Raw genomic sequence first — 288,358 nt, 5'->3', positions numbered from 1 at the left:
AATAGTTGCTGTTTGATTTGACTGTGGATTGAGTGCTTTTTAACTACGACGAAAGATTTAATTAACGTTATATTGAATCAATGTATTAAATGTTTTCCTCTCAACAAAATGTGTCAAAAGGCTTTTTGTAAAAATATAAGAATAAATCTACTTTTTTAAAGGTTTATTTTGGGGCTTTTATGCCTTTATTTAGGGACAGGACAGTGGATAGAGTCAGATTTGGGGAGAGAGGTAGAGAGTGGGGACTGAAATGCAGGAAAGGAGCCTCAGGTCAGATTCGAACCCCAGCCCGGCTCGGAGGACTATAGCCAAGAATAAATCTGCTTTTAATATGAAAACACTCAAATGATCTCTTCATCAGAATTGGTGCAGTCAGAACAGTCAGCAATCAACAATACTGACGATACTGCAAATGATGGACAAAGGGTTTGTTTGGGATATAATGGTTTTCTAAGGTGGTATTTTATATTTAATACACACAGCAATCTTCAAAGTGAAAATGTTAATTTTACATTAAAAAACAACACAGAATTTAATGCCTACTTACAGCAACAGATAACAACATTAAGTACAAACATGCCATGTTGTAGTGAGTACTCAGTGTAGTGGATTAAGATATGGCAGCATTAAAGGGGAGAGCACAAACTATGAATATGTTAACAGTAGGAAAAGCAGGAGTAGCTTATGAGCGAGCGGAGCCGGGGCTAAAAATATGTGTTGCAACGTGTCAACATGTGTAAGAGTACGAGTTGCAAAAACAATGCCGGATAGGAGTAGGCAGCTGCATGAGGGGATATAAAGTAAAATAAATAAACATCGAAATAAAAAGCCACCTCCTCTCCTCCTATTCCTCCTGGTTTCATCAGAGTCAAACCAGTGCATCTTCAGTCATGGTTATTTGCAAGGTTTGAAATGTTAACCTTGAAATATTTCCTCCCTGACAGGCACTCGTTATTGCCAGAACACCGTGCCAACAAATCATCATCCCTTCTCCTTAAATCATAATCACACGAGTGCCTAGGAACATTTTTAACATATTAACATGAAGAATATATATGAGTTCTTCTAATGTTTCTTTTATGAGCTTTAGATCTTCTTCATCTACTTTAAATCTATGGATTCTTATTCTATGGGGTATTTTCAGCATGGCTTCTGTGATAACAGTGTGAGGTATCAATTTCCCTTTTGATTGACGTTTTATTCCTACTCCCAGCATTAACATCACTGAATCATTGAATAATATATTAATGCGGATGGCTCTGCTCAACTGAGCTGAAATTGCAAATAAATCAATGTCCGGTGGATGTATTATAGCCCTCTCTGTGCAGTTCTAAGTGTGCCGACAAGTTTGCCTTACACAAAACAATTGTTCAGGACTTACACAATTATTTTCCACCAACCTTTGGGAGTAACTTTAATTCTGGTCGGCTGCTTCCCCGCCCCCTGTAGAAAATAAAATGTGGTTGATCAGCCACATTCAAAGGAATTAATCATGAATCAAATGAACCGGTCCTTTGTGTATTAAGTGCAATTGGACGGCTTGCAAGAATGAAAAGAATCCTCTTCCCCACTCTGATTCCAGTCACTGGGGTTTCCAAAAAAAAGCAACATCATTATCATCATCAATCAGTGCACAAAATAAAGAGGCTACTATTCCAACGACTGTTGTCCAAATTCACAAGACGTTCGTTTTAAAATAAAAGCCAAAACCTCACACTCTTTCCTTACAGACCAGTAAGAGATACAAGGTTCTTAAATCGATGGATTTTCTAGTAAATCTTCCCAAATCTATATTTTATACTCAGCCTTGCAGGCAGGCAAAGTTTTCAACAGTAACCCCAGCAGCCCAGGAGAAAGCAGGGATTATTTTTTTATCCTAACCAACGTGTAAGAAAACATTTAGCAAGGACAATTTCAATGTGCAGACTGTTGGAAATGGAGGTTCACTGCAAGGTTTGCCTTATTAAATACACTTTTTGTCTACAGCTACCACTGTCAACATTTGACTTTAATTGCATGCCATTGTTCCAAATTGGTCAAATGCATAAAATGAGGAATAAACAGAGTTGGTGAAAATACAATTTTCAGTCCATTTGATGCTCAGATACAACATTTCTGGTACTGCCATCCAAATGAATTATTTGTAAAGTGAGACAGTATTTCATTAGACTCCATAACTAACAACATTTTCTGTCAGTCACAATGGTTTGCCTGAGGGTAGAAGTAGCAGAAAATAATGTTTAAACACCAATGACATGCTCTATTTGATAATAAGAGAGCTACCTGGTCACTTACCTCCTCTCTCTCTCTTTTTTCCCTCTCTCCGTATCTTCCCACAGCTGTCTCCCACGAGACCCCCGGCATTGACAACCTCGATATGATTCCCCGACAATTTATTTCATTGTTTTGATCTTGCTCTTGCTATGAATTACCCATGTACATTGCAGGAAAATGTCACAGGAGTATGTGTGTATGAAATAACAATGCAGTTCACTGTGTGCAGCCCCGTTGCTCGCGTTGCTCTCATAGTGTCTGCTGCTCTCTTTGATGCCTGCATTGAAAAACACTAAGACATAAATTTGTTCTGTTTTTTTTTGTGCTTTGAAAGAATATTGTTTTTTTTTTCCACAGAAAACTCCAGAATGCTTATTTTTTCCCCCTCTGTGCTGCTATGTACAACATTTGGTAGGTGCCAAACAAATGGTAATATATGTGTGCCTTATTACTGGTTATTGTAAACAAGTCACAGTGCAACAGTAACATTTGCAATGTTTCTCCTCCCTTTACACTGTACACCAGGGGGATTTTTATATTTATATATATATTTTTATTTTTATTTTTTGTTTGTTTGCAAATGGTAAATGGTTGCAAGAGGCCATGCTGAGTAGAGCAGCTACATAAATGTTCCTTGCAAAACCAGCATAGCCAGGAGGCAAATTTGAGTAGAACAATCCTTAAAATACTAATAACATGCTCTCTGTGATGATATTCCATTATAGCCCAGATTCACATTCCTCACCTGCCCTCCTCTCCTCTCCTCTCCTCCTCTCTCCTCTCCTCTCTCTACCTGCCTCGCCTGTGGGCTCTATCATTCTTTCTAACTCCGCCAGATCCAGTTTTAACAATAGCCGGGAGGAAATGCACACAAGTCTTTATTTGTTACGAATTCTCCATTAAAATTGAACAGAAGTATTACTTATCAATGTATGCTAATGGCCCTGCTGTGTGCCTGCGAGGACACAATGGGCTGTTTAGATATAGTGCAGAAGTAAGCTCTTTGGCTGACAAATAGCTTAGCTTTAAAAGTGGGCGGGTGGTGGCTTCCATTAGCAGCCACAAACGCAGGTAAACCACAGCAGCAGAGTCCACACACTTTCTGATGATCTGCTCTGCCTTTTAAAGAAGTCACATTTCTGTTCAAGGGTATTGATTAAATGGAGAATGGGCGAATTGAGAAAAACTTACTTCTAAATTCAGACAGTATTTTCACCATGTTTTTTTTTTAAGTAGATGGAAAAGATTTACCTTCAAAAGATTAGTGCTAATACAGCCTTCAGTATATCAAAAATAAGTGCTGGCTTTTGCACAAAAATGTTCTTTGAAAACTGTACATTTCCTGATAATAAAACGTTTTTTTTAGCCTTTTATTCAAACTTCACTGACACGAGCAATAACAGGCAATTAACAGGAAGCTTTTTTTCTGTTATTTTCCTGTCCATCAAAACAGTTCAATAACTTTAAAATCAGTAATTAGGCAGAGTGAATAAACAAATTAAAGGAAATGTAAAAAGAAAATGTCAAACGCGAATGTATAGTGCACTTTTAGAGCTGCATGAACCCAATAACTCTCTTAGTATATCATTGATTCCCTTTCAGTTATTTTTACCAGTTATTTAGACCAACATAAGAGCCATGAAACTTCATGTTAGCCGTCACTTTTTTAAATAATATCGTACATTACCAAAGGTCTGTCACGGCCTGCTCAAAACCTGCGACAAATGAATGGAGGAGACCAGGAGTCACGTTCAATACATGTACGTTTATTTACACAACACCAATTTAAACCAAGTTATACAGAGCATTGGGGAACAGCTTCTTTCCTCAATCTCTTTCTCCAAGTTCCCCACCAAGGAGGAAGTGGGGCCAGCTCTTAAAGAATCGAGAACACCGGGGCCTATAGGCGTTCTCAACCCAGGATCATACACAGCCACACCCACTGGCACCTGAAACAGAGAACAGCAGGAAACAAGGAACCAGCAGGGTCGTCATACCTCGCACATCTAATGCTGTTGTTGGGTGACTCTATGCAACAGTTTTTAGGCTCTAACAATCCTCTTTCACAGATTGAAGGCCTTTGTTTGGTAATTTGTCTCAGCCACTTATGACCACATGTGGTGTGAATGCAAAATCTATTCATTCAGTTATTTGTTGTTGTTTTTTTTTTACAACAGATGCACCACTTACCACTATGAGCATCTGGTCAGAAAAAGCTACTCTCCTCTTAACAAAAAGAAAACAGCTTGAGTGTGCAGCTTTTATCTTCACCCCAGTTGAAAAAAGTTCCAAATCTCCGCTTTTATTTGTCACTGAAGAAAAACGTTCACTTTAGAGCTGCTTTGTGCAATCGACTGAGCAACAAACATACCTGGAAGACACCGTACGCAGTCAATTATATATACATCTTAATGAGCGATTACCTTGTGCAATGCACTGCACAATTTGTCTACAGTTGTAATCAAAAATAATTACACTCTTCAGTGTCTTTGTCTTGCTTCTGTATTGTGATCGTGTAGGTGATAAATTGACTACGAAGCACAAACCAGGCCTGCCCTCTTCTCAGGTTCAAGAGAAAAGTCAAGTTGATTTGAGTGCGGTGTTTTGTCCTGTAATATTGTAAGTATGACTGAACAATGCTGACGAAAAAAAACAGTATGGGGCCTCCTTTGTTGGTAACTTTTATTTGATTAGTTGAGATTAAAGCTACTCGTTTTCCTTCTTTGTCTTTGAATTAGAATGTTTACATCAAAATATCTAAATGAATTAAAAATTGACTAAAACTATATCATTTATATTTGTGGTTGAGTAAATACATTACCTGAAATATTTCCAACAGTTATCAAAGCCAAAGAAATCCTTAATTTTTTTAGATGTAACGGGACGTGTCTTGTCGTGGTGGCCGCCATGACAGATATGACATGTTTGCCGTTGCCAAGGAAACACCAGATGTTATGTTAAAGACTGTTGCGTAAGGAAGCAGGAAGAGCTACCGAAAGCTATTGTACTGTTGCTGTATGCTCTGGTTTGCAAAAAAAACGTCACGTAAATTACACTTGGATCCATCATCGGTAAAAATGTTGTTTTCATCCGGTCTATTTTGCCTATTTCGCCTTGACTACGGTCAACTCACTCGAATCACTCCCATATCACTCCCATGATTCCGAGCCAGACTCGGCAGCATTTTTTTAAATTATTGTTTTGATTGAGAGCCCCCTGGTGGCAGAATTTACAAACTGTGCCTTTAAATTCCATCAGTTGTTTTTTCCCACTAGTTAATTTTGCACTTGTATTAGGCCCACTCTCATGTTTCATTACAACCATACATTAACTCTCGACTACTAATATACAGTATTCTTGATATTATATTCATCAGTCTTATTGTAATACAATGTGTTAATACCACTTAAAGAATCTTTTCAATGATTGAATACAGGATTTCCTGCAGTATACAATCAGTTTTTTAAAAACTTGTCTCTGTTTATTCAGCTCTTCATATTTATTCAACAGTGGGGACAACTTAGAGGACAAAAAGTGCTTTCAAAATGTCCTTTGAAAGGGTGTATATGTAAACTAAAGGGAACCAAATATCCCTGGGTTCACAATAGTTCACTTAACTTACTCGGTAAAAGGAAAAAACAAATTAAATATTTGTACCTCTTTATTTTTTTTCAAAAGATTTAAATGCGGTTTTCCGGCCAGATGAATATTTCAAGCAGAGAGGCTTTGATAAAGTGCATTTGAGAGTTGCTGCATGTTGTGTCTCTGTACAATGGCTTTGGTGGGCTCCATGCTTACAGCACTTTGGCTGCAGAGTGGCAGCGAGAGAATGGCCTCGGTCCAGCTGAGATAATGGAATTGGTGTGTTCTCCCTGAGCTGTGCTCCTGGCTGGAGTTAATTCTGTTAATAGCAGGAGCTTCTACAGTCAAACCCCTTTTCCCTGGCTTGGGCAGCGCTCAGAGAGCACAAGAGGTGGCTCCTGTAAGTTGGGTGATGGATGTATAATGGATTAACTGGAAAGTGGCACATGCAGCTTACAATTGTTCTTGAAGCTGCTAATGTGTAATCATAAAAGCTCAATATTTAAATCCAAGTGCTATTCATGCAAAGCCAGCAGCGGCACAGTGGCATTTCTGCAGTGCACCTCCAACAGTCCAGCACCATTAACATCAGACGCTTTTTGACAAGTCAGGATTATTTGCATAACATATCACATTCAGTGTCTCCTCGGGGTTCAAAGGCCCACATCAGCGACAGTTCCCAACCCCTGCCTGCCCTCTAAGAAGACAACCCCCCTAAACCCTGAACACATGAGGACAAAAAGAAAAGATAGACATTCCCTAAACAAGTTGGCCGAGGAAACAACTGTATACAGTTTACCCTTCGAAAAAACCCCTGATATTTGTTTACACTGACAATGACACGTACCTTTTCTCTTACAGTTAACTTAAACAAGTATTAAATGTTTTGAATCTTTATCATAACCCCAGCCATGTATCTGTACTCACTCAAGTCAATGTATTACAGAAACAGATAAGAAGATAAAATAATTGATCCAGTTTGATTGATAATGTCTGGGATTTTTTGATCAATGCAAACAGAGCAGAAACGATTGAAATGAGCAGCTTCAGCTTCATTGTCTGTATAAACTAAACTGGCTGCTCATTTAAAGGGCATGACCTTTCATTGTTCCCTTGCTCCCTTGGTAAAATGTAATCAAAGGCTTCTGCAGTCTCTGGGCTGTTAATCGCTGGTTGGAATTTGACGCAGTAGCACGCTAACGGGCACCAGCAGTTATTATATATCGAAATAATACCTTTTCTCTATTATTATAGTAAAAGTCAATCTTCTAGCTCATGATCTGCTTTTCTTTTGTACACCAGATTTTTAAACTTTGATACAATTCAAGAAAAAATGAATCGATATTGTTTCGGGGTTTCGATACCAACCAATTTCTCATTTTTATTCACTAAAAAATGCAGATAAACTCCTGCACACTCTTAACTGCTCAAGTATGCAACTTTCTGCGACCGAAACATTCCAAATACAGATACTGTATGCACGATTCAGATAGTGCTCTCTAATGCCTGAGGTAGCTTTTGGTCAAAAATATGTAATATATAAACTTTGGTATTTTCGAGAGTATCAACCGCTAAATAATTTAATTTTAATTTTAATTGTAATTGCAAATCGTAAATTTAAAACATTTGCTTCAAAATATTGACAATATTTTAGCATTATTTAGGTGGAGGCTTCCAATAAGCTCTTTGAGTTTTCTGCCTCTTCCTGCACTGAATATTGTTTATTTTGTTATTATTATTATTAATATTTTTTCCTTACTGTGGAAATAAATAAACACTTCGTATAGAGGCATCATTATGAAATGGGTTTAAGAATAATAAACTAGAACTTGTATAATATGGCTCTGTATACAAATAAATATGACCTTCCGGCTGGTAAATGCTGTTCTTGTGTTTTGTTGTGTTTTTGTTAATGCATATTAAGTTTAATTTGTTAAATTTGGTAACTGCGACAAAGCACAGCAAGGGGAATTCTGTAGATGAGCCAATACTCAGGCATATATCTGTGTGAAGATACGGCAGCTATGACACCTTGACTTTGTATGATTACCTGAGTATTGGCAGCCAATATCACAGACTCCTGCTGTCAACCCAGTTCTCGCAGTATCATTGCAAATGCCTCCTTTTGTTCTCCTTCTGATAATGTGAGAGTGCATTAAAATGCACGGCGTGGTTGCCATAAATACGTATCAATGACAAATGCCAGCTGGGTGGATTAGTGTGCAGTTTTGATCGCTGTCAAACGCATTCCCCATCAGCTGGAGCGGCAGCTATAAATGAGGCTCATTGTTTTGGGCTTAGGTCAGACTATGAATTCTGCATGATGTGTACACACTAGAGAAGAAATCTTCCATAATCTTCACCTCCAGTTAATTACTGCAGACAAACATTATGGATCGCCAGAGACTCTTATCAGCAACTGCCTGAATACAGAGGAGATTTGCCCCACATCTGATATGATTTTAAACTCTAAGTAATCTTTGCAACAAAACAATCTGTTTGCCCTATTGTCAAATTTATCCCTTTCTCCGTGAGCCGATCTGAAGGAGATGGATGTACATTCTCACTAATTACAGCAATTATTACTCGGTGATGATATAACAAGCTCTCAAACAATTACTCCCATCTTCTTGCCCCTCTCTCCCTCTCTTCTTCCCACACAGTCTCACTGGAAGTATTGCACTGCACAAATATATGCTCGCCATTTATTGTGGCTCGTAAGGAAAAACTACAAGCATGCCATTCATTATTTTGTACACAAACATAGACACTAAACAAGGCCAGCATCAGGGAGCCGACTTACTTCCTGCTGAGCACAAGATGTTTGGGCTGGTGACACTCTCTATTACGCCAAATTTATAAGACTGCTGACTTAACGTGTGCTTAGGCCTTACATACACAAAAAAAATATACAGCCTGGAGTGCAGAGAGGCATCCACTTTTAAGATACTGTTGGACTTTCCTGACTCTTCTGTCACTGCAGAGGCAGCGTTCAATAAACTAGAATTCTTATGTCCTTATTTAACAAGGCATGTTTACTAAAAATACATTCTTATTTACAGCAAGAGCCGTGGGGGAGAAGTTATAGGTTATGTGTACCCACACTCACAGCTGGGAGAAAGCAAGTACAAACACTGCAGCCTTGTCTTGTTGGCCTCAAAGCAGATCTACTGCTGGAGTTTCTGTGTGCCTTGTTTAATGCCCTGCTCAGGGGCATTTCAGCCACAGTGGCTGACAGACGGTGAGGTCATTCTGCCATCAGTTTCCTGAGCAGATTTTCTGCTGCTTAAGCAAAACATTTTTTTTATAACTAGATCACTGCTGCTGTATATATTCAGAGTATCTGACAAATCCTTATCATTCACTGCTCTCTGACTGATGGGTATCTTACAATGCAAGGACCAATGAAACTCTGGACATATTTAATAACTCTTTGAGCATATGTGTCATAACTAACCATATAGTAAGTGTTATGATGTCATATTGCTTGTCCAGGTTGTTCTTTTTTTTAAATGTATGGAATTTGACAATTATGACCACCTTCCAGATTTATCAGCAACAGATGACACACTGGACATCTAGCTTTATTGAGCTAAAATAAAAAAGGGAATACATATTCATCATTAAACAACAGATAATGTTTGCATTTAGCAACTTCACAGCTAACATTATTGTTAAGTTTTGATCTAGGTCTAGACCATACCTTTTAGGGGTAAACTCCAGCTCACAAAAAAATTAACAAGGGAGTGATTCAATGCTTACTTTAAATGTTGTGTGACGGTAGCTAATGAGTGATCAAATATGTTGATTAACCTTGAAATATGGCAGGATGTTTCTCCAGTTTTTCCCAGCCATTGCCTTCACAGTCGCTGAACAATCAGGAAGTTGTGAAATGATAATAATTGCACAAGTTCACTGACAAAAAAAAATAACTTTAGGATACAACAAACCTGGAACGCAGCAACCTAGCAAGTGTAGCTCTACTATAGGTTTCCACTGAGTGTGACATTATAGGAAAATATCAAGTACATATGGGGAGACCGCTAACAGCTAATTGTGACATAAGGCCATTTGCTAGTTATTGTTATAATTAGCTATAAAGGAGCTGAACGCTTTTATTAGCATTGACATGTTTGCACTCTTAAAAGGAATAGTCTACATTCATCTGTAGCATAATGTTGGAAAGGGAGTGACTAAATCCTAACATTAGCTGTTGTTAGCTAATAGACTGTTAAATAGGCTAGGTTGTTTTCCTTTGGAATAAAATGGCCAAATGTGACTTCAGATTTTTACTATCCTGACTTTCCAGTAGCTAATTAATCTGGAAGCTACTAACAATTACAAAAAAGTCTTAATTTATAGCCTACAACTTACATCCTAAAAAAGCAGTAGGCCTACAACTACTGTATGTTAACATTTAAGCTGCCCACCTAATCCTACAGTAGAGGGAAAAGTCTGCCATGTGAAATGGTGAATGGATAAAAGACAGCTTAATTTAATAATCGATGGATACTTATCTGTTGTAACATGTACTTTTTTCACCATGCAATATCAACCACTATATTACAAGTAAGAGAGATGTTTGGGAAACAATATACAACAAGTGATTCCTGGAGTATTTGGATGCTCATCAAAGTGCTCTCCTTCAGTTTGTCTCTGTTTCCAGCCAGCTTCTTTTTTTTGTGCCACATGGCAGACACTGTCGAGGGCCTGTGGGGGAGTGAAAAGTGAGCACCATGGACAAAGGCATGTGTGGCACCTCAAATCCACTTCTCTTCCTCGAAGCCATTGTTGTATGAAAGTGCTGTCGACAGCTTTTGCAGCGCACCATGCAGACTCAAACAATAGAGAACTTACCTGCCCTCTGCACATGGAAATGATGCCTGCAAAAAGAAAAAAGGAAAGATCTGTATCAGCAAGGATCAGGATGAAATACGGCATTAGATCTTGAAACTCATTTTGAACACTCAACAGTTTGGGACACAATATTGTATAATGTCTTATTTATTCCTTCGGGAGCTTTGCTTTTAATAATCTTCACAACTGTTTCATATTTTGACTTCTGAATTGAATAATGGTGCTGAAAACAGTTTGTGTCCAGGGTTGGCCAGGTGACTCCTTTGTGATAACCTGTGGTAGCTCTTTGTTTTATAAGTATCACATTGAAAAGAATAATCCCACACACAAACTTTTTCAAGTGTGTTCTGACAAAGGTTCAGTGGGACCTAAATGTTGGTATTTTTTCTTACAAATTGGTGATGCTTAGCAAGACTAGTTTGCAGGTTTTTGATGTCCTGTGCATCTATACTTCATAAGATAGTTGGATGTGCGAACACCTCCTTAAAAACATTGTTTTATAACTATGAAAAAACATTGGACACTCTTTACATTCTGAAAATATGAAATGCTTCATTAAGTACTCTGTCATGTAAAGAAAAACTTTGAGCTACAAATCTTGTGTTCAACAACCATGTTTATACTCCTTCCCACTTTTTGTGCAATCCATAATGTCAGTGATGGATTTTTGAATGAGTGAATGTATCAAATTTTAAATAAATTAAAAAAAAATATATATATATTAACACAAAAAACAACTCAGAAATCACATGTTACTAGAGCTAGAAGTGATATGTTTAAATGTTCTGTTTTGTCTTGGAAACAGCAAAAACAACTTGTAGAAATCCATTAGTTTATTTTTTTTTTTCATGTTGAATGTTGATTGATTTTGTTTCCATTTACCTTAGGCAAACCAACTAATCAATCTGTATTTGAAGGTATAAAAAAAATTAATTAGTGTTTGATTGCTAAATTAATCTTAAAGAGCCCATATTATGCCCTTTTTGGGGTTCGTATATTTAATCTATGTACCTACTTTTGTATGTTCACAATAGATAAAGTCTGAAAAAAGTGTCTGTTTTCATGTACTGCTCCTCCTTGCTCCCTCTATGCTCTGAGTCCGTCAGCTGCACTCTGTTGAGCCCACACTGTTAGACCCCACGTGGGCCAAGTCTGCTCTGATTGGTCTGCCGATCCACTCTGACGTTATTGGTCAGTTGCTCAGCACGCATCTCGGAAATTTCAACATGAGCTGCAGGGCTTGCCACAACGAGCCAGTGGGCTTAGATCAGTGATCTCACACTGACAATGACGTCGGACTGACAAATTTTTAGCGAGGGGGGCTAGAACCGAGCGTTACATGCAGCTAATGCTACAGCTAACAGGAGGACGTAGGAGAAGCTGCGTTTCCGCGGACTTTGAATTTTTGCGCATAGATGTGCCTAAACATGCACAGGACACTTGGAAAACACACTAAAGGGCATATAAAACCAGAAAAAGCATAATATGGGACCTTTAAGTATTGCATGTATGATTTCACAAGTATGGAGTACATTGACATCAAACAGGAAATTATTTCTACATGTAACAGTAGGCATGTGTCCACTGAGAGACACAGGTTATCTTGGTAACAAGTAAGTCTTGAATAACATCCCTAATCCGACCTGGGGTAGAAAATAACTAAGCTGAAAAAACTGAGATAAATAAATCACTTCAATGGAAACTGTATCACTGTAGGGCTTCTGGTAATAGAATAAGAAGCCCCTGAATTTTCCAGAGCTAGGCAACCTTTCCAAAAAAATATATATTTTATTTCCCATCATTATTTCACTCATTACACTTTCATAATACAAATCAAACATCGTGGGTTTAGTGGGCAGCTGTCTTTGAACCCAGATGGTTGGACACAGCTTCATTCATCCTTTTGTCCCTGGTTTACATTTCAGTCCAGATTGTGAAGGATTAAAAGATTTGCCATGTGGCCTTCTTTCAACTTTCAAGGTTTATGTCTTACGACGCGGATTTTCTGATGTTGGAATGAGGATGAAGTCATCCTCCACATTTGTATTCAATCAAAGAAGTTGCTGCAGGTATGTTTGTGATCAAACCATTATAGCGTGATGTTAGGATAGACACTTCAACCCATTTTTTTTTTTTTAGTCATTGGATGCCAAGATGTAAACTGCTGTCGGAGGCCTTGAGATTCACCTCCAGCCTAATCACACCATCAGTGTTTTCACCGCGGTGCAAATGTGCCTGTTGATGGGCTGTCTAATGTGAGAGCCGTGGCCAGGCCTGGAAGAAGTCATCCACTTGCCTCATTTGGTTGCTTCATTGCACTCTGGGAAATATTTCATGAGGTCTAAGTGACTAAAACACACAGTGAGCATTTTTTATCAGATCTTTACATTTTAATATGGTTGGGATATTTTAAAAGTTTGAAGTTGAGTGAAGAAACTTGCTCTCTTGAGCACACGTGTGGGCCTCGTGGGTGGAGATTAGATGAGTGAAGGACAAAATTGTGATCATGCAATTTTTATGATAACGATAATTATTGTTAGGCTGTTTTAACCCTAATTCATCGTGAATGTGTTTTATTTTAAATTAAACAGCAAATGTGGGGAATAACCATTACAAATTAAATTTATTTTGTCACCTTTCCAATTATAGTAATTAGTATAATATGGCTGCCACTTCTCAGACAAATCAAGAAAATACCTTAACACTGGTTTAAAAAGGCATAAAGCACAGTTCAAGTTACATTGTTATCAGCTCTGTATTGTTCTTAAGGAGGGCCCAGTTTATTCAATGTGGATGTTCTTTTTTAATTCAAGAGGAAGTATATGTCTCTAACTAGCAGAGTCATCCAAGTATTATCCATGTGTCATGGTAAGACTCAAATTATAAAGTTATAGCTATTGAGTTTTTTAGTAGGCATTGTTTATGTAAGGTCTTAACAACATCTTCAACACAACCTAAGTAAAATAATATATTTATTGGACATGAAAAAAGCTATTTTTAGCTTTCAAACTATTTAAAATCGTTATATGAAATAACTGTTTTCTTTCAAAGATTTTTAGAGTTATGGACTCTAGCAGATGTTGTGCTTTGTCACCCTGTCATTGGTGATTACATATAACATCTGCTAATATGACTTTATATGTCTTTTAAGCTTTCTTTAATCTTCAGTCTTTAACCTGCATTGTTTAAACCCATGTTCTTTTAATTGGAGTTCATGACCTCATCAGTTGACATTTTTCTTCTAACCCTAACAATTTGCTGCTCTTTGATTAACCCTACAATGTTGCTATAAATTATTTCTACATACAACTAATGAAGTATTTAATAAAGAGCATGGGTCAAGAACAATTTCCAAAAGCTTTCGTTATGTTAAAGTGTAACCTTTTAATCAAGTTAAAATAGTGGCAGAAGGTTTGAGAACTGTACACAAAGCATGGGAAGGAGTTTAGATATTTACAAAACAGATGATACTATATATTCATAATTTTTTTATTAAATTCTTAGAACACTAAAGAGTGCATCTCATAAAAATGTACACACAGTAGAATGGGCATTAACACTGTGAAAGAGGGCCATAATAAAATATGTTAAATATAAGTGAAAATGAGATGAATACAAAGATTCAAAAGATAACAAAAGTTAAAACAGATCAAAACAGCCAAGTGTATAACATTAAGGAAAACTACTTGTTCCTTGAATGGTTTGTTTTAGGCTAGTTGTTAGTTACATTAGGAATGACCCCAACTAAGGATTTAAATAGTCGAACCTGATTGGCCAGATTTTGCCTATCTTAAGTCTTTTAAGTCTGCATTATGGTGACCCTACAACGATATCACAGAGGCCCATTTACATCACAGCAGGCACTCACACTGACAGCCCATCCGTGGGACATTTGTTTGTGTGTAGATTCAACCACCACAGGGGCCACAATCTACACATCTGTCAGACCACTGACAAAGAAACAAAGAATTGAACTGTCTTTTGACTTACCATTTGACGATTTACTGTACTCTCCCCAAAACATTCAACAAACACAGCCTGCTGCATCAGCATCAGTCCCCACGATCCAAATCCAGTAAAATATTTTGACAAAACGCATTACATCCATAAAGTTCCACTGGTTTATTCCAATAATTACCACAGCTTTATTAGCCAACGCTTTATTTTCTGTAATGACTCATTTTTATGAAAGCAGCAAATGGTTCACAAAAGCCAACTACAAACTGTTAAGGCTAAAAAAAGGCTAAAGTATTGTCTATAAAGTGAGCACATTAACCTCTTGTTTGGAGTCTGTTTAAAGTTATTTTATACTTACCCTATACTTGTACCAAGCATTGCTTCTACTGCTACCTAAATATACTGCATGCTTTAGTTGCTTTAAATAGATACTATAGTGTAACATGTCAGAAAATGTTTGGCAAATTTAGATCTGTATGCACTGAGCAGATCCATCCAAAAACATTTCCCCATTTGCAAATGTATAACTGCATTACTATATTTATTACTGCAGTTAGATGTTGGTAGTATTTAAACATAAATGTTCTGTGTGAGGGTGATGGTTTGCTCCCATTTGGGAAAAAGGGTTCAAGGATAGTTGTCTCATTCTTAAGCCGGGGTGTCAACATTCAGTAACTCCAACTGTGTATGCTGTCAACTCTTCATCACATTAATTCCAACCTTAGAGGACAGGGGTTGTTCATTGAAGCCCTGTCTTGATGACCCTATTCACCAACCTTATCACCTGGGGAACTGCCCTTTGGTGAAAAAAAAGCATAGAGGTACTCCATCAAAGACTGCAAGTAAGGCAGACGGCAAGGAGTCAGTGCCTGGACAGAGAATCAGGCGAGGAATTCTGCAAAACGTCATTACAGCCTGCATTGTATTGACGATATAGCACTTGCACATAGAGAAGGCGCTCCCGTAATGCTATCAACTCTGGGACCCACATGCCAATTCACCCAGCAAATATGGAATGAATTCATGTGCATCAGCGGCTCATCGTGTGTTTCTAAATATGGCTGCTTTATATAAAATGAGAAAGTCAGTAAAGCTTTTTTGTGCCAGTACCAGACTCAAGAGGGGGACCTGCGGGCCTTTGCATTTAAGTGGCAATCAGACTGCTTGGGTGAAGCGTAAGTGTTAAAGCAAACCACTGAACACCCGCTGATCTCACTCTTGATCATACAAAATGACTCTTAGACCTTTTATAGATCTGCTGCGGGTCACAGACTGCCAATGAATGGAAATGACAGGGACGTCAGATTTTCTAAATGGCCAGATACTAATGCTTTTCTGTTTTCATGTTTGTCACAGAGTGTGCTCAATAGTAGCATGTGGAAGTCCAAGTTTGTCATATCCGGCTTGGTGTCTTAGGTTGTTTTTATTTCTACTTGTATTATTTCCTGTTTTGGGTCACTAACCTCTCCTCTCGTTTCAGATCCTTCACTTCCTGCCCTCGTGTTTCCCACCTGTGTGATTGTCTGCCCCGCCCTGATTGTTCCCAGCTGCATCTCGTTGTCTTCCCCCTCACCTTAGTATTTAGGGTGCGTTCGAGTTGTCCCTCCTATCTCCTTTCACTATCCACTTTACCTTAACCCCGCCAAAACGTCATGAGGTCAAGGAAAGCTGTTAGGAGAATTCATAAAGGACTTAGGGAAAGGCGATGTCGTTGCTCTGACAATCCGACCACATTTTCCACTAGGCCACGTCATTAAATGCGACGGGCCGGCAGAGGTTACTGACGTGGGTCTGCCGTGTTGAAACTACAATGTTCCGAAAATGGACTACAAAAAAACGCATCTATAAAACTTTCCCCTGTGCCTTCTTACTGGTGAAATAATCCTAATTACCACAAGGTTGGGATTGAAATAAAAGAAATATAGAACACCAGGCTACAAGTAACAAAAGTGAAACCTTCACCTTCCAGTCCAATCAGAAATCAACATCAACATAAATATGAAATTAATTGTTACATTTATGTAAGATATAGCCTAGACATAATGTTTTAAGCATACAAATGTACAACTGCACAAAGCATTCTTGAGTGAATGAAATACGTTGAATAAAACATCATCTGGCTAAAAATGTCTCTTCTCTTTTATCCCTTGATCTGTGTCACTTTACGGTCATCGTTAATGTTCGTGAACGGTCGGATGCGCGACTAGCTTTAAATGTTGCGGCCGCAAGGAATTGTGGGGCAGCATATCTCATCTCCTTTGGTAAAGGATGGTCCAGTGTATCCTATGCTAAAGCAGGCTATAAAGGAAGCATTGACCCACCTTTCCTTAACTTTTAGAGAATTCGAACGGTTTTTATCGTGGCCGCCACTTAAATGCTTCCGGGGTTAAGGTAAAGTGGATAGTGGAAGGAGATAGGAGGGACAATTCGAACGCACCTTTAGTCTGTGGCTTCCCTTCCTTCTGTGCCAGTTCATCTTTGACCCCTGTGAGAAGCGTTCAAGCCTTTTGTTTCCTCTTGGATCACTTTTTTTGGATTCTGTCTGCTTAAGAAGTAAAGACTATTTTTTTTTTCCCCGACCTAAGACTGTGTTTTGAGTCGTGCCTTTGAGTTCAGTTACCTGTGGTTTTGTTACAAAGTAAATATATTAGAATTAACGGAAGCACTACACTGGACAAGCAAGGTGAATAAAAGTCGTAACAGTTTTCTTTAAGTCCGTTCTGGCTTCGAAATGAATCTTACAGTCATGTGAGTCATACTTTAATTAACTCTCTAAACAGAACAAAAAGAGCTTCTATTCACAAACTTCACTTCGTTTTTTTTTTACCCATACCGAAACACTACAGCTGCTGGCCCCGGCCTAATCTAGCCACTTGACTCCAGCACTCGGTTGAAATCACTGAGATGTTCTCTTGGCCTCAGTGGCTAAAATGATACACTAATAGTTCTGCATCTTGACCCTTTTGGCAGTTTCATTATCTTAGGCTACACCTGTAGTGGAGAGCCTGCACAATCACACACATCCCCCAATTTGTCACAGTATTTTGGCAGTAACCTGGTATTTGGCATTATCACTATTATTTTTATGAGAGATAGAGAGATTTTTTTTGAAGCTGAACTCCTTATATGTTTTCACCCCTAACTAAGTGTGTAGACCTGCACTCCCTCTCGCCACCTCAGTTTCCTGTTCCATTTCTGCTTCTTACTTTTAAGGATAATCTTGACACATTATGAATGACTCAGATTTTCAGTTTAAATAAGTTTAGTTTTAAAAGGGGACCAGCAGCCTTCTCAGCCTGCTATATATAAGCACAATTCACAAGTCAAATGAATGTTATCAAGCTCCTTGTCATTCACTTAAATCAAAGATTTTGGACAAAAGAGTCCAGCTCCAGGAAGAGCCATGGATTTTCATTGGCTAGCTGGATGATCCTTAAAATAGTTTCTACAAGAGTAACGATTTAAAGTTTATTTTTCTATACTCAAAAACAAAATCCAAAATAAATGTACGTTCATTTTTACAATGTGATTATACCATTGGTCTACTACTTGTTCTCGAAGAGCCTGTCCAGTGATGTTGAAGTAAAGTACAGTGCTTGGATTTATAATTTGTTTCTCGTGTTTTTTTCCCCCAACAGTTTAATTACTAACTTCAGAAAAAAAAATCAAATCATCTACTCCTGCACCCGTATTGTAAAATCCAGAATCTATAAATATGTAAATCATTCATTTGCATATTATTCATTTCACAAGATTAGCTGGATGCAAGATGTCTTCAGCTTCCCCCTTCAGTTCATTTTCAGTGTATTTGCACAGGAGGTTTCAACTTTTCACATCATACTTGTGTAAGTTGCATATCAGTCAATGATTGGCTTCCAAAGTGGGTGAGATGGCCCAAAATGAGTTGCTAACATGAACTCAGATTGAAGGTTGGGAGAGAGAAACTTATTCCCAGGAGAAGATGTATATGGCACTAGACTCGTAGTGTCAAACTCTGCACATACACCATCATGTACAGTGAGGCTAAAGTCAAAAGTTCCATAGATATAGAAACGCAGTTTTAGAGGAGGGAAACTTTAGGAGAAATGGTTGAAATCTTTATTTTATGCTAATCCTATTTTAAGACCAAAAGGCAACCAATTTTTTGGTCCATTCCAGAAGTAATTTCTTTTCAATCGTTTTGTAATTTGTTTATTACAGAGTTTAGATTTCCTTTCATGTTTTAGTTTGACTCATTCTTCCTTGGTGTTTCCCTTGTGTGTTTGTTTATTTTAAAATTCACTCATTGAGTCTTTAGTGTTTCTCGTTTTACCTTTTCATTTCTTATCCTTGTGTTTCTCTATGGCTGTGTCGGAAATCACACACTCATTCCCTACTCATTATATAGTGAGCTAATGTAGTGGACCATATAGTGCACTCACTCGCTCACTTGCCGGCCGCTGACAATGACGTCATTGTTGTTGCGCAACTAAATAATGCAGCTTAACAACGGCCGAGGATCAATAATAATGGTAAATAATGGCAGGAATTTCAGTGATAACATTAATATTATACTAAGTATATTTTCACAATTATTTTTTTTTTTGAGTTTTAGAGGTAATGAAACATACTTTCGGACCAAAAGTCAATACTTATGCTCACAGACTAATTGTCTCGTGTCTGTCATCATCATTATGACAAACTACGGTTACTTATGTTGACGATATTTTACTCTTTATTAAAACAGATCATAGATTCCAGTGAAAACTCTCCAAACATGAACTTGATTGTGTTTCTGTGTTCACACTGGTGGAGTCAAACGCCTTTCTCCACCCATAAAAACATTTTGAACCCAATGCATGATGGTATATGTTGCTCCGAAAGTGACCATCGGTCATGCACTACTTTTCACAATGCATTGTGGGATACACTGAGTGGACTATATAGGACATGACCATGCTCACTCATAATTCAGACACCGTTACAAAATGGTCACTATATAGTGCACAATATGTTGAGAATAAGAAGTGATTTTGGACACCGCCTGTGTCTTAGTGTGTATTGTTAGTGTAACATTCTCCAGTTTTCTGTGCGACTTCAATGTTTCCTGTTTTATTTTTTAGTTCTTGTCTTGTCTTACTTCTTCCCTTTGTCTGGTTTCCCTCCAGTTTTGATTGCCCTGATTGTCTTCACCTGTGTCGTTAGTCTCACCTGTGTCTGATTACCCCTGTATCTATTTAGTCTCACTGTTCCTTTCATCTTGTTGTCTAATCATTATATATCAAACCTTTCCTGTGTCTCCTTGTGAATGATTCTGTGCTCTAGTGTATGTTGGTTTCTCCCTATGTTTGGACTTTTACGCTGTACCTTGTTACTTTTTGGAATTTGGACTTTGTTTTTGAGTATGTTTTTGTCTTTTTGGGTCCTTTTCCTTGCCATTTAAACCTGGGACAGTGGTTGCAAACAGTTGAATTTTTCCAAAAAAGCTTAGTCATTTCCTAAAATAGCTGGTCACTGTAGTTTTTAGCAAGCAATCCTCAAATGGAGACAGAAACAGTGCTTTTGTTGACTATTTACAGCTCTGGATTAATACACACTTAGTGCAGTGAATTCAAATAATCTACAGTGGCCACATTTATTATAATGTAGCAACATGTAAACCAATGCAGCACTGCCACTATGTAACATATACATGTTTTCACACCAAATGGAGGTCTATGACACTAAGGCATAATCTAATTTAACATGGTTTCTGTCTTTTCATTCAATACTCTAATATATAGAAAAGGATTATTGGCTGTATCCTATTTTAGCTAAGCTAATTTGATTACTCGAAAAAGTCGAGCTGATTTAAAGTTTCACTAAAGCTTGAAATCAGAAGTGGGGAGTTGTACATGGAGACGAGAATCTGACCATAAGCATTCCTTAGTAATGAGATAGATGTTGATTTTGGCTTTGAGTAGTTCACTAATAAATGACTCAAAGTTATTTTCCCTCATACATTTCAGGGACTCATTTGCTCTTATTTCTTGTCACTACCTTCCAGTCTTTGCTCAATTTTAAGAGATCACGTCTTTCTTCATTTCTGTCGACACCAAAGGGAGGAAGAAGTTTTCAACATCAGCAGGTAATTGGAATAAAACTTTAATAACAATCTTAAATGATCAGAAACCAGATGGAATTAGAACATGAAAAATAAAACTTGTGGAGAGAAAAGAAGAAGAAGAAGACTTCAATGGGACATCATCAAATTTAAGCAGCAGAAATGTGGGGCATTCATTACTGCAGTGCACCGCTGGCACACATGACTTTGATGTGTATATGAAGTGCAACAAGAAAGGGAAAGGAGAAGTGACGCTGGAAACGGTAACTAGTCTGATAACAGCGCTGCAATCCTGTGGAGAGAGCCATCGCTTTTCATACACGCCAATTACATGACTCTCCTGCATGGCCATCATGAATCATAGAACAGATCATGATCCTTTAATGGAGACACAGAAACACTGACACATTGGGTTTGCTTGTTTCCCCTGTTATTCTGTGCTCAGCAGTGTTAGGAGCAGACTGAAATGATTTTCCCTTTTCACCCAAAATGTGAAGCACATCAATCATGTCTTGATGAAGGACATAATTGAAGGAACAATGACAGATGATGGCAGAGTAATCCTTCTGGGAATGACAGGGAAAGAAACTGAAGGGTGTTCCAGAACAGTTCATAGAAAAAAAAACAATAATGTGTTTAGTAAAGCTCAATATACATAAAATATAGTACGATTGCAATTCAATGCATACTCAATATTAACTACACATTGTTGCCTTAACAATGAATATAATGATATCTCTGTATAAGCTTTTATATGGCATTAACAGACATCCAGATTTTTCTAAGTATTATGTATTTCTAATAATTTTGATGGATATGGTGTTTAGATGGAACATAATGAACGTGGTTACACAAATCACTCATTCATGATCAAAACAGAATCCAGGTTTCTAATCATCCGCTTGCAGGTGTGTGGTGATTTCTCATCATCTCAGCCGTTGTGTTTTCTACCAACAAAGAATGTTTAGAAACCTAATACCTGAAGCCTCATCACAGAAAGTGATTTAGTGTGAAATCCTATCTTATTTTTTTCAGTTTAGGATGGCAATCAGGGTTTTGGGGATATGATAACATTAGCAGCATAAAGGTAAAAGTTCATAGTTTGACTGCCCAGTAGATTTATTTCAAATTTAGTCAAAGTGTCAAAAAACTTATCATGAAACTTCAAATACAAGCCCATTCTAATTTGAGGCCAAGTTCCTTACTAGTCTGGTGTTTCTGCACAATATAACAAATAAAGGCAGCTCTCAATTAGAGGACCCTCTGCATTTAGTGTTTATATAATATGCAGATTTGAAAAGACGGGCTGCCTTACAAAGTCAGATCAAATTAGTGATTTGTTATTTAACTTATTCATCCATATCCTAATTTTGTACAGGGTCAAATATGCGCTCTGATTTAAATTGACAGGTTTCATCGTCTTTTCCATCTTCGCTGTGCATAAGTTTTGTTTTAGAATATTAGAGGCCCGTCTCGTACTGACGCCTCTATTACCAAATAGGGTAATTTCATTGACTGAAATAAATAAAAGCCTGGGCCATTATTTGAAGTTTGACTGTACTTTGTTATCTTAAAAGGCCCATAGTGCCCTTTACTCTTCTTAAACATTTCACTCAGGCTGGCTTATGGTATCTAAAGTCTCTAGAAGTAGTATGGGTGGTAGGGTCTCTAATTATTAGGGCCCTCTTATTTGGAATAATCTATCTGTCTCCAGGAGACAAAAGGCCCTTTGTACTTTTAAAAGCAGGCTTCAAATAGTTTTGATGATAAAGCTTATACTTAGGACTGGCTCAACCAGCCCCTCGCTATGTTACTATATGTTTAAATTGTAAGGGCACATTATACTGTGAGCTCCTGTCTTCCCCACTCTCTCTCTCTCTCTCTCTCATCACTGCATCTTTGACACACATATTCCTTTTGATTGCAGACTGTCTGCTGCTGTGGACCTGCTTGACTCTAACTGCTGAGATTATTATTATTATTATTATTATTATTATCAGCAAACTTGTATTATTATCACTATTCATACTTTAATTCTGCATTGCTTCTATTATTTTTGGTGTTGTTTTGCATGTCTCTCTTTCCTTTTGTCCCTCCTTTTTCAATTTCTTTATCCAGCTGGTCATCGTTGATGGCTGTCAGCCAACAAGTCTGGCTCTTCTTGTAGTTTATTTTAAAAGGAGCTTGCAACATACTTTCCTTATTGTGGATAAGTGTAGAAACATAAGAAATATAACATTGGATGGAGTCTAGACCTGATTTATGGAACGTTTTACGAGATATTTGGTTGTGCTTTGGTGGCATATAAATAAGAATTGATTGATTGATTGATTGATTGACTGACCTACATTATACCATTCCAGTTCAAAGCACTAGTCAAAACCAAGCTCACTGGGTCTTCAAAGTTTTCGTTGGAGCATGAAAATAAAACGCTTGCAGATGTCTTTATCTCCAAAACTTTTTGTAAAGGTCACATCAGCCTTATCTGAACTGCATACTCTTCCTACATGAGCTTATCTTCAACCAAAAGAACATCCTTATATCATGGCAGCTCTGCTCTCCTGCAGGATTCACTGCCTGCAGGTAATCCTTGCTTTAACTTTAGCCCATGCGGATTGTCGTTTGACGGAGTGACGTGCTTTCATGAATCATGTGGTCACATTTCCAAACTGACTCACTCCATTTTGTCATTCTGACATCTCCATCCAAGCATACAAAATGCCACACTCTAGAAGGTTTGCCTCAGAGTTAAAAATGGAATGCACTGGGGAAAAAAAAAACTTTATCTAGAGCAATGGTTGGGTTTTTTTTTCTTTTTTTGTATGAAAGTGCTTGAGATATCGTTTCCATGGCTGGAGTCATCCAATTTCCCTTGATTTGCATACTAACTTGTGCTCATTTTTAGTTGGATGTGAAACAGATGTCTAAGCTCATTCCACTTTTTTTTGTGTCTGTGCAGGCACTCCAGGGTTTTCACATTTTGAGATCCTTCCAGTATTTGTTGGCTGCCCTGATAGTTGACTCAACCAAAAATCAAAACCATACAAGCTCTTTCTGATAAATCAACTCTTATATTAAGTGTCCCTTCTGTTGAGAACTTGTTAGTTTGCCTGTACATAGAGGTTTGTCTGGATCTCAAAATCAATCACAACTCAAGTGTAACATAGACATTTTTTGTTGGTTTTAGTTGGTATGTGGAATGACAGAATTTTAAAGAAAGGGTAAGAATTGATGCCATTTAATTTTATATATCAGTGTCTATGCACTCAGCTACATTTATTTTCTCCTCTCTTTGTAGGGCTACAGTTCAGTACAGTTCACACACAGTTTTTTATTTTTAAGGAGATGAGGGAATCTTTTGACCGGGACTCACTCCACTTCACAAACACCCTCAGCACTTTAAGAAACAGCGGGCACTGACAAGTGCATTTGACTCTGGATGAAATAAGTCTGCACTGTCTATAAAAGCTGCACAAGCACTTACAGCAAAAAGTCAACGATAAAACGGAAGGTATAATGAAGATGCAACTGAACGTGCTTCATTTCATAAAGATTCATGGTTTGATTTGGGGAGTGTATTGGACTCAATATGAGATTCTGACTGTGGTGTAAGATAGAAGCAGTAACAGGGCAAATCACTGGCAAACACATTGCAAATATATATATATATATATACACACACAAAACAAAGCAAAAGAGAAAATGCGCGTTCATATCCAGTAATCTAAACAGATGTGCTCCATGCCTGTTGGGCCTGAGGCTACTTTGAGCTGGATTCTAATAACACAAAAACTTATAGAGCTTGTATGCAACTTTTAGTCACAGTCAAAGGGGTCTAAATATATTTGCAATTACAGTTATCTTTTTTCTCAAAGTTAGAAAAACTTGGAAAATCTGGGCATCTGTGTGCTTTAGCAAAAGGCTGACATTACTTCAATAACCTTATTGGTTTGGTTACTTTAATATTTCATTTGACAGCTGTGCTATGCAACCATAACAACCGATCAATTCAAAGCTAGTTGCACAAATTCCACAAAAAAATGTGGTTGGTGGTTTGCTATTGTTTTTGGTCAATTATAAAATGTGTAAAATTTTACATTACTTATGTTGGCCAATTATATTAAAGCGAACATGGATGTTCTACATCTACACATCTTGAAAACTTGTTCAGCAAAGTTTTGATGTTGTCATCACGAGTACATGTCAGGAAAGATACATCGATCATACACCTGTATTTCCAGGGTTATGCCTAAAACTGTTCAACACCAGCATGTCTGTCCTGTTGTGTCATTCCTGTTCCAAAAACACTTGTTCCCTGAGTTTGTTTTCCTTTTTCTTGTGCAGGAAAAGCATGTGTGGAGACAGTATATATTAGCTGTTTTGAATGGGGGAATCCGTTATGCACCGCTGACAGTACAAGACATGCAGTCAGCAAAACTGACAAATCTTTTTCCGAGTCTCATAAACTCTCGCAGACACATTCTCAGGGTCACACAGCCACAGGAATGCTGGGTATTTATTTTAAAGGACAACTTGTGAAAGTGTGGCGGAAATCAGTGCCATGAAGAATCTGATGGATAAGAGAATTGTATTTGTCATGCGATTTAAAATGTTGTTGATTCAAACATGTATTGCTCCACAAATGTCCAGGAGCTAATCCTGGCCTTTCAATAAAAAAAACGAAAACAAACAAAATGTTTTCTGTGACAACATCGTTGTCTTCCTGCTGTGGTGACATGAATATTATAGTGCAGCGCGGCCTAAAATCAGCATGTTTAGGATTTTATAATTTCTCAAATGTGGCTGGATCTGCCACTAAATTGGATTTTTTTTTTTCATACATGAAATGTAGGTATGATGTGATTCTTCGCTCTCTGTGCAGCTTCTCTTTTTTTTTTTCAAAGACCTTTTGTGTTTACGGAGGAATGCACACTTGAGTTCACTTGGAGTGGAGAGAGGCGGTGGTTTTAAGCTGTTTGACAGAACCATGTAATATTTCACAATTTACCTGTCAGCTGTCAGAGCTTTAGTAGACATCAGGGGCTGTGTGTATACATGCATGGAACACTTATCTCACACACACACACACACACACACACACACACACACACACACACACACACACACACACACACACACACACACACACACACACACACACACACACACACACACTGGCTGAATTTTTTTTGCAGGCTTAATCTTTTTCACTCTTCACCTCTTAAAGAATTTTCATGTAAAATTATAAACATGCATGTGAAATATCTTTTTTCTTTTCTTTTTTTCTTTTATTACCAAGGTATACGTTTACTTTTTGACATTTAATCTTGGCAGTTAATGTGGGAATAATGCATTTGAAATCTTAGATTGCGTGTCATTGATCAATAGGCTATTATGGCTCAAATGACAGCGTGTAATGAAGACTAAAAGCAGGGGGTGTTACAGGATATATCCAGTGTCAGACCAGATTCAGAGAAGACCTCGATACATTGTCTGCTGACTTCCCCTCATTGTAAATTGTGTGAATGTGCAATCGACTGCTGAATGTTTGCAACATATTGCAGTGATTGATACGTACACATAACCTGCGGCAATTCAACACAAAGGTTGCATTATACTGCCTTTTGCATGCGCACACTGCACACAATTGCATGTTAGATGGCCTTGTAACCAGTATCATGAAGCCCACGGGGGCTAATCAACATTCATCAATAAGCAAAGTGGTGTCATACTCATTGTGTTCAGATAATACTGTCTCTTTAAAAAAAAAGGCAGATTAGTGTGTTACTTTATTTACAATGACTTCATTTAGCTGGGATCCAACTGGATTACTGGAGGTGATTAAAAGGATGCTATCAAAATGTGCTTATTTTTGAATGTACAAAGAACTGAGTGATCAAAAATTCTACATACTGCCCATCATCTATGGAAAAAAAAAGAAACAAAAGGCTGACTTAATTTGTGCAGTCCCAAAAGAGCATGCATTTGTTTCTTTTGGTTCCACAGTTGGTATTACATGTCTTTGTAATCTGAATTTTTAACCAAACAATTTGAGTGCAAAGTTTTTATTATAAAATACCCTATTGCAAAAGCCATACTGCAGTCAACAGGGACAAATTACCAACCAGTATGCACTGCCTTTGTTGCTAGCTTGCCTCAGGTTGACTGTTTATGCAGGTAATATTAACAGCAGCACTTTCTTATGCAGTAGAATGACGCCTCACACCCCCTACAGTCACATGTCTTCAAATATATCCAACACCATTACAAGTTCTACATGAGCAACGGTAATAGTTTGTAGCTATAATTTGAAATTGCTACTTCTTGTCAATTATTCAGCCCCTTAGAATAGCTTAGGGCTTTACTGAGGAATGCTGTTGATTGGAATTATTCACATTAAAAAAAAACACAGAGCAAAAATAGAGGCACAGAAATAGTGCCGAAAGTCACTCAAAGAGACGTATTAAAGCCCAATGTTTCAAGAATTTGTTTTAGAACATCCACAAATTGAACACTTTGAAACACCTGTCAGCGTTTCAGAACTTCTGCCTCGGGGAATCAAACTCTCAGACTGGAGCGGAATTTCTGACATTAGAGGAACAGTGTTCAAAATTGTACAACTGGCAGCAGAGGAGTGAAGCAGAGGAATAAATGTGAGTTACAAACAGCATGATTTAAAAACAGCTTGTTGACAAATGCACAGCCTCAACCTTAGGCATGTTTATCAGTTGTCACAACGCAATAAATTTGCATTTATTTTATTTTTTGCCAAGATGTCATGTTTTTAACTATAGTATAAAAGCTGACACCCTAACCCGCCATAAACTGTGAGCCTATCTTCACTAGTGAAGCATATACTGTTAAGAAGATTATTTTCAGGTGCTACGAATGAGTTATGAACTATGTTTCCTCTGATGCCTTTCTATATGATTGAGTTTCTCCAGTCCCGGTGCGTTCTGTGGGGAGCAAAGCATCATGGGGCTGCTGTGACAAGCTCATCCATCAGCACAGCATGTTCAAGTCGCCATCAAATGCCTGCGCCGCTCCATAAAGTGGAGGAGGAGAGGTGTCACTCCCTAAACAGGATATATGGTCTCTCACTGAGACACAAATTAGACAGTAAATACATTACAGTGGAAGTAGCCTCTTCCACCGCACCATGTTTGTACTGCCGCTGTGCCAAAACTAACACTGCAGGGCTATTACAGGAGGCTGCACGCCTGCCAACAAGACATACACATTTGCATTAGATTACCCTGCACCTCTCTCACATCACAACGGGGTATTAAAATAGTGACAGTTTTATTTTTAAAAGAGAGTCCAAAATAAATTAATGATTCAATTCATAAAATTTGATACTTAAAGTCAGTACACCTACTCATTTTCTGGGCTAATTTTATTAAGATTATTATTACCACCTTGATATTCAGAGCATATATGTGGGGTTTTTTTAATCAGGTGGTTTGGTGGTGTAATTATCATCACTTTGGCCCTCCACTGACCATTATTCAAAGTTTGTAACAAAGGTGGCACAAGTCAAATACAACTCATCAAAGGCTTAAATTCTGCATGCACTGAGCTTGACTTTTTGTCGTCAGCAGCCAGCTGTTGTTCCTGAAGTGTCAAAAACCGATGCATCTTCACAGCTCTAAGCCCCTAATACAGCACATGACACCCTTCAATGTGTACGAGATGCACTGAGATTCATACATGTGATCCTATCATTGGACCCTTGGTCAAAGTCTGCTTGGGGTGGTGGTCTAGGGTGAAGGATGGGCCAAAATACCCCGGACCCTCGCCCAGAAGACTAGAAACTAGTATTGTTTTAACCTAGTCCAAATCATTCCAATGTTTTTTTGCCTAAACCAGTTGGATGAGAATCCAACTGGTGACGTAAAACAAACATTAGACGGGGATAAAACACATGCCAGCACATGCCTCTGTGAGAAATACAATAGGGCTACCTTGTGCAATTGTATGAGACAACATTGAGGTCTGACAAAGCATTGATGTTTGATGACCTGGGCTGAGAACACTTGCACGTTGCACAGTGCACACAAACCAGAAAGAGCTGTCACACCATCTAGAAAACTTTATTAATTTCCCCCTTCCTTCTTCCATTTTTCTCCCTAGTTTGGTATTGCCAATTCCCACCAGTGCTTGTCTCTGCAAGTTCAACCATCTGATACAGATGATGTGGCCAACAACTCTCTGCCACTGCCACTGAGAAGCCATAACAAGCACAAAAAGTGAATACAATCCCCTTGACTGCACTTCCTGCACCAACAGGAAGGAGCTGCTTTTGAAACAACAAAGACATGATCCCTCTTTGCCTTCCCACTAGTGAACACGGCAGTGTTTGTTGGATTGGCACAAGTACGCCAGGGGTACCCAAACTGGGGACTGAGTCTGAGTTTCTGAAGTGGTTGCAAGTGTTTTTCTTGATGCCATCTGTGCACTTCAACAGGCTTTCAAGTGTTTGGCACACTGGGAGACCACTAGGTAAGAAATCTAAACCTAAACAGAAAAGTAGAATGTGATATTTTTTTGCCGTAGGAAGATGCATGAATTGTATGTAACGGAATGTATTGTATAAATATTTGAGCTAAGATTCTATATGATATGAGAGAAAACCAATTTGAATGTGCAGGAAGGGAAATGTTAATGTTGAGCTGAAAACCTGGGCGACTAGTCCTTTTTGCGTGATAACAGAGTATTTCAGCGCCCCATATGCTTGGATGTGTAACTAGAAGGACACAAACCAGCCTTTCATGAATATGCATGCTGCAGAAAAAAGGCAATTCCAACCAAACTTAATTCTCAGGGAAAGCCAAAATGCTGCAGCAAAATCACCAATTTGAAAAAAGAGGTTTACAAACCTTGGTGCACATAAATAGAATTTTGAAAGTTTTTACAAATGCATCCGCTGTTGATGGGGAGAGTTCTCCAAAATAGTGACACATAGCTCTGAATTAATTGCAGCAGAACAGCCCACTGAGGGCCAAGTTTGAATCTCTCGAGGCAAAAGAGTTGGCCCCTTTCATCTCAGACACAATACCACAACTCCGCCTTGAGGCTGCCTCTGGTTCGGAAGTATTTATTTGCGTAAACAAATGTTCTCCGTGATGAGGTTTAACAATCGTCTCTCAGGCTCTCCTGACAGACAAGCACAAGGTATCTATTTTTTTTCAAAGGCGTCTGCTGTCTGACTACAATGTATTGTTTCACTAACAGCTTTCACATTTCCACTGCCTTTGTTTTTCAATCGAGTGATCATAGTCCACTCTGTGCAATCAAACTGGAAGGGCAGCTCGTGCGCAATGTGTACTACCAAACACAAAAATAGTACAACAAAAAAGGCCGACAGTTTTATTCAATCAATACAGAAAGGCGAATAAAGAGGGGAAGAGAAGGCTTGTGTGGCTTCATTTGCAAGGAAAGATACAGAAGTATCCAAATTTGACTGAATATTGACAGAGTGAGGCTGCGACTGTCAGTATGTGTGAAATGAGGGAAAGGTCAAAAACATGATTTGGGTGCACATGTTCAACAAAAGGTTAGTGACTGTGTCGGAATAGTTACAGGCTGTCAGTCTATAACAAAATAACTGGCCCACTGGAAATGTCACAAACAGAGTTTATTACCCACTGATATATTGAAAATGTGCAGTCTATGTAAGGCAAAGGCTTTTCATAGGCCAAACCACTGTAGTTATTTTGTTATTGGACACTAATCTCTAGAATCTAATCTCCCATTAATGACGTAGTCAATGCCTTAGAAACAATATATTTGGTAACTTCCATCCAGATTCAGCTTTCTCTACTCATTCTATGACGATTACTTTTAATGTTATTATCATCACACAACTGTGTAGAATACTCGATTCTGATTGATTTGGTTTCGACCAGTTAAGATTAATTACTACTATTACACAGCCGTGTTGACTACTTGATTCTGATTGGTCGATTACAGCTGTATATGCTATTAGTATGTCTTGAACTGCTCTATTAAATACCTCATTCTGACTGGTCAATTGCCAAATTCAGAAGGACACAGATCTAATCAAAGACTCACAGTAATCTGAAAATGTCCACTAATGATGAAGTGAGACAAGGAAGTACACGATTTACAGCATCACCTGATGGAGGTTCTCTGTCTTGTCACCACCCAAAACTGAACTGATCTATAACAAGTCGTCCGTGTATATTATCCCTTCCATGTCATGTTATCAGTTTCAATGCTCAAGGTGTACTTTAATGAAAATCTAGCCCATAGAAATACTGACATTATTTTTTAAGAGAAGATAAGGAATGTCCATATAAAAGCTGCAATCTTAGTGGTCACCTTTTTGTGGTCCAGGATGACTTGGCTCCAGGTTCATACCTTTTGACAGGCCAGCCGGGAGAGTGAAAAATTGACAAGTGACAAGTAGCGTGACAGGCTGATGAGAAAAATAATAGACTGTAACTTTATTAGTCCCAGCCATCAATCAGTTGAAGCAAAGTTCTACAGACATCTTTATGAGAGAACAGTCATCATGGGCTTAGTCTGACAATTCATCAAACGTATTGGTCCGCTGCTGGCCTTTGCTTTGGTCTGTCTCATTACAGCATGTTGTACTGTAAGATCAACAGAAAAAGGCATACATTTGGTACGTTTTGTTTTCTATTTAAGTCGTGCTATTATAATGGGTTTAGGGGAACTAATAGAGGTCAAAGTAACAATTAAGATTTATTGAAGGGGACTCCTTTTGAGATACTTCGAGATTGATAGTTGGTTAGTTACTTACATTATGGCGGTCAGCTCAGCCTCTGTTGGGGGAAGTCACCTGAACTGCTTACTTGGAAGCTGAATGCTAACCTTTCTAGTCTTCTGACTACTCAAACCGCTTTTACACTGCATGTCACACCTACCCATTCATGCCCATTCACATACTGATCACAGAGGCTGCTATGTAAAGTGTCCATCAGTATTAACTAATCCCATTCATACGCTGCAGACGAAGCAGCAGGAGCACCTTGTGGTTAAGTGTTTTGCCCAAGGACACATGGGACATGTAACTGCAGGATCTGTGGATCGAACCCCAAACCTTCCAATTGAGAGAAAATCGACAAGTGAGTCACAGCACCCACTTAGCTAAATATTTTCACCATTTAACCCTTTTCATCAGATAAGCTCTTGCTTTTGATACAATGTTTCTAAACTTACAACAGCCCCAAAATATATGGAATACCTAAAAGTAATATTGATTAGCTTTAGTTGTTTCTTTTTTATGGTTTCAGTAGGTTTTGCTCTAAACCGGCATTTAAAGTGTTGCTTAGCTTAGCTTTCATGTTAGCCGGCCCTTCCTCACAGGGGCCATGCTGACCAAAATCGAATGTAGGTAAAACACTGATTAATAAGTAAGTAACTGATAAAACTATACTCAGAAAATTCTGAAATCTAGAGGGGAACTATTCTGAATCAATGGTAGGAAATGTGCAATCAATAGCTGACAGGTCATTACTTTGAGACATTATAAATACATGTTAAATACTTGTTGTAGTTGAAAGACTGTCAAGTGCAACACACCAAAACACAAACAAAGACTTTGTTCTGTTGGTGGTTGCAGATGCATGTCAGCACACTTGTTTGAAGACATAAAGAGAACCACTTATTACATATAATTACAGTTTGTGAATACACATTTTCAGAGCAGAGACAAAGGGAAGATTTGAAGAGCAAAGATAGAAAAACATAAAGAAAGAAGCAGCCATCAAAGCAATGAACTATTCAGTGATACAATAACTGTTGCAAATATTGATGTGGTTAAGCTTGTGATTTTGTTCCTTTTTTTCTCTTCTATGTGCTATTGATTTTTTTTTTTTCACTTTGAGTGTCTGTGTTGTTGTTTTTTTTCTCTTGTTTTGCAGTGAGGTCAGTCCCACTGAGACCTGTTACCACCTCCTCTTGTAAAATATACACATTAAAGTTGAAGGCTAAAGCATTATGTTATCTTCTGTTCAGCATTATCTATAAAGACAAAAAACAAAGCGTCAGTCTTTTTCTCCGTATGTGCCATTAAAACCCACATACAATATGGAGTTAACTGTCACATTCAAAGCATCATTTGCCCAGTTCAAGCAGCAATTACGATCAATCAACAAAAAGTGTAAAAAATCTTTATGCTCTGATGATAATCGTGTACTTTGCTCTGATCAGAGCGCAATTTCCTACCTTCAGAATACACTTCTATCTTGGGATCACTTTGACATAAGTAATTTGTTTGAGGCACAGCTACAATTTTCTTAAATACTCTCACAGAACCATAAGAGACTGTTTGTTACAATGCTGGAAGACACAGACAGATGATATGCAACCTGCTCTGCCTCCTCCATCTTATTTTTTTTCCTTTCCCTTCTACATCCCCTCGGGCTACATCAACAACTTGCAAAAAAAATAAGAACGGAAAAGGGCCATTTTAACTTTAGCCCTCTGACAGCGCGACAGACCTCAAGCTAGAACATTTCATTACAGAGCAAACATAACATCTGATTTCTTCAAACTGGAAGTTTCGAGAAAATAAATAAAAGCTGAAAAACACTCCACACAGAAAAATTGTTTGAGGGCTGTTTCTGCAGCTTTAGTATCACTTATTAAAATGCAAAATCAATGAGGGAAAGAAAAATGTATACTTTTTTACTTAGTTTTAACTTTGAGTTAAATAAAGCAGTGGGTGCTGCAGGAGTGGGTATCATTCTACCCTGTTAAAATTTTACTTTATTTCTCTAAGTTCTGTCTCTATTTTAGTGGAGATAACAGTTATTTGGCACAAATATGTGTTCTTTAACATTTCTGTGGATATTTGTGTTCTATTCAGGGCTGCTTTTTTAGCAGAGAGCAGCTATTCACTCTCGATATGAATCTCATTTTGGCAGAGAAGCAGCACAGCTTTGCATGATTGGCTGTATTGCTGTCCTCTCACACACCCACAGACATGCATTTGATTTGTCACCAGCATCCAAAGTCTTATCTAAACACTGCGAAGAATCTCTGAGTAAATGTCCCTATTGGCACACTCCAGCAGCACAGAAACAAGCGATTCTGCAAAAAAAAAAAAGGATCTTCTAAGTACCTTTTTTGTTAAACGAAAGGGAGATTAGAATGAGAGGCGAAATAAAGAGAATAAATGATTGGAAGTTGGTTTGGCACATAAAAACACATGCAGGCCATGCAACATTATTACAGAGATAAGACGGCTGTAGGAAGGTTTTTTCTTATTATTATTCAATCCTTCCTCTTGAGAGAAACGAAAACGAAAGAAAACGGGCAAAACTTAAGTAATTGGCTTCAAAAGTTGCAGCGTTCTCGTCCTCCGTTTCTAGACTGAGAGTGGGAAACCTGCCATGCCTGTCAAATCTTCTTGACTGTTACTGTGATTTCAGAAGAGTGCATAAATGGCCTCCATCTTGGACGTGAAGGGGGGGAAATACAGGTTAAGTCATGTGTGAAGGAACATCTCGCTATGAAAGTGAAATGTGTCATAGAGACTGCTACAAAATGTATTTTTTTAACATTGTTAAATAATCCTGAACTTCCTTAATCACTACATAGGCAATAGAGAAGAGTTGGGAATCAGAAAATACATCTGTGCTCTCATTCAACTCTTAATCACAGATCGTGTAACACAGGGTTCATTTGAATCTCCTTTGAGGAACTTTTAAGGGGGAGTCAGTAGAAATATCTGTTGCTGCTTGAAAACAGAACATTTAAACTGGGCCCCTCCTCCTGGCCTCATCAGCCCAACAAGTGTAATCTCACTGCAGGACGTAGTGTGTACATTGTCTGCTTGTACCTACACTGCAAGGTATCGCACGCTAGCACAAGCTAACCACCTGTGTTTGGCACCCGCCATCCGACAAAAAGCATGCCAACTGATCGGCAGGTTAAAGCCAACCCAAGGTTCACCCTCATTTGGAACAAACTTTTACTCCATGATTATATTTTCTCTTCTTTGCCACTACGACCGCTTCCATCACATTCAACGGTTTGAATCCCTTCCAATCCCTGAATTGTGTTCACTCCCAACCTCACCTCTTGTGTCATTGGCTGGGGGGAATCACACCAGCCGCCCTGCCCAGAAACATCCTGAGTCAACAAAAAACAAACCAAAACATCAAAATCCAGACAGAGGACAGGGTCTCTGCAGACACAGTCACCATATGAATGTAGGCCGATATGTGATGATTGATTGGCATTACTTTTGTAAAAGTCAATATTTTTATTTTTTAGGTAAAAGCTGCTGACTCTGTCTTTAAATTTGTGTCTATTATGGCACCCTCTATAGACAAAGTGGTTCCTCTTATCTCTTTGCTGCTTTGGTTCTGTGCTTGTGTGACTGTTTTTTTCAAACGAGAAATATTCTGCTTCTTTTTAAAAGTAAAAATCATCACTCATTGAGAATCTTTGCCTGTAAAAAGAAGCTGTTTCTGCAAAGGGCTGTAAAAGGCCTCTTATGTCACCTACCCCCCAGCAGCAGCTTCAGTTATTAATAACAACAATATATAAAGATCCACTATTGTTGCTGAAGGTCTTGTTTGCTACAAACCTGCATTTCCTCTCAATTAAAATCTCCTTACACTTTAAGTAATGTGGCCTGATTTGTGGTCTAAAAAAATTCAGAATCGGAGGAAGCATTTCTGAGACAAGATAATAAATTAGTATGTATGATGTGTCACAACAGATAGATTTAGTATGCCTTATTTATTTTCCTAGTTATGAAAGGATTACGATTTCCCAAGCAGCAATGGGAATGTAGATTTGCAAGCGTAGGAAGGGAAAGTAGTTCTGAGGACACCAAACTTAACATCTTTAATCATTTTGATAATTTTAAACCTATACCAATATGATATACACAATGTAGCATACTGTAGATACATGTGTTTTGTGATTATTTATTTTTTTAAAACATGAGGAACCTTTCATTTTCCAGGTCTCCCAGGGAACAAACCAGGATAATATTGGTATGTATTATGCTTGGTCATGGTCACAGCTGAAACAGATCAAGAAATGTGGGATATTTTGGAGCTGCTGCATCAATGAGATGTCCGAGCTCAAGAATGGATGCAATGAATCGTAACTTAAAAATGTTTTCTTTTTTTAGATTAAAAGTTGATATGACACATTTAGACCAAAAAAAATCACACCACACATATTTGAGAAAAAATGTCAAATCCCAAAGTCTACAAAATGATAATGTCAATACAGAAATTTCATTTTTTCAGGACTTACTTTCTCCTTGAGTCTCTTCTATTTTGTCTTCTCATAGTAGGAAGATGTCTTTGTCTGTCGGTCTGTGCGCAAAACATGTGCTTGCATTTAAGGACATTTTGTTCAATTCAAAAAAATACTTTTATGCTGGATAAGAAAGACAAGTAAATCCAAACAGCAAGCTGTAATCCTGGTAAACAATAGCAGGTATTGTGCTGAAATCTCTAAACTAAACTCACACTTCAAAAACTGTTTTTTTAAGATTTCATTGAATACTGTGTAATGAGTGATCCTCTTTGTACTACACTGTTGCCAAGCACACACAACTTCACAATTCTGGTGAATTCCAGGGATACTTGCAATCAACTGAGTCCTGATTTCCTAAAACTGATTAGCTGCTGCCATTCAGCGTTTGGCACGCCGAGTCCCCAACTGTTCAACTGTCAGAGCTGAAGCTCAAATTGCCTTTTTTCCTGATTTTGTCTTCACCATTAAGCCTCCAAATGTTTTTTTGTTTTTTTTTTCACGAAAGTTCTATTATTCCAACTTATCGCTGGTGAAAGTGGAATGAGCAGGAAGTGAAGTCAGACACATTAGGCAGCAAAAAATATCAATCCGTCTTCAGTGTTCAATAAATCCTGTGGGAGGAAATTTAAAGTTAAATTGTGCACTTGGCAGCCAGACTACATCTACTTCCCTGAGATACTTGCTGCTCAGCAGGAGATAAACAGCCAGGCTAGAGGACATGAGCAGATGCTTCAGCCTGACATTACATCCTGACTCCACCATCCACAGCCACCCCCTACCAAGCCCCCTACACCTCCACAGCATGACGTACAAACCCTGAGAGAATCATGTCATCCTCCAAAATAAACCACTAAAAGTGAAAGGCTCAGTGAAGGATTTATATTGTTGTTGGGGCTTGATCACAGGAAATGACACTTTATTTATACTACCACAAAAAAGAAACTTTTATTTTCAACACTTTATATTTAGATACACATATTAACTATTAATGAATTTCTTGTTGGCATGCGTATTAATAGCATATTTGCTCTTCTTGTAAGTATAACACAACAGGGAATGTTGTTGTACTTTAAGGAGCAATATGTAACTCTGACACATATGGTTTAAAATACGTACTGCAGTCCAAATTCAAAACATTGGAGCGAGCTGGCTCACCTCATCCCCTCCTCCCTAAAGCAAAGGCACAGGAACACTTCACGAACACTAAAGATTCAACGTTTAGCCAGCTCTGCATCGGTCTTAAAACATTTCTGCTTTCTTTATATTTTGATAGTTTTACCACATTTCTGGTCGTGGAGCTTATTAGAAAAATGCTTTTTAGGTCGGGTAGAATCAATTACATCCGAACCAGTTCGCTTGCCCGCTTCCATTGCTGCAACACCTGTTGGTTTGCCATTTGACTGGCAAACCGACGGGCGTCCACAAAGGCTGTGTGGGGGGGGGTGCCTTAAAACCGCCTTTTCTGGTCAAAATAAAAATGAATCCAGGCCGCACTGGTATCGAAACTTAGGAGGACATAATGGCTGTTGAATTGTTGTCAGAGAAGCCAGCACTTCAACATAGCATGTTTCCTTAATGTCTGATGATATTTGTCATATTTGTCAACCATATGTCTGATGGTTTTTTTTATCATTCAGTTCAGTGTATATTTTACTTAGTGGATTTTTTATAAAAACATAGTTAGATAATCAACTCTTGTGTATGTGCACAGAGGTGCTGCTTGTCAACAGGCATGGCAGGCATTTGCTTAGGGCCCCAGACCAGTAGTGGGAACCCGAAGGCTCACAAACTTAAACCAAAGCAGTGGCCCAAAATGTGCAAATTATGTCATGTGAAAAAATATGTGTGTATTAATCTCAGGTGCAATAATAGATGTGATAGATGTACAGAATTTGCAGGACCAGAAAATATATTTTTAATTTCATTAAACAGTGTCTCCCTTTATATACAGTATATATATATATATATATATATATATATATATATATATATATATATATATTATTATTATTTTTTTTATTATTTTTTTTAATTGTACAGCTTTTTGTACGTCTTTTCTCAGTTGTAACTCTCTACTCTCTTATGTTTATATTGCGCTTCTATTTTTTATACTTATTTTGTATGGCGGACTCTGGGAAAGATGCACACAATTTCCACTGTGCCTGTACTGCCTTGTACAAATGGCAATAAACATCTAATCGAATCATCTTTTTGTCCGTCTCTTAATTGACATTAAGTAACCATTTCAAGAGAAATCAGTGTTGATTGGTTTAAGTGTTTTTATGAATCAAATTTTGCATTTAGTAATCATAGGTAGCAGTTATAACATCTCTGGAGAATGCAACTTGTATGGAATGGTAGTTTGTGCACATACATATTATGTATGTATATAGAATTATAGATTTCTATGTCTAAAGGAAGACTTAATAGTTATTTTATAATGAAATAAGAATGATGCAAGAGTTTAAAAGTTGTAGTTGCATGCTTACAGTAAGTATTTTGGTGGTATTGTGGTTATCTATAATCTTTTCATAAATATAGAAAATGATAAATGAAGCATCTAAAAAAATGTAAATTCCTTATTTGGTTGTGTTTCTTCATACTCCAATTGCCATGCAGAGGTAAATCTGGAGCAGCCTGTACTGCAACATTTATAATAAGCTTTGATTGTAAATGTCCCTGATGCCGTGCCCTATTCACAAGGCATATTTACAATTACAGAATTTCTTGACATGTAATGTTGTAAGAAAAATATATCTCACATTCACTCTGTTGTTGTGCAGGCTGCACGTCAGGGACAGACTATAGAGAAGATAAGATAATGTTCCAGCTTCTCTTATTGAACAGATTTGCGTCCCATATGTGCAGGCCAACAAAAGAGTGGCCCTGTGAGAGGCTATAGCAGAATTTCAGCAGTGATACAGGAAGCAGACGAGATGCTGCGATCTTAAACATCTAAAGGAATAGGCTCGATTCCAAAACAGAGCTTTGGAGTGTGGGGAGGAAGTAAACAAGTAGGAAACTAAGGTGGGAACTGAGGTGAGAGATGTGTTGAAGAAGCAGCAGGAATACTTAACGGGAGTAGGGGAAGCAGAAAGTGGTACCGAATTAAGGATTTCCTACTTTACTAATAAGGTAAATGCAGAAGGAGAGAAGAGGAAGTGAGTTTATTTAGCTGGCCGCAAGAAGAAAGAGAGCGTGTGAGACCTTTATTTGACGAGTACTAGACACATGAGGTGAGAGGAAGAATGAGAGACCTTTAATTAGACAAAATCGACAGTGAGAGGTTGTGAAGTCCAATTAGGTGCGTTTGAAAAAAGAGGTTCTGAAAGTGAGATCACTCAACTGAATGAGAGACTTCATTATAGCCGAAAGAAAGCCAGAGATGGAGGGTGTATTTTTTTTTGGAATCACTACGGGCGACATTTAAGATAACAAGCGATTAGTTCTTTTGTCTGTTTCATTAGCGAATGAATTTCCTGTCAATTTAGTTCTTCATGATACTGAGGGCCTTAACTCTGTAGCTGAGCAGATCCGGCTCAGTGACCTTGTAAAGTGACAGTTTGAATGAGCAGGTATTTTCCTCTCTGCACCGAACTGGTAATTTAATGGCTTTCTATGACATCAGTGGTAGCAAAATGTGAGGGGTAGCACACTCAAGGGAAATATCAATACAAAGCTGCCAATTTGCCACTGAATATTATTCTGTCCACTGCGTCTAGTTGTGTTTGCACAACAGCACAACTTTGTGCTGATTCGTTGGCTGCAGCTGAGGAAGGCACAACACAGGCTTTTTAAAAATCAACATAAGCCCCCCTTAACCCATCTCTGTTCAAAGATGCACTTAGCAGAAACACAGTCTTAAGTTCTTATCCCCCAAGACTGAGGTATTCTTTTGGACTCTTAAAATGCTGAATAAATAATCAGACACTCACTCCCTTCCCTTTTCTTTCTCCATTTGATTTTTGATATGATATTGTCAGTGAAAACTATGCAGACAACTCTGAGTTGCAAATAAAAGCTGAACACAACGATGTCAATCAAACAGATGTCTAGTGTTGCATAAAGCCTTGTGATGGGTTTATAACATAACAAGCAGTAACAGTTAAGAAATGTCATACACATTGTTAATTTTATATTTGACATACTGATACTGTAGAATGTTAGAAGTGTTGGAAACACAAATCTACAACAGCTAACTTGCTGGCAGTTTCCACATGATCCATATTATTCGCAGGCTTCCATTCTTACTGCACACACTGGGGCTGACCAAGCCCTCTCTAGAAAACACATGTTTCCACTGCATGCGTTGCGGTCCGTCTCCAACCCGTGCCAGCAGAGCCACTCTTCTGTGCCCCACTTCAAAAAGAGCCCAGCATATTTTCGACAGAGCCCGCTGCAAGGATGCCTCAAGCTGAATTTAGCAGATCAACCCGGAAAGGAAGTAAATAGACAAGGCAATGCAAAGAGCATCTGGTAGATTTCAAAATAAAACACAATATACAGACTCCTGATCATTTATCCCATCACTTAAGTCAGAATACAGCACACACAGATCCTATTGGAACTGCAAATTAGGACTTCTAACTCGTCATTTAGGGATTATGTAAATAATTATAAGACTCTAAAAGTATCAAAAAATGTTGTCAAACCACACTATATCAAAATATTTTAATTTAGGTTTCTGTAAACTTTCCTGATTTTGCATTTGAATTGGGCATTTTAGTATCTGTTACAGAGATGTTAGGAATCTTTCATAGGAAAAGTATCATGGAAGCTATTCCAGTGTTTAAACCGAGCATTAGCATTGTCCACAGGTGATAAATGAGCAGTAATTGATGACGTTGATTCGACTGCTGTGAAATATGTTTGGCTGCAGGAGTTAGCGTAGCCTTATGATTCATTGCATGAGCTGGTGTTGAGTGTCAGCAAAAGGGGGGTTTAGTTCTAGCTAACGATTCAGAGCTAACAATGAGCATTGTATTCATAGATATGAGAACTAAAATGTTCATCTCAGATTACTTTGCATGTGTTAGTTTCGACTGACTATTGCATTGATGGCAGATGATTTTGTGACTCATCATTTAGAAATGAATAATTTCCACATGGCAGGGCCTCTGCTTCCCCCATTGACTCTGACTCAGTGGACTCAAGTATACTTTCCAATCTGCACATGTCAATCAAAACAGGATCTGTCACACCCATGCATATTTGAGAAATGGTGAAACGGCAAATTATTTGAGCTAATTGACAAATAAACATTCTGTAAAATAGGGGAAGATGTATCTGTTTAGAAGTGAGTCTTGCTTACAAGTCCTTAAAAGACAATGCAATGCACTTACAGGAGCTTGGCTTCAATTACCTGCAATAACGGATGTTTTGGCCACTAAAGCTGTTTTGATGCTGTTTACAGCAGCGGATATGGGACAAAATTAACGTTAATTTGGAGTCATTAGCTCATCCCCAACTCCTGAGGGTAATATCTGGCTCTTTATTGCTCTGCTGCTAGCTGCTCACATGCCAATCCTTTACTATACATCTCTTCTTTGTAGGGATGTTTTTTAGAGCTGTATACTCTCACAGTTGCCCTCTGTGACAAAAATGACTCTTCGTGATCGGGGAAAGTGGATGAAAAGAAGTGAAGCTACAGACCTGAAAACTAACCAATGACCTGAAGGTGGTAGAAAGCTCTTTAAGGGCTGCGGTTTGGTCACCTCAAGCAATACCTTTCACATCACATTAAGTCTACATTTAGATTGTTTTTTGAAGCTTGATCGCAGGATGTGACACTACACTTAAGGTAACACTAAAAACTAACTTTTTTTCCGATACAAACTTTATATTTAGGCAACTATTTTGACTATTCACCATTTTCTTATAATGAATTGGTATATTTGATCTTTCTTCAAGCAATACAGGAAATGCTGCTGTTCAACATAGTATGACTGTGGTTCAGTTGATGAGTCATGCTGACTTTCAGTTAAACAGAAAGATGTTTGGTGTGATGTCACTTTTAAGTCATTAAAGGGACATGAAATAGTCAATAAATCATTGTTTGTATAGCACCAATTCATAACATTTGTTATCTTGAGACACTTTACAGAAGAGCATATGGGATAATATGCAGGAAGGATTTCTCCTTTGTATTCCTCCACACTTCCTTGCAGCTGAGGCGGGGTCAGAGCAGGCCGTAAATAGTAGTAGTAGTGGTACATTTTTGGGGCTGATACTGACATCGATATTGGGGAAAAGGTATACAGATTAACGAAAACAAGATGGTCACTCAACTAGAAGGAAACTGTGAGTGACAGCCAGAAAGAGAACTGCTAGTGTAATCCTACAATACTCAAATGAAATGTCTTTTGACTGGTGAGTAAATCTAGTTATATTGGCGAATATTTGCTATGAAATTAGCCGATACCGATACCAATTGATATGCTAATATCAGCTGATATTATTGGCTGGCCGATTAATCGGTGGGCTCTTAATAGTAAAAAGTAATTAACAAAAACAGATTATTATTTTTTGCTCATTTAACGCTTCATTTTCCTCAACAGAAACAACCACCTCCAGGACTTGACTCGGTATGAACTGTTACAAGCATCAATTTCACATTTTACTGTACTACTTCTGCTTTGTGTATGAAAACTAAACCGATAAGCGTAAAGGTGATAAGCTCCACATGGGGCTGCAGTCTGGACACCATAAGGGATACCTTTCATATTACACCGCCATTTGAGCCATTGTTGTTATACAAATATTGATCATAGACACTTGAAACTTAACGTCCAGCTGACTGTAAGTGCTGTCTGATCTATGTGGTCTCTTATCTGGGTCAAGCACTCAGGAGTTAGCTTACACACAGAAACAGAGTTTGGATATTTTACACCTTGACTCCATTTAAAACCAGTCTTGAATTAGAAACTCAAACCCAAATCTCAGGAAATGAGTGCACCAAAGTATCCTCCTTAATTGGGATTCTTTTTCAAAATTGGGTCTAAATAATTGTGTCTCCCTTGAAAGCATTTTGCAATGCTTATAAGTCAAATTTATCATTTTGTGAAAATGAAACATTGATATAACTTACCCAAGCACTTTTAAAGCAGTACATTGGATTAACTTGTTTACTAAAAGAGAGCAATATCAAGGTACCAGTTGATCGATTTTTTTTTTAGCATGCAGGTGCAATATTCATCCCAAATGTATTCAAGGAGACCGCGAATTTGGCGGAACCTTCATTGCTGATTAACCATACTTGATATTCCTGACCGAGTTTCTAAAGAGCCTGGAGGCATTTCTGTCATATAGATCTTTTTTCTCCAGAGACATCAACACCTTCTGCAGGCAATAAGTAAGCTACTACTTACTTCTCTCTCTCTCTGCATTTCTAGAGCTGACTCATACTGCCATGATTCCACTCCGCTCCCATGGCTCCATTCAAAATTGCACACGAGGGTGTCCCACTCAAACTCATTTCACACACGGGGCTCACTCACTGCAAAAGAAAACTTCTCCATGCACTTTACTTTTCGATTTAGCTTTCATAGTCTCAGCTGGGCAGGTGCTTGAAAGGCCTCACGCTGTTAGAACAACATGCACATTCCCTTAGCATTAAAGCAGAACATTTACACACATGCATGTGCAATCAAGCATGCTTGAATACACTCATACAAGCCCAGGATCCGAGTAATTTCATTCTCATTCAACAAATACGTCAAAAGCAAAAACCTTCAAACTGTAATGTTGACGTGCTCTTAATCAATGAACCTCACAAAATAGGATGTTTGCTGTACACTATCAACTTGTGGTGCCTACAGGTATATTCATTTATTTTCAATGGTATTGTTAACTGCAGTAAGCAGCTACTGACCTATAGTGGATGTGAATTCTGGATACATGTGGGTGCCTCCAGTGGAACATTATTCCAGCATAATCCATGCAGCAATTACATTTCAATCATAAAGTAGTTGAGGAAGCTGCTTAATTGATTGCAGTATAAATTTGCAAGTTACAGGGTTATCAAAATATGCACGCATATTGTTTCCCCTCAATAGTCCTATCCTTTACTTATTTGTGGAGCTTACAAACCATTACACAAAGACCAGACGCGGAGCCTATGGCTCATTAGAGAGAGGGAGGGGACCTATAGTGGGCCCTTACAGTCTATAGGCTATAGCATATTTTGTAGCCTATAGCATAGTATAGCATAGTATTCATTGTATAGAATAGTATGGTATAGTATCAGCTGTATGGAGATGACAGAGAGACAGATCCAAAGGGAAATTTACAGTGACCTGCTGATATTTAAACAAAACAAGTGCTGATATGTCTGTGCTCATATTCGACCAATTCTTTGCTATTAAACAAGTAGGCCCTGAGGCCGACTTAACTAGCTGGGCAGGAACCAAATACAGAAAGCAACTGACAGTTTGGCATTCAGTGATGTTGGACTCCCGTACAGCCACACAGCCAAATAGGCAACCCACACACGACAACATACTAAAAGTGTGCTAGCAATGGCCTTCTGTTCAACAACCAAGCAGAAAACATTTGTTCTGTACCTGGAAATCATTTTCAATATTCGATATTCCAATACCTGATACTTGTTGGTGCAGACCAAAATGTCTCTGGATGCTACGATCAATCAGAGCAGCAACAATTTGTATTTTGATGGAAGCCAGCTAAGCTAGGTGGCTAGTATCGACATCTTATATATATGGCTTCTACTTTTATAATATCTGAAAACAATTGACATTGCAGCCAACTCTTCGCCATGTGTATGTAGCTTGAACTACAGACCACACAAACTCTTTAATATTGATGCTATTAAAGATTGAAAAGGTTCTACATTGACAGCAGCTCTCATGGTGGTTTATACTTATGTTTCAATAGCACTTGGACCATCCACATTTTAAATAAATGGTTGTGATTAGCTTGACCTGAATCAGGTCAGATACAAATCGGTCTGAATGTGAGTGGGACAAAGCTGCCAGAACAAATAAAACATCAGCTTGTTTCCAGGCTACAACAAGTAAGTGGCGAACCATCAAACTCCTCCATTTATCCAATGTTAACAGAGACCAGACATTTTAGGAAAGATAAACATATTTTACTGCACATGCTCAGCAGAGCCCCATCGCTCACAATTTATACAAGAACATTAATAGGTAGTACAGTCTTGAGAAATAAGCCCGAGGTTGAGAGGTTCCTCCTAAGATTATTTCTCTTAAATTAACCGTCAAACCAGCCAGTCACTTAGCAGGTACCATCACCATGGCAACCCCCTTTTTCTGCAGGTGGGGATACACAGCTGATTGAGATTTCCTAATTAGACCACATATCTGATCTCTGTGGCGTTCACCAACCACCTGATTGACATTTCTGAAAAACCCTTCAACATAGCCGACTGTGTTTCACTGCAGCATCAAGGTATGCAAACACAGGTGTTATCACGATTCTACTTTTTTCTTACAACTTTTTCAACTCCTTGTATCTAATTTTCTGAGTGACGAGCTGCAGCCAGGGTCCTGTCTTTCATGTTAACCTCCATTAAGAGTCCAGCCTGAGTAATTCAGCTTGATTTGTAGTCGATGGATTCGTATCCAGCATGACTTACACGCACAGAAACATAAGCAAGTCATGGACCTGCAACAAGGAACACATTTTGGGAATCCACACACATAGCACAATTTTGAGTGACAGCTACTCTGACTTATTTTCCTCTATCATGTTAGTCTAACTACAGGCACGCACACGGGCACGCACAAACAGGTTTCAAAAAGAAAGTCTCCTGAAAGACAAAAAACTCTTTTTTTTTTATCCCAGAATTAAAAGACCTGAGCTGAAAACCAAAACCAGGTATCAGGTCAGTTTAAAAAAAATAAACCTGCAAAATGTAATACAAGCTTATTGCTGGTTTCATGAACATAAAAGACTTGCATGTTTTCAAATCCTGCCTTTCTTTTTTCCACAGACACACTCACCTGGACAAAATAAATCTCCCTCTAGCAATGTTGGAAAAAGTACTTGAAAACCGAAGCCAATTGTAAAAATGTACTAACGTAACAAAAAGTACAAGTTCAAAGACACAAAACAAACAGGAAGATTTCTCACAACAACAATAGTAAAACTATCCTTCCTCGCTCCATCTGTTTCCACCGTACTGCCTCCTTCTCTCTCATCTTACGCCCTTAAAAGCAAAGCCTCTTTGAGATAAGGCCCCAGGTGCTGCTGTTCATTAGAGGTTTTTGCGGTGTGGCAGCATCACATTCTGCTGTGTCGCCGGCGGATGTGAGAGATGAGAGGGAGACGGCAGCTATGGTGTCACGTTCAGGCTGGATATGCCTTGACTTGTTTTCTTAATCATCAGATATTCAATACTGATGATCAGAGACATTCGATTACTCGATTACATTCACATTTTATATATTAACCAGAGATGAGGTGTCAGGTATTAATGGAATGGAGTGGAGTAGAAGTTGTAAAAATTTTACTTGAACTTTGTTGATTTTCAACTCTGCCCTCGACACAGCAGTGAGTATGGGGTTTAACCCTCCGTTGCTGATGTACCCCTTGTCAAAACTTAAAGACACCTTTACACCTTCTTCTTTTACTAAAGCTCTTAAAAGTCCCAATACTACAGCTGCCATTTCAACATCCTTCATAACTTGACCCCTTTGTCCATTTCCTAGTTTTCATTGAGCTGCTCCTTCACACGAGGTTAAGCCAGCACTTCTGTTCAGCTCCTGGCTAAACATTAAGGTGTGCAGAACGTGCATGTAGCTTCCAGTTTTTCAAGCACTGCAGTTTTGTAGTAGTCAGCAAAACCAGTGCCATTTCTCCAGGTATTGTGTTCTCCAGTCTCTTTCTCAGTTTAGGTCACATGATGAAAACTCATCAATCCCACTGCATTCAAAATGTTCCAAAGCCAATTAATAAAATCAAGCAGAAAACTGATGCAATGAATGCAACTCTTCATAATCTGCTTCAATGTTCAGTCGTAGCTCCCTGACTGCAGCACCAGAAAGACACTTCTGATCAAGGGACCAGAAGTAAACAGCTGACTACACAACTGGAAACAAACAAGCAGCAATGAGACCAGAAATAAAACGCCTGACCCACAGAGCTGGAACTAAACCGGTGATCACAGGAGAGTAGATAGATGGCCAATTATCAAGCGGGGAACAAGCAAGAGCTCTGAGGGTTGGGCATTCCCTGAGCTGTGTGGGTGACCCACCTCGACAAGCCCGGTGCCCTTTTCGGCTGCTTCTTAAAACACTTGGTCGCCGAGAATTTTCTTTGTACACTGGCTGCCTCTGAGGAGATGGGTCTCGTCCTCCTAAAGGTTATGTTCTGTCACTTCAGGGGAGACGGTCAGCTGATGACAATCAGATAGAGATGATTGTACAATATATATGTGTCCGTCTGTGGAGAATGACAGACCTTTAAAAAGGTTAGAAATGAGACCTTTGCAGTGTCAGAATATACGATACATGAAAACGTGTGATTTGCTTAATGATTTTTTAAACACAAAACGGAAATGTTTCTGTACAGACTGCTCTTTAGGATAAAAGTGCACTATAATAAGTTGGCAAATAGTATCTAAAAGGTTCCGAATACATTGATATTTACACTTTGCTACTATCTAGTATTGATCTCCACTGAAAGCACTTCTCAGTACAGATAGTGTTAATCAATAAATGTTGGGCTGCAGCTGGTTGTCTGGTCCAAAGCCTCCTGGACTTTTTATCCTGCTCCTATAAAATAGCCAGTTTCATGTTAAATATGAACATTTTTGCAGTTTTGAATCATTGTTGGGTAAAATGAGAACAATGTGTTAGTTATGGAATTGGTAAGCATGCGTATTAATTCAGTAATAAAACCTAAAATGAAAAGGTTGCTGCAACAGAATGACGCGAAGCCTCTCACAGAGATAATATGGAGTTAGGATAATGAGCCAATCAATGATTTGGATTTGCTTAAGTGACAGTTTGGCTGTTACCGCTCAGCCAAGTCGTCTCGCTGCATGCAATTCATATCACTATATTGCACCAAGATCCAATCACAACCTAAACACCTTTAGAGTGAGGACGGCACATAAAACACACAAAAAAAGGAAACTACAGCATCTCCTGGAAGAAAGTGAACTATAACCAATTATTCCATCACCTGGAGGCCTCTATAAAAAAAAAACATTGGTGGATTGTGTGGGGCTGGTGATTAGTTTTAAGTGTCAGATGATTGGGTTGTGAACTCTGCACTTAAGAGAACTATTGCTGGGAAAGCTAATATTCTCCCTGTAAAAAAAACACTCTCTAACAAGTTTTCCTACTTTTTGAGTTAAACATGATGAAACAGTTCAAATGTTGAAACAGCCTTCTTTGTCAAATACCTAGAAACCCCTTTTCTACATTGCAGTCAATGATACAGACAGTGAACAGAATACGTTATGAGTAAGAACTCTTGTATTTGTGCAGGAAGTTGATTTTTTTTAAACTATAGTTCTTCTCTAAAGCTAGTATTGGAAGAAGCTCGCTTGTGGTTACTGTGATGCTAATAGCTCACTGAAAAAGATTCTGCTAATTAGACTTAATATTTAATTACAAGTTACAGCTTGTACAATATAATAAGGCAGGACTATCTTCTAACAACAGGCTGTAACGCCTGAGGCGTTACAGTGTTCTACACATAGCTCTTCTTTAACATTTCATTTGTCGTGAGATTTCGTCTGTTCTCACAGATGACTGTGCATGTGTCATATCTCATTGGCCTGTAACTCTTAATGAAGGAACACACTCTGACCTTTTTAGTCCCTTTCATACTTCTATTTGAGAAAAGAGCAGTTGCACGTTCGTATCATTAGCATGCTTTATTGATAACATGTTTTTTATTTGCCTATCTTGGTCTTTATTGGTGTCTTTTTTGTTCATCCTGTTCATGTATCTTCTTCTTGAGGAGAGGACAAACATGCATATTTCATGGCTTCTGTCTGCTCCCTGTCTTCCTTCACCCCCCCCCCCCCCCCTTCCTATTCTTTCCCCCTTTTTGCGGTTGTTTTACAACAGCTCCGATTACCGAGAGAATTAAGTGCCACACATTCAGCTTCCAATCCATCCTCCGATCTTTTCAGTTTGCTTTCCATTCCGATCCATACCAGGTTTGAACTGGATAACATCAGTCTCAAAAAAAAAATGTTTTTTTCCCCTGTAATTGCTCTTGACAAACAACCCAGTGGCCCAAGAAACTGTTTATTGACTTGTCTCTCTCTGCTGAGTGCTGCTACACCTTGTGGTGCCGCGTGCCGCTGAAGTTGTTCGAGAGGCATAAGGTGCATAAGGTGCTTGCCTTGCACCCATCCCCAACCAGGTGCCTCAGTGTGTAAATCCAATCATCGATTTCAAATTTCTTGAGGAGCTGCAGGGAATGCCGGCGGTTACACAAACTGTCCCACAACCTCTAAACGTGGACTATTCTCCCTGAAGCATTTTGCGGGGCAAAAACAGCAAGATTATCTTTGTTTTTACTCACATGTTCCATGTCCCTTTGGAAGGAAAAGCCAAAAACTGGCCTTATAAAAATAAAATAAAAGGGGTGTGTGTGTGTGCTCTCGGGTCCCTGGCCTCTCCAGATTAGTCCAGCTGCAATAGGCATGATATTCATATGTTTGTTTTTGTTTTTTTGGAAAGTTTTTAATTTATTCAAATGAAAAAGAGTCAGGGCTGAATGTAACAGCATGGATTTAGAAGTGTATGTGCATATTTAGAACAGATTTGGCTCTAGTTCGAACTCTAACTGAAATTCAAGAGGGCACTTGAGGGAAGAAAAACAAAAAAGCAAACTCGCACCATGACCTCTGATGTCGAGAGCCTTTATTAGTTGTTGCAGTTGGAGAAGATATTATAAATGCGCAGCTTAGGCTGCTAATGGAAATGAGTGTGGGAGAAGGGAGAAACTGCTAATGTCGTTTAGACATCTGAAGACATCCGTGTATACTCTGAGTACATTTTAGGCGAATGCAAACTGTGTTAATTCCATTTGGACCTGTAGTGGTGGCTTATTAGATTACTGCGTAAATGTCATGTTTATCAGGTTTAGAAATGTAAATGGGAAGCATTAAATGTATCCTTTCAGGCTACAAAGAGGGAGTGAGGGAGCTCTCCAGTAGCAAGCTCGTGAAGAGTTTGGAAGAGAACTTGTGGCTGAATTGATGTAATACGGATTGCGCCTACCCTTTATGCCTTTACGTGTGTGGGAGGCTTACATTAAGCTAAGTGAATATCTGGTGCTACAGTCGTAGCCCAGAACGTATTTGGACATTGAAATACTGTTTGAAATTTTGGCTCCATTCTTTTCCTACTTCAAATGTTTCAACAATCTGATGCTAATGAGGCTAGCTGGGTTTGTTTTAAATTTTGGAGTATCTTCAAATTCAAATTAATATTCCATGAAGCGCTCGTTCCTTTCTCTTTATAGCACCGTTAGAGCTATTATGTGCATGTGGCGCCTGGAGACACAAGTGCCTCTCCATGAACAAGGGGCTTGTTGTGAAACAGAGGCCAGCAGCACTGAAGCACCGCTCACCTGTTCAGCCCGACAGCAAGCCAGCTCCACTCTGCCTCGCCCTGCCAAGCTACACCACGACCAGCTGGTAGCAATCTTCAATTACAACACCTGAGCCGCATTAACTCGTCAGCCCCGACCCTGAGAGCCAGCAGGTGCATGGGGTGGAAGGGGGTGCAGGACGCTCACTGGTGTCCGCGGACAAGGCTTGTCTCATGTCAAAGGAAATAAAGTTGTTTTATGAATTAACTGGAGAGGACATTTTTGCCTCTTTTGATTTTGGAGCTTGAGTTCTGTAGAGAGAAATAGGAGGACTTGAATGAATAAATGACACATTTGACATTGTGTTCAAACAATAACACAACTGATAGGATATTTTACCTGCCACTAATGAAACAACCTTTGTCTTTTCAGTGCAAACAAATGTCACATTATTGGATTTTGTTGCCAAAAAAAAAACATAACTTCAGTGTACAAATGAGCACGGTTAATTAAAAAGAGGGATTGCAAAAACCAAACTAATGCTGTAAAATCAATCTAATTATAAACAGATTTATACATTTGCAGAATTGTTATCACCCCCCCCCCCCCCCCCCCCCCAAAAAAAAAAAATACAACTGTCAGAAAGAGTTAGCGCAAAGAGAAGTTATCATTTTGGCTTTATTCTTTTCTGTGTTAATAGGGTTATTTTAAGTAGGGAACATCTTCCAGATATTATTACAAACTACCTTCAAGTAAAAAATTCAATTCCCACTAGAATTCTTTGAAAAGCAACAAGCCTGAGAGGAAAAAAAGACATTTGGTTATACAGCTCGAAAATTCCACAACAACATCCCTGACCTGTTATCTGAGAAATGACTTTTGACAAAATCAAAACAAACAATTGAATGCTGCTCTTGCTGACTGAAGGAACTTGTTATTTTTATTGATTTCCCTGATTAAAGAAAACCTTCTGTCCTTTTACCCTCACAGTTATTATGCCTTTTTCCCCCCTTGTAAAGCAAATCATTACAGTAATGTAAAATTCAATCTCACTCAGGGCCTGCCGCATCATAACAAGTCCTCGAACTCCGTGGCTGCATGCCTCGTCTTAGAATTAATTCTGGCACACTCTCAGGCGTTGGATCTATTTAGACAAAGATTTATTGAAGGGGACATATCACCTCTGAAATGTATTTTCTGATGCGGTTTCACTGAGGAAAGAAGATTGACAGATTAAATTGTGAGGACTGTTTAAGAGTGTACTTTAGTGGAGTAGGTTTGGCAGGAGTTGGATCTATCTTCCCGGTTATGAGGGTTCATTTAGTTTATCGGCCTTTAAGCGGTTAAAAAAAAAGGTTCAATAATTTATCATGAATAGATGTTCTGAAAATGTTAGATATTATGATCAATCGCAAAGTCAAGACTATGTTCATCTTAAAGTGTTCTGAAATCAGCCTTCACTTCTGACCTGACTCTGTTTAAGGGCTTGTCAATCCATTACAAAAGGTCTGTCAATGCAAATGGATAGCTTGTAGGTAATTCAGTAATGACCGCGTGTGCTCAGGTGGGAGTTAATCGGGTGTTAAATGAGCGATACAAAGCAGGCTCAGCTGAGGTTGCACTGGCTGCTTTTCAATGCCGGCTGATACACATCCAGTATTTTTTTTTTCCCCCCTTTTCTCAGTTTTTAGTATGTGTGAGAGCAACCGAGGGGCCAAGATTAAATTAATGATGATGCTGTACATGAAACATACCAAGTGCACTTCTCCAGAGTGCTTATTCACTTAAAGCCAAACCGTCCTGTGATGATGATTCACTTAAATTTACTTCATCAATTTTAATGCAGTCATAACATCCTCAATTAATCAAAGTAAAAATGCTTGGTGGTAAAATAAATTGCTGAGTGTGAACAGACTTAAAGACTTGTAAGCATCATTCGCTCCACATATATCATTTGTATAGAAATGGCCTTGAGTGGAAGAGCAGAGAAAAAAGAAAAATGCTCTGGTTCTCTCTCCAGTATTTGAAATAATAGTGCACACACAAGGATGCAGATCTGGATTGATCACTCAGGCATTTTTCTCCTCCACTGAGAAAACCGTGCAAGTGCCTGCAACATTGTTTTGCTTCTTGTAGCACATAACACGCTTGAAAAAAAAAAAGCTTCAGAGTAACAAGGCAGTGTCTGATCCATGTTACATTTGTATTCACGGTACTAAAAGACACAGATTTTGGAGTCATTCATCGGTATAGCAACCATAGTGTGGGCTTTCCTGAAGCATAGCTCTCAGGTGCATGGTTTATTATCTGGAGAGCAGATGTAGCTTGAAGAAACATTGCTATTTGTAAGTATTTAATTGGAGACTGCATTTCAAGACAGCCAACCCCCGCCGCTGGTTTTATTCTAATTGCCAGCAGCAACGCACTTAATGAAGCGAGTGGTGAAGAGTGTGGATAAAAGAGTGAGAGTGACCAGGTTTCCAAGGCAACAGCAGCGGTATCCGAGTAGTGTTTTCATCTTGAGGAAAAGGCTACAAGAGAGCAGTGTTTCCCTGCAGTGCTTCCTGCAGCTCTATAATGAACATCTATACAGTAATAGATATATTTGTTGAAATGTTGCAGGGCTGAAAAATTTAGTAAACCTGTAGAGTGCAACGCAGTCCACCAGAGGAAAAAAAAAAACATTCCCTCCAAAAACCTCAGGATTAGACTTGTAGGCCATTTTTGAAGAACAATAGTGCAGCAGCTTAAAAGTAAGTCTGCAGGGAGAGAGCTTTGAACGCTTCTACCTTCAGTTATGAACAAAGAAATGACAACGTTAACCCTGCTTATCTTACAGATCTTTATCAAGCAATTCATATGAAATCCAGAAGGTGTCCATTTGCACTGTTGCATCCATAAATGCAACAATGGATCGTCATTACCCCTGCATTACAACTCTGCAAATTGACCCCCAGCCCAAAGGCCCCAACATACTATCAACTTTTTTTTTGTGTGTGCACTCCAGCCTTAGGCTGCATTCAGGTTTGGTTATTTTCAAATCACATTTAGAAAGAAATTGCTCCCTCTTTCTTTTTACCAATGGTCTGCATCCATGTGTGTAATGTATTCCAAGTAGGACACAGTATGCCCAGCAGGAAAGCACAGAGAGCGAGGCAGAGCGTGGCCGATGTGTTGCATTTGCCTAACGGTCAGTAATGGATGAAATAAAGCAAAAACTTGCTTAAAGGAGTGTCTCAAAATCCCCAAAGATTCAGGGAAGACTTCCTAACCAAAAGGAAAATGATGACCCGATATGATCCATGATTATACTTCACCTCAGAATAGTCAGGCTCTGCTGGGAAAGAGACTAAAGAGTTTTTAAAAAAAGTGAGAGTGAAGTAAGTATTGGAAAGGCAATATTAACCTTGTTATAGACTAAAAGTTTCTCAGGCCTGCCTCATTATTGGTAGCGTGCCAATTCATCCCAGAATAGTTTATGTGAGAATTTTGCCAAGGCTTGCTATGTTAGCGGTAGAGTGCAGCTGCTGTCTTCAATTGGAATTTTAGTCTAGCTCAATTGATTCGTTTTTTGGTTTGGGTTAAGTGTTATTTTAGGTAGCTTTTAGAGAGAAAAAAATATTTCCTGTCTAATACTCTGAGACAAGTCCTTAAATCTGTGTCTTCCAAAAACTGGCAATGTCAGATACTGACCAATAATTAATCAGTACTGAAGGGGCTTCTAATTCAGTTTTTGGAGATGGCGGATGTCATTAAGAAGCAGGAGCTTCTGTGTGTGTTTCCATACATACAGGTCATTATATTGGACTTAGCATCGAAACAGTTTTAAGATATGTCCATTTGTCTGTCTTTTAAGGTGGTATTTAGTTTCTGCTCTTTGATGATGAATAGCATAGCCCTTTTGTCAATAGTTTAGGTTTTATGTCGGAGAAAATGTCACTACTGATGAGTTTTGGTATCTTCCACTCCTGGCCTAAGATCAGAAAAGTTTACCTTAAATGTGATGAAGTTCTGTGAATGACAAGTAAAACCTAAAGTCGTTAACTACCCTGGTAAGTAAGCCCTGACTTTTCACTTTGCTGCAAGTAGTTTCTTCCAGGGTTTACAGCTTAACTTATCATTGGCTTCTCTACTTTTCTTTAGAGAGAAGTTGACACACGGCAGTTTGTTTATTGTTATCAGATATTAAAATTGTATTTGTGGTCATGTGTCAGAGCTGGCTTTGATTTGTGTTATTAACACTTCGCTTGTAACACTGTTAGAGGTGTAGAAAATTGTCTTATATAAGCTGCGTGCCCTGCCTCATTGTACTGTATATTTTAGGTAGAACTAGATTTTTCTCTTCTTTTTTTTGGAGGAAGAACTTGCTGAAATATGATGTCAGGTCAGCCTCAAATCTCAAATTTGGCAGGAAGTTTGTAGACCTATAAAAGCGCCTCAGTTTTCTTCACACTTTCAAACTTTCAAACAAGTTGCATGTTAACACAGTTGGTGCCCGCCTACTTCACAATAAGATCTGTGAAACTGAATCATAAGTCAGACTACTCATGAGATATGTATGGAATTATTGATTCAGTTTAACATTTTCAATTCATCATCCTCCCGGCCTCATCTTTATTGCGTTGTCAATTACCACATGGTCTCTCTTGCCCAATTCTAGGTGACTCTCCTGAATAGCAAAACACTTCCATGAGTCAAAAAAGCAGATAATAACCATAATACTGAGACAGCACATCCCTCAAGTAAGAGGGTCTCCAGCAGAACATAGACACATTAATAATTGATAGATAGAAAGCCAGCACTACACGGCAATTTTGAGAAGCCTAGAGCCTGCCACAGGAGAAATTTCCAGCAGCAAATAGGTCTTGCAGGTGCCAGTTATGTCATCTCTCACGGTGAAGTGAAATGCCGAGCAAGTCTAATAGACTAATAAATTAGAAAACGGAGCCCCTTACCCCGAGTTAAAATTCAGAGGAGATTACAAATGCTGTAATGTGTAAGTAAAAATTTAACCACTGTAACTGCAAAGTCTGTGGGTTTTAAAAATAGAATGCTGCCTTCGGCCAGAAGCCTCGAAAACATGTCTACTATAACAGATAACTTGTTGGGCATGAACCAACACACTGCCAGGTGCTATGGGCAACAAACAGATAATATAACTAAAATCACATGGAATTAATTTGTCCTAAAACTGGTTCAGAAGGGTATGAAAGTGTGTTTTTATGAAAAAAGTACCACAGCCGCCACAAAATGATCCATATGGTCATAGGTGACCAAAAAAAGTACACAGTAACAGAGATTACTTCATCACATCCATGAAAAAAGAATTTGTGCTAGTTAGCAGCTCCCTGCCAGTTGTAGCTAACGTTAGCCAGAGGCACAAAGCACTTTCAGCTCAAAACGCTAGCTTACATAGTGAAGCAGCGCAATCAAACAGTTATTATCTTCATCCTCCTTATTATCCTCCATGTTTCTCATTTAACCTTCTCATTGCTGGCAATATCATTCTGTAATTATTACTACCAACATAATCCAGTGTTCATTTTGTCTAAGTATTAAAAAACTGAAACATTCCAAGAAGACTTAATTAGCCTTTACACTAAGGGTGCACTCACGCTAGCAAAGTTGTCCCGCACCTTGCTTAAGCACGATTGCCCCCCTTCCTCTCTCCCCCTCTGGCCTACACTCACACTGCTCCGAACTAACCAGGCCTGAGCAGGGTCACCTCTTGTACATAACATTGTAATACAACACATGCATGTCTTTATGTGATCATGAAGCATGCTTAGTTTACAAAATCAAAAAAAAAGTGACGCACTGAGAACAACACGGAGAACAAGATAGCTATTTTACTGACTTTGTGGCTAATTTTGAAACATTTTAGTCAGATACAGCCAGAACACTCCAGGATTTCTCCATAATGAAGGCTGTCAACGTTGTGTGCCCGAGTGCGTGTGCTCGTGCATTAGCTGTAACCTGCCGAAGCACACCTCTTTGAAGCGTGCCAGGGCCAAGGAAGGCAAAGATTTGAGATTTGTCAAACAAACTGGACTTTAGGGCTGAAGTGTTCTTGGGCATGGTACGGATTGCCTAGTGTGAGTGCGCCCTTAAAGATGCGCAAACTTTACCTAATGTCAAATCTTTGAATCTACTTCTAGACAAGAAACTGTTAGCATAACTTCAACAGACTCATGAGGTAACTTTTTTTTATTGCCCTGCACCTATTCAAGAGGTAAACCAAGCAGGTTAACACAGTTGCGTCACTAGAACATCATTGCATGAATGACAAAAAAACAATGATTACTTTTTTCGGTTAATAAGAACATATTTTTTTGTATATGTATTTATTACAATTTTTTTATTTAATAAAATATATATTTTTTCATTACAGATTTATGGGGGAAGGGGAGGCTTGGTTTGTTAAGATTTGTTCAATCAATCAATCTTTATTAGTGTAGCGCCAATTCATAACAAATGTTATTTTAAAACACTTCATAAAGAGCCGGTAAAAGACCTTACTCTTTGTTATCTACAAAGACCCAACAATAATCCATCATGAGCACTGCACTAAGCAACATTGAGCGAAGTTACAGGGGACGTTCAAGACTTTGCTTGCCCCTCACCTCAGCTGCTCTATCATACTGCTGCACAATACTTCTGGCCTTACCCCTCGTCCTTTCCACGATGTCTACACTTTGTTTTTTAAAGTATAACATCCTCCCAGAGTTTATTAGTCACTGTGCCGCAGTTCACCCCTAAAAGCTAAAGTATATGTCAATAGAGTTGATGATATTCTCTTCACAGCAAGCTATCTGCCCCATGTCCAGCTTTAAGGTTACATGCTATTGATAATATTGGCTTCCACTCGCTCCACAGGAAGCAGCACAGACTATAATTAGTAGCAAGTTAAGCATGGCATCAGAGCTGATAAACTCAGTCAAGTTACTCATGCAAGTGCCTTTTCCGAGAAGAAAACCTTGGGGAAGACAAGTGTATTATTGCAAGAGTTGAGCGACAACATGAGTGGGTGATTAGAAAGAGCTGTCATGACAGAATGTACAAACAAAGACCTCAGCGAACAACAACAGATCTATGTGTTGTGAGGTTAAGACTGCAGTGACAAAAGAGGCTGTTCAAATTAGGGCAGTCTATCCTGTGTGACTACAGGTGTGTGGGGAGAAACAGTGTAAAGTGCATGCAGAGAGTTCAGATTTAAAAAATGGAATAGCAGTTATCAGAACAAAATATAATAGAAAACAAGGGTTTAGATGGCCGATCTTTTCTCTGGCCCCCCAAACCCTGTGGGAAGGTTATTCATTCACTTTCCCTTTTTTCTAATCTTTCCTTTTCTCTCTTTCATTCCAGTTCTTAGTAACCCCGAAGGTGTTCGGAGGCAGGCACGTGTGTCCACTACTGCTGTTTCAGGCCTTTCAGCTGATTCTTTTGCGGAGTACCAAAAAAAAAATAATAGTAAAAACAACAACAACACTGAGAATAAGAGTAAGAGAATGAATAATGAGATTGTGCAGAGAAAGTGTCTTGAGAGAGAGAAAAAAAAGCAGGGTTCTCAAGGCATTGTCTTAAGTGATGGATTGAGAGGAGGAGAATCGCAGAAGCACAGACAGAGAAAAAGGAAACGAAAGGGGTCAGTGTAAAACAAAAAGAGGGAAAAAAACAATGCTGGAAATGTTGAATATGAAATTTATAATAATACAAAGGTGATACAACTAAATAATCTCTTGTTGGGGAAAAGATTGGAAGAAAAAAGGAATAAAGAAACAAGAGGTGACATTTTATAGTGAGGTCACCATTTAAACCAGGAAGTAGTTGCTAATTAGTTGCGTACTAGCTGCTTATTGCTCATTATTATAAAGTGCTTATCAGTACTTTATTCTACATGACCATAATCTATAGCTGTCAGGCCATTAGCTAGGAGTTGTCCATCAATGCCCACTTACTTACTGCTTATTGATTGTAAGATAAAAAGTTGTTGTACATGAATTATGATCTTAATATGTATTGCTTATATGGTATAAACAGACTGTTTAACTGGAACTACTTCCATAGTTGTCCATATATCAAAAATTCATGGACACCCACGTGACACCCTTCAGCCATCAGAAAGAAATAAGTATTCACAATGACCATGGTATAAAGATACTTTATTGAGACAAGAATCTTTGTGCTTTTTTCATGAGAATAGACTTTATTAAGGGAGAAGAACTATTCTTTTGGTTTTGTTTTTCCTTGTTTGCCATAAACAAAGCGTATTAATGTCATAATTAATGTACAACAACTTCCTAACTTTCTAACAATTAGCATTATTAAGGGCCTTTGAGTAAAAACTCAAAACTTGACGATGAATATTGTGACCTTAATATAAAAAACTGCGTGCATCTACACAGTAGGGAAAATGCAAAAAGTATTTATGTAATATTGGGTTGTTCTTAGCTCACTTCAATGATGTTCATATACAGTAAAGCAATTCCTTCCATTATGAGCTGAGGATGAGGATTGTCTTCTTGGTGACAGTGAGTGAAATCACCATTTCTTTTCTACAGTGTTTTGGAAGTGTTACTGATGATAGGTCACCTAGTACACAAAAGAAGAAGGATACACCGGTCCAAGGTCAGAAACAATTTATCAGTGATTTCCTTCCAGAAGTGTTGTGCAGGTGAGCAGTGCAAGATTACGTGGGTGTAATCATCGAAAGTGTCAGGTGTATAGAGTGTGCACAACGCATAGAGACCCAGATATGGTTCATTTTTCTGACTTTGATAAGTATTTTCTGCTTTATTGTATGCTTATTAAGTATAGCATTTTTTTTTGTAAACAATTTTGGTCCAGGTATTGTGTTCAATTCATATGGAAACATTTTGTTCTAACCTTTCAACAGGGAGGATATTCTGTCATCTCTGTTGTCAATAAAATCAAACATTCTACAGCTCCAGTATTTATGTCTCTAGAACAGATGGTTAATTCTCTATTTATTTTAGATTTGCATTGACATTATGTGTGATGACTAATTTGAGTTGTATGTATCAGGGAATAGATTGCCTGCCTATGCCACACATGTTGCAAGTTCTTCAAATGTGATACATTTTTCTTTTAATGTGCACTGAACATACATGTATTTTTCTCCTTTACCTGCATGTACAAATAATATGTTTTTACTGCAGTAATTTTATTCCACGGTATTTCTTACCTTTTCAATATTGAAATTTCTGACTTTGCAATACACTGTATATTTATATTTGTTACTATTTTTCATATATATTGTCCCTCTTCTCCTACTTGAAAGGAAATTGTTGGTTACTGATTGATGCCTGTGTGTTTTTGTACTTTAATGTGAAGTATTTCTAATTTAGTTGTACAGTTGTATAATGACATGACAATAAAGGTTTCTATTCTATTCTATTGTAACAGGTACATGATTTTGAGGGCTATTAAATCATTCAGAGAATCATTCAGAGTTTTTGTAAAAGTTACTGGTTTCATGGAGTGAGATTTTTGTAAGTAAAGTAAGATGTCATCTGCATATTGCCTTATTTCATGGTTTAAATTGTTGGATTCTGTACCGGTACTGGTATGGCTCTTGCAGGCAACTGCACTAAGGGATCTGATAGAGAGGTGATAGTTGAAGGAGAGTAGAAATGCAATGGGACACTTGGTGACTTAATCCCTTTAGATGTGACTGTGGCCCTAAGTGGGTTGTGCGATGTCTTAACCCAACTGCTAAATCAGTCCCCAAACTCATATTTTTGGAAACTGGTAAGAAGAAACATCATATGACCTCAATGGAAGTGTCTTTAGCATTTCGTCATAAGTCTCCCTGGTGTTTTCCCAAGGCTGAAATGTGTTTAAATATAGTAATAATAATAATAATAATAATAATAATAATAATAGTAATAATAATAATAATAATAATAATAGGCTTAGACTAATATTTAGTGGTATAGCAGTTTGAGTCTGGTGGGTTCAGAGCAGCAACAAATCCAGAGGAACCTATCCAGACAAGGGAGCTCAGAAGCGCCCAGGAAAATATATATGGTTAGTAACTTAAGTGATAAATACAGATTTAGAGTTAGTGACATGCAGTAATATGAAATGAATGCATACATATAGAGAGGTCTATGTTGAGAAGAAAATAGTTTGTCATCAAATGTTGGTTCATTGTCTGATAGTTTGAATATCTTGTTAAATGTTTGAATGGTTTTAAGGTATCACTGTTGGTGCATTGTGGGTCTTCTCCAATTGAGATTTTATAGCTGGAGTAGAGTTACTTTTTATTTTTCTTAAAGTGGTTTTGCAAGTTCTTAATGAGATACTGGTACATCACCAGAATTGACTGTCCGTGTTGTATTTGCTGAAGTTAAAACTCACATTTATTTTATTTATCATATCAGTCAGTTATCTTTGTTTTTGTGTTTTGCTCAATGGGGAAGTCTTTTTTCTAAATGTCTGAATAACATTTTCTAGTTGTTCCATAATCCCTCTCAGTTTCATTCTTGTATAATAAGCATAGATTTATTGTATGTTGTGTTTTTACCACTTCCCAGTGTAATATATGTGAGCTGTTCAGATAATCCTCTGTCCATGATGGATACAAGGAGAGAGTTCTCCATAAGAACCTGTCAAAATCTGGATCTCTGAGGAGTGAGGCATTGAAGCACCATCTGGAAAGCTGTTTGTAAAATTGCTTACGGTGGAGAACTGAAGAGAGAGGGGCATGGCCACTTTTTTATAATTGAATGGATTGATGTATCAGTTAAGTCTTAATACAGAGTTACTAGAATTGACTGATAAGAACGCTGCTGAAGAACAAGTGATGTGGCACTAAAAATAGGAATATTCAGGCGTTGTAAGATATGGATACCCCAACTGTTGCCAAGTCTTAAACCCTCAATACATTGTTTATGGCATATTGCCATTCCCTGCATGCTGCTGTTGTTGTTGTTCATTGTTTGATTAGTAAACGTGTTGGAATCTCTGATGAAGATCTTTTTTTTTTTTAAGATTTGTTTTTGGGAATTTTTGTGCCTTTAATGGAGAGATATGAAAGTAGATAGAGTTGCAAATCAGGGAGAGAGCGTAGGGAATGACATGCGGGAAAGGAGCCACAGGTGGTATTCAAACCTGGGCCGCCTTCTTGGAGGACTACAGCCTCCATACATGGAGCACACGCACTAACCACTGCGCCACTAGCACCCTGGCGATCATCTTTTAATCTCTGTAATTGCATAAGGAAATGAAAATCTGGTTAAATACTATGGAATCTATTGCTAATTGGAAGTTATAGGATCTGCTATCTGGACGGATGATAGCTTTAATTTGAACAATGATTGATCTTTTTATTTTTTTTTAGGGATGAGCCATGTCATGATGAATGTTTGCCTCAAGAAATGTACATCTGTGTTGACATGCAAGCTGGTGTAGAGTTTGTATTAGTTTGTAATTGTGTGAGAGATTCAGAAGAACTTTGATCAGAGTATGCTGTCGGTGGTTATCATACGTAAGCGATAGCAACTGACAGAATACCAACAACAACAACAAACACAAAAAAAAAAACACCCATGAACAAGCTTAATGCAAGAGAACAGAGATAACACACTTTGAGGGTTTGCTGTTCAAAAAGGAGACCAAGGGGATAAGGGTCTGTTTGCATGTGTTTGGGAAGGGACTGTGTCTCATGTTGTTAGAGTCACTGATGGGTAGGCGTGATGTAATGTGAGAGAAAAGCTGGGTGTTGAATTGGGGTCAGGCTAAAGCTGTCCTTTGGTGTGTAATTTGTCCACATTCAAATTTGCACATTTCTTGCCTAAATTGATTGTGTCATGATGAATACACCACTTTGCTGATTGGATTAATTATTGTGAGAACAAGTCGTTAATCTTATGTCTGTTATTAAAGGTTCATACATACATAGATATTTCTAAATTTTGTGATATAGATTTGGACAAATTAAGACTTGAATGAAGGTCTTTTATTCATTACTTAAGTGAGTCATGCAAATTTCATTATGATATGATAGATGGAATGCCTGATTTTGAGCTAATGAATCTCTTGAGTCAGTGACCGAACCTAGCCATTGAAGGATCGGTCAGAATGTCATGCCTTTTCACATCTAATGGGATGCACTTGGTTTTTCCAGTTAGGTTCTTGTGTTAAACACCAGTGTGACTGTGCAATCTAAATATGCCCTGACACTTACTCAGAGAGACATTGTTGTACCACACTTTGTCAGTTACCAGAGGCGTTGTAATAAAACTGTTGTTAAGTGACTCCTTACTTGTCCTTGATGATATTCTGTTCAGTGTTGAAAAACGTCTCCATATTTTAAAGCTTATGTTGGTGTTGTGATGCCTCCATGCACATGGATCCTGAAAGCACTCAATAGGGACTATAGGTCTTTTGAACCCATCATTTCAACCACTCTCAAGATACTGTCTATAAAGACATGCCGACTGATTTCGCCAACTTCTACTAAGAGGGTGAGAGACCTTTGCTCTTTTGGTCCATCCAAGTCACAAGCCCATCAGACTGGACAGAATTTATGTCATGTTGAGGTAGAACTCCTCCCTCAAAGCTAAAAACATGGTCCACTTAGACATTTCATGCTAACTTTCATGAGCAGGAAACATGAATCTTAAAGATGCTGCCATTCACACATCAGCTCTTTTCCTGACCTCAAACTCAAAAAGGGAAGCTCAGCTATTCTTAATGAAGCTGTACTGTTGTGCTCTGAGTTTTCATTTACATAAGACACTTGAAAAATCATATACATTTCTCTTCTGCTTTGCAAGATCTGAAAGGACAACAGTTCCAATTGTGAGAGGCATCGGGCCACATTTCAAGCTTTAACAACAAATTTCATATCTAGCTAATGTAACAGCAAAGGTAGCGAACATCCAAGCTAACATTTCTGTTAAACAGTGCAAGTCAATAGAATAAAAAAGTGCAGCTTAATGGTAATGTGTGTTCACTGTAATTATAGCTAGGCATTGGTTAAATGCTAGCATTAGCTGTTCTGAATATGTTGTCAAGAAAAATATGTATTCAACATAAGAACAACTAACTGACGGCTGCATGAATTCAGCCAATTCCTAGCTTACATTTTCTTTAGTTTGCTAGCACGCTTAGAAGAAAGTTGAGTCTTGCCCATCATGTAACACTCAAATGGATATGTTAGCCAGGTGGGGAATGAAAGTCATTGCGTTAACTGTTGTCCAAAGCTAGCGAACGGTTTTGTGTAGCTCAAACATTTTGTTTCAGCTTTAAATATGGCCTTATCCCTCCAAATTTTCACTCCTTATTGTGTTTTCAGTTGCTGATCAATCAATCAATCAATCAATCAATCAATCAATCAAGTTGTAGTACAATGTTTACAGTTTGTCATTTTCATGAAATGCAAAAACCAAACAACAGTACAACTGAGTGCAATGTCAGAAGAAAATAGCTGTGTGTGAATATGCTGGATAGCGTGATTTGAAAAAGTGCACTATTCACTTTGTGTTCTGTTAGGGTGTAAGATGGACTGCCAAAGGTGCTGTGTGATGGCCTTTTGACAGGCCTATGCAGAGGAAGCCCTTTCTCTATTGTATATTTTGAGTGTTTCAAGGTCTCAAATTTGAACTCTAGCTCTGATGGCCTATGAGTGGTGAGCTGCTCTCCATTAGTCTGCCCACTGCCCCCACTTTCCAGTGCCCATTGTTCTCATTCATGCACATCCTTACAGTCAGCCTGTGCTAAGCACCATTAGTAAATCTAGCAGGAGCAAGAGGCCATGTGCAATGCACATATCCGAGAACATACACTGTATTCTCAAGAGACCTAGGGATGTTAGGGCCAGTGTTTATATATGTACAGATGAGCTTTGAAGCCTTTAAATCCCTTTAAGAGGGTGTGTGTACATTGTGATTGCAAATATTGTGGCAGCTTCTACAGAAAGGAAAGTAACATTTACATCCTGATAGGCACATCCGGAATACATGGCAAACACTGCACTTGAACACAACAAAGGTGAGAAATGATGGCAGCACAAGTGATATGAACAGTCAGCCGCCTCTCTTCCTCTTGAAATGCAATTCAGCTTGAAAAGTGTTATTCCCAGTGTACAATCTAATACATTTGGTTATCTTGAGCGTATCGTCACATTTATCTTTGTCAGGATGCAATGATTCATTTGATATGATTCTATATTTGGAATCCATTCATTTTATGAGAAAAAATCAGGAAACCTGAAAAAAAAAACCTGAAAAAAAAAAAAAAAAAGATTAAGTATGAAGAGCAATTTCTGTGTCACCATTTTATACTCAATGTCATTTTTTTGCCAGTGCTTTCTGAGATAATGTGTGAAAAGTAAGCATGCAATTATTGAAAACACAGAAATCGTTATATAACAAAGCAATACAGTGACAGGGACTGAATACTTGGCCATAATGCTCACTGGCAACTATGACAGAGGATGATGTACCAAATGAGTGTAGATTAACAGGCGTATACAAGAGAGATGATTGCCTTTATCTACTTCCAGAAAATTTAACACCAACAATTTTGTTGGCCCATGCATTTTCAGCAGTCCCAGGGTGCCTATAGCATGAGTTTGATTTTTGAAGTAAATCTAATATTGTTACTGTTACACTGCACTGAAAAGCAATTTTAAAGGCCCGGGTGCTCAATATCCTGCACCGGCCTTTTCCCAAACTTAAGAATGCCACGGCCCACTTTGAAATCTAAAAATAACCGGAGGCCCACCCAGACATCTAATCCCATATCTTTGATCAGCAGCTGATACTAGAAGAAAGTATTTCTCAATATGTTTTGATTTAATGAATGTGAAAACTCTTTGCAAAAGGCAATGCAGTGGAGATAATTGATCAGACTAGAGTTAATATTATGTAAAGCAACAAAATAAGTGCAAGTTGTTCAATCTAAAACCAAAACACAAAAACTTAATGATGTATTTGTTATTGACCTCTCACAGCCAGATGTGGCTGTAGGTATGACATTTTCTGTCAGTTTTTATAGCCACCAGTGTTGTCCTAACTAAAATATCTCGACGATTATTGGATTTCAGTTGAGCTATTATTACTAGTATGCTTTTACTGTATTTATAGGACAGCAGAAGAAAGAGGGGAAATGAAGAAAGATAGGGAAGACATTCATTAAGAGCCCCAAACTGTGGCGGATGGGTCAAGGACTGTGGTCTTGTCGGCCTCTCTGACTTCCCCTTAACTGAGAGTTAGGGGAAGGCAGAGGGGCCCAACTGTGGCAGATGCGTCAAGGACTGTAGCCTTTGTACAGGGGTGTGTGTGCTGTACTGATAAGCTAAAAACAGCAAGGCACCCTTTAACCTTTTGTTTTCTGCAATCACATGGTCAAGACTTTTTTTGGTCGATTACCTTTGCTTGGTAAGCATTGACGGAAAACAGAATCTTTAACAGCCAGTACTGCATTGAGTATGTTATAAATATTCCAAGCCTAAATATTGAAAGAATGTCACTGTATGTTTTACATCTATCTAACCTATTATTACAATTTGCTGCGTAGCAAGTGATAATTACTAACACCACACAAATAAACTCTTACTGACATAAACTCTCCGCTGTCACAAGGACAGCTACAGGAAATCTTTCTTAACGAAGGCCATAACTCTGCACAACAGCTCACCTCTTGCGAGCAGAGAACTGTCATCATGATAATATCTGTCTCTCCATTTGGCTGTCTACTCGCCATTATATTGTATAGTTTCTGCTTTTAATATGTCTACACTCGTGCACTTTAACTTATGTCAATACTGTCCATTTACAACTCTGTTTTTGCACATTTACATTTAGTCTTCCATATTTAATCTTCCTATTTAAGACTAGTAATGCTTAGTTAAATCCTGGTTGTATATATTCACAATTTTTAGTTTTGATATTGTTAGTGCTTATTTACTTTGTATTTAATATTATATTATGTTTAGATTTGCTAACATTGTGTTTTTTACTCATATTGTGTGTTGGATAACCTGCTGCTGTAACGCCACAATTTCCCAGTTTGGGATCAATAAAGTAATTCTATTCTATTCTATTCTATATATTAATAATATAATATTTAATATTAATAATAAAAAGAAACAAATAAATAATTTTTATATGTGTTGCAGACCTTTTTATAAAACTTATCTCAGGCTAATCACTTTGACTCCATCAGGACTGCTTTTAATCAAAAGCCAAAATTCGACCTGAACTTTCATATCTGCCTCTTAAGTTTTTTATTACAATGTTCATGTCGGCCTAACATAGCCATTGGCGTAGCTAAAGACTCTTTGCTCTTCATCTCTCATTTAACACAGCCTCCTCTCATTATCTTCCTGGATTTCGGAAAGTGAGCAGGGATGTAGTTACCCAAAGTCTTGTCGGCCTCTCTGACTTAACCTTGACTGATACATCTTGTAGAGTTAGGGAAATATATGCACAACATGACATTTTAATGCTAACAGAGGACATGATGTTTCTTGTCATTTCTATACCCCGAGTGAATTGAAAGGAGGGCCGCCTTGAAATCCCTTAAGCGCAGAATTTGAAGGCAGCGATGAGTAAAAGGCAGAGTGGCACATAGTGCTGTGCTCTCTCCGCTTACGTGGGAGAGGAAGTAGTAATACATTAACTATATAGAGACTCGAGAATTGGATATTATTTGTGTAAAATGCTTGAAATTGGTTAATCACTCATGATACATTTCTGTGGTTCACATATTATTAGATCCTATGGTATCTGTACAACAATGATTAAGTCAATTAAGTTCACAGCTTATGCGCTAATGATCAAATGCAGTAGAAATAGACAGAGCGTGAACATCCAAACATGGAAAGAGTTTCCTTTTCTTTGAATTCCTTCAACCATAGCTCATTGTCCATCTGAACAATTTCGACTTTAAGAGAAGTCACACAGACATCTCAAATTAACATTACAAGACAGCTCCTTTTAAGCAGTGCACTAAATGTGGAGCAACGGGCAGCTCATCAATGCTTTAAATGTTTGGTTTTCAAGCTAAGTGCATGACGGGGGTCTGTATTGTTTTCTAGCTGAAGTGGGTAACACAGGTCCTGGGACTCTCCTACTTGAAGCCCTGGAATGCTTCCTGCTTCCCTGACTTAAAAATGAGCCGCTGGTCCCCACATGACAGGAATACTAGTTATTTTTAATGAGGCTGGGTCCTAGAGTGAGACACATTATACACAATGTAGCTCCAAGGCTACAAAAGCGCTTATAAAAATGCAACAACGGCACCGTTGTTTAACACACAAAAGCGATTCATAATCATGGAAAAAAACAAAGAGAAAACACTGACAGCATTCGTGTTTTTTTCCCTGAAGTGATTTTATTACAAAGTTCATGAGGACTTACAGTATTACAAGAGAATTTGTCAACATGCGAAAAACAGAACAAAGCTGAAACACAGGAGTTTAACAAACTGGTAAGATAAGACAATCCACTGTTCACGATAAACATAAAAACTGATTAAGTCCTCAGGAGGTGGGAGCCGGTGAATGACTACAGTGCAGGCATAGAACGGCCACATTCACACTGACTCAGCAAAGGTCAATCCAACCAAGGCAAGATGTGCACATCTCAAGAAAAAAACATGTTACAATTTTTATATGCCATCGGCTTTTCTCAGAACTTTTAGAAAGCTTCACTTGTATGTACATAAAACTGTACAAAAACATGGCATCACAAGCATTTTATCCTATATAAATATACCAACAATTAGGATAACAACTAGATTCTCTCTTGCAAAGACGTATTTTCAAGGCAATTGTCTTTGTTTCTAGATGAACTGTGAAAAAGATGAAAATGTTCAGTTTAATTTCCATTTGTTTGGGTGGACGGCCTTTTTGAATATGAACCAGCACTGACATTTCAGAAAGGAGAAAAGAAAAAGGAAAGGAGTAAACAGTTTCTACCAATTATCTTTGGAATTCATGCTAAAATCATCGCCTGCTTTGACAGGGTTGTGGAGATCTATGTACAACTACACCACCAAAAGATTTCTTTATTTTTTCACACAACCAGTTTGCTAAGAGTCTTCAATCTGTAAGTAAAAAAAAAAAAATCCTCTTGCCAATTTCAGTACAGTTATTTGTCCATCTGTCCACAGAAATGATCACCATACAATACACACTACAGAGAGGCAAAAGATACTCAAGTGAATTCAACATTAAATCAATGTTAAGTACAAATTAAACATTATTCAACATACTTTTGAGTGTGTTTAGGTGCTTCATGATGTCCTCAGACTTTGATCAAGGAGAACAGCTCTGTGTTCGAGAGAGAGAGACGTTAACACAGTTCATTCAGCATGAGTTCAAAAGAAAGGTCAAACCTGGTGATATATTGTTCCAGGGGTGAGTAGCAGGAGGTCATTATCGGCTGGAGTCCAACTCATTAAGAGAGGTGGGGGGGGGGGGGGAAATAGGCCCAGGCTTGCGTTTGAAAAGACTTCTGTTGTTCAGTTCAGTTTGATTCATGTGTTGGTGACAAATCTTAAGATACATTCCAGATTAACTCAAACAATGAGGGCATTTAGGCTGGAATCAAGTCAGAGATAACTCTTGATGCAAAACAGTTGTGAATGTGAATCCAGTCAAAAGCATTTCCAATAGATTAAGTCTTGATTGAGGCTTTGTGACACTGGGTTTTATCAGTCATTGCTATCTTTCTTACTTGTCATTAATTCCAGGTCAGTGATCTTACCCGCTGCTTTGAGTTGGTGAAGCGGCTATCCACAGCTCAGCGAGGGCTGCTTGTTGGATGGGGAGCCGTGGGGGTTTAATCACAGTGTATCATGGCTGTTGTCTGAATTTTTATTCCACTCGCTAAATGGCTTTGAAAACGCCATAATGTGCTTTCTCCCCCTCAAGGCAGGATAATCGCCCACCTTATTTAATCACGGCCGTGTCCAGTAATTTCCATATGTTTTCAGTTTAATTATTCTAGACGCACTTTCCAATGGCAGCATGATGAGGTAAGTGCTGATAAAAATACCCCTTTTAGCTGATTGTAGCTCTGCAGGGTAGATTTGCATTATCTGGTGGGTGCCTTGTCCTGGGGGTGTGCTCACACATGCCCTCACTCAGGACTCATTACTCACCCTAATTAGGAAATGTCCATTCTGGGCTCTTCCACCCTTACTCAGAGACACAATCTCACGCTGGTAATACTCTGCAGAGGTGAAAGGTATCTACAAATCTAATCAAATCAATGTTGAAATCAAAGACAGCGGCTAGCGCTAACATGTTGTAAGGCAGGCTACTGTTGTCATCATTAACATCCAATTACTGACTAATACGGAGTGTCCTTCAGACATATCCTTCAGATTCACTTGGAGAAATCTTTGTAAAGATGAATGAAGCCCACGGGCATGCCCTATTTTTCTACCTCTGCTCAATAGCCAGAGGAGGGAAAATGCCTGATAATTTATTAAGCATGTTGTCCTCAATACAAGGGAAATCATAATGAACTGGAGTTGCAGTAAATGGAGCCTGTCTCCTTCTATCTGAACCTGTGTCTATGATGAACAGACATTCATTCAAAAGAGTTTTGAAAGGATTTTATCAAATGTTCCTTCAAACTAGAGTTGACCGTCGAACTGTTTATGCACTCGTTTCACTGACAGCGCCCTGTTTTCACCTGTGCAGACGTATTTCTCGAGTGAGAACTGGAAAAACAGAGACATTCCTCTTAATGTAGATCTTTCAGGTAGTTAAAAAGATTATCATATAAGCTCATATTAGTACTAAGTCTATACACTGGCTCTACACGTTCAAGTGCCATTTCATGTGATTGGTTTTGATGCATTCATTAGATCTATGAGAGTTCCTTATGGCTCATAAGAAAGAAGGGACTCTGAGCTTGAGGGGGGAAAAAAGGATTGTGAGCCTGTCTGATTGTCATGATAGAGAAGAGCGTTTTCAGACTGATACACTGGTATGGTTTCATCAGCACGAGTGAGTCAAGGTTTTATATGAAAAGCCAATCAGGACTCTGCGTTTGGTCGTTGTGACTCCGGGGTACTGTGGCCAAGTCAACCGTTTTCATGATGAACGATAGGTCACAGTGCTGAGAGTCGGTGGAACATAATGTCAGTTTAAATGTTGCCACACAGCTTTTCTCCACCAGTAGCAGATCTCTACAGGGAGCAGAGGTAAAGGCCATTCTGCTATGATTATGGGTCGAAGGTATGTGTGTGTTTGTGTGTGTGTGTGTGTGTGTGTGTGTGTTTGTGATTGTATGGAGCGGATAAATGCCTACCACAATATCAAGCTCCATGTCTGGAGATGGTTTCAATCAAGTCTAAACAGCAGCAGCAAAGAAAAGCTTAAATATGCTAACAATTCTGAGGCAAATTTTTCTCTTTTTTCAGCTTATGCCAGACAAAAATATATGTAGAACACACCATTCAAATGTATTTACAGCACTGTACATTAAGAGAGACCATTTTTCAATTGGATCATTATGCCTTCTGATGGGGCCTGACTGGCTGACTAGTAAATTATATATTTAATCATGGCACAAGAGCACTGATCACAACTTTCAAATTCAAGAGATCACTTCACAAAATGGGACTTGGCTAACTACAACGATAATTAGTTACTGCTAAAGTAGCAATTACCAACTGCATTTCCTTTTGATCCGTTTGAATTGTACCCATCAAGACTTACTATAAATAAATGAGCAAGTGCATCAATTGACTTTGTAGAATTATTAATAAATATGCTAATAAATTAATAATTTAAGAAGGAAATGACTAAAAACAAGTGTTCATGCCAGTGATTGAATGAGTCACAGCCTGTTGTTACCTACAAAATGGCCATTGGCTTTAGCATGTGGACAGCCTGTTCCTCCTTCTGGAGTGGGTGTATCTTTATCTTCATTTGTGCACCAATTGAATGACGATATTCCTCACAGGTAGATTTCTCTTTTTGGAGTGTGGGTGGTAGGTGAGGTGGGTGGGAACTCAGAGGCCACACTCAAGGGCATCTCCTCTAATGGGCAGTCCTGACTGGCGTCATGACCGCTGTTAGAATAGGCACTGCGAGAGGGCGGTAAGCGCGAGCGGTGCTGCTCCTCGCCGACCAGCCTGGCACTCCCATTGGCCAGGCGTCCCAAGCTCCCTCTCTCCTGGTAAGGCACGAAGGTGGAGAGTTTCGGGGGATTCCTGGTCTTGCGTACGGGGGAGGGATGCCCGGGCATCCAGCAGGCGTCTGAGTGGCCCAATTCGCTGCACTCGTTGGTACAGTTTCCGGTCATCGCCACATCAGGGAGGGAGCGAATATCTGTCAACAGAAAGAGAGAGAGAAATCAGCACCATGATGGAGAGCTTTTATACACATGAACATCAAAACAGTTTCCAAAAAAGAAAAGTCGTAAAAAGGCATTTGTGAACAGAAATGGTGTCATCTAAAACACCCCATGAAACCCACCCCCTCCATGATGTCTTTGCAGCTGTTGCTAAGCAGGCAGCAGCAGTTGCTATGTAGCTGTTGCTATGCACTGTGTAATGAGTGCTTGTGTGTGTGTGTGTGTGTGTGTGTGTGTGTGTAGTCCACTAGCTGATGTGATACATTCAGGAGAAAGCATGCTGTCATCTAGTTTCTGACAGCAGTTTGTTGGGTATTTTAGTAAAAAATTCACCTCATTGTTAAAAGAGAATAATATGTTTCTAATACTTTGATTTGTTTGCTGCCAATAAAGTCCAGATGTTGAAATACAAAAAAAAAAAAACACAGCAAGATCAGACACCGCACTATGCACACGCGTGCTGTAAACATACATTGTTTGGTTTCTAATGGAATGGCTGGATCCCCTCAGGCTAAACTACTGTTGAATGAGCTATTGATTGACAGTGCTGAAATGAGTTCTCTGCCCTTGATTATCATCCATTTTCTATTCAACTGTTCCTAATTAAATAAATGGGCCCATGACCCAGTGACCTCATTTTAATGTACAAGCTGTGAAAGCTCCAAAATAAGTTTTTGCCTCAGCCGTCACTCCGGAGGAACGCACCGCTTTATGAAAGTAAATCAGCACTCAAGATCTCATGTATTTGTTTACCCGAAATGTGCAGCTGGCAGCCAATAGACTTGTTAAGCAGCCCACCTGCTGACAAGCTAAACATACAGCCCAGACTTAATGGAAATACCACTCAATTTATCTTTGTTATCCCTTCTGACTCAGACTAGCGCGGCCAAATCAATGTCTGTGAAGAGAGGAGCCGACGACGAAGATCTGTGGGTCTGTGATGCAAACTTTTTTGATTGCTGTAAGTGCATTACTGTAATGCCACGGCGCTGTCCACACCATGAAAGAGCACGTCCATCACGGACGCACTTGTCTTGTTTTCGTGGCTTAAACAGGACAGTGTGTGGAAGGGAGTGAATGTATTCGCGGGGAAAAAAAAAGAATTGAGCACAGTGTGCTGCACACTAAACGGGCAGAAAGATGTTGCATGCGTATGATGCAACCACAAGAGATGACGTATTAAGAGGCAGTGGTGAGAGTTCAAAGCTGATAGAGAAAATGCCAGCTTGACAGTAAGCCTATGAGACATGGCATCAGTATTGTACTCATGACTAGTGGTGAGATAATTATCCTGCAAAATGTCAGACCTCTGAGGCTGGAAAAAAAACTGCATCTGGCCCACCGAAGACTTCGATCAATCAGATGGCAACTGGAGACGGCTTGTATGGTTGCATGGCAAGATTTTAAGCTGCTTTTATTTTTAGATATAGTTGGATTTTGCATAATTATGTCTAAAATATGCATTGCTTATGGCTAATCCATGTACAAGTGTCCCATTGTGAATTAAAGAATGCATAGCTTGCTCTATTGTTGCTGTTAATCTCATTGTCCAATAATCCTAAATTGCTAGGTGTTTAGACCATTTAATACATTCACTTCACAATTGAGCAATGTTCTGCCTTGTTCATGCTTAATTATATCATTAGGGGTAAGTGGAGAGTTCCTATCTTTGTTTACAAGGCCGATGTCAATGGTTCTTTTTTCAAATGAATGAACTGCACTTCATGCCTGATTAGAAAAGAAGAAACTGAAGTTTTGAGCTCGGAGAAAAAAAAACGACAGGCAACCAAAGGCAAGAGTGCAGCGCCTCGTGCATGATGATTGGAGTTTCATTTTCTCAGCTCAGCTAAGAGCGTTGTCTGTATGCATCACTGCAGCGAAATGGACTCTCGCAACCAAAAAGATGTTCATGGGAAGAGAGTTGGGGAGAGAGAGAGAGAGGGGTTTGAGGAGTACGCTTCCGAGCACAAGCACAGTCGTGTAGGCATCTACTCCAAAAGGATTTCACACTTGATTAAAACCTCTCCACAGCTTCCAGGAGGTTTATGCCACACCAAGCGGCTTCGTCTCAAAGTCAGCGTAACTGCACAACTAGAAATCTGTGTACAGCGAGAGAAAAAAGGTACATTCACGACTGTTATCTAAAACACTTCACATGCCACAATTGGTTTCTTTCTTTATGAATTATGAGGGCGCATGTGCAATGGGACTTCATGCACAGAGAGAGAAAGAAATGTCCATTTCTTTGCCCATTTGATGCATAATTTCTCTTTGAACCCTCACAAAAGAAGGCATAGAAGACAAAAAGGGGTGAGCTCTGATTGCCACATCCTCGCTGACTGCCCGGGGTTGGTAATAGACTTCAGGTCGACCGTGTTTTTAGAAAATTATCTTTTGGATTTGACTTGCGTGTTGAAATGCCGTCTGAAAGAAAGCACAAAATGTAGAATGATACCATGCAGGAATTAAAGCACACTCTGATCCGCGCTCATCATTATCATCAAGGGCCAGAAAATGAGCAATGACAGCGAGATACACATTAGCTTGGCAAAGCTTTGCTATTTTCTTCCTACAGTGCCAAAGCACGTATCACGCGTCATCGAGAGGGAGAACATGGATGCTCCTAATGCCAGATTTTTTTTAGTAGGCCATTATTTTGTCTGTTAGAGTTTCATGTACATTTTATACAGTTATATTTAGCTTTGACATAAATCACCTCAGAACGGGTAATTTAACTAACCAGAAGTCTATATTCAACTGTAGCCTGTCGTGCTGGAGTAGTCATTTTCTGCATGTTGTCATTAGTGTTTCGTAGAGCACATAACGTCCAGTCACACGTCTGCTCCGAAAAGTTTCCCCAACATGTAATAATTATAACTTGATTATCATGTAGTTATGACAGCCTGTTATAATACAGGTGTATCATTTGCAAAAGCAGACAATTTCACATTTGCTTCGCTGACCTTTCTGTCATACGCAATTCTATCTCTCACGCAAAAAAAAAAAGAAAAAAAATCAATACTGATAATTATACTTTTGTGTCTGCCTTTTGCTGTGGCTATTAGCCATCTGTAGCTGTAGTACCCACTCACAGCGTGGCAGAACACCGTCTGCTCTTCACATCAAAACACACTCCCACACCAGGCTGAAAGCGATCATTGTTTTTAATATTTGGTGGACGGGATGAAGCAAATGAGACAACATGGAATGAGGTGAGAGAGCAGCCAAAGGCACTGCGGGAGACTTTTCTTACCCAGTCGGGCCTGTTGTTTTTTCTGGGTTTTTTTTTTTTCTCTCCTGCACCTCCACCTGAAATAAATCTGCCCTGAGTCTGGAACAAACCCTTTAGAGTTTATAGTCTTGTATGTCATGGAAGGAGAGCCAAGGTGGACAATGCTGAACAGACGGGCAAACCTCAGCACTGTTATGGAACAGGCTGACTGGATTTAGGGGGCTTGTGATTTGGTTTTGAAGAGCAATGACTCAATGACATTACTTTCCCTCTCTGCACAGCACAGTTCTTTGCCTCTTGGAGACTTGGAGATAGATTGCACCTGTATCCCTCCATCTTTTATATTGGGTCACTACCATCTGCCTGCTTAAAGCAATATAGGAGAAAAAAAAAAAAAGGAAAACCGTAATTTCCACCTTCTGCCACCTTCAGCACCTCATCAACGACTCAGAGTCAACCTCCTCCTAAAATCACCTCCACTGCAGCTGCATACTATAGCATGCCACAGTGCAGTTACAGAGTGGGGTACTCACTGAGCTTAACCCTCCCCCCCCCCTGGCTGACAGATACATGTGAGGGGTGGGTTTGCATGCTGCTTGCATCAGGGTGCCAGTGGGAGGTGTTGAGTGTCTGAGGCAGGCTTCCTCATCGTCTGATCCCCTGCCCACGGGCATGGGGGAAGCTGCCTCTTCCTGAGATTTCACACCGCTCCTCTCTGTTTGATTGCAAATGCTGCCTCTCCCCACCGGCTGCTTTTGCAGCGTGTGTGCCACACCGCTGTGATCGATGGCGAACAAATATGAGAGACCCACAGCTCATAGAGGGATGTCGGGGTAGAAAAACAGCTACTATCGTTGGGGAGTGTGTGAGGGATATTAATGGTATATTTGTGGTCCCTGCAAACAGTTTATGTGGTAAATGACTACAAAGTTCCAGGAAACAAACAGGGGAAGGGAAGAAATATCCAACATCCGATGCTGATATTAGTGTCTGGTGCAGTCTATCAGTATAATAACTGGGTGTAAATGCATTCTGTGCTTGTCATACTCGGTGAAGAAAAACAACAAGAAAACAGGGTTTTGTATTTCTTTAGCTATGACATGTCAGGTCTTGTTATTCAAGTGCCGGGAACAGTTTCTCACAGTAAGCAGAAGCTACCAAAACAGTCTTTTTTTTTTTTTTTTTGTCCTCCAGAGGGGAGCGTTTTTTTTTTTTTTTTTTTTTTTCCAAGACAGGAAAACTTGCTACAAGCACACAAACATAGTGTTGACATGCACTTTTCTTGCCTTTCTCATTGTGACGGAATAACAAAAGAACAATGGCAGAGTTTGTAACCCGAGACTACATTGTCTCATTTACGAGCACAATTAGAATGTGTAGGCTTGAAGGCTCTGTCACCTTACTTCCACAGAAAGTGACTCGAGACAAAGCTGCCGTTAACTGTTTCGTTTCATTTTTAAGGTGTTGTTATGTAAATCGTTTATTATGCATTCATTCTAAAGCATCTTTTTTTTTTTTTTTGTGTGGCAGAGTTCATTGTCAGAGCAACACTTGCCTCCTTAGTTGTTGGAAAACTTTATTTCTAAAGCAGCCATTCCAAAGCTTGAGATTGCCATGGCCCATTTAAAAAAACCTAAAAATATGATTAGGCACACTGAAACCCTTGATCAAACAACACTTGAGACTAAAATGAGCAATTTACAAACTTTTTCCAAAAACAGAAAAAGTCAAAATGAAAGTGGAGTTCACTTCAGCTCTAAAAACAACCTATCAACGCACGTACACACAACAAAAAAAGTGCCAAAAATGTATTAATAAGCTGAAAAATACAAAATTCTAATTAATATTACAAATAACTTTTTTTTTGTATTCACAGCTCAGACCTTGTAAATCGCTGTCATAACGCAGGTTATAAATACACATCTGATGCATGTTTTATGTTTTTTCTTCCTGAGACTTCCCGAGACTACATAAACACCTGAATTCATCACTTTCAAACGCCCCTAAGATAACTATGTTAGTTAAGACTCGGTCAAATTGTCCACAGACGACGAATCAAAGCTAAACACTGCACAGGCAGTTTTGAGGGTAACGTTTCAGAGTCTGCTTCACGGCTTAAAAAAGTTCTGAATGCTCAGCTTCCTGAGCAGGTGAGCCGCTCTCTCTCTCTCTCTCTCTCTCTCTCTCTCTCTCTCTCTCTCTGACAAAGGGCTGATGAGTGGACGCATCGGCCGGAGGCACGTCAGGAAAAAGAAGCGGTTGTAGATGGTTCAGTGGGTGATGCTACACCTCCTGTCAGCTCTCCCACCATCCACCATTTTGTCTCCGAGTTCCTTTATTTGAAGACTGCCTTTTTGTATCACCGCGTTTGACAAAGCCTTAGCACCTGCTGACAGATCACGCTATGCACCAGCTCCTCCAATTGAGAAGTTGATACGCGGTGTGAAATGTCAACCAGCACTAAGGCTTTGTCAAACTGTGACACACACGATGCATCTGCAGATAAAACAGATTCAAAAACATTGGTGGAGGGCTGAGAGGAGACCGTTTTTTTAAGTGATGGCATAGTTGCTTTATTTTGTAATATAATTGCTTCTCTGTTGGTGCACAGAAAGTGTTTGCTTGGGAGGAGAACAGCTTCATGCCTCTGCCCACAACAATACGTTAGACTTGCCGGCCAATTACAGACTGGAAATTGCATTATGAACCTTGGCATCAGAATATTGATCTGCAGAGAATGCCAAAGCGAAAGAACAATTCAAAATATTCATCATGAGCAGAAGAGATTCAGGGTTGTGATTGTTACATATACATACATAAATCCACTTTCAAAGCTTGTCCACCGAGTTTGTCCAAATAATACCATGTTTTTTTCTAACTGTCAATGAATGGGACTGCCTGGTTATATCAAATAAACACAACTGAGAAGCATATAAATACCTTTGCATTTAGCTTTTGCACAACCATCAGGACAGTAGTTTTGACCACAGTCCTACTGTAACAAAGGATGCCTACATCTTTTATACCAGCAGTCAGATTAAACAGCAGAGCTCTATACGCTGTCTTCTATCTCATATTCATGCAGAGAGGGATTCAGGGACTCAGACTAGAATGTGCATATCGAGGTTGAAAAGCATTAGTTAGACATCACATAGAGTCTAAATATAGACATTTGCATAATGTTCTCTAAGGCAAGTGTAGGTATTTTATTGATGCTGTGCATTGAAATGTTTATGGTGGGCTGTGCTGGAGTGGGATGCACAGTATAGGGGGTGTTTTGCTAAAACACAGGGACATGCTGATTAGCATAAAGGAGCCTACTTCAAATCATGAGCTCAATATGATCAGAGTTCAATAAAACCTTTGAACTTTGTATCTAAATGACTCAGGGTATTACCTATAGGTATTTTAATTATTGTGTTATTATTATTATTACTAAATGTCTGTGTAACTGAACTTAAACTTTATGTAATTCAATAAAGAAACGTTTTTAAAATGTCTCACAAATAAAAGCAATCAACATAATACTTTATTCTGATTTTTTTGAACAACAAAAAGCATATAAAACTCATTGTTTTAAACATTTCTAAATGTAGAACTACTTTTGTTTTTTTTAAACTTGAATTTTCATTTAACTTTGCTCATTATCTTCTTTTTTAGAGATGCTTATTTCTATGGGCACAATGCAATGCTTAGATTTTTTCATTTTGAACAGATACATTTGCCACAATTTCCCAGTTTGGTATCAATAAAGTAATTCTATTCTATTCTAGACAGTGTTTACATTGGATGTTTTTCTGCTTAATGTGATGTGATGTACCAACCTAAATATGTATTCCTAAAATCTATATGACCTGGTGGTTTTGTAAATTTTAAAAGTTATGCTCTCGTTAGATGTTTTGTTACTGAATCAGAGCGCTGTGAAGTCCAAAGCAAATTGCAAAGTTCATCCTCTCTTATCTAGTATGTTTTTTTCTAATTTAGGTCAATTCAACGATAGTGCAAACGTTAATTTTCAAGACTAGTCACCCTCAGCACATTCCAGCGCGTTTTACACCTCATACAACATAACATTCATGTGCCATCAACAGAGCATGATGAGGCAAATGACAGAATCTTTGTTTTTATGTTGCAAGCTTAATGAAGGTTTTTGCATTCAGACTTTTTACTCGGGATTCGCCTTCCCATAACATGACCGAATGACATCTTTAAGGAAAGTTCAAATTGTAGACAAAAGGTATGGCACAGTATGATTCAGGCTGCAAGAGAAATTAAAATTTGGCTTTATGTGTGAGGTGTGTTTTTTCAAAAGGTGAAACCCACTACACATGGATGGTTGAAATCATTTGGCACTGGGTACGAGTAAATAATACTGACTTGAAAAGTTACACTGTAAAAATGTGGACTAATTTAATTACTGCAAAGGCATTACAGACATCATACCAGGAAACTGATTTTGTAAGCGTTTTATAATCCCATCATATATTTATGGTATCCATGTGATAACCTGCTTGCATAATTACATTTTGGCCCACTCTGCTTCTTCTGCTCCTTTCTGCTTCTCTCACTCCTGAAATAGGAAACCTTGCATTTCCCATTCAGTTTTTCTGTGTAATTTAATTAGAGAAGCTCAAGGAAATGTAGAGTAAATCCCTGTGGTGTGGGGTTGTGACTGGACGCTCAATAGGCTGATGATTTTCTTTTTTGGACTTTTTTGGACTTCTTTTTTTTCTGCCACAGAGTGTAACTCCATTACAAATTCTGCATAGGTCACGGAACAAGGAGACAGGGTCGTCATTAGTTTAAAACAAACTAGAAAATCTACAGACTACACTTTCAGCTGAGCAACTCGATTGACTCTGCTTTTGCTCAGTTTTGCTCTGCTTCATTCCGACTGCGTGCACGTGTAGACACCCAGCAGAAGTCGCTTTCTGGCACAGATTAATCGTTGGTGACAGCACAGAGGTTGGAAGTAAAGATAGAGCGAAAAAAAACAAACGCCAAAAATACTTTTTTTTTTCATGACGTTCATGACTTTTCTTTCCTGGGAAATATTGTCATGATAATTAGATGGACTGTTTTATCAGCCACCCCTGCTCTGATTACAGTCTGACATTTACTTGGAGAGTCACTTGTCTATTCCTGTCTCACACCCCGATGTTCTTTCTTCTTCTTGTCTGAATGTCTCTTTCTTGGGCCCTGCCTTTGAAGCTTTCATCGCGCTCCAGGCTTTCACATTTGCACTCTTCGGCCCTTTCTACCAGGGTGGCAGTGCTCCATGGCCTCCTCCAAGCAGGTGAAATATGTTTTATTTTGAAGAAAATTAAACATTTAGGGCTTATTGGTGAAGCCGCATTTAAGCTTCTTTTTTTTAATTTCCTTGAACTGAATTTTCCTCTAAACATTTAAAGTAATGGGTTTTCTACCCTGGTTGCAATATGCTACTGTTGTGCTTTTATCTTTGTTTGTCGCCCACATACTAACAAGTCTCCATTGTTAGAGCCTCCATTTAACCCATTAAAGAGTTTAGTTTCTTCATTCCAGTACAAAAAAAGCAGTTTCTTTCATATTAAGACAAGGTGAGCAGTGTAATGCTTCCCTGTTATTCTACCTAGGATGTTGACTATGTTTTAGTGCTTATGCTATAAGATCAAATCACACCATATAATGTGGGTACAACTCATCCGCAGTTGAAATTTTATCAATACAACATTTTAAGTCTTCCTTATATGTGCTCTGCAGTTCCAATTATCAAAGGAGGAATGATTTCCCTGGAGTTAATTCCCATGCACCACTTTCATGCTCGCCATCTTTCATTCATTGATCCTATTGACATGTAAAAAGGATGTCTTCCATGTTCAATTTGTTGTTTTTCCTCCCCTTTCGATCAAGATGTTACGGCTTTGCTAATTCTGCCTTTGATCTCTCCAGTCTATATGCTGTGAGACGTGGCTTACTTGGGAGAGCTAACATTAGCAGCTAATTAACTTACACATGCATAGTCTGAATAGAAAGTAGAGATATTTTGCTCTCGAGTGAAGTATCTAAACTTCTATATATTTTTATTACATTATTATACTAGTATATATTATATAACATTTCATTATATTACACTATATTATATTATACTACATTATATTAAATAACTGCACTCTGCATTACTGTGGTACAACACTGCCTCTCTTCTCTGCTGTTTACATTACTTGCTGCTATTGATCATACCAAGTCACTTTAATCATCACTTGTCACTTTATCTTGTCTTCTCTGTAAATACTGTCTCAATTCTCAATTCCCCCCAGTTAACTTCATCATTCATTTTGTACTGTATATACCCCCTGTTTTTATTTTTATTTATCTTATCTATTCTGCTTAATGTGTATTTTGGAGCTTTCTTGTCTGTGCTGCTGTAACGCCCAAATTTCCCCTCTGGGGATCAGTAAGTACTATCCTATCCTAAACATCTAGTCACACCTCATAAGCCTGGTGATTGTGGATTATTTATTCAACATTTTCAAACATAAGTCTGTTAAAATGATGGCTGTAGCCATCATAATGTTACGCATTAGTTGGTTGGTTGGTCAACTTCAATTCTACAGCCTTGAGTTCAACAATTTGTTTGTCACAATGTAGTTTTATGTGTGCCTATAATGACCATATTTGGACAAGAAGGTCGAGCCATTAAGAAAATGAATTTGCTAATACCAGGTTAACAACGCTATACAGTATTTTCCCTATTTAGGCCTATTTATGAGCTTGTGAATTTTTTTGTCTAATTTATTTAATCTTATTTTTTTTTTTCAGCATAGACGCCCACTGAGACTGTTGTCTCTTTCCAGTGGTGCCCTGAAGTGATACAATTATCAACACAACAAAATATACATACTGTTACAGAGTTTAAAAAAAAAATGATATATAGATTCATATAGACATATTCATACTTGCATAACATTCTCAAAAAAGTTGTAATGGACAGTGTTTCACAAATATTTATTTGTGGTTGTAGATGACAGGAAATGTTTCTTTTGCAGACTCAAGAATCCAAAAGGCTAACGGGCAGATAAATATAACAAACAGGATATTTCAAAGTCATTGTTGCCTTTAATATACTAAAGCACCAACAACACAAGAATTGCATCGATGTTAAGGTAAGTGACTTATTTACTTATTTACCTTACACTGAATATGGCCATGTTTCTATGACAATGAACAGAGAAACTGAGCTACAGAGACCAAAAACAATTATATTTTTAGCAGGCAGTAAAGATTTTGAATTCTGCAGTTAAATTGGGCATTTCAATATGTGGCCAAATAGCATTGTCTTGCTTTAGGAACCAGCCTCAAGTGGCCACTTGAGGAAGTGCAGTATTTGGCACTTCTAAGCACTTGCCACAGTCGAGTGGTCAGGTTCAGGTGACTATCAGAGCGCTGTGTATTCTGGTTGCATTCCAGGCAAAATGCTTACTGAGAGATAACCGTGATCAGCTCTAATACGAGCAGATTTAAATAATACAGTCACAAGAGGAACATCATTTTAATGCCAAGTATGGACAAACATCAACATAATCTCACAGAATCCGATCTTCAGATTCATGTAAGCGGCCCATGCAGCGGCTAAACAGCGGCCCTGGTGAGGCAAAGCTTTATTTGACCATTTATCGCAGATAGAGAGTTGCTGCGTGACTGACAATTATTTCTGAAAAGTCAGCATACTAACAGACCCTGATGGAACCTCTGTTCCAATATTTCTCTGAACAATACAGCTAGGAGCAGGAAAAATTAAAATTTGTGACGTGATGAAATATGAAAATGGGCCTTTTGTGTTGCAGAGAGGCAACGGCGAAAGAACAGCGGCAATCTCCCAACGCTGCTCTACACGTCTATGCCCTGTGCCAGGAGAGCGCTTTCGTAATAAGGCTTTGATTAAGGCAAGGGGGGGTGGAGGGAATATCACATAGAATCAAGAGCATGATTGAATATATAATCATTAAAGAAAACTGCTAAATTTTAGTCGTTAAATATGGACTTTAAGGAAAGGCAAAACACAGAAGGCAGCAGGGGGTCACCATGTCGGCTTTTTGAGGCCAGCATGAGTCCAGCCTCCCCTGTTGTTCCTTACGGAATCCATCGCACTCAGCTGCTCCCGTTTAATTGACCCTCGTAAGATTTGGCTTGTCAAAGAAGGGTTCATGTCTTTTGATGTTGTTAAAACTGTCCAACAGAAAAATAAAAAAACACAGTTGCACTTTAATATTTGTTCAAAAATGGGAGAAAAAAAAACCACTGTGTGGGGGGGGGGGAACACTTGGGGATATCTTGGAGTGTTTTGCTTAATTGAATGAAGACTGAACCTGCACTTTAGTGCTGCCTTGTGTATTAAAAGGGGCATTAAAGCAGCAATATAAATGTTTTATCACATTAAAATAAGATAAATGGACAGGACATCCAATGCATTTTTGAGATAATAAAATGAAAATTTAATGAACTGATGGGAAAATTAGGTCACGTACGCAGTGCAGCAGTCTGGCTCTGTCTCTGACCCTGGGTGCACTTCATGTTCGGCTGAGGCTTGGAGACATTTCAGTGATATTTAAAAAAACATTTTGGGGCATATTCCCTATGCTTTTGTATCATGTGAATATTACTCTGTGCTATGAAGTGCCAGGGAGTGATAGTAATTACAGCATTAAAGCAGGAAAGCTGTAAGAGAGAAGGGAAAAGACATACAGCCAGTGCACAACAAGAGTAAACATTGCCGTTGCTTTTTTATTATTTTTTTATTAAAGTGACTGCACTTGCCATCTGCTTTTTTTTTTTCAGTGCCTGTGAGGGCTTTGTGTTTGATAGGTGCCTCATCTCCAGGCTAGATACTGTTTCAAAGCAGACAGGTCATCAAAATGAGTGACAAGTGTTGCGGGTTTACAACATGACCATCTGAGAGGGAGCTATCCAAAGTGGAAAAATGCAGATAATTGCATGGCCCTCCGTGGTAACCAAAGAATTACAACTATGTGTGTTTTAGAACAAGCAAAAACAGATCGCAAATTTACTATAACGACTACTATTTTCTTTGTGTAAAGCAGAAATGCAGTAAAACTGTGATACCTCATTGTGCAAAATTCTGTCAGAAAGACTTTACTTTTGGCTGCTTGAGAAAAAGGACTCCTTTGGGGTAGCTCCAGCCAAGAAGTTATCTTCAGATCAGTCCTGTTGGCTAGAATTTCTAGCACTGGTGAAGTTATTGCTGAGATTTGGCATTGATTAAAAACCCTGTCAAATTCTCCTGATTGTTTTGTCCACGAGCAGTCCAATTTAGACATGTCACCTCAAATAGCATAACACAGTAACGAAGTTGGCCATGAGGTTAAGCAAGACCAATTCAAGTCATTTCTTTTTCTTTTAGCTCAAGGCATGCAGAATATTGACTGCATAATGTACCATGTTAACACAAAACTGCAAATTAAGAATTGATCCTGTCACTGGGAGGATATTTCCATTCGGTCAGAGAAGCCGTACTGCAGCTCTCCGTGTCGGTGCAGGGAGAACATTTTCTGTCCCGTGGATGTAAGTCCTCATTGAGCCTGTACGGTGCTTGAACTGCGGAGAATTGTGAGATATCCTCAACTGACTGCGAGAAAGTCTGAAAGTGAGATCGGCTCCATTCCTGGGTAACTCCGAGAAAAATAAGGAAATGCATGTCAGACCTTTACAGTACAATTCTGCTCCCTCAAGTGCCATCCATCATTGAAGGGCAGTACACTAGTTAGAGGGAGGTGCAGCGGCTCTCCTTCCCCCTCCCCCCCACCATCACACTATGATGGAGAGATGACCCTCGGGGGCCTTTCTCTGATGCCGACTTGAGCTGTCGGACCAACTGAGGTTGGAGCAGATCTGGCTCCTAGTCAGTCAGAATCCCACCTTCTACCGGTTTACAACAGCACTCTACAGTACCTGCACCACAAATCCCAACTGAGGTGAGACTACAGAGAGCAGCCGAGCTCTACCACCACATTCTATTTTCTGCCTCCATAATTATCCTTAAAGTTTCTGCTCAAGAATCCCAAGGACCTGCCAGTGGACACTCAGGGGCGTCTCTTACAGCCACAAGCTACACCAGGCTAATTAAGAAGTCTTCTTCCATGTGTCTTTATAATCTTGTTTTTTCAGGACCACGCTCACACACACACACACACATCACCACCTCCAAACCTGCTGCTTCAGCATGCTGTTGCCCAGACTCACTGGCGTGGGTAAGAGCAGGCTATCCAATTTTTTTTTTTTGCCTAAGTAGAGAGAGCCATCCACTTTTGTTAGAGTAATACACGAGCACATCTAAAGCTTAGGGATCCTGGCTTAGGCACACAGGCTCACTCATTCATTTTACAAGCTTAGTGCTAAAACTGGACATTTTTCAGCAGCGGCATGGTGTTAAAAGCACTATTTATGGATCTTAATGTGCTCTTTCATGCATGTACTTTTCTTCCTGTGCATAATACAAAACACTCATCTGGGTTTTCATCCATGTTATATACATGTGGATGAGAGCTGAGTAGCTTGTGTAGATCGCAATCAAAATGAAGAGAGCACTGGGAGTCCATCCCAGGAAAATATACCAGAAATCTTTACTAACTCACTTATGGTTTTTGCTTTCCTCTTAATATTTAAACTACATTTCATTTCCTAAACAGCATTTTCTCTTTTTTCTTGTCCTTCTTAGAACACAGTAACCAGTTACCGCATATGAAGTGGAAGAAAATGGTAGAAAATGAATCAAAAATGGATATAAAAGACACATCCCACAACACCGAAAACACTTATTCAAGCTGCAAGAGCTGCAGCACAAACAAGTTCAAGGTCTGGCAAAAACATGCTATTATCATTGATGTTAGCACAGTCTGCCAGTCAGCCGGACACAATGATGAAACTACGGAGAAATCACTTTTATGTGCAGCAGAAGGTGGAATGAAAGTGAATGCAAGGGGTAAGATTTATTGGGATAATGGGACTTCTATTCTCGTGCCGTCTAGATTTCACATGAGGCTGCAATCTCTACCGCACAATAATATGTCAGTTCACTGGAAAAGAAAATAAGCCAATTCCATTCTTTACAGCAGTTAATGGCCTGAGCTGTGATACCATGTCCTTTCTCTAGCCCTGTTCAAAGGTCTGGCCTGTCTGCAGTCATTTGACAAACGCTTTAATGTGTGTGCATAGATCTCATTGTTGGGGATCACGTAAGCGAGAGCACATTTTTGGATTCAAATTGGGCAAAGGGAAATCTAGACACATTCAAAACTGTGACATCTTGACACATCATCAGTTCCATTTTGGATTCAGCCGCATTGTCCCAGAAAGTCATTCGTAAAAAGGCTGCAGTTAACCATTGTCACTGGTGTCAAAGCATAATCCAGGTTAGAGAGTTTAATTCTGCTCCAGTTAGTTACCCTCTCTTCCAGTGACCTATTTGCACCGAAGCAAAATTACAAACAATTGGAGGGTAACAAACAGCAGCAGCTGATGTGAGCAGAGCATAATGTGTGTGCAAGAATGAGCTCGGGATTATAAGCGTATTACTCATGACAAGTTGCCCCAGGGGACCACTTGTAAGGACATTTTCTTCCGCGGAAGCTTCCACAAAACTGCCAGCCCCATGACCTGTCCCTTCTCGGGTGGTGGCATTGACGACAACGCTGGTTTGCATGGTCTCACTTCACTTAATATTACTAACAGGCAAGGCTTCTGACAGATCACCGTATTTCAAGCCCTTTGAATCAGGGTGTGAAAAAAAAAAAGGAGCCGGGAAATTTGGAGAGCCATGATAATCAAGTCAGTTTAGGAATTTGGTCCAAAGCTCTGATTTCCTGTGCTTGGCATTTATCGGTTACTTACATTAAAAAAAAAAAAAATGTCATGATTTAAAAACAAAGGACAACCAGAAAAATGGGGGTCCCTATCATCAGACATGGAAGCTGGGTTGAATCAATAATTAGCTTTAAATGCTCCCTAGTGAAACACAATTGCTGTTACCATAGGAAAAGTTAAAAAAGACTACGAAGTCATAATACTATTTACAATCAATCTATATATGAAGGCATTCAAATCAAGAATGCCTTCAAAAAAAATCACTTCACAGCACTGTGAAGTGATTTCACATGATTTGAATCAACATAAAAAAGATGTCCCACATTGCAAACACCTGATGGAGCAAGTCATGTTCATGTGTTCATGTGTGCATTCATCAGTGCACCATCTTCAACCAGGAAGTGGACCTCAAAGAAAACGATGATTAAAAATCAAAGCAAGAAGTGAAAAAAAAAAACATTATGAGCCAATGACTGGCTGCTTAACTGGTAATAAGCTTTGCCTCCTCCATGTTAACAGATGGGACGAATTAGAACATTTCCTCAGACATATTTCTGTTATTATAGTTATTTTTCTCTCCCTAATTTCTTTCCAAGTGTTCATTTTCTTGAGAAGTTTAGGTTTAATTGGTTATTGGAGCTAGAAGACAAACAAAAGGGGAGGGGGGGGGGGTAATGAACACTAACACAAGAGTGAATGAACTTTCCTTGTCTGCTACATACCAACTTGAGAATGTCTGTAGACTGTCCTGACCTGAGGAATCTTTGCTGTTTTAACGGTAAGTTAGTTGTGTGTTTTGGGTAGCAGAAGGGGCTTGACTTTTGAACAATGTAAGGAGGATCAAATGTGTCCTCCATCTTGGTAGGAAGTTTATCACGGTTGCTAATTTTAGCTGATGCCACATATCCCGTTAACACAAGCCAATATTCTATTCGATATTGAATAAATGAGATTTTCAGAGTAGTTCTGTCTAGTATTGTAATGAATGACACTTCCTCACAGACACAATAACATCTGTGTATGTGATGCAATCAGGCAGGGGCCCAAGCTTGCACTTATAAGACAAACGACCAACATTGGGCCATGTTCTTACTTTCGACAGTCCAGTGTCTGCCTCAACATCTTTCTTTGATATGTTACTCATGCTTTGCACATACAAACCAGGGAACCATTCACAGGAAGGGCTATAGCAGCACTACCCTGTATGATACAGATATGGCAAGCAGTAAAAGCAGAGGAAAATCACTGACAGGAGTTCAAAAAGAACAAATATACAACGCTACATGCATCATAGGAGAGATCTAAGGCAGGAAAATCAGACAGCATCACTAAAGAACCTCATTATCATGCAAATGTCATTTTATTCCATTTTATCTCGACTGTCTCAATAGCCCATATGGCAATGAGTCCGCACAGAGGAAGACACAGGGAGACCTCACGCTGGGCAACCGGCCACAGCAAAATTCCTCCATCTGTGGTCAGTTGAGTTTGTGTGTGTGTGTGTGTGAGTGTGAGTGTGAGTGTGTGCACACAGGTACCTGTCTGTAATCCACCTGTGTCCTATCAGTGGTAGCCCTAGTTTTACAGCCAAGATGCCTCACCAGTGATCCGCAGAAGAGTGATTATTGTCTGTGTGGGACTGGACGTGACGGGATTGATGGACACACTAGTGTCCAAAGAAGAGGGACGAGGATGACCGGGTCATCCGGGATGACTCATGATCAGGGTACTTGGGCAACGGAAAGTTACACAATTAATGTAATGTATTATATGACTCCAGGTGGGCCATTGGGCTCCATGGTTAGAGTTTTTTTTTTTTTTATATATATATAAAACATTAATTAGATGAATTCTGTAATTATGAAGACAAAATCGCTCAAGGATACAAGCATATAGATGTAACATTTTGTAAATTAGATCGTATACAATTCAACACACTTCTTTTACAATCTTTCACTGTTGTATCAAGAACTGCAATGCCTTCGTGATTACAGTAGTTGTTAAAATATTTTGCTAATTGATATATCATTCTGAATGGCTGGTTTTAAAATAAGCAATGTGAAGATGTTACTTTTGGCCCAAAGAAATGTGGTTAGCATTATTCAATACTTTTGACAGGTTAGAGACCAAATGGTACATCATTAAAATAATCAACGTAATTATTTTTTACTTAAAATACACTTTTAGACATTTTTCTTGATTATTCTTAATCATAATAATAATATCTTGAATTTATATGGCACCTTACAAAGGACCAAAGGACACTTAACATTAGAATACATGGGGGTGGCAGTAGCTCAGTCTGTAGGGATGTGGGTGGGAAACCAGAGGGTCTCCTGTTCAATCTCCAGTCTGGAAATTTTGTCTGATGCCGGTAAACTTCCTCTTCCCCTCGCAGGATTAATAAAGTATATCTATCATATGAAATGGAAAACAATCAATCTTGTGACATTTCATCTTGTGTGTTTGTGTATGTATTTATATACTTCATTAATGGTCATCGTGTTATGCAATGTTTATCGTTGTATGTTTGATGTGAATGATGTTGTTGATTGTTGTCTTTTTTATGGCTGCAGCATGGGTGAAGAGCCACAGACAAATGTCTTACTTTGTGAGACAATAAAGTGAATCTTGAATCTTGAATCTAGTAAGTAACCATGAGAAAAAAAGTCAACCAAGTCAATTCAGGTATTGAAGACAATGTATGTTTACTGATGTCAACTTGTGTAAATTGAACATAAGAGAGTGGTTTACAACTCTAGTAGTCTTTGATAACTGTGTCTAAAAGAGCATCATTGATTAATGCGATGGAAAATTTGAAACTAAAAAATAATTTGTAATAGATGAATCCATCAATCCCAAATGTTAAAGGTCTCTTTATTATGATTTGTTGCTTTTGTCATTTAAGTAAATTAAATGTGTCTTTTGTTTTTAAATGACAAAAGAAGTAATAATCATTCAGGGGGGGATTATGATGAGCATTGTTCACAGCTTTCTGACATTTCAAAGACTAATAGATTATTAATATAGAGAATTAATCAGCAAATCAATCAAAAACAAAAACAATAGTTTGTTTTAACCCTACTTTCGTCCTATTGTTGAGACTTTCAATGTATGTTTTGATAAAGGATACTCCCAAAATGATGCACTTTGCCTGCAAGCCAATGAGTAATAAATGCTGTGACTCACTTTGAATTGCCCACTAATCAAAATTAGATCTGCACTGTCTGAGTAACAGAGTATGGACAGATGGGACGGACGGAGACCAGTGTTTGGTCTCCCTCTGATTTCACTGTGCAGGACTAATCATGCATCCTGACAGCCACCATACATACAAGATAAGCAGTTTTCATGCTGTCTGAAGCGAACCATTTCAGAAGAATGAAAGAGCTCAGTGATTACGATGAGAGTCTATTAAAAGTAAAATAGCACTGTTATCAAAATGATTTAGAGATTTGGGGAGTGATGAAACGCCTTCCAGTCCAAACAAATGCATGCATGCGTGCAGGTGCAAACACTAACACACAGACACACACAGCTTGCATGCATGCACATGCATCTGATGGAAATAACATTTCTGACAAACCAACAGTTGAGCAATGTGAAAACTACACGCGTGAAGATAAGAGTGGAAAAATACACATGGGGAAACTGAAATGGAGTGCACTCTAACACAGCCTGAAGACAAGAATTAGACAAAAAAAAAAAAAGATGGGAGGAGGGAGCAGCTGCTCAGGCATACGATGGAAAAAGAACATAAATTAATTGCTGCAGATCCGGCAGCATTCATGGCATATATCAGAAATGTTATTAATGAAGTTTGAATCTATTCCAAAGGCAGTAACCATCAGGGAGTATGTTGATGTTGACTTAAGTGAACCAGAGAGATTGCTACAGACCACACTCCCTCTTTCCTCTCTGCCACCCAGTTCAATACACTTTGGCTGCTTCAGTTGGCAGTCCACAGGCAGAGAGGGGCTTGACTCGGGTGTCCCAAATGGAACAAGGACTAGCATTGAGTGAAACAAACAATGTTAACGCTCTCTGACATTAAATTACTCAACATTAGTGATTTCTAAATAAAAGGCCCTGAATGGAACAGAATGGTGTCACTTAAAAGTGTTCGAATATTTAAAAGTTCAGGAGTTGACACAAGCAAATAAAGAAAAGGTGATGCTGAAACCATAAATTCAACCAACTCAAAGTTCTAGTGTGAATCTGAAATGGAGCTACATCCCTCTCCACTGTAGTCCGATGACACCCACTCAAAATGTAGATTTTTTCCCTCCGTCAAAGTTCAACCTGTACAAGAAAACACATCCATGTCGATATTTCGGGGGCCCAGTGATGCAAAGGCTGACAGCCTGTGGTTCATATATTGCCTTTTATCCAACTTAAATGGAGTGACACATCATGCTCACCTCCCAATTTTTAGGCTGTCAGTCATCTCAGCTGCAACGAATAAGCTCCGCACCAGTACAACCTGTCACTCTGTCACTCAATCGCTCGCAAAAAAAAAAAAAAAAAAGACTTCACGTCACTATTCAGGTGGTGCTGGGGAGGAATTCCTCTGTCTCGTTTGATTTTTCCTGTCTGATCCTTCATTTTATGTGGGCTCTTTGTTATCTCCCTGAAGGAGGGGAATCACATTTTAATTAGGTCTATCCTTGGTTTGCGGTTCATCTCTCGCATCTCCCTGTCCTATGTGTTCGTCCTATGGGCTTTGCTTCCGCTCTCGGTCCTCGCTCCCTGTCACAATCTAACATCTCCCCCCATCTTGTGCCATCTTTTCATTCTTTAACCGCTCCATCTCCGCTCACAATCTTGCTCTCCTGCTGCTGACAACAAAGAGCGCCCTGCCTGACAAAACCTGTTTGCTGCAGATGGGAAAAACACAATCAAGAACCACCAAGAATAGAAAAAAAAAAAAAAAAGGGAAAATGCGTATGTAACACATGCTAAGTGCGAAGAGCAAATGGAAATAGCTGAGTCTTTGCTCCTGTCCTATAAACAGTTTGCCCGCATATGAGGTGACTGAATTGCTCTATTAAACAGGTTGCGTGGCAATCTCTGACCTCTACAGGACAGCAGGGAGCTGCAATATTGACAGGAATTATCCTCTCTTGCTCGGAAAAACCTCTAAATCATGATGTGTCATAAGGAAATAAAAAAATTATTATTTTCAACAGGGATGAGAAAGTTCTCTCATGAAAAAAGAATGCACCATGATGTGAGATACTCCTCCAAGTATAGAAGTTTGTCATGTGTCGTTTTTGTGTTTCAGTGACACATTATAGCCCTTGATCCTGCAGTGTTGCGCTGGGAAAGTATTTTTCCTCCATAAAATAGCTTTAAATCTTCACTCTGGAATGAAGGTTTATTGACAAAAAGTTACAGCAATGTCATTTTCACTGACACTGTTGACAAGTGACTGTCAATGCTGGTCGACAATTTTATCAAGTTCTTGCTGATGCACACCGAGTTCTGCACGGGGGGCAATACAAAAAAAAAAAAAAAGCGTTATGACTTAGCCCTATAATCCATAAAATGCACAGTATCAAATAGATCCACGCGTTAATGCGCCAAACTAATGCTGTACAAATACAAGGAGGGTGAGGTGTTGTAGGTGAGCAGCATACCATCACTATGAAGAAGTGTCTAATCCAGAGAGCGCTGCAATGCAGAATAGTATAATGACTGGGAATGCACCATGAGAATCACTTATCATAGTCTCTCACAAGACAGGTAATGGATTATGTTTGCAAGCTTAAGGCAGCAAAATTGTTATTATGATACAGCAAGCAGCAACAGCTTCAGCTACAGGTTTTTTTTTTTTTTTTTTTTTTTTTTAATAAGGACCTACGCTGAGACCATCAGTGTTCAGTCTGCGGATTGATTGCCGGGGCCTGGGTATTACAGCTCCTGCAAACCTAAGCTGCAATGTGTAAGCTACGCTCCGGCTATAGCGGTGAGGAAACGCTCGGAGTTAACTGTTTTCTGCACACATGTCATGGTTCAGATTTATTTAGAGGGCAAATACCCCATTAGTGGGGCTTTTTAATTAGCACACTTGTGAGAGAGGGTCATTAAGGATGTCTGACAGAGGACCTGCTGATGAGGAGGATGGAGACGCTGCTAACTCCAGCCCTGGATACCACACACACACAAAAATAAACACACAAACACACACACACACACACACACACACACGCAGATCTGCTTAAAAACCAATAACAACTCACATGGTCATCAACAAACGCAGCAAGTCAATGTAACAGGGGCCACAACAACCTCACTGGAAGATGACCACAGAGCACAAACAAGTCTCCCACATTACACACACACACATAGAGACACGCAGACACACACACACACACACACAGGGCCTATTAGAGAAATTTACAATCTAATACATATTCATAGAAAACACAAGAGAAAAAAGGGATTGTCATCGTACCATTTTCAGGGTGCTCAGTCTCTCCAATGCTGCCATCTGGAGTGGTCCTCTCATAGTGGTCCTCAGGCAGGGTCAGGGGTCCGATGCGAGGGCCAGATGATGACTTACTGCTGGGAGTCTCCGATTCCTCCAAGCCGCTGTCATAGTAGCTGTGCTGAGAGGCATCCTGCAGGTCCTGCACCGGGTTGGCGGTGGAAAAGGTCACTCGTCGATGGGTGTGCTGAAAAAACAGAGAGATATATCTTAAACAAAGCGGAAAGAATACTTGAACCTTCTTTTTTTTCCCCCCGTTTGTTTGATGCTTCCAGGGAGACAAACAGCAATTCATAGGGCAACTGTTGCCGGGCAGACTCATAGCACTATCTGAATTCCCCTCCGACCCCATAAAAGTTCACTCTTCAAAAGTCAGAAAATAGTATTAAATATTAAACTCTCTTCAATATTAAATAGGCTTTAGCACTATTATTATTCTGAGCATTATATAAGGTAGGAATAAACGGACAGCAGAGTGAGGTTATGGGCCTCAATAATGAGAGTGTGCAAATTAACAGAAGCAGAAGAAATGTGATAAATTGAAGCAAAAAAAAAAAAAACATACATTATTATAATACTAAATACAGGACATGTGTTTACATATGCTGTTTGATACTGTATTGTATATGTAATGAAAGACTCACATGTTTGCAGTGGATAATAAATAAAACAATGTTTTCCATGTTAAAGGGCGTGTGTTGAGATGTTTGTACACTGTAACATGCTGTTGTTTTACATCAAAAATCCTGGAATTCTAAGATATATATATAAAATGGGATGTTAAACTCTGTGCCCCTCTGTTAATGGATGTCTTATCAGGAGTTTCAGACGAAGGTGGTGTACAGTATGTAAAGAAAGAATAACAATGTAACACACGTGTGGAGTTAAAAAAAATATATGAGTGGAGCAGTTCTCTTAACTTTCCGTTCTTTGACTCGTCTGAATTCTGCCTAATATTACTGTTCAATTATTTTTTCAATTAATTCATACCTTCAATAAGAGGGGGTCAGACTCAGTGTAGAGACACAGTATATAAAGACATTCTTAAGTATAGACACAATGTTCATATATTTGTACAGACGTGGAAGCAATAATTCTAAATCAGTGGTTCTCAACTGGGGGGGTCGCAGAACCCTTTTCAGTGAGCCTGGGATAAAAAAAAAAAAAAAGTCAAACAGACAATGTACACCTTTTAAACATGTTTGTTTTGTTCTGTTTCTTTATTGTGTCACATGTTTTGTACTTTGAGGTCGATGCGGCACAATATTTCATTAAATAAATTTGATTGGTTGAAAAATATCAGACATTTAGGTCCGAGTTATTGTGTAGGTAGATGGTGGTGGGTCCTGAGGCTAGAACAGGTGAGAACCTCTGTTCTAAATATATGAGGCCTCATAGAGACAGAGAAAGTGAAAAGTATGTTTTTATTAGCTAAAGTTTCATTTTCTAAATCTGCCGTTGCCAGATAAACTGTGATGACAATGATGAGCACACGAATGAGTAGCCCCAGTGAGCTACTTCCAATCTCCATCTTCCATTTTCAAATGCTTTTGATGATTAACTTAACGGAAAGTTTGACAAAAATTTGTTCAGTTTAACTAAAGAGGAATCCCAAGAAGATCTAATAGGCAGAGGTTTTGGAAATATAGTTTGTGACAGTCACTGCTTCACCAGAATTAGATCTGCTTTTGCTGTTAAAAAGAGTTAATGAATGAGTGAAAATACTGAAGAAATCCTGAATTTGATAGCTTGAAGTGCAGTCGAGCTGCATGTAATAAATCATTCAAGATCACACCCCTTATCAAATTGAATGGCTTGTAAATACAGTTAGAAGACCATTAAATATCCTCTTCCAAAGATCAGTTTACTAATGGCTACTTACCACCAATCCACAACAGAAAGATGACTCCTTACAGTGCACATGCATCGCACTCATAGCCCCTCCTCTTCCCCCAGCCCCAGCCCATCCCCTCCCCCCACACACACACATGAGCGCCTCTCGTAAAAGTCAGGAAAGCACTGATACAGCAGAATGGGGCTGCCTCTGCTGCACGAGTCAGCCCAGATCAATACCACGGTCCTGTGCTTTCCACCATTCAACCACTTTTCTGGCAAACAAATCTATGCTAGAAATCATTCCAACCATCCGCCTTTTAGTACGCACACACCAGATACGGAGACATGCTTTTAGAGCTCAGGTAAGTGCTATCAACACTGTGTTCTCAATGGCGTCAGTGGGCTTCAAAATGTTTCCAGAAACCTGTTTATCTCCCCCATCCTTTCACCCCTACTCTCCCTTCACAGCAGCACAGAGACATCTCTCCGTCTTTCATCTAAATAATGATTCTTTGAGTTCCTGGGGTGCATCATGTTCTTCACTCCTCCTAGCTGATGCTATAACATCAAAACACAAATAAATAATGATGTGGCATACATAAACATTGCTGTTTTGGTAATCTGTAACATTTAATAAGACTTAAAACTGAACTTTCAAACAGAACTGAGAGATTGTGGAAACATAACAAACGATGGCTTGTTATTTGTGATAATGAGAGTGCAGTGAGAGGTTTTGGGGCAAAAAATAACAGCATTTGTTTCCCTTTTATTACACATGCCCTTTGATTGGAGCATCTATACAGAGTCACATCTCTAACAGTATACAAAAGATGCTCATGAGCCGCATGTTGAGCTGAAAATACAAAGTAAGAGCCCTCTGTTTGTCATTACCCACAAAGCTTGTAAATTACACCAATTGTTCTAAATGGGATTATGAAAATAATACAATGCAGAGAGTGGAGATAGAGACGCACTAAATAGGAAGTACTCCACCTTCCACCAGAGAAAATTGAGTTATTCCGTGATTGTTTTTGTGAAAAACTGTATATTTTAAATGCTAAATTCTAACAACATGATTGGCGGCCAACAAGGTTCAGGTCTATTCAAATGTGAGGGGGGGCATTTAGTTGTTTAAATATGGGTTATTGCAAAAACTCCTCCTAAAGGCATCACTTTAGAGAGCCAGCATGTTTCCTGAGTATGATAACTAGCTAAGGCTGCAAAGATGGGAAATAGATTCTCCTTTTTAGTCAGAGCGAAAATCCTTTTGCCAGGCCTTGGGGGGCTGCAGGGGATGCAGCAAGACGGAAGGATGGAAGGGAAGGAGGAGGCTGAGCAGGAGTGGGGAGCTGGTCAGGCAGACACGGCCGGCGCTTTGGCTGGAGGGGACAAGCAGAAGGATTAGATTCTAGGAGACTGGAGGCGGGGAGAGCGGGGATTGTTTGGGCATTGTGGTAAGAGTATAAGAAGCTATGGGGCTGAGAATGAAGAGAGGGGACATTTATGATGACATCAGAATTCATATCCCCCATTAACGCGGGGCTAAAATGGCCTCATTTACACGCATAATATTACAATCCGGAGATGGAAATGATGCAGCAAAAATTTCTGCCTTTTACAAGAGGACCAAGACACATTTTAAAGTAGTAATACACAGTAATCATGTACTGCCTGGACTCCTGGAGAACCTTGTTTTTTTTTTTACGACTGCTGGAAATATTACATAGAATGTACTTCCTGGGAATAACTTCAAACCACATATGGTTGAAGCTGAATATTTTCAAGTTCACAAAGCCAGAAAAAATACTGCAAGATGGACATGTTTTAAATTAATCCACAATTTTCACCTTATATAAAAGAGGAAATCAGCTGTTCTCCGCTGCATCAGTCTAGAAAAAATGTCCTTTTTTGTCAATCTATTTGACTCAAGCTATTCATTTGCCATAGGTTCAAACCAGCAGAGATTGTGTGCCTTTACTGCCTTGTACATAATGCATTTAAAAAAAAAAAGCAGCACACTGCACACCTCCACAGATGACAGCTTGCACCCTTAGATCCCCTCTATAACCTCACAGGCACATTATACAGTAGAGATATATCAAAAACAAGTATCCATGCTATTCAACTCTGAATGAGCTAACCAGACGCCTCTTATGAATCACTTTTATACGAGCTGTTTGCACACCATCACCTTGATAAAAGTTCACCCTCTTCTGAGAACTCCAGTCCAAGGATGATTGACAAAAGTTTCAATTCTTCACAGATGAAGACACAATGTCTGAATCTCACGACCATGAAATGTTTTCATAAATATTTCACCTCTACCAAAAAAAATATTTTTGGGAAACTTACGGAATGTTTGCTCGACGGAGGCATACGATGTAGGGATGGGGATAGATGTTTCCCTATTTATGTGGACAGAGAAACATCTAAATGGCCTAATATTACTGTTCAATTAGTATGAGAGCCTTTTCTGGAGCTTTGGATGACCAAATGTCCCCTTGGGAAAAAAGACTTGACACAGAAAATAAAATGTCTTTAAGCACTCTATGCTATAAGGGGCTGTGGCTCAGTGGGAGAGCCGGTCGTCTCTTAGAAGGTCAGAGGTTTAATCCCCATCTCCTGCAGCCACAAGTCAAAGTGTCCATGGACAAGACACTTAACCCCAAGTTACTTCTGCTGCTTCATCAGCTGCGTGTGAATGTGTATGAATGATTACTAGTTAATACTGATGGTCACTTTAGATAGCAGCTATCAGTGTGTGAAATGTGTTGTGAATGGGTAAAGGTGACCTGTGGTGTAAAAGCACGTTGAGTAGTCAGAAGACAGAAAAAGCTCGACAAGATCAAGTCCATTTACCCTTTAAAAGCCTTTTGATGTGCTTGCATTTGGGGGTTATGTTAGTTAAAGGTACTCATTGTTAATTAATAGAACACTTGATGTAAAATAAAAAGCTCCACGAGAAAGACAGCTGACATCTATCCTCTGATGGATTTGTACAAGCTAACACAGAAAACAGACACACATGCTGTATCTACCTTATATCTAGTAGAAAAATGTATTAAAAAAAATTGGGAAACAACAATTACTGTTGACTAAGTTACTCCGCCAGTAATAGCATTTTTTTTTTTTTTTAAAGGATATTACAACGCAATATATCAAACTTGGTCAGGGGCACTTTCAAAGCAATGGCCTGTGGTGGAGTGGGACCCCTGGAAACTGATTGGCCGGGCTCAGTTGCCTCCAAATAAGCTGTTATAAGCAATCTCCTTGATCAGTTGTGTCTTGTGTCAAGACCAATTTCTTTGGTTGTTTGGCAACAGGAGCAAATTTTGCAGCACTTGAAATTTCCTCCTGGAGGTAGTTTTTTTTTTTTTTTTTTTGTGAAGTCATCATCTTTCAAAGTCCTTAGGGAATAAAGCATGGAATATTCACATGTGGTTATCCTGTGTTTTTTTTGTTCCTTTCTTTTTACACAGGAATATAACAACTTGTAGAGACCAGGGTGTCTTTACTGGTCAGTAGAGTTACAGACAAGACTTGAAATAGTTTGTTACCCTCACACTGCACGTTTACGGTATGCAGGGAAGCCTGAACATTCGTCACAGGTCGTAAAGAAATATAAAGTCATATAGTCCAAACTTGGAATCTAACTCTTGACTGACCATGATCATATTCCAATTACAACAAATCGTTTTAAAAGAAGCAGCACACAGAGAGGTGATCATTACAAACTGTATAATACCTGTATGGAAGTAGTTAAAGTCAATAAAAAAAATGACTTTATGACAACCCTGCAGGAGTTATTGTTATACTTTAGTCAAAAAGATGTAGCTTTCAAAGGAACTCAAAGAAAAAGGTTGTTCTGATCTATGTGAGTCAAGTTATGAGCTGGAGGCTGGTCTGAACTTCAGAGTGCATTTTGAGGCTTGCAGAGACTGGAAGGTAGGGCACAGACATCAAAATATATACATCTCCTTTCTGAAATTAGATTTAAATCACATTCCTGTGTGGATTGGTATGAAATGAAAACAAATTGCCTTTTCAAACTGCCCTTTGTGTCACCTTTAATTTGACACATCATGGTGACGTCACGTCCTGGGAGCTGTTAGACCTGTGATCTAGCTGCGACTGCTGCAAAAAAAAATAACATACATCAACCCCCTCTGTCACTAACGTTGTCTGCGGTGATGGAGGACTTCTGCACCCAGACCAGATATTGCTATGGTGTAAAGAGTGAGAGGATACATCTCCATTATTCACCCAGCCTTGCTGTTTAGAGTGTCTGTATTGGGAGGAGAAAAAAAAAACAACGGCAGTTGCACAGAGACCTATGTCGTTTCCACGGCAACGGACGCAGATGGGTTATTGTTAATGGTTATATCTAATCACCCGCAAATAACACTCTGGACAGTCTGGATTTGAAATAAAACAAATTATGTATTTGCCTGCAGCTTCGATGACAGAACACAAAGGGATTCCAGGGGCAAAGAAGCAACAGGGACAGCATTTTGGAGGCTGTGGAGCATCTCAATTGCCATTGCTGATTTGCACCAGTGATCCCTGATGGGACAGCCGACCTCACTACTGTGAGTTCTCCCGGTCCATTTTTGAATGCCCTGGAGCTACCCGACACCACTCTGCCGTCAGGTGCCCTGTCATCCAGCCAAGCCTCAGTGGCTGCCAGGGCACAGGGCCGCTGCTACTTATGTAGATGGGAAAAGGTTTTCCATCTTCTCCATCTCCATCTACTTTCTGAGCAGAGGTCCAACAGAGTAGCAGGTGAGTTAGATTCAGTGTTTGGAATCTCTTCCAAGTTTGCCTTTTGTGTTGTGAAGGATGTGTACGCTAACAAGCTGGCGACTGCGTGGTCTGTACTTAACTACCTTGTAGGGAACAATCCCTGATGTGCTGTTCACGCAGCAAATAGTTGCTATTAGATGTAACACATGCTGGGTCTTGACAGAATATGAAGTGTAGTGAACATCAAAATAACAATAAAGTTATTGCAAGTTTAATAATTTATGCCTGGTACTCCCATGTCTTGCCGATTTTAATAAAAGTGAATCATTTAATATCTAACCAGAGATTTCAAGCATGACCTAGCAGACAATCTGAGGCACTAACCTCCGAATTTCTAAGCCAAAGTGTTTGAAACCCCATTTATACCAATTTGATATCATCTCCATTTATCATACTCTGACTGCTTGCTAAAACAAATCTAGATCAAAGTGAAAAATCGCATCATTTTCTATGAATTAATCATCAAAATAATCCTTTTTAATCAAACCAGTTATTTGTTTTCCACCAGAGAGAAATAGCAGCATCGTCTAGATCTACATAGATTAGGAAAAAAAAAAAAGAAAAAAACAGATGATGCACTATTTGCAGTATAACTAATGTGAATTTGTTCCTCTATATTTCATTTCTATGAAGACAAAATATTGTTTTTCCAAAAGCTGAAATAACATCAGAGCGAGTTCCCCAACATCGCATTTAAAGAGAATATCGTGTTACATTCCATGCCCAATGGGTAACAATATATTTGTCACAGTTAGTTTGTTGCCAAATGGTTTTTATTCAAATGTGTATTACACAGAGGCATTGTAAAGCTGAGTGACTGTGGCCAGTGAAACAAGTTGAATATTCACAATGTCAGTTGGAGGAGCGAAGCCCGGAGAACGGCTGAGTTTCATAACTTTTAAGAAGACAAATGAAACGGAAAGAAAAACCAACTGAACATAATCATTGCTGTGTTGTGCAGCAACTTGGGTGCAATTTGCTTTTAGGAAATATGGCTTCTGCAAAGACAGTTCGGAGGCAGTATCTTTTCTGCTAATAAAAGTAAACTGGTAAAATGGGAGGTTTCAGGAGCTAAAGGACACGCAGTGTTTATGCTTCAGACTGACAGGTGGAGGGAGAGGAACCTATAGGAAAGAGGGCACATGCTGCATTTCATTTAGCTCACAATAGAGTGTCTTTACAGGTTGTGAAGTCAAACAGCTCCACTGGAATACTCCCCGGTTTCAAACTGCAAGACACCTATGTGGCACTGTTTATCAAGCCCGAGCTCGGGCATGTCGTATGTGTTCCGGAGCCGGGAGCCAGGCTTTTCCTATTGAATCACAGTTATGTGTCTCTCAGATATTATGAAATGGGTTTTCTGCCCATGTTAAAGGAAACGGCTGATGTCTCAGTGCCCCTGTGATATGAAAAATTCAATTTAAAAGGATGAGAGAAAGAATGGTGCACGGCCTATTTTCATTTCCCCACACTGAGAGATATGAGAATGATGTTCTGTTGTGTGGAGGAAATGATGCCAATCGTGCTGCAGAGAAATTCCTTCATAATTCAATTCAATTTCTTCTAAATCCCAATGGCAAGCTCCTCTGCCAGAGAGGAGGCAGAGTGACAGAGACAAAAAGGGGAGGGCGAGGGACTAAGATGGAAGAAGAGGGACTAAAGATTGAGACTGAAACAATGGAGGAATGGAGACGGAGTCACGGAGAAGTGGCCAGACTTACTGGAAGGTAAGAGGAGGAGACAGCAGTACAAAAGTGGATGGAAGAAAAAATGTTTTAGTAATAATTAATTCTGGCATTTTAAGTAAAGCCAAGTAATTTCCTCTAATTACCCCTTTTGCAGCATCTAAGAAGAAGAGGCAAAAAAACAATTTCGTTGGGATCTTACAGGACAAAGTGAATTGTTTGTGCAGTTATAAAATGTGCACATAAACTCTTTGGTTGCCTGTAAGAGTTACCTGAGTGTTGCACTCACAGTTTCCATTCAGTTACATCGTTTGTGAGTACATCCTGGCTCTGGCATTTTGGGCGTCTATGCAGGAATCAATGAGCTGCTGCCTCTGAAGGCGCAGAAAAAATGAGCTGCACCGACAAATATGACAATGAAGAAGTGCACCTCTCAGTGCATGCAGCAAGCATAAAAACCATAAAGACTGAAGCAGTTCCAAAAGGGAAATGCATATGGAACTGTTTTTATTTTCCACTCCACCATTATGTCCTCCATTCTCATCCCATCTTACTGCTCTCTCTTCTGCTCTCTGTGTCTCCACGAGTGCGCGTGCACACACATACACACACACACACACACACACACACACACACAAACACACACACACCCACACACACAGTTGTTTTTGTAGGTGCAATAGCTCCAAGGCAAGCAGCGTGGAATTGGAGTCTTCAAAGAGTCTTGGATTATCAAAGAGACACAGCTACCAGAAAACTAGGGGACACGCTGGAGAGAGGGGGGAGGATGGAGGAACATAAGCGGGAGGCGGGGAGGGGGGGGGAGGAGTGCAGAGGAGTCAGCATGGGTTTGGGTGGAGGATGAAGTGATCAGACAGGGGGAGGGGTGGGGGCTAGGAGTGGATAAAGAGCAGAAGTCCCTTTGTTCGAGTACTGTAAATGGAGAGGGAAAAAAAAGGCTGGAGTGAATGCATTAAAAAACAATCACATAGACCTTAATGGTCTTGATAGGCAAGACTGAATTCACATTCTTCACTGTCTGTGCCGCAGACTATTCTCAAGTCTTTTTTTCTTCTCCTTCCTACACAGAAAATTTCATTTCAATAGGAGCAGTGGCCTTGAAATACCATAATGTTGTCACAGTAAAACCAAGTATTACTGCAGCAGGACCCACCATGTGTGAATATAGCTGCCACATCTAATGACAAATCTGACTGTTCACGCCATCCATATGACAGGATGTGGGAGTGCTGGTGTGAATGCATCACCCATCGACAAAAAGCTCTCAGTCAGCCCCTCTGTCCTACAATGAGCTATGGATGTCTCTTTTTTTTTCCATTACAAGAACACCTCTCACTATAGAACACATTTCAAGTCAGTGTATGAAACTGATTCTGGTCGCTTCAGCTGCTGTCAGCTGCAGGGCATCATCCAGCACTGATCCTGTCCCATTGCCACAGCTCCTGCTCATAAAACTCCCACTTCCACTGACCCGGTTTGAACTAAATTAGACTCATTTGGTGCGCGATGAGAGCGTAAAATGCTCCGAACAGACAATGTCAAAAACAGATCAAAGTCCAAAAAGCAATCTTCTGCTCTCTGCGTGGCTCTTCTACAAAATCTTTGGTTCTTGTTAGTGCTAAAGTGTTCCCACTGCATGCACCCCGTTTGGTAATTGTTGGCGAATGCTATGACAATGGGCTGAGTGATATGGCAGAAAATATGATCATGATTTTTTTCGAAATTCAAAAATAAAAACATGTATCATACAAAAGTTTCAGTCATAGTTTTTTTTTTTTATGTGTTCTGTAGTGAGAGGTGCTCTTCTAATGGAAAATTTGAAGAGTACCCTGATTATAAAGGAAGCCAAGGGAAACCTATATGTTAAACTAAATCTCCAAGCTGTATTCATTATCTTTTCCAGTCCAGATGATTAACACTAGTAGACACATTGAAAAAAGCAGTTTGAGGTTTAATACCGGTGTTTCTTTTAAATACTCAGTGAAAACAGCATGTCTAAGGGGTTTGGGTTGGGGGTTGGGGTTTTGATCCCTTGTTCATCGTCACAAGTTTCTTACAGGAGCTGAGTTATCTGCAGAGGCCCTCAAACAATTAAACAGTAAAAAACACTAACTTGCCATTAGATCTTTGTTTTTGTTGCTGTGTATGTATCCTTGTCTGTCTGTCTGTATCGATTTGCTTTTCTCTATCCATCCTTTCTTTCTATCCCACTTTCTCAGCCCTCCATACTTGGCAGATGGCCCCACCAGTGAGTTTCCTAATAAGAAGTTCCAACAATTCTTTGGAGTAGGAAGTCGGCTTGCACTTGAAAACAATAAATGTTAGTGTTGTTTCAATATTTACAGATTGACAGGCCAACTCATCTATCCATATCAAGTTAAAATGTACAACCTGAATCATCCTTATGGACGTTTACATTACAGTGAATCTCAATGAAATGTTTTAATCTCAGAGCTCTTTCAGTATAATTTTGATTCTGTCATACAAACGTCTGAGTTGTGTCTATGCAGCAAAGTCTCCTGAAAACGTTGACAGCCCTGACAGCTTAAGTTGCAAACAAAATACCTGCCACCTTCAGTTATGTGACTGTACTGCATACTGTTATTTCAATACAGTCGCTCCTCTTCATTTAAAAATGCTTTTGTTTTGCTTTAGTCAAATTAATATTGATTCACTGGTAACAAGCCTTTCTCTAAGCTTATGTGGGTGTAATGTAAAAGTCAATACACACAGTGAGTCAGAGCTGATTAATAATACATATTATATTTAGTTTAATTGGTATCTTTTCTGACTTAATTAAATAAGACGATGAAATTGGGAAACAAATGTAATTGTCTTTGGTGTCAAGATGGATTTTGAGGGGAGAGGATAAGCCAGGGAAGGGATCAGCGGTGAAACTTAATTGGGAAGGGCGCAGGATTAAAAACGTGATTGGTTTAGGGTTTAGATGGTGATTCTTTCTTCCAACACTCTCATTGTCTTAAACTGTGGGGACTAAATATGCTAATATGAGCTCATAGTGGCCAAAAGAAAAAGTAGTGAGTGAACAGGAGGGGGGGGAGGGGATGCACCTCGATACTCTGGAAAGGAATCAAGGCTCTGCATGGGGAAAAAAGGTATAGAACAGAGAGTCATCAGAACTTTCAGTTTAGATGAAAAAGGAAACACAGAAGTTATTTTCTGTTTTAATGAAAAGAAATGGAACATGGAAGGCTGGAACAGCTGCTTGGTAGAAAATCTGTTGATCGGACGTTTTTGAGGCGGTTTGACCAAAGACAATGTTTTGGAGATGCTCTGACAGAAAAAAACTGGAAACAGCTGGAGAGTGAAAATCCACAAAAAAAAAAATCAGATTATAGGACAGAGGGGGAGCTGTATTAATACTAACTCTTAAGGCAAGTCTGCTAAAGCTGAAAAGTAAGACCTTTTGACCCTTGCATGTAACAGAGCTTTAATAATGCACTACACAAATTTTACCATATTCACTACATCCACTTTTAATGGCTGTTAAATTTAGTAATGTGCATCCATCCTCAATAAGGCTTTAGTGTTGAATTATTAAGTAATCTTTTCACATTTGTTTGATTGATGAGTCATAGGATTGCGACCTCAAATTTACATTTTCACATTAGTCCTTCACTGCCTGCATTTCTATTATTTTATACACTGTATATTGAACCCTATTAGTAAAGCATGTAGTTTATTTCCCAAATGTAAAGGGTTCAAGTTCAAGTTGACTCATTCAGATTTCATCTGTTTTTTTCTATGACTGATTTGGTTCTATAAAAGTCGTTTTGTTCCTTTTAGTCGCTCCTTACAGCAACATTAATGCTCCCTCGGAGGCCAGAGTATACTTGCGGCCTAAATAATCTCCAAGCAAGCACAACAACAACATTTAGAAGAGAGATGCCGAGAATTAGAGTGACTACATTGTGCTTTTGGAGTCAGGCCAGTCGGTTGCAGGGTAAGTGAGAAGCAAGAGAGGAGGTGGACATCTTATTGGAATTCTGTATTTACCGTAGACACACTTATCTTTGTGTTAGGGTGAGAGCTGGTGTTTTATTCCATAAAGAAGGTTACAGGCAGCAGTCTCTTTCATGCATGTTATCAAGGACAATTGAAAAGCAATCATCCTGCCTCATCTCATTCTTTGATTCCATGAGAGAAATAGGTATTGAAGTGCATCTTATACACCAGATTTCACTGTAAGAAAGTAAATTAGTAATAGCCCTTGAAGTAAATTTCTGCTATATGTACAAATTTTACAAAATTGATCAACAAAAAGCCTTTAACGGCCAAAGCCAAAGAACAACTGGTAGTCAGCCATTTTTCTTATGATCTTTGATATATTTTCTGCCATTTAAAGGACTCATTTGTCAAGCCTATGAAGACCTAGACACTTTGACGTTTTTTAAATCTTAAGTTCCATCGAGGGATGTTGGGTTGCCAGCATATGGACATTTCATACCTCACACGGTATCTCATCTGCCCCAAGAGTTCAAGTTCCATAGGAGTCCCAGCCTGAACATATTAATGACCTTATATTCATTTATTGTCATACAGGACCAACCAGTGGTAATAGTAAGCCTTCTGTCACAAACATCATTCAGTTTAAATTTAGTTTACATGTCTACTACTTTCTAGCGCCACATAGTGGACACATGATGTGACACGTAAGATGTTCTAAAACTAGTGACGATGCCAAGACTGCAATAAACTTGTAACACACAAAGGTAAGAAGGCATGGTCATGGCTGCTTCTAGCTTTAATGCTTACTTGTTTTTACCTATACAATGAAATGCATTTTATATCACAATCTGCAAACAGCCTGCCCAATGAAAATGCTACAAAGAAGAGTTATTTTTGTATTATGAAGCCGTGCAAAAGATTGTCTGCCAACATCAGTATGGATCCACGTCATACCACATGGAAAACATGGTGACAGTGATTTTAATACTTCCAGAAATTTAGTTTCCACTTAAAACCTGACATCTTCTGACCTCAGCAGGATATTTTAGGTGGCATGTATTTCCACCGTGCGACTGTGCACCTTTAGAAACACGAACATCACTTCCCTCCTTTGTGCAGCCCCTCTGCTGAGAAACAGTCGGCGCTGCACTGGTGCAGAGTTCACTGCTTTAAACAGGAGAGGGAACAGAGCTGATATCATTGGCTCTGATAGAAGCCAGCTCCAACCACAACTATGATATGTGATCTATCCTAATCTGACCTCTTTTACAGTGCTGCTGTAAAGGAAAAAAAAAAGTTGGCATCTGGGCTTTGAGTTCTTGAAGTAGAGTCTTTCATTTTATATGCCAAAAACAAGTGAATTGAGTGTTTAAATGAATGTGCGGGATCATCAACACGGTTTGTCAGATCACATCTGGTCATGCTCTATAATGTTGCTGAACAGACTTTTGGCAGATTTGCAAATTGCAGTATCTGTGTGTGTGTTTGGCCAATGGGTTCAGAGCCCTCTAACGGTCAATTGCAACTATGTTTTTTATGTACATAATGTCCCGAGGGCAAGTTTCCAATTCAATCTCCTGCAGCTAAGCTCCTAAACAAAACTGAGTTAAAGGCAATTGGAAGTGTTTAAAGGCGATACTTCACCGAAAGGCATGCGAAAGAGTGAACTTAATGGATTGACTCCATACTGTGAAAACTTTGCGGAGCGAGAGGTCAAGGAAGAACTCACTCAGACAGTTGGTATGTCTTCTACTGAAATAAAATTCTTATTATTTTCAACCAGAAAGACGGAATTTCTTTCAGTATCACTTCATGGCCTTGTCTGACAAATGGCTGCATTTGCAGGTTATAATGCATTTTCTACTTGCTTTAAGTCTTGTGCGCCCGATCAATATTTACTATTTTTAAGCCCAGAGCAGAAGTTGCACAGTTACCACACCTTAATAGCTGTCTGTGGGCCAGTATACACTTTGTCAGAGTATAGTCATGTCAGCAAGGAACAGTAAGCTCAATTGAACAAGGTTTACATCAAGTACCCGCTTAAATGTTCTGATACTTCTCGAAGTACAAACCTATAGCAGATTGTGTTTGTCAATTAGCCCCTTTTCATGTTTATCTATCATCTCTTTTCCCAATGATGTTAAAAAAAATAAGCCTCTTCTAAACCGTCTCTCTGAAACATATATAAAGGGGTTAATAACGCCAGAAGGCAAAGATAGTAAGAGCCAAAGATGGGCTGATGAGTAAAGGAAGCAAAGATTCAAGACATGAGAGAAATTAATCCCCAATATCCACTCCCCGCTGGGTACCTTATTGCCTCTCAAACTTCCCATCTTCTGAGTTAATATCTCTATTGCTGCTGCATCTGGCTGAGAAGCATGCATATACTTCCATTTGTTTGAACTGGAACATAATTGGATTGAGGAGAGGGATAAAAAAGCCTTCAACCAGACTTAAAACTTTTTTTTCCCCCCTCTTCCCTGGCCATCCTTTAAAATGTGCACGGGAGACTGAGATTCAGTGTATGTGCATGTGTGCATGCACATGTATTCATTGCTATTAATAGCCTCTCTCATGGTCTCGCTTGTCTTGATTTGTTACCCCCGCATCCAAGATGTCCCGATTGGCAATACATTCGGAGAGCTGGACAATTTTTTTTTTTTTTGGTAGTGTGTCTGCATCTAATTCTTGCACTCAAAGTAATCCTTTCGATGCAACTGGATGAGGAGCCCTTATGCTCCTCCATCTTATCAAGAAAGTGAAAAAAAAATAAATAATAAAAAATCACGCTTAATTAGATTCACAGTGACCTTTTTCATCTCTGGCTACAAGCACCCAGTGACTGCCGAAGCAGAATGTGTTCTCTACATTGATCTTTCTGCAGACCCGAAGGATTGAGGAGAAGCCCCGGCGCAGAGAAACGAGGCAGAAAAACAACATATCAAAAATCATCAGATGAAGAGATTACTCGGTTTTTGAGTGAGCCGCTCTGTGTGTCGAGGCCTTTTAGGAGTTAGCGTGTTTTTTTGTGAGAAGAGCACTGTAATCCACCTACTGCATCTCAATCATCGCTGCAAACAAACACACATAAGTATCAAGTCCTGCCCTTCTCCTCATCACCCATTTGTGAGACATGCTGGGTAATCCTACGGCATTCCTTGTTCCTTGATCGTACCTTAAATCTCTCTTACGTTAGCCTCCCACTGTCCAGCTTTCCCCTTCCTACAACAACAGCACAAAAACAGAGCTGTGATTTTCCTGGAGGTTTAAAAAAAAACAAAAAACAAAAAAACATCCAACTTCCATCCAGAAAAAAAATATGCCCAGCTGAGGCCAGAACATAACAATCTACTATTTCCAGGGGAAATTTTCATCAACAATGAAGTTGAAGCAGCTTCAACATGTTTGGCAGCAAAAAACGAGAGCTTTCAGGACACCTAAGCAGCTAAGCAGAAATATAAAAGGAGAAGTATATGCTTGATCCATTTTTATTCTTAACCTGCATGCTGCAACTTGACATCATTATGGTAAATGGTAAATGGACTTTAGCTTATATAGCGCTTTTCTAGTCATCAGACTACTAGTGCTTTGTAGTGAGAATATCAGAAGTAACTAATCCCATTTATATGCTGCCGACGAAGCAGCGGGAGCAATTCAGGGTTAGGTGTCTTGCCCAAGGACACAGCGGACATGCTGCTGCAGGTGCTGGGGATCGAACCCTAAATCTTCCAGTTGAGAGACGACGACTCTACCAACTGAGCCACAGCCGCCCCTTTATTAGGGGCCCTTGGAGAGCACAATGTATCTTTTCTGATATGCAGATGACATGCAGCTATAAATAACTGTTAACCCTATGATGCTTCAGTTAAAAAAAAGAAAGAAAAGAAAATCTAGCAATAAATACATTTTTAGTCTTCTGACTGCTCCGAGCACTTCTGGATGAGCTATAATTTCTTAAAAGTTAAATGAGGATAAAACTGAAATACGAATAGTTGGCTCTATAAAAAGAAAGAGAAATGCTGTGTAAAAGTCTGGGAGAAAATTAAGTGCCTGGGTTAAATCTTACGTGACAAGTCTTTGTGTTATTTTAAATTTAGATCTAAGCTTCAAGTGCCACGTTAACAACACGGTGGAAACATTGTGTTTTTTTTTTACCCACTTCTGAAATACAACCATTTCATGATCAAAAAGATACTGAGAAATGATCCGTTCTACAAGTTCCAAAGTTCAAGCTTTGCTGTACCTGTTAGCTATGACACTCATGGTTCTGGCTTTTTATGACCTTTGGCTTTACACTGCTTCCCTTCTTTTAAAGATTGTGCAGTGAGTATTTTTTTTGTACTTATTACAACAAATAGGCAGGTTTCAGTTATTCCATGTTATGTATCCATTGTATTTTATTTTAATCTTGTTAAAAAAAAGTTATTTTATACTAATAGTGGTTTTTTCAACGTCTCTTATACATTACAGTTCCATTAAATTGTTCAAAATACATACATTTATTTTGGACTTTATTAATACTTGCTCAATCATTGTCTTCAATGTTTATTTTGTCCCTCTTCTTTATAAAAAGAGCCAAACAAATGAAGTTGATAATTATAATCAAAGTTCTGTGAGTAGATTTTGTTTGTCCAAGTCTCTCTCTGGCTTTGCTCACACTGTGGGCAAGTATGTACACCAAACTCACTTGATACAGATTGGGTATGATATTGATGACACATTTGATTAATCTACTGATGGAATTTGGTTGGAGCGCTCCACAATGAGCTTTCGACAGGGCCCCAAAGCCAAATATCTTGTCTGAAAACTCCACTTCCATTCCCTTTCAGAGCTCATTTGAGTCATATCTGACATATTTATGGCTCATCATGTCATATCGTAGCCATCACTGTACAAGCAGCAAGAACCATTTAAATACTGTGGGCCATGCTGTCGTCTCCTGTTAGTAACATATGTCTGATAGATACATAAGCAGAGGCACTTAAGTTGATCTCTGGAAGCGCTGCGGAGAGGCGAGCTCAGAGTTGGTGAATTTACTTGAAGGAATCTTTTTTTTTTTTTGCGAGGAGGCATGTTTAGTTGACTAAATAATTGACAGCTTCATACTGAAGGGCATGCATGAGGGACAGAGATACTGGATTTCATTGGAAAGCACAGCAAGCAGGAGCCTTATCGGCATACAGACGGGTACAATATCTTTTTTTTTTGTTTGTTTTTTTTAAAGAAGTACAAGTTAACAGTTGCACCCAAGAAATCCATAATGATCCTTTGAGTGCACCTTAAAAGAGTTGCCTGGCAACAGAACTCTAGCTCTGCAGTGAATTTAAGTGTCAAATGAAATGCATTTGTAATCCAAAGGCAACATGGATTACATTGTAGACAGAAGGAGTGCTTCTTGGACAAGATTTCAATAGCTAAGGTGGGCAAAGTGAAATGGAAAAACAAAAAAAAGGGGAAATAAGAATCTGCACCTCAACAGCATGAAGAACAGTGTGTGGTAGCTGAATATGGATGGCTGAGTGAGCACAAAATAAGCACATCTAATTAACTGTGTAGTTTAGAAATGGGGCCGCCTTAAAGGACTCTGTTATTCATTTGCCATCAGCCTGAATCTGTGAAATATCACAAGGGTGGACTTGATGCTGATAAATCATGATAGCATATAGATCAGTGTCATACCTTATTCCCTCTGAATTATTGATCAACCCATACACAGAGCTGCCATTGGAAAACACATTTCCTCTCAGTATTTGGCCACCAAAAAGCCGCATGATGAATCTCAAAGCAAAAGCGGAGGTTTTATTGCAAACAATGGCGCTAATAAGCTTCATGCGAGTACCACGAAAGAAAAAGTCTGATAACTCATTATACCAACCCCTTAACTCCTCTCCTGTCTATCTCCAGCACCACACACACACACACACACTCGCACACAAACAATCAAACGCACGTGTTTTATAAGCAGACTGCCTCTTTTCTGCTAAACAATGTTAAGCATTTACACAAAGGGACCTAAACGAGCCTCTGATTGAAGATAGAATCGGCGCCAAAGCAACTCATCACAGAGCCTCTCAATCCCACATATGCATGATTAATACATCAAACAACATCAATCCTCCCTCTACTTCCACTTGTCAATGAGCGCACACAAACATACAGAGGAAGGACACTCCCCCCGACCCACACACTAACAAACACACACACACACAAACACACACACACAATGTCCCCAAATCCTTGCAGGACTGCGCATGAACACACAGACTGCCCCCTCCATCATGGTTAATACATCAAACAGCATTAGCTTCCTGGATTCTTGAAGCTTAGACAGACACGGTTCTGACAGCCCCATGATTCCATGCCTTGCTGCCCACCCCCACCCCAACCCCCCCCATTCCTCCAGCTCCCCACTTTCTTTATTCCCTATGAAGTCTGCTTGGGTGGTTACAGAAGATGCTGCCAAAATAGATTCACTTACATATTACCTTTTGCTTTTTGTACGCTTGTATAATGTCATGTTAGAAAGCCATCTCCACAATGAGATGACACCGCGCTGAGGAGCTTTAGAGGCAAGGGGAGACGAAGCGACAAAAAGAAAAGAAAAGAATGCGAGCCCTGATCAACAAACTCTTTATTTCACAAGATTTCCATATTCTTCTGACATCAGCAGGTATTTTTAACAGCAGCTATCCAAGAGTCGCATGTGTGCAATGAGTTCATGGAAATACAGCGCGTGGTCCCAGATGAGCAGAGAACCAACAGGCCATCAAATGCATTCAAATCTAACCTTTACAATTCAAATACGTTTTTTTTCTTTTGCTTGTCCTTGTCATTCAATGTTCAGCATACAAAGAGAGCAGGTGGTCTATTGGATCATGGTCTAATAAAACGGACATTCATTAGTATATCCTTAGCATAGAGTGCTCTGTAATTACCATGAGAGGCTCGTATCCCCATAATGCACTCCTGCATATGATCTCCATTTGATTGTACGCTGCTTTCAACAGGTTATTGATTCCATTTTGATTTGAGACATCCAAGCTGTTGTCTTTCTATAAATTACTAAACCAGAATGTTTGATTTTTTTTTTTTTCTCCCTGTAATGAAGCTCAACCACAAAAGGAAATATTATTAATGACATATCCTACCCTCAAACTATCGACAAACTGTCAGGTTTTTTGCGATGGTTTGTGGCATCAAATGAATAAACACGCTCCAGCCTCCAGTCTGTCTTCATTTCACGTTGGTACAATCACAAACACTGTCGGAGACATGAAAAGTTTGTGAAGAAGACCTTGCAATTTAAAGCTCAATATTTACCCTACTCCAATACAAACTTACACCCTGCTGCTATCTGTAAACCCGGTGTGCTATCTCGTGTAATCTTTTTGTAGAGTGAACAGGTGATTTGTGAGGCGGCTTCTTAGGCAGCACAGACAGATGCCTCACTAATATTTTTTTTCCCACAATTCTTCTATTGGCCCAAAGTAGAAACGTTAAGGCACTTAGCAGATTGCTCCATGATTTTGAATTGTATCCAATGATTATAGCTCCTCAATAAATACAAAAACAAGATGAAAGCAGGCGGTATCGGTGTGTGTGAGAGTGTGTGTGTGTGTGTGTGTGTGTGTTATGGATAGCCTACTGGGCTGCTGATGGTGTAGCTTAAGTGCAGAGAGACTCACATGTAGCGTACTATTCTGCAAATCCTCAGAAAGAGGATAAAGAGGCTTTAAAATCACATTTACAGCACAGGAGCAGCATCCCGCTGATAAATACAGATCATGGTATTTGACCCTGTCCATCAGAGCATTGAAAGCCTTGTGGCTGTGCTGCACTATGGAGTCACAAGCCAGTGTTTGTCGACAACACATGCAGGGCAACTCTTATAGATAATGTAAGCACGTCTCAAAGATCAATATGCTTCCTAAAAAAAGCTGGAATGCCATATTTGTTCCTTCCTAACATTCAGCAACAACTTCAAATGTCAATACTGATCACCATCTGCTCGACATTTTCAGGTCTACCTGAAGAGGAATTAACATCATAACATTATAGGAATCCGATAACAGCAGGAGCACAGATCCTGTTCCTCTAGCCATGGGCGTGTTGCTTCGGCTGAAACCTCTCCCCTCCAACATGTTCTTAGGAAACTCCTTAGGTAATATAAAACCTGTGACCTTTATAGAGCCAGTGTGACACAATGGGCTTCTAAGTTAAATATACAAACAAGAAACAGAAAAGTGTAGTATTAGCAGAGTCTCTGCGCAGAAGAAATAAACTGCAGTTTTAATAATATCTGGTTGAGGAGAATACTTTGTATTTATTGATATTTATCCCTACAGAGTGCTCCAAGTGTATTGCTGTTTATGAATTCATAGTTCTGTTTCCTTGGAGAGAAAACACTCTCTAAGCTGTAATGAATATAATTAATGGATATGGAAGTGATTCTTAGTGAGGAGAGGGGAGGTGGGGCGGGGGCGGGGGGGGCGGGGGGGGGGGGGGGGGGGGGGGGGTTTCATCAGCCCTGAAGTTTTATTGGAAATATTTTATAGTTTCCACGATGCAGCAGGAAGAAGGATTTGGATTGGCACTTAACTGTCTGTGTATCCATTCATTATGCACATTGATCCGATTTGAGCAAAAATAGCAGTAAATATTACATACCATAACTTTCCACGTTTTCAAAATAAAATAGTCTGGCCTAGTAACAGGACTTATTCCCCATGTACACTGTACAGTGCATAATGTATGTATGCAGGGCACAGCTCAGCACAGCTGCATCCCTGTGATTTCTTATCAGAGATCCACATTGGCTGGTCAGGGGGGGATTAAATAATTTAATTGGACGGGGAAACATCACATGAACTGACATCTCATGTTTTTTGTATTTTTTCTATGTGACAGACACACAGCAGGGAAACTTTACTGAAGAGAATAGACGTCACATACACTGTTGACTTTAAAGATTGTGAGTCTCGGGGATGGGCTATTAAAAAAAAAAAAAAAAAAAGCATGCATGCATATACATTACAAAGAAAAACAAATACAGATGTGTACAAACATAACAATACATTTGAAAGTAAAAGAAAATGCATACGACTCTAAAGACAGCTGTCTGCTTCTGTTTCGAATGAGCTTTTAAAACGGCCTCCAGAATGAGCTGTTTCCAGGTCTTCAGTGGGGATGTCAACATGTTAACGCAGAGAATGAAGAAAAGAGCCCTTCCGAGAGTTTCGCCATGTCACTGAGCACGTAAACACTTAAGGACAATAAGTTTAACATTGAAAAGTCAAAGAAGTTGCAGTGCTTAATGTCTTAAAAAAACACTAGAATAATGAGATCTTATTGGCCTGCCAAGTCAAATCTTTCTAGTATTATATCTGCTGATTGCAGATTGAATGAGGCGGTGGTTCTCAACTGGTCTAGCCTCAGGACCCACAGCCAACTCCTTCATTAAAAATTGCGACAAAAATGTCTTGATATTTTTCACCCAATCAGATTTGTTTAATGAAAACTGTACAGCCTGGACTTCATACAGCATAAAACGTGTGACAGACGAAAGAAATGGAAACGTTAAAAAAGTGCTTCACAGACTTTTTGACACCATTTTTTTCTTTTTTTATCCACGTCCCTCTTTAGGGTCCCGACCCACCAGCTGAGAACTACAGGTCTGAGGACTCCAGATGACTGCTGAAGATGCTTTTTAGACAATTAAGTCTTCAACCAGATGAAATTGAAGAAAAATCACATCAAGGTTTTTCTATCCTTGCTCACCATTCCTGCATGTTAAAGTTCCAAATGAGAATTTCTCCGACCACTTGATTTTTTTTTTATTTACTTACTCCAGGCAAGGAGTAACCCCTGAGCACAAAGCCGATCTAATTTTTCTTCTGAAGTGTTCCATTTGAGTTTTCAAATCATACTGCTATGGACTCCAAAAAGCTGCCCCAATGGTATGATACCTGCGCAACTTATATAAAGCTTGAGCCATGCAGACAATAACGCTGCATTTCCGATATTTCAAATCCTCACAGATTTATTGTCGCTGAAATCCAAACACTGAGGATCAGAAGATAGGCCCGGCTTAATAACCGTGTTATTTGATGGAGATAATGAACAGCCACTCCAGGAATTCAGCTGTGTTTTCTTCCTTCAGACATTAGAGGCATATGAGAAAAAAAATAGCTCTATTTCCCTGGTGACATTTTAGTGACATTTTGATGTGAAGCGTCTCTGGTGGGTTGGAGAGAAATCTCGTGTATGCTGTTCAAATAAAAAATAAATCTTCAGTGCCTGATAACCACCTTCCTATCATCTATCTCTGATCGATCCCTTCAGCCAAAAATCCAGATGACCACCCTGAATCAATAACAGGAAATTAAAGGTGTGTTCTTTACCTAATCTTCACTGCGATTCTCTTGATAACCAAAGTGTGTCTCCGCTCCGCGCTAGTTGCTATAACGCTGCTCCTGGGCTGATGGAAGCAGAGGTTAAGTTTTAGACTTAACACAGTCATGGCAGGTTCTTTTGAAGCGTTGGAGGTTTTTGTCATGCATTTCCCCGTTCTAAAACGGAACGAGAGAAGACCTGGATGACTCACTGGCACTACTGTAGTGATTCCTGCTTTATTTATGAGAGCTGGTGGTTTTCTGCTGCGTGTCTCTCCTAGAACCGGTGATTCATGAATGGACCAGACAGCCTGAGCCTGCAATTGTGGAGGTGCATTGGGAGCAGTGGATATTGAGGATTAATTTCTTTCGTGTCAGAGTGTTATTCCCAACCCCCATCAAATCCATCTCTCTCTTATGCTCTCTATCCACAATGACTTTCCCATTTCTTAGTTTAATAGTGTGATGCACAATTATTTGTCCACTCCCTGAGAAATGGGCCTGGATATAACGATGGAGCAACCATCTGATATACTGTAGTATATATAATAGCGTGGCTGCGGTGATGATTTAGACACCACAAGTCCATTTTCTATAGCTTGTGTTTTAAAGCACATAGAGAGAGTGTCATTACTTGCACAGTGAACCGAAACTGGGAGAATAGTGGGCCTGTTCTCCCGCAGGAATCAGAAGTTCAAAGAGTGAATGAAATAGGGAATGTAAAGGTGCTAAAAAAAAAAAAAGTATCTAAGCTCAATATCATCTTGATAAAGACTAGATACGGGCAAGATCTTCTTTTTTTTGCTCTCTGACTAAACTGCATTGTCGTGGTGATCAAAAAAGTATAATACCCACTCATATAAAAAAAAGAAAATCATGCCACATCTTATCACAGTTGGACGTGTTAGACAGCTAACTTGAAATGTAGCGTGTGTCTCCAGTTTCAGTGACACAGTAGGTGTCCAGAGGAATCTTTGAAATAGATGAATCTGTCCCCGTTTCAACAGTACGTTTCCCCAGATATTCACTTTTTGGCAGATTGTTAAATATTCCTTTCTATGTAATGCTCCTTCTGCATCCTGACCCACAAAAATCAGAACCATAAAACAAACAGCCCTAACCCCATGTGGGGTTATTTTCTGCAGCTGTTGATGGTTGCTCAGCTGCTGACACGCCAGTCAATCACAACCGAAATAGTTTGAAGCGCCCTCACGACATTGATTCTGAAGCAGCTCCGTGCTGTCTGACAGGAGAGATAGCTGCCATTTTGCATTTCACCTCAACAAAGACAAATTGTTCAACAAAGACCTCTAGCTTGAATTCATTTATCTCCGGCTCATACTAAGGATACCTATAATATTCAGAAACATGAACTAGAGGTTCTGTGAGGACATTTGCTGAAAATAAAGGCAATTTTAGTCTAATTGGAAATTTGATCAGAGTTAAATCTCTACAGCACACTGTCGTTGTATAATGATTTTTTTTTTTTTGGTAACATTTTGCTTTAGTTACATATGCAGATTTGTAAATGAGATCTACCGGTACAAGCGGTTCCTAAAAGGGGCCAAAAAAACGTATTTGCATTAACAATACAGGAGAAAGTGCTGCAGACCTTAAAAGACTGATGGAACCATTTTCTACAGCCCCATTCCGTGTTGTTATTAGAAAAGCTTCCCGGCTGATCAATTTGTTAATTTGATTTATAAAGAACAAGACGTATTGAACTTAGCAATTACTAAGGCGTGTACCAAATGACTGCAGAGAGGCTCTACGTACAAAAAAATCCCATTTTGAGTCACAGAGTAGCTTTGATCAGCCAGAAAACAGATGCAGATCTGTGCAGAATTTTTTTTTTTTTTCCCATTCTAATCCCGTTTGGTGTTATAATCTGTTCTCCCATAGTTTAACAGCCATCGTCAAATATTGCTTTTTTCGACTCCAGAGCATGATCGGTCTGTCTTAAATTTCAGCAGATCAGAGTTGTTCTTCTTCATATCGTCCTTTTTTACATTTTCAAAATGATTTCCTCAGAAAAAAAACCGTGTCATTTCAAATCTGTAGAATATGACACTCAGTTATATGATCAGCCTTCTTTCTTCACTTCTTTGTCACTGTTATATACACTGTTGATATATCAAGCTGTATCTACAGTTTCCAAAATCTGAAGCTTCAAAACAACAATGTACTTATCATATCCTGAAATCTTTTACTAGATTTATTCTTTTTGGTGTTTGATTGCCATGTGATGTCTCTGATGAACATTAGGTGTGTGTTTTATTGATTTTGTTTCTGTATCTTATTCATGATTGTTGGAATAAATTTTGTTTCTTGTATTCCTGTGTTTTTATCCTCCATGTAAACCCCTTTTAGCTTATATGCTATAAAATGTGATTCATCAATAAATGTTCTATTCTATTCTACAAATGTTTTATGAGATCAATAACACATTTATTTGTGCTATATTCAAGATAAATTGGAACTTCAATGTCAAGCCTTAACCATATAAAGTAGCATTTGTATGGCTGGGGGATAAACTGAACTTTATTGAGGGAGGAAGATTCAATTTATGTCAACAAGTATGACAAATACTTATTCACAAATTTCACAGCAGCATTAGCAGCAACATCCAGTTAGGCAGCAGTTGTAGCTTGCACATGAAGAACATTCATACTTGAGCTGCTGCTTAAAAAGTCTATGTTGTCTATAAGATCAGAAGAAAATCAGTTATAAGGACACTATAGGTGATGGCAAGTGTACTCCATTACCCTCCAGAGATGTAGATAGTTGACATAAAACAGAAATGTTGTCAATCGTATTGACTTTAGACGCAGCTTAGCTAGCAGCCCCCTAAAGTTAAGGACCCACTAAATGCACACTAACGCACGAGAGAATCTTCCCTGTCCAGTCGCTGCTCAAAGCATGCTGGGATAGTAAGCCACGTGATCCAATTGTGGCACCACTTTTGAATAGCTCTTCACCCTTATGTCATTGTCATCCATTTAAAGAAAACAGTGATATATAATTTAGTAAATATGCTTTGTGGGGAGCTGGTTTGATTCAAAAGCTTTTCCAAGTCCCACAAATATGTGATCAAAGAGGCGAGGCTGGGCGGACCACTGTTTAAGTATATCGACTGTGTGCAGAGGGTCCATAACATCCCGGGAAATCCTTGGTTCACTTTAGTTTTGGAAAGACACTGATTTTGTTTTGTTTTTTTATCTATTTTATTTAGTGTTTTTTTCTAAAGTTAATTGTCAGGATTGTTTTAACGATTAGAAAACTCTTTCAGGTAACTTGGCACCTGTTGTGAGTTATAGTGTGACCTGAAAGGAGCTGACCTAAAGTTAGCTACAACTTAGCATGCAGCTGCCTCGGGTAGGTATGCATGTTCTGCCAAAGACCAGGAAGAGTTTCAGAAACACAGATTGTTTTCTGAAAAAAAAAAGAACGAAAACTATTTTCTACGTGTTTTACTGGTTATAATGATCTCCGATTTTATAAAGCCTTAAACATGTGTATCCTTAAGGCATGTTGGAAAACTGCATTATAAAGTTTAACTGATGAACAATTTGTTCATTGAGGCCTCCGCCATTCTCATGATAGCTCTCAAACTGGCAGCTTTGTCAAATTTAAATATACATCCTTTATCACGATCATACCTTTCACCATATCAGCCAGCCCTTGGTTACAGTGCTACATTATACAGAGTATTCCCCAATTCACATCCTCACATATGGATTGAAATGTAACTACTGCAACTCTGCTAAAATGAATGTAAGATTAGCCAAGTGTCTTTAAAAACGATTCTTCATTCCAGATAACTCCCAGTGGAGGAGTAGACTGAAGAATAAGAGCAGCTTTCCTCAGTCTGCAGTCAGACCTAGCTAAATAGCCAGGAGGGTTACAATGAGAACATACGCAACAGGAATCAGATAGCCCTGGAGCTAACTGTGGGTTTATCATAAGATAAATATTAGAAGAAAGAGATGGAATAATTCCAGGCAGCAGCAATGGCAGCCGCAACAACATGACCCAGCCACTCTTTCTCATCATGACATCTTCTTCTCTACAGCCAAGCAAATAATAAGACAGAATTTCCTTTCCTCTTCTATCCACGTCTAACTCTCTTGCCCTGGTGCTCCGTCACTCACTGTCTGCGGTCTACTGGGTGTAAGAGCATGTCTGACACATTTCCATTAGTGGGGAGACTATTCAATTACCATAGCTCAAGATATTTAAACCTTGCCAATTACTGAACATCTCCCCTTTAAATTATGCATACGCCGAGCTGATAAGGTTGTGTGTAGTGATTTCTCCTTTTGACACTTTGCAGTGTGTTCTGCTGTGTCAGACTTTCCTCTTCAATAATAAAAGATAGAGAGCAACATATTTGTTTATATAGCACATCCTTTCAGGCCTTGGAATCTTAAATTATAACAGACATCTGTAGCCTGTATCCTCAACTGTTGTGACCTCAGAGTGGAAGGCAACACCTGAAAGGGCTTTTTTCCCCATGTGTAAAAAATGTGATGATGGTCAAATTTGCAAGGCTTTCTGATAAAAGAGCAACTTTTTTTCTTCATGCAAACTGCTGATATTGCAGAGAGCCTTGTGACCACAAAAAAAAAAAATGCTAACTCTCAGTAGTTTTCTCTCAAACCGTTTTAATCACCGTCTCTAATTTTTCTGATACAAAATCCAGTCTATAATATATGTGTGCGCGCTTCTGAGAGCATCTGATCTCATCGCTGGTAACCTAGCAACCCCCCTCCATTTCAAACGGTACAAGAAACACGTGCACATCCTCCTACTCTGCAAGCCCACGTACCTCTCTCTCTCTCCATGCCCTCTGTCTCTGCTCCCTGCACCTGACCCAATCCCCAGGTGAGCAGCTACCTCCAATCTCCTACTAGACTTTTTTTCTTCACCTTCACCCCAACCCACTCATTGTTACGCCTCCCTTTTCTGCAGAGACGCGCATGAAGTAATGAACACAAAACTCGAGGCTCCTCGGTAATTCTTACAAGGCTATTCTTCTCTTACTTGACATGAATCTTAGTCCTGCATGTACATGTTGGGTACACTTCGACATATAAGCTGCATTATGGTGTATGTTATTCACCTAACACTCACTTGTGTGCATGAGTGAAGAGGTTTCCACTTACTGTTGAACTAAATGACCCACAGAAGTACTTTAACGCCATAAATCCCTTCTTGCTTAACCCTTTTCATTTAGCACCTTAGTCAGAATGTATTTTGCTTTAAGATATCAAAATGTATATTACAGCGACAAATTGCAGCATTAAGTCGCAGCCACACACAGATATTCTATGTATCCTTAATGAAACAGTTTCAAGAATTAAACCTATAATAAAGAAAGGTTGAATCATATGAATACTAATGGTAGATTTAACTAAGATGACTTTAATCCAGAAAGCACTTTAGATTTAATCAATCAGGCAAATACAATTAATTGGTGCTCAGAGAAAAAAAGCTTAGTTAGACTTTATTAGATTACATCTCTTTGTCCCCCACACAGAGTGTTGATGCAGCAGACACTCAGGACTCAGCAAAATGGAAGCGTTGAATTCAATTCCAGGAAAAGAGATGCTATACCCACAAGACTTCTGAACTGAGTCAGAGTGAGACGGACCAAAACCTGATGTGTTGTGACATTTCGCTCGTTAGTCCTAATGACTCAAAAACCACTCTGTCATCAGCTGACGATGTCTGACAGCGTACAACAGGTCTGAACTAAGTTTGACCGGTTTGGTTACAACTTGAATGCTTAGCGTCAAATAATGCCGAAGCTAATTGCTGAATGTATCAGCGAGACAGAGCCCAGTGATTTGAAGCTAGCAGACACGTGGTTTTTAACACCAGGGACTTGACTCGACATTTTAAATTAAACATGTCACAACAATTGGGATGATTTTGTTTATTTAACGGTCTTGGGATTTATTTATTTGTACGTGTCCTGCATCACTGTTCCGTTTCAACATGAATATAAATGCATTAGCAAAAGGGCTGGGAATCTTTGGGTGTCTCACGATTCGATTTTGATTCTTGGGGTCACGATTCGATTGAGAATCTATTTTTTAATTCAAAAACGATTCTGGATTCATGATTCATGATTCATGATTCAAAGTCTATTTTTCAAGTACATACAGTACTTCAGGATCTACTCCAGTCATCTGTGAGACTGGCTTAATTTCTTGCTGCTCCATTTAGCATTCTACCGAGATAAAGAGCTAGCATTAGCACTTAGCAAGGAGTGACTAATTAGCTGCCCCCGCTGCTGTCTGGAGTTTTAAAAACCTAGTCGTCTGTCTGCTTTATTTCTGTTTACCTCGCAGTTTTTCGTAACATTAAAAGTGTAAAAAAAACTAAATAAAAAATGTTTTCTCATTGACAACTCAACCCTCAACAACTCAACCTGGCAAGTCTCCTCCCGTTGTTAGCTCCACTAACGTAAACGCTACTAGCCAAGCAAACTTCGATTTTTGGAAAATTTTAGAAGATAAGAATCTAAATTTTTACATAAATCATCTGTTTTCTCCACCTCTACTTATCAATAAATGTTTCTTAAATAGTCATTATTTGGTGTATTTAATCATTCGTTTGGCTAATCCAGTTGGTTCAGGAACTGGACTGTTACCAAACATCCCAAATATTTTCCTTCTCTCGTTCAACTTTCTACATGTTTCGTCAGACCAGCTACTTTTTTTTTTTTTATTGTACACACATTTATTGAGCAAACCAGTTAACCTTTGATGGCCTGTGTGATATTGAGGCACCAGCTCGATCAACCTAAACAAAGACTATTTCCTGTCACTTTAATTACATGACGTTAATTAACTGCATCCCGAAAACCTGCAGCGGACTGATGCATTTAATTAAACATCACAGTGCTGTTGTACTCTAAATCAGCGCTCGTTGAATACCTATTTTCCAATTACATGACTCTGTTAAAGCTCACTGTTGTGCTATGATAACTGCATGAGCATGAGTGAGACATTCTCACAGCAGCAGCGTATGGTCGGTCACGTTTGACTCCTGACTGGAGCGTGTATGTTTCAAAATGTCAAACATGTTCAATATTTCACTCCATTGTACCGTCCTCTAGTCATGAGGGGGGGGGGGGGGGAAGGTGGCCATTTTTCTAGGTGATTCTTTCTTGATCTGTACATTGCTGTAGAGGAAACTGCATCTCCCGAAGCTCTGAGTAGCATATTAGCTTTGACCTAACTGCTCAATACATTACAAAAAGCCTTAATTATTAAGGAAAAAGTCCTAAAATACTTAAGGCAGAGGAGCAATTAAGACCAAAATCTCTTGCAGGATTCATTTCAACAAGAAGAGCTGTAAAGACTGGAGGAGATCACACTGACATGACCAGACCTTGTATCTCATCCTGAAGGAAATTATCTACTAAAGGACCATTTTGAGAAGAACAAAAGGCTGAATGATAAAAAAATAAAAAAATAAGATGATGAAATTTGTGCATCGCATCAAAAGCTGTCACAAGGCCCTGACTTTAATAGTTTTCATAGACTCTTCAAAAATATCCCGGTGGTAAGGGATCCTCCACATAACAGCAAATGTCATCAAGATGTGGATTAGAGGTGTCAAGTTGTCTGCAATGGGGTTGTGACATATTATTAAATACATGTCGGATGTAAACTGAATGAGTGAGTCACATCCTGTTTTCTAACATATTCAATCATCCCTATTGTGACTGGCAGCAGGAAAACACTTTTAAGGGGGAAAAGACAGACACACACACACGGAGAGAGACTCTGAGTGAGCTTATTTTGTTCTCCCGCTCTTCTCTGGACAGTTTGATAAACAAACATGAGGTCCCTCCACAAACTCATAAATCATCTCAAATGAGTGGAGAAGATTAAGGACTTTCATGGAACTGTGTCTCCAAGATAGCAGAAAAATTGAAGTCAACGGCGATGGTTATTCTCTTGTGGAAATCCTATGTCTTTCATGGGGATGTCGAAAATGAACTCTGTTATGCGTTATTGCTCGTGAAATGAAGGAAATTAATTGAATTATATTCAAGTCATAAGGGTAATTGTTTCTGAGTCAATGACTGTTTCCGACAGTGAGGCAGACAAGCTAAAAGGCACAAACAAGCTCGCAGCTGGAGAGATGTATGCACAAATTCACAGAATCAAGCTAATTGCAAATGGCTATAATCAAATACATACCCTGACAGTGTTTTTGATGCATGCTGGGTCCCTACTATCACTCTGTTTTTATCAGGCTCGTTTTAATCTCAACTATAAACCAAATTATCCTATCAAGAGCTCGGTATCACAAGGCGACATCTAGTGCACCTGTGCAAAGTTGACATTTACGCTTAATGATATAAATACTTATTACACAGCTCCTTTCTGATTGGTTTATTACTTCATTCTAAGGTCGGCTCTTTCTTTAGCGGACTACTGCTGTGAAGAACAGACCAATGCTCGGTGTGCACTCTGATCACAGACTAAGGAGCAGTAACTCTAATCGTATTAATCCACAAAAAATAACAAAATCAAATCTGACTAAAAGCAAGACAGGTTATAAGATACAAATAAAGCTGTAGGTTACGAAGGAGGAATTGTCAATATTGAAGAGAAAACACTAAACTGAACACTGTATGGGATCCAACAGGATTTGGGACTTTGAGAGAGGAGGTAGAAAAACTCAGTCAGGGTGAACGAGACGGATTATTGCCGTCTCATTCACATTATCTCGCTTCATCATCAATGGCAATAGTTGAATGAAGGTGATAGCAGCTACGTCCTCTAATTAAAAACAAGGCAGAGGTGTTTACTCTTATTGAAGAAGTTCAAACCAGTGAGTCTAAGGGGCTCATTCTCCATGTAAAGAAATATACTTTTATACTTTATCAATAAAATTATTTACAAGTAAAAACTTTATGTCAAATTTTGATTTCTTAAGACAGTAGCCATGCAATAAGGTCCAAACTAATCTGTCCAATGATTATTTTCTAATAGGCAAGGAACCAGCGTTCCATTCCACTTTATCACTCACTCCACATTATGTCTGATGCAAAGACTTAAAATGAGCAGCTATTGATATCATCCATTTTTCTTCATTTGGGGGAATACATTACATAATGTGTAATGTAGAGCCAGGGGCGAAGCTCAAAATGAGAAACTTTCCTTTATTAAAGATAGATCATCACTGATTCCTCACAGGTTGTAAGACTGAGTACAGACAGTAAAGATGACTCCTGCTAAATAAACAGGCTTTACATTTACTGTATTTGGTCAAACAGCCATCATGTGAGTCCAGGTCCCTCCCCTGTACAACACAAAGTCCTGAAATGCGAAACTCAACACTCTGGCACAAACAATAATCCAAAAGCTTAAAGCAATTTACACTGAGTTAGGATCAAAACCATAGTGTTAAATGCACACAGAACATCAGATCAAAGGCCCGGGATTTATAGAAGGCTGTAGTCCAATGTAAGGCTTATCACGTTACACACAGCTCATTGATTTAAGACATATGCTTATCAAGCAGATACAGGAACGCTGTTGAATGCATAGACTCCTTCTCACCCTATTTGTGGGTTGGGGCTTTTCTTTAAACAGTACCTGAAATGCTCAGGTTCGTGATCTACTGAATTTAAGCTTATCCATCGCTGCAGACTGTCTGCTTCACAGTTAACAAGGTGGGAATAGTCAAAGGAAGCACACAACCAAGAGTGGATATAAGGAGCTTCAGTAAGATAACAAATATGCGGAGGTGTGGGTATTCTTGACATGGAGTGTATCACCTTTATAAAATAACGTATCCCGGATAGCAAATTATTGAAGAAGAACGGAGAATGAGAAACTTGTGTTTGCCCAGAGGTAATGGAAACTCTCAAAATGCTTTTTGCAATCATCAAGGTGTTGAAACTGCCCCTAGTGAAGCATTGAATCTTAACTCCTGTTGAGAAGTGATACCTTCAAGTTTCAGTATAGCTGTTGTTCAGTCTTCAGCATTCAACTGAATGGCCACACCAGTAGCAGAGCGAGTGTGGGGGCAGAAGGTGTGGCCGTCCCGGGCCCACTGTTGTCTCAAGGGGCCCACTGTTGTCTCAAGGGGCCCACTTTGAGCCAAATTTAACATGCATTTTGTTATTTAGTTGAATTTTCGAATAAAGTTAGTTTGACTAGGTCTGAGTCGATCTTTTCTTTTGCCGCAATCAAGACACACAATGTATTTTGTAGAGCAGAGAGGGGCCCCCCCTCCACTGCCAAGGGGGTTCTCAACTTCGGCAGCAAACAGCACCAGCAGGGTGCAGTGGCCTGTTTGTAATGTCATTGATTCCATCTCTTAGCACCCCCTTTGCTGGGCCCCCGCTGCTGTCTGGAGTTTTAAAAACCTAGTCGTCTGTCTGCTTTATTTCTGTTTACCTCGCAGTTTTTCGTAACATTAAAAGTGTAAAAAAACTAAATAAGAAATGTTTTCTCATTGACAACTCAACCCGGCAAGTCTCCTCCCGTTGCTAGCTCCACTAACGTAAACGCTACTAGCCAAGCAAATAAACATGTTAGCGAGGAGCACCCAGTCCGGCTAATAGCACACTTTGTAATCTGCAGCGGAAATTCTCTTGGTCCCGCCCCATCTTGTATCTCCATACAGCCGATATTATACCATAAATGCTATACTATATTACTATATAGACTACAGCATGTGCGATATAGCCTATAGACAGTTTAAGGGCCCACTATTGGTCCCCGCCCCCTCTGCAATAAGCCATAGGCTCCGCACCTGGGCCACACCATTGTACTTAGTGAAATAAGGACTTGTGTGACTGTGTCAGATTTCATATATTTACTTCTTGTCCTGCTTTCTTCATTGTGCATGTCATGTTTCGGTTAAGTATCTCTGCTAATTTTCTGGCATAAAGGACTTTGTGAAGGCTTTGATAGTGGAGTGTAATTGTTCTACATGTCTGAACAAGTGGAGAGGCGCTGGCCACCCAGAGGTGAGATGCAATTTTCCTATCAAGTAACAATGGATCTAGCGCCTCAAGCATCATGTTTGTTTTTAGATTGTTTTATTTTAGAAAGTCGTAAAGAAATAGACAGGAAGCAAGGGGGGACTTGAACTTGAACTAGAGGGTCGCCAGTTCAAGTCCCGGAGTGGACCAAAATATGGAAGTTGGTCTGCTAGCTGGAGAGATGCCAGGGCACTTCCCGAGTACTGCGGAAGTACCCTCGAGGAAGGCACAGAACCCCCAACAGCTCTGGTACGCTCCATTCTGGCATCTCTTCACTAAAGCATGTCCACAGATCCTGTTTGTGCATGTGTGTCGAGCCTATGTTTGTGAGAAGCATGTCTCTCATCAACAGAGTGTAAATCAGGATTTCCCTCAGGGATTAATAAAGTATGTAAAATAAATAAAAAAGATCTACAGGAGTGATGTTATTTTGAATGGAGAGGAACAATTTGGGCTAAAGAGTATTATATTTCTATCAGTATGACAATTTGACCTGTAGCTATTGACAACTATCATGTATGTTCATACTATTATGTCTATGTTTCACAATGATGAGGTTGGATTAAGACAAAAATTAAACTTGACCCTTTATAATTTTGGCAAGAAATCACAATTTGGATTTCATACAAAATAAATGTTGATTTTTTTTCAACATTTTTTTTTTTTTAGGACATTTGTAACCCCAGATAAGATACAGTAAATGGGCTATATTTATGTATGCAGCACCTCTAACCAGACAGTAACCCACAATACTTTGCATTGCTCTCACCCACACACACACGCAAATGTTGCTGGAGCTTCCCTGCAAGTTGCTGACCTTCTCCATACCTCCTCAGATACTGCCATCCCACATACAAGTGTGTCTCTACATAAAAGCAAAGGTGACTGCCATCTTTCAGTTTGTCCACAAATGTGAATTCAACATAAAAAGATGCATCATCTGCCCTTGGCAGCACATTCTGACGCTTGTGTACACTTGTGCTTCCTCCCCTTCTGCTGCATGTTTCATAAGGGCACAATAGATGAAAGTGGTTCAGACTCCGACTCCCTTTAACCAAATGGGAAGTACATCATGTGTAGTGGGAGAGAGCCTTTAAAAGGGATCAATAAGCCAAACTGACTTACCAAAACTCTTACAGCCTTTTGGTAGTGCTGGGCAATTAATCATGTTTCAATTTTGGTTAGGATTTTTGCCTCCCACAATGATGAAAACAAATTATTGAGAATAACAGATGACCGTTTGTGTGCCGCCGTGTTGCCCTCATTTGGTCCATTATTTATCGTTATATTTTGGCCACAAGAGTACATTACTACTACCTCAAAAAGAGTGAATTGTTGTTTTTATAATATATTATTAATTGTATATATTTACTAAATTATTACTTTTCATTTATTGCTTGTTTTTCAGAGTGTTTAGAACGTTATAGTGTTAAGAGTGTTTAAGTTTGATTAATGCATGTGATGCAGATGTTGTCAAATCAATGAGTAATCATGTTTAATAATCTTGATCTCAATACCAATTGGATTAATTGTGATTTAGATTTTTGCTACCGTCGAGCAGCCCTACCTTTTAGCAACACTAGCATGACTACAGTGATTAACCACATCTCACCCTCCTCTCATATGCTCGTAGGGTCGCTACTCACCCAAAAACCACAAACAGACTAACACTGTGTCCCCACTCTTCTTTTGCATTCTTCACTTCACCATGTCTCCTGATTGACTAAGACAATGAACACCCATGGACCGCAAGGCCTGGACCAAGAATATTAATTTGGCTGAATCATAAATGAATAATGAAAAAAATGATTAAAAAAACGTTGATTCACGAAGAGTATCTACTTCACCTGATGCACACACCTCTCTCTATTGTATACTGTAGCACATCCCTTGCATGAACATTAACAATGTATATGTCAGGGGGCCACATTAACCACTTTAGCTCGTTCATGCTGATGTGATAGCTAGAGAAAAAGAGGAAATAGCCTTTTGGGGCTAATGCCATCTTCTTTCCCTTTTGATTAATGGGTTAGTTAATTAAATTGTAACTTGAACTTACCCCCGTGTAATGCCACTGAAATATCTCCAGAGAATGACAAAGCACTTTTACAATAAAGAATCATTATTGGACATTAGTCCATTAAGAATGTATACTGTAATTGTTGGTCTGTCAAGGTGTAAAGATTATGCATATTTAAGTAGAAGCTCATCAATTACGTTCCTGTCTCCATCTCTCGCAGCTATCCCTTCTCCCTTAAAGGGCTCTGAGGCACCTTTGTGTTAAGTCTGCGGTATGCAGAACAGATTGTAAATGCTGCTGGAGGCTGAGTTCAGGGTGAGATAATCCCATGAATGTTGTAGTGGCTGGGATAGAAAATCCAACTTTAAAAAGTGGCAACGAAATAAACAAAATGTGACTGAGCTAAAAGTCTCTTAAATGTAATTGAAGTCAAGATAAGACTGCCTAAAGAACTGTCAGTGTTAACGTAATAACCATATTGTTAATTGATAATGGTGAGAATCTTTTACCTCTATTCAATGCTTTAAATACCTACAAATTTGTGGTAAGTGATTCAGTTCCTTTCACCTCATGAATGCTGTGAGCAAAGAGGCACCTTTTTTTTTTTTTTTTTTTGCAACACATTATGAAAAAGGCTGAAAAAGTGCTGCTGCGGCAAGCTGTTTTGTGTTGGAAGCGCTTCCTCCTGGTGAGTCTCCATTTAACTTCTGATTTGAATACATCGCTGGAGTTCTGAAGTTAAAAACAGAACCGGTGTGCTTACCATGCTAACCACTTGACGGGGGGGAGACAATAAACACAAGCTGTGCGAGTGTGAGGAGAGTGTCGACTCTGCAACATAAGAGGCAGAGTCCTGTGATTATAGCGGAAGTATTCACAAACATCTTTCAGTGTACGCTACAGTGACCGCAGCTGCAGTGGATGCTTATTGTTAGAACTGAAGTGGAAACTGGACAATTGTCTTTCTGTAGGATGCCCTGGAGCTCAATCTGTGCAGCCATGGAAATATCAATGTGCCGGGCAAAAGAAGGCCGAGATGCTAACTCTCTACAGCTGTGCCAGAGAAATCCCAACAGCTGGAATCAGAGCCTTGGACCGAGTAAAGAGTATCCATTTATCAGTGATGTGGTTGTTTATACTACAATTTGATCAGGACACATTTTCCTTGGTCTTATATGAGCTAATTTCATCATTGTGTTTGCTGTATATCTCTTATTAAGTTGAGCTACTGAGCTCAATAGGGAATAATAATGTTAGAAATAGAAAAGGACAAGTGGAATCTACTGACTCTGTTCTTTTGGGAATGACAGTTTCATTCCAAAAGACAGAATCTATCTCAAATGAATGTACCTGCAAACCAAAGGTTGCTTTTATTTGCCGCTTTGTTGTTTGTTTTTGTTGGCCGTATTCACACTGCAGCGCCACAGGGAGTGCTCCACAAAAGACCGACATCCACAAGATGAGCCAGATGTGAGCAAATGCACAATAACTGTTGAAATTAAATCTGCAGATGTGAAAAGTAAATTGAAGAATATAATCATGCAGACATCTTCAGAGGTGATTCAACAATGTGAATTCTGCAGCAGAAGTGTGTCAGTAATGCATACATACCGTAGGTAACGTCGTTTCCTTTTAAGCTAACATACACTCGGCTTCTATCCAAATATAGATCTGCTGCTGTGAGGGTCTTACATATACTGTTACATCTATACAGGCCTGAAAGAAAAATGAACCCTTTGATGGTAGACAGATTTAAAATGATATATCCACAAATGTATCACTACATTTACAAACAGGTAAATGCACGGTGGTAAAGTGGTTTATGGTTCGACTCCCTGTCGGACAGGAGCCTCTCTGTGTGGAGTTTGCATGTTCTCCCTGTGCATGTGTTGGTTCTCTCCGGGTACTCTGGCTTCATCCCACAGTCCAGAGACATGCTCGTTTGGTTAATTGGTGATTCTAAATTGCTCATAGGTGTGAATGTGAGTGTGGCTGGTTGTCTGTCTATATGTCAGCCCTGTGATTGACTGGTAGTCCAGGGTATACCCCTCATCTCGCCCAATGACAGCTAGGATCAGTGGTATAGATAATGGATGGTTAATGGAATGGACATACTTTACTTACAGTATGTTTGCTGCATAACCCACAAAGCCTATTGATCTAAAACATTATATATTATGATGCATGAACAAAATCACAACAGTCAAGAAGCTGTAAGAAAAAAAGGTCACGGAAATGGAAATGGTCATGTGAATGAGGAGAGTGAAAAGGCGTTTTTATATCCAATAAGAATTCAGAACCTACAATGTTGTATTTGTCTATTGTGATGGCTTCGTCTGCCATCTCAAATACAGTACGTTTTGTAATTCATGATGTCGCTGATGTTTTTAAAACAGGATTACGCAAACTATGATCTCCAACAGCTGGATCATTTATACCCACCCCCCCCGCCCTCAGAGTAATTTCACCTCATTGACACCACATGTACAGTAACATCATGTAATGACATAACTAATGTAAGAATGTGATTACAGAAAAAAACAGCCTCAGCTTTCTGTTGCTAAATGAATGTAAAAATATAGTTATATTTTAGATTTAGCACACACAGGCAATCAATGAATATTATAAGTCAGCTTTCAACTGCACGGGTTAGGTGAGTTTACCCTATTGTTGGGGTTTCTTGTTAATTCTTTGTGAGCAGTATACAATAATAATCTCACCAGAGGAAGACACAGACACACATAAAAGTGTTTTGTCTGTGTGTTGTTTTTTTTTTTTTAATACAATGATTCAAGAACAAGCAGGACATCTGTTTGGCTCTGTGATATCAACCCTGTTACAACAGTGTGCAGACGGTTGGCCGGAGACAGTATAATCAGTTTAATAGTATAAGAGGGCTGCCAGTTATTCTGACCTCCAGACAGCCGAGCCCACAATAATTCTTGTGGCAAATAATTAGTTTTATCACACAATGACATGGGTCAGCCGTGAGGGCTTGATTAGAACAAGAGAACAATATAAGAAAATGTGCGGTTCAATGGAGCTCTCAGAGGGGGGATTGCTTCTTCATATCTTGTCAAATTCCAGATGACATTTCATATGACTGCAAACCAGAAACAATCCTTCCCCGTATGAGCTGCGGCAGCCTCTGAGAGTCATTATGTTGAGAGCTGAAATTCCACACTGCGATGCTTTAGTCCTCACTCTGAGTGCTGTGTTTGTACTGACACTCAGCAGAAAGCAAGAGCAGACAGGAATCAGATTGTTAAATCAATGCTGGTGTGTGGGGTTTTCTTGAGTGAAATATGCAAATTAGAAATAAATATGAACCAAAAAAATACATGTAGAAATTGTAAGAAAAGCTGCCGAACTTGCTTCTAACCTCTCCCTCTAACTGATTGACAGGGTGTATTTCAGGTTGTATTAATTTTCACACTTTCCATTAGTCGTTGCGAGCTGTTCCTTTAATGGTACAACATATTGTGCCTGCCCAAAGGAAATGGTGTGGCAAACATGCACATTTAGCTTTTTTTTTTTTTTTTTCCCGCCACTCCAATCTGTATAGTATTGACCATATGTTGAATAATATAGCCTACTATTTGTTATTCCAATTACATTCAGTGCTCTGTATTTTTTAGCCCTGCCTGATGGATTTGCTCTCCTCTAATGCTCGCAGTGTACTGCTGCTTAACAGACTCAGAATTTGCATTATAATGATTTAGAACGCCAATGCATTTTTAATGCTCATAAACAAGAGTGTGTTCTGTGGCCGCTTTTTTTTTTTTTTTATTCCCTCCCCTCACAGAGTATGTTTACGCCGCCATTTGACTGTGTGTATGGTCATGATGTTTGCAGCGAATCCTTGGAATAAAATTGCTCTTGGTTGAGAATAATAATGAAAAAAAATGTCTTAGCTGAAACACAAAGAAAGACATTTAACAGGGATTTGAACAGAGCTGCAGTGGGGGAAAAAAAAAACTGGCCATAGCAGTGGAGTAACAAGCATGTAAGCTTGCTTAAAAGAGAAACTTATAATTAAATAGTGTCTGTTATCAGGGTTTGTTCAAGCTGCTTCTTACTGATCAACTTTTAACCAAACCTGAGGGAATTATGCATGTCACGGCTGTGTTTTGGCATTTAAGATCAAACTGATTAGCTCAAGAAAGGCACTAGAGTATGTACCCATCAGTCCTAGCAGCAACTTAAATACTACTGACTGAATTTCTCCTAAACTTAGAGCAAACATGCATTTCAACTCCACATTTAAGCATTCTTCCAATGAGAATGAATTGCCCAAAAGGAATTCTCTGCCTGCAATTAGATTATCCATATATTAACAACCTGTCAGTGGAGTGCTTTTTTTTTTTTTTAAAGATGACACAAGGAAAGACAGGGCATGCATGATGCATTCATTTCTGCTATCAAATTGTGTGCTACTTCCTACATTATTAATCAGAACAGAATTTTATGTCGGGGGCGCTGAAGAGAAGAAAAATCAGCCAAGACTCACAAACCAAGCTGCAAGATTATTGATGCAAACATACAGAATCTGATATGTAGGACCAATATTTCTGCCTGTCTATCTGTCAGTCTGTCTGTGTAAAGACAGCAAGCTGTGCTGTAGCTCAATGCAAATACATCAATAAGTCAGGGATGTGTAAATCAATTCACATCTCCACATGAAGTTGACCATCAATACCTGATGTACATGACTTTTTTTTGGCATTTCTCTGCTTGATATTGATTAAAAGTACAGCTGGAGAGCATAACACGAGTGTGTAATATACAAACAAAAGTTAAATCAGGCATTGCATTCATAAAGACAATAAATGCCAGATAGTGAGACAAGTCTCTTAAGGTATTAGGGTGGCCCCTAAGCCTTTATCTTATCAAGTTTCAGTCCAATACACAGGGGTATGGGGGCGGGGACAAAAGGAAGCCAAGCAATTAATTGTCTTCTCTGCTTGGCATCTCATTTCAACACCCCAGAAGGTCTATTACAGGAGCAAAGCAGTCATTAAACCTCAACAATAATCACTGCTGAGCTATGCCTTCATACTTTGTGCTACTTCAGTGTCTCCTGCTTTAATACCAGCCGGCTATGACAGTCTAACTGAAAAGCAATACAATTTTCAAAACATACAAGGCAATTCACACGATTAAAATGCCATGTTGGGCGCGTCAGTGACATGAAACGGTAGCAGGCAAGTAATTATTGTGTGCTTGAATCAGTCCATTTATTTGATATACTAAATAATCAACCGCAATTGCTAGATAGCAGAATACAACAGGACCACTCTAGAGGCAAAATAACTCCAATACTTGTAAGGCAACAGAGCAAAGAGAGAGTAGAAGAAGGCAATAGTGGGAGGCAGAGAAGAGAACGAGTATCACAGAGTGAACAAAAGTAGAGAGAGAAAAAAAAAAGTAAGAAAGGGGAAACTGAGGCTGTAAAAGAGCTTGGTAGGTGAAAATGAAGAAGATAGGGGTTGAAAAGAAAACGCTGGGGGAACAGGGGAGAAAGTGAGGAAGAGAAAAGGAGTTTGTGCGGAATAAAACTGGCAGTTGGGGAAAGGGGAGATGGTTCATTTGTCACTGTCAGATCAGTTTGTTTCTCCTTCATAACTGCAAGGACGAGAGCTGGCCCACAACCCGGGCCCCCCGATTCCTCCCCGTTCTTTAAGCCAACCACCCATCACCATCTATCCTCTAACCTCTGCCAGCACCTGCCCTCACTCCAATCGCTGGAGATGAGGACGCAACCCCATGCTACGATGCACGCAGCGCACACACAATTCTGTCTGCCTGCGTGGACATGCTCACTGAGCTTAATCCAATGTATAAGGCGCTAACCGAAGCAACTTATTGCCTGGAGTAAAATCATCTTTCCAAAGGCATAACTGAATGATATTAGCATTGCTCTTAGAAGCTAAATGAATATGCAATGAGGCTTGCATGCTATTGTAGTCTTTCGCAAAGCTCACATTCTTAACAAAAGATGAATGTTTGATTTAAACAGAATATCTAACAAATACAGAACAGCTGCTTATAGCTCAGTTTGACCATGGCCTCTCTCTTTCGTCTCTGTATGCACCTCCCGCTATGAAGCGCGGGCAACATGCTGATGTCGCACTCCTGGATGCATCACAGGCAAAATTTTCTACAACTTTTATAGGCTAGAGTGTCTACCCCAACCTGGGCCCCGTAATGAGTACTGTGATGCTGCTTTCTCAGTGAAAAAGCGCTCAGCTGGAGGTTAAGCAAGACTTTCTTGGGCTCAGGAAGCGGGATGTAGTTGGCAATCATAATGCATGTTCAGTCCCTGGTGGTTAATGTGTCTACGCAACCCCTCCACTAGGTGTAATTAACCTGAATTGTCTGTGGTTTGTAGGTAAGAGTGCAATTACCGCGCATAGCAGCAGATGTTTCTGCTACTCATGCAGTTATCTGACAAGCAATTCAGATTCCAAATGATAAGAATCCTAGGCACTTTTCCATGAGCAAAGCCTTTTTTTTTTTTTTTTTTTAACTCTGTATTGTCTTTAACTGCAAATGTATCCTGTCGGCCACCTTACGACAGCAGAGCAATTATATTTCTTAAATTCTCGCTGGGTATTATCTTTCTCTTTGCTTTATTTGTTGTTTTGATTTCTTTTCATCATTCATCCACAAAGTCACATTCATATCGACAGCATGATGGATGGCTCACTTATCTCTATTTATTTTATTTTTTAATTATGAAAAGACCAAAAGTCTGTTCAAATAACTGCAGCTGTATGTAGCAATTTCAAAGCTAATGGCAGTTGAAAATTCAAAGGAATGTGATTCTTTTTTTTTTGCTCGGTTATTGATAGTTTTGGTTGCAATGTATTTGTAATGATACTTCCTTTGTTTCCAGTATGTGGCAGCGTGAAGTCCATGGACTAAAGAAAAGGACGTAGCCAATGTGGGAGTTTATGAAACCTGCATAGTGTTTAATGGACAGCAGGGGGTAAACTGCACTCATTGAAAGAAAACACTGATCGTGTGAATCCAGATGGGAAAACAACTCTACATCTGAATTGATTTATTATCTCATTAAATATTTCACTTGTGATTTCATCCAATAACGAGATTCGAGTCTTTTTTCCAAACAGTGTGATGTTCATTTTGTAAATGATGGTCCCACGCTGACATAATTCAAGAGTCTCAAATCTGGGCTTTAGACGTGGTGTGACCGAGGGCACAGTGCTCCACTGTGCCGACTAAAGTTGTAGAAACACTAATACGACTAGATCCAGTGGTGTAGTGGTGGCTGAAGAATGGGTTACTCTTAATCCCCCCGCCCCCCCCAACTGTTTTTTAGGTGACCGCGTACCGCAGAGGAAAAGCGGCCTCTGTTATAAACAGTAACATGTGAGAATATTCATGCACATTCAGTGAGTACATACGCCTACAAGTCAATCAGAGACAGAATAGGGAGGGTCATCTCTTCACCATCATAGGAAAAAATGGCAGCAAAGTACTGAATATTGTCAATAAATTAATGGTGGAAAACGGATGAGATTAAAGAAGTGGGTCTACTCTATGGAGACTGAAAAATAAATGGGTATACTCCGAATACCTGTGTATACCCTGCACTACACCACTGACTAGAGCCACTTTTCTGCCTTCTTGGAAACAGGGCAAGTCTGAATCAAAACAAAAGTTTCTAGAAAATTCATTGATCTAACGCTCGCTGTCTCCATAAAATGTACCGCTTTGACATGGAAGTCAGATCCCCCCTGATTAGATCAAAATGAGTATCAGAGATGGCAAACTGTATGCCATTAGAAAAAAGAATCCAAAATAGGATGTATTTGTGAAGACCTGGCAACATTTTATTGATCGTATTGGAAACAGTACCTCTAGCACCCTTGACCCTCTGTAACCCTTTAACTGGCTCCATTATTGATCAAATCTCAAGTCCAGTTATCCTGTTGGTATATATCTACTGAATAGAACATCTGTGTTTTCATCTGTGAATGTATAAATGTGTTCATGTACATGTTTTTATGCGTGTGTGTGTATATGTAGAGATGTAAATACAAATGTTTTTGAAAAGTTTTGTTAGATGGATGAATTTGCATTGTTGTCTGTTATTTTTCTTTATAATAAAAATGCCTGAAATAAACTATTTAAACAATCTATGGTTCCATATAGAGTATAATTAAGGAGACATCAGGGTATTCTTAAGGGTGTTGCTACATGTGATCGACATATTTGGTATATGATCTCTCCTGTTTTTAATGGGTGTTGCCATATCCTGCTCCCTTTTCGGGTTTGCCTCCCTGTGATTTAGTTTTTGCCTTTAACAAAGTAAGGAATGTTTACTTCACTTATGAGACTGTGTGGTGCTTGTGAGCCAAATCACCTGTTGTTCTGTGGTCATTACTCTCACCTCTGCATTGGCTTCATGTTTTCCAACACAGAAGGTTACCACCTTGGCCCTGATAACATGAAAGAGACTCACAATGTGTAACTGTCAAAATCTCCAAATAAAGGCAAACGATAAAATCACTGTTCAAAAGTTGCATTCACAGCCAATGGGTAACATCACAGCTGCTGCACCAGCTTCAATAAAACCGTCTTTATGAGTCTTTGGCTGTGTATTAAATCACTCATTCTTCACATACTTGTACTTACAACTGCCTGTGTGATCCTCATCTTGATAGCTAGCCAACAAGCGACATTTTAAAAAATATTAAACTGTTACAAACTGCTTTTGCAATCACACAGCGCTGCTGTTGCTGGGAAATAAATAGTTCCATCGCTAACTGCTGCCACATCAACAACTTTCTTTATGTGTTAAACACACACACACACAATGTGCAAACAAGGCTCCGTGTATGGAGTTTTGAGCTGTCTCTCCTGCTTCCAATCAAATGCAAAGCTAGCATAACACCTCATAGAGCTTCCTCAGCAGTGGACGCACAGAAGCGACACTAATCTTTCTTCTAATTCTTGTGAAAACACCAAATAAAACAACATGCTAAAATAACTCCTTATTCCCTAAAGGCTTTTTACAGGTGACAGACTGCAGCCTGTTAGCATGCTCACTGAGGCTGCTCTGGCAGGATTTACAAGTTGAAAAATGATCATTTACTTAAGGAGCTACTCACAATTGTATCTAAATGTAAAAATGAATAGAGTGTAATTGCCTAATAGCTGTCATGAGTGCTGAAAGTGTCAAAACCTTCTCCAGTTTAAATGAAATATTCACGTAATCATAATTGTCTTACAATGACTTGAATGGTAATGAAACTCTTGGCTGCTCCACTAATAAAGTAAAACCATTTTGGGAGACATTTTTGATGTAACCTTTTCGATTCATGTTGCAAATGTTGAGCACATCAAAATTAATGAGATTGTTGCTTCTTGAAAGTTTCCTTTTCTTCCTCTGTCTCCCCCCCCCCCCCCGTTCAGTTAAAAAAGCTGAGGTCTTTAATCAGTGATATGAGAGACATCGCCTCCTTCATTTAGCTTTTCACTGACTTATTATGCTTTTAAAATCTTAGGGATATTACTTAATTGCTCATCTTTGTAGATTAGATGGTGGTATAAAATCTGTCAACACTTCTTCGTAGAGACGTTCCTGATTGTTCTGACTTCTTATTTCAACTGCTGAGACAAACATACTTGGGCTCTGACCACGTCATTGTTGGTTTCTCATACATCACTAAGCTCTTGGCCTATTTTCTAACAAGTTACAAGACACACACTGTAAGGCCTTTATGAATGACTGAAATGCAGCAGATTCATAATATTTCAATCTACATAATTTCTTGCAAATGAAATATTCTTGCAATTAAATGTCCATGACTTACAGTGTTTCTCTGCGAATGACACTGTGAGACACATAATTGGTGTGAAAAAAAAAGTGATAAAAGGAAGCAAAACAGCGAAGGAATGAAAAGAGACATTTTCACCATGCAACACTTAAGGCTGTAAGGATGTATTTCAAGTGGTTTCCCTTCTGGGGAACTCCATTGCCTTTTTTTTTTTACACGATGTCTGAAATGAAAACATTCATTTACGTACCAGCATATATGATATTTTATAATATATGATTTTAATTGGTTTCTTTGCCCTCAAACTTTTAGCAACAAACAGCTGCACAGCTAAGTAGAGCTGTAGCCATGCAGTGGAAAAGTAAAGAAAATGTTTCACGTGTACAATAGCTAGTTCTGCAGTCAGACTATATTTAATTATATGTTGTTAATCCATCATCAGCTCCTACAGTACTGACAGCAAAACAAAAACTTGTGAGGGAGGCTGTGGGGGAAAAAATGAATAAATGAGCTCTCCACCACCTGCTGTTAAGATAAAAAAAAGATTTGGAAGCATCAAAGATGTGGAATTTATCATAACCTCACAACAGTTAGTCAAACAAGATGTGTCCAAAAGCTAATTAAAAACCATTCATTAGGCAGTTCCAAAACAATTTGTGGCAAAATGTTGATTCGTTGGGACAGTGTAGTTGTGAGTCTTTGCTTCAGAACTGGATACATACATATTGCAGCTTTTTTTTATTTATTTTTTTTTATATATACCCCACAGTAATGCACCATAAATAACAATTGATGGCCGAATCATAAATTCACCTTTGACTTCCTCTAGGATTTAGAACTCCAAACTCACTGAGAAAAAAAATGTCTCTCCGCCCTTCTAGATTTGGGTCATGCTCATCAAACGTAATAATGTGAGCTTTGATCACGTGAGAAGCAGAGTGCTGAAACCTCTCAGTTGGATCCAATTGTTCTGATCGAAAGGAGGTTGAAAGAGCAGCCCTTTGCTGTGGAACGAGTTCAGGCACTTACAAAAGGCTGGGGGGAAGTCTCGGCTGGGATCGGTTTCTGCTCAATAATGCTTATAGCTTATTCATATTCATTGCGATCGTTATTTCATCATGTTCTGGTTTTCTAACTAGACAAATAATGGCATAAGTGTGAAGTTAAAACAGCTGGAACCAAAAATCAGTGAATTTTGAGATGATTAAGACTTACTGACAAATGACTAGCAATTACACTGCTGAATCATACATCAAAGATATTTCACACATGAGCCAATATTCATACCAATATGTGACACGTAGTGTTGGATAAATAATCGGGGGAAAACATGGTGTTTCAAGACAGATCAAATAAGGTTGACACCATCTGTAACCGTGCACCTTTGTGGCTGACTGGCCTTAAAGGTGTCTCTGGGCCAGAGCACTTCCCTAATGGACCTTAATGGATTTTATGGTGCACTGCAGGCTTCTAATGGGGTAGTATGTCTGATGGGGATGCTGCTTTCAGGTCCTCCTGGGCCCTGTCTTGGTTCCTAATGTGACCTGAAGAGAAGAATACATTATGTATCCCTGTTTCTCTAAGTCAAAGGTTAACACCCAGAGTTAGAGGAAGTGAAGATTTTTTTTTTGGGGGGGGGGGGGGCGGGGGGTGAGAACAAGAAAATGGGAGGATATGTGGATGTGTTAGGGGCAAATGACATGAGAAAAAAAAAAGAAGCCAAGGAGTAAAAGCAGCAGGATAGAAAAAAAAAAATACCATGGCATATTATTGAGGGACACTTTGGTGCTAAGCTGCTTATTGATAAAAGCACTAATCTGCCTGGCAGAAGGTAAGGAGGCTGGAATATGTGGTGATATAATATCTCGGCTAAAGGCAATGCCATCAGGGAGCTGAGCCTCCACACAGCTTTACCTAAAGGAATTACTCATTTTATTTTTATTTTTTTTTTAGTATAAAAGACCAAATTTGACCGAATGCCACCCTGCAGACGGTGGAGGAACGAGAGCAGAACATCGGGAACCACTGGCTTTTTCATCATGCGTTTCATCAGACTTGATCGATAGGGAGAGACCATCACTTTTTAATACGTGTATAGATCACTAGCATCACTTTAATTATTTTCCCTCTACATCAAAGAGCGAGTCAGCACTGCTGGGCATTTTGATGACATCAAGAGGGCTCATGGTTGGCAGCCGCAGCCAGCTGCACAGAAAGTTCAACCGCGGTTGCCATTTATCAGGGAAACTCTTTCGTCACAGGCTGTTCTCCACTTAAATCAATACATTATTACATTATAAAAAATGTTTTATGCATATTGAGTACATTAAAGCTGACATGACGCATGATACAGTATTAATCAAAAGTGCCATTAACTGTAAAAAATATTGGTTTGGAGGTGTTGGGGCAAATTTAATCTACCGCAGGAAGCTCACATCATTAAAAGAAACCATCTTTGAGCTCATATTAAGAACATTATGTTATATACAAAATTCTGCAGACTTCACACTGAATTTGGTTGAAAAGTGCATTTTAAAACCAATTCTCTCTCAATAAACACCTCGATAGTTTTGGCCAAGGGTCTAACAAATCTTGGATCTCTCCTCAATATTTTATAAGCATAGAGCACTATTAAAAACATACAGGTAACATTAGCAGCCTTAGGAAAAACCTCATAGTTCTGAACAAACACAGTGCTGAATTTTGATTGGGCAATTTGAGAAGAAATGTGGTTTAAAAGTCAATATATTTTAGCTGTTTCTCCTGTGTCATTACAATCAATACCAATCAACATTTCCAATCATTTGCTGCTCGCCTCGTTCACAGGTTGTAGGCAACAGGTTGTGGGAGTTAATCAGGCCCGCTTAATTAATGCTATAATGTTGATTAATTTAGTAGCTACCACTTGAAACTGGCTTCGCAACAAATAACAGGCGATGAAAGGTCTAGACTGGATTTATTATTTTTTTTTCAGCTGAAGTTATTTATAATCTTAGTTACCTGCAAAAGATGAAAGCGGAACTTAATGAGATTCGATTTGGAATTCAAAAGGATTTGGATGGGATAAGTGGATTTGATACTCTTGCTACTGCAGAGAGAAATATGAGGGAAGTTACAGATTTAAGCCTTATTTAAGCAGGTAACGGGGGTAAAAAAAAAAAAAAGGCTCTCCATACTTGGACAAATACTTTAATCATGCTTTACATTCTGACATGTTTACTACCCCCTCTTCTAAACTGTTTTAGTCCATTATCTACACCTGTCAGTCCGTTCACATTAAGGATGGACCAACTGATCTCAAAGGGCCAACTCTAATCATTCAATGTGAGAGTGAGGAGCAAATTAAATCAATCCTCATGTCCTGGTTCAAAGAATGGTTCTCTCATTAGAGCTACCCAGCTAATTGAAGTCATTTGCCTCCCTGCTGTCTCTGTTGCCCTGAACATGTTGATCATCCCTCTAGTTAAAGGTTTTTTTTTCCCACTCTCGATCGATATCTCCTCTGTTGCCAGGAGCAGGGAGGGGAAATCTCTAAATATGATCTGCTAACCAAAGCATATCATTTCTCAACTCCAACTTTTATTTTCTAGTGATGAAATCCAAAGTTTTTCCAATCCGTGCCACTTTGGTAACTGCAGTTAAAATGGATTGGATTGTGTTAATAAAACTAGAAAAGTGCACTCAGTAGAGTGTAGAACTCTGCCAGGTGTGTCTCGGGGCACCTGGGTGGAGATGAGCACCCTGCCTATACCTCCCTCCCCCCTCCTCCTGAAGAAGAGAAGAGTTTAATCTCACTTAATTTTCCCTCACAGCTTGCTTAGAGTCAAGATGGCATGGAGGATTAAAACAATTGGATTGTTTCTAGTTGCAATAGATCATAAACAGAGTGACATTAATATTAAGATGGCTTAAGGGTCCTATAGAGTTTAGGGTTGCCACCTTTAATGTGGACATTAAGGGACGCTTTGTAAAAGCACCAATGCATCGCTGACACAACTGAAGTGAGGCTTCTGGAGGTCCACTCCCATGAGACACTGAGTGCCAGGAACTTTATTCTTTCTATTCTGGTGAATTTTTATACAACACATTTTACTTTGTATGCAGCAATTTCAAAGTACTTTCAACAAAAATGTAAAATAAATAAAGAGTAAGGCATATTAAAGCACTGCAGTAGAAAAACCTCTCATTTTTTCTACTGCAGTGGCTATTGGCAGATGGATGTCTACCAATGGGTACCAGTTAGTATTATCTTACAGTGTAAGATAATACAGAAATAATCCAATTTTAATCTTCAGTCTAACATCTTTCAGGAAGCATAGGGTACACTAGCCTTTTCAGAATTCATTTTCACCAAGAGGTGTAAATGAAAAAAAAAAATCTGGATCACAAGCACTCAGAGGGGGTGGTTCTTCTGCCAGTATCATCAAAGAGCCGTGAACACGTGCGTCAGAAACAATGGCATGTTCACTATCACATGCTAAAGTGCTCATGATGGATAGGCCGGATCTTTGTAACATAACAATAAGTAAGGTCTTGTACCTGCTTTTTGTAACATAACAATGAGTAAGGTCTTTTTACCTGCTCTTTTGTAATGTTAACAGTTATACAAATAAAAATTGATTGATTGATGAAGACTGTAAAGTAGTATTACAAAAGTGTGCACATATGGAAAACAACTCGCGGGACCTGTCTCTTTCTAAAACATTGTGGGATTCCACTGATGGTCCCTTGCCCTTGTGCAAAAAATGCAACACTTTGTTTTTTTTTCTGGGGCCAATGATGTATGTATAGCTAAAAAGTCAATCATCTTGCTTTCTTTAACATTTGTTGAGGGTTTTAAATGAGTACAGATTTTGTTGGTAGAAAAAGACAGTATAAAAGTCAATACAATGGATGTTTCAAAACGTTAGGAGTCATGATAGAAAGCTCACAGAGTGTCTAGGCATAAATATGCAGTTAAACAATAGGGTGATTGAAGGGCGCCAGATAGCTTATAGTGGTTATGTTGCGCGCCCACTGTGCAGAGGCTACAGTCCTTGCCCACATGTCATTTCAACGCTCTCCTCCCAAAATGTCCTGTCCCTCTTCAGCTGTTCTATCTAATAAAAGGCAAAAATGGCTCAAAAATATCTTACAATAAAAATAATAATTGGGTGAGTTGTCCTGTTTTATGCAAGAATGGCTGCAGGAAAACAGAATTACACAGAAAATTATTCACTAACAACACCAATTCCAGCCTTACACCTGATGAAGGTAATACAGGAGAAGAATAACTTGTATTGCGCTCCAGGTTATTAAACATTTTATAAAATATATTAAAGACAATACTTCCTTGAATTGTTGGGTGGATTAAATCTACACTAACACATACATTATACAATTTTTAGACTGTTGGAACTACTTGACGTTATAGTCTACTGCTAGTTGTTAATTGGTGTCTGGAAATCCCACAGCACATAATCCATGGATTCAGACTCTGAATTTAGTCAAATTTTAATCTTCTCTCCTTAACTACCTGGAACCCACCAATAAGTCTGTCACATAAATTGGTCTGCTGGCAGTGAACCAGAAATTTGCATGGTAATGAGCATGTCATGCATGAAAAAGGATTTGACTTTTTATCACAAGAATTGAAAAAATAAAAATAAAACTGAAGTTCTGTGTTTCGACAGTCGATCGGCCTCCAAATAATCAGGCTGATCCGTGATATTTAGGCACTCTAGTCTTTCAGTCAACTTGAAACAAGACAACATCAGAGGGCTACACGCCGGTTGCCAAGAAATTCTAAATGTGCTGAGTACAGCAAGGCAGTCTGTGCACCCAACATTTCTGCATAAGCCTTGATTATTGAGCTATGCCATCTTTTATACTGTGCAAAGCCAGATCACACAGCTGACATCCGTCTCTGTATACTGTAACGCAAGGTAACACACACACCCTCTCCACCCTGGCAAGATACTTCAAAGGATGTCTGGGGATGTTGTGTGAATATTTTTGGCCCCAATCTCCACCAACTGAGCTCCCGTTTTAATAGCTAGGAGCAGACACACAAACCAAAGACGGTATGGAGTGGGTGAAGATCGAGGACATGAGGCACTCGCCCCAATAGACATGTGCATTGACATTACTAAATCAGTAATATTAAAGTCAAATCACTTTGTTTTTGTTACATTATCTTATTCGCTTATATTTGGAAATTGTCATCGACATTTGTAACCTCTAAGCTGTTGTAATGCTCCGGTTTGTGTATGTTAGGTAGAACCAGAAAAAGACATAATTTGACGTTTTACACTCACAGTCAGACTTTGACACACCAGAACACCTTTCGTCTCTTACTCATTAATTTGAAACGACAGCTTCTTTCTCCAAAAGGTGCTGGTGTGTTTGCAAAAATAAAACATTGAGCTTTTGGATGATATTAGTTCTCAGTGCTGTGCCAGGTGTTATTATGCTGGTTAGCTATTTCTGTCAAGGAGCTGAATGTCTAATAAGACGTCTGCCTGTCTCTAATGAAGTAGCACAAGTTTGGCTGCTGGAGCTCTGTCGGCTGCTTCGACACACAGGTCAGGGAAACCTTTTTTTCGGAAAATGAGCTACAGAAAAGAAAACATGGTGCTTTTAGTTACTATTAGTTGTCGTGTGTAGATTACCAACTATTAGTATGTCTCTTTGTATGTCTCGAATATGTCAGCCCTATGATTGACTGGGGATCAGTTCAGAGTTTACCTCGCCTCTCGCCCTATGACAGCTCCAGCCCCCCGACCCTGAATGGGAAAAGTGGTATAGATAACGGATGGATGGAAAAAGTAATCGAAACATGTCTAAAGTTGATACTAATATGGATACGGTAATTAATTGTTTTCCGGGTATTTAGTGTCTTGTCCTACTTAGGTTGAAATTGGTTTACATGGTGTGAGGCAACGCTCAATGATGCAGCATAAAATAATCAATAGTATCCTCCAGTACATTTGAATTAAAGTAACAGTCCCCTCCAAAACGTACACAATGGAAAAATTCAGATATAAGTGTTCAAATGCTGGAATGAAAGTAAAAACTTAAAAACAAAAACACTAAGGTAAAGTACTGATACCTGACATTTCTACTAAGGTACCATATCAAAGTATTTGTACTGCTCCTTTCCACCTCTGCAGTTATCTAGCCGCCCAGCTGCATGCCAACCACTCTTTTTTCCCCCCTCATTATTCAGCAACCTGCAAAACTCACAATCTATAACAAGAAAGAGTTGAATCCAAAGTGTTAACAAAAACTGTGCTGAATGGTGGCAGGAAAGTTTCTTTTGAAAATGTGGAGTTAGTGTTTGAGACTGTAGGTAGCTAAGGAAGACTTGAGATAGCTGACTTAAAGGCATTCATCATTCTGAAAGCTTCCCTTGCATGTGGCCATGTTTTTTTTTTATCCTGCAGAATATTCACTTGGTGTCTGATATTGTTATAAGGAGAGCTTGCAGTCTGTTCAGTATCCCCACATATTCAGTCTAGTGGCAGTGTTATTTGGCATGATGAATTACACCAATATAAAAGGTTTTTACATATAACTTTTCAAATGATTAATGTATGTATCTTCTATTCAACTTTTTTTTTTGTGTATCTGTCTCTGTGTAGGATAGCCAAAATAATTCCAGTGAGTGAAGAATATTTTATTATGCTTTAACTTAATTATTTCCCCGAGGGAAAGTTGCCACTTAAGGCCTCGTGTTCAGCCAACCTAAACAAAATGAAATTAGAAGCACACAATATTTAAAGGCAATGCTTCGGCAGGGAATAATGGAAATGCTCTGGAGTCTTGGGCTTCATGTTCTGATGGGGAGAACAGCAATTCCGGATGGGAGTAAATCACACACTAACAACCAAGAGAAGACAACAGGACTGTGAAAAGTATTTAGTATCATCCTCTTTCTTCCTCACAGAACATTTGTAACTGACACTAAAAACAACTCTATTATTGCTCTGACAATCTATGTTATCCTTTTGTTTTCAATTTCTCCGAGGTTATACTTTGTCAAACTCATGCTGGGTCAAGAATTCATTGTAAAATGACTTGTTACAGAGCTTTAGCAGAAACTGAATACACAAGCTGTGTCTTATTCTGAATTCTGTCTGCAATGCCAGCTCAGCTACACTCTCACACATGGCCTTACAATCTGTACTGTGCTCCCTGCCTCATCTCCCGCTCTTTCCTCTCTTCCAGGTTCACATTCAGACACAGGCTGGAACTGTCTCTCTCATGTCTCGGTGTATCCTGGCATCCCCCCCCCATTCCCCTCTTTCCTGTCAGTCCTCCCCAGCACACAGTTTCCCTCCAGTGTAGATTGGCTGACCTTATCACCTGTCTAGCTGTTCCTCATCAGCAATTAGACTGACTATTTGTAGATGGGCCACTGGCCGCCAGGTTACGTCACCTTTCAGTTCAGCCACTTTCTCTTAATTGTTTGTCTGTTACAGTATCTGTATGCCTGACTAGTAGTTGTTGATTTTACTGCCTATCTGACAATTCTGCTGTAAAGGGATGGCAACTTGGTGTCTACACTGGGGATTACCTTATTTTGACAGTATAACTATATTACACCCAACTGTGCACCTAGTAGACCCGGTATTTACCTTGGAAGACTGAGAAAAATCTGAAATATGTAGCGCCCTAGTGCGTTAGGACATGGTGTCTGCATTTGGGTCCTGTCATCTGTGTCAATTACCGAAATTCTATCAGTAAAATCAAGCTAGACTATGCATCTAGCAGACCCTCTATTTACGATGGAAGCAGGGGGGAAAGGTATATATAAGAAGCACCCTAACAAGCAAGTCCACTGTGTGATTATTTTTTACCCTTGTCTTCTATGTTTGTACCAAAAGTTCACGATTCCCAATTAAAATGTAGCGAAACCTACTATAGTTCTTCCTCCTGAGGAATCTGCTCCTGTCATCTTCATGACTATGTTTGATCCAGCCATGCCTTGGCTCCATCAAGTCTCGATCAAAGTGCTGTACATTCATTACTGGCTTCTGCTCTTAAAACAATCCCCTCAGTGTTTGTTCTTGTGTCAGAAGCTTTGCCTTATCGAAGCCAAAAATAACAACTTTTTTCCAGCACAAGCTTTGTGCTTGGTTGTTTTTTTTGAAGGCAGTTATGGTACTGTACAACCTTATGAATAAACTTACTTCAGTGTGATATATCATTATACAAAATGCTAATTTTAGGATTTATTTAAATGTGTTTAAATGCAGCTAGAAACACACAAGAGCACTATAAAAGCATCAACCATGGACTGCAGAGGCACCAGCTGATTGAAGTGATGGTATGTAGGTGTGTGTATATATATATATATATATATATATCACATGAACTTGAAATAGTGGGTGTTTTCCAGGAATTTAAGTTATATAACTATACTAGCAGCAGTTCTCAGAGGTAAGAGGGTTAATTTATAAAAATAAATCCAGTACTAGGTATGTGTTATGAGGAAGGTCACTTTTCTTTGCAGGTTTGGCAATCCAACAGGTAAGAATATAACCTGGGCCAACATTTGTAAATAGTGTTTTTAAGATGTGAAATAGCAGCAGGATTGGTGACTAAATAACATGCTGGGTTTTTCATTACACTGCAGTGTAGAAAGCAATGTATTGAATCATTCTTTTCGGTTATAAAAAAAGTAAGTAAAACATGCAGTACAGCTAGGGTGAATTTATCCAGCCCTTACAATGCTTTTTACCTCATTTTCCTTCCAGCTTTCCTTTTCTGGGTAATCAGCCTGGGCAAATATGTGGTGCACAAAGAGCTGAGTGTGTGTGGGTGTCTGTGTGTGTGTGTGCATGTCTGTATACTGTGCCGGTTTGAATAATACTGGAAGGCAGATTGGAAACTAAGATGGGGAAAAAATAAGTCAGCTGCGTTCCTTACTTTCTATTCACTGACATGCAGATGGCATATTTTCAATGATTTCCCACTTCCACTGGTCTTGAGGAGCGGTAAGAGAGGAGGATGCGTCACGGTCTTGTAGAACAATGGGAAAGATTTTGCCTCCGGCCTCGTCTGTAATACACCTCTGCTGAGTTCAAACAGCAGCATTGGGCTAAATTGGGCTAATCCGAGCTCAAAGGGATGCCTAAAGTTCACAAAGTGTGGGCCCTGCTTAACAAAGAAGCAGGTTAATTAAGACTTGCAGTGACTCACTCTACTCCTCTCCCTGCTTTAGTAAGCTACTGGAGTTGCTGTAGGTAACTGCAGAGAGAAATGGAGATGAACAAGAAGCCCACAAGGGGACAACACTCATGCATGGTAAATAAAGCCTTTTAATAATGTGAACGCATATAAAAAGGGGGAATTTACAGCCTCTCAAGCCGTGGTGATTGCTGTGAAACACTGAATTCTCAGTATTCCATATCACTCACACAGCGTTTTGTTGAAATGTTGGTTTCTCATTAAGTGAGGTGTGAAAAAAGGGTGCTGGCTCTTAGACCCAAAAGGGCCAATTATCAGCTCTAATGGCTGATGTGAGTCACTGGTTTCTCCAGCAACCATCATGCAATATCACACATTCAAAGGTGATGAGGGGGCGACTTAAAACTACAAAGGAGGCTCTGGAAAAGGTGCATAAACAATCCTGATTTCTAGGTTGTGAATATATAGATTACCAAGTTCTTTGCAAATTAACCTGTAAAGGACAGGGACTTGTGAGACATACATCTTTCATGATCTGTAAATTGAAATCTGTATCCCAGCAGAATGTGAATGTGTGAGAAAGTGTGGTGTGATGTGTTTTAAGAATCCTCTCATTTTATAATTTCAGAAGACCGAAACTGGCACTTTATGAATGTTTTTGCACTGACCAAAATTCATTGAACATGTACATAGGAAAATAAAGATATTCTGATCCAGATTCTGTAATTGCTCTAAACTTGACTTAACATGACACCATGTGAATCTATATATGAATAAATGACTAACAGGTTCATCCATGCCTTTCTAATACAATTCTCAACTTCATAAGTACATGACATAAATGAGAAAAGGGTTGCATGAGTGTGTACCAATGTAACATTCATTTGAATATATTAGAAGGCCATTAGGATAGTGTTAGAAACAAAATCATAACTCATGGACAATTATCATTTTCTATTCCCTCTTGAATCATCTAAAATTGCAAATGGCATTTTGCAAATGATGCATTAACAGAGTAGCAATATTGACATTTCAATTACTATTTCTCGTAAAATATGCATTCTTTCCTGTAGGTAAATGCCTGCCAAAGCTCCGTAACTAAATTGTGACATACACCTGAGAGAGGTGAAACATGCCAAGACCCCGAGGAAAAATCCCAAAGTCCCCTCTTTAATTAAAATATTACCCAAACAGGTGCGAGCAGCAATTGCGAGGACCTCTGTTCGGCACAGGGAAGCTGAAGCACCCTGTCATGCACAGACAACATCCTGTTTGTTTAAATTTGTGTAGTTACATGTTGGGCATCTTTGGTGGTACGTTTGCACTTCTTTCTTCAGATATATTCCAGTTGATTCCCTCTTTTTTTTTTTTTCTACACATGGATGGGCTTTTCCCACTGAGAGTCACAGTATAACCTGAGCCAACATGCTTTTTTTTATTTAATTTAAAACGTATAAACAGTGTTTGGTATGACCATGGAGGACATGTCTATATCAGCCTAACACTGGACTAGCTTCTTCCTCTCCTCTTATTTTGCTATGATTCAATCTGCACATAGCCTCTGGAGCAGATGGCAAGAAAAAGGCACTGTCCATGGTTCTGAATTTCATCAGTTTTGGACACATACCGTACATGACAACCATTGGGTAAAACTGTGGTTCAGAGTTTTGGATGTCCAAGTCATTTACTATCATTTTTTGGTGAATCTTTTTTGCCTTTTTTGGAACAAGCTTTTACGAAAAAAATAAAGATTTATCTTCAGTTTTCTTGGAGGGAATGGGTATTTTTTGCCCAACTGCCTTCAACTGCGTTTAGAGGCAGTGTGTCTGTTGCAATATGTTAAATCCTGAAAACGGCATTTCAGGAATTCTGAGCCAAAGTGGGTTAATCTAAATCAATTAGAGCCCTGGAATATTCTCTTGGGAGAAGATCAAAATGGTCCTGAATTGGTAGCAGTACAAGATTCTGGAGTAGGAAACAACACAAATATTGCTCTTAGCGTATAGCTGGCTCGTACTCTGATAATGCTTTGATCAAATTAGGACATTTGAAACACCTGTCTGGGTTTTGGCACCCTCAACAAGCAATATGCGAGTATACTCTATCTCTACATTTTGCTATTTAGCCTGAGGATTTCTGAAGGCAAGCATTTATTGATGTTTCTAAAATATAAAAATAATATCAAATGATGAATAAATTAAGTATGATTTAAAGGGCCCATATTATGCTTTTTCTGGTTTTATATGTGTTTTCAATGTGTCCTGTGCATGTTTAGGCACATCTATTTGCAAAAATTCAAGTCCGCGGAAACACGGCTGTAGCATTAGCCGCATGAAACGCTCGGTTCTAGCCCCCCTCGATAAAAATTTGCCAGTCCGACGTCATTGTCAGTGTGAGATCACTGATCTAACCCCATTGGCTCGTTGTGGCAAGCCCAGCAGCTCATGTTGCACGCCCGTTATCTTCTGTAGCACACCCATGGTATGCCATAGCCTGCGGTAGCACAGTAGTGCTAAGGTGCTAATGTTTATGCTCCTCTCGGACGGAGCCAGTGGCCACATTCCAAATATGGTATAAGAGGCGGGACATTTTTGAGAACCGTGCTGAGCAACTGACCAATAACGACAGAGCGGATCGGCAGACCAATCAGAGCAGACTTGGCCCACGTGGGGCTCTGCAGTGGGGGCTCAGCAGAGCGTAGCTGACGGACTCAGAGCATAGAGGGAGCAAGGAGGAGCAGTACATGAAAACAGACACTCTTTTCGGACTTTAGCTATTGTGAACGTACAAAAGTAGGTACATAGATTAAATATACGAACCCCAAAAAGGGCATAATATGGGCTCTTTAATGGACCAATCCATAAATGGGTGAAATATACAATATGAAGAGGGTGCAGCAAAAAAAAAAAGGTTGTATACATCTCAAGTATTTACCAGCAGAGATACATACATAAAATACTGTGTGTTTAATGGTTGTCTCTTTTGTTAGAAAGCGTTGAGCTGTGGTGAAATTGTATATTCATGTAGTGCAAATCGCTGCCCTTCCACCACCAAATCAACCCCTTATGCTTACAATTGTCAGTAGATGTCATGTGAACCTTGTGGTCTCTCAGGAGTCCTAAAATGATATTTGTCTAACACAAACACTGACCCTGATATTAATCTACTTTAGGATAAACCTTACAAAAGGTTTTAAAGAAGTTGAGACTGGGTGAAAAAAAGACTCGTGTTATTAACATGCACTCAGTATCAATGTCTAAAAGTCAATCTTGTGCTTGTTAAGTGCACGACCCACACATTACACCCAAGACGTACTTTATTCAGCTGCCAGATCAGAATGTTTTACTTTGTTGAACATTGACTCACCCTACAAAAGAAGGCTGTTCATTATAAAAAAGACTTTTAATTAAACCCGGAGGGACTTGGAGAAAAAGAAGGATACTGCTGCATATAGATACAGAGCTAAACTGTTTGTGGTACAATCCTCCAACAAACAAACTGCACTGAAAGGCATTATTACATTCTGTGCTCATACTCGGTTAACACGCAAGCCGTAACTTTTAGACATAATATTAAGAAGTTAAGTACAAACCTTGACACCTGACCAAGTAGTCAATAAAAAGCCATTGTCGGGTGTAGCAGAGTTAATTAAAGCAAGGGCACCACTCTACATCTGTCACATCACTTGGCAGTTGGTTTAATTATATATTTTGGTCAATCTGTTCTTCCTGATGTGAGAGGGTATGCCATACATGAGACAACATCTGCTGAGGTATGTCATTTGAGTTTCAACATCTGTCCATGTTTTTGCACAGCCTGTCAATCACTTGAGTCATGTCTCATACACATTTGTGTTATCATATCGAGTTACCGCAAACACTGTCAAGAGCTGAGAGCTTACATCTGTGCCGCAGTTACAATTAACACTCTTTTTACTTAGCAGCAAATCTACACCCGGACCCAGAGATTGGCACTACACACAAATACCAAGACACACCCCGTGGCTTGCAGTCATTTTGGTCCCTTATGTTGTCCATCAAGGAGACAGTGGCAACTGTTCTCTAACGTGACTCCTCCCAAAAAAGGCTTGTGATCACCTAAGCTGTCAGCTTGCATCTGCTGAAACTACCAACCAGCCAACTGCGATACTGGCTCTGATGATATCTCCACACAAATGTGTCACCTACACATGTTCAGAAGGCAGTGGCATTTTTTTCTGTTTCTATTTTTGCTGCAAAAATAAATAAATATATATATATGTGGCAAACTTCATCTGCAGAGCCTTGGAGAATGTCAAACTGTTTTGTATGTATGACACTAGGATCTGATATATGGAATCAGTTTTAAAGCCGATGTCAGCTCATCTCAGATGAAATAAATTGCATACATGAATGTCAAATATTCCTAATAAAAAAAGTATGGCTGTGTTTATATACCTCGGTAATAGAGTCTGTACTGCATTGTTAAAGCTTGTGTGTGTTTGATTCACAAATACATCATATATCACTCAGTAAAATCAGAGGTAGCAAGACCTAACAGACATGTTAAGTTGCCAATCACTGATGCACTGCTTTGTTGAGGAAGGATTGCCCCTGATGTCGGCTGTCTTTAGATATGGTATCTCTTTGAAGTAACATGATAGTTTATAGCCCCAAGATATAAACATGTCTTTTTGTTCCTTATATTGAATAAAACTCAGTAAAGTAGTGATGTGAAAAAATAAGATGCATTCAATCATCCATAACTAACTCCCAATGAACTGATAGGATAGCAATATATGGATTTGTGAAATGCCATACTAGTTAAGGATAATACGTAGTAGTCTGCCTGATCCCCAACGGAACACACCCACACAAATACACATCCACACTTTTCTAGTCCAAGACACACTCGCAGATGACACAGAAACCTAGAGACACACAAGCTTTCTATCCCCAGACTCTACAGTTTTTTTCCTGTATGTAATCCCCTCTGAGTCTATTAATATTTCTGTTTCCATTGCGATTCAAGCCTTGCCAAATGTTGTACAGATAAGAGGAGATAAGAGCATAAGGAGCAGGGAGATAAGAGCAAGTGACCTGCAGAGATCAGTGCACTAGAGGTCAGGCAGAGGAGCAGAAGTGAGTCGCTGAGAAATGGACTTTCCCTGCTCAACTCCTCTGCCAGCCTGATGATACAAAAACAAATATGAACTGCCATCTAAGTTTTTTTAGAAGTGCACACTTAAACACGTACTTCAAGTTAATCTTTTCTGAAGCAACTTGCTTTTGTATAACCAATTTCACCTTTAGAGAAGTAGCACGGGAGCCAAACAAACACTCAGACAGCAGTCAATATTTAAAAAGATAATTGTGAGAAGATATTCTACACTTAACTGGAGCCAAGTGAAAAAAATCCTTAACTAAACATCCTGACAAATTATTCCCATAGCATATTTATGTTGTCTATGTAACCAAAGACACTTTACATTTCAAATTAAGTAGAGTAACATTTAACGATAAATAAAAAAGTGAAATAAACCAAAGTCATGTTTTATCTAAGAATCCCTTTAATTATTTTCTCATGGCAATGTTGTAAGCTGACAAAACCAGCCTAACAACACTTTTGAATTCAATACAGCGTTTGAAAGGTGTTTATCAGAAATAAAATAAAACGTATGACCAAACCTTGTTCTCTCTTCAATACTCGACAATATGCGACACACCAACCACCCACTCAAAAAACAAACACTGGACATAAAAAAACAAAAAAAACAATTGAAGAGACGTGTCATTACCTGTTTGTTGTTGTACTTGGGTTGGCTGGTCTTGTAGCTGTAATCTGAGTACTGGTCTGAGCCGGTAGAATTGTCATCTCCCCCTGTTCCTACAAAGGTGTTGGCAGCAGGAAGGTCCTGAACAGCCTGATGTTTCTGTGAGGCTGAGGGAGATTGGGCCTGTAGCTGGATGGAAGGTAAGGGGGAGTTGGAGCGGTAGTGCCTGCCTATATCAGGACTTCCTGGCGAATATGTTAAGGGCAGATGTATCCTGGGGCTATCGTTGACTCCATCAAGATTGAACTTGAGGCTCTTTTGAAGACTGACCTCCTCCTCTTCCCCAAGTGGTTTTGGGGACTTTTGGGGTTTCCCTTTCCTTCCTCGTTTGCCTTTGGCATTCTTTGGAGCCTGTTTGGGTGCATATAAGTCCTTTGTTTCCTTCTTGCCAGCCTGATAACCACTCTTTGTTTCCCTCTGGATGCGGTGTCGAATAAATACCACCACCAAGATCAACATGACAACACCCGCCACACCGGCAAGGCTTCCAAACAAAATGTTGCTACGCTGTGCAGCATATCCATTGTCAGGATCACCAGCAATGTCCCTGTCCAGTGGAGTGTAAAGACTGTGTCCAACTAGAGCTTCCACTAAGCTGACATTTGAAATGGTTTCATTGACGTAGATGTGGACCAGGGCAGTGGCATGACGTGCAGGCTTCCCCCTGTCACTAACTCGCACCACTAAGCGATGTAGCCCACCGTGTTTTCGGGTCATCTCTTTTGCTAGAGTGATCTCCCCGCTAGATGGTGAGATGCGGAATAATTGGTAAGGATTCCCACCAGCAATACTGAAGACTAGCTCTGCATTAGGCCCACTATCCAGGTCTTCAGCTTCCACAATCTCAACATGGCTGTCAGGGGAAGCTAGAGGTGACAGGCGCCTGTAGGAGGAATTGGAGGGCTTGGTGACCACAGGGTCATTGTCATTCTCATCCAGTACATTGATAGTGACGCCAACATATGAAGACCTTGGTGGTTCCCCTCTATCCACTGCCTTTAGACGGAATGTGTAGCTGCTTTCTTTCTCCCTGTCAAATGAGATGCTTGAGAGTATGGTGCCTGTGCCATTTTGAACAACAAACTTCCCTCCATCAGGCTCAACAGCCAGATGAACATAAGCATTCTCACCTTTGTCCACATCCAGAACTGTCACCATGCCGACTGGACTGAGGGGAGGCATGTTTTCCAACACTGAAAAGCTATAGCCACTAAGCATGAACTTTGGGTCGTTGTCATTCCGGTCAAGGACTTTAATAACAACAGTTGCGGTTCCTTTATGAACTGGTGACCCTTTATCTGCTGCCGTGACTCGGAACTCATAGCGTTCTTTATGCTCTCGGTCAAGGGGGCTTCTGGCCCTTACTTCCCCTGTATTCGGGTCAATCTCAAACAGACCTTTGATTGATGAGTCTGCCACAATGTTATATAGGAGTTCTGCATTGGTGCCACTGTCAGCATCTGAAGCTATAACATCCAAGACCTTTTCGCCTGGTTGGTTTTCTTCAGCAAACTCTACCTCAAACAATGTCGGGGAGAACACTGGAGAGTTATCGTTCACATCAGTCACCTGCACCTTCAAAGAATTTGTACTAGATAGTGCTGGATTTCCAGAATCTACAGCCACAATCTCTACTCGGTAATCTCTAACCCTTTCATAGTCGAGAGGAGTGGTGGTCTGCAGGAAATACTTCCTCTTGTTGTCGCTGGATGAGTCGCTGGCAGGACGGAGCTGGAAGGGCACATCTCCCGCCACTACACAAGTGACCACAGCGTTCTCTCCCTCATCCAAGTCAGACACTTGCACCAAAGCAACAGCTGTTCCCACGGGCATGTCCTCTGAGATGTTGGCCACTCCTTCACTGTGTGTCACAAGGCCAATCCCACGAATCTCTACAGCTGGCGCATTGTCATTTTGGTCAGTCACCTCAATAGTTACAAAAGTCTTAGAGCTTTTAGGTTGAGGACCCTTATCCCTCGCCACCACATAGAAGGACAAGCTGTTGATTTCTTCCCTGTCCAGTGGTCCTTTGACATATATAATGCCAGTTGAGCGATCAATCCGTAACAGTTTTGGTACTGGGTCTACTGCTTGGTGAAGGGTGTATTCAATTTCTCCATTCGGGCCCATGTCAGAATCATTGGCTTTGACCTAAAATTAAAAGGAAATCTGTGGTTAAAGGCATAATTTACTAGACAATTTTTGGTTAGAACTAAAAGACCAGAGTAGGCCAGATTTTCTCTCATAACCATTGAACAATGAATAAAAAAATGAATCAACAAACATGTGGACACTTCAAAGCACAGCAAGAGAAAAGCTTTTTTTATTATTGCCCTTCCTCTTTGCTTTTGATGGTTTTATCACAGGCCTTATTATTTCCCTTTTTAACCATTTATTCCAGAAACAGGGCTACAGAAAAGGGTTAACATACGGTTAAATATGTCTCCCATGACAGTAAGTGTAATTTTCGAACAGTATGTTGAGAAAATCCTTCTCAAAGTATCTTACTCCTACACTCCTTCATTGTGTATCTCTTACTCTATTAGTACACATAACAGCATAACAACAGCAATAAGAAGCTTAATTATCCATACAAGCACACTGATGCTCTAATACTTTAAGCATTACTTAAAATTGCACATTAGAGTAAGACGGTGAAAAAAACATATCAAAATAAAACTCATTTTAGAAACTTCAGCATCATGAAGAGATATTAGATAACAAGAAATGAATGTGGCCTTGGCTTGCAGGTAACACTTTGAACATTCACAGTAATAAGAGTTTGTAAATATTTTAAAGCTCAACACCAGAATAAAAATATGTATCATTGGTTTGTACTTGCTCAGAAGACTGTGTGAGGAATTAAAACAGCACAAACAAGACGCAGTGTATCTTGCAAAAAACATCTTTAGAAACCACCTCAGGATTGCATTATATCTGAAGAATAAAAAAAACTGCACAAACATGACGCAGAGAGTAATTTTGCCAAAACATCTTGATAAATCAACTGAGCGGTGTTTACTCAATGCTGGATATAATATTCAAGACAGTATAGCACTTGATTGCAGCTGAACGCTTCACTTCAAAAAGGCAATTGAATACATAAATAACTCTTAAACGCAAGAACACTGCAAAACAGTCTTACCTGCAACACAGAGTGCCCCACTGGACTGTTTTCAGACACTTCTGCCTCATACGTTGACTTTTCAAACTTGGGGGAATTGTCATTGGCATCAGTGACAACCACCCTCAGCAAAGCACTGCTGTAGCGCTGAGGGTTTCCTCCGTCTACTGCCTTGATGGTGAGATCATATGAATCCTTTAATTCACGATCTAGGTTGCCCAGGACGATGAGCTGCGGGAGCTTTCCCCCCCTGTCGTCAGCCACCTGTAAGCCAAATAGAGTTGCAGCATCTGGTCCCGCAGTCAGAGCATAATCTGCCACACCATTCCTGTCTGAGTCTCTGTCTGTAGCAAGAGGTATGGAGAACAGTGCCCCCATGATCGTGTTTTCAGGGACAGAGATGGTGAGCACAGAAGAGGGAAACTGCGGCGTGTTGTCATTGATGTCTTGGACCTCGATGCGTCCTTCAATGAGTCGTGGGCTCTGGTTTTGTATCAGATCTGTCACGGATACCTCAAATTCCAGGTAGCAGGGCCTACCCTTTGCCAGGGTTCGACAGTCCCTCAGTGTCTCTCTGTCTATGGGGATTTCAGTGGTGAAGATGTCTCCAGTCTTTCCATCAACGCGAAGGTAAGGGGCACCCACCTCCAGCTTGTATAGATGACCAGAATCTGGGAGGCCCTGGTCTGCTGCCAGGCTACCAATGAGGGTGTTTGGAGGCTGCTCCTCCTGGACCCGGTACAGGATGCCGCCTTCAGCAGAACCACAGTGCAGCACCAGGATCCAAAACAGCACTTGTTGTAAATTCAGTTCCATTGGGTCATCAGAAGATCTGCCTGCGAATGACAGAAATATTTGTGTCAGAAAGCTTTGCCTTGGAATTACTGAGAAAATACATGTAAAATGTAAAATAATCAGTGGCTGTGCCAAAATAGCCACAAATTACATAAGTGTTACTATAAAGGGAACTCAAAACAAACATCAACAATTACTTCAAACCACGGTGATTCACTTAGTCAGGAGGGGGAAAAACATATTGTATTGTTCTATTAAAACTCTATATATGTGAAAATGAATCATTATTACCAATAAGTTGTACAAAAACATACAGCAGGCTTAGAATAAATATGATATTAAGAAAAACACAACAAAACAGGCAAAGGTTCAGTTTTTTAAACCATAACTACATCGAAACATGGTTTCATAGATTTAATAAATATCTCAGCCTCCTAAATTCCATGTATAAATTTAAATAGGAACATGAAATTACTTCTTGTAAGCTTACATACAAAACAGACTTGAGAGCCATTGCTGAGTTTTTTAGCTGCGTAATCACATTAAAATGTTATACAAATTTAGATACAACACAGCCTAAGAGACTCATTATTTCAGAATTACACTAAGAGACATTGAGCAGCAATGTAGCTTAAACGTAACACCAAGGTATCAAACACGCCTTTAGAATGCATTAGAAACAATCAAATGCGTATAAAATTGACATAGTCATGAGCAGAGAGGCCTCATACAACACAAGGCTTACATAAAAAGGGTCATTGAGGTTATTGGGGCCATTCTCCCTCATGCAGATTATGCAACAAGCCAATTATCGTCATGTGCAGCTTGCAACAATGCACAATGCAAAAGAAAAAAATCTATTCAAGCTCCATTGCTACTGGCTAGTTCAAACACTGTAATCATTATGTTTGATTTTGAACCTTTCAACTCTGTAATTATGACCCATTATTTTAGTGTCTTCTTTGATCTGCATTCCCTTTAGCAAAAGAATCCAGAGTTTTTTCCATGCTACAATGGTTTTATACTATAATTATTTCCTTTGAGTGGGTCTGTGTTGAATTATGTTGGTAATTGAAATTGGAGCAGACATTGAGGTTAAGTATCAAGGTCCAGCACTCTAGAAAAACTTAGTGATTGCAACATTTTACTCGTTTTGTCTGTGTCTCCAAACTAATCATCCAGTGCTAATTCCAATGAGTGCTTTCAATGACTGTTGTGTACGGAGCCTTTTATGCTAAGTAGGTGTTGGTGATGCACCGATCTAATATACTGATAGCTTTTGGCCCAGGAACTTACTTTTTTTAAACAGATAAATTGTTAGCCAAAGTCGACAAGACGAATCATGTCCTAACAAAAATGGGAAAATTGCAACTAACTTTACTTTCCTGAACCATGTTGCATTCACACAGGCTTTTAAGGAACATTTATTTTCCAATTCAAAACTCATGTAGGGGAAGCAATGTGTTGTCGTACAGAGAGAAGTATTGAAAGTGGGGAAAAAAATACCACAACTACAAGGTCTAGTATTGGCAAGGGATCAGAGAAAAGAAAAGCGGATCATTGCAATCTCAGTTTGTTTGGTTGTGACTGTGAGAAAGATAGAAATATATACAAGTATAAGCAAACAGTGTTACTCTAAACTCAATCAGTCGATTCTGCATCTCCTTCCATAAAACAATGTTCCAAGAGAGGAGCAAAAAAAAATGTGTATTAAGCTAGACAACACAACACAAATATACAGAAATCCGATGAGAAATCCAATTCCTTTTGAATACATTAAAATTGGAAGTGCAGGTTATTGATGCACTAATTGCTCCGTTATCGATGTGTCCTTTTTTTACATTTGCAGGGGGAGACTTTAGTCAATGTGGCGTGAACAGCGAGCGGGCTCTCTGTGTGTTCATGTGTGCAGGGGGGGAGTCAAAACATAATCAGCTGCTGCACTCCGGTACACATTTAACACATCTGAAACTGAACACTGTTATTTGCGATGTAATTATAAAGTAAAAGGTCATTCTCAATCGAATAGTAAATGTATCAAATTGCTGTCCTCGTTTGCATAAAAGAATGCTCATGAAAACATTGTTGAATAGAAATATTTACGTGTATCATTACTCAAATTGATTTTTAAAAAAATGGCAATGTTGTTATGTTAATGCGATCATATTCAAAGTGACACCTTTTAGGCTGCGAAAAAATGTGCCTGATAGTTGCACTATGTTATGTCTTCTACTCTAAACTGTTTACTGTTGACTTGAAGTTTGCAGAGGGAACTTTACAAAAATGGGCTTTCAGAAATGGAAACCATAATTATTTCCATGGTGTTTTCTTTAGCCGTTACTGTCCCCCTGCTATTACAGCCACTTCTAGAATGAATAGGCGGGCTTTGAAAGTGACATGATTGTTATGGTTGATGACACTCATGACTTAATGTCTTCCAGTTGGCCTCATGCCTGTCTTCCAGATGGCACCGTGCCTGACAGCCAAAGCGAATCGGTGTGCTTTATTTTTCTCCTTTGTTTACTTTTACATTAAAATTCATGTTGTTTGTGAAATATGCGTTTTGCCATCAGTCAGTAAGAATCCTTTAATCGCTGAATACTATTGACACCATGCCTCTGTGTTGTTTTTTTTTTTTTTTTTATATCTCACATTTCTCAGCTGTCCCACGAATATTTTATCAAAAGCTTGAGAGAATCCTATTTTTCCTCGTCTTGCAGCACTCGTAGGAGGAGATGGCAAAGAGGAACTTGTATAGGGTTTTTTTTTTTGTTTTTCCCCACCACTGGACTAGTCTCACAAAAATGCATTACCTGACAAGCAGAATGGACACATTAGAACTGCTGATCACAAATACAAGTGACATTTACTGCATCTCAGCACTTTTTATCTGAGAAAGTTGGTTATCATCTGCCATCCCAGATGGTGTGATAGACCCACAAGACTACAAGCTGATTCAGGCAGATCGGGATACATAACTCAGCATTAAATCAAAGAGAAGGAACAAGAAGTTAGTCCTTCAAGTGTGTTAAAATGTGTCTGTCATAACACAATGCTGGCCAGCCAATCATATCCAATATTTAGCTGTTGTAGTTATTAAATGAACTGGACCACATCGCAGTACTAAAATCTTCAAGAAGTGTGAGACTAGGAAAGTGGGAACCTTGCTTTTGGCTATCAGAACTAAATGTGTGAAAACAGATGAACTGTGGGACCACAGTTGTGTTTAACAAAGAGAATGACTGCAGGCCATTTATTTGCATTTGTGCAACGATTACCCTTCATCACTAAAAAATAGATGAGCTACTTTTGGGAGTCTATACACCACAGCAAGACTTGGAATTGGCTGATGTTTGGATGACCCAACTGTAATACTAGTTGTATGAATGCAGTTTACACTGTGCTTTAAAAAGAGATATTAGGGCTCTGCTTGGCCTGAAGGGTTTACACTATAATTCCCTTAAGCACTGAATTCTGCAAAAAAAAAAGTGCCCTGCACACACACAGAAACACAGAGCCAGATACTCATGGAGGCGCGCTAGAGCAACAAATGTTGTTAAAAAACATCCTTCCAAATACAATCAAGACATCCGCTGACTAACTGAGGAAAGAACTTTAACTCTACCAGCGAAGCAGCATTCAGTGCATAGCCTCACACTGTGATCATTCAATGGTCCAGATGGTTCCAGCATTGAGAAATACTGAAGGCAGCCTGCACCACAGTATGGAGGTGGTATTTCAAAGGCACTCTCAAACTGCCGGATGGTTTTGTTATTTGCTTTATCTCCTGTGAAGATGTTTAACATTGCAAAATAAATAAAAAAACGAGACGGTGAAAAATTACTCTGAAATGGATTTTTAAGACCCTGAGGAACACCACAGATACGGCTTTCCGAATGGCTCGAGAAAAAAAACAAAGTCTAAGTACACGGACAGACCCAGGGGTCAGTGTTTCATGACTCATGCTCAGCACAAGGCCATCACTCTGCAGAATCCCAACCTGCAGGAGGAGCTCAGCCAAGCATACCCCTTCACCTGACAGTGACCTCCATAGATAAGAGCTGCTCTAAGAGCGGAGACAAAGTGATTCTCACTCCCGCCCACTGTGTCACCTGAGAGTCTGCTGTCACTTATGTTGAAGTTTCACTGAAATGTAGAAGTGTTATGATTGACATTCAGGGCTCAAAAATTGTCTAACACCTTCTCACTTTTCTCCTCTACAAATGCAAAGTTCTCTGTGAAAAAAAAGAGTAAAGAGTATTTGTTTGTTTAAACCATGTAGGCTTTAAATAATTCAACACAAACTGAAGTTGTTCTGTCATTTTGGAAGAAAAATATGCAAAAGAGGACAAAAGCAACATTGCTGCATTCACAATCAGAACACTGGAGTAGTTGCAAACACTTCAAAAAGGAAAAGAAACAAGAGCTTAATTTCACCAGCGGATGCAGAAATAAGAGGATGTCTCTTCCCATTTCTGCCCTCTTCCCCCTTCCCCCTTCCTTCTGATCTCTCCCGCACCTCATGGATCTCCTTTTCCACCCATACCATTTTGAATGACAGTGAAATCCTGAATTCCTCCTAGCAACCGCCTACAATCCTCTATCCCTCCACCTCTCCCCAAAGGCTCAGTGCCAGTGCTGCTGCTCTGCTCCTCACTGAGGAGAAGGTGAAAGACTTCACTGGCAGCTCAACATCAGTCAAGCTGCAAGCTCTGATTGAGTCTCACCTGGAGCCCGCACACGGTGCACCACCCAGCTGGCTCCAACCTTCAACAGAAGATTTCAACTTCTACATGTCTTCAATCGCTGACCCTACTGTGGCAACGTGTTCACAGTTGGTTTCATTCCCAAGAGGAGTACAGTTTTCTGTCTTAATGAGGCCGGGCGAGCTGAACCCAGACATGATTTTGACCTCTGAAAAAGTGAAACCATACTAGTAGAAACACCAAGCAAATCCTTGACTGCATATAAAAAGGCATGGACATAACCGCTTGGATTTAAAAAGTGAAGCCACTACAGACGTGCCTTGAACAAGTGTTCTTTCATAATAACCCAAAGAGGGAGACCAAGTGGGCAGCAAAAATGAATCCATTTTAATGAAACCAGGTCAGATAATGAAGAATAGTTCTCAGTTAATTCATCACCTCAGTTAACATCGTATTCTAGAGTTTGTAGGTCTCTATTGTTAGATCTGAGTTTTTTTCATTTTCTGAAATATTGTAGCATTTGGAGTCAAATATTTGCTTCAGAGGGGGGCATGTCCCTTATTAAGCAATCTGCCAACCAAGATAGAGGCCACAACAAAGCATTTTGCTCCTATTATCCAACTATGCAACTTCTGGTTTGAAAGGAAAATGAGGTAACAGCTAAATTGGGGCAAGCTTCAAAAGGATGGTTAACAAACCATTCACTACTTCATTACAGCAAACTATTATTCACCATTTGACATTAGCTTGGTGATGGTCAGTGGATAACATTGATGTATCTGTATTAATATCATTCTCTCTGACTTCTGAACAATTATCCTCAAACTCTTTCAGCTTTTTCGTCTGAAACATTTTGCACCACAGTCAGTTGTCAAACTCATTGAAGGAATGTCAATATTTGATAAGATTGAAAGTTTAAAAAAAAAAATATATATATATATATATATATATATATATATCAACTAATCAATTGTAAGTTTTATGGAGGGCAATACGACTCCATATTAATGTACATATTGAAAGATGTGTGGTTACTTGAGATTTGCCATTCAAATGTGTCTAACTGGTGGTATTGTATATTATACTTGGCCACATACATGCCAGTGTTGTCATCCTACATTAATAAAAGGTATGTAAAGAATTACGGAAATATAATTGCTCTCCTGAGCATGTGAGCCTTTTCCTGGTTACCATAGAGACAGACCCCATGAGTCAACGTGCTGACTGACTGGGTGACACTTGCTCTTTAAGTTGGCTGCTCACCAGGTCCAGCAGAAATGACTCAAGCATAGAATCAACTGAGGCATAATTGTGAATTACTAGTATGTCAAAGGGTCAGGGCTGTGTCTAGGAAAACAAATCATTAGAGTATCAGATTTTTAAAATAGGTGGTTTTGAAGTAATGGATTGTAACATAACGTCCTGTTTATCCAAATATACTAATTGATTTCTTTGCAGTAGCAGAGAACAAGATTATTATCCAGAAGAAAGCAGGACCTGGATCCCCACCTGTTACTCGCTACAAATCAAGCTCATGAATTTCTACTATAAGACGTCCTCTGCGCTGCTTTGCCAGAGTGAGGAAAGATAACGGGTGATTTAATGATTTTCTCAACTGATGTGATTTGATATATTGGCTGACTGTGCGCCTTTGGCTAGTATAGCAGGTAAAATCCATTACCCTCCCACCAGCATGATTTATGACGGCGACTGTCACAGCTTAGGACTCCTTACAGCTGATCCACACACAGAATGTACTTCAAAATGTTTCTCTGGTGACCATGAACCCTGGCCATTGGTAATGAGAAAGCACTGGCCTTTGGTTGGAAACACTTGCAAAGGGCATGGGAGTTTCATTTGGCTATTTGTATAGGCTGCTGCACCCACAAAAAAAAAAAAAAAACACTGATGGACGTTACTTCTACCGCACAAAAAAAAAAAGCCATTCAAGGCACAGAGATCAAAGGGGCTGCCATCACACATTGCCAGGATGTTCAAAGTGAGATATGAACATACTACAGGACATATACTCTATTTTACCCTGTCGGTCTAGGCGTGTGACCACACCAGAGTTTAGTTAGATTTCCTTACTGAGGAGATTGCTGCTTTTTTATTTTTTGAGGGGGCTCCTTCCTGAAAGTTATCTGTTGGGCGGTCATGTCAGAAAGGCTGTTTGCTTCTTTTTATGCATGTTCACCTAATGCTTAACAATTAGCCTCACTACAGCAACTCCATTCCATGACTTATTGCTTATTATTGTAGAGTTTTGATATTTCAGAGGGGGGGGGGGGGGGGTGGGGGGTGGAAAGTTTTCAATTTTAAACTGTCTAATTATATAAAAATGGACAAATCATTATCTCCCTCTTTATAAATACTTTATACACAAATGTAGACACAGATAAACAGCCAGACAAACATATCATGTCAAACTCCCATAACTGTTTCACACAGATCACCAAATTCATCACTTCGATGTCTAACACTTTGTCAGATATGGGTACAGCTGGGTTACAGGCCTGTTCGGCTCTGCTCTGCTCTGCTTTGCCGACCTCATAGCCTCCGGTATGTGTGGGAACTTGGACCGACATCACTATGTGGAGCAGACTATTAAAATGTGCCTGGTGGTCGCTGGAGTGGCGAGAAACAACACCCCAGACTCACACTGGAGAGCAGAGGAGATTACCCGTGCGGACGCGCTTTTTTAAAGATTTGTCCCCCTTCTTGCCTCTCTTCTCTGCAATCATATGCACGAAAATCTATCCATAGAAGAAGAAAAAAAAAACCTTGCAGATTAGTTCTGATCATGGCAGGCTGTACGTCAGAATTATTTGCGTTGCTGGTGAGTAAACAGCTTCGAGTAAAGGTCCACTAATGGAGGCAATTACGATGTTTGCAGCTCGTATAAAAGAAAAGGCAGGAGAGTGATGATAGCCTAGAAATGGATCACATTTTCTGCTTCATAGGATCATAATGGTGTAATAAAACGCAATTAGCCGATCGACAGTACACATGAGATTGAAGCGTATGCGCTTGGTGCTGTATGTGAAGTGCAATGATATGTAGGCTTCTTGACAGAATACCATCACTCACTGTGCGGAGGCTGGATCCCGAGTCTGCTCGGATGTCTTTTAATTGCAGCGCATCGTCTTATTAATCACGCAGAGGATCATTATAGTGGCTGACATATCAACATTGTTACACCCCCCCCCCCGTGTCTGATCAACCTGTAGCCTAACACCAAACCGCTGCCTTATCGGCTTACAGATTAGAAAGTGCACCGCAGACAACTTGTTGTATAAACAGCCGATTTGCACGACGGTCTGCGTTATTAGACACGACTTTAGACGAGTCCGAAGTGTTTGCAAAATTAATGAAATTCACTCCAGCAACATCGAGCAATTTCAACAACTTTCCCGGTCGATTGTATTACCTGATCCAGAGACTTCTCTAATGCGCGCTAGCCAATCCGTCCGCAGCTGATGTGTCCACCGGTGATCCCAGAGGCAGGTGTCTAACCCTCAAACCTCCGTCACAGTGCCCACATGAAAATTAACTTCAGCAGCCACAAAAATCCATTCACAGCATTTGCAACTTTCCGTGTCAAATTTCAGGCGAATGTGTCCACCGTCGTTCTGCAATCTTGAAGAAGAGACGCGGATGTCTTGTCCGTAGGAAGAAAAAAAATTAAATGGAAGTTATGAGTGGTTTGAGTTTGATTATTTTAAGACAGAAAAGTCTCGATCCGCGGGGAAAGCCTCCTCTGAGCCATTTCCAATCCTCAAGAACTGATCCCTGCCAAGATGTGCACTCGTTGGCGCATCCCCTCGGTCCAAGTTTTCTCGAGCGCTTCCCTTGGTTTAAGTATAGCCGTGCGCGTACTCTACGGACGCACTGGGTGTCTGGAAAACTGCAACACAGATGTCATTTTTTGTGAGGTAAAACGAGAAAGCTAAGCGGTCCTAGAACAAGGAGCCCATCTGAAGCATTTCCAGAGAGCAAGTGGTGAGACACTGTGGATAGGTTAGTTGCTCCCCCTCTCCTCTCCTCTCCTCTCTCCCTCTCTACTCATCAGAGCGTGGGAGGAGGTGGGGCTCCCATCCACCGCATACAGCACACAGCAACTTCACACTCAGCATCGCATTATACCCGGGTTGCCTACCAGGAAATTGAATGATTCCTACAGTTTAAGGAGATCTCATCAAAGTGGGTCACCGCGAACGGGGAGTGGGGGGGGGGGTTGCACTTTGCTAAATAAAAGTGTCAGGGTGCCTGCACTCCCTTTTATTGTTCATCCAAAAAATAATCAGCGCTTCTGCTGATTTTAAAAGCGGTAATTGTGCACAAATGTCTGCATCTGATGTAACAGGTAGCCTTCACTGACAGTTTACTTGTTGATATGCATTCCATGTAGCAAAATGAATGGCCTAAAATGGAAGCAGTCTGGCCACAATTTATTCATTTGGCGCCACCCTCAGGCGGTTATAATAAGAGAAAAGGAAGTAACACAAGCCTTTACATCAGCTGAGGAAATTAGCAGTATTGACTGTTAACATTGCTTGATGTAGGAGAAATGCGCATTACAATGTTGGTTTCTTGCAAGTGGAGAAAATGGTTATCAATTGCACAAGGGGGGGAAAAAAAAACATTTAGCTGTTGGTGTACATTGGAATAAAGTAGTTTTGTCTGACATCATCAGTTAAAACTGCGGCAGTGTAATTAAAAAAAAACAAAAAAAAAAAAAAAACACTTTTGCTCAGGGCTGTAAATCAGCACAGCTCAGCAGGGAGTGGAATCCATCCCACGCCACACTTATTCTCTTCCTTTCTTCCCAAACACCGACGCCAGTGATCATAACTGCTTAAGCACAAGCAATAGACCAGGAGCAACGAGTCAAACACAAGGTTTGTCACAAAGGAAAGAAAGGAAGAAAAAAAAAAAAAAAGCCTAAAGCAATGTCCTCCGGAGAAAACTTCATTTGCTATCTTCCCCAGCCATTCTGAGGCGAGAGAGTTTATCAGAGTGTTTCCAGTCTGTGATCCTTTACTCCTCCCCCATCTCTCATTAGCTGCAAACACACAGCTGTTGGGTTACCTCTCCAGGGCTCCCATTAAGGGCTGCCACTCAGGCTTACAGTGTCCCTGAGCCAATCATATTAGAGCTCCCGCCCACGCAGCGCTATGCTATGCTGCTCTTCAGCAGCCATATTAATAACGTTTAAGGATTTTCACAGGTGGCCCATAGGTTGAGAGCCAGCAGAGAGAACATGTTGGAGAAGTTTCCATTTATATGGATATCAATACGATTCTAAATCTTCGATGGGAAACGGTGTAAAGACCGACCACCTGAGTCCAATAAGCATATTTTATATTAATGCCTCATTAAGAACACAGCTTCATGTGACTCCAAGCAATTAAAACATTTTGTCAGTTAACATTCATGAAGTGCATCTGCTCAACTAAATATTTCCTTTTAGGGACAGTTCAGACATTTTGTTTAACTGTCTTACTCATGCAGTGCACTGTTTCACATTAGCAGCCCATGCTAGAGGTTTATAGAAGGCGTAACCTCATGTCTGTTTCTCTTACATGGATGCTTCCAGAAAATTCCTGCAATTGTTGTGTCAGGTTTGATAGTAATATTGGTGCATCTAGCTAGAGCTGTCTTGAGGCCAATATAATTCAGCAGAACACTGTGACATCTATAAGGTGAGCAGAACACTCTGTCTGAGCAGACAGAGGGGAAAAAAACCACACAAGCCATCTTTGAAAACTTTAGAAAGAAAATGTTTGATATTAGTTTGAGTTGGCATTGGCACTTTTAGACCCAGCTAGCTGATCAGAAACATTGCCCTTTATGGAGCACACAGAAGTTATAACATAAATAAAATGTAGTCCCAAAGGAAAGGGCTGTCTGACGGCGAGCTGAGGTGGTGTGAATATTAAACATTAATATTGAAAACTAAGGCTTTTTCAAACATGCAGGCAATGCTGAACGCCATCTATTGTAGATATTGCTCTGTGTATTGATATGTCATTTATATAACCTCAATTTGTAAAACTCTGACCCATCACTTTAAGCTGTGTTCTCTTTTGCCATTATCACTTGAATGAAAATATGAAGTGAAATTATTTAACAAGACTAAGACTGACTTCTTATAACCAAACAGCAGAGAGACTGGAAGTTAACAGAGGAATTGTCTGTTTCTGTAATAAATGAGTGAGGGATGAAATGTTGCTTCATTTAATGTCTTCATTAAAGAGCACAGCTTTGTTTGATTCCCACTCACCTTGTCCTGGTGGCTGTATTTGAATATGAGAGAGGTAAAAACCAGGACAAGGCAGGTGTAATGGGTGCATCAGAACAAAAGGCAGAGATTGCCCTCAAACGGTCCCAAATCCCCCAAAAGAGTCTGCCCAACATGCAGAATCTGGCCAGAACATTGTCCGCGGCCAAAGCCTTGAACATTACAGCCTCAGATGCTGATGAGTAACAGATTTGTAGAAACACATTCAACATGCATCAATTAAATGTTTGGCAAGTTTTTTTCCCTAAAAAAAAAAATCATGTTTTTTCTTTTTAACCATCTCCATTTATGTCAATTGATGCTGGAATCTTTGAAGCTCAGCTCGCTTGAATACTCACAACGTTATAATTCTCAGCTCATGGTTTGTTTGCTATTGCGGCAACACAAGAGCACAGCGTGTGAATGTGATCTGTATACATTTACATCTATTCTCTTATCACATACCACACCTGGAGCACCTTTACCCCCCCCCTTCCCCCTCCCCTTCCCCCCTTTATGAGGAACACTCGCAGTTTCAGTGGAGGTATATGCAAAGGAAGAAAGAGACACAGACACTACATCAGACTGACGCAGAGACACATACACACATGTATAACACAAATGGGGAAAACATCTAAAAGAAGAAAAATGAGGTAGAAGAAAACAGGTAAAAGGTAACTGCAGGAAAAGTTTGAACACTTTGAAGAGTGAATTCAATCTGAATGACAAGTGGGCAAAAATCTGCAGCATTGCTCTCTATAGGTACAAATGTTTCTCTAACACCAGACACACTCCCATCAGCGATTACACACCAGGAGACGCATTTGTCTCCCACGTTGACATCATGGGGGCGTGGCGCAACAACATATAAGCCCCTGTGTCAGAGCAGCTGAATTTCTCCGCCGTGTGTGATTTGCTTTGGATTTACTCTTTAAATGTCACTATATTAAAAATAGAGTTTTTAATATTTCATCGCAGAGCTGGAGAGAGAAACATCATTTACCTGCCGTGCCCTGTCTTTGCTTTTTCTTTGGCAGACACTGAGTTGAAGAAGATGTTTTCGTTGGAATTTGTAGCCCATGGACTTGTGGAGCAGGGAGCAGTTACAGACGGGTCATACTGGGGAGAGAGGGAGCACTGATGCGAAAAGGAAACTTTGCGATTACTGAACTTCTCAGCCCTGAAACAAAGTACAGCAACACAGTGTCAGCTGTTAATGAAACAGACTTCTTCACTGCAGAAGTTATTTAGTTAGTTTTAAAGTAAATGCACAAATTATTGGCTGCTTATGGGAATGTAAAGCCCACATGTATTTATGGGAGATGAGGCTCTGGACACACTTAACCAAATAACACTAAATTAATATCTCTTCTTAGAAAAAGGTTATTCATTCTGGGTATTTATCTAAGATACTTACAATAAACTAGAACGAGCCAAGAGATCAATAGCTGTAGGATCTATCTCTGTTGCTATGGAAATACTAAAACAGATCACTGAAAGGACAGCCAGGATTTTTAAATATTTGAAGGATTTAAAAATGATAACCATTACTGGGTTGTTGGCAGGGCAGGGTAACTGGAACAAGATCATGAATAGAAGTCCATGTGATTTTTAAGATTTCTGTATTACAGTATGGCATAATTGTACCATCTGTATTTTAATTACTGCCTTATTTAACAGTTTCCTTGCCTAGTCATTTCATAGTATGCTGTATTTGCTGCTAGTCCAATCATTTTATTAATTAGTACTGTGTGTAATCATTTGGGCGTCTATGGCTCAGTTGGTAGAGTCGGCGGTCTCTCAACCGCAAGGTTGGGGGTCCAATTCCCAGCTCACGCAGCCTCATGTCCGATGTGTCCATGGGCAAGACATTTAACTTCTGGGTAGTTGCCGCTGCTTAGTCAGCAATGGCTTCGTGGGATATTTCTAATCAAGATATTGCTTTGTACTGTAATGGTACTTTAAGGCGCATCTTAAAATTGAAGTTGTATAAATTATTGAAATAGAGCACAATGAGAAGGATAAATAGTTTAAATTTTCAGCTTCTGTCAGACCACATGAAAGCAGTAAATACAAATGCACATTTAAGCAAACTGACCATAGCATTGGCCATTCTGTTGTATGAAAACATGATTATTTTATAAGTGAATCCTGTTTAAAGTAATACAACCAATCAATAAAATCCAAGTAAAAAAGATTCAAGTGGTCATAGAGGCAGAATGGAGTTGATCTTAGGTGGGGCTGTAGGGGAATGTCAGAATAAAAGGAAAAGGTTGAAACACTGCTGCAGAGCTATTGTAGAATTCAAAAGGATACATTTCCATTTATCAGCTTCACTTTAATTCCTAGACTTAATTGCCATGAGGATTTATTAGCACTTCTCCAGATTTTATCAGCAGTAACGGTTTGATCATGAAAGCAACTCTCTTTTGTACCCTGCCCAATTTCAGTGAGCTTCCCTTCATGACTAATTTCTTCTTTAGTTCCGTATTCTGCACAATTTATGCAACTTCCTAATAAAGTGCTCATGTACGGTCTAATAGAATCTTTTCTTTTTCCTCAGCTGAGCAAATGGATTTTATTTTGGTGTTTCTAATTCATCACTCAACATGAGATCCCACTTGGTGAGAAGAGTTGGAAGTGTGGATTATTTATTGTATAATGGATGCAAAACGGCTTCAGCTCTGTTGATCTCCTTAATGAATTTGTTCATACAGTATATCACCGTAGAAGTCTTAACGCCACTATAAACAAACCATACTAATTATACTTTGTCTTAAATAGGGCCTATGCTACACTAGTTACAGATGTCAATTTGCATATTCCTATATCAAAAAATCTCCTTTAACGACATACTTATGTCAATTACAAAGTGAAAGTATAAAACCATCATTCTCTGAGGGTTGACATGATATAACGACTGAAATGTGTTATTGGACAACTGATTTCCTAATGGCACTGGCATCTGAGGAGATTTAAAAGCGATGTGTTTATAAAGCTGTCAGCGCCACATGAGCAACTCACCATCATTCCTGTCATGATTTAGCTCCGTGTGTGTGTGTGTGTGTGTGTGCGTGTGCGGTGGGAGCGTGGGTGGTGCTGAGTGTGTGTGTGTGTGTGTTTCTGATTGGCAGTTACAAAGGCTGAACAATTTACCCGTTAATATTTCCAGCAGCAGCTGCCAATTCGGTTATCACTTCACCTCATGCACACTTGTTTATCTTTTTCCCGATGATATCATGCATGAGGCAGGTGGCGAGCTTAGCTGTAAGACACGCACTGATGCATGAAAAAAAAAAAAAAAGAAGACGGATGAGACGGCGAGTAAGGTGACAAAGCCAACATGAGTATGAAGATATGGGTGCGCATGGTCAGAGGTTAAAGCTATACTTATACGTGCACATTTATTCTGACTGTCTCAGGTCTGACCCTTAATTCCCCACATGGTATCACACTTGCAGGTAAGTGTACACATTCATTCTATGTTCAACCTCTTGACTCCAGCGCTTATTCACTCGGAGAGTATACACTTTACTTAAATCAAAACAAGAAAGAGCATTTGGAGTTATGTTTGGCCCCATGTGGTTTGATTAATTAACAGAATGGGCTCTCCAGCTAGCAGAGAGCATTAAGAGGTGGGAGGAGGTGCATCACTCCTCCCTCTCCTAGAAAATGCAATATCTAGATTTGGAGGTAAAGAAAAGAAAACTGGGTTTGGGAGTTATTCTTCCCTCTTTACAAAACTGCCCCTTAAAGATGCAACTAGGGCTGCAACAGAGTTTTATTTTCAATCAATGAAGCTGCCTATTTTTTTTTATTTTTTTTTAAGATTTCTTTTTGGGCTTTTAATGGAGAGATAGGACAGTGGATAGAGTCAGCAATCAGGGAGAGAGAGTGGGGAATGACATGCGGGAAAGAAGCCACGGTTGGGATTCGAACCTGGACCGCGTATTATTTTCAGGATAAATCTTGGACATGGTTTTGTCTGTTACGCGCCAGAGAAATTTAGAAAATGCACATCACATTTCTCAGAGACCAAATGGATGTCTTCAGATTGTTTTTGTTTTCCACCGGACATTTATAAAGTGACAAGTTTCTCATTTATAAATTTAAAGAATCAACAAATCTTTACATTATAGGAGGCAGAAGATGTTTTTGCTTGAAAATACTCACATTGTACCTTTGGTTTAAAAAAAAAAAACAAGAAAGAGATTATTGTCTTAGAAAAATCATCAAAGCTCTACCAGATAAAACACATTCATTAAATATTCTAACACATCTGCAAGTGTGTAGCACTGTAGGGGTAAGTAATCCTGTTACTGTCATGTCAACATGTCTCTATGCCTCCTTTATTAAACTCATTTACTTCTGCTTCTATGCACCAGTGCCTCATGTCTGTATTTCTCTTAAAAGGGTTGGACCGTTGCACTGTGTTTAAAACATGCCAGAAGCTCCAGTAGTTTGCTTCTTTTTTTTCCCTCTCTCTCTCTCTCTCTCTCTCTTTGTTTATGTTTGCCACTGGGTTGGGATTATACTCACATGATCCCGACAGCTAGGCACGCCATAGCAGGAACAATAGCATTTCTTATAGTGAAAACACTGGGCTTTAAACACTCCTGCAGTCATTTGCTGCACAGCACAGCTGCAAACCCTGCAACATATAAAGAAAGACAGAGTGAAAAAGCAAGCGAGAGAGAGAGAGAGAGAGAGAGATCAAATTAAGCTACTTAGCATTTCGGTCTTGCTTTTTAAAAAGATTAAATTATGTGCAAAGTCATAAATAAATTCTATAGATTTGAAGGGATTAGCAAATGGCAGCATTCATCCAGTTTGCAGGCTGAATCTGGGACGAACTAATTGAATTGTAGATCAAGTTATTTTGTCTCATTTTCCTAAAGTTTTTTTTTTTTTTTACATTTACTGTGTATTGTGCCAAACCATTCTGCTGATTACAGACTGACTCTAATTGCAGTTGAAAGGTTTTCATTTCATTTTTTTTCCTCAAGAAAATAATAGTTCTCTAAGTTCTTAGATTTAATGAGTACAGCACCATCTACTCTCATTCTCTGTGGCAAACTGCAGAGTCTCATCATGATTAAATGACAATCAATGAAGTATTTCACATAGTTAAAAATGTATATTGCTATAGGTGTCTTTTGCTCTTACTGCTCCAACCAAAAAAGAAAAATAGAAGCCAGGAAGCAACTATACAGTGATACCATCAAAGTCTGTGATTCAGCTCACTGTTGGACTTTGCAATACGTTTGGGGCTTATAATTAATGTTCAATTAATAGTCATGCGTTTCTAAATTAGCTCCGACAGGATTTGTTTTTGAAGACTGATTTTGGAATATATGTTTTTCAGATTGATGCCTCATCTTTTCCTTCCGAAAGGTTTATTTTTAGGTTTTTTATGCCTTTATTTAGAGATGAAGTGAGTGACTTGAGGGAAAGGAGCCACAGGTCAGATTTGAACCTGGGCTGCCCGCTTGGAGGACTACAGCCTCTGTACATGGGGCGCATACACTAAACCACTAGACTACCAGCGCCCCTTTATGCCTCATCTTTATACCATACATGGGATCATAAAACCTGCTTTTTTATTTTCTATAAAACCTTGAACTACCCTCGTTATTTAGTTTGATCACGTCGATCACAGAGCTCAGCTGCAGCTCAAGTTTCAAACAGTGAGCGACTGAGCAAACTCAATAAGAAGTTCACTAAGAAGACCTGTGGTGCTAATATGTAAAATGGTGTGTGTGTGTGTTTTACTTTAGATTCAAGTGAGTGATATGTGAAATGATGTAGGTTTTGAATATTGAAGCTCTCAACACATTCTGACATGAAATCCAATAAAGCGCCTCAAATTTGATGTTGTTTAAAAGTTCCAAGTGATGCTACATATTTTTATTCCACATGAAACATGTCTGGCACATAACCCACGTACAAGAAGGAAGTTTCCAGTGGAAGGATGAATGGCCTCCGTATTAAAAGTATTGTTGTTTTCATTATTAGAAGTTGGTGAAATGGGATCTCATTTTTATGAGTTTAATGATGATCCAAATCTGATCCTGGCCTCTTTAGACATTTGGGCAAAAGCAACAACAGGATATCACTTTTTTTCTCTTTCATTTTCATATTATTGCGGCCGACTTAATGAACACCATATTTGTGAAACATACGAGTCACTGTCTAAAAATATGTTTTCCCATTTGGGTGCAAAACAACAAAATAGCAGCATCTGTGTGTCTATTTGTGTGTGAGCTCTGTCAGTCAGCCTGTCACACTGAGCCTGTTCAGGCAGATAAACAGTAATAGATGAAGTGTTTCCGTAGGAACGGCAGCCTTAGACCTCAGCCACCAATGAATGAAGCTGACCCATTCACTGGTTCATTGGTTTAAAAAAGGCTACATCCTCTAATTGCCTAAGCTTGCTGTAGAGAGAATAAATTATCTGGTGATTGCTGAAGTGCACCCATGGAACTTCTTTTTTTTTTCAGGATTTTGAAATTTGATCTTGACCCTGCAAGGGACCTATACATCCAAACGCTCTTTATGCTGATTTTGAATTAAGTCCTTTATAATATTGAAGCCACAGACACAATTTATTGCAAGGACAGACAGAGATAATCTTTGACAAAAAAAGTAAGTAATGGAGAAAGTAGGTAGGTAGGTAAGTAATTATTTATTTATATTAGTAAGCAAGAAAGAAAAGTAAGTAAGTAATAATGTAAAAAGGAACTTAGAAAGTAAGGATGTTAGAATGTACTGTAAAAGTAAATAAGAATGTTATTAAGTCAGTTAGAGAGTAAGTATGGAAGTGAGTAGGTATGAGTAAGAAAGTAGGAAGAAAGTGAGGAAGTATGTTACTGAGTAAAAACATATTTAGTCCCTGTGTCCACCTAACGTTTTTTCCGGGCAGAAAAGCGCTGGCTGTGCGCTCAGAAGCGCTTGCATGAAGTCTCTATGACAACAGTCTGTTGTCAATGGCCTCTGTATGATCGACACTGCTCAATTGCTTTTTACACTCTGTTTTTTTATTTCAGACCCGATCAGACCGAGGCAAAAAGGATGGGTGTACAAGACAAGATCCTTGGTGGCCGAACTGAAGGGAATATACATCTGGAAAAGGGCGCCGGTGACGTCAAAAAGGACGCTGCGCTTTTTTTCCTCCGGGCGACCACTTGTTACTGCAAAGTCATTGAAAACCAATGAAAAAAGACGCTGGTGCTCAGAAAAATGAAAAAAAACACATGGACACAGGGCCTAAATATGTTAGTACGCATGTCAGACAGCAAGTATGTAATTAAGCAAAAGTCAGTCAGTTAGCAAGAAAGTGAGTAAGTAAGTACCATAAGATTCGATGTATAAGATGCACTGTTAATACTTATTTCTTTCTAAAAAGTGCACTGCGTCTTATACACCAGTGCGCCCAATATACCAGTATCAAATAATGATACACACGCAGTCATTACCACCAGTGCAGCCCAATCAGCACACACTGCAAGCGACCTGACGCGATTGAAAATTCCCCTCCGCTCATTGTGTATTGCAAGCTGATATATATAGCAGAGACATAGAAATACACCGACCACTCTGGCTGCGCTACTTTTATCATCTTTTCTCCCTCAGGAGGTCATAATAAATGCATTTAAAAGAAGCAGTGGTATATTGTTCAGTAAATAAACCGTGCGGAGTTCTCTCTTGATCTGAAGACTCCTATACTAAAGTTAACGAGTGATCAGCGGAGGTGGGCAGAACGACTTGTAGGCTGTGGGTCTGCTCTTCACGACTTTCATTGAGGCTGAGAGCTCAACTTCTGTACTATAAGCAAGTAGAAGTGCTAACTCCACAAAGCAAAACAGATGGTACTAAAAGAACAACACAGCTGTACAGAAACTGAACGTTGTTGACTTCGCTGAACACAATAGAAATGGTCACGTACTGTAGGTAGAATGTATTAACCTGTTTTGTCTCTGGCAAACCCGCTCCCCGTATCAGACCGAGTCTTATACTGGTGCAACTCATATTCCTGATTTTACATTAAGCAAGTAGGGGAGCGAGATTTAAAGAAAGCAGTGCTTTTTTGTAAATCACTTTTCCTAGAGCAAGGTCACACAAGGCTTTAAAAACATGTTTTTTAAACAAAGAAACAGAAATAAAATGCACTAAAGTACAACAGATGGTTGAAGGCCACTTTGAGTGAAGGAGTCTGAATTGCTCCTCAAAGCATCAATACACACTGTAGAACTTTTAGCCTAATTAAAAACAGATAAAAAAACTTCAATGTCAAAAATCACTGTCAAACTCGGTAAACTTTCTGCCACTGACAAGATGTCTGGGAGTCTAACACCTAGGGACCTCTAATGTCATTATCTTTATCTAAGAGGTGAATTTACATCTAAAGAACACTTTCTATAGAGCATTGTCCTTGGGTTTCCATACTTTCATGCATTTTCTTCAGTGTATCTGTGGCAAGTGCAAAGAGCAAGAGATTTCAGCAAGTAATTATTATTTGCTCTTTATTCTGAATATATAGACTAGAGTTCAAGAGGTGTACGCCTACAGTTTCTCATCCATCAATCCTGGTGTGACAAAAAAAAAACAAGTCTTTTGAGACCATGAGAGACAAAGCCACACACGTCTTGTCAATGCCTCAGAAGCTTCAACATCTTGTGTAAAGACCCTCTGTGTTGATTTTTCTTTCCTCTTTACTGTAAAATACATTTTGAGAGGAAGAATGAGGCCATTAAAGTCTAACGGAGTATAATAACTAAATCTGGGTTTGTTCTTAATGCGTTTATTCTGCTTGTTGCAGGCTACAATTTGGTAGTTACATGCCGGGCTGATTTATGGCACGGACCTCTAGAACAATTGAGAAATTATCAACAAGGACTGGACACAATAACACAATCTAATGCAATACAATAACCTTTCATCAAATAGCATCTTGGTAAAGCTTATACTATTGTCATGCTTTAGAGGCAGTGATTAGATGCCACGGGGATTTGTGAGGCTGTTGTTTATTGTGATTCTGTATTGGCTTTTGTTTTTTTTATAATGAGTTTATACTACTATGTCCCCAATGTGTACACAAAGGGTGATTTTTTGGGGGACTATAGATTATGTGTTTATTTTTTACAATGGGGATCTACCTCAGGGAGGTCAAACTTTAAGTGGAATAGATTTAAACATTGTAAATCTATGTTACATTGTACATGATGATCATAATATCACTTTGTTATAACCACAGGACTCTTTAATCTATAAATATTGTTGTTTATAATGAACACCTGTACTTCTCTAAATACATGACTGTTACATTAATATCATACAATTATATGGTCTGTGTTATACAATGGCATATTTATATATGAACTGAATGCCGTAATGGATATATTGTCATTTATATGTATGTTTCTATATTGTCTATATTCATATGTCTATCATATGTTGTCTTTTCTAAACCTCTATTTAAGTGGGGAGGATGCACTGAGGTCAGTTTTTCCAGTTTTTTTTGCCCTGCAGGAATACAAATAAATAAAAGAACAAATATAAACACATAGACAGTAAAAAAAGAAACTGAAGCACATGTTCATACTTGAAAACAGTCTAATTCAGGAAAAAACAAGGAGTGTAACCCAATTGCAAATACAAAACAATTTTACCTACCTTTCCAGTAGAAAAAAACAAAAAGTCAAACAAAAATCCACAGGGAAAACAAGGAGCCACGAGGAAGCATAAAACAGGTAGGAAGACGTTTCGGGGAATGACACATGACGAGCTGACAAGAAGGAACAGTGAGACTATAAACACAGGGGTAATCAAACACAGGAGAGACTAACAACACAGGTGAAGACAATCAGGGCCACCAAAACTGGAGGGAAACCAGACAAAGGGAAGTCAGACAAGACAGGAAACACTGGGGACAAGAACTACAAAATAAAACAGGAAACATTAAAGACAAGACTATGCAGACACAGAATTAAAATAGAAACACGAGGATGCAAATGGCAAAATAAAACAGAAAACACTGACAGCTTAACCTAGGATTATGAACAGTAAGACACAGAGGGATAAAAGTAACACAGGGGGACATGGCAAAAAAATAAAAAATACAAGAACCATGGATGTCAAAATAAAACAGGAATTTAAATCTTAACACTGCTAAACAACCATTCGCAACTAAACTCAAGACACAAACCATGTCCAATTCAATGATATCACAGTTTTAGAAGCAATTTCTTTCCCCAAGTAGATCAGACACTTAAAAGCCATATGAAAACAAGAGAGGGCACCTAAACTCCCTCTGAAAGTTATTCCACATACAGTAATGGGTGCAGCAACCCTAACTAAAATCAGTCTTTTCCCATTCAGTCCTAAACCTCTGTATTTTAAAAGTGATCCAGTTTTGAGGTGGAATGATTTGAAATGATTATAGACAGTAGAGCAGGCATGTAAGGAGGAGGTTTACCAATGAGTGCCGAGCAAATAAACACAACACTTTGGTGTTTTTTTTTGGTTTCTTTGTTGACCCAACGTGGTTCAAATATCTGTGTTTTTATCCAGACATTTATTTTTTTTAAATAAGGAATTAATCATAATAATATCTTACTTTATTGATTTGTGATTCGTGTCCTTACTCAAACAACAGGCTACTCTTGCTCCTCACACATCCTGTACAGATCACAACACAGATATATATCACTGCTGCCAATTAATACATCAAATAGTGCACAAACACAAAGTCATCACATATGTCTTATTACAAATTTTTCCTCTTTTTGTTTATTCATTTTCTTGTGTTTTAAAAAAAAAAAATTTATCTATCCCTCTTCATTTTTTGTTTTCGTTGATTCAAAATAGTGTTTAGGACTCACAGAGAGGAGGTTCCTGGTTCAAACCCTGACGGGCAGGAGCCTCTCCGTGTGGCGTTTGAATGTTCTGCTCGTGAATGTGTTGGTTTTCTTCAGGTACTCTGGCTTCCTCCCACAGTCCAGAGACATGCTCGTTAGGTTAATTAGTGACTCTTAAATTGTCCGTAGGTGTGAATGTGACTGTGGCTGGTCTGTCTCTATTTGTCAGCCCTGTGATTGACAAATAGTCCAAAGGTGTACCCTGCCTCTCACCCAATGACAGCTGGGATCGGCTCCAGCTACCCCCCCCCCCGATATTTTGTACCCATCCTTTGACTTAATGTTCAGAGTCTAAGGCACAGACTATTTTATGGACACGTCTTGGCACCATGGAGACTAATAGCAGGTTTGTAAGTGTACCTGAGGTGATATTAAATCTGCCATCTGTGTAGTATTCCTGTGCATTATAAAAATGGGGAAAATGTTCAATAAGTGTTCCACTTTAATGTGTTAAGGATGATCACACCTTTATGATTACAAAAAGGTGAAATTTAATAGCTCCAGCTATCCCGAAATCCCAAAGCTCAATGAACAAAGGCCTTGGTGCGCTATCTTGTGTCACTAATGGCTGTATCATTTAAAGAAAGTTATTGTTTTTCTCTCTTAAATGGGAGCCAATATGGCAGATATTCAAAAGACTAGAGGCACAAATCCAGTGTTCTCCCTCACGCTGACGATGTTGGTAATAAAGCACAAAGAAACAATACGGGAGAAGGCCTTTAACAGTGTATACCCATGTGGTCTTATAGGGCATTTTGGATGAAAAACATTCAGTAAATGACATCTATATAAGACTGTCCACTGGCTGGAAATGAAAGAAATTTGTCTTGCTTTATTGTGCATCCAAATAGCTTCTTGAAAAATACAGAGGCTGGAGGCAGCCAATAGAATACTTTGGGGAAAAGAGAGAAGGCAAAACATCTGGCCTCAAATTTTAATTAGAATTTCCATTGGGATTTCTTTCATTTTACATACCGGGGTATTTCTTTTCCTGGAGGACTACTTGCCAACATGACATGAAAGAAATTAATAAATTATAAACTATTCATTTAAAGTGGATGACAATTTTTTTTTAAAAGAATGCATGTTCATTTATAACTTGAATAACTTGCCTGCTAAGGACTATTTGGGGTAGCAGTTCCAAAGCTCTCCACATGCAACTCGCTTTACAAGGACTTGAGCCAAGTTGAAAACCTCAGACTGAGACTTGTGCTGAATCAATATCCGAATGTCTGCAGCTATTACACTGTAAATAAGCAAAGCCTTTTTGTCAGTTGTTTTGATTTTTTTGATTTTATACGCTCAAATTAGACTAGTTCAACTAAAGTGCATCTGGTACTGAAGCGAGGGATGCACTCTTATCTATAGAAAATACCCCAGAGTGAGCTTATATCACACAGGGAGGGAAACTGCTGCTTCACCGCTCTAAATGGGGTTGTTTGAAGCATTAATCTTTCTCCAAGCATTCTTTGGGCAGTGTCTTAGTCACCATTGTACATTGTACTTCAAGACAGGCTAGTCCTGCCCTTGAATACAATCAAGTAGGGCATACTTTTATTTTATTAAGGAGAGGACTTGGTAAGCCTTATATTTAGGATATAATGTGCAGCTCTGTAGTGCAAAGGGTGAGAGGTTAGGTTTTTTTCTGCTGACTTAAGCTCGGGCATTGAGCAAAATCATTACTTATGTTCCCTTCTTTAAGCATGGACCTTAAAGGGGTAAGGGTTGTTTAAGGTTCTCAGGGAAAGTCAGAGACGTAGATGTACGTAGATGTATGATTTGGAGGCGCTGGCTAGAGTTTTAGCATGAAGACTAAATTATGTACTGGTGTGAATGAGGTATTTTAGCCACTTAAGAGAAGTCTACCTTAGAAAATAAATATACCTTTAAGTGTAGCCTCACCTTAGTATATGACAACCCTTTCCTTTGGGACTACTGAGTGTGTTTCCTTTGTGGCAGTACAACAACCTTGTATTCTTAGGCACGGAGCACAAGGTATCAAATAAGTTATTAGTTCAGTGGTTAATAGAAGAGCTAACACTTGCATAACAAATGCATTTTTATGAGAAAGTTCAGAGTGAAAACACAAGTATTGAACCAGAGAAAGAGGAATAACTTCGGCTGACTGGTCAACAGAGAGACAGCAGAAAACTTCTGTGGTTGTTCAGTGAGTTGTTTCATTCATTTATTTATTTAGCACTAGCGTTTTCTGATACCATAGTGCTTTAAAGCAGTCTCAGTGGTGTTCTAACTGTGGTTTTGAATAACCTTTTTCCAAATAAATCACTCCAGATATGAAGTTGCCTTAATGTTTCATGTGGGGTGTAGGTTTTCTGCAGCTATAGCCCCAGCTTTTTAAAGCTGGCATCTGTATGGTGACACATTCACTCTTTGTTTCATTCCACTGAAAATACAAGCATTCACAGAGTTTGCACATTTAAGAAAAGTAAAGTTTGATTTGACACTTCTAACCTTGCCAAGGATAAGCAATATAAATATTCAGAATGTGGTGCAAACTTTAACTTCAATTATTATGCAAAATGTACTTTACCATGTTTTTCTAACACTAATACAGTATGTGTCCCTAGCCTGTCTACAAACGCTGCCAATTATGCGAAAAGTTCATCTTCTCCATCTTTCGGCTGTTCCATTTTTTTTTTAGAAAATGTGTCCTCAAACAGGCCATAGCTTCCCTTTATGACATCACAAAGGGCAGTAACCCCTCCCCCAGGTGGGTGACACTCACACAGCTAGGTGTTTGTTTTGCCCTCTTAGTCTGCCTTCCTATCGTAAACAATGGGGCATGAATGAAGCGAGAAAGCCCATGACAACCAAACCCTTCCGGAGGGGCGCGGTCAGACACAACTCATTTGTATTTAAAGCTATAGACACAGAAACAGCTCGTTCTGAGCGAGCCATTATAGGCAAAATACAGGTTCAGAGTGGATTTTGGCAAGAAACACAGACATGTTTCAGGGACCTTGGAGACTTTTTAAAAAATTGTTGAAAAGGAGTGTAATATGTGACCTTTAATTTTTAATTGGCTTTTAACATACAAAAAGCAAGTCTTTTTCAAAACCTGTCCACAGTAGTACCAGCCGGCTTTGCTATTGATAAGTACTCCACACAACCCCACTTGAAAAAAACAAACTTGTAAGGACTGTGTAATAAAAGGAGAAGCTTCTCCAGGCTGAACTTTGGGGTTTCAGGTGAAATTAGTTTTAATCAAGCAAATAAATCTTACTTCAGTATATCCTGATTGGTTGTTTTTTTCTTGTGTACTTGTTTGGTCAAGTTAAGATTTTTATCTGGGTAATATCCATAATAAGAGAGATGGTATCTTTTAAAAGGCATACATGTCTGACATTTTCTTAACAATACTTGATATACTTGAATTTACTTTTTGGAGCGTCTTTTTGGAGTATCTGCAAGCGGCATATAGGGCTATGTCGAGGTCCAGCCAATAGCAGACAAGTTGACAGTGCGTCTCTTGGAAACACAGCCTCTCACACGCTGATCTTAGTTGGACTTACGAGTTTAAATAAGGTTATATGAATAATACAAAATGACACAAACACAGAAGAGTTGCATTTCTCACGCTACGCTTGATTTGCCTTCTATTAAAAATATTCACAAAGCTCCTCTTAGTAATGATTGGTGAAATATTTTCTTTTGTGTTAAATCATTAAACAATGCTTTGTTCTTTGAGGTTTTTTCAAAGTAAGACGGCATATGCAATAATTAAAGGCCGCTTTTAAAGGGAGCTGTATGTTGTCTCCTTAAAAAATAATAAAATAAAAAATAACTATCTCACCGTAAAATTCCAAAAAGGGAGTATGTGATTACTGAATAATTAAATTGCAATAAATTGAATTATATTAAGGTTTTCTCAGTGCATGGACTTCAAATGAAGAAGATCTTAGATCCACTGACTCCTTGAATTTAAGCTGCTTAGGTGGGACATTCTCAAAGCCTGAGGGCCCCGGAAAGCAGAGGCTGAATCACCTTTGGTCTTCAGTCTAGACCTCAGAATGGCCAGGGGGGTCCCGAGGCAGTCAGGTTACAAACTCACTCAGGTGGAAAATATCAGAGACAGCTTGACTCAGACACACCAAAGTGTTACGAGTAGTCAGTACAAACTAAAAGCAGTAACTCAAACACATAACACTAACTGACAACCCAACCAGAGAATCTCAAACAGAGGCAGTATGGTCTGAAAGGTGATGTGTGTTTACTTCAATATCTCCTTTCTCTAAGGCGTAGGGTGGGGAATACATGATCTCATAAAATAACTGCAACAAACTGTTAAGAAGTAGAACTCCCAACGTAAACAAAATAACTTAATATCGTGTCATAAATATTGTAATTGCAAGCTGCAGTATTCCTGACGGCTCTGACAGTTCGTGATATGGCCATGAAGCAGCGTGTTTGGTTTTAAACATCTTAAATTGTTCCTGTCATCTTATTTATATTGATAAATGATTCCTGCCTGTTTATTTATTTTGTGAATGCAGATGAGGCTATAAATTTGTAAATCCTGGATATTTGTGTAATTAGTCGGGGGTTTGTGCCAAGACCTGGAATATTACTTTTGAAAAAGTTCAGCATCTTTATGTCAGCAGATATAAAGGAGTAAAATGTAAAAGTGGCAATTACTGCAGCGCTTCTGCATGAACTTTTGTGAGAGAAACAAATGGAGAAATATTACGGCACTTAAAAAGTTAAGTTGGAAGAAGTTGTTGTTAGTTTCAAACATTTGCAACACGTTTATCAAGCCCTATACCCTGCCCTGAAATAGTAATACACATTACAAGAACGCTCGACAAAGTAAAGGAACATGCACATATCTATCGGTGAATGGTAAGGTTGTGACGATTCACTCAGCTCACAAGATGCAGACGACACATGATATTGAGTTTACAAGAACGAGGCAAAATAATATTACCATAACATATCGGACCAGCAAAAAGCAAAAAGATCATTATAATTAATATCACTTTTTAAATCCTCCTCAGCTAGCTATGACTCAAACTGCACATTTTAACAGCACTTCAAATCAAAATGCATCCCCATGTCTCTAATGTGTCACATCCACATATTCTTCACCATGTATGCATTGCTACAATTCCAATATATAAGCAGGTAGGTAAAACTGAACTTTTTTTTTATTTAGAAAGTGCTTTTATTGAAAAAAAAGAAAAAAAGAAAGTGCTTTTGAAAATCTTTCGACTGCAGCAATATAAAAAGCTTCATCATGTCAAGAGCAGTACCCACGGCTCACCTGCGGCTCAAATCATGTGGGTGTGATCCGGCCATGATGGCTGCTGCTCTGCATCTATGCACTGATATCCGGAGACAGTTTTTACCTTGACAAGAAATATCGCCCTGTTGTAATATTGTAAGATTGTGTGGCCCGAGATCTCATCACGTCCCTAGTAAACAGGAAATGATTATAAGAAAGTGGGCACATCATAGTAATATGCACAGGGGAAGTTTCTATGAAGGAAAAAGCCAGCATGATTAGCACAAGTGTGTTGGCTGTGTGATCAGAAAAAAAAGGCTCTTTACCGCTCACGTGTCCTTATTGTTTTTCTTTTTCTTCGCCTGTTCAGTATTCGCCCCCACAAATCCATTGCAGCTCCAATCACTGCTCTTTGTTTTGCCTTCACTTTTATACCTTTCTTTGATTTCTTGCCCACTTTACTGAGTGCAAAAGCTTTTGCACAATGTGACATCTATGTCTGGCATTGTTGAGCAAGAAAAAAAAAGACACAAAAACCAAATCAATGGCCCTTTCTATTGCTTCTTAAGTCTTAAGTATGAAGCCTGCATCACTTTCACTGCAATAAGAAGTATAAACTCCTGAAAGATATCACTGGACTACTGAACAATAGATCTGGTACAATCTTATGTTAAATAACGTTCAATCTTAAGGGAGTTGTGTTCAAGTGATGGACGCAGAGAATCAACACAAAACTCTGCATTTCTCCTGGGTTCTAGAGATTTATAACCTGCTTAAGCTTATGTTTTGGTTTCCCAGCCGACAGATTCACTGTTTCTTTCAGTTTCACAAGTCTTATCTTTGCTATTTTCAGATGCAGCGGGCAGTTGTTTTCAGTGACAAAGCTTTGATAAACCCACGGTACGATACTGTTCTTACTTGGCACCAGCAAACAGCAAACAGGCAAAGTTTGCAACCAGCCAGGGAACATAGAAAAGCTGAAAGTTAAATTTCTCTGCAGCCAGTGACAACATAAAAAATATAGCTAGAAGTGAGAAGCTAGAAGCTGGAGTTAACATTGGTCTTACATTTATTAAAAAACCATACACTGGATTTAACAAAAACTATTTTCATGCCTGCTTGATTTGCTCCAATCTAAGAGACATTAGTACTGCAAAAGATCATATGCACGTTAAACATGTCAAATTCACACTTGTTTTCTTGTGTTTTTATTAGTACAGCAGGAGTAGAAGTCTAGACTGTTAATTATTGACCAAGATGTCAAGAAGCTCCAGCAACACTTGTAGTATGAAGATCAGTTTATCAACTTTAAAGTTAATTAAATTGTAATAAAATTAAAGACACTATATGTATATTCAACGCTAGGAAGCTCTCAATCAATACTACATTAATAAAAGATGATGTGAAGGCTAGCAGGGAATCATGGAGGTTCTCTCTGCCCCAGAGCATTTTTCTCTGTGTTATTAGACATACTGTATGCAGACCACAAACAAAGGACTGGATGGGTTTATTTCACATTTTGCTGGTCGGTAGACACTCAGGTTATCCAAATATTTTTCATAATATGTCCCCTTTAAAGTGAAATAAAAAGATTGGACATATGGTGACACAAGGGGCTGTAAATGTTGATAGTTTACATATTCATGCACAAATGTCCCATTTTGCATAATAACTTACATTATATTATTTATGTTGTTTTGCCACAAGACAGGCTTTCTGTTTTCGTGTCTTTAGCGGATAAATAGCAAATCATATTTTTTTTAATTAGGATTTCGACATATATGAGGACAAATTAAAAATACTACTTTGCAAGGATCGTCTACTTTTACAACACTAGTCAAGTTTGTAGTGGCAGAGAAAGACAAAGTGTGCCTGCTTAAAACCAGGGCCTTGTTTTTCCAGCGTGCCAGATGAACTGTACAAGTGTAACTCTACATGATTTACAGGCAACAGAGAAACAGAATTAGGATGGTTTCAAAAGGCTTTTCTTTGAAAAGGTACGGTTGGTAGTACTTCAGTGTTTGAATGAGAATGAATAATTGTGACTTTCCAAGCTAGTGCTGGTGAACCTTGGGGACATAGATTAGCAGAAGGCTTTTGTAATCCACTATGAGAGTCCTCAGTCAGCCATTGTGGTGCTTTTATTCCAGAATCTTTGAAACTATCCAGTCTGTTCCACGGGGTCACACATGTAGTTATTTTGGACCAGGTCTTATCGTAAACATGCTTTTTCTTTTTTTCGAACACTTCTAATATCTTATTTCATGCCATAAGATATCATGATGGAGATTTCCATTTCCATGAGAACTGTCAGTCTGAGCTGTTTTGAAGTAGACGCCAAGATACAGAGGAAATGAGGAGCTTTTCATGTTTAATTAATAATGCTAATGAAACTTAATTAGAGCAGCTTATGAAAAATGCATTCAAATGAGAGATGAGCTTTATCCTTAAATAACAAGCCTCCTGTGCTGGATTTGGTGTCCTATTACATGCTAATTAGACTGCACCAGGGACTGTTAATGAGCATAGATCATTCCAATCTTCAACACAGCAAGACCCCCGCCAACCGCCTTTGAACATATATGAAGAAGTGTCTTTATGTATGTTTACAGCACATGGTGAAATCAAGTCAATCTGGGTAGCTGTTATTGTTATTTATTGAAAATCTGAAACGGTTTCTTATGGGAAAATTGCATTGACACATGCATGAAGTCTGATATGCAAGTTTTATTTGATGAAATATTCAAAAAGGGTTGGGAGTCTATTAAGCTTTCCCAAATTCATATTCCGTTTTCATTTACTAGCTGTGTGCAGCAGAGAAGTCATCAAATAAATTATGATTTTGCTTTCAACTTTTATCAACTGCAAATTAGTTTGCAACCACAAATTTGCAGTTCAATTACAAAGGTTTAATTTAATGTTTTCAATCTCGCATATCTGATGTGTAATCCCTTGCAATCTAAGATATTGTAATTGTAATGATGTATATCTGCTGCACAGAAAACAAGTCACAACTTGACAAGAGCATCATACATAGCCTCGGAGCATTTAAGCATTCTACAATCCTTTGGGAGTGTCTATTAAAAAGACCTCGCAGACAGCATGCTACCCTGTTCACAGTTTACAGATCTGGAAAAGAAATGAAGAATGTTTCAAACAAGCCAGCGCTGTCCATTTTGTGTTCACTGAATACTAACCAAAACTACATTTTTAGACACATTTTTTTGTCTTATCTTTGCATGCAATTTTGCCCGTTAGTCATGTCAATTATCCACATTTGGTTTCTTGCTCTTTCATCTGAATGCAAAATATCAAAAATAATAGATCTGTAATGCTAAAAAGCAGTACATCTGTTCCTCCTGAAAGTATACGGATGGTCTTTATGTGGAGAGAATGTGGTGAACTGTCACTGTGTGTGCCATCTCCAGCTTTCTAACAGCTTACTAACATCACAGCTCAATTGTTAAAAATGCCTGTATACCCTGCAGGTAAGGGTCTATTAAATCCTCCTACACTCTGATCCTGCTCCTACGCCTGATTCTATCTCAACCTGCAAGGCTTTTGGTCAGCAACACCTATTGCAATTTACTCCTCTTGAATTCAAACAAATTAACCCTTGAAGAAAGCACAAAGCAATCATTGATTTAATAGCGTACATATGACGATTCATAGCAGATTATAAATCCCCGGTATGAATCGTATACGCAAACTCATTAAGTACAAACCCTGTGTCTCTGTGCAAAAGAAAGAGAGAGGGCTGGATGAATGGGTGGATGTGTGCGCTCTGTTTTACACTGTCAATTTGGCAGACGCCTGCAGGGGCTGGTGTGTTGCCATGGTGATATGAGCAAGGCATGAAAGAGCAGCAAGGTTTGCCTAACAGGACCAGTCTCATAAGGGCTGATAAAATGAGAACCTTTCTTTAAGAGGCTCGCATACACTACATGCCTATTCAACACAACCCAGGGCGTCCCTCTTCAGCACAACAGGATTTTTAAGATAATTGAATCACACATTTGAACGGCACATTTGAGGCTAGATTTAGGCTAATACATTCACTTTTGTGTGGATCAAATCCTGCTTTCACTGCAGCACACTCCATCCAACTGCTTATCAAACATGTACTTGTTACTTTGTTTTGAGTTCCTGTTGCTTCTTTTATTGATGTCCTTGCATATTAATAATGGTACTTTTATTTTTTGTACATTTTTAAAATGAAGATATTCACAAATCACAAAGAAAGACTGACATGGCCTTGTTGGATTTTATGCTCCATCATTGGTATTATAATCTTATAACACAACATACGTCATATTAACTAATGGTTATTATTTACACAGCTTTTATACGACCTGTTGACTGCTTTACAGTAGTAGTAGACTTAGTATGTCTGACACAGGCTTTTTAATTGGTGATAATCATTATTATTATTATTATTATTATTATAATAATAATAATAATAATAATAATAATAATAAGTTTGCAAATCTAAAATCAAAGACATGTAGGAGTAATATTTTGAGATAGGTCTCATTCAATATGTACTTCAAGACTTTTTAGGTGAAGGGAATTTAAATTCCTACTAATAGCCACTCTGAATCAGATTGACTGACTTTAAGGACTCTTTCATTTATGTGAGGGTAAAGAAGGCTTTAAATGCACAGCCATGGTGGAGCGGATACATGTGCATCGAGAGACTAGAAGTTAAAAACAGCAAGTGTGAGAAACAGAGAATAAAGTTAAAAGAAACATCATACTTTGGCTTCTTTACCAGAACTCTACAGTCAGTAAAGAAGCACAAGTAAAAGCAGAAGCAATGCAACAAGCAGGTTTTTTTTTTCAAATGTTACTTTTGTTTCCCGCAGGTCCCTCCTGCTCATTTTCCCTCTTTAATGTTCTAACGTCTGACAGCAGCTCCAGTCCAGAGAGATGTGATTGCAGCAGTCACTAATACTTAATGAGGAGAGTATACGAGTCTTAGTTTTATCTGTAAAGAAAAATAAGTTAGTCAAAGTTACTTTTCACAACCCCCCCACCCCCCCAGACACTGAGAGCATTCGACTGTTCCTCACATAAAGTTCTCTCTCTCTCTCTAGTTCAACAAGTGTCTCTTCAACAATTTTCCCAAACTTCTGCAACAGAAAACCCTTTCTCTTACGCTATGTTACTGTCAGAGTGGAGACGTGCATTACCCATGTCAAAACAGCCTGTCAACAGATCTTATTTCCTAGCACTCTATGCAAATGAGATACACTCCAGCTGTGCTCATTCAGTCAGTGAAAAATGCTGTGCCACTGACATCTTTTAAAACAGAATTGGTTAATATCCCTCGAGGTGACACTATAATTAAGGCGCAACCTATTGCAACGTCCACTTACTAAAATACATGCAGATAGTGAGCTGTCACATTTTTACTATTTTCACCCTCTTGGATTGCTTTGTGAGCTGGTTACATTTGCAAAATAACCACTGAACACAAAGCACAGCTGATGCTGGTGATATGTCATAATGTCATCATTGAAATGTATTCTAATGTTCACAATATTTTGCCATAATTTGATCATTTTCATCTTTAAAGGGCATAAAAATACCCTGAAATTATGAGAAAAGTCCATCCTATCTGTCTTTCTCCTGCTCCACTTTTTTCAGAAAATGCTCAAACAGGCTGTTTTGAGATTTTCCCTTTGTGACATCACAAAGAGCAGTAATCCTTTTCCCAGGTGGGTGACACTCCCACAGCTAGGTGTTTGTTCTGCCCTCTGTGTCTGTCCTCTCACTGTAAATATTGGGCATGGTGCAAGAAAGCCCAAGTCATGCAGGCCCTGGTGTGTGGTCAGACACAGCTCATTTGCATTTGAAGCTAAAGAGACAGCCTGTTCTGAACAGGGCTGAAATAGAGGAGTTTATAGGCATAAGGAAATACAGGATCAGGGTGGAGTTCACAGACATTTTTTGGGGTACTCTGAGACTCATTTAAACTAGTTGAAAAGGAGAATAATATGTGACCTTTTACGGTGTCTAAAACAATGGTTACCTGTTCAGAAATTGGTTAACCAATCAGGTTGGATGGTAAATGGAAAATGGACTTGAGCTTGTATAGCGCTTTATAGTCTTCTGACTACTTAAAGCACCTTTACACCAACATGTCACACCTACCCATTCCCACCTTTTCAGTAATGTAAAGAATGTAAAGTGAGCATCAGAAGTAATTAATCCCATTCATACGCTGCCGAAGAAGCAACAGGAGCGACTTGAGGTTGAGGGTCCTGCCCAAGAACACATAGGACATGTGGCTGCTGGAGCTGGGGATCGAAACTTCCGACTTTCGGTTTGGTTTGTTTCCAAAGCATTGTAATGGCCATTTCCCTCTATACACTGAAAACAAGTAAACACAGTCTCACCCAGCTCACACACTGCAGAAGCCCTGGTTCAGTTCCCAGCAGAGCACAGTTAGCAGAGTACACAGGTGGGGAAGTCTGTAAGAGATCACATCCGCTTTGCTGCACTCGCTGCTCCTTCTGGCTGAACAGAGTGGGAACTTCAGGGGTAGGATCGTGTGCCATGAGGCTCCGTGTGGACAGTCGAGCTCATCTCTGTCACACGGAAACAGAAGTGGCTGATGTCACTTAGTGCCTGCATGGCTGTCCTTAACCCTCCATAGGCCAACAGTGGGAGAGTGCAGGGGCGAGGAACGCATGGCACTGAGAATAAGTCAATCCACCTTTTGACTCAAACCAAAAAGGAAAAAAACATTTATAATCTCTCTTTATTAAACATGAGGACATGAAAAATGAGAACATGTACACTGACACGTTTTTTTAAAATGATGTGGTCTCACATTAAACCCTGCTGTTGCCTTATAAATTGCTTTTTTCAAAATAGCTGTGATAGAAACATCAACGATCAAACAGTCAGGATATCAAATTCATTTTTGAAGTGAATAATGTAGAGCAGCGTGACAGAAATTGTACGTGAGTGCTTTTCAAGAAATGATTCTGGGTAATGGTTGCATGTGGTGATCCCTGAAAAAAGATAAATATGGTGTCCAATTTGTGTTTCTGTTTGTCATTCTTTGCCCCCTCTCTTCAGAGGTGAATGTAATGGACAGTGTAAACGTTTGTATAGTCTTTATCTCTGAGATAGCTGGATTGGATGAGTTCTTGTTTATTTTTATTTTCAAAGAGTCTCTGAATAGAGGTCTGTAAATTGTAATTGATTGCTTTTTTGTGTTTTTTTAATTTTTTTATTGTGTTTCTAATTCTATGTATTTTCCTGCCTGCTATCTTTGTTATTTGATTAATCCTTCAAGTGTCTCCATAGTTTCCTTTGTGCATGTTGCCATTGTGTCAATCCCTGTTGTTTTGTTCTCAGCTTTTATAGCGTCTCAGATACTTGCCTATTAAAGTGTGACGGTTTTTGCTTTTTCTCGACAGACAAGTAATTACTATAACTAATAGTTTTGAAGCAGTTTTCTGGTGTTTCATTCTTTCCTTCTTTCTACATGCAACACTTGATCTATCAATTCTCACACTTTGAATTTGCTATTCTGTAAGAATCCTAAGCTGTTGTTCCTCACCAACTTGAGGCAGTAGTACACTCTAACCAGGCTGCAGTATGACTTCTTTTATCTTCCAGCCATACGCGGGAACAATTGACTGTTTACTGTTCTCATTAGTGATCTTGCTACGCTCCAGTCATTATTCCAGTTGACAGGTCAGAGTACCCTTTGGGTGAGCCTGATTCGTTTTCATGCGAGAGCCCGATCATTAATTCAACCAGCAGACATGGCCTACAGCTTTAGAGAAGACAGAATAGTGGGTACTTTATGCTGCCTCTCAGCAACCTCAGAAGCCCGTAATTAAGAACTTCCGACCAGGACAGATACACTGGAGTGGCATACTAACTCTGACTTACAGCCACTGATAACATCTCCCCTAATATAGCCGACACAAGGTTTTTGGAGGCTGAAAAGTCTGCTCATATTCCTAACAGGGTGAAAAGGAGATCCTTGGATGTAAGGGTGCATTCAAAACACGGATCTTTTATCCTTAGCGTACTGATCAACACATTTGCAGCTTTCATGTTCTGAAGCAGTGATCCCAAAAGTGTTGAAGGTGTGCAGAGAAACCTAACCTAAAAAAAAACTACCACTACTACAGCTCTACTACAATACCTAAAAATATTCTGGAGTTTAGCCAAACCTGTAGTCCCAGAATACACCTGGGACTAAAGCCCTGTTTCCACTAAGCTGTCAGATTCAGTTCGGTTCAGTATGGTACACATTTATTGGCGTTTCCACTGTCAAAAGCTGGGAATGGTACCACAATAACAGATCCGAACCGTCCTACTTTTTTGGTACCCTTCTGTTGGAGTGCCAAGCTTACTGATCGAACCCTAAAGGTTGGAGCTAGACACACTGCAGCTGATTGGTTGAAAGAACTTCAGTTCAACTTCACTTCCTGTGCGATAGCTGGGATAAAGGATTTACACAGAACACATCATGTTTAAATATCCTGTGCATTTGGAGAGAGTAATCTCAAGGCTGCTTTTGTATTTTTGACACTACGGTCAGCGCATAGCACCGCCCCATGGACAACCTCGGAGATGCAGTCCTTCCTAGGAATCATTGATCTTAGTATACTGGGTTACGTTAGTCTTCTTTGTTGAGATTATTAGCTGTCCACATTATGAGTCTCTGCTGTAATTTAGTAACAAGTAAGGGTACGGTTGGCTGTGGAAACGCAAGTAAGATTTTTACGGGTTTTACGGTACCAAACTTTCCCAAACTGTATAGAACTAAACCTGACCGCTTGGTGGAAACGAGGCTTAAGATAAAGCATTTTCCAATGTATTTGTATTGCTTAGCAACGCACCTCTGTGTAAATGAAAGCCCAATGCAATGGAGTGCAACCAGACTCATCCATCCAAAAACCATGAGGCAAATACAAATGTGTGAATAGTAAATTGTGAATATGATGTATTTACTGTTAATAATTTTTTGTGGCCCACCCGCAGGCCCACCATGGGGCCCAAGGCCACACTTTAAGAATCACTGGTTTAGATGTATTTGGATAGATCATTTATTTTGCACTGCTTTGCCATTTGCACATATAACTTTCTTGTCATTGAAATAAGAAAATACTTCATCTTAGGCTTGAGGGTTTTTATCAGTGTATGTTATAAAAGCTGTGGGTGGGCTCCTGAAAATGTGCTTAGTTCTGGGAAAAGGCTTCTCTACACCATGTTAAAACAGACAGCCTTGTTATGGCGAGATGATCTGAGCATCCTTCAGCTCCACACAAAGCAAGCTCCACCATCCTCGCTGCATCACGCTCAACCGCCTCCTTGTGTGTCAGTTATTTCCAGCTGTGTGCGTCTAACCAAACCAACTGTCACAAGAGTGGAAGAAATGGTCCGGACTCACAAAACCTGTCCAATGCTCACAATGATTTTGACATTTTTTTGTTTCAAATGAAGGACTGAAGACAGCACAAACATTTCAGCCTCCGCGCTTCCTCGCTGGTTCTTACAATGCCTAAATCTGCTCAGACAGAGTATATGATTCACACATCCTCGCGCTAACAGAGCATATTTTGGCCTTTTAGTCACAGACGCTGGTGATCTAGCGTCATCCTTTATGTGTGGCCAATTGGACAAGCTCACAGTAATCGCAACAGCACAGCATAGTACCTTCAAAGTTACACAGTTTGGGATTAAAGGGGAAAAAATACATGAAAACATGAGTCAGGCAAGGTTGCAGCCCACAGAATGTTATTATGTGCAGTTATACAGTAAGGGATGAATACATATAGAGACGCCAATGGCAAAGCCACCCTCTATGCATTTCAATTGCCCATTTGAAAGCAGTGTTATGTCATTAAATCGACATAGATTAAACAAAGAGAATAGAGTAAAAGGAACACTGGTTCCTACACAAAATGCAACTTGACATTTGTATAACCTCTGCATTCGAACAGCATTTAAAGAGGAAATGCTGCAATTTTCTGCAATAACTTGTTTCAGGTGCTTTAGCTTTTCAATAACTTTAAATAAGTCTCAGAGCTCTGAAAAACATGTCTGTGAAGTTTCTTGCAAAAATCCACTCTGATCCTGTATTTTATCATGCCTATAAACTCCTCTATTTCAGCTCTGCTCAGAACAGGCTGTTTCTGTGTCTATAGCTTTTAAAGCAAATGAGCTTTGTTTGTTCCCGCCCGCCTGGAAGGGCTAGTGTGGCTTACGCATTATTGCACCAACCATTCTTTTTTGTTTACAGTGAGAAGGCAGACTCGGAGGGCAGAACAAACACATAGCTGTGGGAGTGTCACCCACCTGGGGGAGGGGTTACTGCCCTTTGTGATGTCACTAAGGGAAAATCTGCGAATTAAATTTTTTGATCACACATTTTCTGAAAAGTGGAGCAGGCAAAAGACAGTGAGGATGGACTTTTCCCATAACTGGGGGGTTTGTAGACAGACTAGGGACACATTAGAAAAACATGGTATAGGGAATTTTGCATAATGTGCCCTTTAAAGGAATATTCACAAAAGTTTACTAATTTACAGTTTTTAAATTATTCCTTTTTGTCTCTTTCCAATTGTCCTTTTTGTTGTTGCCTCTCTTCTTGAGCTTTTGTTATTAACACTTTGTCATATATGCTGGTTGTTTGTCTTCCTTCTGTCACCCCCCCCCCTCTTATTGTATTATATTTTGCTGCTGTTCCTCTTTTTTTGCCCTCTAAATTAATACTCTCATCTCTCTTTTGTTTCCTCCTGTTTCATTCTTCACCTCGTATCTCTCCTCTTTGCCTTTTTCTCTTGTAATTCTCTCCTCCACCCTCTCTTCTCCTTTTGTGTTTCTCTGTTACTCTCATTTATTCCTGTCCCCCAGCTCTCTTTTGTGTTCATTACTATGCTCCTAATCCTGCGCTTCCTCTTGCCCGTCCTCTCAACTCCTTACGTCTCATCTTTATTTCCAACTTTATAATCTTGTACCCTTGAATTAACACAATGGATGTAAGCAATAACCCTGTAACAGTTGCACTGGCTGTTAAACAATCACTCACCGGGTGTTGGAAGTTTATGGGCAGTGCTGCTGTAGGTGAAGTTTGCTTGAGAAGAGAAAACGCAAAAACACAAACTTAAATCAGCAGCACCTTTTTATCAGATGCTGAGCATTTGGGAATCCAGAAAGTTGCTTAACAACTTTTGGCTAACAGTTTTCACCAAGACCTACATGGCTGTCAGGATGTAAACATTACAGAAACAGTCCGCTACAGCTTACTGTAAAAGTTAGCAGTAATTGGGTGATGTTTCAAGGTCAAAACAGATGGATTACCTCTCTCCTAGCAAGAGTTTTCACGTAGGAGACACAGACTTCTGAACCGCACTCCACTGTGTGCAGCTTTGAAGATAGCTGGCAGAGAAAATGGCACAACTTGTTCAATCTAACGTTTAAATGTATGAAGAAAGTCTGAGATTTTGCAGTCACAATTGGTCCTCATTTTGGGTCAAAACCTGTTCTCCGTTCTGCAATCTGTCCCACTTCTCAGGATATCAAATCAAGTTTGTGACATTAATATTTCTAATACGTAAAGTATGTTTTTTAGGGTGAAATATGCATGGCAGGCCAGGTTTTTTTTTTTTTTTTTTGAGTGGCACATTCTGTCATTTGAAGCGACTTGGCGAGGACCTAGTTTCCGAGCTGAAATAAAACTGCCCCATGTCTCATGGAAGCACATTTCAAAGCTGGCTTCAAAATGTTTTCGTGCTGATTTCTACCAACATTTCTTGACTTTGCAGCGCCACGTGTAACTTCTCTGCAGCAGGTACCTGTAGAGATCTGAACTCCTGACTCCTGTTGGAGGCACTGAAAACAAACTTTCCTTTTGTATTTTGACAACTTCAGCTGTTGTAAAACGATTTTCCGAAGGACACATTCTCAGCATATGTTTCTGGGAGTTATCAAAGCAGAGGATTTCATAACCAATAGAGTCACAAGGCCCTCACTAGTCATGCAGTTAATGTTATATTCCCAAGTTATTAAAGTTACAAATGTCACATAAGATTTACCGGTTAATGTAGCCTCACTTTTTTACCAACCCAACAATATCTCCAATTGTCAGGGTCTGGAAAATAAGGAACCCAATTGCAGAACCAAAAAATCTCATATTTATTCAACAAAAAGGCAAGAGACAAAATCCAAAACTAACACTTACTTAACAAGGGGAAAATGTAACATCAGGGAAGAATGAGACCTAAAACAAGAACACAATCTAAACTCTGAAATAAACACGACTAAACCAGATCAAATTATGACAGCAATGCCTGCATGGACATCTACACCATGTTTATGTACTTTACAGTTTTCAGAGGTTGTTTTCCACATTATAAAATTAGGGTTTTAATTCAAGCAAGTCAAATGTGATGCTTGAAATAATGTGAAGGTGTGGAGTTACAGATGATTGATGGCTGTAATCAAAATGAAAAAGGACTTTAAAAAAAACAGAAGAGTAATATAAACAGTAATGCATCCCCTAAAGTCAAGATTTTGATTGTGTAACCTTAGATTGAATAATTTAAATGATAAAATGGGTTGAACCCACAATAAATGGTTACTCGACTCTACAGTGCTCCCTTGCTCTATTGACCTGTAAGCTTCTTTTGGCTCATTGTTTTCCTTTATCTCTCATCATCTTCACTATTTTGGTGCCAGTCTCCTGTCTCCTTGTTGTCCAGCAACATAACACCATTGTCAGCAAGCCACTTCTACTTGTCCAGTAACAAACACCAAACTGAAATATTGTGTCCATTATATCAAGATATTATTGCAGGTTGGTAACAGAGGTGGAAAGACTACTAAAACATTCTACTCAAGTAAAAGTACTGTTACTTTGGTACATTTTTACTTGAGTACAAGTAAAATGATCAGTTTAAAAAATGGACTACAGTAAAAGTAGCTTGTTTATAATGTACTTAAAGTAAAAGCTACTTAGTTACAAGACAAGAGGATTTAAATCTCAACGTTGTTTTTAATTTAAGGCAAAGTGCAATAACAAAATAAAACAAGTCGATACATGACATTTAAAGGTGCACTGTGGAGTTTTGGTAGAGAAATGGGAAAGATTGAGAAATTACAGATTGTGTGTTCCCTGGAACGCTGAAAAAATTAAATGCGAGGAGTTCAAATTTCACTAGCCAATCTACATAGTGCACCTCTAAAACCCTTAGGGAGGTATAATGTGACTTTTTTTTCTTTTTCGTTTCTTATTTAGGCCTACATATTTTTTGACTCAGTAAAAGATGTTATTTAAAATGCAGTGAAGTGCAACACACACAAAAATTACTTAAGTAAAATTACAGACTTTAGAAACTACTTAAAAAGTATGAGTACACAGAAAAAGCTACTCAATGACAGTAACGCGAGTAAAAGTATTTGGCTACTTTCCACCTCTGGTTGGCAATGACCATGTTACGGTTAGTACAAATTCTGGACCAACTCAGCACAACTCAGATAGGCAGGATCAAGTTGATAACAAAAAGGTTTATTCCAAAAAGTGACTCAAAAGGTGCAAGGAGGAGGGGTAGTGCGAGGTTCCCAGTGTCAGTGTCCGTGATCCCAGAGTGGTGTCCAAAAAAGCACAGGTGAGGTGAAGCAAAAAAAACACCAACAGTGATCTGGCGCAAGGCAGAGAAGAAAAACGGGGTTAGCTACACAAGATATCACAATGAGCACTAGAATCCAGAGACGCCAAAAGAGCACAATACCACACGAGCAGGTGAAACAATCTGACGCCGAGGTGAAGCAGAAGGAAGTCTTTGTATTTGAGATCCTGATGACCAACTAGCTGCACCTGGTGCCGCCTGAGAACATGAGCCCCGCCCACCAAACTCACACAGACAGGGGAGAGACACATGAGGATTAAACAGACAGGGAATGACAAACAACACAACAAAAGGGGAAGGAAGGGCTGCCATGATGTGAATCATGACAGACCAAACCCGATATAAAAGGTGTATGTATTTTTCATGCCCGCATAGTTAACCACTCAGAAAAAAGTTGGTAAGAGTGAACAGCATTTATCGTCATCAAGATATTGTTGCAGGTTGGTGATGCTCAAAACCCAAGGTGGGTGATTATTGCACTTGTTTTATTATAAATGATACTATTTCATGTGTTCTGAATGCCTGCATAGATAACCGTTCAGAATAAAAATAGTTTTGTAGGTCACTATGATAGAATGACATGTTCACATCTTGTAAAGTTGCCATGCAAGTGGAAAAATGATATAAAATAAATGCTGCTGTTGTTGAAGCTATGAATATTTCAGCCTTCTTTTCAGTTTTCATGGTAGCCCCTCTTTGCACAGCATGATGATATTGGACAGAAGAGTCTGTCTGGATCATGCATTGAACTTAATAGTGAGAGAAATTGGCTAACATGTACACAAACCCATTTAAAACATGAAAATCGTGTCAGAAGACCCCCTTGTATGAGCTCTGGTAGAAGCTCTTCTAAGCTGTTTTTCACCTTATTAGATGTGAAATCATGAGAATTGTCAATTGATGAAGTCTAATGAAAGTCTCTGATATTTCCCAAGAAAACAGACAAAGTTTTTCTTGCTTATTTGCTTTCCACTCAATTCAACTAATTATTTCACATCAAAATGTTAAGAAGTTTCTTGGTGTATTATCATTTTCAGATATTAAATCCAAATTGAAGCGATGAATTTGCTGACTCTGAATGTACCCTGCTGGGATTGGGACTAGGGGATGTGCCATCTTTTGGTCTGCTGTTGCTGCTGATAAGACCGCTCCAGCACATGCATTTAATCCTCAAACCAGATGGTGAATTAGCCTTTTTTTATTAAATGAAATTCTACTTACAACAAAGTCTTCAAAAAAATCAAACATGCAAAAATTTGGCATATTAATACTTGTAATAGTAATGGGGTGGTATAGAAAGCATGGTGTTTCCAGAGAAGTTATTGTAAAAATAGCAGTTCAGCTGTTCTTGGGAAGTCAGGAACAATATGCATTTATTACATTGAAATGTTGTAAACATGTATATGGGTTAGTGTTTACGAGAATCCTTTTATTGTTATATATTTTTTTTATTTCTCACATTTGAAAAACTCTGCCTTTCAGCACTTCCGTGTAGCTGAAGTGTATTAGTGGCAGGATGCAGCCTCTGGCAATTCTCCTTGTATAAGAAATGTTTGTTTCTGGAGGCTGATGCAGGTAAAAGCAGTTCACAATTTGGGGCAAAAACAACTTCATCAAATAAGAAGTTGGATTCAGCCAAAATAATAATAACAATGTTTTGCAGACAGAGACTCTGAAATTGAATTTGCAGTAGGTTAGTGAAAATGTTGGGAGGAAATGTTTCGGTCTGTGTGTGAGCTGGATGTCCAACATTGGTATACAGGCCTACATGAAGCCAAAAAGCTGGTTAGTGCTCCATCTTATATTGGCTTATTTGGAAGTGGGTTGGAAAGTAAAACGTCCTTTTTAGATTTCACCATACAGACAGTCTCCAGTACCTTCACAGATTGGAAACAAAATTGTAAGAATAGAAAAATGTGTTGCTTTTTTGACATTTGTATTCAATCAGCGGCTCATACACTACTTCAACTTGAGAAAAGGCCATAATATCTTTCTAACTGCTATAACAAATGTGGAACTCTGAGATAGTTTATCTAGCTTTAACAGACTTTTACCCCAAATTGCATGCATGATGGAATTCATTGAAGGCTATGGTGCAAGAATATGTGTATTAAGTCACACAAGCCTACACATTGTCACCACACTGAAATATTACTGGTTTTAACCACTAGTGATTTGATCTTTAAAAGCTTAGCACTCAGGTTATCTCAGGTTATTCCCTCTATTAAAGAGTATGTTGCAGAAAAAAATCAGTTTTTCAAAGATTATTTTTGAGTTGCACTCAGACCTGGGTACAGAGGACTCAGCCTCTGTACATTGGGCACACGCTCCAGCTACTATAGCCCATAGCGGTGCGTCAGATCACAGATCTCATGGTTCATGGATCACAGATTTTTGTCAGGAATTGGATCGTTTTTCGGATCAATGTCCATGATTTAACTTTTCTATTCCTCGGCTATATCCATGACCCAAGAGTGCATTTTTTCAACACTTAAAATCAAAAGGCTTCTCCATGAATCTAAAAGTCACATCCTCTATTTTCTATACACATTCATACAATTACAATAATAATATCACAAGCAGTTAGATAAACCTGAGTTCCTTATCATTTAGAAAGTTATTTTAACAATCTAAGAACAACCGACTGTCACAAAAAGCTTCATAATTTCAACAACTGTAAGCTGAGGCTATTTGTTACCCCAAACTAAGTACATCAATGTTACAAACTAAACAGAGGAATCTTCTGTAAAGAACAAACTTGCTGCAAAACTTTTTTTTTGGTCCTAGAGGCTTGGACAATGTTGAACATGTAACAAACACAAACTATTCAGTTAGTGGATGTGTGTATGTCTGTGCATTCATTTAGAGTCTATCTTCAGTTGTTGAATCAAACACAGCACTCTGTAACACATTCTGTTTGCTCGAAGCTTCAGACTACAGCAGGGTGCTAAGTTACTGATGTTAAGTTTCTGATTGATGTGATTTACAGCCACCAGCTGATACCTTTGTGATTAACACACACACAATTAGATGGAACGAAAAAGGTTTAAAACATACGGTAGTATTCATACACACTGATATATCAGATCTTTACGGCCCATTTATGTACTGTTAGTCTGCAGAGAACATACAGTTCTTAAAAGTGTATTTGTATTTGTGTAAGTGTAAGACCAAATTCTCATCCTATTCGTACACCAGATCTTCTCTGTGCATGCAGGCACTTCTTAAACGCTTCCTTCTTTTCACAGAGATTTAGCATCAGTACATTTATTTTTACACCATGTTGATACATTTTCTATCGATCCACATAAAACATGCAGCCCAAACCATGGGGGGTGATCCGAACGAATCACAAACTGTGATCCATTTCCCCAGTAGTAACCCATAAAACTGGTTTTGCATGATGGGGAAATACCGTCATATAACTGCTGATGTAGATATTACAGTCAAAGATAATTGAAAACCTCAAAGCATGAGGATGATTCCTTTAATTTCTTAAGCTGGCCTCAACGGTTGCTTTTTTTTCATTTAGCTTTAAAGCAATGAGTGAGCTGTCAACTAAAATACGTTTGGCCATCTATGTAAAAATAATCTTGAGTGAAGGAGGAAACACAGCAGCAGCTGCCACAACCAATCCCACAGACTGGTGGCCCCCTGTAGCCTTGCTGATAGTGAAATTTTACTTCCCAAAGCATGCTAAAGGAAAGCACAGAGAGCTATATGTAAAACAATTTTCTCATCATTTAAAGTTCAGCTAACAATCAAGCTAACAGCACCAATATGCTTCAGGGTGTTCGCCCCACGAGCTTCCCAGTGGATGTCTGACATAACAGCAGATAATAGCCTACATTTCTGGTGGAGCTAAGAGTATCCTGCTGTGTCTGGAGGGGAGGTGAGTGTAACAGCTGTGGTGGCAGCTAACAAGCCTGTAAGTAATTGGTGGCAGTGCTGTGGAACAATCCATACACAGCAACAGCAAACAATCAGATCAGACGAGCAGAATTTGTTTGTCCTCTCTGTGCTTTCCGGCCACAAAGCAAACTTCATTCAGAGCCACTAAGAGCTGTCTACTGAGATCCATTAAGCCTGTGCCCACTTCCCATTCTGTATATTTTCTACATGGAGTCATTTTTATCATCCCCTTTTAGTATGACGCAACTCGATCTTTGTCTTTCTTACTCTGATTTATAAAGTGCAGGCTGCCTTCAAGGAAATAAAACAGTTATCAAACTGGTGTTAGGATTTTCAAAATCAATGATAACTTTTTCAAGGGTAGTTTACCCATCCATCCATCCATCTATCCATCCATCTTCTTCCACTTATCTATGGCCATTTCCCACTGACAGCATACTAAGCAATGTAGTCCAGGCAGTCCACTCCCAAACAAAATGTTCCAGCATCCCCAGGTGTTTTCCAGGCCAGATGAGTAATACAATCCCTTCGGTCCAAGTTGGACGAATGCAGAAAATATCTAATGGAAGGCATCTGGAAGAACAAAGAAGCCACATCATCTGCAAAAAAAACAGACACGATTGTGATATCCCCAAACAGACTCTCCTTTCTTCCCTGCTGTGCCTGCAGATCCTGTCACCGAAAATCACAAACAGAATTGTCAAGAACGGACAACCCTGGTGTAAGCCAACAGCCACAGGAAACGTGTTGGGCATATTGAATGAAGGCTGCCTTTAGTAGAATAACTTCAGTTCCCATAATAACTAACATTCCCAAAGAGGTGTCCGGTTGGTGACCGGCAGAAATGGGGGATATCCCTCTCTTCTTTATGTATATAACTTAGTGCCTGCCTACTTGTATTAGTTACCAAACATTTCAATAAATTGTGTTGAGTTCCTCTGGACATGATAGTTCCATTTTAAGCAGTTTGCATACCTTGTAGGAAAATGCATCAAAGTATGTATTCTTGGTTATACAAAATCAAGAGTAGGAGACAAATCGGGACTACAGTTCAGTTGTTCTTGAACCAATTTCTAACAGCTGGCTAAATAAATATGTAATTCAGGTTCCGAAAATGGATTTGGACTAGCAAAGAATAAAATAGGTCATGCTAACACATTGCATCAGAGGTTTTGAACAGCATGAGGGGAGGACCAAGAGTCACAAGACAAGAGTTCACAATTTTGGAAGCAAAGTTTCCCCCCTGAGATAGCTGGACCAGGTATAGAGCACAAAGAGGCAGCATCTACCACCTGCTGCATGTTTTATGTTACCTTTTATTTTGTACGGTATGCCAACTGAATATGAATGCTAACTATGAACCTTTAGAAAACACATTTACCAATACAGTCGGGAGATTTGAATTATGACCTCACAAGCCTTAGACTTAATGGACAACTGAACAAGCAGATGAATTGGTTTATTTCCCTGCTTGTCTTTGATGTTCACTTAATTGCATTAACATTTCATATTTTCCTCTCTTGCACGCATCCTACAATTACATTTCATCCTTTCATCTAAGATCCGGCTACTCATGGGCGACCCAATGTATATGTGTGGGACAAGTCCCACCCACTTTTTCGATTGGACCCTTTAACTTTGACTGTGTCACAAACTCAGCACATCTGTCTCTCCAGCCTGCACTATTCAGAGTATTTTCAGTCACATCTAATCTGCTTTCACATTGATAGAATGCCAAAATCAATGAGACTCCATTCTGCATTTTTCCTGCTACCCTGTTATACAATCCACTTTTTCACACCATTGAAAACTTCATGTACTATGTTTTCACTGCTACCATGCTGATTCCAAGAAGTCAGATCTAAATGAATCTGTTGCCAGTGTTGTGTTTGAAAGTGTTAAATGTGCATGTTTGTTGAACATGCTCATAGTTTTGAAGAATGGTGATCTGAATGATTCAATTTGCAACTCATGAGGATGTGTTCATAGTTCACTCTAGAGACAGTGAATGACCGGTCACATTCCAAAAGGGACCCAGAGTTGCTGAGCACCGTGTCCATAAGTCGGATATGCTGCTACCGACATACCTCTGACATTGCTCCAGTAAAAACCTGAGCTGTTTTTTTCTATTGTGAGACAACCAACGTTTTCACGCAATTGTATTGTATTGTATTCTTAATTTTTGTCCAGGACAGTTATTTAGTGAACAAAGTCACTCGCAGGGCACTTAGCTCATTCTTAGGGACTCTACCAATTTGTCTTAAGTCATGAAATCTTGCCCTTAATATGAAACAGCCTCAGACTTCAGCTTTAAACCAGAGGCCTGTGATCCTGGAAATGTTTCTAGTAGCAACCTATTAATAATTGTACTATGAATAAAGTTAATTGGAAAATGTGCTTTGACTACAGTTGTCCTCTCCACTTAACTCATTGATTTGCTATATTAACAGAAACTGCAATTGCATGCAAGCATACAAGAATCCTCTGAATAAATCATAGAAAACATGTCTGTATTTTTAGCTTTTCAACATTTTCTAAATATGTGATGTGACAGGAGGCAAGCACTTCAATTTGGTTAAATAACTTAATGTGTCTCATGCTTTAGCTTGATAAAAGTATCACAACATATTAAAATGCGTCAGAATGCAGGAAATGTCAACTACTCTGTTAAACATATTCTGGGGGAGGACCCGAGGACCCCCAATCAACTTGCCCCACCCACATTTTTATACTTCTACCATCCATTGTGCTACTGATGGGGAAAAGGGTGTTAGGGGAGTCGAACAACATAAACTACTCCTCTTTTCCTCTGAACCAATATGTGAAGCAATGTTATTGTTTTAGGTTAACCTCTTAATATGTTCAATGGTGCTGAAGTATCTTTTAATAGTTTGAAGATAGTGACTGTTGCTTCATTAACTAACATTGAGGGTGTACAGATACATACATCAAAACATTTTGTTTTTTGTAGGTCTTTTACCAGGTTTTACGATAGTGGATGTGATGTATAAAACAAACTATAGGTCCAATAAAATATGGATTTGACAGCCTCACATGAGTGCATGGCAATTGATTGTGGCCTATTGAAAACTGTTAATTGCTGAAAGACAACAGACTTCCTTTGCATCACTCACTCTGATATTGTCAATGAGGGTACAGTTTGCCTCTAAATTATGATCATTTATGTTATTTTTGTAATTAGCGATGGATTTAATAAAAATCCTTAATATCTTATCGCAAAACACGTCAAATATAAAACCTGAGAGGATAAAACTTGTTATGTAGCCTGTTATGTTTCCCAGTTTAAGACTGCCCCGATGTTGTGATGTGGTTTGAGAGATTTCTAATAAGACGCAGCATCCAATAACCAAGAGATTTCCAATAATACGGTGTGTCGTTCTAGTAACAGACTTCTGCGTATAGGCTGGTCTCATGGATCCTCACTCATGCTTCCTCGGGGATCCCTCCTCACTGCAGATTTAAGCGAAATGGCCCTTCCTTCAAGCGAGGAGCAATCAAAAAAAAGGGAATTGGGATGTTCCCCAAGATTTTTGTAATGCCTAAATCCTGTCTGGCAATATTAGAGCTTTGAACTAGGATAAATTGTGTCAGAGTTTGACAGACTCAGACTGCCTTGTGGCTTTTTAAATTTACCAGTTGGGTAGTGACACCTGTAAGCAGAATGGAATTAAATTGTAAAGCACTGCTCAAAGTTTACATTTCAACATGTCACCTTGGGTTTGCTTTCATTTGCATGCAGGTACTACATTGCTGTTTGCTGGTTATGTCAAATTACCACTGTTGTTTGGTTTGGTAGCAAATGGTGAACGTTGTATAATATTGAAAAGAAAATTTAAATGGAGAAATGTAAATTTAGTGTTTAGCTTTTGGGTAATTGATGGAAATTAGGATATTAAATGAACACGTACAAACAAGAATTAAAAGCTTTCTATGTTGAAATGACCAGATATAGACCAGCCTCAGTCTAATCCTCTCAGTTTTGTTTTCCTGCAAGCAACATGTCTTCTTACAAATATTGAACCAAGCAGCATCATGGAGCAGAGCGGGCGATTGAGTGCTCATGATTGAGGAGTATTAGTCAATCAAGCCTAACACTGGTATGTGCATGCTTTACACATTCTCCCGATGGGAGTATCATATGAGGGCATGCGTTCTGTGTGTTTGCACAGTGTAAAGCTGTGTGCGATCACTGGTGGGGATATGTCTGTCACCGCCTCTCTGGAGGCTGTATCCGGGGAAGAGGCCATCTGTTTATTTTGTCCTGACATCACCTCTGCTTACATTTCCTCTTTATCTACTGAAAAGGTATAAAAAGGCATTTGGGAAAAAGTATTTGCCTATTTTCTTTTACTCTCATCGGGGGGGAGGAGAGTTCTACGAACTTGATTAGGAAACGCAACTCTGAGAAATTTAAACAATGTTTTTAAGGGGGAGCACAGGGTTTTTATACATGCAAGAAATAGTTCAACTATATCTTTTTTAAGGAATATATACCTACAGTATGATTAATTAAAACCTGGGGGCAAACAGGGGCGGACCTGGACTGTTTATTTTTTTTGTTGCCGTGGTGGTGTGATGACTCGTACAGGAGTGGCAGGATGTTAGTGTGCACACGAGTAAATAGCATTTAATAACATTGCTCTCCACTAATCATAACGTCTTTAACTTCTTACATCAAGGTATCTTAAATATATTATTTTCCTGTTTTAATTTTTGAACTATAAAAAGTTATACAGATTGGTAACACATGTGACTCAAAATATTTTCAGTCAGACAACTCACGTTTGTATCATTTAAACTATTTTTTGCAGCAGAAGATAGTTTTTTTTTTTTGGTGTTCAGGCTCCGACCTAATCACTCCTCACTCCTCGCAGCTTTAATGAACATGCAGAAATTTGAGGAGTGATGGGATGATATATCAATACCCCCCCAGTCGGAGCCTAAGGAGAATTCCGGTGGTGGGGCTGAGCGAGAGTGCAGTACTGGTGCAGGTCAGAGCCGCCAATGAAAGAGCAGAGGGAGAGACCGTAAATCTTGCAGCTTAAATAGAAAGCTAATTGGAAGGAGGTGTTGTCAGGTGATTGTTGAGAATAAGGCATGTCAAGTGTGAAATCAGTGCAGCTGCAGTTGAGTGCCTGAACTAGCACACAGGAGTCACCTCATTTATGTCCAATGTAACAACTTCAAGTATTAACAAAAAAAAAAAGTGCTAAATTGAAATGCTAAAAAAGCTACTAGCAGTGTGTTAAATCACAAACCAAACTGTTGATATTAACCGAAGTTCCACCTTTGTCAAGGCAAAAAGCCAATCAAAGTTTAGGTGTCTGCCGGGGTTGGCCAATCATATTTCAAGGGTGGCCCAGGTCACCCATGGTCACCTCTTGTATCCACCCCTGAGTGTAAAGCAAACATTGAATGAATAGTCCATTTGTATGTATTTTGATAAATATGAGTGTGATGAATATGTAATAAAAAATGTCGCAGCATCGATTGTAAAAGTCTGCTTGAGCAGCATTCACAGTAACAAAGCTACTGCATAGATTGTATCCATAAAGACTTAACAGAGATTGCTTTAACAAAACAAATTCCTTGTGAAGCTTTCCATGACCCTCTCTTTCTCTTCAGCCCACATCACGATGGGTACATTTGTGTCACCATCCCACTCATCCAACTGCTGCCACATCGACACACGCAGACATGCAGATTCCCAGCATTATTATTGCAAAATCCTCATTTGACATATTGACCACATATTTCATGGAGCTGATTGTGTTTCAACAAAAGACATTCCTTGTTTAATCTTTTTTTATGTCCACAAGTGTTTTGTCAAGTGTTGCAAATGAAGAATCATTACTTGGCTAAATTGGAAGCTCTGGTTTATCAGAAAGATTTAGATAATCTAAGTCCAATACTGTTTCTGTACACTTTAATTACCATGTGTTAATTACTTTTAAGAGAAGGCCACAGTGTCAAACTCAGCACCTGGCCTATTAATTCAAACATTAATATTATTTTAGCACCTTGGTACACCTGTGAATCATTCTTTTCTGGAGATAACCCATCATGCACTGGTTTTTGAAAAATAAAAATCTGTTTTTTTTTCTAAAAAAAGGAAAACATATTCCTGCAGTGATACAGATAAGGGTTTGTGTTACATAATAACTGTCTTGAATATGAGAGGATGATGTCCCATCTTATAAAAGAGCCCTATTAGCCTGCCAAAAAAAAGTGCACCAATTTTCAAAGATGATGGAAAATGAATATCAAGTGCAATACATCATTCTTGTCTGAGTAGAGATATGGCAATCCTGGGTGGAAAATTAATTTGATTTCCACTGCAGCCTGACATTTTGAGATGAGCAGCAGGAGAACTTTCTGTATTTTCCTGCCAGTACTGATCCACACAGTGTCAGGAGCCCAAGACTTTCAATATTTTCAGATTTTTTTTTTTCTCCCTGTTTTCTCTGTTTATTTGATTTGATATAGTGCTATCTCATTTTTAGTCTGGGCTCTTAATGGTACTGCAGCTTATTGTGACAACATTCTTATGTCTATGAGTTACCAATACTGTCATTTTCTCCCTTTGAAAAAAAGGGCCTGGAATTCAGAAATAAGGGCCGTTATTTGGTGCATATGAAATCATGCAGGCAACTGAAAAACTGTGCGCACAAAACAATGATTTAATAGAAAAAGACGTAAATGGTAAATGTGGATAAAGCTAGATGTGTTCAGTCATTGCAGTGACTTTAGCCCTGACCTATGTTTGCAGTGGAAAATGTTCTGCTTACTTGAGAAATGAAAAATAAAGTAATGTGCTCCTAATGGATTCAGGACAGCAGCTCCACGAGAACCAGAGTAATATTAGTATTTATTCTATGTTTACTTATGTTTATATTAGAGGTAGACCATCTGGGCTGGACCTGCTAATTGTTTTTATTCCCCCCAACAAGCTTTTAAACATTACACAACACCCTCAAGCTATAGCTGTAACAGTAAAAAATAATGTGAAAGAATCACTGCCAGTCCTCAATTAATTTGGAAAAATGCACCTGTCGCCCAGCTCCACAACATGCCAACAATGGAGCTTCCACATCATGAACTGAATGTTGTTTACCAGCCCAGTTTGTTTTGTATGGAGTCCTAACTGAAATGTGGACTGAATATAAAATCCGTATTTGTGCCTCGTTATTTTCTTATGGTGGAAAATTCAGTCAAATGGACGGGTTTCATTATAAAACTTCTTGCATTATTGAAACTAAAGAGGTCAACAAATTGCCAATTTCTGAACATTGAACTCCTTAATTTGTGACCTGTCAATCATACAGAAAAGCTATTTATTTTTTTCACAGAATACAACATCCAGTATGAGATTAAAAGCTTCCACCAGGAAATAAAGATTATAAAAGTAAAGAGAAATTAAAGCTGTGAGGAGTTTAAAAAAAGTTATGGATTACACTGAAACTAATATTGATGCCTCGATATGACCGTCACAGGCAAACCAGACTATCAGACAGAAGCCTGACTTCTTCTATATGGCTATTTTGAATGCTTGTCACCACTGCCACCGGGTCTGCGACAGAGGAGGTAGGTTACAGCATGCAAACTAGAAGTTTGTTTTTAATTTTCCACAGAGGAGTTTCACAACAAGTGATGCATTTGACTTTTAGATGATAGTACGTGTTTTCTGTATCTGAAAACGTTACTAACACAAGTATAAGACAGGATCTGCGAAGATATAAGAAGTACCACTTAGCCCACAGGGGGTGCCTTTATTTCTCTACTGATAACTTAAAATTCAACTTATATGATTCATTCAAGTGAAGCTTTTGCAATGACGCACATTCAGTTTATATAGCTGTACTCATTTTTAACCTGCTTATCTGGAACCGTTTGCGCATGCATTTTCTGTTTAAACTAGAGGCATGATGAGCTAAAGAAATATTGTGTCTTATGTGAGCAATCTTATCACATTTTCAAGAGTCTTGTGCAGGCTATAAAGATAGTAGGTGGTCATGCCACCAATTAAGGCAACTCATGAGTCTGTATTTGATGTTGCTGTTGCATCATGTCGCTACCAGAGTTTTCCCATCAGTTCCAAGGTTTTCAGCCTTTTAGCTAAGAAATATTATAATGAAATCATAGAAAGCAGCATGCCTGCGTGGTGACACTTGTGCAGAGTGACAGAGTGAGAAGGCAAAAAAAAAAAAATTGTTTCATTTTCAGCTTGTCTTAATAGCTGCACATATTACTGTTGAACAAGAGCGCTCCTGCTTTGAGGCAAACTGAAATGCATGATGAAAGAGACAATTAGTGCTTACACAATCTGTGGGAAACATATCAGCAAACCAAAAACAGCAGAGACTGATTGGAGAATGTATTTTCGTCATTAGAGGCTGGCAAATTAAATCAGTCCTTCAGACTGAGTCCTTCCGAGCACCTCAGAACCCGGGCTCTCATTCGACAACATCTAAAGGTCTAATCATGCCAGTCCCACAGCCTGCAGCTTGGGAGAGCCACTCCATTCACATGGTTCTTAAACTGCATCTGCGACACTAGAATCCCCAGGGTGTTCTCTCCACAGATGCTGCTGCCAGACTAGTTCTCCCATCCGCACTCCCTATTTGGGAGGAAGAGATATGCAAAGGAAAAAAGAACAGTCTTCTTTATATCCTTGACAGCTCATTACCACGGAAACAACCCTGGCCTGGCATCACTGGCCAGCGCGCCTCACTGGAGGAAACAGACAATAAAAAAAAGGAAAGTGCTGAGGACGAATGAGAGTGCACTATTATATACACTAACTGCTCCTTTAATTAAAATGTGTTTCGCTGCAGAGTGTGGAGGTCTGCTATATTTTGGACACCATCAGCGTCAACACAAATGTGGGATAAAGGGCAAAAAACAAGTGCCAGAGAATGGCTGACATAATAGAAACACATGACAAATTTGGCATAGACAGCATCACTTTGTGGGTCCAATCAAGGTTTAAAATGCTTCTGTTCTGTGTTCAGGAGAGGAAAACAAGTAACAAGGGAACAGGGGGAGACAGGTGGGAAAGTCTTAACTGGATTCAGTCCTGGCAGAGGGGGAGCACAGGGTTTTTATACATGCAGGGAACTCTAACCTTGACTGTGTCTGGCAGAACAATGAGAAATCTGTTTAATTATCCGAGTTCAAGTCAAGCTCATACGTGCAGGAAACATATGCGAAAACCGGCTGTAATTATACTTGCTTATAGTACACAGCCACAAACTGTTTTAGGTTTGAGTAGGGCTACAATTTGAAGATATAAAGAAAGGAAATGTTTTGGTTATTTATTTTTGCAAAATGCATTATTAAATGAGACAGGTTAAGACAAGGATTCAAAGAGAAAATGTTTGGTGTGAACGCAAACAGCCACATTTTTCATTTGGACTTCACCCGGAGTTCATCGTGCCAGCCCCGAGTATATTTTCTGCAACAAGTCTGAGTGGGCTGATGTGAGAACGCAGCAGGATATTCTCCGGAGAAATCAACTCAAGCCAATGGGAGGAGGAAGTGACGTTTATGCTGTGACTGCTGCACGGTGCATAGAGTGTAGGCATGCGACCGATATGATCTCTGTGCACGTAATTAAACTGCTGCGTTACGTTTTCTGTTTTCCAGTATGTTGTTCTCCGCTCTTTTGTTGACATAGTGACTCCAGGTAGCATTAATACATATAAAGGCAAATATTCTCATTATAGCATCGTTTAGCGGACTCTGTTGCTTCGTTCGCTACTTCCGCGTCTTTTTTCCCGTCACATCTTACCCCAGGAGACCTCCCCCCACCCCTCCTGTATGACAGTGATAGTCTCCCGTGGTGAGTGCATATGTGAACAGCCAGGTCAGGAGAATATCCGGAGCAGTTCTCAGGAGTGTATATGTGAAAACTGCTCTGGTGTAATATAGCAACTAACTATTCTCATTGAAATTCTAAATGTACATGACGCAAGGTTTTAAGTTCCATTAAATTACTGTTATTTTTTATGTTGTTTCTCAGTCAGGCTGTAATTAAGCTCATGTGAAAAAGCTTGCCTCTGATAACTTGTTTATTTCTAAAACTGGTAGATGGCTTGTCCAACTGTAGTTTTACCCATCTCTAGCATCGGGGGTTACTGAAGCTAAATGACAGAGGAGTGATAAAGTACAAGGTATGAATTCCCTCCACTGATATTTCGCTTGGAGATATCACAGGCCCAGAGTAAAGTGGACTTGATGCAACATGCTTGAAGTTATTTTTTCAAGCAAACATTGGAAGACTAGCAAATATTTTTTTGTTTGTCAGTGGACTGTGCCAGAATCCATCCAGACTTGAGAAAAACAGCCCTGTCTGCGAGCTTTGGAAGTAGGTCGATCTTTTAAGATCAACACATGCAAAGATTTGCTTCACAGCTTTGAGCAGAGAACCACGGGTGCACCGCTTGGTTTGTTCAGTTACATTTTTAAATGAAACTCATTATGGGAAATTCTCCCTCGACCTTAAAATTCAGGCAGTCCAGGTCTTGTTTTGGCTGCACTTTTCATGATGGGTGTTTGTTGATGTTACATGGATCCACTCTGCCCATTTGGAGAGCTAAAATAACAAACTTCTATTGAGAAAAAAAAGAAGTGAAATGGAAGATTCTGATTTGGATTTTACTCTGGTGGCTTGGATTTTACTTCAATAACTTAATTTTATAAAAAATACCAACTAGTCACAACAGATGCATTGGTTTTGATTTAACTTAAAATTAGGAAACCTCAATTTCAAATCACACTATCTTATTGGTTCATCGAAAGTTGGTTGTCAAAGTCCTTACAGGAATAACCAAGAGGTCATCTGTTGTTGTTGACTTGATGTCAAATACTGCATTATAAAAGGAAACAAAAAAGGGGGTGCCCCATGTACAGAGGCTGTAGTAGTCCTCCTTTCCCACATGTCATTCCCCACTCTCTCTGTCCCCAATTTCCAACTCTATCCGCTGTCATATCTTTAAAATAAAGGCAAAAAAGACCCAAAAAAAGACCTTTAAAAAGAGATCCATTTAGGTAACAGAGCATGTAAACCTGTCATATTTACATGTATTATTGTTAAAGCTCTTGTAGCCATGTCATACATATGACAAAACACATGAAAACTTGTCATAGTCTGGATTAAAAGAAAGATTGTTAAGGATTGTTTCTTTCACACAAATACTCCAAATCTATCTGTTCATTTTGTGTAGAATTAATATGAGTGTTCTGTTAAACAGAGTTCAGAACCTTATGGTCATAAAGTAGTTTGTTGGTTCACAAAGGAACAGACTTGAGGAAATAAAAGAGCGTGTACAAACAAATATGGGGATTTCCAAGTCTTTGGTTCTCATCTCAGACCGTTTCTATCATAGAGCTCATCAACATATTTAATTACTTGTTTGATTTAATGACAGTTTTTGAAAATAATCAGCCTTTATCCAACATATTTTTAAATATTTTGTCCCCTTCTGCTGCCACATATTTATCCCCGCAAGTATCCATTGCCTCATGATTTTTTCATCAGTTGACAACACGACCAGTAGATCAGTGGCATCAACCTTTGGCTGAAAATAATAAAATGATCACTTAAATTCATTCTGACTCATCAGGTCAGTTATATTAGTTTTTTTCCAACGGTGAGTTATGAAAACAGAGCATAAGGAGTGAGCATAAGGGGTAGGGAAAAAAAAGGTCCCAGCTGGGGTGACCCCACACCTTAACTAAAGCAGAGCTGGCAGCTGAGAGATTTAAAAAAGGAAGAAGCTTCCCCCCCCCTCCCCCCTCCCCCCTCCTAAATGCTGACAGATGACACACCCCTCACAGTGAATCAGGTAGCCTGAGGGGCTTGTCTGAAAATGGGGATAGCTGATGTCCTGAGCTCCCAGTAGGTGAACAGAAAACAAGGCCATGGTGAGGTATCACACACACAACTGAGGACTGGAGGAGAGCAGGACAGGACACATAAAATAAGTAGAGGAAGTGGAGAACTTCTTCTTACAATATGTAAGATATTTACCAAATGAAATCATAAAATGACCTTACTTTAGCATCAGACATTATGAACATTTGCTATGTTGCTATGCTGGACTCTCTGACAACAACACAGCAGCCATTATGTCCTCCTTCTAAGTTTAGATTCTGGTGAGGAATGGTTTGTTTTTGTTTTGACCAGAGGAGTAGGCGGCACCCCCACGCAGCCGTTTTGCCCCTCGTCCCTCAATTTGCCAGGCAAACGGTAAACCAGCAGGTGCTATATCAACTCGGATAAACATTGGAGATTCTTTTGAATAAATGGAGAGAGATTATAACGCAGAAAGGTTATAAAAATCGATGTAGAGCTGGTTAAACTTGAAAGCTTATGTGTCCGTGACACGGCAACCTGCATGCACATCGACTCTATAGGGAGGAGGGGACAAGGGGAGACAGCTTTCTCCAATGTTTAGAATTTGCCTGCAGCTTTTTGCAATGTCAACAACTTTGAGTTCTTAAGAAGCCTAATGTCACCCAACCGCAATGTGAAGGCTGGTGGAGAGCATTTTCCACAAATAAAAGACATCAATGACAATATTTCATAGTTGGTAAGCTGAGGGAAATTTAAAACCCTAACATCTTTTATTTTTATTCAAATATAAACCTGTAAATAGTAGAGCTAGAAAAAAACATATTTTTGCAGTGGTATCATCATTCTTTTCAGAGCATTATATTAATGCTTTGGGGACATTATCCAATGTAAAAGTAACATCCTGGTTATGTTGGAGTGTGCCAAGAGGAGCTGTAACTTTGTGGGTTGCACTCAAATAGTGTAAAGAAAACTGAAACTAGGCTTTATTAATAAATATAAGAAACAGCTGAAACTCCCTTTTGTCAAATCATGGTGGGGGGAGGAAGTGCTCCCAGTCTGGGTGTAGTGCGAGTGTGAGTGTGAACATAGAGCAATCTGGATCTTACAGATAAGCTGATGCTTACTCTTTGCCTCCTAGCAAGCCAGGCAATATGCAGATGAGGCAGAGCAAAAAAAATCAAAACTCTGGAAAGGTAGAATAAAATGGAAAAAAAAAAAAAAAAAAAAAAGAATTCAGAGCATCTCTGAAGGGAGGGCAGAAGAAAGTGCCAGTGAGGCTTCTCACAGTCCCATTTCATCTCGGCCGTCATGTCTAGTTGAGCTCCATGGCAGCAAAAGCTGACAGGACAGAAACACATGTGAGGGTAACACTGCAAAGGAAAGATGTTCGACGAGCGCTGCGGAACAAGCCCATGCCGCTGCCAGTTTGGAAGATTGGATTCAATAATGGAACGAGATCTAACTAACTCTTAATATGTTGTGTTATTGACTGTGCCTTCAAGATAAATATGTTAATTAATGCCAAGCACATCTATAGCTACAGTATGGCATAGGGTACATTATTTTAAGCTACAGAAACAGACCATTTTGAATGTATTTTCTTGTGTTTACCTACATTTTGGAGCAGCTGGAATTAGTATCTGAAGCTGTGCTATTGGCTCATTTTTCAATCCAAATGCATACAAAGAGCCAAGTGTTAAGTTACCTCACATTAGATGTCGAATTCATACAGCAGCAGGCAACATTCCCAGGTTGTCTTAGTAAGAACTTATACAGTATTTCATCACTATCTGTGTGTGTGTGTTGTCACCAGCTTTGAGAGTGCTGGGGTTGGCTAGCTCTGTTAGCAAAGTGATGCACGCCTTCACTCTTCATATTCCAAAACTCCCACCTAAATTAGTGCGCCAAATGTCATGAACTAATGTATGAATTTCCCTGCATGGGGAGTCCAAGTCTCTCATGTTGGCAGGAAGCTTTATCTGCCAAAGGGAAATGTTTAGGAAATAACAGCAAACTTCTGCTTCTGTCATTTCTGATTAGCCCCGGCCTAAATTTGGACATTGCCTATAACTTGTGTCATAAAATGTTCTTAATTAAATTTGTGACCTTTTGACTGAAAATGCCCTTCCAATGACAGTGTTGAGTTTGGAGACGCACGCCCGAGCCAGAGAGAAGTCAAACAGAGCTACAGTATTTTTTTTCTTTTTAATATAAAATCACACGCTTCAGTGGTTGGGTTTTCGTTTTTTGGGTTTTCGTTTTTTTCTGTGTTCCGTGCTCACTGCGCCTTCTGAAAATTAGATCTGTGGGCTCAAAGTTTATTTTCTGATGTCTTTGAAATGATGGATGCTGTGTGTTCTGTTGTTTGAGAAGTGTGATGTTTTACTGCTCAAGACAATCTTTCATGTTTTTGACAACTGTTTGCAGACTAGTTTCCTCTATAAGGAGAATCAAGACTTAGAAAACACACTATATCTTTCATATAATGAATATGTGGCCCTTCTTTCGAGTTGAGCCAATGTGGACCTTTAAAGAAAAAAAAAAAAGCATGTTACGTATTGTGTATCAAGAACTTCTCAAGGATATGCTTTGGTTGTAAACAGAACATTGTTCAAAAGTAATCAGTCTGTTGCTGTGTGATTGGAGTAGCCTAAAGCATGTGGACATAGTGCTCTTCAGAAGCAATGTAATTGTACTTTATAGCACACGTCCTCTTTTACATCCTTGGACAAATTCATTTTCTGATAATAAATCATTTTATGGAGACTTAACAGGCTTTGATCTTTTCAAAGTGGAGTAAAGAAAGAATGCATTTCCATTATCTGACATAATATAAAAGGATATAAAGCACAATCAATCAGGACAAGACATACAAAAGCATTGTTATATGTAGTTTAACATGACCCTCAAACTACCTATGAAAATTGACTCTAAGCAATGACAAATTGAATTCATTGAAAAGAAAACTGTTGAAGCAGTGGACTGGATAACCCAGCTATGAAAGCAAAGACAAATCTCCAATCCAAGCTGTAAGGTGTATATCTGTCTCTTTGTTTGGACCTTCATTATGATTGTCTTTATAACAAAAGGTTATGGGACTAGATTACAAATTTGAACATATATTTGGGTAACCTGAGTGTCTACCGACCCACAAAATGTGAAATAAATCCATCCAGTCCATTGTTTGTGGTCTGCATAAGTCTTACAACACAGAGAAAAAGTGCTCCATTTCAAATTTGCTCTCCTTGTGATGTCACAGTGGGATTCTGATAAAAAAAAATACCCTCCCCTCCCCTGGTGACTCCACCCCCAGCCCAGAGAAAAACGTTTGCGCAGGTCCGCCATTTTTATTCTCGCTAGCGAAGGAGTGATGTCTAATTGGAAAACTCAGGGGGGGCTCATTGCATTTAAAGAGACACACACACCAAAACGGAGCGTTCTGAGAGAGCTGGTTTTATATACGGTCACAAACCTCCTCTGGTGCTTGATTCATGTTATATTCTGATCAAAGCACAGCACAGATGTTTCATTTAGACCACAGATGACTTTTAAAAGGTAGAAAAGGGGTATTATATGTCCTCTTTATAATGCTTTTTAACCTGGAAATGGAAATAAATCTACATCATCTTAATGAAGATTGCAATTTGTGTTAGAATACTCCAAGAGGTTTCAAGAAGACTTTTACACCGGGGTTATTTTGCTGTTTTTGTTTGTTATCATGTACTGAACTCTCATCTCCAAAACTTCTAAGTGTCCTCTCAACTTATTTCCTCTCCCCTGCACACTTTTTGATGGCCTTTTTGATATCGCCTGTCATTCACCGAGTGCTGTTTCTCTCTCATCTTTCTCCTCTCTGTAGAAGATGATTGACACTGTCTAGAGAAAAGAAAAAAATTCACATTCATATATTTACCTTGGATGTCCCCTTCTCTGACAAACATCTATGTAGTTTTTTTTTTAGGTTTTCAGCATCTTGAAGGGTCAGCCAGGAGTTTGTTTTCTGGGGATCCTCAAACACTAAATATAAGAAAAGAAATAAGAAGGTAAAGTAGGAGTTTGCAATATACTGTATATTGTTTAAGATCATATCTTAATTGTTGTCTTAACGATGTGCAAAATGACAATATCGAGTATGTCACTAATTTTGCGAAAATGTCCATGCACATTCACTGCATATGTACACACTACTCGAAGAGAAAGTCTAAGCATCACAACCAGCTTAGATAGCGTAGCTGCCTGCATGGCTGACGTTAAAAATCAGTAAACAAACAGCGCCAGTGGACAATACACGAACACCACCAGCATCAGAATCACCATTGTTAGATTTAATTGCTAGACGTATACCCTCCTCAATCGCATGGAGGTGGTTTGGCCTTGAAAAGATGGTTGTTGCCTAACAGACAGGAATCTGCTGACTATGTTGGAAATCGATTGCTGTTTAAGACAGTGTTCAGACAGCTCGACAGCTAACTTGTGTGATCATCTGCAAATTAACCACCGCTCAGAATATGAAGAATATGAAAAATCTTTGGGAGTGAGCAAAAGACCCCAAACGAGCAGCTAAGGTACTGGAAAAATGAAAAAAAAAAACACTCAGCAAACTTTGGCAGAGTCATTCAGTAAGAAGAGCAACAGATTACAAAAACTGTCACCAATCACACCAAAATGATACAGTGCCAATTCAAACGGTGGAGAGAGATAGTTTCAAACTACTTTTTACTACTTTGGACAAAAGATACATTCTGCCTAGTCTAGTTTATAAATGCTGTTGTATAGTTTGTGTTGGTGTTTGTGCAATATTTTACAAAGGAAACCTTTAGGCCACTTTGAAATAATAATATTCACAAGAGCCAGCTCAACAAGAATTTTAATATTACATTTTTGAAGGATTAAAAATATTGTCAATTACAGTGAGCGTCAAAATCCTCAAAAAATAATGAGATACTCATTTCTATTAATATCGCACAACCCCTAGGTAGAGTGATATTCTTTTATAAAAATGTTATTTCTCTTGTGCAGAATTTGAACGCTGCTAACCTATTTATCTTTACTTGTGAGTTGTGATTTAGAGGGGAATCTACAATTATTTTTTTGGTCAGTTGTTTGGGAATGAGAGGGGGCAAATAAAGGCTCTGTTCAATGCACTGAAGCTCGCCCAGGCTGTAGTTGACCTTTAAAAAGGAACCCAGCAATGGTCACATGCTGGAAATTGACAACACCATTTTTACTCGGCCTTGTTATGAAAGGCTAAGCCTCGCTCTGTAGCTGTCTTTTGGGTTCAACAGATTTTCAAAGAAACCATGCCCATCGTTCCCACCACATGTTCCTTTTTTTCTCTCTATCCATTATGTTAAAATCTAATCCAGTCAATATACTTTTATCTACATACCTTCTGTGCCAGATAAAGCAGCTTCATGATTTGAAGAGATTCTGTTCCAAAGAATACAAGAGAATAAATTGACAAATGTGTGTTTTTTTGACCGCTATTAAATTGTGTAGTCCCTTTTGTTAATATCAAAGTCATCATAATGTCTGATGAAGGGGCTAGTGCTCAAGTCACAGGTGGGGATCATTTCCATTGAACGTTAACTGGAGCAGCTTCTAGTGTGCGGACTTAGTCTTCTTTCTTTCTTTTATTATTATTAATAATAATAATAATAATAATAATAATAATAATAATAATAATAATAATACATTGGTTTTATATAGCGCTTTTCTAAACACTCAAAGACGCTTTGACAAAAACATCAACCAAAAAAGCAAAACAAAAACAACGAGGACAGTTATTTTTGATTTCTTGAAGGAAGTGAGTGTGGTAGAGACTCAAATGTTTTTTGGGAGGGCGGGGGGGGGGGGGGGGGGGGGGGGGGGGGGAGGAGCTTGGATTAACAGGTAGGGCTTTTTTAGGTGAGGATGAGGATTTTGAAGTTGATACGGTCGGGGATGGGGAGCCAGTGGTTAATCTCAATGTCACTCCACAATACAAACTTTACCCTCAAAAAATAAACAGTTTATTGGGAGAAAATTGACTTTAAGTTTCAGGTGAATCAACATTTATGTGAAATAAAAAGCTTAGACTAGCTGCAGGAAACCTTTCAATTTTATTGTGTCATAATTTGGAGAGTCTTCTGACATTTGTAAAAAAGAAATACAGATTACGTTCCCTCAGGCAACATAAGTGAACTATTATTGAATATGAAGCATTACACCTCATTACTTTAAGGATGCCAACTAACCCACTTGCGAATGTCAGCTCTCATACCAGGCAAATGATAATGGCCTGCAATAGCACTGTGGGACTTCCACTAAAATGGCTATAATCTTTTTTGCTGCTTTTTTTTTCCCCCCTTGGAATTCAAGTCTAAATTTTTGTATTATACTAAAAAATATCAGATTATTGGGGGCACAGCCATGGAAGAGATAACTTTCTTTTTTTCCTATCCCCACTGCTGTCTATTTGTCTATTTTACCCTACAGGTATCAACTTTCTCTGCATTTCAAATCTTTTCTTGCAGATTGACATCTCATAACCATATATGGAGTTTCACATCCATCACCTCTGGCACTATTCCGGGATCCATTTTGCCAGTGTGAACAGCCTGACTGCTCTTCAACCTGCCTATCTTCACCTCTTGTCTGCTTCTAGACTTTTCTTTTCACTTCCTCTATCTCAGTCTGACACTGACTGTCTCTGTCTACTCTGCTCCTGTAACACAACTGCACACCTTTCAAAAAAAAGAAAAAAAAGAAAAGGAACTCTGCTCAGTCAAAGCCACTCACTCTCTATGACTCATTAACTGTCTGTCATCCTCTCTAACTATTACATTGAAGTTAGGATTTGGGATTGAATAGCAGTGTTTTCAAGTGTCAGTGGATAGTAGACCAGGAGTGTCATTACTGGAAACTCGGCCATTATTACATTTAAAATGATATTTTCTAAGTGTAGTGTGCTGATTGAAGGGCACAGAATTGGATTACAAAAAGAGTGCTACGGGCCAGGACAATCTGTGAGTTATTGGACCGCCAGTTCTTCTATTTTAGGAAATATTGGGTTATTTCAGGGGTTTGGAGCGTAGCAGCATATGTTTCAGGACCTTCTTTGTATCCTTTTGTCTGTCTTGAGGGGACTCTTCTCCAGCTGTAGCGTGTCCACTGGAATGAAGGTTTTCAAGCTTGAAAAGTAAACGAAAGAAACATCTGCAATGTCAATTATTCAAATGGATTTTTGTCTCCGATTTTTTTTGAAGCATCTGGCACTTTTTTGCGCAATTATATTTCCTTTTTCCCACTCTGAATCTAAAGTGAACTGAAGCCATCAGATGCAGTGTATTGATCCCGGCACATAGGCAGGCTTAATCAACTCTAGCATTTGTCAACCACTGTTTTAAGCATTAAGGTGGTGCATTATGCATTCAGATGCATTTATGTACCAATAAAAAATCTGAGAGTTAAGTCATAAGAAAATGAACACAGACAAAACAGAAATAATTAAGCACAAGTTCTGTCTGATGTTTTTGCCAGCAAAACAAAATATGTTACCACTAGACCTCATCAAAATTTGAAAAAAGTGTGAAGTGCTATGAAGTAGTGAATAATGTTACATTATGCTGTGTGAAAATAGATTAAAAAAACAAATAGGATAATGTTTGCTGTTTATAAAGTTTTACACAGTTTGTGTGTTTGAAACACATTTCTTTTCCACTGAATCCAAAATGAATGAAATTACAGAGGCACTTTTCATTACAAGGTCTTAGACAACCACATTTTACTGCTCCTCTCTCCTCCCTCTGCCATCTTGCATGCTAAGCTTCAGTCTTAACCAAATTGACACATATTAATTTAAAGGTACAGCTGCTAGCTGGGGCTCTATCTGATGGGTGAAATGATGGCTGTGTGTGCACACAGCTTGATCTGGTAGATTAAATGTTCACATTCTGAATGTAATTGCATGGAGCTTGTAGATAAAAAAAAAAGTGTTTGTTATTAATGCTTTATTTGCTTGTGTGTTCTTTCTTTCTGAAGTCAGCCTTGAAATGCAACTGAACGTGAACATTTATCAAGTCTCCTTTGTGCTGTTTATGTATTGTTTTTCAGCTGACTGCTGATGCTCAATGCTTCCAGTAGTAAAGCCAACACACCAGAGTTCAACTGTTCGAGGTACACCACCCTGACATGTTAGCTGCATATCTTTAACTTGATCATCTGCAGGTCCAACTGAAGTTGTCCATTCCTCAGCGACGCAGACTTGGACAGGTCTTGCTCTATCTGACATTTCTTCATATTGTCAGAGCCAGACAGTCTTTTTCATAAACATATGCACCAATTACAAAATCCATTAATATCCATCATGTTCTGTCATAAATCATATAACCCGGCAGTCAGTCTCTCTGCAATTATTGCTGAGCAAGAAGCAGAAGTCTGTGATTAGGTTCTCGTCATTATTCTCCTCTGTGTGATTAATCTCAGCTTTGAAATAATAAATGAGCAAAAATCAACCAACTTTTTTTTTACATCTCTGGCGTTTGTAATTGTGAATTTGAGCGTGACATATTATGAAGCCGAGTTTTGACAGAAATCTGTTTCTGTCAGTCTCTTCTCTCGCGCTCTTCTGCGTCTCTGACAAGTACAATGATCAATGCTGTGCCATGTTGTTGTTTGTATCAAAACATCTAAAAATATCATGAAACCTACAAATGTCACAAAGAAATCCAAATTTCTCTGGGTCTCTGTTCGCTCTAAAGTATTTAAAAGGCCTTTTTTGGAATGTCAGACGAGAAAAAATATGAAACGATACATTCACCCCTGGGAAAAGGACATGATGTAAAAACGTTGGTTTTAATGACTTTTTTTTTTTTTCTTTCAATTTACCTGTGATAAAAGATGATTCAATGTTATTACGTGAGTGCTGATAAGTGGCAATTCTTGTATGTTAACCTCAGTGAATTCGCCCAATTATTCCCTCCACCCAAGGACACTGCTGTCTATTGAGACGACAGGTTCGAACACATGCACATCATATTAATTCCCTTCTTTGTTTGAACACTCATTAAAGCGATTCTTCCAGCTCTTGCTGAAATTAAAGCTGCTCTAGTGAATTATATGTGCATCACACTCTGCCTTCAAGCTCCAGCGAGCAGGGGATATCTTAAATACTAATTGTTAAAGGTTCATGTTCTTGCCACTTACTAGCAGGAAATCTCATTCAGCTGCCTTAAACCCCATTCAACAGAGGTCCTACTTCTAATTCAGTGCAGATTTCTCATCATTGCAGGTGTTTGTATACTTGAAATCGTATTGATCTCTTTGTTGAGCAATTTCTCTTCATTATAGGACTAATCAAATTTACTGGGGCTGCGTATGTGAGATTAAAATATATCCCTCACCTTCCTGTGGCAACATGTGGGGGCCTCTAATGACGTACATCACTGGCTCCCAGACAACGCTGACTAATGTCTTCTGGCACACAAGGTTTAAGGGAGATCAATTTTTTTGCACAATAACCGGCCCAGGGAAGAATCTGCCCTGTGGAATGAAGGGAAGCATATTAGTTCTAATGCAAACCCTATTATCAAAGACACACAGTCATACATTATTTAGGGAATGCCAGTTTCACAAAGCCAGTTGAAAAACAACAATGAATTATTCATCCGTACCCAGATTCTCTCGGTTTCTCTATGTAATTAATACTAAGAACAATCAGCTCATCACATTCCAAACACTGAAGGTTTTTTTTTTTTCCCGTATGCATCAAGTTTCAGTAGGGGAGAACACAATCATTGAATTTCACGACTGCTTCACCTAATCGGTGCTCCAACAGTGGTGCTCATTCACAATGTAGGGCGGGGATTCCAGCGGGTTTATTGATTCAAGTCCAGGTTAAAGGTTCAGCTATTATTCTGCAGCTGAAAGGGGATCACCAGTTTTGCCTGGAGATCAATGAAAAGCCTGCAGCTATAATTACCGTGATGGTGTTATTATTACGACGGTATGCACTGGTGGAACTGATTAGCGTCCCATCAAACGCATGTCAGCACAGGGGGGGGGGTTCTCAAAGTTTTGCAATTCATGGAGCTCAACTAAGCATGTAGGTAACATAATGTGTCATTATGTTCATGTCCTGGATTCAACTCCAGTTAGAATAGGTGTTAGTGTAGGAAGATTCTGCAGCTGGTAGTCAAATCTTTACACCAGCAAGCAGCTGTTTGCCAAATTGTCTCGACAGGCCATCCTCAATAATCAACAATCATAAGCAGGCAATGGATTTGATAATCAAGGTTCAAAAGATTGCATTGTTGAATCATCTGGCATGGTAATTATTGGCTTTGGAACATGAATTACTCACTGTTTTCGAGTAATTTTGAATTAGTTGCTTTTAATTCAGCATGCTGATATTAATCTTGGAAAACTGTCCAAATTTACACACACACACGCACACACACACACACACACACACACACACACAGGGTTCATTGGAAGTACCAGTTCAGTCCTTTAATGGCTACTGAAATTGCTCTAACTGTTGTCTAAATGTCACAGGCCCCAATCCAGATGCCGACTCATTCGCACCAGGCCTGAGGGGAGCATGATAAAGGTTGCAAATGTCAATTATGTCTGATAAACTTTGGAATGGCAGATTTCTGTTCTATGTGTTTAGTTTGCCCATTGAAACATATGCACTGAGAAATGGGGACTGATCTCACAGGGGAGAGACTAAAAATACAAACAAAGGAGAGAGTTCTCGCAAACAAGAGAGTCATTAATCATCTGCTTTTAAAAGTACTCTCTCTTCATTGTTAAGTTAACTTACCAGTCCTGATTGTCTGAGCTACAAGCACAGTTGCGGACTGCTCTCTCATTTTGTTAAAAACCATTCAGTTTCTACACAAGTATTTTAACTTTCAGAGTCAAATTTCCATAGTACACTTGTAAATTGTCTTTCTGATACATTTTGCTTCCTTTTGGCTTTTATTTGATTAAATGTTGTAATTTGTTAAAGCTCCATCACCATGAAACTCGACACAGGGCTGTAATTCAAGTACAAAAGGCCTCTATATTCATATTGTTTTAACATTTTAGCATAAAAACCAACAGTATCTGCAGCAGAAATGAGACAGCTTTGAATCCCCAGCTGGCTTTGGCTCGTGGTCTTCACCAATCAATAGACATCATTCATAAAACAAGGTGAACATGTAACAGTTTGAATGCTTGGCATGGGCCTTTACAGAAGGACATGGTATGTCTTGCCGTCTCATTCCTCCAGCCCACACTGTGTGGGCAGGTTGGCCTAGCTTACAAATCAGCCACTGCTCTTCAAGCCGTACAGATCCTCACACTCAGTGACTGCTTACAGCATGTGAGACCAGCAACACAGTCTGTATTAACTCAATGGACCATGTCTGCCTGTCCTTTTTATATTTACCATTTCTTAATTGCAAATAGTTCAGGCTGTCATATAACAAGATAGATCATTTACAGTAATGCTAGAAGCTCTTGCATTTGGTAGAATGCTACTTTCAAGCATGCTATCACAATGCAAACATGCCAAAGTTAAGCCGGTATAATGTTTATTTGGTCCAGACTAACATCCCAGCGTTGCCTTTTCATTCGGGTCTGGCATTTGTTGACAGTGACTTTTGACAAACAAACACGAATCAGTCAGCATGACGTCCAATCCAGCAGGTAACTTTCTGTGGGGCAGTTTTAGAGAAAGTCCTCCTGCATAATCAGCCTTGCATGGAGATCAAAATCCAGTGAAAGACACCACAGATCAATATCAGTGATATACACCAGAATATACAGAAATATACTCATTTTTCTGTGTATCGTAACTTTAGTTTTTTTTTAAATAGTTCATGAAGAAATACATGATTAATGAAGACAAAGGGGTTATAAGGATCAAAACAAGTGCCGGTACCAATCTGTGAAAATGTTATTATATATAAGATATATATATATATATATATATAAGAAATACAAATACTCGAGTTAGAATACAAGCACACCACACTTACTTCTACCTCTCACTGTTTTACCAATCAAGTATAATCCCCTCATTCCAATGCTGATGCTATGGTTACCAAATGTTCTTGCAAACATACATGGCACTCTTACAGCCTGCTTATTATAGGCACTCTTCTTGCACAGCTCACAATCAGAAAATGGATTACAAGGATAGCTAAGTTCAGTGCCTGCAAAAATCCAAAATCACACACTGTAAATACTATAAATAAAAGATGTGGTTTGTCTGCTTTGGTATAACCCACACACCCATTTATCTTTTCCTTAGAAGAAAAGGAACAAATGTAATTTGAACCAGACCAAGTAGATGTGAAACAACCATGTAAGCAGGCTAACATTTTGGTTTGCTAGCATTTGCTAACAAGGAAAAAACCATAGTCAACAGTCGTTAAAACAAAGCATTGGATACATTTAAAAGGTCTCCTGTTAATTGTACTGCATAATAAATCAGTGAATCACCAAAGTCACTAACGAATAAATCTTAGTAGCAAATTGGAAAGCAATCTTACTGTGGTTTATACATTTCACTCAAAGACACAAGGTGAACCGGATTTTGTCTCTCTGAGGACTTCTGGGATCTCCAAAGTCAGAAGGATTTCTCTTCGACAGACAATAAATGTTCATGGAAAATGCCATTGAAATCCACCCAAATGATGAGCTATTGGACCAAAATAAGGGCAGGTGGAAAAAAATAGCAATAATGACTATAGCTATGACTTTAACTATCTGATTTTACTGTAGGTTTACAGAACTATCTTAATGTAAGTTTATCATATCTAAGTTATTTACTTTACATTCTCATAATGCACTTTGAAACAGATTCATGTCAAGATAATGTCATTACTTGTGTTTTCGTTTGAGCACAGTTATTGGTTATTGACTCAATTTGGTCATGTTCTTACACCAGTGTGTTGCTTAGTTTATTTCCAACAATCCGGTGTAGAAAAAGCAACTGTGCCCAATCCCACACATGAATGCATGAATACTTCATTTGGCACACTGTTGCTCATGCTGCCTTGTAAGACAAAAATAGAACAGCAGTAGGACTTTCTTACTAAAGCAGAATTATCTTATCTGTTGAGATTTGTGCTACAACCCCATTAACTTTAATTCAGAGAATACTTTCTGAAGACTTAAATCAACAATTAAACAAAGTCATTTTTTTTGTTTAAATTAAATATAAGGATAAAGCCATGCTGCTTTGCAGAACCTTCCAATAAAAAGGGTGAAGTTAAGGAAATCATGTCAAAGCCTGGTGCCAAGCAAAAAGGAGTGAAAATAAAAAAAGGTGTGCCATAAAAGAGGCCCCAGGTCCACTGACTGATTGAAGAGTGGTAGAGCTTCTGGAACTAATGCTTCTGTCCAAAGGCTAAACAAAGAAAAGTGATTGCTAGCTGTATTGCAGGAAGAAGGAAGAAACACTACATAATTACCTGGTGGTAGGCACTAGCTCAGTGGTTTTGCTGCATCAGACATCTCAATGCCAGCCTGTTTATGGTACCTCCTTGATTTCTTGGTAAAAAAAAAAAAAAGAAAGTGAGACAGGCTACAAACTGAAGTGATACATGAAGATGCCAGAGCAGGATGTGCCACAGTTCTGCGTACTAACTGAACATCTCTCTGCTACTTCATTGAAGTGATGTGAACTTTAAAAAGAAATCTTAATAAAACTGCCATGAAAAATAATACCTCAGGATTGAGCAGAGAAACACAAACAAATGAAGTTTCTATGAAGCACCTGGAAATCCTGGATAGCTTCCTTTTTTGTGTTATTAGGTCAGAAAGCGCCTAAATTATTCCTCAGAATGGGCCCTTTTGTTTTTTACATAAAACACAGTTCTGGATATTAGGCTGTTTATACATTCTCTTTCATGATTTTGTGTGAGAGAGCGCCTTGATCACATGCAAGTTAATGGGGAGACCCTTCGTATTTATGGCATGAGTTGCTGGTGCAGGAACAACACTGTGCTATTTATCTACTTTCACTCTTTGTGTTTGTGGGTAAGCAATTAAAATAACTGGGTCACTGATTATTGAACTTGTGCTCGAGCACTGCAGCACATTGGTATCATACAATATTAGATCTTTCTTTTGATGGCTCACTGTGGAGCCGGCTTCACATGTGTTGATGAAAGGGGGGGGGGGGGGGGTGGAAAGCAAGAGATCTTGTGTTTATTGTAGTCCTGAACCTCCAACAAAATAAAAAGGTATATTATATACAGTTGATAGGTAAGGGGCCTGTAGCCCCCTCAGTAATCTTAGCAATAAATGAAGTAGACAGGTTCTTTTTTCCAGGGCACAAAGTACGGCTGTAACGATCACTCAATCAACTTGAAGAAATCGATAACTTATGCTTTTTTAAATTGAAATTGTTACATTTCAGGAAACATTTACATTGTGGAATTGAATTTATTTTTTACTCTGCTCTTTAAAGCTCCTCTGAGGAACTTTCCATTTGTGTCAATTTTGGTGCCCCCTTGTGGACAAAGTGTTACCTCTTATATCTTTTACGTGTCTAAGTATTGTTTTTGACATAAAATCATATCCTACTTCCTTTTAACAATCATATGTACAGTATATAACTCACTTTAAATTCCTTGTGCTTTAAATAACTTTGTCCGACAGCGACCTGGTTGCCCATGTAAAGAGGCTAAAGTCCTCAAGAGTAGCAGCCTGGTAAATGGACTTGAATATAGCACTATTTTAGTTTTCTGACTACTCAAAGCGCTTTTACACCGCATGTCACACCTACACATTCACACACTGATGGTAGAGGTTGCTATAGTGAGACCATCAGAAGAAACTAATCATATTCATACTCGTTCATACACAGCCCACGAAGCAGCAGGAGCAATTTGAGGTTAAGTGTCTTGCCCAAGGACACATCGGACATGTTGCTACAGGAGGTAGGAATCGAACCTTCGACCTTTGACGGTTGAGAGACGAGGACTCTACCAACTGAGCCGCCCCTGGGTTTGAATATGACATGTGACTCCTTTCCAGCATGTCATTCCCCACTCCCTCTCCCTGATTTCTGACTCTAGCCACTGTCCTTTCTCTAAAATAAAATAAAAAATAAACCTTTGAAAAAAAGTACACATATCACTGATGGTATTGACTGCTTTCACAAGTCACAGTAATAATTTCCGTCTGTCCTCACATGAGCTTTGATAATAAAATAAAAGGTATTTCTCATCCATTTCCCTGAAAAATAAATGAAGAAATCATGAAGAATAATCGACCACTAAAAGAGACCATAGCTCCCGCCCTAGCTCTCAGTCTCGTGGTTAGTTAAGCAGAGGAATACTTTTTTTTTGATTGGCATGCAGAGCTGATATAAAAGTCATCGCTTCTAGACTCATCTAAGGAGAGAACTGCCAAAACATCACTTAGAGTTCTCCTACCATGCAAAACCAATCTATGTGATTACTCATATAATCTCACCCACACCAGTAGGAAATAAACAAAACATGGGTGCCAACAGTGAGTGGAGTTTGAGATGACTGACAGCCAGTGGGACCTGTAAAACATCCCAAGGCAAACTTGATTACCGCCCCCATCAGAACATGTCCTGTCAATGTTATTGAGAGACTGTCAGACTGTTCCTCTGTGCCATCCCAATCAAATGTGAGTAATATTCATGTAGGGCTGCTGGAAGCATCAAACATCCCCTTTTAACCTTGTTGTTTGATGTTATATAATTATTGTGTTGGATCATAAGTGAAATCATCTAGTTTCGGTTCACTGCAGGGACCCTAAGATTGTAATTGTATTTTTTTTCTTATTAAAGACGAGTCATAGACCCAGAGACAGATGGATAGAGACAGACCGATAAATAGACAGACAGGTATTTCACTAAATGCTTTAAAACTTCAAGCTAATAACGTATCTGCTGGAGGCCAGCAGCCCAAGCAGCTTCTCTGCTGTTATCCAAACAAACAAGAGCTTACATCTCTTCTCCTCAGCTTCCTGTCTCACAGTCTTGTTTCCTAGGCAACCATGTCAGATGAATTGAGAAGGGGGGGACTGACGCCCTCCAGAGAGCCAATCCTCTCTCATCCAAAGTTTGTCTCACTTCGGGTCATGTGACACCTGTTCCCATGACAACCAGGTTGGAGGGCAGTCTGGATATCTCTTTGATCAAGGAAAAAATACCACACATGCCAGCAAGCAACCTTGAAATCAAGGAAGGGGATGCAGATATGCAATGGGTCTTTATGGACATGAAATAAGCTCCTGTTGGATGACTCATTAAAGCTTATTCTTAAACTTCAATAGTAGAAGTCCACACTTGGAGATTTTTAATGAAAGATTAAATCGGAAAAATAAAATCAAAAGGACTCGTTTCTTAGAAAGTCTAACTTGATGATAGGGTACCTTTCTCAGAAGAAAAAGCAAACAGCAACTTTATTATGTTTCTTCTTCAGTATGACCCCAATAAAAATCCTAAAACGTTTCCTCAAGTGGGTACAAGGCACTGTAAACAAGAAGCCCTCAAAATAAGTCAAAGACTGAGTAGCTGCCTGTCTTGTCAGCACGCAGCAGCACTAATCACCAGCAGCAGTCACAAAACAGATTATATTTTGTGAGCAGGTGGCCTTAAAGCCTTAAAGGTCTTTTGGTCTATGATAAGCATTTGGCCTTTATAAGCCTTTGAGCTCTCACAAACAAAGAAGCATCCCAAACCTCTGGGCTGAGGTAAATGGTTGACTTTTCCAAGCCTTTTAGTCGGCACAAAGCTGTTGGAAAGCGTCCATCAGATAAGAGGTTCCCATGGGCATCCTTTCAATAAAATATGTGACGGGCGACAAATTGGCTTTAGACACCTGTCGTAATATAGAAAGGCCAGTCATTTCTCTGCTTCAGAGTTGTCGCAAAACACTGGTTTTAGCTGTAAATTATCAAGACTCAAAACAATGAAAAATAGTCAGATGGGAAAACGATTACTATAGACCAACACTTCCTCACACATAAAACACACTTAAGCATTAGCCCTGCAGGGTTGCATCAAATGACAGAAAGAAAAGCCCCAAGAACCAAAGGTTATGTACAAAAAGAGAGATCAGTCCAAGAGTGTTTTTGCTAGTAATGTCAAGAGGGAGCACATGCAACCGGGCTCTATTTCAGCAGCAGTATTTTTAACAAACTTTGAAAAGGCAGGCCAAGAGGAAACACGCTCTTTGATCTCCCGCAGAGTTGTGCCCTGAGAAAGGCAAAATGAAAGTCTTGAGTTCGGGCAAAGTGCAAATTTTAATTAAATCAAGACCACGGTAAACTCGGAGAAAGGTCTCAGAGGCATCACACTCGCCTTTAAAACCATTCATATTTAAAGTCCCAATAAACAGAGATGTTAAATAGAATCTAAAGCAGCCCAAGGCAAGGCTATGCAAGATTAGGTCATGAGTTTGGCCTATGCCTCTGGCCAATTTATCAAGTAGTGAGTCAGAACTTTGAGATTAAATGACCACTAATTTGCTGCAGTCGTACTTGTTGATACGGCCGCCTTTATTAATTCACTGTGAGGGGAATATTTCATTAAAAATTAAATACCAATTTAATGACATGTGATATTTCAATTATGTAAAATGCCAAAAAGTCAATAGTGCACTGCCATTAACAAAATAATATTGGATGCAATTTTGATGGTGCAGATACATATCTGGTGATAGAGGAAATACATGAGCTATCAGCTGTACAAAGGAGAGGAGGACTGCTGACAAACTGCTAAAAAACAACAACGAAGAAGCTTTCTGTTGTTGTGGCAGAAGTGATTCAAGGAGTTAAAAAGTTTAACAATGGAAGGTTGAGTTTATTTGGTTGTTCATTTTTTCTTCATTTAAATCAATAAATGCAAACCTCTTTCAACTTTCTCGACAAAAATAGAGGTTTTTTGAGAAGCGTGTTGAAATGTTCGTCAACACTCACACTATGACAGAAACGTCCCCAGTTCTCCATGCAATGACAGCTAAATCCAAATTCTTGTCAATAAAAGAAAGTACTGTAGCTGTTGTTATATTTTTCCTGAAATAAACAGTGCATACACACTTGGGTTAACTTCAAATCCTTCCATTTTCTTGGCGCTGAAAGCACCAACTCCATGCGACCCGTCTTCAGTCCCCGGAATGATAAAGACTGCTCCCCCGGGCAGCACAGCCTGGTATCCCGCCGCACCAAAACAATGCTGCCTGCTGCATGTCACGCAGTTCATCTGCCGACAGAGCTGACCACAAAGCTAAGAGGGAAAAAGGATGGAGCTGGATTCCTTTTTGAACTCAGTAGCCAGCTGCTGAAATGAAAAGCAACAAAGATGCCAAGAAAAACCTGTCACCAGAGAGGACACTGGGACACTTAAGGCAGTTTATCAGCAAGATCATTGTAGCAATAAATCTACAGAAACACAGGTATATCTGAACAAAGAGGCCTATGGCCATAAAGGAAAAAATATCAGAAATGAGAAGTAAGTGCATCACCTGGATGTTAAAGGAAATATTTTCCTCCCAGTTGTTCCAATACCAATATCAGTATCTGTATCCGCCTCTCATAAAACCTCAAGTAGAGTATCTGGTTTTAAGGTATGTTATTTAATGAAGATATCTGATACCGTATATTGTCATCCCCTCCGAAAAATGAAGCACCTGTCTGGTCGAGCATCTTACCATAGGAATAAACAATAACAGTGTGTTGATTTTGGACGGTGTATCAATATCCAAAGCCTTTGAAACGTCTGAAATAAGGGTTTTCCATCCAAAAAGTAGGTTTCTATTGCACTTGATTTGGAGGGATATTCAGAATCAGCCAATACTTAGATGGTTGGAATGAGAATCAGGAAAAGGGGGAAAAGATCTCTGAATATCATACAGGATCTTTTAGTTTCTGTGAGTCTTTCAGTCGGTATGGAAGAGCAAGCTTAAATGTAGCTTTTGTCTGCTCACTTTCAAGAAGGGTTCCTCTTAACAACAAAGTAGTATCAATCTGTGGTACAGCCAGATCAGTCTAAAGTGCTTCTGTGATTCTACACACAGATATCAGAGAAGCAAAATTGTGGGCTCTTTTCTCGCGGTGGTTGGGAGGCTTGGGGAAAATAATTGAAATGCGCAGTAAGTGACTGCTGTTACCAGTAAATGTGTTTTCACATTTCAGTATCTCCAGTGACAGGGGTTTCCCTAAAACCTGCTAATCCTGAGCTGTGAAGAGAGCTTCTGACCTTATACTCAAAAAACATTTCAGTTCCCTGACCATCTTTTGTATCCAGACTAAAAAATATTATTATGATAGTTCTGAACACTAAAAGCTTCAAGACTTTAAAGACTGCTATTGGCAGCCAATAGTTGTAACTCCATGAACATAATTCCTATAATTTTCTTCAAAGGACTAAAAGGAGCAGAAGACCATTCAGAAATTCTGCTTCCAAAGATCCGGTGCAGAAAGATGCTTTGGTAACAGCTGAAATGTATCTTAAAACTATAGAGCCGCGACCAGATGCTGTTTCATTGTTGCTTGGAATTCATGTCCTTGCAACATTTTATGGTCAGCAGTGCAATTCTCTATGGTTGTTAAATGTGGCTTACAAAGTTGTTAAGCAAAGCTTGTTAAAGGGAAATTATTTCTGCAGAATGCTCAGGATTTTTTTTTATATTGAGCCCTCAGTTCTGCAGCCTTGTTTGAAGTCCTTAAGAAGCGCTAAAATAAGCTTCAGAAAGGTATTTAGGGCTGAACCATTTTCGAAAAAAAAAATCCCATTGTGATGTTTTTTCTTGCTTTCTTATATATTGCAGGCTTTTTTTTTCAGAGAGTAATTTATCAGACCAATCATTTCTACAATGTTCAAAGTTACATTTCATCTACAGGACCAGTTCTGTGATTGTAACTCATAATCAAACCGAAGTACACCGCCTTGAGCTGCCAGGGACTTACACAACACTTCATTGTGGGCGCTGCTGATTTAGCCACTAAAAGTAAACAATCAGTGCACATCTGCGCCATTAAAGATCAGCATTAATGTGTAATCGAGCTTCTGCCTACTGGGGGTGGTTTGGTTGGATTTTCATCTAGAAACAAAGATTAAAGTTGTATGTAGGCTGTTATAAGTTAAACTGGCACAAAACCTGCTAATTCATAACCACATTTAACCCTAAAGGAGGACCCAAGACTGGCAATGCTACCACAGCTAACGTTAGCCACTCGGCTAACCAGTTTGACATTGTTTACCCACTGACGCTGTGACCCTGTGTTTAGCCTTGTTTAATACATTTTGATCAATTTTGAGTTTTATCTGATTGGTTTCCTGACTTTAAACACGTTGAATAGTCTGAATTAAAATTGAATTTGAATAAACAGGGAAATAAGTCGCTAGGAACTCCTAGTTACCGTGACGTCTCACCACTACTCATTGAGATTTAGTTAGTATGCTTAAAAATAAGAGTTATTTCAGTGTTATTGGTCGGACTAAATTGCAATCAAACCATGCCACAAGGTGTTTTTCTATAATTCCTGTTTATTGCTTTTGCTGCAAGTAGCAACCCACTGTGCTGTGATTACTCATACTTGTAATTTAAATGTATTTTTCTTCTCACTTGATACTTTGTACTTTGTTTTTTTCTGTGGAGTTGTTGGCAAATCCCATTTTTGGCATGCCTCACTAGCATCACTACGAATGTTAAAATAATAATATAGCAATAAAGACAATATAGTAATAATACTAATACAACTGTATTTTATATCTTTGTGTTTTGTGCCAACACAGGGGCCGCAACTGGATTTCACTTCATGTAACTTGATCCCATGTTTATTGAACACCAGCTTCAAACCAAATCATCTATTAATAAAAATAACTTCATTGAATAAACATATTAGACTCAATAAAGACGCCTGTGTTGACACAGAGAAGAACAACGAGCCAGAGAACGGTACAAAATGACAAAACAAGCAAAGTTATTTCAAATGAATGTATCTCAGTAAAAACATCATTTTCATATTATCTGCTTAATATTGTAACACGTGCCCCTGAGAAGTATCTGTGTCAGTGAGGGAGATGATAACAAGATCTTTCCTATTTTGCAATAAAGACGAACTGGAAAAAATGAAAGCGATAAATCAAAGGAGAGGGAACACCTAGGATCTCTGTCATCCTAAGGGCACAGCACAGGCCGCAACATCACAGAAAAGATTATCTGGTTAGGATGAAAAGAGCTGCACGATCCAATGGAGACAAGAATAATTATAATCTCTTTTTTTTTCACTTTTAAATATGCAGTTCTGGTGTTTTTCTTTCCCTCAATCTGATACTTAACCATGTGTAGGTTTGAGCAAAGCAACTACACAACCATGTGGAACGATATTACAACAAAGCGAAGAAAAATAGTCGAAAAATATATTCTTCAAATGTCAATCAGTCTGCCACTGTCACATTATTCCCTGAAGCAACAACCAGGATTTGTGTTTCTTCATAATTAAAAGTAGAAGTTAAGGTGACCAATGACAGACATGTTTTCTATTTTTCTGTAAAATGTCTGAAGACAGTCCATATTAGCTCTCTATGCCAGATGAAGACAGATTATAGTACGTGTTCACACATAAGGTGTTTCAGCTCGCTCAATTTGTGTTTAATGCCTTCGAATGGTGCAGGAGGACACATGTTTTATTCATTGACGTTACAGTAAGGGCTTAATGAATGTTGAAACATTTTATGTTCATATTAGGCCTTTCACTCTTTAACGTGTTCTATATGTACTTGTATCTCTTCTGCTCTATTTGTCAGTATCTTGTAGCCCACATGGGCTGGGCACCCTTTGGTGTTTGACACGTTGAAATAAATAAACTAAAATATGTTTTACAAAAATACCACGGGCACAGAGGCAGAACACAATGTGAAGCTAGATCGTATTCATGTATACATCAGGTGCATTAAGTAATGTGTTTTTTTTATTTACATTACAAATATATTAGCTACAGTACTTTGAATACTTGTGAAATCTACAAGAATCTTCACATATGCTCATATCGAATGGCATTAAAATTATTAATTGGGGTGAAGGGAGGATTGATCATCTCTAAAAGGATACTGGTTGTCTTGAACAGGTGAGACCAAGGTTAAGTTTTCCTACCTTGACAGTTCTGGTGCATTGCAAGAGCCAACTGTTAAAGGAGACATAATATGAAAAAAACTTTTACAGTGCTTTTGAAGATATATTTGGGTAACCTGAGTGTCTACTGACCCACAAAATGTGAAATAAACCCATCCAGTCCATTTGTTTGCAGTCTGCATACGTCTTACAACACAGAGAAAATGCTCCGTTTCAAATTTGCTCTCCTTGTGACATCACAAGTTAGATTCTGATAAGTTTATATCTCCACCCCCAGCCTAGAACAAAACTTTTGTGCGGGTTTGCCATTTTTATTCTTGCTCGGAGAAGTGATGTCTTCCGGGTAAACTCAGGGGGGGCTCATTGCATTTAAAGAGACACACACACCAAAACGGATTGTCTGAGAGAGCTGCTTTATACAGGGTCACAAACCTCCTCTGGTGCTTGAGTCATGTTATATTTTGACCAAAGCTCAGCACAGATGTTTCATTTAGACCACAGGGGACTGTTTGAAAAGGTGGAAAGGGACTATAATATGTCCTCTTTAACATTTATAAAGTCACATTACTACCGCTGTAAGGGCCATTGTTATCTTAATTACCAGCAATTTAAAATGATTCATTAATCAAAGATGTTTGTTAAACATTTAGGTGTAACAGGGTTTTTCCTGGCTGAAAACGAGGCTGTGGCGGTACCTTTCCTACCTCGTATATGTGCATGTGTACCATGTGGACTGGCTCAACACTTTTACCAGCAACATCAGGAATTCTTATTATAGTGTTAATTAAGAAAGGACACATCTCACATTAAAAACTTAAATAATACATGAATGTGTTCTGCTCAAAATTCAGATCATTACAACATAAAAGCTAATGTGCTAATATCCACAGTTAAAGCAAAGATGATGAATTCAATTAATCATAGGGGGTCTGAGGGTCCTCGCCCTGGAAATTTCTAGCATCAAACACTGTTATTCTTGTACTCTGGTGTATTTTTGTGTACCATTTTGGTATATATATTTTAAAAAGTATTTATTTTCCTTTTGTTTTTGTTTTTTAAAGAAAATGATTGCATGTGAATAATAAATGTCTGGTTCTTCCTGCATGGATGTTAAATTTCCCATTCTAGCAGATTTTAAGTGTTATCATTCACATGGACTCTGATGATGATCATGACAGACACAGAGAGAAGTTTTCTTCTTCACCTGAGCTGTTTACTCTCCTTACAGAATTACAAATGAGCCAGATTTGAACATAATTCAATTTCTACATTTTTACTGCTGTTAGACACATTTTTATTTTGGGGCTTTTTGTGCCTTTATTGTAGAGGACAGTGGATAGAGTTGTAAATCATGGAGAGAAAGTGGGGAATGACATGCGGGAAAGGACTACTAAAGGACACTACGCCACCGTCACCCCCATTTAGAAACTTTTTTGCACGTTTCATAGACATCTTTCCCTTTTTTTTAACCTTCTGTAAATCAGTATATAAAATGTCAACTGGATTCAATGACTTGTTGACCCTGACTGTAATTATGAATTCTTTGTTTCTCTTTATGCCTTAGTGTGAATGGTATTTTTAAATCTGTTGATATACCACCATTTTTCTTCTGCGGTACTTCTTCAATATGTCAGCATGTCGATCCAATGCTGTATCCAAGGCCTGACATGCTGAATATTAATAAATCATATTTATACATATTATACCCTGACTGTGGCGGAGGAAGACAGAGAGACAGAGAGCATATAGACAGAAGTGGAGACACAAAACAAAAATGGCACATTAACTCCCGAAGCCTTGTGTTACTCTGTTTGTTTGACTCCATCTGAGAAGTTGGATGAAATTTGCCTCAGTCTGGAGTCACAGTTGTCTAACGTGTGATCCCTCCGCAGGCATTCTGAGATATAGGTGTTTATAATCTAACGACAAAATCATTGGATGGGGCAATTCAGTGGTAGCTTGATATTTGAGTAGGGCATGTGTGTACAGCAGCAGCAGCAGCAGCAGCAGCAGCTCAGGGAAACAACACAAATGCTCTTGCGAAAAACTTTTAACATTTCTCCTTTCACTTTTCTTTCTCTTTGGTAGTTTGACAGCGTGCTTTCTGCTGCACTGTATCGGTGTACAGCCATAACTGCATTCAGAAATAACAGGGCCGGTGGTGGAATGAAATTAGGCAATGGCAGCCGCCGCAAAGTTTTGAATGGAATAAAAAACCCTGTGTAATGAAAAACCATTCAAAGGACAACTTACAATGTTAACTGTTCATTGTTAAGTGTTGTTGTTTTTCTTTTATCATACGCTGCAAGATGAACTCTAAACGACCTACTGTACTTACATGAGTTTGGCAACGCATTCAATTCAAAAGATTTTTTTAAATGAATTATAAATAGACAGAATGCCCTCTGCAATTGCTTCCCATAAGACGGCTCAGTTATTCCATTAAAATGTTTACCAGGATTGTACTGCCCTTGACGGAGGAAGGAGAGTTATTCTGGGAGGTGTCTCAAGTGTGCAGGATTGAGATGCACAAACACATTAAAGAGATTTCATGTTGTATCCCTTTTATTATTTCTTCAACTTCATCTCTTTGCACTAATAAGAGACTGAAAGGTAAAAGCCCATCACAACATATAAAACAGAGGATTGGACAGTCACATCTGAATTCATTTAGAAGGTCTTTATCAGGCTTACACTAACATTGAAGGTTTAGAAAATGTCTTACATTATGGATAATGCTTAAAAAAAAAACACAAATCCATGTTATTGTTTAATGAATATACAGTTAGTTTATCTGGCCTAACAATCACTAAATTGGGCTTTTTGGCCTATCCTGTTAATATCAATCTGTAGAATGAAATCTAAATAACTCCAACCTAAAGGTCAATACCTTCTACCTTGTTTGGTGCATGCAGTTATATATATGCAACACTGTAAAACTTAAAGTTAAAACCATTTGTGTGATTCACACGTTTTATTACAAATGCCTAATAACCAAATCATCAACAGGGAAACAAATCAAGGGTGTTTAGATTTTAGAAAGACAAGTCATGGATTGAAGCCCTTCATGTCATATAGTTCATTGCTAATGTGCTTTTGTCTTTTATTTCATTTATTTAACAGGGACACATGCAACGGACATTGCTTCATATAATAATTAATGAAAAAAGCAGATGCCATGCATACAGGTTTAAGTTGTGACTAATTTGCATCCCCTGTCCCTGGCTAGGCTTTCAGGATTAAAACAGAACCATTAGACTTAATGAAAAACAGTCATTTACTTTTACTTCCTGAGTGACCAAAGGTTAGGTGATACCCAGCCTTATCTTCTAATTTAGTTGTGCAAGCTACACCTTATGCTAACCTGTGTGTTAAATCCAGCAGATATTTATGACATATGCACTTATAAAACAATCAGGTTTGCCTAATTACAGTTTTACATACCACATACATACTATTTGTCTGTAACTTTGAAATATTGTGAATGGTTTCAGAGAAAAGAAGTAGCAACAAACCAAGAGTGTAACTCTTTATTACAGCCCATGGTTTAGCGGGTTTTGGATGGGAAGTCAAATAAGCTCATTTAGGTGCTCATGTAGGTGAATGTGACGGGCAGGTGCCTACTCTCTTTTGGTCATAAAGTGTTTCTCGAGATAAATTCGATGTACCCTACTTCAGGCCAAGCAGCTTTTTTCCAGGCCCATGCTTTTTCCTGGTCACTGAAGAAGAAAGAGTGACCGGTGGAAGTGTGACCTTTCCCTGATTCCTCCAGTGTTGACAGCTGTTCCTTTGCTCTCTCTCATATTTGTTTTGTGCTTTGCAGCTTGGGCGCTGATGCTGCCTGTTGTTTCAAATGGCAAAATGTCCAAGTAACTGGTGTTTATTCTCCTAAAGCCAAACCCCAATCTCTAAAATATGTTGTTGTCTCTCTGTTCCATGGTCAATGGCTTGTAAATAAATTCCACAAAAAATTAAAGAAACATTTTGAGAAAAGAAGGAAAATTAGAAACTGGTCTCTATTATTTGTAGGGATTGTTTTAAAAAAATGCTGAACAGTATTCTCCATGAACACACGTCAGACTTTGACGAGGGCCAGTGGAGAAACAAAATTAGGCAGAGGTGGCGGCTGCCAAGTTTTGAATGTGGGAAAAACCCTGTACTGTTTAAATATGTATTTCTCAAGGTTAGCTTCTTTTTAGTGATGTAGCATTTGCAGTTTCTTTGGCTGATACTGATTTTCATTTTGTTTTTAAGGTCAGACCTGTTGATAACAACCTAGCTTCAATGTCCTTCATTTTCTTGCATGGAAATTCTGTTTTTTTTTTTTTTACAATAAAACACTGGCTGCTAGGAAAATAAAAGTAGGACAGTAACTTTTTTTGTTACCAAAATATTATTAATTTAGCAGACCATCTTGCTGGAAACTAAAATGTTTGCACCTTTATTATGTCATTCAAATAAATACCAAACTCTCCAAACCAATACCAAAAATTGAACACCAGTGAAAAAGCAATGCTCACCTCATGAGAATGCTTATTACTCGACTGTAGCAATATTAATATATTTTCATTAATTGGTTTCCTGTGTTGATTTTTAGTCTGATTAGCACAAACTTCCTGAGGACAATCCAAACAACATTTACAGCAGATGTGTTGTAAGTACTTAAATGTACAATATTGAGATTTTATATGGCAATGTTTACATTAAAATATCTAAATTAATAAAAAAATGACTAAACCTAAGTTATATATCTGTTTTGTTGAGTACCTACATTACCTCAAATATTTCCAAGCCATAGAAATCTGGAATTTTATAGTTGTACCGGACATGTCTTGTCGCAGCGTTTTTCGCTGCCGTGGAAACACCGGATGTTACGTCAAATACCGTTACAAAAGGAAGCGGGAGCTGCTACTGAAAGCTGCCATACTGTTGCTGTATGTGCTGCTGTGATAAAAATGTCATGTAAATTATACTTGGATACTTTGTCATCCATTGGACTTCACTACGGTCAACGCTGGTGGGGGGAGTACCAGAGAGAACGCCCATGATTCCTTGATCTACATATCGTATCTTAAACACACAAAATTATTATTATTTTTTAAGTTTAAAATCATCAGATATCACAGCAGATATATATGTATTTAGTAAAAGAACTGCGTTTTATTATTTCATCAAAAAACTATTGCCCATATGTATATACCCGCCACAATGTCAATAAGCTTTTTTTTTATTTCCTGTGGAAAGAATGAAGGAAAAGCATCTATCCACTTTTCATTCTAGTCTCTATATTTCTCTCATGCTGTTCTCTTCTTTTAAGTACATGATGGCAGAGAGTGGATGACTCATAAAAGATCTTTTTTAAAAGCTTAGGAAATGCACAAGATAAAGGATGTAAACTAGCAAGTGGGTTTTTCAGCATTCAAATTACATGATGCACTGATGAAAGACTGCATGTTTTATTCAAAATGTGTGAGTTCAGTCTTCCCTGCAAACTCATTGTGCCATATATGCTATATATAGATACATCCGTAGATGTAGTATGTTGCACTATGCATGACATCATGTAATATAACGGTGAAGATTAACATGTGCTTTACAATGTCTAAGCACTCAAGACTGGCACTCATGAATGTTGCCATAAGGTACTAAAACATCTAATTTTACAATCTGAAGCCTCGAAAAAAGATGTTTTCATTATCATCACCGATTCAGTCATCAGTGCAGTAAGCATGTAAACCATAAGCAAATTCATTTAGAATCTTGGGATGAATATTCATAAACTGCTACAGTATTTTTTTCCACAAAAAGATACTTCCTTTAGAAGCTCAAAGTGCCAAGCGCAACACATCGCCCAGCAACTGGGATCTCCCTGGCAGGCACTAACTGTGTTGTCAACAAGCAGCTACTGATTGCCAGTTTGGTGCAGATTCTGATACAGTGAGCCCAAAGCAAAGCGTTGCACGAGAGGAGGCAGGGGTGGAGGAGGGGGGGGGGCATTTTGGAAATGCTCCAATTCACTAAAAATTTATATTTTAAAGAATAAATGTGCTCAGCTCGTTCTCCCCTTGATGCTCATCTTTGTATTTTTTTTATCTCACTAACATTGTACATGACTGTCTCATAAGGGTGATACATACATTTTGCAAATGTGAACTTGGCGAGGATAAAAAGGTTGAAAAAAAAAAAACCTTGAAATATTGGGGTTGTTGTATACTAAATGAGAGAAGCCAAAACATGAATGGACAGAACCTGCTGTGCTTGGGACAAATGCAAAGTAATCAGGGTTTGGAGAAGTGAGTCCTTTGGGATTGGTGGGGTTGAAAGGCATGGTTAAAATGCTCAAATGGGATTTAATGACCCAAAATTTGTCCAGCTGCCAATGGGGAGGGCTGGTTGGCAGTGGTTCGAAAAGAAGCAAGAGATTTAGGAGCCTCAGAAGTCATTTGGCTCAGAGGGACAGACAAAAGGGGAAAGTAATGGATTGGGGAAGAAAGATTGCATGCGCTCAGGTAAATGGTGCAACTTGCTCAAAAAAGGACAGAGATGAAACGGTATGAGATTTAGAGAGATTAAGAGGAGAGAGGGGAGGCAAAATGGCCTTTTGATTCAACTTTGCTCTCTAAACTGAGAGAAGTAAGAAGCGGAGGAGCTGATGTAATTGCTCGTTAAAGTGCAGCATCATCAGGAGAGAGCAAAAGGATGATCAGTTTCTTAATGGTTGAGAACAAACTATGTTCGTATAATAAATGTTACCCATGGAGTAAATTGAAAGAATGGGATGAGAAAAATCAGTGTTTGGTGGTTTGAATAATATGTCTACTCAAAAAGGTCTAAAGAGGATTTTCTTCGATGCAAATTAGCAAAGCAAATGATGTGACAAGAAGCCTGGGTTGATTTTTCTCTTTAACACAGTTTTTGTAGCTCTGACTTTTCCTACACCACATACTTTACCTCCAATGTGTCACCTCGACTGCTTCACTTCCTTTCTGCTACCCTCGATCAACGGAACAGGAAGGAAAGATGCCAGAGTGAGAAAAGGGTCAGGAAGAGCTGTCACCATTCTTGTCCACCTTAGATTCTATCTGTAGCAGAGACGTTCCTCTGGGACTGAGGTCACACATCACCTCAACAGTTTGTTCCCATGAGATGTCACACTTACTAAAACTCACCGGTAAAACCCCCCGCAATCCGCTGCTCCCCCGAGTACCATCCAACTCTGTCTTACACCTGAACACCTTCTCTTTTCTTTTTTTTTCCACCATTGTTTTCAAGTTTTACAGATTTTGCTGGATCTCGCAACAGTCGCATATCTTTAAATTGTTCCCTGTGTACACTGAGAATACCAGAGCAGTTAGTATAATGTCACACTTCAAAAAGGATGGATTCACAGCACTGAGGTTCATGTATGTCACACACCTCTGTTTCTTCATCTTTATCTCTGTCATGCTGCACTACGATGTCACTCGAAGTCAATTGACTACTTGGCATCAAAATAACCTCAGCTACAGCTGCTACCTTAGTATAAGAGTGAGTGACAGCTATGTGATGTAATGTTTGCACGTATTTCATGAAATGCATTGTTGTATTGCGTTTGAACTGTGAAGCGTATGAATGTATCTAAAATACAAAAAATATGCACTCTAAGACAAATATTAGTGTCTGTGAATTCTACACATTTTTCTCACATCATTCATGTGTCAGTGTTGTTTATATGTTTCTCAATGTAGCAGTGTATCCCTGTGATTTGAGTTGGGGCCCTGGGAAATTGAATGGGGCCCCTCCATAAACAAATGTATCAGGAGAAACAAACTGTTTTATCAATTGTATGATTTAAGGGAGGAAAATTTTCACATTCAAGCCTTTATCATTCCAAATATTATTGTGCATTGCTCTATGTGTGGGCGTCCTCTCCAAGGAAATTCTGAGTGTCAAATACTTTATTCTTGTATCGAGGTATATATGTATTTCATCTTGTAAAGGAAAACTTTTAATATTTAAATAAAACATGTCTAGAACTTCCTGCGGGAATGTCAAATCTCACATTCTATTAGATTGAAAGTCATCATTCACATGGAAAGTCTGCTGATACCCATGAACTACAAAGAGAAGTTTACGTCTTTGTCTAATTCATTATCCAGTTTTAACACTATCACTGGATTCACTTTCCAAATGTTTTATTGCAGTTATAAACAGTTTTTTGTTTGTGAGTTGATCCACTTTAGATATAGCCTATGCCCTTTTCATTGGCAGCCCTGGAAAGAGACTACAGTTTTTAAAATGTGAAGCTCTAAACATGACGTGTTGACTGAATCCTCACTGAATGATTATGAACTCATAGCTCTTTGTCTCTCTTTCTCTGCTTTGATCACTTGTTATGGCATTAACAAGTCATTACTTTGTTTGTATCCGTTCATTATAAATACTGTATGTGTTCTTCTGTAATAATTCGGTATGTCAAAGCCTTTTTAAAAAACATGCTAATAGGCTTGAGGGCGCTGAGTATTAATAATTATTAAACAAGTTGCCTATTAGATTCCGAAAGTGCCTTAGAGAGAGAGAGAGAGAGAGAGAGAGAGCATTTTTTTTCATGCTGACACAAAATGAAATTAGGACTTTTAATCTTGCTTTAGTGTTCCTTTGTATAACTCTAAGGTCAATCAGAGACGTTTAAGAAATCAACAACAGCCTGAAGTCTCTCTTAACAGACACAAACCAGTCCTCCAAAAGCAGAGCATGCTGTGTGCCATAGTCACTCATAAATAGACGAACATCGTATTGTTCTTCCTTCCCTCTCAAACCTTCATAAAGGTGTACAAACACATGAATTAGCACATTCTGCGGGGATGCAAAAAGAGCAGAAGTGTATGGGCTTACATTTTGGGATGACAGAGTTCATCTGATGCCATGTCCTAACCAGAAATAAGACAACTTCACTGCCTTGTATCTAGGTAGAGTTGATTTCATGTTGCATCTCAGATTGCATTAATCACACGAGGGATTTGCAAATGAGGCCATGATTGTGAGATGTGTAGCAGCCGTCTTTTATGCCTATTGGATATTTAGAAGGGGTTCAGGGAATTTTATGATAGACTCTTGTAGCTACACATATTTGTCCCATGAGGGTGAATGTGTGAAATTATATGAACGCATTTGAATTTCTCTTTGCTTGTCAAGAAACAACCCTGTACTTGAACACCTACTATCCCGTATACTCGTACAGTCTTAATATTTTGCACACAAGAAAATGCAAATCATGCATCCATTTGAAGCTGAGCCATCCACAAACCCTTTTGTCCAGAAATGATTTACAGGTAGCAACATCAGACACACTTCTTAACAAATATGTTTCTTGATGCAAAATATTTATACAGTGACTCCCATCGAGTCTTATGTATCCTCCCAAAGAACCAAATGGTCAATTTTACCTTGTACAAAATTCAGCCCCGAAAACACCAAGACTGAGAAAAAAAAAGAAATGTTCTCAACACCCCATGTTACTTTTCATCTCTTGTTAAAGTGCTCCACTCCTGCAAGAGCTGCAGCAAAACATCCATATTGTCTTTTTATAAGAAGTAGTAAGAGGCTGAAAATCGTGGCTGGTGTGTTGAAATAGAACTGCTGGAGACTTGTCTGTGTTCTTGCACTTTGTAAGACAATTACTGAGATTGTGCTACAATAATGCCTCCAAAACACACACAAAAAAACACCAAAAAGCAAACAAGGATGATTGTAATCAATCCAAAAAAAAAAATAATTGGGAGTTGGTGCAAAGCAGTATAACGAGTAAATACAGTAGAAGCAATCAACCAGGCTTAAACTGAAATAACCCACTTCAAACATGATTTCTGAGCAAAGCACATACACTTCTCTGCTATTTGAGAAATTGCTGTGCATAGTGTAGTTATTTAAAGTAAATTACATATATAAACATGTGCAATGTTTGCAAAAAAAAAACTAGGCAAGTGAGTGCTTCAAACACTAACATATCAGACAGAACAGAACCCCTTTGAACAAATGCAAACCAGTTTTACTATATATTAAGTCTCAGCAACATTTGTCAGAATCTGCTCTGTATATATGTGCTTTATTACCTGATAGTCATGACATACATGGTGAATTATGTTATCCATTATACAGTCTTCCTATCTTCCTGCCAATTCTGCTAAAGAATCATAGCCTCAGCTTTGTGAACTCCTCGGATAATGAATGCAAAATACATGAACAGTCTAAAATTGCCTGAATGCATGGTGATTTGAACTTGTTTAATGACTTCTGGTTTCCCTCCTGTTTGACGCAACTTTAATTGGGCTGCAGACATCCACCTGAACGACATAACTCTCTTTTTAGGCACTATAACAGTGGGAGAAATCCTCAGAGACAGGCAAACTGTTTACCCTTCCCAACACCCCCCATCCCCACCCCACACACACTCACCACTCAGCAGGAGGCTAGGAGACTGTATCATCAATGTTTCTCTCACAAAATCCTATAAATCCAAATGTTTTTTTGGTTGTTTTTTTTGCAGGTGCACAGAAAGTTGTTAGCAGTGTATTATTAAGGGTATAAATCAATTACTTTCACCCCTGTGTTTATCTGACAATCATTACTCTCGACAAGCTTTATGTTAAGATAGTAACTTGTTGTGGTTTCTATAAAAAAGAATATGACAGATACTTAAACTGTGAGTGTGAATGCTTCTTCCCTCTAAAAAAATAATAAAAAGGCAGCTATAAGCTTTGGGCATGTCTGCAGATGTAGTCTTGTTTCTACCCGCACTGCAGTGACTGTCTCTGCCTCCCTGAAACTCATGTGAGGCATCTCACTTTTTTTAAATTCTCAGGGGCCGTAGCTATCACACATAGGAAATATACAATTTTGGGGTAAACAGTTGTTCCACCAGCTGTCTCCGCTTCTTCTCACTGTCAGCACGCTTACAATTAAGCACTCCCCGGCAGAAATGTGATCCTGCACTGTTAAAGAATTGCCTGCGTAATGAGGAAGTCATGAATAATACAGTAACCGAGTAATAACGTAGTCGTTATTGAGCCCTAATGCCCATTAGGAGCTGCTCTCGGTTCCAGCACTGCGTAATGCAGCTGATGCTGACCTCAAAGGCTTTCTAACTGTGAGCAGACGCTGTCCTGACCTGCTTTTCTTCTCTCATCACAGTTGTTTCTTCTCTCCTCGTAATTCTTTTCTCATTTCGTTTTTTGTCACTGATAGATGGAGATTTATTACACTCAAATTTATATGCAGTAATTCAAAGCTTCATTGTTCCAAGATATACTGTGATTAATGATGCACATAAACTCGTTGTTTAAGTCATTTTTTCAATCACATTTTAAAAAAATAAGTTTCTGAATGTATTTTATAAAGGCTAATCTCTAAAGCATGCGCACAAACACTAACACAAAGTGCTACCAGAAATCTCCGTCACCGTGCTCTCTAACAAAAAGACACTGTTTGACATGAACATCCTTTGATATTTGACATGGGGACAGACGGAATGAAAGCTGCTAACTTCAATAAACATCTTCTCTAAGCATGCAGGAAGGACGGCTGGGTCTTGGCATTTTGGGCAAGATTTGGCAAGAGCTGTGCGGGATTGGGGAGTGACTACTGATGACAAATATAGTTTCTGACCTCTCAGACTGATATGCGACTTCACAGCTTTGAGGTCTGCTGCCATGGATACTAGGTATCGCGTCTGACCAGAGATCAATATAATTCAGTTCCCAGAACTCAGTCAGTCATTAATCTCGACATCAAGCGTGTCAGTCAGTCAGTCGCTGTATAGCCTCAGACTGACATTATCCGACGAGGTATGGCCTAATGAACAGAGATATAACTGGTGAGAGAAAAAGCAAGCAGACATATTCCTCCCACCTACTTATGCAAGATTAATTTACATTACAGAGGCTTTGGTATAAATCACTTTGAACATTTTCAGTTATGAACTCACATTCTTATGTGCCAAGATTTTTCCTGTCCTGCTCCCACTGTCATAGATGTCAAGCGGACAAATGTCTTACATTAACAACTTGATACTGATTGAAATATGGCCGTCGCAGTTCCTTTTATTCTGGTCACACAAGACATGTGGTAGATGCAACTTTTACTTTTACACTTTGACTTGCAAAGCTGAATTGTTCCAGCTAATAAGAACGGTTTACTGGTGGGGAAACCATTGCTTTGAGGAGATGCAGAATAATATGCAGCTCTGACAAGTGGTTCTTAACCTTTGTAGTGGTGGTTTGCTTTGCAGCGCTTCAGTTGTACACAGTAGACATGCTCACATCATCATCCCATGAGAACTCAAGGTATAAGTGAGCCATAGTTTTGTTTGATAAAATGCATTTAGTTGACCCAGAGTATGTGAAATACTGGGTGGCATTAATGTAAAATAAAACTTCATTGTGATGTGTTTTGGGAACTAGGTCACAACAATGATTGATTTATTGTATTTCAATGTTCTTTGAAACCTGGGGAATGTCCAGAGGGGTGGCCTTGAAATCTGATTGCCACCCCAAAAATCCTATACTGTGATTGGCTATTTGCCTTGTCTGGCCATTTTTGGGGACAAAAACATTGCCATTTAATGTATTTCTGTGCGTTAGAAAGTATGCAGCAGTTTTCAAGCATTTTTTCAGTAGGCCTACATTAAATTGTGAATTTGAACATACATCTTATTTTTGTGTCATTCATGAGTTAAGCTAAGAGGATAATATGTTTCCATTATCTTGTGTTATAAAGTAGATATTGTTGATGTTAGATAAGGTAAGTAATTGCGATTCATCTGTGTGTGTTTTTACTTTAGGCCACCCCTGTATAAGTCTGTGCCCCAGTTGGGCCACCCCAGTCAAAAAAAGTCTGGACATGTCCCTGTTTGAAACTATATGATTACCTAGGAAGACAGTTTAGACATTTAGAAGTTCAAGGCGATCAAATTTAAGCTCTTATTTATAAAAGATTATGCACTTAAAATCACTGTTTACAACAAATCTCTAGAAAAGACCTGTGTAATATTAAGAGTGGAAAAATACTCCACCTGCAAGAGCAAATTATAACCTTTTGAATTTCATGCCATCAAAAAATATTTTTTCCTTTAGAGAAGAAAATGTTAAGTTTCAGTTTTTTTGACACTTATTTAGGTTGTTTAGTTTAGGCCTCTGAAGTTGTGAGAGTACTGTATCTCACTCATGCTGTTCCATCGCTTAGAGAGCTGTGTGAGCCCCTGTGCTCGTGGCATAGTTTCTCCACAAAATGTAAACACCTGCATCACTGCTGTGCTCGTTCTAATTAAAACTCTGTCTGTCTAATGAGAGCCGTGCCTGTCAGGCCCCCCTACACACTCAATAAATCACCGCCGTTCAGGCCTGCTTTACCCCACCGTACGGAGAGGGATGCGTATGTCCCTCAGATATATGCAACTCAGACAATCTCGCCTGCATCCTGTTTGTTCTCAGCAGTCTCCCTGAGAATTCACTGTCTTCTCCACTACATCCTCTGAGTCACAACATGGGCGATGTAGAGTGGCAGCTCAAAGTAAATCTTCTCTGCTGGTGGCTGTGGTTACTAACTAAGCACTATTTCCCCAGACCGACACAATGAGACAGCTTATGTAAGCAAACAATAACCGTCCACTTAAAGCCACTCTATGTGAGATTTATTGAAAATAATGCCCAGAGCGATCCAGTGATCAGTGACAAATCTAAATCAAACAAAGAAAAACTTCTACCACTTCCAAACAACACTCTACCCAACTGCATGGCAAACCAAAGGCTATCAACATGAGTTAGCAAAGAAATGAACAGTTCACAGACTGAAACAACAAGCATATATTAATAATATTTGAAGTTGCTGCATGGGAGAGCTATGGGTTCAGTTCAGGGCTGTCACGGTAACTGCAAAAATGAACGAAAGCGATATTAATAAGCCAACCGCTGAGCATGGAGGCCACTGTCCCAACCACACATAAAGTCACCTCACCCCACTTCATGTTCAGACGGAAACAACAGCAACTGCACTGGTACCTAAGTCTTATGTAACATGGCCCATTTGGGAACATTTTGGCTTTCAATTAGTTAAATCTGTGCCAAAAAGATCCCTCTGACAACAGGAGATGCATCCAATTTTCAGTCCAAGACAAATTCCCCAAGGGGACAACAAAGTGTAGCGAATCAAATTTGAGATCTCGCTTCGCTAAAAGTATATGGCCGGCAAGATGATTTTGATAGTGACTTCACATTTTTAAAGTATTTTCTCAACAACAGCATAACAATCAGTGACAGACATAAACATGTACGCCTCTTCGTTATCATTTTTCCGACAAAAATATATTTTTTTAAACCTGTGCAGTATGATAAATAAACAAAAGTCACATCAAATTCATTCTTAATACTTTTTATGGATAGCCTTTTTTTTCTGGTGCTGAGCTTCCATTGGCACAGTGACTGTACATCTGCTGCACTGACTGAATGAATCACCTGTATCATGCAAATGATGCAAAGGTATCACACAAGCCAGAATTCTGGGGGAGGGGTACGTAAGGGTTGGGTCAATGTTGTGCCTCTTTAAAAAAAATGATGCCACTTTCTGCATTTTGAAACATATACAACTGTAAACATAAGGGATTTTATTTTTCTATCGTTCTGAAAGTCTGAGAAAAGCTCAGTTAAATCATGCAACGTCCTCATATCCAAAATCTATTTTTTGTAGCTTTCATTTATCAAATCACTTCCATAATGTTAATTAGAAAATCCAAATTGACTTGTCAAAATCATCATTGTTAGGAACTTTGCCTATCTAAATCACATCCTCCCCTGATATTGTCGGTTTAATAGGGAACAAAGCTTTTTTTAAAGTCTGGAGAAAATAAATAAGTACATTTAAACAGTAGAGGACACTGATGGACAATGATTTATTTTCGTATTTTCCTTTTTGTGCCATATTTTATAGTTCATACTTCTGCTCATCTACATACATTAACATCATTTTAATGTTCACATTAAGAATAAATATAATTACATATTAAGAAATATTTAATTTGGTCGAATTTTTCATCTGTTACCCAGCAGTTTAAAACAGTTAAATGTACCTCTGCTTAACTAGTTGTTACACTAAAGAGCTCACTACATGTATTACTTGTGATAAAAGCACATTATTTAGCTTGTACCATCTGACAATAAAAAACAAGTTTTGAACGCAGGACTTGTCCCTTTAACACTGTATCTCTACACTACTTTGTATTATAGTAAAATAAATGATCTGGGTCCTTTTTGCACCACTGAAATCTTATGTCTGTGAAGTAAGATAACCTGTCATACATAATTATCTCACCAAATATTACCATACCTCCTGCATTGACAGCCTCTGCAACTGAAGCTTTTTGTTGTTGTTTTCAAAGGAAGATATTTTCCTCTGGATCCTGATCTGAAACTATCACATAGAGTTTCATGTTTTGCTACCTTTTCCCTCCTGATAAAAATGACCTGCCTGTTCTATAACAGCCACTAAGATGAACACAGTTTAGAACTTGGCTTATCAACATTGAACAGGATGCTTTATCAAGTCATAACTAACTTTAGCCAGCAAGGCAAAAGGGCTAAACCACTTGAATAAGTGATGGTAGATATCTTCTTATCTGTAAAATTAAGTATAACGTTCAACATCTAAAGAAATGTTGATCCTCTCTGCTACCTGTCATTTGTGTGTCTGAGTACGTGAGTAAGAGCTGTGGTGAAGCAATCTCATGCAGTGACTTATGGATGAAGCCTCCCACGGGGGGGGGAGGAGGAGGGAACGCATTTTTGAGCTATGATATATGGTATTAGTACGATAAATTCATCTTGAAATATTTTGACTACATATTAATTAAATTATGTGGAAAAAATCAGGTACAATCAAATGAAATCTTTGACAAGACAAACATAGAATTGGATTGTGAGACCTGTGAAAATGCACAGACTTAGTGTAAGTACTATATGTTTTTTCCTTTCATAAATAAACATCTGCTTAATGTTTTGAAGTGAGGAGTAAAGCTCACCTGGGAAAACCAGTATTACATATTCAGAATAATGAAAAGAAATAAATGAAGAGCCTGGAACAGCGCTGTAATGATCAACCCAGGAAAGGCTCCGAACTGATGCATCCAAACAGCTTAGGCACAGCTTTACTGCGAGACAGCAATTAGTTATGCATCCAAATTACTGACTGTTTAGACAACAATGAAAAGCCATCAATGTATTGAGACAACCGCTAATTCTGCAGTGTCCTATTTCGTTTCTTTAAAACATAAAGATCCGACGTAAAGCTGAATGTAAAGCTATGCAGTTGCTTTTCATTGTGATTTTCAACATGTGGATGATTTTTTGTACGATGACTTCATGCAACAAAAATCATTGCTTCTGCAGTGTTAAACTAAAACGGCCCCAGCTGACAGATGTGATGATGAAGACATTGTGTGCATTTCCCTCCCACTCTTTGTAGAAGTGGTTATGGAGAGGCATAGCACTGTTATTAAAAAAACAGGAATAGAGTACTCAATAAAAATCAATAAAGACTTGTGTAGTGAAGTTATGTTTACACTTGAGTGAAGAACACATTATTTTGTCCTTGACTGATGAACTGTTGCAACTCTAACTTAGTGCAAATAAGTGTGAATACAATGTCAGTTCTATGATATTAAATAATTTCAGTTAGTATGTGCTCCAATTCCACTCTTTCCTTTATCAGACGCTTTTACCCAAAGTGACGTACACCAGAGAGTAAATGACATGAGCAAAGATCTAGAAAGGAGGAAACAACATCAGTAAGTGCAAACAAACAGCTTCAAGTCCGATCGGATACAGGTGCTGACAGGAAGTGCACAGAGGCAGCTGTTCTTGAGAGTTCTAATCAAAATCATCCTAGAATCATCATTATCAGACAAATCCATTGCATTATAATTATCATCATCATCATCATTATCGTCATCAACAAAATCATTAAGTGGGTAGTTATTCATGAAAGAGCTGGGTCTTTAGCTTTTTCTTAAAGGTGCAAAGGGATTCTGAAGATCGTATGGAGTTTAGAAGTCACCACAAAGGGGGGGGCGACAGAGGGGAAGAGTCTAGTTAGTAGTTAGAACCAGAACTTCCAACAGATACATTACGGGTGCATTGCGTGTCCGCTCTAGTGTTACAGCTCTGTGCAACCTCGTCCGTCAACACCCACAGGCTGCGTTCTCCGTGAGCTGGAGTGCCGAGACAAAGGAATTCCTGCAGATTCACTCGCAACAGCGCTAGATAATACGATGAGCACGGTATAAACCTTATAAACACATAAACAAACACATTTTTCTGAACCGTCAAAACGGAGTGTTTTATTCTGAAAGTAAACTGGCTGTTTTAATGTTTTGATGTCTGACCCGTCCCGCTTGAGCTTTTCTGTGCAAAATTGAAGTGCTGTGCTCCAGCATCCGGCAAAAATAGAAGCTTTGCATATCTGCTACGGAGGGCTCCGGACTGCCAGAGCTGAGACGGAGCTGGGACGCAGTATTGGCTACACTGCTTTAACGGAGGGGAGTCGGACCGAACACGCATTTGGTGGAATACGGCCTTTATGATCCTGTTGTGAAGGTTGGATCAGAGGCCTTTCATAGGCATTCCAGTGTAGGGAGATGAACAGCGGATTGACATGTGCTCTTTTGGGTAGGAGTTTGATAGTGCATGTATGCGCTTATTTCATACCACTTGCTTTCCAAAGAATGTAAAAAAATGCTGTAATGGAATAAGTTACATGGATTAATAGCACGGTTGTTAAAGTGTTAGAAACCATTGATGAAAACACACATACAAATCTCATTGTCTACCACACGGAACTCTTCCTGAGCCGCTATCAACAACAAGTCCAAACAAATGCATGTATTAATTTCCTTCCCTTGTTTTGAATATGAATCCAAACAATTGTGATATCCTGTAACACTGATTAGGTAAATATCAAACACTTGCTGTTTTCAACATATATAAATCACGCCAGAGTATATTGCTGGCATATTTTGTACATAGAGGTTCAACTCAGATGAGATCAAATGCTCTCTTGTGAGAACTCATTTTATCGCTAAAAACAAAATCCAAAATCAAATAACTTCATCCCAAAACCCAGCCAACTCCTAAGCCTATACCCAACTGTAATTTCAGTCAACACAAACCACCGCAGAAATGCAGTAGCTTGCTGTGCCTCTGGACAACAACAAAGGCCAGAGGGTCACAGCAATATGCCTGTCAATCTCACAGCATGGTGTTCAGCCTAGATTGAGGTTTAATAATGGCCAATGACTCATATATTGAATTGGATACGACTCCAGTGGAGCATCTGTTATGGATTACCAGGCTTTGTTCCAAGAGTGTATTCAGTGAGGGACTTTGCAGGATAAAACATTTTGGTGTAAGCATGCTTTAAAATCCCCAAAACATTTCTGGCTCGCAGATAAGAGCAACAAAAAACTACACACATCCTGAGCCATTAAGGAGTTGCTTTCATTCCATAATTATTGAATTATTTACTAAGCATTGAACTATTTATTTATGAAGGAATCCTTTCAATATCAATTAGTAGTTTTGACAAGAATTGCATTAATAACATTTAGTCTGAAAAAGCCTCATACGTAGACTTGGATTTTTATTTTATTTATTTACCATTATTATGTTCATTTAAAATAATGAAAAAAAGGCAAAGGTACAAGACTGTGTACATAACGTTCGTCCGGAGTCTAGGAACTACCCACAGCCATTGTGAATGATATCATTTCTTCTTAAAATAAACTTTTGTTGTTGTTATAGTGTGTATACTGTTAATACAAGTGTTGTACTATCTTGTAGTTTGTGTTGTGGAAAATATAGACAACATTCACAGCGGCGTGACAAGGTTATTAGTACATTTTGTGTTAGCTAACTAACTAGCTAGCCTGCTAGTGAAACTTATCTGTTCACATGCAGTGCTGATGGGCAGGAAACATTGCCATGGTAACAGCAAGCTCCAACAATCAAATACGTCGCTTTGACACTATGAAACAATAAAATCATTTATGATGTGATTTTGATGTTTGTCTTTACATAATCAGTCTTACTGTCCATCTGTGTGTGCTGCAAATGACGAGCTGCTAAACTGTTTTTCGTTGTTTTTATAGCAATGACACTAAAGATATATTCTATTCTATTCTGTGATCGTGGGTAGTGTAGTTCTTTGCCCCGATATTGTGAATAAATCTTGTTTTTCTTAAAATGAGGTTGATATCATAGCAAGTTGTGTCTCCTACAGGAGCATACTGTATACCATCGTTCGACACCCGGGTAGCTCTTGGTAAGTCTATCTTTGATGGTTATGACATTATGGCTAATAATCAAATCCACTATGGAGAAAATGAACAGGATTTTTTTCTTCTGGAACCACACTGTTGAGCCCTATAGGGATTATGGTTAAACACATACGGCTTAAAATAATTTAGATTTCTAAACTTCTAGTTTCTAACCATTTATTGATACTAGCTTCAATATGTACTCCTTTTACAAATTGTGTCTTTTTTCATTTGAAAATGTTGCTAACTCAATTTGATTTGTTAGCATGGCTTGCTTCCCTTTTATTCATTATTTTAGGAGTACTTACTAGGGCTGCGTGATTTAGCATTTCACTGCCGCCAGCCCGAAGTGTGCATGTCCAATATTCACCAACCTGGAAGTGTAATGTCAAGCAAATGAACTGTAACACAAAATGTTGTTGTTTATTTAGCTGGTTGGTGCAAATAGAAAACATGTCGGGTTCATATTTTAAATGACTATTTTACTGTAAACTAGATCATATAAAACATTTTCATCGCAGGCCTTCATCAAAGCACAGAGTGCGGTGAACAATGCACGGCTGACCGCCAGATGCTCAAAGCCTTCATTCAGTTATGTGGCAGCTTTTATCAATGTGTATTCATGTTATCAGCCTAACCTTGTCCAGGACTTTCTAATCAATAGGGCTGCATGTGGGCTGGACACGATCAATAGCTACACCTGCAGCACAGATACAGTGTAGTGTTTTGTCAGTGGATCAGCAATACAATTAGCTATGGTTTGGATGCATCTTTTCAGGAAATGAGTTGTATTTGAACACCCACAATGATGTGCGAAATTAAATTCAAAATGTCACTTTACGGTCGCCTCCAACTAAAAACAAAACGAGGATGGATGGATGGATGTGGCTGATTCAGGTAACGCGCCTTTCAAATGTTAAGTTGTTATATTGTTTACATGCAATGTGAAGTTACGTATTATTTACTGAGTCATCGTGCATATAACATCTGAGTTGGCTAATGACGCCACTTCCACACTGAGTGAATCAGGCGATGTAGGAACAAATATCAGCCTATTGTTGGTGCTACTGAACAGTAGTTCCTAAGAGTATACAGCACGAATAGAAAGAACTGTCTACTGTCAGATTGTGTAGGCTCTCTTTGTTTTGACTACTTTTTAATTGGCTGAAAAATGAGTAAACAGCCCTTAGTGGAGGATGAGTCATCAGACATTTGAAACGTTTTGGCATGAAAAGAAAAAAGCGTTTAATTTGGATGTTAAAATGCTCAGATAATGCTTTTTTGAAATATACTTGGCAGATAAAGGACAATTTAACACCAGAATACTGGGGACTCTAAGTTTCTAAGGGTTACCAAAGGTAACGCAGATTAATCATACATTACAATACTTTTAGACATGGTTGTTGCCATGTAAGTTATAACTGCCACACAATTTCAGTTTCTTAAGAAATGTGTTGCCCTCTCCCCAACTGGTCATTTTATCAGTCACTGCAAAGAGCTAATTAAGCAACACTAAGTTAGAGGGTTCTTTTTTTAAATAGACTCAAAGTACCCACATAATAATTGAAGTGTTCATTGCACGTAATATCAATCAGACTGAAGTTTGGTGGTCGATCAAGTAGAAATGACATAAGATAGCGGTTTCTGAAAAATGTTTACTTCCATTTCCATTGTTTTGTTGGCAAAAGCAGATAACTTCAACGATCATTTTTATTTCAAAAACAGTTAACTCCACAATTCATGTTACACCATTGAAATGGGCCATATAATCACTGAGTGCTTCTAATGGCAACAGTTATGTCATTTATCATAAAACAGCAGGTCAAGTTCCTCCAAACTTAAGATAAAATGCTAACAGAAAAATAAACCACAAACTGCACTAGGCTTAAAAAAATTGCTTCTTTTTGCACACTTCTACATTCAATAGACAGTGCTACACTGTATTCAGTGTTACTCATCATAAAAAACGCTAAAATGTTTAAACTGCATAGTTATTTTGCAATGTATTCCACATTTAATATTAGTGCTATGTACTATGTTCAGTTTTTATACAGTTTTTACATCACCATGTGTCAGCATTTCTCCGTTCAGTATTCTACCAAAAGTGAAGAATAGGAACTCATGCTGAACAGTTTTATTAATTCGTAGTTAGCTTATTCCCCATCATCACTGCTTTCCTCCAAGTCCTGACTGCCAACATCACGTCCTGCATAAGCCAAGGCTTCCTAAAATAATGTGCGGACTGTTTTTTGGGGACTGGCTCCAAGTTCAGACATTCTTTACCTCCTTTACACAGTTTATCTTTTGACCAAGTGGTTTGAAGGTTTCCCCCTTCTTACCGTGCTTCAAAAGAGCATGGTAACAGAAGTCACCACCATCCAGCTGCTTAAAGCCCACCCTGTCATTGTTTATTTCCATAAACTTTGCCTCACTGTTTTTAAATGATTGGGAGGAGGAACAGTGTTTAGCTACTGCAGCTTTAAAGTCATAGCATTGCTAGTCTTTACCATACACATGGATGTTCACATGTTTGTGCATTATTTCCAGGATTGGATGGTAGCAGTATGGGTCCTTTTTCTAAATCTCTTGCTCTAAACAACCAAAGACACAGTCGGAGGGCATTAAACTATAGCCATAGACTGGAAAGGTGTACTTGACTCTTTGAATTCCCGCTTCCTCGGGGCAAAAACTTAAATACACTAACATTCTAGTTTTGCCCGAAGCAGAAATCTCAGAAAAGCCTCAAACCTTTATATTCATTGCAACCAACACTACCTAAATAATGTTGCAAAGCAGACGCCTCCATCTTGCTGTCTTTCTTGTTCTCATTCTCTAACCACATATAGAGATGAATGTCCTGCTTTCTCTGATTCTGACCACGGTCACGTTGGCGAACAACTCCAAAAACATATTGGTACAGCTGTCTTGAATAGTAAGTCTGCCCAATGGGTTACTTTGGCAGCAACATATTCTGCAGCATATCAAATGAGATTGTGAATGATTCCCCCACAGCATTTAGAAGATCATAAAATCTGCATCCTCTTTCCCTATGTAACATAAATAGGGCAGAATCTTTGCATTTTTTTCTTTAAACTGAGTGATCTGGATCTTTCAGTTTCAGTCGATATTTAATGTAGGTGCTGCACACATCTTTTGATGGGTGTCCAAAACGCAGGTTAAAGTCATACATGAATACGCAATAACATTTAAGTGAATGATATCTGCTCCTCATTTTGACGGTGGAAGAGTTCATACCGGTACTTCTTTTTCACATTCCGATCAACAGGAACATACTTTTCTGCCAGGTGCACCACAGCGAGCACAAGGGCTGGCTCTACAGGTAAAAAAAAATGTCATGTGATCTCTCACAACCTCTCTCTTGGCTGCTCTGTCCTCTGTATTCTCAGATCCGACCCGATGTCCTGGCATTGGCACCCTGTTCTGCATCCAGTACTTGGCAAATGTTGCAGAGGCAATCTTTCTTGACACCTGGAATTACGGAATAAAATCTATAAACACACTGCCTCAACAGCTGGGATCCACTCCACAACCCCACCCCCCCCATGACCCCAAATGAGAAAAAGCGAAATAGATAATGGATGGATAGAACACAACATTTTTCATCCCAATTTTCATTTCACTTAAAACTAGTAAAATAATGATTTTGTGACAAATGTACTAAAAAAAACTACATCTGGAGAACACAATTTGTAGTCCTATTTTGTGACACATTTACCTTTTTCAAATAATGCAGCTTCTGGTGATTTGGATATTGCACATGTTCATGTCGTGATTTGGATTAATTTGCAATTAATTGAACTGCCCCATTGCCTTCTCTCGCAAAATCATAACTTAATAGCTTTATTTTCTAACTAGCCATCAACAAACCTGACGTTACTTGTGTAAACTTTTTTTATCTAATTTATGGAGTTGACTCAAATGACAACTCAGAGTGGTTAAAAGTTAATGTGTAACAGTAAAGATGAGTGTAGATGCTTTAAGAGGAAGAAGTAGTGTGTGTGTGTGCGCTCTCCCTCTCTGTGATGGAATAAACTTTATAAATGTTATTTATCAGTAGCCAAAACCTGAGTGGAATTCTGGCACAAGAGAATAATGGAAACTAAGACGCTAACTTCAGGTGGTATATCTTATTAGTAGTCTGTACGCATAAAGCTTTTACAAACCAAGAAGGCTGTGTTCGAGAAAAATGAAAATAGTACATCAGACAAGCACACAATATCCTGAACATAGTCATGGGTATATTGTGTAACTTGATACTCACAAAACATGGCCATGAACGTTGCTTTGCAGATTCAGATTTTCTGCCTTGTCTCAGTCAGTACGGAGTACTCGACACTACTTTGTCTTTTGTTGTGCTGGATCGTCCTGGTGGGATGTCCATGTAAGACAGAGCAGCATGGCTTCTTGAGTTTTATTTAGGTTACTTCCTCGTTAGACAACGTAGCCGCCTGACATACATTAGCTAAATTGTGTGTACACGAAATCATGGGCACTCCACTACACACTGTTTTTGTCACCTTGCGAGCTCATCTCGTTTCTTTTTGCATCCAGATGGCGTTAAACAGCCTGTTCTGTTTCGTCAACATTATCCATATATTGACGAAATCATCCAGAATTTACAATAGTATCTGTTAGCAGTGTGCAAGACTTCATACATCACTGGTACGAGTTCCGCCCACACCGGCATTTGGCTTGGCTCACTTAGCCCTTCATTTTTGATTAGTTCTTCTGAGGAAACTTGTGCTTGAACTTTCTATTATCATTATTATAATGTTCTCAAAGCTGTATGACCATGTGAAGGTATTTTGGCTTGACTTACTTTAGCCCTAAATTCTTTATGTATTATTCTGATGAAAATTGTGCTTCAACTTTGATTTTATTTATTATTGAAATGATTGCTCAACCATTCAACCATTCAATCAACAATTAATGTATACGTATATATATATATATATATAATTGTATATATATATATATATCCTTATTTGATTGAAAACTATTATTAAAAAAACAATCATTTAAATAGAAAATTATATGTATAAATACCTAATGCTGCAGATATACACTTCTATACATGGCACAATTATTTATTTTTTGCTTCGTTATGGTCCTGGCACAGTAGCAGCAATAGTAATGAGGAGTTTTAGCGCATGACAGCATCTAAAACAAAACAAAAATACCTCCCTGGCTAACAGCCGTCTTTACATGGGTCTGCATATGGGCCATAACATATGCATATTTTCCATGTTTTCTACAAATTCTTTATTTGTGCTGTGCAGCTTCTGAAATAGCCATTTCAATGTTACCGTCGACCTCTTTCCAGATGGTTGGATGGAGCTGAAAGCAAATAAAAAAGCAAGATTTTTATTTTTACACCCAAAAAGATGTCATCAAAAACATGTATCCTAAGGATGTAATGTGCATAATAATTTCAGTAAGGTGAATTAATAATATTTTCAGGCTGGTATGTGTGGTAATGTTTCTTAAAATCAGAGTTAATTTAAATGTACATTTATTATTATATATTATGATTTTAAATTGCTTGTTTTTTTTACTTGTTTATTTTTGTTCATTGCTTGTTTTTGCCAAGTCTTCACATATCTACGTGGCCGGCATTTGACCCCAAATGCTCAGCAACTGATGAAACGACACACATTTAGAAAAACGCGCAGCATATATAGAAACGCTGCACATTCAAAAGCAAATGCAAACTACCACAACAAATGCAAAGGCTGAAACGCGCTGCAAAGACACAAACGCGCTGCAAATAGGCAAAACAACTGCATAAGCATCAAACCCGCTGCAAGAACAGAAACGAAACTTAAGTCAAAACACACACAACCAGAAAACAACATCAAACTCAGAAACGAAGTTCAGCCTTAAACGGAAGTGCTCCAGGCCTGTAGGGGCGCTGTGGAACTGTTTATTTACGAGAGAGCGTAAGAGAGACAGCTAGGATCAGGAAGTTATGTTTAGATAGGGAAGTTGTATCGTTGAAAGACACAGGATAACTTCACTGTTACCGAAACGCGGAGATGAAGCAAGTCCAACCGGGATTTTGACATCGGGGACGAGAGCCGAGTGTGGGTCCAACTAATCCCTCTGCACACGCTTTCCCAGCCTGACACTTCGTGCTTTCATCGTACCCGGACTTCAATGTATTAATTTCCTGAATGGCTTGTCATAAAATATATATATTATATTGCTCAATATAGGATATTAATAGGTAATTGCATAGTGGACATGTGACAAATGCATGCAATGTTCTGTATGTACTTACAACTAGAAAATTAGCACAAGCCAATGAACGCAGCAGCTTTTTTTGTAGAAGTTACAGAGAAGTATCAAGATGGATCTCTTTATGTGTGACATGAGGAGGGAAAAAAGGAGAGAAGAGGTAAAATACTCTAAACATTTGTACAGACAGGCAGTCTTAGACCAGTGACTGCATAGCTTTAATGTGCATTAGTATCTAGGGATGTCTCTGTATTTTTGCTTAATCCCATAGGGAGGTATGCAAGTTCCCTCAGTCGTCTGTTGTTCAAAGAACTGTTAAATGCTTAAGAGAAAGAGTTTTGGGAGCAATAAGGGTTGGTTTTATGTATAATCGGTTGTCCTCAGAAGTTGTCCAGGTTTGTCCTCTTCTTATGCTAGTGTTTAAGTTTTTCTTAAAAATCAGTGCTCTTGGAAGTGCACGCTCTATCTTCTTTCCCCAGAGTGTACGACAAGTTGATCTGAGGATACACCTCCATCTGCTCCCAGTGTGGCTTCTCCAAATGCAATAAACACTGGTAAATAACACAAAAACATTGGGAAAGGCAGGGGAGACTGAGAGCCTAAAAATTTGTAGAGTTAATGTACGAACTTGTGCTTTGCACACACCAACCATTAAAAGACTGAAACCATGGTCACTTTTCTAAATTTACACCTAAAAGTGAGCTAACATTATAGCACTTGCCTGAACTGCTGCTATTTCCAATGCGCAGCAATGTCTGACGTTATACTCTCTCTAAGAAAATAACACATTGTATTTTGATATTGACAAACTGTTCCAGAAAGGAAAGGTAAAGGCTGCATCCACTGTGTCCCAAGGGAGAGGCAAAGCAAACAGTGGTTACAAGATAATGACAATCTCACAATGAATTCATCTGACAATAGTGCTGCTTCTGTCATCTCAGTACATGTATTGATGAAACTCTCAGACAACTCAATGATAGCCAAGTCCCTGTCCTTCTCTCCTGTAACAAACTGAGACTAAACTTGAGTGTATTATTTTAGTGAATTATTCTAGAGAGAAGAATATGGCTTTTTGTTACCACTCAGCCCTATATTATCTGTTTGTAAGACCGAAACAATCACAGAGGCAGGGGTACTACTAGTGTCCCAGGTAAATGAAGTAAGGAGATCCAGCTCTTACTGTAATCAGCAGTTGAATCAGAAAGATGCTTTTTATCTCCTTGATTTTAAACATCAACCAATTTCTTGTTTGTTTTTTTAGTCTACAGCTCTAAGTAATTAGGACTGCCTTCAACTTCTACCTAGATTCAACTCAACGAACTACTAAATCAATTGAACTAGACAAGCACTTGCTGTGTTAAAGGAGCAATAATCTGTATAAGTCTGACACCCACCCACCCCTGAGAGTGTCCATTTCGTGGACACAGAAGCTTCAATGTTTAACCAGCTTTACATCAGTCTTGAAACCTTTAGGCACTCTAATCTCTCTCCATTTTTCAAAAGCTTCACAATATTTACCCTAATTTAACTACTTTTCTCGTCGTTGAGCTTTATACAACAATGCAAGGCTTTGTTAGGTCGGGTAGAATCAATTATCTGAACCAGTGTGCTTGCCCGTTTCCATCCATTTCAGAAACATATGAACTATAATAAGGAGCCCTTATTATTTATTGTTTTCAGGAACACAGGACTCAAGGTGCCTGTTTATGACAAAGCTGACAGCGAAAGCACTTATGATTAATAATGTTTCAGCACAAACTGAAGGAGGCTGAACATTTATTTTATTTCAATACTGAAAATAATGTTCAGTCTGCAGATGCAGTCCTCTGAAAGGTAGTTAGGAGACTAATTGCTACATTAGAAGGATTCAGTTGGCTTTAGCCTGGCTCATAGCTGTTAAGTAGCTTACCAATTAAAAAATAATGAGTGGTGAAAGGTTATAGTAACTCGAAATGTTCCTGGCAATTTTCCTGTTGATTAAATGTAAAGTTTATATCACACTAGTTATAAGACTAAGTAAAGAAAATGTTCAGAAAACATTCGTTAACTTAAAACAGGATCACAGTGTCCAGGGGTGGATATTAGGGCTGGGCGATATCGACCAAAAATTATTTTTCTATATTTTTTGCTGAATGGCTATACACAATATATATGGTTAATGGACTTGAGCTTATATAGCGCTTTTCTAGTCTTCCAACTACTCAAAGCACTTTTACACCGCATGTCACACCTACACATTCACACACTGATGGTAGTGATCGTTATGTAGTATCACCCATCAAAGTAACTGATCCCATTCATACCCCGCCACTGAAGCAGCGGGAGCAATTCGGACTTAAATGTCTTGCCCAAGGACACATGGGACATGTTGCCCATCTGGGGATCGAACATCCAACCTTCCTGTTAAGAAGCAACAACTCTACCAACTGAGCCACAGCCGTCTTAATTTAAGCACATATCCAAAAAAGGTTTATTCTAAGTCGATTCAACATGTGTCAATTGCCCCACAGACACTTTTATTGACGTTCAGGTGCACAACGTCAACATGTATTTAAAAAATGACGTAAAAATATTATACACGTTTGTGATATCGATCTATCGATATAACGATCGAATTTCCCTCTGGGATTAATAAAGTATTTCTGATTCTGATATTAAAGAAATATATTTTAAAGATAAAATGACTGTACCTTTTTCCACATAAAAAAATACACAAGCTGGGGGATATGTTGTGCAGGTGGTTTTGGAGTTTTGCTCCAGGAGGAGTACCCATCCTAACTGGTAACGTTTCATGAACCAAATGCTTGATTCACGCATTGCAACAAACATAATATATGCCTTGAAAAGATAGTTCACAGAAGCTATACTCTAACCTGAGATTGTCTGTTCTTTCTAGTGACTGCTGTATGTTATCACATGAAAAGCCGGCTACCAGTGTGTCCTTGAATCTTTTACTCACACACAGAAGACAGTACCTCGCCATAGCATACTTGTCAGACTTGGTCAGGTAAATACATATGCCTACAAAGCCAGTAGTTTAGGATCGGGTTTGAGGGTTTTTTTGGTTTGTAACTAACTAATGGGAACGTGGTCTACCTAAACTTTTTTTCATAGACTAACAATTGATCAACGATTTGTGAACAGCCTCTCTATGCTAACATGGGTATTAATTAAAGATAAAATCTTGGTCTATTAAAGACCTGGTTCCGCATTATTCAAAACCCAATAATGAGTAATGGTTAAGCTTATACATACAGCTATTGAGTCCTGTGGGTCCTGTATAATGCCTCCCAAGTTGAGCCACAGCAAATCCCTGGTGCACGAATACACTGATTGTCTCATTATGTTACTGAATGACATTACATTACCAACCGAGAGCTATTAAGATCCCAAAGAAGAATTCTGGTGCTCGTTTGCTTTTGAGGATGGCTGAACGTGTGAAGAAGTCTAAAGTTTGGCTACTTTTTACCGAAGTAAAAAGATTAGGAGCAGGAGGGGACGAAATGCTTTTCATGTTGCAAACAAATGTCTTGCGAGGTGGGAACACAACATCGCCAGTGCATCCAACTAAACAAAAATGAGCTACCCTCAAGTGGTTGAAAAATGTCATCATCCTCCTCCACTCAAAGCAGCAGTTATAAGCACACTCACATTTGGATTAAGTCCTGTTAGTTAGAAATAGTAATCCATTGTTTAATGTGGTTAGATCATGTTGATGTGTTCAAGGGCATGTCAGTAAAATGACCAATAGGGAAATGTAAATAAAACCTCATCATGATGTGTTGAATGTATAGCAAGAAAAAGAAGTTTAAGGTTTTGGTAAGGAGAAATCTATTTGTTTTCCCGCAATATTAAGTACATAGTACTGATGGACTACCACTGTTTAACATCCTAACACCAGCTCTGATCAGCTTAAAATTAAGAGGCAAATTTCTTTCCAGCAAATATTTATTAAATTAAATTACAATAATAAAGCAATACAAGCAAGGTGGTAAAAGCCAGGTCTGATGGAAAAAAAACAACAGAAAAATGAAATAACTAAAAACAAATTGAATACAAAATGAATAAAAGAGTTTATTCTTCTCCCTGCTCCTCTCCGAACATGGATTGAGATAAAAGTTTAGAAAAACGTTGTTCACAGAAAACACTGTGTTTTGACATGTGCGGAACAAATAAAAATGAAAGGATTCACACCTCATCCCCAAACTCTGTGAGAGCTGTGTGTTCAGTAAATCATGTCTGAGTGTTCTGAAGTGAAGGTAACATCAATTCATCAATGTATGCTTCACTACAGATTCAAACAACATCTTATTGACTCTTTTAATTTAATAAACCTTCAAATCACTGAACAGATGTTTCAGCTTTTATCTCAGTTTGATATAAATATTATTTCGACCATGACTTTGGTACGGTTTGGGATAAACAGAAGAAGTTTTCATATCCACATCTATTTTCCGTTTTGTTATTTTAAAGTTGCAAAATGACTTGAAATCTTAAATCTTACATAATACAGTGATCCAACCCCCCAAAAAAATTTGTTTACACAACACAGGCACCACCTAGTGAAAGATAGAAGACCAATAATCAGGTACCTAACTTCTGTATACTTAGTAACCTCGCCTTCACCTCCCTAAGATTGCTTTCCTGCTGTGTTGCAAGCGCTCTACTTTAACAATGAAAGAAAAACAGGAGAGGCGTAAATGTCCAATCCCCAACAGCTATATCCTTATTTTTCTTCAAACACAGGGGCAGCTAATTCTGCCATTGTGATAAAATGACGAGGGACAGAACTCTAAATAGCCACACATTTTTATCATGGTAAAATGCCATTTTCTTTATATTCTAGTAGAACAAACACACTGATGACAAGACTACTGGATCTCAAAATGTCACACTAAACAATAGTACAACAATTTTAAAGAATGCTGCTCACAAGAGGCCAAACTGACCAAAGGTTGAGGTTATTGAAGTTATTCTATCGCATGTTGGGGGTGGGTGAGAGGCAGATTTACATCTCCTTCAGATGGAGAGACTTGTTGGAGATAATCCCCCAAGGCAGCTGTTCAGGCCAAAACAGTTTAGCCTTTTCTATTGATTTTATTTCTGTTCGTACAGTTGAAATCTTTTGCCTTTCTGAGTATGTAACTTCGGTTGAGCTATTGAAAATGACATACTGAAAGGAATAATTAACCTTGAATAAGAAGATGATAATAGATACTAAATGAGACAGGGATGACTGCATTAACTAGGTGGCATAGCATATTTCTGTCGGAGATATTTCAGGTAGTTTTTTGTATTCTGACTGAGCATAGACACACCATGTTGCCCTGTGGATATATTTCTTGTTCTTCTCCTCACTCTGGCTCACAATGTTTCAGTCTGGATCTTTCAAATGTTATCAAAGCTTTTCATAAAGCAATGTCCCAGTCAAACTAGCTCACCTTGTCATAATTGTATAATAGAGACATTGTGATGCGACCTGCAGTTCAGCCTATTTCAGAATCCCCCAGTTTGTGTGGCATGTGACAGAATAAATCCCACAGCACTTCTTTCAAGAAAGCCTTATAAATAGATTTGGAGGAGAGAAAGAAGATTGCCTGATGATTGCTTGATGGGATGTTAACATCAGGTAGACAAACGATTCATCGTACCACAGAGAATTCAGTGTGGACCTCACAAGATAGGAGATAGGAGAGGGTTTGTTTTGTTTTTTTTTAGCTTTGAGCTACAAAGAAAAGCTGCCAAAGTCGTTTTCTCTGACTGTATGTTGGAAAAGCACAATGAATCCGTCGTCAGAGTCCCTTAGCTCAATCCAAGCTGTCACACTCTATGAAAGACTAAATGAGTTATGGGAACATAAGCGAAATGAAGTATTGTGAAAGCAATCATCACCGGCCAAGGAACAATCTATTGAACGGGGCTTTTAGGAGCCAGTGATGTGTTAATTTACAGTCTTGAGAATATAGAGATTAAAAAATAAACATTATGTCAGCTTTATACACTTGTTGCTTCAAATCATCTGCAAATCTGGGGGGATGGAACATTTAACAGGAGACAGAGAGCAGGGGCTGCTGCAAGGATAACAAGAGGGTAACAGAGTGTTATTTAAATGGAATGAAATATGTTGCCTCTAAATGACATAATCAATAATTCTTTGTACATCTTTTGCATCATCTACGAGAAAAGAAAAAGACATTAAATCATTAGTTCAGCGTAATGGTCACTTAACTCTGTGCTCAATCTGCTCATACCACAGTGATTTTCTTATTATGAAATGTGTACTGTATATAAGTTTGAGCGTTTTGGTTGTGTTGCTACTAATCTTGGCAAGGTCTCCCTTGACAAAGAGATCTGTGATCTCAAAGTGACTCACTTGGATAAATAAAGGTTAAATAAAGATAAATCATGACGAGGAAGTGTATTACAGTCTCTGGGCTGGATTTGTGGAATTTAAAGAAAGCAAAATCTTTATCCTATCATATGAAGAAGAACTTTTTCAGTTGCATTTTATAAAAAGAAGAGGAATGTTAGTTGGTATTTTTTTCTTTGCCATTGATTCTTGGTGAATCAATTGGTGACTAATAGTCTAGAGTGGTGGTTCTCAACTTGTACTCTCTCTTTGTTCTATTTAGTGTTTTGTACTGTCTGAGGTCCAAACGGCACTATTTTCCGTTACATACATTTAAATGGTCAGAAAATATCAGAAAAGTGAGTCACAGTTTTCTCATTAAGGAGTTGATGGTGGGTCCTGATGACAGAACAGTTGAGGACCACTGGTCTAGAGTTAATGTGCAGAAACAAGTGTTTATCATCATAATCCTTTTTGAACATGTAGCGTCTCATTTGTGTTGCTTTTTGCATTTCAAAAAGGTTTATGAATCTCCTCTTAGTTTACTTATAAGTTCCGAAATAAATATATTCATCAATAAGTCAATCTATAAAATCATTTTTTTGTATGAATTCATGTTTTCCAATCATCTCTGGTCATTAAATATTGTCAGTGTATTTCATTAAGTTAACCTTCCTTGGCAAGATCTTGCATGTTTCTGTATGTAAATATACAATTCCTTTCATACACCAAATAGACAGTTTTTTTAGTGGTAGTACACTTTAATATGATTTTATGTGTATTGTTATAGACAAAAATCCAAGGCAAATCCCTTGTATGTGTTAGCCTACTTGAAAAAAAAACAAAGAGATTTAGAGCCCTATCTAAAATAAAAAAAATGATTTGGAGTGCTTTAATAAGCTGAAATACTAAGCTGCTTTAAATGAATATGTACAGCATGAACATATGGAAATTCACAGATTTGCAATGCAAACTGGGTGATTATGTGAGTAATTCATGTCTGTCAGGTGCTGATCCAAAACCTCCACTGCATGTACCCCTGCCTTACAGTATGATCACAGGAATTATGGTAAAAGGCAAGAAGGGGGCAATGGGCCCCCGGTGAAAAATCCTCACCCTCTACCAGTGCCCCATGGAAACGCCCCCAATGCTGTACGAATTCAAACATATCAGGGATTATTAAGGGACCTGAGAACAAGGTCAAAGACTTGCCGAAGAACACAGAGCAAGTTAAACTTAACTTCCACTTCATCCCCGAGGCTCTGAAAATACTTAGGAGATAGTTGAGGCAGGCTCTGTTGAAAGCTCCCCCGCCGGCACGCAAAGCTTTACTTTTGATGTTAATTCCTTGAAAGCTGTTTCTTTAGCTGGGGATTAGCGCATGAAGAGCTAGGCTTACCATGCTCTGGCTAATAAAGATGAAACATCTAACACAGGTACTCGTACATACACTCGCCTGGGAACTGTGCCTATAAAGTTGCCTTAATTATCGGGAACTCACTCCGCTTCAGTAAGTATAAGAATAGGACGACATTTGTACTTTGAAAATACTTTGGTATTAAATGTTGAAAGTGCTTTGTATTCCTCAGTCTTGAGGTAAAATAATGAGTGTATGGACACATCGCTTTCTCAGCTCAGTCGATCAAAGCTTCCTGCATTTCATAGCATGCTCTCAGCCTCCCAAGCTTATCATGCTCAGAAAAAGACTGACAATTATGAAGTGTGTCCATTATAGCCGCTGATTAGCCTTCATGTCTGTTCTGGCTTGAGCGACTGTTGTAGCTAATGATTCTGTGCCAGAGTGCATAGAAAAGCGACACCACAATTCATCTGCTTGGCCAAAATCTCCATGATTAATAGGTGTTCCGCAAGAACATTCGCCCCCTTTGAATATTTGAAATGGTTCTCCCCATCAACGAGTCCTCTGCTTTGACAGTTTAAGAAGTAAATTAATCAATGCAATCACTGCATCCATCCTGCTTTCAAACACAATGACTGGTTTGCCTTTCATCACTTACTTGGCTATTTTCCAATAACTAATACCAGGATGATTAATTCCGGTGACCTTTATTTATTAAAATAAAGGGTATTATTAAACATCATGGAACACAATCGACAGGAAGACAATAGCTCAGCATATTCCCTTTAAAAGCTCTATGACCAAGCATTAATTGTAGTAAAGCAATATTCAGTAACCTCAAATCAAATCCCATTATCTCCATTTAGCTCAATGGAATTTCAGTAGCAGCGCATGACACTCTTCTCCTACTGTAAACGCTGCTCTGTTTGCTCATTCTCTGATCATCCTTGCCATTTATGTCCTATGAAACGTCTTTTACAAGGTATATTTTGATTACAGATAAATCTATGACCCAGTTTGCTCCTCTGAGAAATGCATTAATATACTGCCGTCACGGTTGTCAACTTGAATACAGTTATATCACGAGGAAGGAAGGCGCAATTATGTTAACGCCAATGAGGTCTGTAAGAGGGTGGTAAATCTTATACATCTGATCTATAATGATATGCTTGCAAAACATATTCGCCCCACTTCTCTTTGGGAATATTTTGTTTAGCTAAACAAAAACAAAAAAAACTGAACACCTGCAAAAAAACAAAAAAAGACTCTAAGGGAAAATTGGTCCCTGAAAAGTGGCATCAAGTTGTAAATCTAAAAAAGCTGTTAATTAAACCATTCATTTCCTTGTTTCATGGGGCCAAATTGCCTCACTGGCAAACATTCCCTGAGATCTTCATAGTCAATTACTGATTGTCAACAATATCGTCCTTGCATAATTGTCCCAACTTTGCCCCTCTAGGTAGCAAATCTCACATCAGGTATCCTTCACACATGCACCGGCATTTTAAAGTCTATGCAGCAGTGTTTGAATGCTCAAAGCACAGCGAAGAAAAGGTGATTCATCTGTATATAGATGACATTAGAGTCCATTTCCTAGGGGCTCCAAAGAAAAACATAAATCATCACCCCTCTGTCGCTATAAATGTGCTCTGGTGCAATTTCAACATGGAAGTCAGGTACATTAAGCGGGTTCACTTGGTGCCCAAAGCCAAATTTAAGATTGAACAACCCTGCTATATTCTTGGGTACCCAGCTTTAATCAGTCATTGCCATTTTCAGTCTTAATAATTGTTTTCAACCATTGCTTCTACATACAGTATATTCAATGTTCAACATACTGTCTAGTCACATAGGGAAACCATGTCGTGGCTTTAATACAGAAAGGGACAAAAAGAAAAACCAGCAAAGAATGGGTTGTCTGAATTTTTACACAGTGTCTGGAGGGTGCTGGTTCACATTTTCCTTATCACCTCAGGACTTGCACCCAAATGTCACCCATTAGTCTATCAAGGCATACATCATTGCACATAAACACAGACACAGACTGAAGACACTGAAATGGAAAAATGTAAAGAGCCATTTAATGCCTAAGGAAGTTAAGGCAGCGGCTTGCTAGTCGCAAATATAGTAAGGCAAGTTGTGTGATGCATGATGGGATAAATGAAAACCTCAATCTATTTTGATTTCGCCTCAGGGTTTCAAGGGCCTGTCATCTGTCTTGCGTTTTTTCCACAACACCAGCAGAACGATCTTATTTAAAATAATTCACACAACTCAGAACTTGGTGAACGTTTTTTTTACACTTTGAGCTTTGAAGACAAATTGATGACTTGATCAAAAGAATTAGACTATGAATTGGTGCGGCTGTGGCTCAAGGTTCAAGGTTTCTTTATCGGTACCGAGACAGGTCAATTTGTTGTGCAGACAGGAGATTCAGTGTTCCAATAGGCTCAGTGGTAGAGCTGGTTGTCTCTCAACTAGAAGGTACAAAGTTTGATAACCAATTCCTTCAGCTACATGTCTGATGTGTCCTTGTGCAAGACACTTAACCCCAAGTTGCTCCTGCTGCTTCCTCAGCAGTGTATGTAGAGTATGTGAATGAATGGGATAAGCTAATACTGATGGAGCCTTTACATAGAAACCTCTGCCTTCAGTGTGTGAATGGTGCTTTGAGTAGTCAGAAGAATAGAAAAGCTCATGTGCATTTACCATTAACTTTATGTGATGAGTTTTTTTTTTTCCACTTCCACAAAACTTTTTTATAGCTTTAAAGATTTATCAAATAATCTTTAAAATAATAGGTAGATTCATTCATTACTTTAATAATTGATAGTTGCAACATTTCAACATATTTTGGGATGTGATTGCTCAAATTCGGTTGTTGAAATGGTTCAGCCTTATGAAACATAGCATTGTTGAGAAAAAGATGAAGCAAACTGTAAAAAAAAAAAAAAAAAAAAAAAGTTAAGAGATTAGGAGGTTAAGTGTGATTTGTTCCCCTAATGAAAAAATATAATTTGGCAGAGTGCAGGGCACAGTCGTACAGTAGTGCAGGTGAAAAAAAATCAGCCGTCATTACATAAAATGTGCTGTGCAGTTATAAACCCCCACTCTCCACTGTGAAACATACCAAATGGCTTTGATTTATTTCAAAGGTGAATATGAATCTGCTGCTGTTACATAACAAAGTAGTGTAAAGCTGACATAATTGTGAGATTATTTTAATTGTCTTATTTTTCAATACTACAAAAGTCATTGCTATGAATTGCATCACATGAGTATTCAATTCTAACACTTGGGCTTAACAAGGGAGAGAATTGCATTACTGGGTGATGTCATCAGATAAGTTGGCATGAAGAGGCACTATTAGAACAGTAGGGAAGAAGGCAGGGCGTATTACGGAGACATGTCATCAGCACATAGGTAGCAGGCTTTCTCAATGCCTTTTTTCCATCAGGTGCAAGTGAATATGGAACAACGAAAAACCTGATGAAAGGGAAAATGTATTTCCATAAACTAGGTTGAAAACACCAGGTCAAGTTGTTTTACAGTTCATGTGTACAGTTAATTTTTTCACTCAGGATTACCCTCAGTATGATACATGTACAGTGTTATGTTATATTGATGACTTATATTACACTTATTACACAACATATGTTATCTAAAGATTTGAGGAGAGCAATGTTTGCTTAAATGTTTGATGGAAGGACTTATGTTTCAAAATTGTCCTGCATTGCTTAATCCTAAATGGGAAGTCTACATGTGCACAATTATTTACCTGATACCAGTGATATAAGTTTCCACTTATATTACTGGTACCATGCACTTTTAAAAAAAATCTCTGACCCTTAAATTCACCTAAAAATTAAATCAAATCATATGACCGTTTAAAATGCCAGCAAATTAGTTGCTTCATTTTCATCCTAGCCATCTCCAAAACAAGTGTAATGAACTGGTTCCAAAACAGGCAAGCTTCTCCAACCATTAAATATTTCAATGAACCTTTCATTGCTGTGCAGGCAGCTTGAAACTTAGTGTTGAATTGGTGCATCAGCACAATTACTGATGCTGACATTTAACAGGAAGTATGATTCTTTTTTGTTTGTTTTCTTTCATTTGACCTGTAATTCATGTGGTGTTTGCTAGTATGTGTCTCATTGGGTCAGGAGTAGTGAGGTGGGTTATTTTACCTAAAGTTTAATTTGCCCAGATTTTCTGTAAGAGACATATTGGACAAAGTGACCTGCATCCTTTAAAAAGACTGAGTGATTTTACTGGACAGCACCTAGTCAGATGAGATGCATTTACCCTTGCCAAGATGGAGGAGTTTAGCCTGTAGTTAGGTGACATGAAATTACATTCTGGGAACCATTGTGCTTTTGATTGATTAAAGCCATGGGCATGCCATGATTGTGTGTCTAGTAAGTACCTTAAAAATCATCATTGTAGCTACAGTGTAGAATGTGGTCACCAACATTAGTCGTGCAATGGAACACAGTTGATCCATGTCTCATACTGATTTCCCCCTCCTCTAGTTTGGGGAATGCATGTTAGCGATGGGAAAATGTATATTCATGTAGTGCAATAAATTTACTGCTGTTAAATTCCTGTGCAGAGATGGCCTAGCGGTTCAGACAGCCACCAACTGCTTTGGTGAGATACCCGCAACTCTCCAAGTTGGTTTGCAAGTATTTGTGTGTATCAGGAACCTCTGTGCTCTCTGAACAGGTGTTCTGGTCAGCAGGTAATATTGTAAATATATATAGAGCTGCACTCAATCCTGGTCATGTTGACAGACTTTTGTTTCCGGTCAATAATATTAAAAAATAAGTCGGTCCTTTCCAAATTTTCAACTGGCTGCTGGTTCAATGCTCATTGCTATGGTTTCCAAAGCTTTTCAAATATTGTCATTTTCCAATTGTTGTATGTAGCTTAATAAATTCTACAATTTTACAATTATAAAAATACTTACTTAGTTGGTGATAAATTATGCAGCTTTTTATAATAAAGAACAACAAAGACTAAACATTAAAAGCACTTTATATATAAAAAAGGAAGTTCAGGTTTTATTTAGGAGTAAAACAGTTGATTCACAGTTTTTAAATCCTTTTTTGGCCAACCTTAAAATGTTTTGTCCCTCTAAAATGTGATACTTTCCTGATTGTGAGATTTTTGATCCATAGCATCACTAAACGATACTTATTTAAAAAAAATGTGAATAATGGCCACTCTCCTAGCCGCTGAACTGAAACAAAAACTTCCAGTAATTCATACTTTTCCCAGTCATAACTGAATAATGAGCTTGACTTTTAGAGAATCTTACAAGAAGTATCACACAGATCATAAATTAAATGATGGTCTATATACTTGGGCATTAGCTCATTAAGTGCACTTTGTTTTATGTACTAACTGTGGAATGACAGCAGAGATTGAAGGTGATCGAGTACCTTTGCTGTTAATTGCCACTGAGTTCTTTTATGCTGCAAAATGGATTGACTTGTTGAGGAGATGAATGTTGTCTTATCAAACCTGGTCCCTGGGCTGTTGTGCTGGAACCAAGTTATTAATAGCATCACTATTGATGAACTGTCAAATGCTCAGCACTCAGCAGATGGACACTTGTACTTGATAACATGTTCGCGGCTAGCGGCCATGTTCCATTTACAGAGTAGAGCGAGAGGAGGCTATGTGCTGTACGCTACCCGACAGTTTCATCAACCATCATTATGGAGTTAACACTTGTCATTCATTAATACGATATGTGTTGTTTGTATTAGAAGATGAAACCACATAACGTTGTTCCCTTCAAAGATTTCTGCCTCAGTGTCTGTCAGTGGTCTCGCGTGCCACAGACACATTCCTTTAACAGGGACTGCACCTTGTTTGAAATTAGGTCAATGAAAAGGCGGCAAATTAAAGTGAGTGAACCACCTTACTAGCTTTAGCACTGTTGTCCCTGTAGTTGTGCCCAATCAGGATAAGTGCTTTATATCGATTCAGCAGTCTGTTTCAGCCCCTGCTTTTGATTTCCCCCATTAGGTCAACAGAGAAGGTGAGCCTATTATCAGCATGCTTCATCTTGATAACTACAATTTGTTTTTCTAGTTGATATAGGTAGCTGTGTGTGTGCGTGTGTGTGTGTGTTAAAGTGCGAGAGCTTGCCTCCGTCTCTCAAAGTGTGTGACATTTACATGCGCTCTTGATGTTTAAGATTTATGAGTCGTCCCCATCCGTCTCTGAGTCCCTCTCATATTAAGCATTAAGTCTCTAAATGCTAAAAAAACGAAGGGACATACGAGTGAGTAATTTGGAATGAGAGCTGCTCCGAAGAAGTTGAATTCTAATCTCATCAAGAGCCTGTAGATAATCCTCCATACGTCAGTTCAGGAAAAATCGAAGGCCCTGGATTTCTGAGCTTCTGTCAAATCACTGTGGCTCACTTTCTGCGATCATGCTGAAAAAGTTTGATGTGGGTCTCTTACTGAAGACTTCAACTGTGAATTACTTGCTGTACTGTCATTTGGTATGACCAATATTTCACAAAATACATGGAAATCACTAAACAGCTGGTTCGCAGTAACCTATCATTGTGTTGGTGCATGCACAAATAAGGCCTGACATTGATTTCTCAGTATTCTTTAAATGACTATTACAATGTTTAGTTTGAATCTAATGATATTAACACCTTTTTATTTTAGCATTGAATGCATAAAATTAATCCCTGAGAAGAACCTCACCTCAAATCCCCTCAGAAGAGGGTTACAGACCACAAGCAGAACAAAGCTCCTCTTTGAATATTAATCAGCATTAGCAACACTAATAAGCATCATTGTGTTCTGAAAACTAATTTACAGTCAGCACATCAAACAGCAGAAACAATGCCTGGCTCTTTACCCACTTAGCATCGTTATCCTAGAAATCTTTAGTGCAAAACCTAACATATTTATAACTAACCATCCCCTCAAGCTTGCAAAAATCTGCAGTTTTGTGAAAAAAGGGAGAGGCAAATATATTTTTCTCTGTATACAGAAAAGGGAGATAAACGTATCAGAACATATCCTGTCCAGAGATAAAGATCGACAATCAACACTGTCCTGATATCCTCTGCAGTCTGCCACAGATCCATTTCTTCTTGCTCCAGGGAGAAAACTGCAGTGTGTCATCCAGCTGAGAGGGTCATTGCTTGCCAGTTGCTCTCCGCTGAGCAGTCGCCTAATGCCAGAGCAAAGAGGAGGGCAGGGAGGATTGCCTCCGACACTGCCCACCCAGGCAATCAACTGTTGGAGGATTTGTGGGAGGTGGAATTAGTCCATCTCCACTGGCTCTGGCTGCCGCTTCTGCAGCCTCTTCCTCGATACCTGTCCGCCTACTCAGCGAGCCCTCCAACCTGAAACACATCTCTCAGCTGACTGCCTCCATACAGCCCTACATGCTCAATGTCTTTTCTGTTTATCCACCCAAACTAGTTGCACTGACACGTTTTGCTTTACAGTTCTGTCGCTTTCCCAAGGAAGAAAAGGGTTCTTAGATGACTATTTTACAGTGTCCATGAGATTAAGGATCCAATTAAACATGCTCTATTTATTTATTTTCAAGTAAAGTCTTATATCTTATGGTGCATTCACATGCATTCAGGCAAACAGTAGACTGCAAACTGGGTATCATTTCAGTGGATGAGAGCAGGAGAGAGAAATGGGTTGAGGGAAGAAAAGATTCCTGCTCTAAAGTGAAACTATTTTACATTTTTTTTTCCTTTCTGTGAGGGTGTGTAACACCCTCACAGAAAGTGTGTTGTTGCATAGCTCTTTAAGACAATAGGCAAATAAGAGCAATTAAAAAAATTAGGATGCAAAAAGATTTGGAGCGAAATGACAATGTCTGTCTCAGACAAACATGAATAAGGGGTTTTTCAAGTGAAGTTGTCCTTCAACTATCACTATTGACCTTCAGTTGTTATAGAATATAAAGAGAGAGCTGTTTTGTTGAACATGCAGTACTAAAACAGTTACAAGTCTAGACTCATAATTCTATTTTTTTTTATTCAGAATGTTATAAGCACATATCAAAACATCATCACACGTGTTTCATCTGCCTCCCTGTTTTTTTCCCCCAGGTTGTCAAGAGGACGCTGTCCATCTGCTTTCTATCTGAATCCACCCAAAGGCAGCATTAAATCTGTCTCTCTTTTGCAATATTGTTGTCCTTCATGTTCCTTTAATGTACACCCCATCTGTCCAGATTTTTTTCAGTGTGACCTTCTCCACCTGATATGTTCCAAAGGTAGAAATGTTAAAATTGTTAAAATGATGTTTTCATGCAAGGCCTTGTGATATTGAAATACAACTTTTTATCTGAGTCATTTGTACCAGCGCAGCAGCAAAAACACTTGACTCTTCATGTAGCAATTTTTAGCTATTCTTTCAAATGTTCTGCTTGCTAGTCTTTACATATTGCAAGTTGCTGGTATTGATGAATATTTTACCTCCATATTAAATTGTATACAAACTTTGATTGGTGGGAAGCATATCCTCTGCAGTTAGCTTATCATTGGTAACAAGGACAATAACTAAACATAAGATTGGTAACCCATAACAACCAAACAACAATGTCTTATCCTATGTATGAGTTTACTGTCTCCCTAAACACAACTTGCTTAAATCAGGTCAGGATTTGGGGGAATTGTATGTTATTGCTGTATGTTATTGGTAAGAGGGTAGAGTTACAGTGTCACTGCTTCTGTACTTTAAAAATAAAACTCTTGAATAATGCTGAAACTACATCATATAAGTGACTGTAGACAGTGGGGTTATATAATGTTTAAAATCAATTCCTGGGTAGGAAATTGGATGGAAAAAGGGAAAGATAAATGCTTTTCTCTCCGCTATAAATACTGAGTTGCTCTGGAGCATCGCCAACTGCTCCACTGAGGCTCCACAGTTTGCAACAATGCAACACTATTGTTAAACTGTGTGCCTCCTCAGAGTAAATACTGTACATCAATGTGAAGCAGTGCTTTCTTTAAAAAATGGACATTCCAGCACAGCAGAGTTCGGGGGAGTCCTTTGCGTTTGTTTGTACACTGCTATGTGATTCATTTAAAACGGAATAAAATGCTTGTGTCAGCTTTACCTGGAAGTTCATGCAATACCTTTATGCACTTTATAACACAGTGGTAGAGGAGTATACATTGTATTCACCAACACTCCAAATCCATGCATCCTGCTGACAACTGGCACTGAAAACTCTCATGGTGCAGGAGGTTGGCCGACATATGGATGCTGACTGGTGGCTAAAATGTCGCTGTTTTGTTGTTTGTGGTAGCAGCAATCTCTGGGTATAAGTAGCTGGGTGTAATGGTATGATTGATTTTATAACTAGATTATAAATAACTATTGTGAAAGCCATTTGCAAATGACACTCAAGGCCCAAGCTACTTCCACATGGCTGCAGAGATGATCCTGCTTTCTGGCCTTTTCCAATTAAACAAACTTCTTAAATGGGTTATTTCTACAAGGGATGTTCTGATTCCTCGGACTAGATCAGTGGATGTAATGTTCATTTCAGCCTACAACTGAAGAACATATTGCAATCATCAAGGAAAAATGTGCCTCTTTTTTGTGCAAATTAATCTGCAAATTAATTTGCAAAGAGTGTTAATTAATTTGTATGTTACCAGGCATTACCTGAGGGTTTAAACATTTACAAATTTAGATATTAATCCATCTTGGCATGTTGTGACAGTGATAGATTTCTGCTAATTATAATTGCAGGGATGAAACACTCCAGAAAGTGCACCAAATACAGGGAAGAGAAATGTGAAGCTTTGGGAAAGAGGAAAGTCAAATAGAGAGGTACGCCTTGTCCATAAACACGATCCAGTGTTGCCAATATCTAAATGACACACATTTTAATGACTAATCAGGACTGTTACACGGACAAATGCCAGTAGCCAGAGGGCATTTCAGTTTTGACGAGTTTTGCCTAATGACTGTCAAGCCTTTGAATCATTATGTTGTAAAATGGCACTGGCATGACATGGACACTAACAAGAACTGACACAGAAATATTCATTATTTTGGCATGCAGCACTGAAAAGAAGTGTATTCCAACTTGTTTTTAAGGAATGTGAATATTTTTGTAAGCTGTTCACCTCTACCGGTGTTATCTAAATGACCTGTAAACAAATATACCTTAATTGTGCGATCCATTTGTCCCTTGATAGAATGAGAATACTCATACATTAAGATTGTTCTGTACTATTACCAATGGCTTTGTCGATAATTACCCCAAATTAGATTATTGGGTCAGAACCACAAGTGCAAAATATGTTGCGTAAGAAGTATTTGCTGTATGAAATTCTGCTGAGAAAGCAGTGGAGTGATACAACCTTGGCGGGTAGTTGAGATGAAAGCTGAATCAGCTAATTGGTGTTTTAGTCCCTGATCATTAATACAAATCATACACTGCAAGAGGAATCAACAATCTCGCATTCAGATAAACTATTCCTTTGCATTCACTAATCAGAGAAGGGGGAATCGTCATCTATTTACACAGTTTTATACGTTTTTTATTTGCCATTCTTTGTTTGTGGTTGAGAAATGTTTGCTGTATTTTTGTCAGTGAAAAATATCGTTTAAGGTGTTAAAAAGGGAAGGCAAAGAAGACTCCCTCCATGTAATATCCATATTGCATTAGAAAAAAGATTAGACAGATACTGACCTCTACAGGTGTGATTCTGCCTTGCATTCTTGACAGATATCACTTCACATTATGGAGCACATTAAGGGGCTTTTATCCAAATCAAAAACAGAAAACTCAATATTAACAACCCACAAAGATCAAATCTCTTTGAACAATAGATACAGGCACGTCTGCATATATACATTTCAAGATATGATGATACTAGTTGGTTTATCAAAAATGATGAGCATCAGATGCTGTGGGAAATGCAGTCTTGCTGAGGCAGTGATAGATAATGAAATGTCTCACTGGAGCCAAAATGTAGTGGGAGAGCAACAGGGAGGCAGACAGCTAAACCAAATAACTGGGCTATCAGCCTCTACTGACAAACAGCCACAAGCCTGAGTGAACTGGGGAAAATAGAGCAGTGGAGGAGACATGGTTGCAGTGGAGCACAAAGTACAGATGACAGCCTTTAGGACACAAGTGACAGCAATTGAGGGTAGACTGAGTACGAGTGAGTGTCAGGCAGAGGGAAAAAGCCATGCTGGTGCAACAAGCATTAATGGTGACTGGCACATGAGCTAAAGACAGACATAGGGGTCGTAGCCACAAGTCCCTCTCAGGCTGCAACTCGCCTGGTCAACTGAGGAGTACATAATGATGTTTCACTGCACAGATTTCTAAACCTTATTTGTTAGGAAGTTGACAGAGTTTACTTCTTTACTTCTCACTACTGTCAAGCCTCTACTTTGGACTAAAGGCCCACTGAAGGAGGTAGGGACCCATACCAGACAAGGACATCTCATCAATGGTCATTTTAATTCTTAAAGTGTAAACTAAACAAGTGATGATGTAAAATCCAATCAAAACACACTGACACTTAAAACCACTTAAATGTAGCATTAATTTATCTGGAACTTCTTCACTTTTATGCCACTTGTCCATGTACTACCGTTCGCCAATTTATTTTTAGAAGAGAACAGCCAAAGAGTGTGTGACCTCATAGTGGAAGACATATGGGTCCCAGACAGAAATGACCAACCTGTCACACAGACTTGACTTTATGAATAAAAATGGTTACACATTCTCCACACGATGGGATATTAAATCCAGAGGACATGGGAAAGGTGGTAACAGAGGATCTTCTGAGCGATGAGAGCCGACTCCCATTATGAAACTAAAGAGACCCTTTTAACCTACAGTGCAAATAAATACACTGTATGATTAATCTGTTGTAACAGTTAAGAATATACCACTATGTGACTGATCGCTGATTCAATATGAATGGCATCCATGGCAATAGAAGTTATGTAGTTACAGTGCAATTGCTTTGACAGGAAGGACTAAACACACAATAATTTTATACAATTATAAAGCAAAGCTTTGACAGAACATATACTTCAACAGTCACTTATATTATTGGCAATTAGAGACACATTACATCACGGATGGATGGCAATACAAACAACAATGTCAAGCTGCCAAAAAGTGAAATTTCAATACACAATACTCATTGTAGTGAGATTTTTGTTGACTGAAAATGTATGGTCAGAATGTAATCCTCAACAGAAGTGAAATACCGTTCAATGTATGCACATTGCAATCCCCATCTCACACAAATTAGTTATCCTATTTATGCTTTTCTTTTTTACCTCTAAATGCAAAAATAAAGATGTGGAAAATGGACAAAGGAAACATTCAGCAAAGTGCAGTTTGAAATGCTGGACCAAATCAGGACACTCCTAAAGTGCAGTGAGTGTCAACCAGACTCGATGTGTCAATCACTTTTTATATATTAGTTGTGTTAATAATTATTATAGTCATTTTCATGCAAAGCAAGTGCAACAATGAGCATAAGGTTGTGTAAGTGTTTGGTGCTCAGACTGATTGGACTGACAGGCTGCCATAATGGTTAATGTAGGTGCAGCGGGAAGGAAAGGCAACATGAGGAGGAATGTAGATGTAGATGGAAAGCATGCAGTGATTAATATGCTTACAGCCAGTCACAACATTGGTCTCATAGCTTTGAAACAGCTGTGCCAATCATGGCCAAACATGACAGTAAAATAAAAAATCTGCTTCTCCAGGAATTCATATTGTTGTCTGGACTGTGTAAAGCTGCACGGTGTAAACACACAAAGCAATTTGAAGCCAGAGGCAGATGGTGTATTTTTAAACAGCCAGTTTGTTCAATGAGAATGAAAAAAGTTTCAAATTTAGATGGTTGGAATGGATACTAATCGGCAGCATTTTGCATTGTACATGGTTATAGTGTGTCACAACAGTGTTTTTCTTATGATGCAGATCAGTATGAAAACATGAATTGCAGGTTTGATTTGTTTTTAAGAAAAAAGAAATGAGATTGTGATGTACAGGATAAAAAAGCTCTCTGGAGAATACAGCATATAACAGTATGGTGTATTGTAAGTAGAAGTGTGTGTGGGTATCTTGTACTAGCCCAGTGTCATGTATGTAATTTAACATAAAACACAGAGGGCTATAGTACATAATGGCACTGTGCTCTGGTGCAGCATTTCTCAAAAGGCTGTAGATTTATCATCATATCTGTCCTGCTGTCTTCAGATGGCTGCAGGGATTTAGGGAATTTAGGGATAGGCTTTTCACGGTGTGAAGCAGCTGTGGACAACAGATACTGTAAGAACCGCCGTTATTCATTTACAGGTCATAGCAGATCGACTCCTAATAGCTCTGTTTAACCCTTTAAATGTTTTTCAATGCTGATTCAAATAGAGTAAATAATGATGAGTGTTTAAATGTGATTATTAACAATTGTTTTTATGCTCCAATTTGGTTTACTGCTCTTGATAAAAACCATCGGATTATCAGGAGATTGGCAAACAAACACTCTTTTTAGAGCTAAATCCAAGACGCGCGTGTACCCCCAAATAACAAAAACTTGTTTTGCGCAGGTTTATCTGAATGAGACACAAATTTATTGAGGACTCTCAACTGGAAATTTACATTTCAAGATCAGGAATATGCCAAGACAGCCTTCAGAATCCGGTTTATATTGCTTGTTGTACGGCCAGAAAAATAGTGCTAATATTAGCTTAACCCTCTGACGGGTTATATAAAAACAGATCGATAAGTTCCATACAGTAAGTTTAAACTGTGGTCTACTTTTCCTAACATTGATATACAGTTTGTGAAAAGAATCAGCACATGTACAGTTAGGGGAATCAGGGTAATAAACTCCTATTTTGGTAGCTCTTAAATGTATCTTTAAAGGAATACATGGTTTTTGACATGTGTTGTGAAACTATTTGGTAGTCATGTGTGTTCGCTTGTTCTTGTTTGGTGTCTTTGTTATTACTAAGCATCATTTTTACAGTGAAGTTAAGATTTTTCATAGCAGACCTTTTCTGCAGACTTGAGCTTGAACTGCTCTTGTAATGTTTTGTGATAGTGTTTATCAGCTTGTTGTTCTGTGCTGTATGAATACAGCATTTTTATCACAGCCGGAGCATCTGATCTTACAAAATGTAATTTTCTTCAAAGCCCACAGGTGTTTTCCCTCTTATCACCCCGGTGCTAACTGATACATTGATACTAGCAGGGGTCAAAAACACACTGTTTTGAAGATTGTTTTGGATAGTTTATCCAAGGCCTTGTCTAAGCTAGATGGGCCAACACAGAATACAATACAGGGGTTTTCTGTATTTGTTTCATGCAGTTCACTGGGATATGGAAGCTGTATATTTTATATCAGTCCTCAGAGTATACATGTGACAGCACACACTGCAAAGATTATGCTAGACTGTGAACTACTTAAAGCCCAGCAGTTACACTTAATGCATAACAATTCTGGCTTCACCAGTGCTGCTTTATTTATCTGGAGAGAAAATTGTGTTCACTGAATTATTTGCTCTGTGCATAGGAAGGAAGTGGTTTCATACATTTAGGTGTCCACCTTTGTTCATGTTGGAAATTGAATTAAGCTAAACACACCCTATGTTGACTATCATGTTCTAAATTTGCTTACCATAATGTATGGCAGTTAGCATTAAAGCGTTAATCGCGTTTAATTAAGGTCCCAAATCAATGTAATTGCATTAATCACATGCTGTTTTGTCCCTTCAGACACACTGTAGGTAAGCATTCGTCATATCCTGCTGCACCTTTGAATGTTTCATGTCACAGAAAATAAAATACAGCTCACTAGACGGGTCAGCATTCATATCCACCTCTTGACATCAAACATTTCACTTTTTGACCGTCCTCTTTAGTTGTGTTTTATTAACTTTTCAATCCCTAACTTATTCAGTAATTCTGTAGTTAAATTAATGTAGTAAATTAGTTAGTAAATTAACGTAGTTAATTAACCTTTGATCCATCAGAAGTTCCGACCTTGATTTAAATAATAAATGCAGGTTTGTATTCAAACAGAAGGTAAAGTACCCTTAGTCTTAAGACACTACAAAAAATCAGAATTCAAAACATGAAATAAAAAATGTGATTAATCGCAAACAGCTATGGAAATTCAGTTATTAATCTTGATTCAAACTTTTCATGGTTTGACAGCCCTACTATAAAGCACTTTTATACACAAGTCAAATTGTTGTGTCTCACATCAGAGGCATGAAAACCATGTGGCTACAAAGAAAACTCTCAACAAGCCCCAAAACTCAGCAAGGGAAAGTCATTTATTACTTATGTATGCTTGGTGAATAATTGACGGTTATTGATTGTCTGACACAAGGAGTGCACTGTGCAGAAAGCTGACATAATATTAGGTTTCTGTTGATAGAGGATGAGAGGCGCGATTGAAGGAGCAAAGAATGACAAAAGGCAGGCTTCTGCGTTAAAATGTGAAAAATATAAAAACCCAAGACATATTTTGAATGCTTAAAAAAATGTGTAAAAGTCAAAACAAGAGTATTTTTTTCCAAAATAGCAAAGCAACCACCAATGTAGCATTTACTGGAATAAATACAGAAAAAATAGTCTTTAACCAAATGTACAACAACTTAGCAAAGAGAAGACATACATACTTCTACAGCGCTGGGCCCAAAGAGTTAAAATTCAGCAACACAGTGTTAAACCATTATTCAAGACTTACAGCAAGGGACACCCTTTACACTGTCTGAGCCAGAGCATGTGTGATAGGCAGACTTGGCATTTGCATTCAGCCGTTGATTACATAAACCAAACTTAAATATATATATAGACTGAAAATCAGGCTTTGAAATGAATCTGACCTTAAAGCTAAAACCCTCAGTTTGCAGTAAATAGTAGGGTGGTTTTTATTTTACTGTGTGGACATTTTAGAATCTTCTTTTTAAGGCGTTGCATAATCTCATTTTACTGTTAAAAGAACTTTTATATTTTGACCAACCCCTTTTATATCAAGAAATGTACCTCAATACTTTTTTCAGGTTAGTAAAGTATATCATTTTCATGGCTTACATAATAGGATGGGGGGGGGGGGTTATCTTGGTGTATCTATTTAACTGTGAAGTGAATGTAATTTGCCAAGGGACAGAAACAAAAAGTTTCATAAAGATTTATATGCAAGATTAGAGGTTGTTGAACAAGGAGGAATTCAAATACTGCTCTTGTATGAAGGGCAATGTGACCAGACAGAATACATAACCAAGTGAAGAACTAAAACACACTCACTCACACACTCTCACACACTCTCTCCAACACCACTTCAAATTAAAATTCACATTTAAGGTCACCATGGACCGCAACAATGTCAAGAAGCAACAACAGCACATCAGAAGAACAACGTTGCACTGATATGAAAAAAAAAAAAAAAGCACTTACCATTAAACGACCTGATGGTGGCAGCAGAGTCAAAGTGGGTATCAGAGAATGATCTTGATATCTTTGCGTTTTCTTCCATATGTGCAGCTTTTCCTTCCACGTGTGAAGCGTGGCTTACCCTACAAATGACGAGAAAATATAGTAAACTTTACACACAAAGTAGTGCAGGCACTGATGGTCAGAGAAAGCATTTTCTAATAAGTAACAAAGGAGAGTTTTTCAGATCCACAACAGCTGCTGGGAAACAGTGACAGTGAGGGGGACATACTTATACAGGCAGTTTTCTTAGACACACTCCTAGTATAGCATTGAGACTGGTTGTTGGAGAGGTGCAGTTTACTTACTGAGCTCTGTCGTAGAACCGTTGAGCAATGCCATGAGCCAAACTGCTCTGGGCGTCAATCCCTGCACAGCCCCCTCATAGGACATCTCTCTATACATGCATGTCTATAGGTCCTGTTTGTGCTTTTGTGTGTGTTTAGTGTGTCTAACAATAACAGAGTGAAACGTTTATTACCCCTCGACATTAATAAAGTGATTTTTTTTTTTAAATCTATAAAGCAGCAGAAACAGACAGTGTGAGTGTGATTTAAATAGATATATTTACTCAATTATTCAACAGTATTTTACTTTTCCCCTGACAGTACATGAGTTTTACCAAATTCTGCAACTTTATACTTCTACTTAGTTACATTTTCAAAGCAAATATTGTAGGTTCACTTTTACTCCACTTAAACCAGCCATTGCTGATTGAGTTTTTAAATACTTAACGAGAAAAACGGATGCATTGTCTAACTCACAGTATAAAGAAGGCAAATCATTTTTTACTATGATCAATAAGAAACGACACAGAACAAACATAAAATGTTATGTACTGTTACGAACTATATGTTATGTCTAGGAACATATAACATGCCACTTAA

At 38.9% G+C, this 288,358-nt stretch overlaps 1 protein-coding gene across 2 annotated transcripts; it reads right to left on the bottom strand.

Moving 5' to 3' along the window:
* Positions 1 to 67,910: 67,910 nt before the first annotated feature.
* pcdh1a (protocadherin 1a) lies at positions 67,911 to 167,693 on the bottom strand. 2 transcript variants are annotated; one of them, XM_020630253.2, is made up of 5 exons: positions 167,095 to 167,693; positions 158,185 to 158,999; positions 155,004 to 157,190; positions 93,468 to 93,687; positions 67,911 to 71,894 (listed from the first exon to the last, which is right to left on the bottom strand). In XM_020630253.2, the coding sequence occupies exons 2-5, from the start codon at positions 158,977 to 158,979 to the stop codon at positions 71,521 to 71,523; spliced, it is 3,576 nt and encodes a 1,191-aa protein (XP_020485909.1). In that variant the 5' UTR covers positions 158,980 to 158,999; positions 167,095 to 167,693; the 3' UTR covers positions 67,911 to 71,520. The 2 variants fall into 2 exon arrangements, with proteins under 2 accessions (XP_020485909.1, XP_029132518.2); XM_029276685.2 differs by lacking the exons at positions 67,911 to 71,894; positions 93,468 to 93,687 and adding an exon at positions 95,956 to 96,715.
* Positions 167,694 to 288,358: the final 120,665 nt, after the last annotated feature.

Source organism: Labrus bergylta, chromosome 14 (genome assembly GCF_963930695.1).
Source record: "Labrus bergylta chromosome 14, fLabBer1.1, whole genome shotgun sequence".
NCBI classification, from domain to species: Eukaryota; Metazoa; Chordata; class Actinopteri; order Labriformes; family Labridae; genus Labrus; species Labrus bergylta.
The sequence above is the reverse complement of the archived record's forward strand: the minus strand, read 5'-3'. Positions and strand labels throughout refer to the sequence as shown.

Excerpts from the sequence above, each read along its gene's own strand:
- pcdh1a (XM_020630253.2), bottom strand. The coding sequence starts at position 158,979 with ATGGAACTGAATTTACAACAAGTGCTGTTTTGGATCCTGGTGCTGCAC. Across the intron at positions 157,191-158,184 it reads TGGGGCACTCTGTGTTGCAG|GTCAAAGCCAATGATTCTGA; the intron begins GTAAGACTGTTT and ends TTTTAATTTTAG. Across the intron at positions 71,895-93,467 it reads GACTGAGCACCCTGAAAATG|ATATTCGCTCCCTCCCTGAT; the intron begins GTACGATGACAA and ends TTCTGTTGACAG.